General features: G+C 43.3%; 2 protein-coding genes across 4 annotated transcripts; one reads left to right on the top strand and one right to left on the bottom strand.

Annotated features, from left to right (window-relative positions):
- Window positions 1-14,676: 14,676 nt before the first annotated feature.
- LOC126175976 (type 2 phosphatidylinositol 4,5-bisphosphate 4-phosphatase) lies at window positions 14,677-72,278 on the top strand. 3 transcript variants are annotated; one of them, XM_049923077.1, is made up of 7 exons: window positions 14,680-15,004; window positions 15,226-15,395; window positions 45,257-45,466; window positions 50,147-50,196; window positions 50,287-50,377; window positions 64,541-64,595; window positions 70,941-72,278. In XM_049923077.1, the coding sequence occupies exons 1-7, from the start codon at window positions 14,923-14,925 to the stop codon at window positions 71,024-71,026; spliced, it is 744 nt and encodes a 247-aa protein (XP_049779034.1). In that variant the 5' UTR covers window positions 14,680-14,922; the 3' UTR covers window positions 71,027-72,278. The 3 variants fall into 3 exon arrangements, with proteins under 3 accessions (XP_049779036.1, XP_049779034.1, XP_049779035.1); XM_049923078.1 differs by having other exon boundaries at window positions 14,681-14,989; XM_049923079.1 differs by lacking the exon at window positions 64,541-64,595 and having other exon boundaries at window positions 14,677-15,004.
- An 87,822-nt stretch (window positions 72,279-160,100) lies between these two features.
- On the bottom strand, window positions 160,101-287,259 carry LOC126177158 (tubulin polymerization-promoting protein homolog). Its single transcript, XM_049924433.1, has 4 exons — window positions 287,164-287,259; window positions 204,348-204,529; window positions 178,570-178,699; window positions 160,101-160,398 (listed from the first exon to the last, which is right to left on the bottom strand). Exons 2-4 carry the CDS (start codon window positions 204,527-204,529, stop codon window positions 160,198-160,200), a joined length of 513 nt encoding a protein of 170 aa, XP_049780390.1. The 5' UTR covers window positions 287,164-287,259; the 3' UTR covers window positions 160,101-160,197.
- Window positions 287,260-288,358: the final 1,099 nt, after the last annotated feature.

Raw genomic sequence — 288,358 nt, 5'->3', positions numbered from 1 at the left:
CACTCACTCAAGTGTCATTCCATCAAGGGTTATTGTGTGTTGTAACGGTTGGTTAAAGCCATTTACATATACTTCGTCTTTCCTTCATTAATTCTCAGGCCCATCTTCAAAAAATGGTTCAAATGTCTCTCAGCATTATGGGACTTAACTTCTAAGGTCATCAGTCCCCTAGAACTTAGAACTAATTAAACCTAACTAACCTAAGGACATCACACACATCCATGCCCGAGGCAGGATTCGAATCTACGACCGTAGCGGTCGCGCAGTTCCAAATTGTAGCTCCTAGAGCCGCCTGGCCACCCCGGCCAGCGCCCCATCTTCTCTGCACTCAATTTTGGAGCTGAAAATGCAGTTTGTGGTCCTCTAAGTGTTCTGCTCCAAGTCATTTACATATCCTAGAATTTGTACAGACTTATAGTAGACAGTTCCTCTTGTCTGAATACCCGATTTGCGTGCCACTTTTTCAAGCACCAGGTTGAAAAGTAGGCAGGAAAGCTCATATCCTTGCCTTAGCCCAGTTCGATTGGAAAACTGAGGTGACAGCCTTGACTGCACCGGCACAGTACATTGGGGTTACGTTAGGGTGGCCACTATTAAACGCACCAGTTTTCGAGGCACTCGAAATTCCCACATTGCCTTATAAAGTTTGGCCCAGTATATTGTGTCATATGCAGATTAAAAGTCAATGAAAAGATGGTCCACACCAACATTGAATTCAATGATCTTTTCTACTATTTGTCAGAGAGTAAATATCTGATGTACAGTTGACTTTCCTGGTCTGAACCCTCATTGATAGCTTCCAATAATATCTTCTGCTAAAGGTGAAAGTCTACAAAACAGGATATTTGATAGTACTTTATATATAACATTTAAAAGTGTTACACCTCTGTAGTTGCTACAGTCCAATGGATCTCCTTTCTTATGCTCAGACACAATATCCCTAAATTCTATTCTTCTGCTAACTCTTCCTTTTTCCCAGATGAGGCACACAATCTTGTAGATCCTATGATTTAGATCAACTCCAATCAGGCAATTGCTTTGTTCACTTCTCCTTGGGAAGAGGCAGGTACTATGGCATCATCTTCTAGAGCGACTGGGATATCTTCAATAGGGAACTCTGAAGCATCCAACAGTTCACTGAAATACTCTACTCAACGCTCCAATACCTCTTGATCATCGGTTAGTAGTGTCTCGTTTTTACTTTTACACAGGTTGATGGCGACTTAAATAACCTTCTTTCACTATAAATTTACTGATAAAATTTTCTGACATCATTTGTTTTTCCAACTGTGTCCAGTTCGTTTATCTGCTTTCTTTCCCATTCCATTTTCTTTCTCCAATGCAGTTTCTTCTCTTGTTTCCTTGTATCTTGATAATTTATTATTGCTAAACGAGTATATGATTTCTCAAGCATTTTCCTGTATATCACATTTTTCTCCTGACTTATTCTCTTATGTTCTTCATCAAACCAGGAATTCCTCAGTTGTTTTCCTCCTTTTCCTAGCACTTCTTCTGCTGCCTTAATGACTGCATCCCTCCAAACGTTCCCCTTACACTAGGGGTATATAATAGAAGATTATCAGCAACCTTCTCAGAGTACGTTTTAGAGATGTCTTCATTTTTTAACTTCGATACCATATACTTACTTTGAGGCGTTCCTTTGACTTTTCTTGCATTGGATATTCGAGCTCTTAGTTTCACAATTACAAGGTAGTAGTCTGAGTCTATATTAACTCCTCTGTGTCCGCCCCTGGTAGCTGAGTGGTCAGCACGACAGAATGTCATACCTAACGGCATGGGTTCGATTCCCAGTTTGGTCGGAGATTTTCTCCGCTCAGGGACTGGGTGTTGTGTTGTCCTTATCATCATCATTTCATACCCATCGACGTGCAAGTCGCCAACGTGGCGTCAACTCGAAAGACTTGCACCAGGTGAATGGTCTACCAGACGGGAGGCCCTAGCCACACGGCATTTCCATTTCCGACCCCTCTGTAAGTTTGTGCATATAGTAAGTTTGAGGAATGCCTGCCATCAATAATTACATGATCAATTTGGTTGACGGTACGCTGATCAGGTCCACGCCATGCTGCTTTATGAATACTTCTATGTGGGTACACAGTGCTACCTACAGCCATGTTATGTGGCAGTGCAAACTGAATGACTCTGTGGCCATTGTCGTTTGTGTATTCATGGAGGCTGTGGTTTCCTATTTACTTGTTTATTAAAACTTCAGTTTGGTCTACAAAATCTTTACCAACGTCCGTTTCTAAACTCATAATGTCTCCAGAAACCACAAAAATATCAGTTTCAATTTTCAGATTACGAAACTCTACAGTCAGAGTAAAATGTCCTTATGGAGAGACAAAGCTTTTCCCAAATCCAGTTAAGATTCCATGTGTATCCGACAGCGTTGAAGCACATATTGTCTCATAAATATCTTGTTGCAAAACATGAAGCAGACTACCACACTCAGTTAGCATCCTCACCTCTCGGTTACTTGATTGTCATTTTTAAGTTTAGAATTATTAATACTCTTCTTAGCAGGATTTGTAGTCATTGTAAGATTTTGATTATTATTCTCCTCCATGAGTTCAAATGAAATATGTCCAAACTATTTGTAATTGGAGCATCTCTTTTCCTTGCTCTTGTTGTTGCAATCACTTGACATGTGGCAGCTGGCACCGCAATTGCAACACTTTCTGTTTATATTCCAAGCTACACTTCTAGTGTTTCTCTTCCTTAGGTATTTCTATCGCTGTTACTTTTATTATTTATTTTCAGCAACGATTTTACAATAAAACCTCACTTTCTCCTTAAATCGTTTCACCTAGAAAATAGAAGTTCTGTGTCTCAGTCGTCTTCTAGCCTGTCTGTTAAATACAGGAATAAATAATAGTTATTCATATTACTAATCCTTTTCATAATGAGAAAGTAATCTTGAACCGACTTTTCCCATTTCGTCTTTCACTGAAATAGCATTTTACAGATATCTGCAACACTTGTCTTCACATTGAATTCTTTTTGCAAATCTTTTCTCAGTGTAGCCCACGAATAGGATGCTTCTCGCCTTGAATAAAATGTTTATCCAAACAAACCTTCAAGCGAGTTTCTTTGCTGAATCAAGTATTTTTAATTTGTCCCAACTTAATAAGTTAGTTAGTTTCGTGTTACATGGATCATTTGCATGGTAAAACGTTAAAACACGGTTTCCTGGAAGTTGGAGCTCCAATTTTTAACATCATATCCGTCACTACTAAATGACTTAAGAGCACTCTCGATATCATGCAAAGACAGAAAAGTTTATGTTCATCACGTGGATGTGGTGAGAATTGTTCTTCACTTTAACATTGTTTTTCTAAATAAGAATCTTTTTTCGTATTTTTCTCCAATAAACAAAATCAGTTATCACTGCACATAAGGATGGCATCCCCTTCTTGATCATCAGCATCATCGCCACCCTCTTCTCATGATAAAAATGGCAGTAGTCATTTCATGTTTTCTCTTGCTACAATACACAGATAGCTCCCAACTTCGTTTCTGGAAAATTTATGTACCACTGCTCACTTACAACTCATTGCTGCCTACGGAAAAAATCACTGCCAACAACACACTTCCACTATACCAATCAACTGAATTTCATGACAGTACATCATAAAGACGTTCTTGCTCAAATGTTGTGCTTATTTGCGATAGTGATTACGAAATTAATTAAATTAAGGCTATTTGCAACAATTACTAAATGATCACCACTCACAACTAGATCACTTACGTTGGCAGTAGTTCCAGTAATGAGGATTTCCTGCTTCTAACGACAAATATTAGTCAGCTGCCACTCAGTAAAAATGAATGCTTGTTCACCAAATGAAAAGAAATGTAACCGAGTATACTATTTTAAATTAACACCTGACACTTGTTATCAATTATTTGAACTTAGAAGCAGTAAATTTTTGTCAAGTCTGTTTTATTGTGAAACTGTTTTGTTACACCAATAACCATCAATAACCATTTGAGGTGTTTTGAAGATGCGTGCATCTAGTGTTGTGGGAATTGAGAGGGTGAGTCTTTGAAAAATCCTAGGAAGACAACGTTTATTAGACAGAATCATCACCATGGATATACTTTCCAATGATACCATATATACCTACGTTTCTTCATCACTCATCTGATCAGCAGCTTCATTTCATTTTGATTTCAGTGTTGACATTTGTTGACATGCAATTTTTTCTTCATTTTGAGCTGCATGTTGTTGAATAGAATTGGGGAGAAGAGAAATTTGTGGCACAACATGATCAGAAGAAGGGATTGGTTGGTTGGACATATTCTGAGGCATCAAGGGATCACCAATTTAGTATTGGAGTGCAGCATGGAGGGTAAAAATCGTAGAGAGAGACGAAGAGATAAATACACCAAACAGATTCAGAAGGATGTAGGTTGCAGTAGGTATTGGGTGACGAAGAAGCTTGCACAGGATAGAGTAGCATGGAGAGGTGCATCAAACCAGTCTCTGGACTGAAGACCACAACAACAACATTGTTCACAGTACAAGGTTATTATAAACGATTGAAGTGATTTCAAAATTCAGCACAGGTACATTAATTTACATATTTTCATAAAACTCAAAACACACATAGAAAACTCAAAAAGCGTTGTATTGTTGCTGCCACACTTTGAGCAGCCAGGCAAGAGGGCGATAGCCATATAGAAAGCATATGTTGCGCTAGAAATGCATTCACATCAGTTTGCCGTAACAGTACAACGATACCTCAGAACGAAGTTCAGGAAAGAACCACTAACTGCCAACTCCTTTCAGCAATGGTACACGCAGTTTAAAGCTTCAGAATTCCTCTGCAAGGGAAAATTGATGGGTTAGCCTGTAATGATGGAAGAATGGTTGATTGCATGTGGGCGAGTTTCTCACCTAGCTCACAGAAGTCGATGAATGGCGCAAGCAGAGAGCTGAATACACCACGACCAACTGATTGGAAGGTTTTAAGGAAACGACTGAAGCTGAAGCCTTACCATTTGCAATTGATGCAAACCCTGACTTCTAATGACAAAGTCAGACGCTTTCAGCACAGTTAAAACGGCTTATGGAAGAAGATGGGTTTTTGTGAGAATCTCTTCTTCAGTGATGAAGCAACAATTTAGTGAATTGCACAGTCAACAGAAACAGTGTGCGAATCTGGGGACCAGAGAATACTCATAGTATTGTGCAGCACATTCGAGCTTCACCACAAGGTAATGGTCTTCTGTGCAGTCACTTGTTTAAAGTTTACGGTCCATTTTTCTTCTGTGAAAAGACCTTTAAAGGAGACATGTATCTGGGTAAGTGTAAAAAGTGGATCATGCCACATCTGGAGCCCAACATTATGGACTTCGTCTACCAACAGGTTGCTGGTCCATCCCACTTCCATCATGATGTTCATGAATTCTTGAATGGTAAATTGAGAAAATGATGGATCAATTGTGTTGGAGTTGATTATCAGCAATTCTTGTCTGGCCTCCAGTGCGAGGTTATGTGAAAGATTCCATACTTACTCCCCATCTACAAACGAACCCACCAGAACTATGAGCTCACATCAACACTTTTTTTGAACAGGTTTATAGTACATACTGCGCCAAACTCTATAAATATGTGATAAACTCTATATCTACAAGAGCAGTAAGGAGACACATTGGAACACGTGCAATATTTAAAAAAAAGCTTTTTGAGTTTTTCTTTGTGTGTTCAAAGCCACGTGACAATATGTCAAATAATATAGCTATAGGAAATCTGTGTAACTACTTCAATAGTTTATAATAAACTTGTACTAAAATTCTGAGTATTCTGCCTATAGAAAACTAAGTTTGGTTTCTCATTCTTCATTATATGGGTATGAAACATTGTGTAGTTCTTTCACTGATGAGACCACCATAACAGTGCACATATCCATGTGTGGTCAGGCTGATCCAAGCAGCAGTGCTCACATTGCTGGCCATGATACGGTGCTGAGTTGTCGAAATAACGGGCGACAAGGTTCTGTTTTCTGTGCAGTACACATGTATTTGATAATTTTTTTCTGAAGTTTCATTATACAAGATTCTCTACTTGAACTTCCCCAGAAAATTATACCATGCCTAATGACTGATTCAAAATAACTATGGTATGCTATTTTTCATGTACTCATGTTGGTAGAATTTGCAAGTATCTGCACTGCAAACGCAAAATGCTTAGTTTATTGGATAAGGAGTCAATATGTGTGTTCCAATTCAAGTTCTTGTCCACATTTAGTCCTAGGAATTTGACAGTGTCAACTTCTTCCATAAGTTGATTATTGCATTGTATTTTAAGCTTGATTAAGTTTGATTTGGAAATGTATGATATGGGTTTTTGCAATATCAGTTTCAACGTACACTCCTGGAAATGGAAAAAAGAACACATTGACACCGGTGTGTCAGACACACCATACTTGCTCCGGACACTGCGAGAGGGCTGTACAAGCAATGATCACACGCACGGCACAGCGGACACACCAGGAACCGCGGTGTTGGCCGTCGAATGGCACTAGCTGCGCAGCATTTGTGCACCGCCGCCGTCAGTGTCAGCCAGTTTGCCGTGGCATACGGAGCTCCATCGCAGTCTTTAACACTGGTAGCATGCCGCGACAGCGTGGACGTGAACCGTATGTGCAGTTGACGGACTTTGAGCGAGGGCGTATAGTGGGCATGCGGGAGGCCGTGTGGACGTACCGCCGAATTGCTCAACACGTGGGGCGTGAGGTCTCCACAGTACATCGATGTTGTCGCCAGTGGTCGGCGGAAGGTGCACGTGCCCGTCGACCTGGGACCGGACCGCAGCGACGCACGGATGCACGCCAAGACCGTAAGATCCTACGCAGTGCCGTAGGGGACCGCACCGCCACTTCCCAGCAAATTAGGGACACTGTTGCTCCTGGGGTATCGGCGAGGACCATTCGCAACCGTCTCCATGAAGCTGGGCTACGGTCCCGCACACCGTTAGGCCGTCTTCCGCTCACGCCCCAACATCGTGCAGCCCGCCTCCTGTGGTGTCGCGACAGGCGTCAATGGAGGGACGAATGGAGACGTGTCGTCTTCAGCGATGACAGTCGCTTCTGCCTTGGTGCCAATGATGGTCGTATGCGTGTTTGGCGCCGTGCAGGTGAGCGCCACAATCAGGACTGCATACGACCGAGGCACACAGGGCCAACACCCGGCATCATGGTGTGGGGAGCGATCTCCTACACTGGCCGTACACCACTGGTGATCGTCGAGGGGACACTGAATAGTGCACGGTACATCCAAACCGTCATCGAACCCATCGTTCTACCATTCCTAGACCGGCAAGGGAACTTGCTGTTCCAACAGGACAATGCACGTCCGCATGTATCCCGTGCCACCCAACGTGCTCTAGAAGGTGTAAGTCAACTACCCTGGCCAGCAAGATCTCCGGATCTGTCCCCCATTGAGCATGTTTGGGACTGGATGAAGCGTCGTCTCACGCGGTCTGCACGTCCAGCACGAACGCCGGTCCAACTGAGGCGCCAGGTGGAAATGGCATGGAAAGCCGTTCCACAGGACTACATCCAGCATCTCTACGATCGTCTCCATGGGAGAATAGCAGCCTGCATTGCTGCGAAAGGTGGATATACACTGTACTAGTGCCGACATTGTGCATGCTCTGTTGCCTGTGTCTATGTGCCTGTGGTTCTGTCAGTGTGATCATGTGATGTATCTAACCCCAGGAATGTGTCAATAAACATTCCCCTTCCTGGGACAATGAATTCACGGTGTTCTTATTTCAATTTCCAGGAGTGTATTTAACTGGAACCAGTTTTCTGGGGTATCCACTGTGCTCACAATGAAGCTTGGAATTTTTTCTGCATCACCATCTTCAATTAAAACGGAAGTATCGTCTGCAATCAGAACTGATGGGCAATTGATATTAGTGGATAAGTCATTTATATAGAATAGGAACAAGATTGGTCCCAAAAACGAACCTTGAGGCACACCTTGTGATACAGTCCTCCACTTCGAAAAATAATTCACCACATTTAAAGTGATAGTCACCCTTTTTTTCTGTTCTGCAGGTATAATGTAAGCCATTTGAGAGTATTGCCCTTAATTCCATATTTATCTAATTTGTAGATAAGCAAGGCATGGTTTACAGACTCGAAGGCTTTAGTAAGATCACAAAAAATACCAGCCTCTGGTCCAGTGTTTAGAATATCTTTTCAATAAAGTTATTTATTGCATTCATGGTGTTTTTTCCTGGTTGGAATCCAAATTGATTATTTATAATATAATTTTTTACAAAAAGTTTTGTATCTGGTTTGCAGCTACTTTCTCAAACACTTTCGTCAAGATTGGAAGCATAGAAATAGAATGATAGTTTCCGATGTCTTCCCACGTCCCTTTCTTGAACAGAGGTCTGACTTCGGCATACCTCAACACATCAGAAAAGCAGCCCAATTCAAAAAGATTGATTAATTTTTGTCAATAGTGGAGGTGCTATTATGTGGTACATGCTTTAATTACTTTAGTCGGTAAATCATCCCACCCAGCTGAGTTTTTATTTTTTAGTGATAATATAATATTTTCTACATTAATTATTGAGGCTTTTTTTAAATCTGTGAGATACTCAGCTCCTTCCTGGAGTCCAAAGGGGTTTACTTTACTCTGATACTCTACTATATCAACATCTGACTTTGCCACATTTATGAAGAATTCATTTAAACACTATTTGCGCTGGGTTTACAATAAGGCTATCATTTACTTTAATCCTAGATATTTCATTTCTATTAATTCTAACATCTAACTCTGATTTACCAACAGACCACACTGCCTTTTTTTACTTCTATGTTATGAAAAGAACTTATTGTTTGCCATTTGTTTGTTGCTTTCACAACTTTTTTGAAGATAGCTTTATAATGTCTAACATATTCAGTAAAATTCCTGTTTTTATTATATTTCAGTTCATTATGTTGTTGCCTCTTCCTAGTACTAGAAATTTTTATACCCAGAGTTATCTATTTAACTTTACCAGTGATTTTGTTACATGTGGTTCTAAGTGAAACAGTTTCATTAAACACCCAAAGAAAATTGCTTAAAATTTGTCAAAGTATCTACTACTTGAAATAGAGCTGTCATAAAGCTATTCAACCTCTCCTAATTTATTTCTAAATACAGTTAATTTTTTTCATTGTAGTTCCTTTTCATAGAGCTTCGGTTACACGGAATTTCTTTGTTAAATTTTGGTAGTTCAATGAATAGTGCAGAGTGGTCTGAGATTCCTAGAACTAAGCAAAATTTATGGGCATTTTCAAATACATAGTTGGTTACGAGATTATCAATGCAGGTGACTGACTGTGCATTTACCCTAGTAGCTTGCTTAAAGTTTACTTTGAAGACAAACCTTTTTTCTATGTCAGTGAATTTGGACACATCATTCCTTTCACCTAGGATATTAATGTCGAAGTCAGCAGTTATTACAACCTTTTTTTCCTTTTTCTTTGGTTAGATTTTCAAGGAGGCACTGAAATTCGGCCAGAAAAGCTTCAATTGCAGCTTTCTCTGGTACTCTGTAAATAGAAACAACTATGTTATTTAGGTCCCTTAACTCGATACAGCAGCTCTAAAATATACTATCTTGATTCAAATGATTAAAATAATTTCTTATTACTTATTTTATATCAGAATGAGTAAGTATGCAAGAGCCTTCGCTTGATTTCTCATATCTACAAAAGCTGTTTGCTACTTAAAAATTCTCGATTTTGTTAAGAATTTTACTATTATTACATCTAAGCCAATGTTCATTGACCAAATAACTTTGATATTTTCACACTCTGAATGAATAATTTGTAATTCGTTATTTTCAGACATTTGTTTTGAAAGTCAGCTCTTAGAACATTTACATTCCAGTGCATTATGTAGGAACATTCTTTCTCATTTATGGTTTCAAGCAGTATTTTCTTTCTTGGTTACCATTTCGGTTTTGCCTTTTCAGTTACCAAACACTGTTTCTCATCCCCATCATTCCTTATAAGTTTCCCCCATTATTCAGAATTTTACTAGTATCAGGGAACATTTTACTAAGAATTTGTGATCCTAATCTGTTTAAATGAAGACCATCTTTACCCAGACATTTATTGCTTAAGAACTTATTTGAATTTACATACACAGCTCCCATATTGTTACAACTTTCGTTTATATCACTGTTTATTCTCGCTATATAACTATCACTCACAGATCTTTTGTAGGCAATGACACTCACTACAGTTCTAGACGTTTTGTAGACGTTTCTAGCAGATTGTATTAATTTTTTGTCTCATTTACAATTTCCTCTTCAGTGTTGCTTCTAAAGGAATTTGTACCTATGTGGATGAAGATCCCCTTGTAACTCTTCCGAGATGCCTCTGCTGAACCATCCTGCGAGTTGTATATGTTGTTAAAATGTTTCTTCAATTGATGAGTCTTGATACCAGGGCGAACGTCTGTTGTGGAATTTGGCACTGCCACATTTTAAGCAGAGAATCGCCTATAACAAGGAAATCACTGTTTTCGTTCTGTTTTACGTTACTGAGCCGCTTTGAGTTCTTTTTTCTATATGCTAGATTTGTCCACTTACATTTATTGGGAGTTTTTGTGATTTCTGCACTATTTTCTTCTGTAGGTGTTGCAGGTGTGTTTTTTTGAACAGATGTACCAATCCACGTGTTTTTGAATTTATGTTCGTCAATCGCCTCGGCTATATCACAAAAACATTTTCTTCCGCTTTTCAGGTCACAGTTTTCTTGCTTCTGCACTGATAGTTCTGCTTTTAAAGTGTGAATGTTGCTCTGTAGGATTTTGATAATTTCTTCCTGTGGCTCATGGTGGATTCCTTTTTTTTTTTTTTTTTTTTTTTTTTTTTTTTTTTTTTTTTTTTTTTTTGCGAACGCATTCTGTTGAGCTAAGCAGCATGTTGCAGTTGTTCACAGACTTCTTGTAATACAACATACACATTTTGGTTAAAATTTTTCGGTATTAGTTTGGCTGTTTATTCTCACAGCTGATCTCATTTCATTTGCATAGCATGTCCTCAACATACACCTCTTTTGTCATACTATTTCAAAGCTATTGTAATGTCTGTTGGTCTGTTGACCTGAATTCCATCTCTCCTCTTTGCAGCTTGGCTTCAAATTTTGGCATACCTTTCCTGTTTGTGCGAACTGTATCTACTACTTGTTCCTCTTTCATGCAGATAGAGGGAGAGAGAGAGAGATTTGTGTACCAGTTGTTCGGATGTAGCATGTGTCTTTTTCCCAAATAAGGGTCCAAATGAGTTGCACAATATTTCAAGTAATTCCCAAATAGACATCACTGACTCCAATGTCACACTTTGCACCAGTATAAACTAAAAAGTCAAGTATAAATCCCATTTCACAATCACATAGAACAAATATTTTTGTGCCCCAATGACATGTTTCAGGTGGATTATACTGTTTGAAAGCCAAGCGCCCCTTGAACAACAGGAGATTTTCATCAACACAAAATTTTTACAATGGAGTGAATGCTCTTCCGAATGTCTCTCTCAGGTATTTTCTGCAGTATATTATCTTGAGCAGGAACATTGTTATTGCAAAAACACAGCATTTCGAGGGACATAAATATCTATCACAAGCCAATATTTCATTAAAAATCATAGTTTTCGGGAGAGGATCATGTGATTATTCGGAATATTTCAGTTTTTTAAATGTTGTCAAGAGAAGAGTTACTGTCAGGAAACAAGAGATTTCTGCTATATGGATTTCTTTCTATGCCTTCAAATAGCTGTTCACATAAAAAGTAGTTCTCTGAGCAATGTGGCGACAGTTAGTTTCTTCTACAATAACTAGGACGAATTAATTCCTTCATGCACAATGTCAAGGATTTTCTGGAAGAGTGAGAGTCATTCCTGAATTTGCTGAGTCAAAATCACAAATGCTGGGATTTAGGTGCTTCCTGTAGCATTGAAATGTGTCTACAAACTTGCTTTTCTTCACTGGGAGCATGTCATCGTCATCTTCATTGTCGTTGTCAGTTGTACTTTTGGAAGATGAAGGCATGCAACAAGAAAAACACCTTCTGGCCCTGAGATGTTGAAGGGTGAGGATCAAGAGGAACATTGTCCTCAGCTTCAGATTAAGAAAGAGAAAATTCACTCTCACTATCGCTTTCCATGAGAATACATTCTATTTTATGATAAAACAGCACATGCTTACAATTTTCAAATACAATTAAACAATGCAAAGCGAGCCAACAGGGTGACAATCTGCTGCTTCTGCCATCTGATGGCTCTGAGCACTATGGGACTCAACATCTTAGGTCATAAGTCCCCTAGAACTTAGAACTACTTAAACCTAACTAACCTAATGACATCACACACACCCATGCCCAAGGCAGGATTCGAACCTGCGACCGTAGCAGTCCCGCGGTTCCGGACTGCAGCGCCAGAACCGCTAGACCACCGCGGCCGGCTGCCATCTGAATCACATCAAGGAACCACTAGTAATCCTACAAACTGTTTGGAGTATTCCAGCTGACATTGTGCTACTATGTTGCATGCATTTATTACGAAAACTTCGAAACATAGGTGTCTGATGTTAGACTCCTGCGCGTTATGCTCATGTTGCATATACACATTGTCAGTACTGGAGGAACAATGACTGTGCATGGATACATATGTCCCTATCAGTGAAAGGTTTAACTTTTCAAGGACGATATATTTTTAATGTTTTGTTTCATTTTTTGCATGTTTCTATTTAATGTCTATTAAAGGCCAGTTCATGCTGGCTGTCACATAGTGGCACTGTCATGTCAGGATGTATGCACACCGTCTGTCACGTTAAATAAGGTCAATTCACTTAAGCCCAGCACCAAATGGTAAAAGTGAGGTTAGGAGATACCATCCATTATACAGAAGTCCGAATACAGTATCTGGATTGAGAAACTAACAACGATAAAGTTTATTAATAGCCTAAGCAAACTTCATAATGTATGTTCTTGACCAGTTATGTGCAGTAAAACGTTTCAAGACGTCGACATATATTTGTTAGCGGAAATACAGCCTATACATAACAGAAAATGAAACAATATTTACAAAGGAAAAGTGGAACCTGTTTACCTTATCCATAAGATGTTTGTTATGTAACTAATAATGTCATAAACAACAATACTTGTTTCCTTCATTAGAGCTGACTTTTTCACTTTAAATGAAAACTAATTAAAATTGCCTCATCAAGTCTGTTTTAGTATGTATACAGATAGGTCTGGGTTCTGTTCTGTTATTGTAAAACAAATAATTTATTGTGCTTGTTTGACACTAACACCCAGCTGTTCACCTGTGAACTCTGTTGCCATGAAGAATCACAAATCATGTTTCAGTTTCATATAGCTTCTGAAAGCTGAAGTGGAAAAAAAGTCCACAACCTCAAAGAACATTTGCAATTTGCTACGGAAATGAAGCACAATAATGACATAAAAATAAAAAAGATAAATTTACACAAAATCCAGTACTATGAGATGAGTGAGTGTGAGGAAAGTAGTTTAATTTCCAGGGTTAGCAGACAATGGCACCATCAAAACTTTCTGCCTGAGAAACGTTGACATGCTGCGATGCTCCATTGACAACCTGTGTGAATGCCGCTATTTGAAATGCAGTGTGGAATGTTTTACCATAAAGGCCAGTGCGAATTGGTCGTATTGTACCAGTACAATAATTTTCGTACATCTTCAAAGGATGAGATACCTTAAAGAAAAACATAGCGATTTTAAATTCATTATCCTTATTATAATTTTAGTTCCAATCTCTATATTTTTTATTACAGTTCCTAATTCAGTTTATAACTCACTTTATTTTTTTGTTTCAGTTTTACACCGTTTTATCGATATTTTCACGTCTTTATAGTGATAATTTTCCACGTATTTTAAGTCATAAACATTCGTGCCCTGCAGTTACAGATTTTTTCTCATATTCATAAACTAAATGAATTCATGTATTCTAACTAGGGTAGCCCCCTTCCCCCCACTCCCCTACCAATCCGGTGAGGGCGCTACTGATGAGAGATCTAATTATGATCCAGGACACATGAAAATAACTAACTTACTTACTAAACAAATGGAGGTTAAATCGCATTTATGAGAAGTGAAACACTTTAATTAATTCATTTATGGTATGCAATACATTAATTATGCTCGTCACGATTATTAAAAATATAGGTAGGGGTTTCAAGGCATGCCTCATATTGCAGTACGCCTGGAAATGCGACACAGTGAAAAATGTATAATTTGGGGGGGGGGGGGGGGAGAGCTTACAGCAGTTTATCACTATTAATTTTCTGTTCATTTTATCCTCGACATGGATCATGTGATTTGATTGTAGAACATATTTGTCATTGGCGCCAATGAAGTCAGTTGGTGTTTTTAGTGAATGATGGTAGTTTTTGCCATCTGTTGCGGTTAAAATAGTTATATAATACTTATTGATATTCGTAAAAGAAGTGGCATTAACGCAAGCAAGTAATTTAGACCGATTCTCCATCTTTCTTAAAAAAATAAAAATAAACAAAACGAAAGATGAATCATTAATCGATCCTACGTGCACTCGATTGTCGTGGTTTCATAGGTTTTACTGAGAACCAAAGAGGATTGCGGAGAATAAACTGGACAAAGTTCATGTGACTCTGCATATCTTTGACAGTTCGGCTTTTATGATACAATATTTTGCTGCTGGAGGATGACATATTCCGTGCGATAATGTAGTTTTTGGATACGTAATCTAGTCATTTAATCCAACTGATTTCCAGTTTTATATCTGGAGAGTTTCCATTTGCTTCTTGTGCCTTTTACTTCTATTGTGGTACGTTGAGACAGTTCTGCTGATCAAATAATACACAAGCTACAGACATGGGAGACACAGAAAGGGAACCGCTGATTCAGAAGGAGAGTAATTCAGCGTATGCAAGTACTGATGGTGGGTTTGTACAGCGTAAGTTGCATGTACTCTTCGCTAATAATGCAATGAAATTAGAACATAAGGATTTTGACGTTTGCATAGCGTATCACATGACCTTTGAACGAAACTTGATGTGTCATCAGTTGACAGCGCATAAAGTAAATATTTGCAGTTTGAAAGTTAATATATCTATACTTATTTGATACCGAACGTTTTGGCACGTCGATCTGTATTAAATGTTGTGTTTTTAACAGCCCAACATGCCACAGTTTCACCAATTGGACCTGATGAGTTGCCACCCCCGTATCAGGGTGGACAGGGTGCAGTGCCTATGGTTACATGCAGAGTTTGTCAAGCATTGATTGACATTTCTGGAAAAAGAGACCAACATGTAGTGAAGTGTATGCGCTGTCACGAGGCAACTGTAAGCATAAAACATTGTATATATAAAGTATTTTATTTTTATTGCTTACCACTATTAATTAGTTTGTTGCCAACCCTATCAAATATTCGGTTCGAATAATGCTTCAGGAGTGTTAAATGTGTATCAATATTATTATTTTTTGGTGATTTGGGGTAGGCATTATTTGCCCAGGATCCACATAGTGTATATGTATATACTGCCTGTACTAATAATTCTGCTAGGTGTAAAAGTGCTAGTTTTTTTTAAACATAACACAATAGGCAAATAAGATTACTGTAGGGTGTGTGCCATGGATTTCACTGTCCCACTTGCTCTGGAACTAGTTGATGAGCAACTATTTATTCCACTGCATATCATTATTGATTAATTACCAATTAACAAGTCAGCGCCAAATGTTTCTGTCCTATATTGTGGATACACCTGGAGCTTCTAATGCATTACAATTCTCTTATCTATGGTTGATCAGAGATTGTGTCACATTTGTCTCATACTCACCATTGCCATGTAGCACTTTGCCATTCCTTACATGATGAGTTCTCACATTCATAACAACTATTTTGCCAAAGTATTGTGTATCAGATAAGTCCTATTAAGAACAGAAGCTTAAAATTAAATTTAGGCTCAAATGCTTGGTTAAATTACGATAATGTGTACCGTACACATTGCCTAAAACAAAATGACTAAAATTTTACATGCATAACAGTTCTCCTGTGTGTTATATGCTGTATGTATAACCTAAAGAACAATGTCATCTAATTTTCTCCCAAGAACAAGAACTCTGTATTTGACAGTAACCAACATTCAGTGGATTTCTATAACATGTAAATAAACCACCATAATGCTGAGAAATTTTATATTTTCCAAAAAAATAAAATAGGCAGGAAAAAATTGATGTTAATGAAATGACTGTTCATCTGGTAAACCAGTGGCTAAACAAACCTGACATGGTCAGTATCAAGAACAGGCATATTTATTGTATTATTATATAACAGACAGCGCATGGTGAAACAATGTGTTTTAAAATGAGATTCAAGAAATTGCTGTAAATGTGTCCTTTCCTGTAGCTTCTCCAGTGGAGGCAAGATGTTATGTAACAGTCAGGTCTAATGCTGTACCCAGGTTAACACCCAAAAATCAGCATCCAATGTTTACTGGTGCACTTTCCTTGTTTAAATCCAGGATACAAGGTAACTTATCAGCATCAAGTCCACATTAATTATAGTATGGAGACTTCATTTCTAAACATGCATGGAAATGCTCCAGTTGTGTGTGTTCTGAGGAATTTAAAATTTGTGATAATTACAGAAATTTCAACAGAGTCAAAATATTTTTACTGCATTACATGATCAAAAGGGCTGTAGGTAAAATGTTAGTAAGAGTAGTACTGCTGTACCTTTGTGTGTTCTACAGGCTTGATCTGAGAGCAGTCCACGTAGAAGTGAGGTGTTAGTTAAGCTCTGGCTTTTTTCCTTAATGTTTTTCAATTGAGAATAACAATTTAGGCCTATGCACAGATACTCCTATAAAGTTCCTTTAACAGGAGTGTGGATCTTAGCAGCTATAATGAGGCTTTTCTTTCAAAATGATAGAAACAGATATTATTCCAAATACCATGTTAAGCTTTTATGTTTAATTTCCTTACATTTTCTATTTGTCAAAGAAGACAACATGGTGTCCTCAACAGTTAGTATTGTTAAACAAGTTTATTTGACTGTTATTCGCTTCCTCTGTCTGTGTTTCATGTGTTTGGTGAAATTGTCATGTACTCATGTATTTTAAAGCTGTTGGAGTAGGAACTCTTCCTTTTTTGTTTTTTCAATATTGTTCAACCTTACCACTTGTGGGTCATGACATGGCTTCAGCAGACCACTGGCATGTTTAGGTATATCGTTAAATACTCGTCTTATATGATGTCCAGACACTGAAGTGTTTCATGTCATTATTATATATTGTGAAAACTCCATCATTTACAAGTCAGTGGCAGTGAACTGTATGATACATATGCACAACAGAGGTAGACTGGATTTTTTTCTCCATTAGAAGTTTGGTATCACAGTAAGAAATGAACTTCTTGCACAGACTAGACATATTGCACTATGCAAAAACAGTGACCATCCCGTAAAATGTATTGTGTATTTAAGTCTCAGGTCAGTCAAACAGTATTGACTTATTACCAAGTTATCATCACACAGTCTGTTTAAAAAAGGGGGGAAAGAGTATAGTAAAATGCTAGGAAACTGTCAGATCAACTGAACTATTATACACAACTATATTATTAATGTATTTAGGAAGCATGCACAGTTCACTATAGAAGTTGCTTTATTTCTAATTTAGTATTCTAATATTTTAGCATCCCCCTTCCTTTTATACAGATCATCAGGTGATAACTTGGTAAGAAGTTGAAATCGCTAAGGATACTGTTTAAGTGACTTGCAGCTCCAATATACATGGTAATTTAAAAAAGTAAAAGTCCTGTCACTCCAGGCAAATTATATGACAGTTGTTTCAGAACGGTCATAGTAGATTTTCTGCACTTTTCTTGTCCCATTGAGCTGGCACTGTTTCCAATCATTCTGTTGAAGGACGTTAAACTCCTACCCGCCTACCTACTGTGCTTACGTTAATCCATAGTGAAAGATAGTCTCTTAGGATACAGAAGAGTCCGTGAATTCATTAATGCTGTGTAACAGTTTTCATAAAATAGTCTTAAGTGCTCACTCTGTAAACCAGGATAGGGAGCAGTCTGTTTCAGTACAGAGTATAACAATGGTGCAGAGAAACAATACCAGAGAAGGAAAGTTGCTACACACCATATAGCAGAGAGGCAGGCACAATAAAAAGATTCACACAATTAAAACTTGCAGCCATTAAGGCCTTTGTCAGCAGTAGACGCGCGTGTGCATTCACACACACACACACACACACACACACACACACACACACACACACACACAACTTGCAGAGAGCTGAGACCACACTGCAAACAGCAGCACCATTGCATGATGGGAGTGGCGACAGGGTGGGGGTAAGGAGGAGGCTGGGGCGGGGAGGGGAAGGGATAGTATGGTGGGAGTGGTGGACAGTCAAGTGTTGCAGTTTAGATAGAGGGCAGGAGAGAAGGTGCAGAGGGGGGAGGGGGTAAGTAGCGGAAAGGAAAGAAATAAAAGATATTAAAAGATTGGGTGTGGCAGTGAAACGACGGCTGTGTAGTGCTGGAATGGGAACAGGGAGGGGGCTGGATGGGCGAGGACAGTGACTAATGAAGGGTGAGGCCAGGAGGGTTACGGGAATGTAGGATGTATTGCAGGGAAAGTTCCCACCTGCGCAATTCAGAAAAGCTGGTGTTGGTGGGTAGGATCCATATGGCACAGGCTGTAAAGCAGTCATTAATATGAGGGATACCATGTTTGGCAGCGTGTTCAGCAAGAGGGTGGTCCACTTGTTTCTTGGCCACAGTTTGTCGGTGGCCGTTCATGCGGACAGACAGCTTGTTGGTTGTCATGCCTACATAGTGCAACACAGAGGTTGCAGCTTAGCTTGTAAATCACATGACTGGCTTCACAGGTAGCCCTGCCTTTGATGGGATAGGTGATGTTAGTGACCGGACTGGAGTAGGTGGTGGTAGGAGGGTGTATAGGACAGGTCTTGCATCTAGGTCTATTACAGGGGTATGAGCCATGAGGTAAGGGATTTGGAGCAACGGTTGTGTAAGGATGGACGACTGTATTGTGTAGGTATATTGTGTAGGTTCGGTGGACGGCGGAATACCACGGTAGGAGGGGTGGCAAGGATAGTGGGCAGGACATTTCTCATCTCAGTGCATGACGAGAGGTAATCGAAACCATGGCGGAGAATGTAATTCAGTTGCTCCAGTCCTGGATGGTACTGAGTTACGAGGGGAATGCTCCTCTGTGGCTGGAATGTGGGACTCTGGGAGGTGGTGGGAGACTGGAAAGATAAGGCACGGGAGATTTGTTTTTGTACAAGGATGGGAGGATAATAGTCAGTGAAGGCTTCAGTGAGACCCCCGGTATATTTTGAGAGGGACTGCAGATGTGACGACCATGGGTGGCTAGGCTGTACGGAAGGGTATGGAATGGGTGGCAGCTGTCGAAGTGGAGGTATTGCTGGTGGTTAGTAGGTTTGATATGGACGGAGGCACTGATGTAGCCATCTCTGAGGTGAAGGTCAACATCTAGGAAGGTGGCTTCTTGGGTTGGGTAGGACCAGGTGAAGCAAATGGGGGAGAAGTTGTTGAGGTTCTGGAGGAATGTGAATAAGGTGTCCTCACGTTCAAACCAGATAGCAAAGATGTCATCAATGGATCTGAACCAGGTGAGGGGTTTAGGATTCTGGGTTTTTAGGAACGATTCCTCTACATGGCCCATGAATAGATTAGCATAGGATGGTGCCATGTAGGTGCCCATAGCTGTACTGTGGATTTGTTTGTAGGTAATGCCCTCAAAGGAGAAGTAATTGTGGGTGAGGCTATAGTTGGTCATGGAGACTAGGAAGGAGGTTGTTGGTTTGGAATCCGTAGGGCATCTGGAAAGGTAGTGTTCGACAGCAGTAAGGCCATGGGCATTAGGAATGTTAGTGTACAGGGAGGTGGCATCAATAGTGACGAGCAGGGCACCATGTGGTAAAGGGACAGGAACTGTGGGGAGTTGGTCGAGAAATGGTTGGTATCTTTTATATAGGAGGATAGGTTTTGGGTAATAGGTTGAAGGTGTTGGCCTATGAGAGCAGAGATTCTCTCAGTGGGGGCACAGTAACGGGCCACAATGGGGCATCCTGGGTGGTTGGGTTTATGGACTTTAGGAAGCATGTAGAAGGTGGGAGTGCGGGGAGTGTTAGGGGTAAGTAGAGAGATGTACTCTGGGGAGAGGTTCTGGGATATAGGCGTAAGGATTTGAGTAGTGACTGGAGATCTTGCTGGATTACTGGAATGGGGTCACTGTGGCAAGGTTTGTAAGTGGAAGTATCTGACAGCTGACAGAGTCCTTCTGCCACGTAATCCTTGCGGTTCAAAACAACGGTGGTGGAGCCTTTGTCAGCAGGTAGGTGAGGATCAATTTTTAGATGGTGGACTGTGGTTCTTTTAGCAGATGTAAGGTTAGTTTGCATGTTGCAGAGAAAAGTGCAGTTTGCAAGGTGCAGAGAAAAGTGTTTAAGACCTCACCATTCAGTGCACCTTGCTGAACATGGGGCACTATTGGCTATGTTGAATAACATTATCATCAGAATTGCAGTGGGAATGAGGTATTTGGGACTGGACTGTGGATCAGTGGCAGTATGTCATCAGGTTGGATGAATCATGTTTCTTGTTACACCAGTTTCTTGTTCGTGTCCGGATACACCATCGTCCAGGTGAACAGATGCACCACTCCAGACACAGGTTGGTGGAGCAGTATTATGCTATGGGTGAGATTCACCAGGTCTTCCATGGGAACTGTGATGGAAGTGGGACACCTTGACAGCTGTGTACTGTTAAACATTATTGCAGACAATCTGCATCCCTACATGCTTGGTGTCTTCCCTGCCAGCAGTGGACTCTTTCATCAGGATAACTGTCCACATCACAAGGTCAAAATAGTGCTGCACTGGATTGAAAAGCACGATGGAAAATCAGTGACGTTTCGCCACCAAATTCACCTTTTGCGAGCCCAACCCTGTTAGACGCAAGCTCTTAGTGTGCAAACTACTGGTCCATAATTTATGGGAGTTGTGTAACTCTGTGACTTGACCATAGGCATCTGGTGCCACATGCCTCTGGTAAACTACTGAGGACTTGTTGTATTTGTGCTTTGTGGAATTGCTGCAGAATTCTGTACCAAAGGTGAACAGACATTCTATTAAGCTAGTGGTCGCAATTTTTTATTAGATGTCTGTACATAGTCAGTTGATTCCCATCTAAAAAATCAAATGCCTTTGTATTCCAGTAGTCTCTGCGATTGGTGAAAAACAGTCATTTAATAGAACTGACTGTATGGCCAAAATTGCTTAAGTGCAACTAGGGTGTGCTGCTGCTGCTGCATTTTGACAGCTGTCATCCCTTCCACACCAAAAAAATCCCTCCCATATGGGCTGGCCACCCAGGGACAGCATATCAACAGTGACAAGAAGTCCTTTGCCCAGTATGCTGAAGGTCTTGTAAAGACCTTCACAGACAGACACTATGCCCCAGATTTAGTCCACAGACTGACTTCAAACACCCACCCCCACACCAGGGGGCGCGCCACTATTTCGCGGGTTCGTGCTTGGCTACCGCAGGGCCCCAGCCTTTGCAGCAGTTTTTCCCTTCTGTGCTGCGTGTCTATCCTCTTGCTATTCCTTTTCCCCTCCCTTGGGGAACATGTCTGGGTATTATTAGGAATGTTCTGCATTCTGTCACTTATGTGCGAACAGTCTCAACTTTGTTTTTGGCTCCCTTTTCCTTTCTTTGTTTCCCTTCTCCTCTCGTTATTCTGCTTCAGTGTTTGAGGATCCTCTTTTTTACTTCTTCCTCCCTGTGTGCTCCTGAAGGCTGGCCCACGCATCTGACGCATAGCAGGTGACTATGTAATGCGTAATCCCAGCCCCGGGTCGACAGGTAGGGTTCGCACGTACCCCTGGTACAGGCCAGGCCCTGGGAGGGGTGATTGCCTGAGCTGTAGCTTTCCCAAATTGCAGATTGGTCCCTCTATCAGGTGTTCAGGAGGTGTGACCTCAGGTGTGAACAATCACCTAAGGCGGCTGCACCCCTTGTGAAGGGGGGGCTCCCAGTTGGAAGGAGCGCACCATTGGAGACATGGCAATCTTGGAGGATTTCCTCGTGGTGAATCAATTGTCCTCCTCATCGATATCTACGAAACGTAAATGTACTGAGGCTACTGATCCAAAGATCCTTCCCACTGCACCGTGGTTCCTTGTGGCCTCTGGTACTGAAGAGGGTCAGTCCTTCGCCACAGTGAATCCGTTTATTATCCAGGAAGGTGTTGATGCAATTGCTGGCCGTGTGAAATTCTGCTCCTGTTTACGGAATGGCACTTTGCTTTTGGAGATGGCTTCTGACTCTCAAACACAACTACTGCTTGCTGCCTTGCTTCTCCACAGCTACCCTCTTCATGTTGAGGCACATAGAACCTTGAATTCTTCCCATGGTGTAATTTACACCAGCTGCTTGATGGTCTGAAATCCAATCTTACCCCTCTAATCAGGGTATCATTGGCGTCCATTGTGTAATGAAAAAGATTGATCCTCCTTGGTGCCCACCTGTACTCTTTCACCTTTGACAGGGTGATGCTGCCATCCAAGATCAAAGCTGGCTATGAAATTATCACAGTCTGGCTGTACATTCCAAATCTGATGCAGTGTCATCATTTCAACCACACTTGAACATCTTGTAGACACCCAGCCAAATGCGTAACCTGTGGCAGGGATGCACACGAGGGCGAATGTCTGCCTCCTTCTTCCCTCTGTATCAACTACAATGGCGGGCATGCTGCCTCATCTCAGGATTGTCCCGTGTATCTAGATGAGCGAGCTGTTCAAGAGATTTGGGTAAAGGAAAAAGTGTCTTACCCAGTAGTTTGCAAGTTACTGGCTAGTCGCAAACTCTGTGTTCTCCCATCTGGCACCTATAGTTCTGGTCTTGTTGCCCTGAGCTCCATGAAGGACATGGCCACGCAGACATGCAACCTCAAATTTGGCTGAGGTTGCGAAATCGCCCACTGTCAAGGTAGCATCCCTGTCCCACTGTGCAACAAACTGTAACTCTCGCCTCAAGGGGCGAAGCCACAGAATACACAACCAGCAGGCAGGAAAGGACAGGAGGAGTAATCGCAAGAAGACATCCTCCGTTCCTCCAGCCAAACAACACCCAAGTCTTCCTCTAACCAGAAGGGCTCGAAGAAGTCCACTAAAGACAAACAGTCTTCTCCTTCTCCAACTCAAAGATCCTACTCGACGGTGTTGCTACGTGGTCCCTTAGCCCGGATGGCCTCTGTCTCGCTGGTGTGCACCACCAATCGTTTTTTAGCGTTGGACTCCACAGATTGACCACACAAGCATGCCGATGCTTCTGTGGACCCCATGTAGCAGGATCCACCTGCTTCTGTGCCTTATAGCAGCTACTCTACACCAGCTGTCACTCGGCAGCTGCTGAGCCCATCTCCCTGACTACCCATCTCATTGCTGTTGCAGTTCGGCTTTTCATTCCCTGCCTGAGTTTTTTGCTCTGTACCATTTATGCCCCTCCATCATTTGCTGCCACCAGGGCAGACTTCCTTCAGCTTATTGGGCAGCTACCCCCCCCCCCCCCAACCTCTGTGTCTGCTACTCGGTGACTTTAATGCGCATCATCCCCTTTGGGGTTCTCCCAGGACCTATAAAGAGAGGTGCCCTCTTGGCTGACCTCCTTAACCAACTTACCTCTTCTGCCTTAACACTGGAGCCCCCACTTTCCTTTTTGACTCCTCGCACACCTATTCCCATTTGGAACTATTCTTTTGCACTGCCCAGCTTGCCAATTGTCTTGAGTGGTCAGTTCTGTCTGATGCCTACTTGAGCGACCATTTCCCTGTGTTCTCTCCGTCTGCTGACTCCTACCCCATCTGCAAGCATGCCCAAATGGCAGCTTAGTAAGGTTGACTGGCAGCTTTACTCCTCCGTGGTAACCCTCAAAGAACAAGATTTCCCCAGTTGTGATGACTAGGTGGACTATCTCACAAATGTTATCCTTACTGCTGCAGAACATTCCATTCCTCGCACTTCCTCTTTACCACATCGTGTCCCAGTTCCTTGGTGGACTGAGGCATGCCGCGACGCAATTCACGTGTGGAGATGTGCTCTCCATGTTTTTAACTGCCATCCTACACTGGAAAACTGCATTCGTTATAAGCAGATGCGTGCAAAGTGTCGTAGAGTTCTTCAGGATAGCAAAAGAGCTAGCTGGATTTCATTCACTAGTTGTTTTCACAGTTCCACAGCTTCCTCTGTTGTGTGGGCCAACCCTCGACAGCTCTCTGGAACCAAGATACATTCCCCAATTTCCAGCCTGACAGTAGCTGACTGTCATCGTGGACCCTATTGTGTTCTCCAACACTTTGGGTCGCCATTTTGTGGAAGTTCTGAGCTCTTCCCACCATCACCCTGCCTTCCTCCATCGGAAACGAGTGGAAGAGGCTCGGGCGATACCCTTCTCTTCTCAGAATCGTGAGTGCTACAATACCGTCTTTACTATGAGGGAGCTAGATCATGCTCTCAGTTCATCCCAATCCTCCTCTCCAAGACCAGGCGCCATCCACATTCAGATGTTGCAGCACCTCTATCTTGCAGGCAAGCACTTTCTGCTTATGTTTAACCGCATCTGGACTGTGGGCACATTTCCTGGTCGCTGGCATGAAGCCACCGTCATACCCTTGCCTAAACCCGGTAAGGACAAAAATATTCCTTTGAGCTACCACCCCATCTCTCTTACCAGCTGTGTTTGCAAGATGATGGAACATATGTTTCATGCCCAGCTGTTGTGGTGGCTTGAGTCTCGCCATATACTAATGAATGCACAGTGTGGATTTCGAGTGCGGCATTCTGCAGTTGACCATCTTGTTACTTTGTCCTCCCGTGTCATGAATGGTTTCCTGCGGAAATCCCAGATGGTGCCAGTGTTTTTCGATTTGGAGAAGACCTAGGACACCTGCTGGAAAACTGGTGTCCACTGTACTCTTTACACGTGGGGCTTCCATGGGTGCCTGCCCTGTTTTCTTCGAGCATTTTTACAAGACCGGGTTTTCAAGGTGCGTGTGGGTTCTGCCTTGTAGGACAACTTTATCCAGGAAAATGGTGTGCCTCAGGGTTCTGTCCTGAGCATCGTATGAATTTCTAGTGGCGCAAATGGTTTCTCCCACCATCTAGGGCCTGTTGCTCTTCCATTCATTGACACTAGGAAATTTATGGGGCTCCTGCTTGATAGGAAATTCTCTTGCTCCTCCCGTGTCTCTTACCTGGCAGCCTGCTGTATGCGGTCCCACAATGTCCTACATGTCCTCAGTGGTACTTCCTGGGGTGCCGATCGAACCACCCTCCTCCGTTTGTACCAGTCTGTTGGACGGAGGGCGTTTTTCTCAACTCATTGGTAGGATAGTGTTACCATCTCGGTTCTGAAACCTGGTGCAGATCCGCTAGTGGTTGAGAGCTATCGCCATATCAGCCTTACCAACGTATGTGCAAACTCCTGGAACAGATGGTGAGTCGGCGGCTCATGTGGATCCTCGAAGCTCGGGGCCTCCTGGCCCAGCAACAGGGGGAACTTCCGTCAGGGCCGCTCTGCAATCGACAATTTAGTCTCGCTAGAGTCGGCTATTTGTACAGCTTTTACTTGGCGAGAACATCTAGTTGCTGTTTTCTTTGATCTTGGGAAGGCGCCATCATATCCTTGCTACACTGCACGAATATGGCTTACGGGGTCCACTTCCGATTTTTCTACGGAATTTTCTCGCCAATCGCTCCTTTCAGATTAGAGTTGGCACTTATTTTAGCTCTGCTCATATTCAGGAGAACGGTGTCCTACAGTGTTCCCCTCTTTGTGGTGGCGATTAATGGTCTTGCAGCTGCGGTGGGCTCATCGGTCTGTTCCTCTCTATATGCCGATGACTTTTGTCCTTATTACAGTTCCCCAAGCATCAGTGTCGCTGAGCGGCTGCTGCAGGGAGCTATCCGTAAGGCACATTTTTGGGCATCCAACCATGGTTTTCAGTTCTCAGCCTCTAAGACCCGAGTGATGCATTTCTGTCGTCGTTGAACGTCCACCTACATCCAGAGCTTTACCTTGCCAATGAACTCCTTTGTATTGAGGAGACGCATCACTTTTTTGGCATGCTGTTTGTTGCTCAGCTCACTTGGACACCTCATCTTCGCGAGCTTAAACAACGGTGCTGGCGGCACCTCAACATCCTGCGCTGCCTCAGCCGCACCGTTTGGGGGGCTGCACGAACAACCCTCCTACAGCTCTATAAGTCCCATCTCGACTACGGGAGCATGGTGTATGATTCAACAGCACCTTCAACATTGCAGATCCTCGACCCGATTCTCCATTGTGGCGTCAGACTGGCGGCAGGTGCCTTCCGCACTAGTCCGGTGTCTAGCCTTCTTGTAGAAGCTGGAATCCCTCCCCTATGATTCCGCCAACAACAGTTGCTTGCGTCATACATCGCCCGCATCCAAGCCTCGCCCGACCACTCAAACCGCAGGCTCCTTTTTCCATCTTGTGCACTCCCCTCCCCACGATGGCAGCATAGGTCGGGTCTCCCGATCGCGGTCCGCGTTCGTTCCCTTCTCTCGTCACTCGAGTCCTTTCCCCTTCCTCCATCCTTCCGGCCCTCCTCTTCTACCCCTCCTTGGTCCCTCCCTTGCTTGCGGCTTTGCTTGGATTTGTCCTGCTACTCCAAGTCCTCCATTCCACCTGCCATTCTTTGTCAACAATTCCTGGCTCTTCTTGCCTCGTTTCACGATGCAGCTGTAGTCTACACCGATGGTTCTGTGGTCGATGGACGCACTGGGTTTGCTTTCATCCACGGCGACTACGTTGAGCGGCATTCCCTGCCTTGTGGAAGCAATGTTTTCACTGCGGAGCTGGTTGTTCTTTATCATGCACTTGCTCACCTTTCCTTCTGCCCTGGGGAGTCATTTGTCATATGCAGTGACTCTCTGAGTGGATTGCAAGCACTCGACCAGTGTTTTTCTCGGGACCCTTTGGGGTGCGGTATTAAAAATGCTGTTTTTGCTCTCTCCAAGTGTGGTCATTCAGCGACGTTTGTGTGGACCCCGGGCCACATCGGCATTCCAGGAAACTGAACGTGTCGATCGGTTGGCCAAGCAGGCCACCACTTCGCCACCCCTGGAGCTTGGTCTCATGGAAAGAGACCTCCGGTCAGCCCTACATTGCAAGGTCCACGATGTCTGGAGCTCTGAATGGTCTGTCTTGAACACGCCAAAGAAGCTCCGCACGGTAAAGTCGTCCACGGCCGTATGGAACTCATCCTTGAGGAGAACGCGTAGGGACTCAGTTTTTCTCTGCCGTCTCCGAATTGGACATACGCGGTTGAACCACAGCTATCTCCTTCGCCGTGAGAACCTGCCCAAGTGTTGCTGTGATGCAGGGCTGACAGTGGTCCATCTTCTGATGGACTGCCCCCTTTTAGCCCCCTTGCGGCAGTCCTTTAATTTACCAGCTGCCCTTCCTTTAATTCTAGGTGACGATGCCTCTATAGCTGACTCAGTTTTACATTTTATCCGTGCAGTTGGGTTTTATCACTCACTCCAGCGACTTTTAATTGTGACGTGGATACCAAAATAGTGTCTTTTATGGTGACAAGTTGTGTTGGGCCCTCTATCTACGCTTCCCAGCTGGAGGTTCTTCGTTTGTAGTTGAGTGGTTGACCTTTTACCTGATCCATCAACTACTGTAGTCTGTTTTACTCTAGTCAACTATTTGCTCTGCTCCTTTTAAGTGTCCTCTATTTTGTATTATTGTGGTGTTCATTTTAGTTCTGTACCCCTTGGTGTTCCCTCCCTCTGGGTGCAGAGGTTACGCTTTTACTGTATAGGCCTTTTACAAGTATGTCTGTTTAGAACAGGGGACTGATGACCTCGATGTTTAGCCCCCATCAAACCCCAAAACCAACCAACCAACCTTGTTCATTGGAAACTCGACTATGGCTGCTTTGTTTATGCATCTGTATGCCTATCCCTTTTAAGATGTCTCAACACTCTCCATCAATGGCATCCGTTTGGCCACGGGCATCTTTTACACCAGCCCGGTTGAGAGTCTGTATGCTGAAGCTGCTGAACTACCACTGTCCTACCGCCGTGACTTTCTCCTCAGCAGGTATGCATACTGTTTGTCTGCCATGCGTGGCCACTCCTACTATGCCGCCTCCTTTGATGATTCCTTTAATCGCTGGTATGGGGCTCGTCCCTCTTCTGCTGCCTCCTGGAGTCTGCTTTCGTCACTTGCTACGTTGGCTTAACTTCATGCTACCTGCAACCTTTCCAGTGGGTGTGAACCCTTCACCACCTTGGCTTTGTGAAGTGAAGTGGCCCATGTTACCCTTCACCTTCATTCACTTCCTAAGGACACTACTCCAGCCTGGGTCTACCGCCTTCAATTTCACGACCTTCACATGGAAATTTGCGATAGTGCTTTTGTATACACTTTTTTCTCTCGGACTGACCATGGGGTCAGGTGTGCCTTCGTCATTGGCACCCGTATCTTTTGATATTGGCTTCTGCACATTCCTCAGTATTTATGGCTGAGCTTTTCACCTTGTATCAGGCCGCAGAATACATCCAGTGACACAGCCTTCCCAATTGTGTCCTCTGCTCAGACTCTCAGTGCCCTCCAAAGTATCTGTGCACTGTACACTGCTTATCCCTTAGTGCAGTGGGTCCAGGAAAAATGTCACTTGCTCATGCTTGATTATTATAGCTGCTTCACAACTTGGGCCATCTGTATCTACCCCTCCACCACTAATTTTTCTGAACTACACAGGTAGGAGTTATACTTAAGATATATTCTGTACTTCCGAAATTATCCTGACCTCGACCTACGGTTACCTACTGTCCCCACACCCACTGCCCAACAGTTTCCACCACCTGTGTCCTATAACCTCCTCGAAGTTCAGTTCTCGAACCCTCACTGTGCTCGCTCTTTGTGAATGCACCCACCATTCTTTTCCTGTCTATGCTTCTCTCCTTTCCTGCTCTGTGTTTGCCTTCCTCTTGCCCCACAGCCTACCGACATTGCCCTTGGGAGCCTTGTCCTGGGATCTTCTAGTCCTTGCATGTTGCAGCCCAGACAACATGTTTCTCTCCTCTCCACCCATACTGTGCTCTCCCTTCTTCTTCCCTGTCCCACTCTAAATTGCTGCGTTCAGTGCAACACTTACAGTGTGTGTTTTCTCTCCTTTCTTTCCTGAAAAAGGCTTTGACCAAGCTGGAGCTATCACCCTAGCCTTGGATGGAATTTTTTTACCTGAAAAAGTTAAGGTCATGGTTTAAAGGTGTAATTGTCAAGCCCTGCTTTTATCCCAAAAGATATTTTTGGTGCCAGATGTTTGGACACGTGTCCTCCGGCTGTAATAATGAGGCTATTGGTTGGTTGTGTGGCCAGACACATGGGGGCAGCTCTTGTGAACTACACCCTACATGTGTAGACTGCCTTGAATGCCATCCCCCTAATTCGCCAACATTTTCAGTTTTCAGGAGGGAGAAGAAAATCCAGGAATATAAAACACTTGACCACCTTTCTTATAAAGATGGTAAGAAACATCGATATGACATTAGACTTCACAAATAATCAAAATTCACACCTAGCACAGTGACAGGGTCTGAAAGAGCAGCTTCTTTCCCTAACTACATGTCAATGCCTGTTATTAAGTCGGGGGAAGGGACACTGGCTCCCTCAACCTTACACCCACAGCACCAGTAGTGCAGCCAGAGTTGCCTTGTCCTCCTCCAGCATCATCAGGGAAGAGGATACCTGCCAAGGTGCTCCCTCCCAGGACAAAACAGATGAGCAGTCTACACCAACTAGTGGCTGACAAGCCAGACTGTGGGTCATAGGAAAGAACAATCCTCTTCTGACCCAGAAGTCAGGATAGGAAAATCCTCACATAAACCATCATAGGGACAAGGCTAAATTGAAAATTTAACTGAATTCTGCAGTTCCAGTCGATAAAACTACCACCCCTCCCCGCAAGATGGAGCCTATGAACACCAATGAAAAACCACACATTCATGTGGAGCACGACTCAGCAGCAAAGTAATTCATTATGCCTGTTTCCAATTTGCTGCTTTCTCAGACCCCAATCTTTCTGATGCTTCCTCAGTGTAAATATAATGGCTACCAATGTAAATGAAATGGTTACCATTGCCACCTGGCTGAACTCTGTCAGTTAGTGGCTATGTACTCTGCAGCTGGTGTGGCACTTCAAGAGGGTTCTCAAAATCCAAACTACCTATTACTAAAAATTACAAATCCTACTGTACAAATTGCAGTAACACCGAGAGGGCATTTGGAGGAGATTGCTTGCTGATTTGGTCTGACCCTTTCAGTGAGCATACCTCTACCATATCACAAGCTGCTAGATCCAGAGGAAAAGCTGTCTCCAGCCATCCTCCTATTGGGTGACTTCAGTGTCCACAATCCTGTGTTGTGGGACAGCGAAAACACATCTAGAAAGGCCAGGTAATAGAGCAATTAGTTTCAGAACTGGAAATCTGCACACTTGACACTGTAGCTGCAACACATTTTAGTAAGACCCATGGAACTTGCGCATTCATGGAACATACTCAGCCAGAGATATTAGTCTGCAGCATGAGCATCTCACCCTTAAGCAACATGTCCATCTGTGGCAACCTTTGTAAAAGTGACCCCTTTCCTATCACTGTCTCAACCAGTGGAATATGCACCATGTTGATCATTTCAGAAAGCTGACTGCCAAGCTTTCACCTCCAAAGCAACTTTTGAATCAAGACAAGAGAAGGATGTTGAAGGAATAAGATGCTATTGATACAATTATTCACACTGAAGCAATGCTGCCCTGTTCTTCAGGCTCTTCCTGATGGACACAGGTGCCATGGGGGCCTGAAGTAATAGTTGCAGCTATCACAGAATCACATGGCAATTAAATGACCCAAATCCCATCTGTCTGCTGAAAATTTAATAGCATTCAAGAGACTTTGACTGAGACGCAGTTTTTAGTAAAGAAGAGAACACAGGAGTGTTGGGAACAGTATGCATCATCTGTGGGAGTGCACGTCCACAGTAGTTCCTGGGCATCTCCCTCAGTGGCAGTGTCTGTGCTAATCCTGGTGTTATTGCTGAATGTTTCATGGCACACTTCACCAAAGTGTCTGCATTGAGTAACTACTACCCCAAATTTTCCTGACCCGGAAACATGGGGCAGAGTGAAAGTCCTTATCCTTCCATGCACCAGGCTTTGAATCGCACAATGTTCTGTTTAAAATATGGGAGTTCTGCAGCACTTTAGCAGACTGTGAAGAGACAGCTTGTGGACCTGATAGAATCCACAACCAAATGTTTAAACCTTTAGTAATAACAGCATAAAACGCATCCTCGGTTTTTGCAGTCTTATTTGATGAGGAGGAGAATTTCCCTACCAATGACGGGAGGATGTATATTTTTTTTTCTATCCTGGAATTGGGAATGACCCTCAAATTTCAATTCAGTATTTTATCCTGATTGGACTACTGATGCCTTAGCTATGGGTTGGTAGCACAATCAGTACTGAGCTTGTTATAACTGATCCATCACAGTCTTACATTTCCTGATGGAAGTAAATTTTACAACAAAATTTAATGCATCTTTATGTTTGGTTTAAGGGATGGCACTGTCATGCATTTTTAAATTTTTGTGTGTGTATTTTATTTAGTAACAGTTTAAGCTAATTAGCTCTGTGGCCCATAGAGTCTGCATTTTCTCAACACAATTTAGTCTCTTGCCCAATTTTAGTTGTACTGTCTGTGCCAACCCATCTTGGTGTATCCTTCAGTGTCAAGCTACAGTTTCAATGGCCTGGGTTTTTATCTCATTTTTAACTATCTGGCTGAAACTATTGTTATGTACATCATCAACTATGATGATGTGGTCATAGATCATATATTTTTGTCATTTTCCTGTGAATAGAGGGACTGATAACTAAGTAGTTTGTAGTAAATTTCTTTCTAATGTGATGTTTCAACTTTACGCGCGCGCATACACACACACACACACACACACACACACACACACACACACACACATGCCAACCCCCCACATTTCGGGCTGGAATGGCATTGCGGCCCAAGATGCTGGGTAAACAACTGTGTTCAGGAAAGTTGAAAAATACATTTCAATTTCAGTAATTCTGTGACACTATCAACATGAAAGATATTTATTCAATATCAGCAATTCCTGCCAGGAGTTTCCATTGTTTTTTACTCAGTATCATAATCATCTATCCCTTCAAATATATTTTTAATCCACCTTTTATGTCCTGGCACAATTTTGCTTAGTAATTTGGGCTCTTTCTACCTCAGATGCATTTTCAGTTTTAAATAAAGATAAACATTACCATCAATAACATGCTTTCTTATAAATTTCATTTCATAAGTGTCATTAGAGATGTTTTCAATTTTACCAATAAAAAGTGAACCTACTTTTCATAGGAAACTTCACTATAGCGAAATAATTTTAGTTGAATTCTTGGACATCTTTATCGTTCTCCTTGTCTATATCTTTAGTTTCATTTGACTAGGCTGTTCATAAGTGGTAGGTGCTCTGGACGTAGAATCAGGATCACAAGATTGGGACTATCTGCTTTCAGCATTGTCACAATCACTTTCATTGAAGTCCATGACAACTATGCATTTTCCTGCAATTAATGCAAAGTGATTTGCTTATTGCAGCATTCCTTTTGTTTCACTAGAGTGAACCTGTTTCAATTGCATTTTGAAGGCTGCTGTCCAAGAAACTTATGGTGAATTGATGTCTTGTGTATCTGTTTCTTACTAAATCTATGAAATGACTTTATTGTGGCAGAAAAGAAAAATTCTTGCTGTTCCAAACCCAGATGCAACATTCAATTTAGTGATAGCTATCTTTTCAAAGATTCTTTCCAACAATGTAAGAGATTCTGATTTTCCTCCCATCCCCCTATTCTTCTTTTTCTAATAATCTACCATGTTTCTCCAAGCAGGTTTTAGAGGCCTAAGAAAGACCACACAAGTGGTTGATGCAAGAGAGTAGAGTAAGGTGGTAGAAGCATAAATTGAATATCATGTTCCTGGCACAGTTTAATCATGTTAAGTGATGTATGACTCGGAAGATAGTCACCTATAATCACTTTGATCAATCTAAGTGCCGGCATAATGAAGACAAATTGAATAAAGCACAATTCAAACATTTTTGGTCAAACCAACCACGTTGGTCCCTGTTATTACCTGCACCTGAAATCCAAATATCATAGAGATATTTTGCCCTGAAAATTGTGTAAGATGGGAGAACTGTGCCATCTGCAGCCACTGCTGTCATTACCCTAATACTTAGTTTAGAACTAATTGCAATCCTTTCAGGACATCTTGCACCTTGCTTCACTATTACGAGGGACATTCCAAAAGTAAGTTTCATCATAGTTTTTCACACAGAAACTTTATGGCAAAAAAAAAAAGGCACCACGGTCTCATGCACATTATTCGACATAGTTGCCACTGACATTGAGATATTTGTTAATGTGTACAATCAGTTCAAAGAAACCCTCTGGTAAACATCTGTGCCCTGTGATGCAAGAAATTTTTGCACAGCCTTTTCCATCACAGCACATTATTTTCATTCATGGAAGTTTTGGGACACCCACTTCATTCATCATCCACACTGTGCCTTGCTTCTCTGAACATGCAACCCTAGCAGTTGATGATACATGACCTGTTCATCATACACACTCTGCAGGCGTTCATAGTTGACACACACTGGGTTCTCATGCCCATTTACATCAGATAACAGCACACACTTCCATTGGTGACCATGTTGTCAGGACACATCTGTCTACCATTGTAATTTGTGCTCGAACAACCTTGGGCATGCTGGTTGGCTGCTACTCTCTCCTCTTCAGCACTCCCTGTGCATGCATTATTCCTCCTCTGTCAGTGTCACTTACGTCATTAAACCAGCAGTGGATGTGGGTTCATATAGCATTTATTCGTATCAGTGGATGTAGCACCTTCTCTTTCAAAAACAATAACAAAACTTACTTTTGGAACATCTCTTGTACTTTCACTTGTCCAGGATCATCACAAAAGTTGGTCTCATCATAGTTTGTAATTTTGGAGAGAGGAGCAGTGTTAAAGTACACTTCAAGGTTCTTAAAATAACCATTCACTGTTTAACAGATAACTTCTGCCTGTGCCCTCTTTAAATTTTCACTTACTCTGACAGTTCTTTATTTTCAGAAAACATTTTAGCCCCTTATGACCCAGTCAATTGCCACAAAATCATTTTTCAATCTGCCCTTCTTGGTTAAGAGAGGCCAATACGATGTGCCTTACATCTTTATTCCTCAAAAGGAAAATATCATTTTCCACAACACAATATTCCTTCAGCCAGATTTTTTCCCCTCACTTTTTGGCAGTCTATTTTATATTTGAATCTGCTCTTGGGTTTGTCATTGAATATTGTATAAGGAACTATGTATTATTCTGAAGCTTTACAAATGCTTAATTTTCCTGATGTGACAGTCTTCACAGCATTCAGAACAAATTCTGGGTTGTAGTTGAATGTCTGGATTGGTCTTAGAATCTTCTTGTATAGTCACATGATCATATTCACTCTACGAAAAATGAAATTTTGTGATTAGGTGTGTAAGTGTCTAAGCAGTATTAACAATGAGCAGAAATGAAACTGTAGCGCTTGAGATGTTCATATGCAAGTAAAACTTTTATTGCCTTCCAATTACACTTGGGAAGTACCTGATAGCAGCAGAAGTTTTCACACTGAAGCGTTTTCTTCACTACTGTAGCACATGAGTTGTACATCTACCTACAATGCCATTTGTTGGTATCATGCTTGTCAACTTGGTGTTGTCATAGACACTTCATGCAAGAATTTGAAACAATGGTCAGGTATGGTGTTCTTGTTAAGATGCCACTGGATTCATACCATCTGGTCAGATTTATCTCATTTTATGGGAATCGACTTTCAAGCCTAGTTGTTAATTTGTTTTATGAATTTTTCCATTCATTATTGTAGCATCTTCCATTCATTATTGTAGCTTATCTGCACAGGAGACACAGTATGTCACGAGTTAAAGGTAGATATTACAGATGTTTTCCATTAACTTATTTCCATTCTTAGATTTCCCTGTTTACGGATCTGAAAAACAGCCAGTTAACCCTATCTGTACTGCATATCGACTTTAATCTGTGCTGTAATTATATTATGGCGCATGATGCCACTTGTGTCCAAACAGAACACTACAGTATTTGTTTTGTTTCTGCATGGTGAGCAAAATAAAAATGTTTTGGAAAATATTTACAGTAAGACTAACACAGGATTGAGCCATGTTAATGAACACCACAGAAGTTGCTGGAAATGGCCACTGTCGATTCTGCAATTGATTTATCAAACTGTGAGACATGCATAGCACCTCTGACTGAAGGACAGCAGCAGTGATGTTTCCAGTGGTCCCCTGTTGCTCTTTCAGTGTGAGGATTATTTGAGTACACCTGCCCCTTCAGTTTGCCACACAGGAAAAAAATCACAGTGAGAGAGAGACCAAACAATTGAGGTGGCTAGGAGATTACACTGCTTCTGATGATGGTTCTCTTCTTGCCGAACACTTTATGCACTTATGACAAAGTTGTCAAGACTGTATGTGCTGTTGCTCCATCACACTGAAAATATCTGTACAGCTGTTAATCTTCTGAGTGTTGATTCACAAATGGATTACAGTTTTTGGATATACTGGTTAGCATCAATAGTTTAGTGAAAGAATCGTGTTATGATACAGCATCAGACAGTGCTGACGGGGATTTTCTGAATCCACAGAGCTTGACAGTTTGAACCATGCCTCAACAGAAGAAATGAAAAATTGAGAACCCAAAAGTTCACCAGCAGAACTCAACACGCAAAAGTTGGCCTGGATGCTCATCCTCAGCAGTAAATTTATAAGGGTACAGATGCAGGACCTTTTTTCTATAATGCTTTGACGTGGCAGTATTTTAATTCCCTTCTGCACAGACGAATGGGCTTGAGATTACATTGGAGTTTGTTCCAGGCTTTTCTTCACTCGGGCAGCGTTTTCTGATGTTCACTCTTTTTTTAGATAGTTACAGCCATTTTACTACTAAGTTTTGCATTGTATGCTTTGCTGGATGTTTTTCCAAACCATGTCCAGTTTTAAACTCTTGGGCAAACAGACATGTTCTTCATGTAACACTGGACAGTGAACACAGGCTGCTTTATCATGAGCACCATTTTGTGTTGCATTCAAGCACACAGTGAAGTACTCGGGACAGAGCATGTGGGAGATGCAAGTGCACAGATGTGTTGCAGAAATAGACTGGTCTATTGAAATCTCAGTTTCGAGTATTTTCTGTGATGTAGCCTGTTGCTCTGTTTGGTAACAGAGCAAATATTTTCCAATTTTGTCATCCTGTATGTTATTTTATGGAGTGCAGAGTGTGGAGACAAGATTGATCTGTAGCATAACCCGTGTTCTAGGTTGTGGTGGTAACTGCTCGGTTGTGAGTTTGAAAAGCCAGTTAATGTGAATAAAGAATCTTATAAGGAGACATTAAGGATTGGCCCTCTTCGATTTTCTCCGTATTTCAAGGAATTTGAATATCAGTATCTGGATATCAATTTGAAAAGCAGTACAACATAATTTTAAAATAACAGAAAGGAATAGCTTTTGAAGATTAGGTTCCTGAATATTGTTAAGTATAAAATGTTTTGTGCTTATTAACATAGTTGCCAATAATGGAGTGAATAGTGTAAAAGTCTAGTAATTGTGAAGTCCTGATTAGTGTCTCATTACTAGCACTTTTTAAAAAAATTTGGATCGATTATGGAATGGACAGAAGAGCATGTCGATCCTTTATCTTGTGCAGCATAGTTTAATATTTGGACTTGTTGATGTAGCAAGATTTGCCATTTGGTTGTAGCTATTGCAGTTAATTCCACTGATAACACTACATAGGATGTCCTGGGTCTGCCTTTGGAATGTCCCCCCCCCCCCCCCCCCCCCAAATTTTTCCTCTTGTGGTTCATGGTGTGGGTTCCTGTAGTCATGTCCTAGTTCAGGGGCGGGCAAACGCTGCACGCGGCTCATGAGCACACAGCGCTGCACGTGTGCTGCTCACGTGCAATCGTCGAACGGGACAGTGCCGACAGCCTGCAGGTTGCGGCAGTGTAGTACCAGGCTAAGCTGCGGACGTTGAAGCGAAGCGACCACTACGTAGTGAATGTTGTATTTCAATAACCGGAAAATGCAGAGTGCATCAAGGAAACGGAGAATTGGAGATTTGCTATCTTTTAAAAAGGAATGGGAGAGTCATTTGTTCTCTGTGGAAAAACCTGAAAATTGGAAATGTATAATATGTGACAGTATTGTCGCTGGTGAGCGGAAGTTTAATATTGAACACCATTATAATAAATTTCAGTATGTTGCCGTTCTTAGTGCAATAAAAGAGGAATTTCTCAAGCGATTTGGGGATATATCTTACATATCCTAAGGTTTTGAATAGTTCTCGAGAGAATCTGGTTTCTGTAAATGATATTCATCTCAGTTTGCAAATGGAATTAATAGATCTACAGTGTAATTCTCGTCTGAGAGACAAGTTCCTTTTGGCAAAACGTGTAATAGATTTTTATCACGACTTTCCACAGCAAGAGTTTCCTCGTCTCCATCGTGAAGCCATGAAGATAGTCAATGTTGGGCTTGACATACTTTTGTGAGAGATTTTTTTCTGTTATGAAAATTAATAAGTCTCGGTTAAGAGCAAACATCAGTAATGAAAATTTACGTAACTGTTTGCGTTTGTCTGTATGTAGAAATTTTGTTCCAGACATTAAACGTATTGTAAACTCCACCTGTGATAATAAATAAAACGTATCGTAGGTAATAGGTACTCTTTCAAACCATGATTTCTGTCAGGCACTCCTACTAACCTTATTCCTTAATTTAATAAAGCAGGCCAGGAAACAAAACGCATTACAGAGGAAGAAGCGGAGAGACGGTATGGTGGGGAGGGGTGAGAAGCGGGTGGTCAGCTTGCCCCTGTGTGCACGCAGAACACCTGTTAACTGCACACGTGCATGTGCGCCGCACACGTGCAGAATTCCTGCCCGCCCCTGTCCTAGTTCATGAACCACGGGCAACGTATGAGTGGCCAAGTAAGTGGTCCCGACAGTCGGGATACCAGTTACTTTGGAATAAGGCTGGGCATCTCGGACATATTCTGAGTCGTGGTCACCTTTGTGCTCGTACGGCAAAGACTACCAAATCCACCGGTTAGTCCCTCAGCCGTTAGGGGTAAAACCCAATGGGACTCGGGGCAAGTAAGGCTAGCAACCTGCTTCCCTGGTACTTTAAATATGATGCTGGCAACAATCAGAGCAAAATGCCTCGGACCTTTGGAGGTGACGGAGTCCCACCTCTAACTGACAAACCAGGGAGTCCTAAGATACGACTTGGCAAACAAATGGTAATGAGATGGGGAGCTATTAATATCAATGGGGGCTACTCTGAGAAGAAGGTAGAGCTGGCAGAGGCTGCAAGTAAGATGGGGCTGGACGTTTTAGCTGTTAGTGACATTCGGGTAAGGGGTGAGAAAGAAGAGGAAGTGGGAGAATACAAGGTCTACCTGTCAGGAGTCAAAGCAGGAATAGCATAATGGGGTGTAGGGCTTTACATCAGGAAAGAAATGGAACCCAGCGTAGTTGCAATAAGGTATGTAAACGAACGACTGATGTGGATAGATTTGACAGTGTCTAGCAAGAAAATTAGGATTGTGTCAGTATATTCGCATTGTGAAGGGACAGATCAAGATAAGATGGATAGTTTTTATGAGGCACTCAGTGATGTAGTTGTTAGAGTAAAGGACAAGGACAGTGTTCCGCTCATGGGTGATTTTAACGCCAGGATTGGAAATCGAACAGAAGGGTATGAAAAGGTTATGGGTAAATTTGGAGAGGATATGGAGGCCAACAGGAATGGGAAACAACTCTTGGATTTCTGTGCCAGTATGGGCTTAGTAATCACAAACTCCTTTTTTAAACATAAGAACATTCACCGGTATACCTGGGAAGGCAGGGGAACTAGATCTGTCATTGACTATATAATAACAGATCAGGAATTCAGGAAGGCTGTGAGGGACACACGTGTATTCAGGGGATTCTTTGATGACACTGATCATTATTTAATCTGCAGTGAAATTGGGATTGTGAGGCCGAAAGTGCAGGAGGTCAGGTCCATATGTAGGAGGATAAGAGTGGAGAAACTTCAGGATAAGGAAATCAGGCACAAGTACATAACAGCGATCTCAGAAAGGTACCAGTTAGTTGAATGTAGTCAATTACAGTCATTGGAAAAGGAATGGACAAGGTACAGGGACACAGTACTGGAAGTGGCTAAAGAATGTCTTGGAACAGTAGTATGTAAAAGTAGGATGAAGCAAACAGCTTGGTGGAATGATACAGTCAAGGCAGCCTGTAAAAGGAAAAAGAAGGCGTATCAAAAATGGCTACATACCAGAACCCGGGTAGACAGAGAAAGTTATGTTGAAGAAAGAAACAAAGCCAAACAGATAATTGCAGCATCCAAGAAGAAATCGTGGGAAGACTTTGGAAACAGGTTGGAGACTATGGGTCAAGCTGCTGGAAAACCATTCTGGAGTGTAATTAGCAGTCTTCGAAAGGGAGGTAAGAAGGAAATGACAAGTATTTTGGACAGGTCAGGAAAACTGCTGGTGAATCATGTGGATGCCTTGGGCAGATGGAGGGAATATTTTGAAGAGTTGCTCAATGTAGGTGAAAATGCGATCAGTAATGTTTCAGATTTCGAGTTAGAATGGGATAGGAATGATGATGGAAATAGGATCACATTTGAGGAAGTGGAAAAAATGGTCAATAGATTGCAGTGCAATAAAGCGGCTGGGGTGGATGAAATTAAGTCGGAACTCGTCAAATACAGTGGAATGTCAGGTCTTAAATGGCCTTGGAGTCGGGACAAGTTCCATCAGACTGGACAAAAGCAGTAATCACACCAATCTTTAAACATGGAAACAGAAAAGATTGTAACAACTACAGAGGTATCTCTTTAATCAGCGTTGTGGGTAAAATCTTCTCAGGTATTGTTGAAAGGAAAGTGCGAGTATTAGTTGAGGACCAACTGGATGAAAATCAGTGTGGGTTTAGGCCTCTTAGAGGTTGTCAGGACCAGATCTTTAGCTTACGGCAAATAATGGAGAAGTGTTATGAGTGGAACAGGGAATTGTATCTATGCTTTATAGATCTAGAAAAGGCATATGACCGGGTTCCTAGGAGGAAGTTATTGTCTGTTCTACAAGATTATGGAATAGGAGGCAAACTTTTGCAAGCAATTAAAGGTCTTTACATGGATAGTCAGGCAGCAGTTAGAGTTGACGGTAAATTGAGTTCAGGGTTCAGAGTAGTTTCAGGGGTAAGACAAGGCTGCAACCTGTCTCCACTGTTGTTCATATTATTTATGGATCTTATGTTGAAAACAATAGACTGGCTGGGTGAGATTAAGATATGTGAACACAAAATAAGCAGTCTTGCATATGCGGATGACTTAGTTGTGATGGCAGATTCGATTGAAAGTTTGCAAAGTAATATTTCAGAGCTAGATCAGAAATGTAAGGACTACGGTATGAAGATTAGCATCTCCAAAACGAAAGTAATGTCAGTGGGAAAGAAATATAAACGGATTGAGTGCCAAATAGGAGGAACAAAGTTAGAACAGGTGGACGGTTTCAAGTACTTAGGATGCATATTCTCACAGGATGGCAACATAGTGAAAGAACTGGAAGCGAGTTGTAGCAAAGCTAATGCAGTGAGCGCTCAGCTACAATCTACTCTCTTCTGCAAGAAGGAAGTCAGTACCAATACTAAGTTATCTGTGCACCGTTCAATCTTTCGACCAACTTTGTTGTATGGGAGCGAATGCTGGGTGGATTCAGGTTACCTTATCAACAAGGTTGAGGTTACGGATATGAAAGTAGCTAGGATGATTGCAGGTACTAGTAGATGGGAACAATGGCAGGAGGGTGTCCACAATGAGGAAATCAAAGAAAAACTGGGAATGAACTCTATAGATGTAGCAGTCAGGGCGAGCAGGCGTAGATGGTGGGGTCATGTTACACGCATGGGAGAAGCAAGGTTACCCAAGAGACTCATGGATTCAGCAGTAGAGGGTAGGAGGAGTCGGGGCAGACCGAGGAGAAGGTACCTGGATTCGGTTGAGAATGATTTTGAAGTAATAGGTTTAACATCAGAAGAGGCACCAATGTTAGCATTGAATAGGGGATCATGGAGGAACTGTATAAGGGGGGCTATGCTCCAGAGTGAACGCTGAAAGGCATAATCAGTCTTAAATGATGATGATGATAATGATGAAATTTTTCCTCCTAAGGCTTTTTTTTCTTTTCTTTTCTTTTTTTTATGTTCTTTTGAATGTGCCCAATTTAGTTTTTTTTCTCTTTTGCATCATACTAATCAGTATCCTTTTCTCTAAAATTTCTGTTTAATATTTATTCTTTAGATTTCTTTTCAGTTGGGATATTGTTGTGACTCATGTCCATAGGTACAACTCTATTGTACCAAATTTTTTATTTTCCTGTTATTCCAAAACACCCTTCATAGCTATAGTGTTAAATACTCCAAATGTCTTGGAATGATTTTTTTGGTTTCTTTATTAAGGTGGTTGTTACTTAATAATTTATTCTTGTTTTTGATGGTTTGTTTGGTTATTGCACTTCTTGTTTTAATATCTGTTATAATTCTTTCGTGATTTCGTGACTCTTTCAGTCTGTGATCGTCCAAGGTATCAGATTGTTTTTAACATATAGTTCACGTCCATTTTAGTCTCTGTTAAGACTGCTACATCAGCAGCAGATCAATTGTAATTGGTTTTGATATCTTTGGTGGAACTTTTCATTGTTTGTATTGCACTTTCTATAAGTGAATTATATTAATTTATCAAACAATGGAAACTCCAGGTTGGAATATCAGTATTTTGTAAGGAAAAGATAGATTGTCACTTATGTAAAGATGATGCATTAAATTGCAGACAGGCACAGTTAAGATACTTACACATTAGCTTTCGGCCACAGCCTTCCTCAGAAAAAGAGAGAGAAACATATACCATCATTCACTCAAGCAAGCACACCTTCCACACACCTGACCTCGCACTCCGGTAGCTCAGATCAGGCATTCTGGTCTGAGCTGACAGAGTTGGCAGTTGTGTGCGTGAGGTGTGCTTGCTTGTGTGAATGAATGGTGTGTGTATGTGTCTCTCTTTTTCTGATGAAGGCTGTGGTCGAAAGCCAATGTGTCTTCTAATTGTGCCTGTCCACAACTTAACGTGTCACCTTTACAGTGAGTAGCAATCTCTCTTTCCTTAATCTTTACTATAGGCTATCTTTCTTGAGCTGACTGCAATTTAATTATAAAGAATTATACCAGACGCATTTCGCTTTTATTTACAGGTAATCTTCCGTGGCTATTCTTCAAATTGAATACATACATTTGTACATTTTTGATTGTTTTAGATTAAAAACCATGTTTTCTTTATAAAGTTGGTCTGCAAGTTGCTTTCGGTGTTTCTTCACATGTTCTGCTCCTTTTCTTTTTGCTAGCAGTGGTTGGTGCTGAAAGGTTTCATTTCACATTTGCACTTGACACATTTTGCCATTCTGCAGTATTTCCTGCACTGCATTATTTACACTTCACTTTCTTAAACTGTTTCTCATTCCACACTGCCACAGTGTTTGTCTGTCTGTCTGTCTGTCTGTTTTCGTTCACGTTGTGTGTGTGTTGGCAACCTGTGAAACTATTGTGTGTGTGTGTGTGTGTGTGTGTGTGTGTGTGTGTGTGTGTGTGTGTGTGAGAGAGAGAGAGAGAGAGAGAGAGAGAGAGAGCTGTGGTTATATGTGCACATTTGATGTTATATTAACTGGTCAATCATTTTAAAGTTTCTTATAAGGTGAGGTGTTTTTTGTTGTTCTTTATCCTTATGATTTCTATGGCTGTGGCTGTAATTTTATGTTGGTATAAGTGTTCTGCAAAAGTTGAATGATTTGTCCTATACTTCCATGCTCTTACATGTTCCTTGTATCTAGTGTCAAATATCCTCCTGGTTTGACCTATCTATCTTCTATCACATGTATTGCATTTCAGTTGGTATATTCCTGATTTCTGATACAGATCATATTTTTGTATTGTTTTTGGGAAATATGTCTGAATTAAGCCGTTGGTTTGGTGTGCTATTTTTAAGCCTTGTTTTCTGAAAGTATCGGATGTTCTGTGTGTGAATTTGTGGTTGTATGCCATTATGTACAATCTTTTACTTTGTTTCTTTCACACTTTGTGTAGTTTCTATTCTTCTGTTTCGTGTATTGGTTTGTGTGTGATTTTGTCTTTGTGTTGGTGACAGCCAGGTATTTGTTCTTTTCTGTTTCTTGATTTTTCTTCTTCAGCTTTGTTGTTAAGTTCTCTTTGCATCCATTGTTTGAGACCATTTGTATTATTGTATTCATTTGTAAAATTACTCAAAAAGGTCTGAAACACATCATTAGCGAACAGATAGACAAAAAATACATAGTAAACCTCATAGCTGACAATAGAGAAAGAGAAAAACAGTTAAATTTTTTGTACATCACCATAAAGATTCAGAACAACCAACACACATCTGACATATACTGAAAACCGACAACAACAGACAAATGAAACATCACACCACCCCAGTTCTCATAAGAAGGCAGCACTTAGATACATACTCCACAGACTAAACACAGTATCACTAGATACAGACTGTTTCAAAAAGAAATGAATACCATAATACAAACAGCCTCAAAAATGGATACAAAGAGAACTTAGTAACAGCTGAATAAAAAATCAAGAAACCCAAAAGAACAAACACCCAGTTGTCACCAACACAGGAACAAAACCACACACAAACCAATACACAAAATACAACAATAGAAACAATACAAAGTATGATAGAACCAGACAGTAAAAGATAGTACACAATGGCATACAACCACAAATACACACACGGAATATTCAGTACTTTCTAACAACAAGGCATAAAAATAGCACACCAAACCGACAACTCAATTCAAAAATACTTTCCAGAAACAATAGGAAAAAACTGATGTGTGTCAGAAATCAGAAATATACCACCTGAAATGCAATACATGTGATGGAAGATAGATGGGCCAAACCAGGAAGACATTGACACCAGATCACAAAATTGCAGCCAGAGACACAGAAGTGGAATCATAAGGATAAACAGTAACATCACCTCACCTTACAAGAAACTTAAAACCGATTGACCACATAATATAACATTAAATGTACACATATAACCACAGGCTCCATTTGCCACTACCATCTCCTCCCAGATTTTGTTCCATAATCACCGTCGAAGCCCATCCTTGCGCTCTCTCTCTCTCTCTCTCTCTCTCTCTCTCTCTCTCTCTCTCTCTCTCTCTCTCCCCCCCCCCCCCCCCTCACCCCCTGCCCCCTGGAAAATATACACACACTGCGGCAGTATGAAATGAGAAACAGTTCAAGAAAGGGAAGTGTAAATAATGCAGTGCAGGAAATACTGCAGAATGGCAAAAGCTGCCAAGTACAAATGTGACATGAAGCGTTTCAATGCCAACCGCTGCTAGCAGGGAGGGAAGGGGCAGAATATGTAAAGAAACACTGTAAGTAGCTTGCTGACCAACTTTATAAAGAAAACATTGTTTTAATATAAAACAGTAAAAAATGCACAAATGTAGTATCCAATTTGCAGAATAACCACGGAAGAAGCTTTGTAAATAAAAGCGAAACATGTCTAGTGTAATTCTTTTTTAATTAAATTGCAGTCAGCTAAAGATGGGTAATCTACAGTAAGAGATTTTAACAGCTGCTGTGAAGGATGGTCACGCAAATATATTATCTTTGATACATTATAATTATTTACCTTGTTTATCATTGGAGATAGTCAGTTGCTGGATAAAAAACAATGACTTGTTGTATTTAAGTTCATGAATGTTGCTAATACAGTTGACATAATATTAATCACTTCTTTCAGCCTATTAGGAATGCACCACCTGGAAAAAAGTATGTACGCTGCCCCTGCAATTGTCTGCTTATTTGCAAGAGTTCATCACAGCGTATTGCTTGTCCTCGACCAAACTGCAAGCGAATAATAAACCTGGCACCAAGCCCTGTTACTCCACCAGTGCCAACGATGCCCGGCATGTGCCGTGTTACATGTGGACATTGTCATGACACCTTCCTGGTAAGGCGTTGAGTCATTCAAATCAGACCTAAAGTTTCACATGTTTCCTTAATTTTGGAAAGATAAACATAAATAATAGAAACCTAATGTTTAAATTTATAAATTTATTATCTAATGTTGTAAACAATAAGTGTAAGGTGGTATAGTGTGTGTAAGTATTAGAGGAAAAACTGAACTCAAAAATATGGTTTGTCTGTGAAAATTAAAACCATGTTAGGGTGGAAGAGAGGCTTTTATTCACTAAGTGAAAGTGTGGAAATGACTGAGAAGACTGTAACACTCTGGGAAAACACAACGGATTCTTAGGTTTTGCGTGTTTCAAGCAGTTTCTGTGTTAAAGGAAAGAGGGAGATGGGGTGCAGGAAAAGGTAAAAAGAAATAGTGCAGGCAGTGGGAAGAAGCGGCTAATGGCAGTTTTGTGTATGCTCCGATACTGATACACCAACCACCACCATGTTCCATTAAAGTGCTTACTATGACAGTCACAATATGGAGCATAAATAACAAATAGTTCTTTTTAGGTCACTTTCACAAGATTGCTTCTGATCTACCTGGCTTTAACAACTCTCCCAGATTTTACAAGAAAATTGGTGACTTACGTAAATAACACTGTGCTTGGAAACATTGTACAATGCAGTAACCCAGTTGATTTTCTTAACTTTCTTCCTTATACTACTTTCATGAATAGTACCTGTAAAAATAATCTTTGCAGAGAACATATTTAAGTATCTTGTATACCACCTTAAAACATAGCCCTTTGACAATCTTAATGAACAAGTAATTCAGCTTGTAAACTGCCATGAAGACTGATTAAGTGCCCGCGCGCCTACACACACACACACACACACACACACACACACACACTCTCTCTCTCTCTCTCTCTCTCTCTCTCTCTCTCTCTCTCTCTCTCACACACACACACACACACACACACACACACACACACACACACACACACACACACACACTAACTAGAGGCTGGAAAGTTGGGTCTAAATGGTGTGAGTAGAACTTTAAAGTGTACAGGACAGTATAACTCTATTTGTCTTCCATAACATAGGAAATTTCTTCCAGATGTGCAGTACACTTGAGGAATTTTTCCTGACAGGTTTAATGTACATGAAGGGAGAACCAGCTGACTTCTTAATGTTTACAAATTTTAAATTCACGATGTATGTATGTATGTATGTATGTGAAACCCATCTCCCTGACCCCCCCCCCCCCCCCCCTCTCCCACCCACCATCTGGCCATCCTGATTTAGGTTTTCCCTGATTTCCCTAAATCACTCTAGGCAAATGCTGGGATGGTTCCTTTGAAAGGGCATGGCCGACTTCCTTCCCTGTCCTTCCCTAATCCGATGAGACCGATGACCTCGCTGTCTGCTCTTCTCCCTGAAACAACCCTCACCCCCCCCCCCCCCCCACGATATATTATATTATAAGGTTTGTTGTGTTTTTGTTTTGCAGGTTGGTATTCTGATAGATATGGAATTATTTATTGATTGTAATTTTTTTTTATTTGTAATTCACTGTTGCTATTTGAATTTACATATTTTCATTCTGTTATTTGGGGATACAGTAGTGAGTGACACTTTGAACACTAGAAAATGGAATGCGAAGTGGAGAGGTTGGAACTTTTTCTGATACACTCTTCTGTTTGAGTTCATTAGAGGGGTGACAGCACTGGAGGCAGCCAAAAAAATTTAAGCCATGCATAGGGAGAAGACCATTAGACAGAGTACAGCAAGAAAATGGTTTTCTCATTTTCAGGTTGGTTATTTTGATTTCGGTGACTGTCCCCATTCAGGAAGAACTTTGGAGTTTGATGATGAATCTTTAAATCCATAATGATCCGTGCTGTGCACTCAAGAAATGGCAAATGTGATGAACTGTGATCATTCCACCACTGTGTGACATTTGTGTGTAGTGGGGAAGGTTCAAAACTCGGGTGTATTGGTACAGCATTCTCTAAGCCAAAATGACAAAAATCAGCAGGTGGCCATATATGCACCTATGCTTGCTTTTTATCAATTTGCTCATGAACAACACTGACCATTACTACCCTGTATCTTTACTGGTGATGAGAAATGATGTCTTTATGCTAAAATAAAAAAAAGAACGGAATGGGTGAGGCTGAACAAAGCAGCAACTCCCTGTACAAAGACATGCACACATCCCAAAAGATAGTGTTATGCAGCTGATGGAACAGGGACTATGTGATGTACAACGAATTGGTTCCCTGATATGTAATCATTGCTGCTGACATTTATTCTCAACAGCTGAGACATCTTGTGGATTTAACCCCAGAACAATGGCCAGGAAGACTGCATGAAGTGATGCTATGATACTGTAATGCCAGCCCAAATTCTACTTCAAAGTCCACCAAAAAATGTATACATTCTTTATCAGGCTTTATCGAGATATTGATATTGTCATTCGATTTGAGTTAATAATGTGTTGTTGTATGGTCTTTGGCTCAACAGATGTTAGTACTTTCATCTCGGTATTGAGAAAACAAGATGGTGGGAGCATGCTTGACATTCGATCAACGAAAATGTATTATGAAGTAGTTTTTAAAGTTTGATAATGCTGTTGAAGTGCAATGTCAGTGGAGGCAGGAGTTTGAAACAGAACTGCCAACCTGCCTAACAATTAAACACATCATTGACAAGTTTGAATTGCATGGAACAATTTGTGATATTCGCAAAGGAGGATCAGAAACACAGGTGTACAGCTACAAATCTTGCTTCGTCAGCTCTCGTGGTACAAACGTTTGTTAATTCTCCACAGAATCCTGCTAAGCAATGTGCACGTGAAGTGGATGTTAGCTGTTAAAGCATACGAAGAATTCTGAAAGCTGCACAGTGGAAAGTTTACATTCCGCAATTACTGTATGTGATTGTTGAAAACGAGCCTGATTGCCGAATGCAATTTTGTAAATGGTATCAGCAAATAGTAATTGATGACAAACAGTTTGTGATGAAGGTCGTGTGAAGTGACAAGTCACAATTTAAACTTAATGGAACCATGAATCCCATAACAGTGTTTACTGTGCACAAGAAAATGCGCATGTTTGTGGATAAAGCGCTCAGTCTACCAGGGGTTCACGTGTGGTGTGGACTATCATCTAGGGGCTTAGTAGGACCCTTTTTCTTTGATGCTACTGCCACTGGATATATGTACCCGGAAATGTTACCACATCAGTCTTGCCAGGTATACATGTGTTTTATGGAACCAATGAAGAGGTCTTCTGCCAACAGGATGGGGCACCACCACACTACCACCTAGCTATACGAGCTTTTCTAGATGACAGTTTTCCCAAGCATTGGATTGGACGAAGAGGGCCCATTGAGTTCCCTCCACAGTCACTACATCTAATGCCTACGGACTTCTACTGTGAACTGTGAAAGATAATGTCTATCAACATAAGCTACGCGTGCTGGAGGAACTTCGCCACGAGATTACAGTGATATATGCAGCAATCTCCACTGTAACATTGGCTGACGTAGTTGTGGCAGCTGCTCATCATTCTGTTATGTGTATGGCCACCAACGGTGCACGTTTTGAACATTTAAAGTAACCATGTGCTAAACTGAAGGTTGTACAACATGTGTGATCAACTATTAAATGTAAAATAAACACATAAGTAATACTTTAAGGAGCGAAAAGTGTGTATACATTTTTCTGGCAGACTCCGTATACTGACAAGAAACACTATATGGGAGTTGGGTTGGGAAGTCATTCCACACCCACCTTATGCACCTGATCTTGCGTCATCAGATTTTTCACCTTTTCTGCCCTCTGTCGAACAGCCTTCAAGGAACTTCCTTTACAGATGAAAACACATTCCAAACATGGGCTGATGAGTTCCTTGCCTGAAAGCCCTGTTATTTCTAAAATTACATAATTGAAGACTTACCTGAGTATTGGCAGACTGTTGTAAATAGTGAAGAAGAATATTTTATTGATGACTAAAGTCTCTGTTATGTGTATCTGTTGTGTTTGTTAAACTTATGGTAAAATTCTATGAACTTACATACCAACCAATAAATACAAGGCAACTATATCTCTTTAGTTTAAATTTTGTGATTGCAGCCATGAAATGCAGCACATCAGTGGTTTCCTGTTTGTGTTGTGAGACCATAGTGTATTTGTATGTTAGTGACTTAGAAGTTACATACCCTCTTTAAATTCGCATCAATCTCTCATATAGGAATAATGCAGAGGGAACCTGCGTAAGAATCTATAAACAGGATTTTACCGAATTACCCTCCAGAACATGAAAGAAGGATTAGATATCATATGAGTTGAAATAATTACTTGAGTTTCTATTTTCTTCAGTGATGCATTTTGAGGGTTTGCACTCTCATGTGACTAGCAGTGGTTTACATTTCTGTTTCTTCCCTTAGGTGGACTTGATTGTCTGTCATACCTTTCAGTTCAAAAACGTTCCACCTAGAAACACAGTGCAAGCTATTACACATATATGCGTATGTGCAATGGAGTACTGAACACATGTGTAAAAGTGAAATAGGATATTAAACAAAACTTAATAGATCTCAACCTCACTGTGTCAAAGGGTAGAACTGTATGCTACACTAGAGCCAGATTTAAATGCAGTTGTTGTTTGCATTGTAAGTACTGAATTGTAATTTATTGTTTCTTCAATTTTGTTTACAGTTTAATACACTTAATAATGCTCTTGCAAGGTGCCCTCATTGTCGGAAAGTGTAAGTATTTCTCAGTAAATCATGAAATAAAATACTTTGTGATGTTTTTCAGATTTGTTTTTTAATTAATGTTGTTTGTTAACTTCTAAGGTCATCAGTTGGACCAGACTTTGCTAGAGCCCGAGGGATAGTGTTTATAATAATTGGTCTGGTTTTCTTGGCTGTTGGCATTGGTGTAACGGTAAGTACTCAACATGCAATAAATACATTACAATGCCTGTTGGTGATCCTTGAAACTCCCTCTCCATTATTGAAGCACAGTGGCTAAAGGGAATGGCAACAAGAAATACTCATTGCATAGCCAAACAACAGTATTAGACTCTTGTGTAACAAACCACAGAAACACCAAAGATGTCTCAGGCAGCAGCTAGAAAGGGGGGGGGGGGGGGGGGCGGTGGCTCTGTACAACAAGCCACTTTGCACTTCAGTGGTTCAAATGGCTCTGAGCACTATGGGACTTAACTTCTAAGGTCATCAGTCTCCTAGAACTAAGAACTACTTAAACCTAACTAACCTAAGGACAGCACACACATCCATGTCTGAGGCAGGATTCGAACCTGCGACCGTAGTGGTCGTGCAGTTCCAGACTGTAGCGCCTAGAACCGCTCGGCCACCCCGGCCGGCTGCACTTCAGTGTCAGCTGGCTTTCACTATAATACAAATAATGTGGCAGTTGTACATTTGTAGCATACAGGTTTTGATGACTTCATCACATGCCCATCAAAATGGTGGAACACTGTAACAAAGTAAGAATCATCCATACATAGCAATGTGTGCAAGTATAAAAAACATTTTTTCATTCTGAAATCCACTCAAAATAAGTCAGTTTCAGAGAGTTTAGTGGTCAACAAGTGTAGCTGTGTTAGGTCTGAAATGCCTGTACTAATTTAATTTGCCTAGTATGACCTGTCGTTTTAGAAGATTGTGGGGCAGGAGGAGGTTGTGGATGATAGAGGTATGCCTCTGTTGGTCAAAAACTGTTCTTCCTCGTGATGTGCTCTAGGCTATTTAATTTTCGGTTGAAAAAGTATGCACTTCTGTAAGTAGCAACACAGGTCCATTCCTTATAGAATGAATAATTGCCAGAGGTTGTATAAATGGTGTTCTTGGTCTGTTCCTATGTCAGTTATGTTATATAAATAGTTTGAACAATGATGAATATTGCACAGAAGTTGATCTGATCCAGAAACTCCTGGAAAATAGCTGATGTGCTGGACACGCAGAATGGAGGGCTACAGTATTGATATAGCACAAAGTTGGTGTTAATGGCTATAACTGCATGGAATTTTGTGTCTAGAGGAAGTGAAAATAATATTCAGAGAGATCAGTGTACAAATAACAAAGCTTCCCAGTGAGATGTGAAAGCAGTGCTTCTGTTCAGGGTAATTGGTGTATATCTATCACAGTTTAGGTGTTGATTGTGACCTTCATCTCCAAAAATCACAAAATTCTGAGAGATCAGTCCAGTTTGTACACCACCACATGACTCAGGGCAACCTGCCACAGGCTTAAAGGTAGTCAACCAAATGTGATACTAAAACATAAGGCTTTAAGTGCCATTGTTGGGTGTTGCATGCTGGTAAAGAATGGATGCACCCAGATCACCAAAGAACAATGGAACTTTATTAACACAACGCATCAACCGAGTTCAGTATAAAGAAGCTTCAGAAATTAATATGACACAGTGCACACTAACATTTTCTTAGAACATACAAGACATATTGTTTATGCTAGCATAGTCCTAAGTTAATTACTCTGATCTGTCCTAATAGAGTATCAGTGATGGAGTCAGGAAATGTTTGTATGAGGACGTAGTGATTGTTGCACTTATGATGACTTAATGGTTCAGACACTTTATGGGAGGCAATAGGCTCCAAGTTGTGTGCAGAACTGCTTACGGTGGATGTAGTACCACCTGGTTCCTTGGTGATTGCTGAGGTGTGAACTCCTGGGGTTGGATTGCTGGCATATTGGAAGGGCAGCAACTCACAGTAGAAACCTGTGTAGTTGGTGGCTGGACTGTAGGTGCTGGCCAAAGTTACAGTGTCCCTCTTTGTTATGGAAAAGATGGCAGAGCCATCTTGCTGCTGTCTGTGGCTGTGATATAGATGATAGCCGAGGATATGGCATTCCTTGGTCCCTGAGGGAGATATGGCAGTGCCATCATTGAAAAGAAGCGCCACCTGAAGGGAGGAGGCTTCCCAGGGACAGTGGATCCAGCAGTGGGTTCCGGCATTGGTGGAGACATGGACCTGGAAGCAGGGCCAAAGGCAAGTAGCGCTCTGTCAGCCTGAAGGGAGGTAGGTCCATCTGCTTGAGAACTGGAAGGAGCTGCCCTAGATAACAAGAGACGTGCAGGGTTGCTGTCAAGTAGGGACTCCTGGGGTCACTCGAGGTGCTCTGACCTTGCAAAGCCATGCTTGTAGTGAAACTTCAAAGACTGAGGAACAGGAGTTGGGAGGGAAGTCCAGCTGGTGACCTGGAGGGTGGCAAGACAAGAAGTGCCAGGCACTCTGCATTGAGTGGAAGGCCCTAGAGTTCACAGGAGCAACAATGCTGGAGGTGTTTGGAAGTGGTGGTAGAGGGTGAATTCCTGCAGAAGGCATGATGCACACTGAAGTTTTCTGTTGGAGAAGTAAGCAAGAGTATGAAGCCAACATGTCCCACTCTGGAAAGGAAGGAGCCCAGGAGAGGTACAGAGGCACCGAGGCTGTGTGCTGAGTGTCAGTAACGGGGGGAAAGGAAGGTGTAACAGAGGATGGGCTGTCAGTAGGTGAAGAGCTGCATGCAGTGGACTCAGAAGAGAACAGCGCAACACTAATATAAGATGGAGAGGGAGAGTTTGAATGGGCAGGTGCCATGGATATCGGAAACAAAGGAAAGAATCTGGCTGGGGGGGGGGGGGGGGGTCACTGGTTTGTTGAGTGGGCCAGTGGTGAGGACGTTAATGGCACTGAAGCCTGAGGAGATGCTGGAGGTAGAAGGGTCAGGATAGGCCAGGGGACAATCATTATGGAATGCTGAGGTCTGGAGGAAGTGTCAGCTGTGTGAGGGAGGCGGACCGCAAGTCAGGTTGAGGCTGTGTCGTTCCTGCTGGGGCAGTGTTGGGATGGGCAAGCTCCGATTGAAGCAGCTGGGTGGTACGCTGTAAGAGCTGTGCCTGAGGCAGAAGCTGTGCTGACATGTCCGTTGCTTGCAGTGGTGCCACCACCCTACATTGTAGTTGAACCAGTTTAATAAAGCCCTGGAGCAACTGTTATACCTGCTTTCCCTGTAACTGTAAAATCCGAGTTAGTGAAAGCTGTGGTTTTGTGTTAACCATGAGCATGAATGATCATAACCACGTATAAATCTTGATTTATTTACTCCACATAAATGTACAAATAGTGTCAAATGAAATAGTTACAAGTGAACGGAATAGAATCAGAGTTGTTTTCAGTTAATAGCACAAGAATGTTTTTAAAACCCCCATAACACTGGAAACAAAACAAAACAAAACAAGTTTCACCGTCCACTAGACAGAAAGAAGGCAAAGGGAGCAGATGAGATGATCTGTAATCATTATACTTTTTATAGCAAGTATGTGCATACTCATATGAGAATTTCGTTGCATTGATGCAACATCAAGGAGTAAGTAACTTGTAACTCCCACACTGCAAAATATCCAACAGAATATGCAGTACTAAAGAATTTGAAAACGACAGATATACTAGGGCTACTACAGAAGCAGTTAGTGAAGCAACTATCAACATGTCCCTGGAGTGGTAAGACTGAAGAAAGTCACTAATGTAGCTGAGAAATGTTTGTATGCAAACATAGTTTGTGGTTGATTCACTCATGATAACTCAGTGGTTTGGATGTGATATGCAAGGCCTTGGGCTCCATCTGGTGGGCCATACATGTGGCCGACATAAAGCACGGAGTGTGCTGTGTGGTCAGTGAATGATACTCCAATTGAAGGACTGTGTAGCAGTTGACGTTACGCCTAGAGAACTGTCAGCTTCCAATGTTGATTACCTGTAGAGCAGCTGGACAGTGTCTTACAAAATTGTCCTGCAGAAGAATACTGAGAAAGCATGGTGATGGTACATGACTTGCAGAGGCAAGACAGTGTCAATAACAGCAGCCCCACTTACAGCAAATTTAGCACCATGTGGCACTGTGGTTGTTGCTCAGGGTGTGTTCTCCTGCATGTGGGATGCTACTTGAAGGGTGGTGTGTGAAGAAACTACATCTGTGTCGTCCAAATCTTGCTGGAACAGGGATGTAAAAACAGCACAAATAGCAATGATTTATCGCAATGGTGCATCTTCCAGTACTATGTATACAGGATTAACACCAGAGAATTGGAATACATTAAAGCAATCAATTCCACAAATATTATGGACATATTTTTGGTTGACTACCTCAGACCACAGATAATTTTTGTGTGAGTAAAGCATCCTACCTCCCCCTCAGCTTGAATAAGTAGTTCAGTCACATCCTAGCATTGGTGCGGTCCAAGATGGGATGGATGAGACTCGGCTCTCTACAGGTTGTTACAGATTAGGACTTTGGTGTGAACCCCATGTTCTATTGGAACAGTATCTGGTAACTGACACAGTAAGGGTCGTAGGCATTGTGTGAACAGTGTTGACTTGCACTGCTGATGACAACAATGCAGCCCTCCTTTTTGTGCTGTGAAAAGTGGTGGCTAGGTGATCCTAACATCCGTGTTATACACGAGTCCTGGCAGTGGGGCGACCTCACAGTTGTGGTGGTGAGATCACTCTGGACAGGAGTGGAGCTCGTGCATTGGGCTAGCCAGTAGCATCTGGAGAGCATGGCCGGAGGCTAATGGTGCAGAAACAGTGTCTCAGGGCAGCAGAATTGACATCTGGGCTGTCTGTCTCATTTTGAAACCTCTCGTACATTAGCTAGCAATTCCTCCAGACCGAGGGCATCAATCTGGAGTAGTTCAGGTAGGTCCTGTACCAGTTTGTCCTGTATAAGGATATTTGCTTCTGTCTTGCCACATTTATCTGGCACGTGAGTGGACGTATGGCATCAACTGATTACTATGAGACACGGCTGCCGTGGTTGTTCAGGGAATTGAAAGAGCTACAGCCATTCGAATACCACATACACAATGTTTTCACAGTGAAGATAGAAGTAATCAGATACGGATAGTTAATCACATTGCTCATTTTTAATTCCCTATGCTTCATCAATGATGTTAGCTAATATTTTGTCCCACTCGCAGCATTGTAAGCCATGCTATTAGGTCCCATACTAACAGCAGCATTGGAAACAACAATGTGTTAAAGGAAAAAAGCAGCATTATGAACATGACAGCTGCTCATTTCATTTGGAGCAATTTAAGCTGTAGTATTAGGTCTCAACCCAATCACAATCTCAAAGTTGTGAAATATGCGGGGGGAAAAAAATGATCAGATGGAGCAGTTGTCATTCATTACTGTGCACTATCACCCAATTGGCTACAAATGATGACAGTAAATTGCTATCAGAAACACACAGTGGAAGAACTGTAGACACCATAGTTGCACATAAGCCAAGCAGCAGACAGCATCTGTGATTTGTCCAGCTGCAAGTTGATGGTGCTATTGTGCTGCATGTTAGTTCCTGCAGTTGGTATCAGATGCAAGATGCAGTTGCTATCAATGCCAGAAATGGTACAAGTGTGGTCTGTACTGAGGTGGCTGTGTCTACCTTGTGGTGTGTCTGCAGTGGTGCCTCAAAATCTCTACCTGACATAGCAGATAACACACACCCAGCTGGACACAGTTTATTTATACACTAAATGTGCATTAAAACCAATAAATTGCTTCTTTTAAACAAGAGAACTCCATGAAATAGCTCTAGAATTGAAGTGCCTGACAAGAAATATTATTCTAGAAGATTCTGAAACTTACTCAGTTCCGCTGACATACCATGACAGAGAAGGTCTCTGCCCATTTGTATTCAGTGGCAATGAGGCCAATCCAGAAGAGAATGTCATTTTGTTCTTCAAATACACCTGCACCATAGCTGACATGTTTTTGGAGATTGATCTTGCTAGAAACACGAATCCCTCAGGTTATAGTTATATAGCTGTCGAACTGATGGGATCATAACTTTGGCTGTTGATGTACTTTCCGGGATGTGAGGTCGTGGTCCAAGAACTTATCTGCTCCTTACGTTTCGTCCAGGACTGCGCTGGACTTCCTCAGAGGCGCTGCTCCGCTGAGTCTTGCCGACTGACTGGTCGGGTGTCTGAGAGCGACTTATATATTGTGAGAAAGGGGGGCGTGGTTCAGGTGACACGTGATGAGCAGTGATAATCCATAGCAAAGATAAGTTTGACTATCGATTACCACCTTGTCAAAGATAAAAATTGTTAGCAATTTTGTAGAGCCACTGTCCATATATCACTAAGTTTCATAGCCTCCTCTTTCCTATTAAAATTATCGTGATGTTTATAAATTTCAATAGCTTCACTATATAGCCGTGGATAGTAATTTAATGTTGTAGATAAAACTTCGGTATCCGGAAACTTCACTTGGTGGTTGCCTGGTTGAAGAGCATGTTCCGCTACAGCTGACTTTTCAATTTTTCCAAGTCGACGAAGACTTTTATGCTCTTTCAGTGGCGTGTTTACGCTTCTTTTGGTAGTACCAATGTAAACTTTACCACAGGAACATGGAATTTTATACACACCACATGTCGACAGGGGAGGGCGTTTATCCTTCACAGATCGTAGTACTTGACTTATTTTCTTTGTTGGTTTAAAGATTGGTTTTATGTCATGTTTTCGTAAAATCTTACCGATCCGATCTGTTACCTTTTTTAATAAAAGGGAGAACTACTGTATTTTTCTGTCGTTGTTGTTCATTCTTATCTTTTGGTTTTCTGTTCCTTGGATGCAAAATTCTATTTATCTCTTTTCTTGAGTAGCCGTTTTTTTCAAAAGCCTGTTTCAGATGTTTCACTTCAGCATCCAAATGTTCAGGTGTACATATCCGTTCCGCTCGATCGACAAGACTTTTTATGACACCCCTTTTTTGTTGAGGATGATGATTAGAATTTTTATGTAAATATCTGTCCGTATGTGTTGCCTTCCAAAAAATTTTATATTCCAAGCTTCTATCGGACTGTCTCATAACTAAGACATCCAAGAAAGATATTCTGTTATCCTTTTCTGTTTCCATGATAAACTGTATTTTTGGGTGAATTTTATTTAGATAATCAAAGAAATCGTCCAAGGCCTTTCTGCCATGGGACCAAACCACAAATGTGTCATCTACATACCGATACCAACGAGATGGTTTGTTATTAGCTTTGTCTAGGGCTGAATGTTCAAATTTCTCCATATAAAAATTGGCAATCGCAGGGCCTAATGGATTACCCATTGCTACTCCATCAAGTTGTTCATAAAATTCATTATCCCACTGGAACTGACTTGATGTAAGACAATGTCTGAAAAGAACAGTCAAATCTTCTGGAAAAATATCCGCTATGAAAATCATAACTTCGTTAACAGGAATCATTGTGAATGACACAATGTCAAAACTTACAAGAATATCTTCAGGGGCCAGAGTTAGTCCCTCTAGTTTTTCAATAAAATGACGTGAGTCTTTTATATATATGAGTCAGTTTTTCCAATAAATGGTTGTAAACAAGTTGTTAAATATCTTGCTATTTCATAAGTGGGAGAATTGATGGCACTGACTATGGGTCTTAAAGGAAAATCTATTTTATGAATTTTAGGTACACCATACAATCGAGGACACACAGCTTCACTTTTCAATATAGTTCTTTTATCTTCTTCTCGGATAGAGGTAGATGACTTAATCAAATTATTTATTTTCCTAAGTACACTGGCTGTAGGATCCCTCGCAAGTTTTTTATACGAAAACATGACATAAAACCGATCTTTAAACCAACAAAGAAAATAAGTCAAGTACTATGATCTGTGAAGGATAAACGCCCTCCCCTGTCGACATGTGGTGTGTATAAAATTCCATGTACCTGTGGTAAAGTTTACATTGGTACTACCAAAAGAAGCGTAAACACGCCACTGAAAGAGCATAAAAGTCTTTGTCAACTTGGAAAAATAGAAAAGTCAGCTGTAGCAGAACATGCTCTTCAACCAGGCAACCACCAAGTGAAGTTTCCGGATACCGAAGTTTTATCTACAACATTAAATTACTATCCCCGGCTATAAAGAGAAGCTATTAAAATTTATAAACATCACGATAATTTTAATAGGAAAGAGGAGGCTGTGAAACTTAGCGATATATGGACAGTGGCTCTACAAAATTGCTAACAATTTTTATCTTTGACAAGGTGGTAATCGATAGTCAAACTTATCTTTGCTATGGATTATCACTGCTCATCACGTGTCACCTGAACCATGCCCCCCTTTCTCACAATATATAAGTCGCTCTCAGACACCCGACCAGTCAGTCGGCAAGACTCAGCGGAGCAGCGCCTCTGAGGAAGTCCAGCGCAGTCCTGGACGAAACGTAAGGAGCAGAAAAGTTCTTGGACCACGACCTCACATCCCGGAAAGTATATCAACAGCCATGTCACCCGGTCGTGAAAGCCTTCATTCTACGATCATAATGTTACCCATAATGAGTATACTGGGCAGCATCAAGTTGGCAAAGCATCCTTTGAAGCACCCCAAGTCAAAGTGCTCGCTCACACACACACACACACACACACACACACACACACACACTAAAAATATGCATTGTGTGTGGCAGAATTTAATATTAACCTTGGGTACTTTCCACACACCAAATTATTGCCCAGTATGAGTACATAGACTAATGGTGTCCAATTGTCCAATCTGTCTCATATATATCTAAATTATCTCCGAGTGTGTGTGTGCGTGCACATGTAGTCATTGTGAAATGACTCTTGGATATATTTGTAGCAGATTGGACACTATTGGTCTACATAGTCTTAGTGGACCATAATTTGGTCTGAAAAATACTGATTCACTGGAAAATATTAAAGTCCGTAAGCCACACTAGAAATTTTCTGCAACAAACAAAACTTGGTGGAATCAATCACCACAAAACTTCCACTTATAGGTCCACTTTTTTTTTTACATGCAGCGTCATGAAGCCAGAGCTAAACCGTGCCGAATAACTGAGGAAACACAGTACTGTGTAAAAAAAACTGCATTGAACTAAAAAACAGTTGCCATGCTGTGTTTTAAGTTAATTATCCTTGACTGGTGCTGATGATGCCAATTTCCAGTTCGTACAAATCTACTGGATTTTCCAGTATCACTATATTGCTTTCTCTCTCATTGTGCAGTGCACACAGGAATGTCATACTGTGCTACAGCCTCTGATGCTGTCAAATTCCCTTCCAGCACAAGTGTAGTAATGCAGTCACAAATAGCCTGTTGACAATCAGGCATGGCGCATGGATAAAGTGGCTGGACTCAAAGCCAGGTGGTTCAGGTATCTGACCCTGAATTGTTTACAGTCATTGGCTATTATAGAATGATTGGTGAGATTATTCCTGAATGATGTTAACCTTCAGGTAAGGTGATCATACAATGAAGTTAAGCAGTGTAGTCTCAAAAAGTCTACATTTAAAGTTTTTAGGTCACTTGCTTTTTGGAAAAAATCAGTCAGTAGTAATCATGTTTCAGTCCTTTACTACTTTCAACTGGACAGTTAGCACAGCAGAGCACTTACTTACTGACCAGGGTATCATGGGCTAAAATCTCCATGCCTAAATTTATTTTTTTGTGTGTATTAAAAACTGAAGATTAACTTTACTTTGAGGAAAAAGTATGGTGTGGTGTGTAATGCTATAGGTAAGAATAATAGAGTGTGTGACTTTAGATAATCATAACATATATCCTTTTCATTCAGGCATTCCCTTACCATTAATTAACTATGCCCAGATGCATTTTTGGAAATGTAATCTAAGTTTGTTCTGTTATTAGGGGAAATAAATGTACATGCTCCAAAGGGTCTTCTATTAAATATAATGGGGCAGAAGATGGTGTCTTTGAATGCTTTTATGGCATTTATCATCTGATAAATTGTCAACACAACATTCAAGAAGAGATTGCCCAGTTGATAATGTGAAATAAACATTACAGTTATCTGTTTTTCAAAACTAATGCCAAGTGATCTGTTCACTTTTACAAGTATTACTTTTGGGTGGTCACCAATCAGTAATAAAGTGTTTAAATATCTGTATGCCATTGAGTATAGAGTCTCTTGTCCAGAATTCAGTAATATAATCATTACAGAATGTCTTGTGTTCATGCCGTTGCTGTTGTGTAGACTGCTTAATCAACTTCTGTTTTACTAGACTCTGATGCAGTTATTTTAATTATGTTTCTTGCAGAAGTCAGTGCCATTCCATGGGTATTCTAACAGCAAATGTTGCTACCAGTTTTATTGTACTTGCCGCAACTTACTGACAATCATTCGTTTACAGTCTAGAAACATCTATTGTGGAAAATTAACTGCCTGTCATTGAAATAGGTCAATGTTTTCCATATAGTAGCTGTCGCTTATGTCAAGGGATAAAAAAGTTAGTTACTTGTTCCATTGATCAATAGCATGGAAAAACCGTTATGATGATGTGGAAGGTGTCAAATGCACAAGAAATGCACACAGGAAACAAGTTTTTACATTATAGTGTTATACCTAAATATTTCTGTTATCTATCCCATTGCCTTAAATGGCACAAAATGCATATATTATATCTCCAGATTTATTTACTCATATTCAAGAATTCATCTATGGTATAGGAGTTGTCAAGGAGGTATGATTTCAATGTGTTTTTGATAAATTACCAGATGAAATAAAGTGTCTGACAGACAGCAGTAATAGTTTCAAAAAGTTTTATAGCAGCATATTTTACCCCTTTCTGTGCCAAAGATAGGTTAAGTAAAGGATAGTGTAGGTCTTTCTTTTTTCTGGTATTGTAATCATGAATGTCACTGTTGATTTTAAACTGGTCCATGTTGTTGAGAAAAAATTTCATTACTGGGTAAATGTACTGTGAAGCAGTTGTAAGAATTCCTAACCTTTTAAACAGATGCCTACAAGATGTGCGACTATGAACCTCACACATTATTTTAACTACTTTTTTTTGAGCAGTGAATACCTTTTGACTAAGCGTTGAGTTGCCCCAGAATATTATTCCGTTTGACAACAGAGAGTGGAAGTATGCAAAGTATGTTAGCTTACTAATTTTTACATCCTCAAAATTGGCAATTACTCTGATTGCAAAAGTTGCTGAACCTAGTCGCTTTAGGGGATCCAAAATATGAATTTTCCAATTAAGATTCTCATCTATATGTACACCCAAAAACTTAGTATGCTCTACTGTGGCTGCTGACTTCTTTTGATGTGTTAACTTTATTGAAGGAATTACACTTTTTGCAGCAGAAAATTGAATGTATTGTGTTTTTTCAAAGTTCAGAGCAAGCCCATTCGCAGAAAACCAATTAATAACTTTTCCAAAGAGCTTATTTGTATCATTTTCTATCAGACTTTCCTTTACTGGATTAATAATTATGCTTGTATCATCAGGAAACAGTGTCAGATCAGCATCTTGTTTCACATAAGAAGGGAGGTCATTCACATATATCAAGAACAGGAGGGGACCGATGATCGAACCTTGTGGAACATCTAATGTAATTTCACCCAAGTTAAATGAAGTGGCAAACTCCTTTGAATCACTTGAAGTGTATAAAGTGACTTTCTGCTTCCTGTTATGTAGATATGACTTAAACCACTCATATGCTGTTCCATGTATACCATAGAATTGTAATTTCTCTAACATAATGTCATGGTTCACACAATCAAATGCTTTGGATAAGTCACAGAATATTCCTACTGGTGACATTTTACTATTTAAAGACTCTATTATGTGGACAGTGAAATTGTATATTGCTATCTCAGTGGAACAACATTTCTGAAATCCGAACTGTGATTTACTAAGAATCCCATTACTGTTGAGATGGCTAACCGTTCTCGAGTACATTACTTTCTCACAGATTTTTGAAAATGCTGTAAGAAAGGATACTGGCCGGTAATTATTGACATCTGTGGTTTCCCCCTTTTTGTAGAGAGACCTGACAATGGCATATTTTAACCTGTCTGGAAAAATACCCTGAGTCAGTGATGCATTACATATGTGACTCAAAACATCAGCTGTAATTGCTCCACATTGTTGTAATAGCTTGTTAGAGATGTCATCTACTCCAACAGAATATTTATTTTTCAAAGTTAATAATTTTCCTTATTTCACAAGAGGTTGTTAGATGAAACTTAATTTGACTAAATTTTTTCAAAACTGACTCTTCCATGTACTGCCTGGCTTTTTCTTTTGAACTATTCTCACCAATTTTGTCTCCTACACTTAAGAAGTGATTATTAAATACATTGGCTACCTGTGTGCTGTTGGTTAAGGTGGTCTCATCCTCTTTAACAGTAATACTACCTACCCCAGTGTTGCAGCTTAACTTTGGCCCATTAATGTAGAAAGCCTGCAGGTTGAACATTGAATTAGAATTACGACCAGCAAAAAATTCAATGTTAAGGGCTTGCATTGTGTATCTGTAGGTAATACTAGCATATTTAATTTTCAGAAAGAGTTTTAGTCTTCGTGGAATAAGTCTAGAAAACAAACAAGTCTATTATTGCATAATGTTTCAGATAATAATTTCTTTCCACATGTTCTCAGTGTAATCCAGAGCAATGCCATTTGGACGCTGGCAGCAATTTTCTGCAAGCACTTCATGCTGTCAAGTGTTCATAATAGTTCATCAAATCTCAGACTCACCAAACGTGTTTTCTATGCATTATATAACTGCATCGTATAATTACTGCTGGCTGTCATATTAAGTGTAATAAAAAAGGAACAGGAATTTTTTAAATTTGCAGTCTTTATACATCATATTTTGAAATCTTTTTTATATTGTTGGTAGTCATGTTTCTGATGTATGTTTGCATTTTCAGCTGCTTCGATTATTTAGTTTATCATTGACAGTCAAAAAGAGTATAAGTGTTTTCTAGTGCTCGGTGAATTTTTAATTTTGAGAAAGATGGATCAAAGAATTGACATTAAATTTTGCTTGGAAAAATGGAATGGAGTACAGCACCACATTCAAAATGTTGACTGTGGTTTGTGGTGAACCTGTTATGAGAAAGACAGAGTTGACTAGTGGTATAAACGTTTCAAACAGGGTCAAGATGGCTTTGAAGATGACCACCTGGATGCTCTAGCACATCAATTACTTGCAATGTGTAAGAAGTAAACAAAATGGTTCTGGAAAATTGTGGAATCACCATCAGAGAGGTTACTAATGATGTCGGCATACCCTCCGGCTCATGCCAAGCAACTTTTTCAGATGTTTTGGACATGAAAGGTGTAGCAGCAAAGTTTGTGTTTGAAATTCAACAATTTTGGAACAATCATCATCATCATCATAATAATAATCATCATCATCATAATAATCATCATCATCACGTAAACATCACTCAGGAATTGCTGAATCAAGTAGACAACAATCCAGAACTTATAAAGAAGGTTAGAACAGGTGATTGAAGCATGGGTATGTTGAAACAAAGGCCCAATCATGCCAGTGGAAATTGCCAGAAGAGCCAAGATCAAACAAAATTAGAGAAGTTAAATCACATGTGAAGGTTCTTCCCATTGTGATTACAGTGGGATAGTGATCGTGAGTTACAACGGTTTAGTGTAGACAATAGTAATACTGTGTGAAATTATCCATGATCCAACTGTGTGTCACACGTCTAAACACAAAACAACACAAGATGTGAAACTGTGTGTTGTGTTCACTTGCTTTTCCCAGGTTTCATCCATGAGCAGTAGCTCTGCAATTTTTAATCCATATGATGATGATCTTCTAGTAATAACTTGATCTTTGAAAGGTTATTGAAGGCTGTAGGTGCTATCTCACTAGTAGTGAACATCTGTAAGAAAGTTGTCAATGAAAACTGTGTACATTTGCTTTAATGTTAAGTGCAAATTACTGCTGCTGTCGACAAAAATAACTTCATTCACTAATCTTTTTCATTGTTGTTTGTTGCCACAAGAAGTGATTAAAATGTGTGACTGAAGAAACAAACATCTTAATTTTTCTTTCTGTTACATGAATTTTACTTAAGGCAGAAATGCATACAACACTCTATTAATAATTAAAATGGACATTCCAGACTATTGATTAATCTGTGTTTTTTCCTTGTGACAAAAGAATATTAATTTTGTGCTTTTGAAGTAATTTTGTATTAATATCATTTCTGTTTGTGCAGCGAAAATTTTTGATACTTACACATATTTCTATTCTCAGGTTGGAACTTATCAGTTGGTTCGTAAAAATGGAGGCATTTATGTTGCATATGTAGGTATGTATCTGTCTTTGATGCAAAGTGATAAAATTTAAATCTATTGTTTTGTTTTACATTTTGAATCACTTGCATCTTGGCAAATGCACAAATCAAAAGATCAGAACAGAAATTCTGGAATGATAACGTGCCTAACTGTTTTTCATTTATCCCCATTTAGTGTCTGAATTTTGGGATTTATGTTTAACAGCACAGTATGCATGATGATCAGCCTCAGGTTAGATGTAGATTGCCTTCCACTAGGAAAGTAATTAGTGTGTCCCTATCCATATGTTCTGACTTTGAGAATATTGGTGTGAAGCCTCTATTTGTTGCAATTTTGTCCTCTAAACATTGTGGCTTGAGACCAAAGGATGTTAATATATTCCTGTAGAATATTCTTCCCTGCAGTTTGAGAGTCCACTAAATGGCAACAGTTGTTGTTGAAATACTGTCAGATGTTGATAAACCACATCGAAGCTCATAAATCAGGCGGACATACAGGCCAGGGAAACAAGAGGTATTTATTTTTATTGCAAATCTAGTCATGGGCCACAAAAATTCATTAATCAGCTAAATAATTTCAGTCAGTGATGACCATCTTTAGACCTGTGTAAATCCAGTGTACTACATAATTGTGTCATTGCCTGTCTATACATGGTTTATAAACTTTTGTGGTCCATGACTGGATTTTAATAAAATAAATATTCCATGGATCACTGTGGGACTTTATTGTGAATATGTCGCAACTTGTGAAACAAAAAGTGCCTCATGTATTTATGAAGATTTTCATATTGTCATGTGCAACCAGACATTTCTTCCTAAAATATTGCATGTTGAGTTGTCAGAAGGAGGGGTCTGTCAGGCTCTAAATATTGTGATGTATTAGATGCTGTTCAGACTACTCTCCATATGTAGGAGTCGGCATTGTATGTTGTACTCGATGTTAGCCCAAACTGTCACTGTGCGTGCGTGCGGGTGGGCGGGCTTGCATGCACGCATGCTGCTCAGCTCAACTGTGCACGCTACTAGACAGCAGTCAACGCGCCAATGTTGAGCATTTATGTGGCCATACTTGTAGGACAGGTTGAAGCAGAACGTGTCCAAAAACAGTGCATTTGCTTATATATCATCTCCACAAACACTGTATAGCTGCATTAATATTTTATTAAAACCTCAACAAACAAGTTTGCTGATTGGTCTTACATGCAGTATTACTTTTATTTTGCTGCAGATTCCATAACAAGATGACAGTGTAACAGCTCAGCTTTAATACTTCTCTTAACTTTGTTCAGTTCACTTGCCTATACAGATGAGTTATGAAAAAATTAATAACTCACATGCCATTGATTTTGGGATGCGTAAATCACATCCTCAGGCGCCATGTGGATGCTGCTGATAACTGAGCTCACAAATACGGTGCCCACAAAAAAAACCAAGTCTGTATGGTTTACAAAACTGACACTCAACAAATCAACTAACAAATGATCCTGTGATCTGTCTTAGCTGTGGTCTTGATTGACATTGTGCTTGTGAATTTGATTATTGGTGACGTCCAGAAAGTGTGTGAGGGTGGGATTTAAGTACAGTATCCTAAAATCAAGTGCATGTGGGTAAACGAATTTTCAAAGAATGCAGCTTTATGGGCAGCTAAAATGAATGAACAGAAGTCATTTGCTTTTAGATTACTTTCCCATTGTAACAATTACTGAATTCCTGTGCCCTTAAATGTGCGCCAGATTGTCTAGTTTTTCAGTGTGCAACAGGTAAGGATTACTTGTATAATGACATCAAAAAGGCAGATATAAAGTGAAAACTGCTGAAGGAAACTTAGTGAATGACAGCTGATCTCAAATAATTTCTAATATGGACTATGCAAAAGCTGTGAACAATGTGATACCACATGACTTGATTGAAGACAGCACAAACATGGTGAGACAGGAGCATATTCTGCCACAGAAAAACAACCAACATTAAGGGTATGTGAACAAGAGACATCTACCGACTACCAGAAATTCTCCTATGGTATTATCATCTCTTGCTGGCACAAAAAACAATGTGGAAAATACGACTTAAGACGACACGGGTACCTGTAGCTATAGACTAAATAACAGTAATCTTCCCGCAAAAAGTAGGCCTACATATAAAATTGACATTTACACTGATAGCCAAGGGGAGTAATAGTGTCTGGATTGCGAAGTGTAAGTAAACAAGAGATCAGCACTTTGGTAACACCACGAGCAAATTTCAAGGCAGCAACTAGAGTCAATCAAGAAAAAATCTCAGGGCTAAATAGTAATTATTTTTCTGTCTTTCTTCAGGGTAAAAATGACAGGAAAAAATGAGGCAAAAGATCTTGTACCTACCCTTAAATGGAGCTGCACGAGTTTAGAAATACGAATGTGATCGTATTTTCTATATCTCATCATCATGACCTACACAATTGGTCCTGTGTGAATAAGGAAATGGAAAAATGAGTAAAGCATTGCAATATCTATGCAGGGACTTTAAAAATGCAACATATGTCAACATAAGTACACTAGGGAAAAGATTCCATACAACACATGGTTTTCACATTAACCAACTGAGAAGGTAAGATCACGGAAATAGTTCGTATGAAAACAAACACACTGCAATACACAAATCAAATTACACCATTGAAAGACAAAAGTGATTTAATTTCAGAACCGACTTCTATCAAGAGCGATGAAGGAAATGCTTTTTACCAGAGATAAACATTCCTTTAGTTCCAACATAGACAGCTACAGTTCTTATAATTCAGACATATCATGTGATTATACAACTGAGGAAGAAAACAGTGATTCAATATTTACGTTGCTTCAGGTCGATATCTGTTGTATAAGAAATAAAATACTAGGTTTGGAACATTTTTGTAGCATTAAGAATACAGATGTGATATGTGTGGCAAAATGTTGGTTAACAGAAAATGAAACTGAGTTTCATCCCTCAAGGGTATGTATATTTTGAACAGTTTGAGTTAATGATTACAAAACTTCTTAACTTAAAACAAAGGGAGACTCAAAGCAACAAGATTCTAGAACATTATTAAATATTTTAAGATCTTTTAAACCTGCATTGCACACACACTTCTCCTACTCATAATGAAGCATGTCTAGACAATATTATTGTTTGTTTACAAAGAGAGGAATGTGTGTCTAGCCTGGCTGATGGAGTTCTCATAGACCATGATCCTTTACTTTTAACAGTGTATCACAAGCATCCAATGTACAACAGTAAATCTAATGTGGCATGGGTGAGAGGTCAGAGAGAGGAGCATGTTATGTTTATTCACAAGTTAAAGAGCACAAATTGGGTCTCTGTATAGAGTGTCAAATAGGAAAAGCTGGAGTTGAAAATGGTGTTGGTGACGTCTTTAAAAAGTACAGACTTACGGTATTCATGTTCCTCATTAATAAGTTAGTTCCCCAGGTAGACCTAAACCTAAAAACACAAAAATCATTTGGTATACAAAAGAATTCACAGAAATTATAGAAAACATGCTTGTACTGTATTGAATGCACAAAATGAGGATAACCAAGAGGAGGAGGAGAGTCTACAATGAATACCTTAGGAGTAAAAACATTACAAAGTCAAGCTCAGACAGGCCAAAAAAGCAGCATGTGAAAGGTACACAGAAGGTGCTCCAAGTAAGTGCAGGGCAGTGTGGGAAGTTATTAGACAAGATAATTCTTCCTGCCAAGTATGTCAAACTCTGCTTGATCTATGGGATATGAACGACTATTTTGTCATGTCAGTCAGAGAACTAAGAGGTGAAATTAAGACCTTGGATACTTCAAGGAATCTACTCAGTCCCCAATTGTGTGAAAGACCTATATTTCGCTGGGACAAAATGACTCCTGATGAGGTCTGTAAAACTGTTTCCAAATTGTCCAGTTCCAAAAGTATGGACTGCTACTGGATGTCCAATTATGTTGTTGAAAGAACAGTTCACTTGATAGGTGAATAAAAAAGTTTCATTTTTAATAAATGTTTAGATTAGAGTATTCCTGATTTGCTCAAAATTTCAAAAGTTATCCCCATTTACAAAAAGGGTGATAAACTACTCCCCCAGAACTATTGATCAGTTCCCATTATTCCAATACTTTAAAAAATATTTGTATCACTCAGGTACATCCAATTAAGTAATTACTTTGAAAAAGTGCTCTTTTATGCACCAATTGGTATGGATTTCGGCCAGGTAAAAACACCACTGCAGCTGTTCTAGAAATTGTTGACCAAACTTTAACTGCTTTCGAAAATAAGAAGATTCAGTCACTTGTATTTTGTGATTTAAGAAAAGCTTTTGACTAGAAATAGACATTCCCGCTTAGTAGAAATTGGCTCAGGCGTACCACAGGACTCAGTCTTTGGCTCCTCCTTTTTTATTGTGGCTGTCAATGACCTGCCTCATTGTGTATCACAGTCTGTAATCTGCTGTGTTGATGATACAACTTGACTTTCTTCGCATCATGACATCGCAAGCCTTAATAAGGTCTCACAAGAAACTCTTGACTCTGCATTGAACTGGTTTGCAGCCAGTAAACTTGTCTGTAATCCAGACAAAACTCAAAAGCGTGTTAGGATAGAAAATAAATGCGTCAAACTCTTAGGAATACATATTGATGCCAATCTCAGTTGGGAAGAACATTGTTGTGCCCTGCCTACTTGTCGAATATGGGGTGCCTAAGAAACCTGCTTTCTCAGGTTGCTAGACAACAGTTCAAGCAAATCGTATTAATGAATTTTTATTACAATAAGATAAACGACAATACTTAACTGTGAGAATTTGCAATGGTGTGTCGCAAGCAATGGGCAACAGACTAAATAAGAAAGTACCCTTGGTATGCACAACTCCTGATAAAAGTGAAACAATACAGTTCCTAAGATGCTGCTGTGGAGCTCGTAAATTGGCTAGTCTTCAACAGGGTTGGGGCCAGGCGGTGCAGCGCTTATGTTCTCTTTGCCTAGTGACCCCTGCTGTCTTGGTGTCGTCCTAAAGAGGTGTCGGTCAGTGTACTATTGGCTGATGTCGTCTTTACAGCCCTCTCGGGTCTACCATTCCTGACTGTCGTGCTGGCGCTTGACTTTTACGCCGGAACACACATCAGTCAAGTCTGTAAAAAGATTCATGAGTTTCCTACCTCATATGGATACTGAGAGATACGCTCAGTAATAATTATCTCCATATGGCATATTTTGCACTCTTCCAGTGACACATCTCATATGGCCTTCTTAGAGATTCTCTTCATACCAGCAACATTTAAAATAAGTCCAAAAAAAGTTGCCTGCATATTATGCAAGGCGGGTCCTAAAGAGCACTGTCACCCTCTTTACCAGGCTTAAGCTAATAACAGTTGTGAACCTGTGCATTAATGAGTCAATGCTCTTTGTCAAGAACAGCATTAAGGAATGTTTTGAGGGAAATAATACACAAACATATGACACCAGAAATAAGGCAAACATTGACAGTCCAAGGCACAGGCTAGCTGTAACAGCAAACTCCCATGAAGTAAATTCCCTCAGAATTTTTAACAAGCTGCCTCTGCTCGATCCCCACCATTTAAAAAATTCAAAACAAAATTGTATGACTTGATGACAAAAACCCCATTATACAATATGAAAGAGCTCTATGATATGGAGAACATTGACTTAATGTTTAAAATTATAGCTGAATGTAAGAGTTAATTTGTACATGAATTGTAAATCTTAATTGTAATATTGTAAGTGCAACTGTAACTTGATATTATTAAGATATAAGTGATATTATTGAGAAAGTCTATTCTACAGGGTGGTTAACGGCAATGCAAGACTCTGATTCACATCCTAAATATGTTTGTCTGACTGTCGGTGATGGGATTACGCTGATCTATATCAAGTTGTTGTTAAGTAAAACGTTGGTGTGGCCATGTGGTGTTAATGAAAATAATGTCCTTCAAGAAATATTTGTTGGCTGCAAGCCATAATATTAAAAAATGTTGGACTTTGCCATTCAGCATGGTGGCTACAGTATTCACATGCTCATTGTAGTCTGAGGTGTTTGTGTTGTCATGACAGTGGAAGCCGATACAGTGGTTTGTCGCCAGTCCATGCATTCACTGTCTAATCTGGATACAGACGAGACATCTTGCCATCTTCTTTGACAGATCTTCCCTTGCAGTTATTTGCATAGCTCTGACTTTCTGATCTCTCAGATTTTAGACAAATAAAGTAAGTCAAGGTTATAAGACATCCAGATATAAAATCTGATTTATGTTTCACTTATTCCTTGAGTGTGTTTAAAACTAATAATGTTGTAGAACTTTCATGCCACTTTTTCGAATTCAGGCCATATTTTGTGTGTTTCAGGTGCATTCATAGTAGCGCTACTGGCATTTGCTCGTAGTGTGTACTATTGTACTATGAAAGTGAGTCTCATTGAAGGTCCTATGTGAAGATTCGTCTTCTGTAAGTTCACATTCCCAGAAGGAGTGAAATGAAGCCTTTTGCAGAAGCGGCCAGGCTTGAGCAGATGTGAATTTTTACACTCTTCAGTTCTCATCAGCTTCTCCCTGTCAGTATAAGCTCTGCTGTTTAAATTCTATTATATATATGTTATAAATGTCTGTTCAGATTATTTTAAGTGAATTTTATTTTAATGTAATGCTATAATTTACACATTTGGTAAGAAAGTCTGAATGACAGGAATTTTTTGTATGGGATAGAACGATTGATGGAGTACAGTTTCATAAATTTATGTGCATTGGATGCATTACCAAACCAGGTTTTAAAACCTTCTCAACATGTCACTCTGATTTGACAGACTGTAGCTGAGAAAAATCAAATAAGTGTATTTATTGTTTGTGATAATACATATAGTTTTGAAATACCAGGAGATTGAACTAGTATAGTATTGTATAACATGGCTGTAAATATGACTTTTTTTATTTGGACTGTGAGGTTAAAATGTAATTCATGATGTTTAGCATACTAGTGTATTCCTGTCTTTTCGTATTGTTTTATTGCACATAGTATTTTGAATCTTTATTTTGTGACAGATTTTTACATTTTTATTTCCTCTGAATATTTGTTATTTTAGTTTGCTTGGTTCAGCCATTTGTAATTGAATGCTTCCGTTGAAGCATCCATTTCTTGTCCTTCCTCAATTCCAATTGTAATTTCTTACATGTGTAATTTCCTCAAGGAATATGTAACAGTTTACAAATAAATTACAAACTACAGTAGTTGCTAAGAACATTGTTGGAAGACATTTTAAAATTTATTTTAGAGAAAAAACTGCATTGTTATTTCCCTGTACAAGCTGACAACTTATTCTATTCTGGACTGTTATATGGTATCACTTGGTATATTATTTTGGATAAAGTGAAATAAGGCAAAGGGTAGTTGACATTTTCAGCATTATTGCGTTGAAACATACTGGGATCATTGTTGGCAACTCTTTCAGTGTTTAAATAGATCTGAAATCATTGTCAGCATGTTGATTACTGACTTCTCCTACTGTTTCATTTAAATAATACTACTGAGCATATCTGAAGTTGTGTATTCAAGCTTGTTTGTGATTTATTTCTAAGAAATTCCAAGATACCACCAGTTTTGCTATTTATTATGTTGTTACATACCTTGGATTTGTGTGCAGAAAATGTCTGTATTGCATAGTTCTCAGAATAAATTACTGATTCAAGTGAATTAAGTTATCCTTCTCTCTGTTTGAATTATATGTTTGGAGTGACTGTTTCATTTTACTCTGAATGATGTGTAGTCTGTTTAAAAGGCAAATATTTGGTAGCCTACCAGAGGTGACAACTTTAAGGAACATGAATTCTGAACATGAACTGTGTGTAACAGCACTAGAGTACTCTACACATGTAGCACTGTGCAGTGTATTTGCTGCAAGGACACACACAATGCATAGAGATACTGCTAATGTCTCCCTCATGTTATGGCAGTCTCTCACCATTTGATTCAGTTGCTCTCTCTCTTGGCAACAGGCAATGGATAATTGGTTTGAGAACCTGGTCTGAAAGTTAATTTCTCTCTCTCTCTCTCTCTCTCTCTCTCTCTCTCTCTCTCTCTCTCTCTGTGTGTGTGTGTGTGTGTGTGTGTGTGTGTGTGTGTGTGTGTGTGTGCGTGCGTGGTTTAATCTAGTACTACAGATAGATCTTCGTCAACACAAATGAAGAAACTGTTCGTATCTTTTGCAACTGTTACTTCCCATTTCAGAGAGGTGAGGAGGTTACTTTGGAGTAGATTAGAAAAAACAATGAAAAATACTCGTAGAGAAAGATAAATGAATAGTGCAATTAAAAACTTAAAAGGGGCAGGAAGGGGAGGGGGATGGGAAAATAGATAGAGCACTGTTTAATCTTCCCATTGCATGTAACTACAAAAACAAAACAACATCCTGACAATATGAAAAGGATACATTTCTACTAACCACACAGAGATGGCATTGAGTCTCAAACATACACAGGGAAAAGACTGCTGAACTTCTAGCTTTCAGACAAAAAGGCATTCATCAGAAGCAGACAAAACACACACACACACACACACACACACACACACACACACACACACACACACAGAGAGAGAGAGAGAGAGAGAGAGAGAGAGAGAGAGATTGATTTATTGGTATGTAAGTGAGGAGGTATGTTATGGGCACAGGATATGGCTGTTAGGTGCAGCCACGAGGCTGTGCTGAGCTAGGGGGAAGTGGAGAGAAGAGATGTAGTGAAGAGAACAGGCTAGTAGATGTGTTGGTGGAAAACAAGGGGTAGGTAGTGCTGTTGTGGGAACAGGAAAACAGGTGGTAGACAGGGACTCTTGAAGGTTGAGGCTGGGGGCATTCCAATTATGAAAGATATATTATAGGGAGAGTACCCACCTACACATTTCACAAAAGCTGGTGTTGGTAGGAAGGATTCAGATAGAGCAGGTGGTGAAGCAGTGATTGAAGTGAAGGGCATCATGTAGAGCAGTATGTTTAGCAACTGTGTAGTCCAGCTCTCTCTTGGTCACAGTTTGATGATGGTCATTCATGTGGACAGACAGCTTGTTAGTTGTCATGCCCACAAAGAAAACATCACAGTGCTTGCAGCATAGTTTGTAGATCAGATGCACGCTTTCACAGGTAGGCCTGTACTTGAGATACGAATATACTTGTGAGAGGACATATGGGACAGGTCTTGCATTTAGGTCTATGGCAGGGATATGAGCCATGAGATGAAGGGCTGGGAGCAGGGATAGAGTAAGGATATTGTGCGGCTTTGGAATACCATTGTGAGAGAGGTGGGAAGGACAGTGGATAGGATATTCCTCATTTCTGTGCTTTGTGAGAGGTAATTGAAGCCTTGGCAGATATTGTGAATCAGGTGCTCATGTCCTGGCTTGTACTGAGTCACGAGAGAAGTGCTGCTCTGTGGCTGGACAGTGGGCATATGGGGGATGTGGGTGACTGGAGAGACAAGACATGGGAGATCTGTTTCTGGTCAAGGTTGGGTCTTTTGAAGGCTTTAATCCCACATTTGGAGGGGGGAGTGCTTGTCATTACAGATGTAACTGCCACAGATGTGGGTAAGTTGTACGAAAGGGATTTCTTGGTGTAGAATGGGTGGCAGCTGTTGACTTGGGGAGATTTTTGATGTGGACAAGGGTACTTACATCTCGCATCAAAATTGAACGTTCTTCGGTGCGGCCCTGAGGGCGATATTTCGTTGCCAGCAGTGCTCCACTGAGGGCAGCAACTGTGATGGGCAGTGCATGAGCCGTGTACCGAATGGTGGCCTATATATGACGTCAATTTGCAGCCTGGCGTCAGTTCTCAGCGGGACTCATCAGCAGAGGCAGCATTTTCCTGAAGATGGCGAACAGTTGGATCGCCGAAATATCGAGTCAAGTTGATTTTAGGATACGGCAGCAAACCCGAAGAGACTTTCAAGACTTATTATGCTGGGAAAGCCCACGTAATCATAAGGGTACTTACATTGCCATTCTTGAGGTAGAAGCCAACATCAAGGAAGATGAGTTATTGGACTGAGTACCAAATGAAGTGAATGGGGAGGGTTCTGGAGGAATATGAATAGGGTGTCCTCATCCTTGGTCTAGATTATGAAGATATCAATATATCTGAACCACGTGATGGGTTTGACATTCTGGGTGGTTAGAATTGATTTGTGTAGATGGGCTGTGAATACGTTGGTATAGAATGGTGCTTTGCAGATGCCCATTGCTGTAACATGGATGTGTTTGTAGGTGATGCCTTCAAAGTGAGGCCATTGTGGGTGAGGAGATAGTTGGTCATGGTGACCAGCAAGGAGGTTGTAGGTTTGGAGTCAGTTGGGCAATGGGAAAGATGGTGCTCAATAGCGGCAAGGGCATGGATATTGGGGATGTTAGTATAGAGGGAGAGGGCAACAACAGGGACAAGTCTGGTGCTGGATGGTAAAGGAACAGGAACTGTGGAATGATTGGTGTTTTTGATATGGGAGGGTTGGTTACAGGCAATAGGCTGTAGGCATTGGCCCACAAGACCAGATATTACCTTTGTGGGGAAACAGCAATTTAATTGGGTGCACTGGATGATTGGATTTATGGACTTCAAGAAGCACGTATGAGTGTTGGGAGTGGTGTGGTAAGCGGGGAGAGAGAGACACGGACGAGAAGTTCTGGGATGGATTTGAGGAGGGACTGGAGATCCTGCTGGATTAGAGGAATGGGGTCATGGTTTGTAGTTGGATGTATTTGGCTGCTGTCGGAAACCCTTCATCAGATAATCCTTACGGTTCATAACCCAGTGGTGGAACCATTGTCGGCCGGTAATGTTATAAGTGTGAGATCAGTTTTTAGGTGGTGGAGTGCAGTTCTTTCTCTGAATGTAAAGCTTGTTGCCATGTTGAGGGATTTATGAGTTGATAGGCAGGCAAGGTCTGAGGGCAGGAAATTCTATAAAGTTAACATGAAGTTTATTTGGGGGCAGTTGGGTGGATCACAGTTAGATGAATGAATTAGCTGAGTAAGGTAGTGTTCAGTATTGGTTTTGGATTGAGTCTGATAGTAGGGTTGGTGGCAAAGTGTTTCAAATGTAGGGACCTGGAGGAGAAGACAAGGTCTTTAAAAAGTCCAGCATGATTGAATTTGGGAGTGGGAGAAAAGGTAAGGCATTTGGAAAAGACTGACTCTTCTGTGGGACTGTTTAGGTTCTGGATTCTGTGTGATGGTGGGAGTGAGTTCCTGAGGGTGTGGTAAGTGTACTAGGTCTGTAAGGCATGGTTTGTCAGATATGAGGGGTGTGGACGAGGTTTGATGGAGGCTCTTGTAGAGGTGGTGGATAGTGGTAGTCCAAGGCAGCAATAGGAGCTGTCCAAGTTGGAGAGTTTTTTGAGGTGGCATTGTGGTTGCTGCCTGGAGGGCAATAATTTCAATCCAGGAGATAATTTGCAGGAATCTGATATTGCAGAGTAGGAAAATCCTTCATAACCACCTAAAACTCCCTACACCATCACCTGGTTCAGGTTCATTGATGACATCTTCGTGATCTGGACTGAGAGTGAGGGCAACCTATCCACATTCTTCCAGAACCTCAATATCACCTCCCCCATTCACTTCATCTGGTCCTCCTCAACCCAACAATCCACCTTCTTTGATGTTGACCTTCACCTCAAGAATGGCTGCATCAGTACCTCCATCCACATCAAACCTACTAACCAATAATACCTTGACCTCAACAGCTGCCACCCATTTGGTACCAAGAAGTCCCTTCCATACAGCCTAGCATCCCATGGCCATTGTATATTTAGTGATGGGCACCTCCCTCAAAATCTGCCAAAGATCTCACTGAGGCCTCCGCAGATCAAAATTATCCTCCCAACCTTGTTCAGAGGCATAGTTCCTGTGCCTTCTCTCTCCAGCCATCCACCACCTCCCACATGCACACAGGCCAGTCACAGAGGAGCATGCCTCTCGTGACTTAGTATCAGCCAGGACTGGGGCAACTCAATCAGGATATCTGCCAGGGTTTCGACAACCTCTTGTCGTGCTCAGAATAAGGAATATCCTATACACTATCCTCACCATCCCTCTCATAGTAGTATTGTGACACCCACCGAAGCTATACAATATCCTTCTCCATCCTTGCTGCATCTTTGCTCTCAACCCCTTGTCTCACAGCACTATCCCTGCAATAGACCTAGATGCAAAATCTGTACCATACATCTTTCAGTACCACATATTCTAGTCCTGCCACAGGCCTCTTCTATCACAACAGATGCATGGCTACCTGTGAAAGCAGCCATTTGATCTACAAACTGAGCTGCAACCACTGTTCTCTATACTTGGGTATGACAACTAAAAAGCTTTCTATGTGCATGGCCACTGCCAGACAATGGCCAAGAGGCAGCTAGGTCATCCAACAACTAAACATGCTGCCGAACACAGTGTACTTCACTTAAATGACTTCTTTACAGCCTGTGCCATCTGGATCCTTCATACCAACACCAGCGCTTCTAAACTGCACAGATGGGAACACTCCCTACAACATGTCTTTCATTCTTGTAATCCCTCTGGTCTCGACCATCACTGGTCCCTGTCCTCCACCTCCTTCCCTGCTCCCACTCCAGCATTACCCATGTCTTCTATTCCACCAACACACCTACTTGTCTTTCCCCCTTCTCCACATCTATCCTCACCTCTTCTCTCCCTCTCCCCTCCCATCCCCTCCCCTCCCCTCCACTCTCCCCTCCCCTCACTCCCCAGCACAGCCTCCAGACTGTGCACCAAGCAGCCCAACCCTTCCCCCACATCATCCCTCCTCACTCCCACAGCAATACATTATCCCTGCTCACTCCCGCCGCAATACATCTTCCCCACCCTCACCACACTATTTGTCACCTGTTCCACCCCATGCTATCTCCTTATGTCACCAGATAGCTGCTCACCTCAGATGATGGTGCAGCCTGCACTTAGGCCTGAGCTGCTGTAGACAGTAGGAGTGGTGTGTGTGTGTGTGTGTGTGTGTGTGTGTGTGTGTGTTCCTGCTGCTGGAGGAGAACTTTTTGCTTTTCATTGTCTCTGTGACTTGCTTCCTACTCTGTGGTGAACAGCAATCTTTACTTTTTATATTGTTGTCACTGAATTCTAACACAACATTCCACTGAGCGAGCACTTGTCAGTCACCTACACAACATACATACATAAACCCACATGGGGCTCACAGTTCTTGTGTATATGCTTGGCTACCATGGGCCCCCATCCTTTGCAGCATTATTTCCTTTCCTTACTACAACCTTACACTACCACTATCCCTTCCCCCTTTGCCTCTCCCTCGGATGGTTTTCTAGGTGCAGACCCTGTTTGGACCTGGTTTATGATTGGGACTAGAGTTTCCACATCCGGCATTTACTAAAAATTTTCATTAACTAAACACATGGTCTGCATTGTTGGGTTTGACCTGCCACCAATTTTCAATTGAATTGTGCAGTGTATTCTCCATCTTTGTGCTTTTTCACGTTTGTATCCTTTGCTTTAATAACATAATATAGGCAAAACCCAGCCTGGTATCCATTCTGTTGGGGGGGAGGGGGGGGTGGCGGATGGTGTACTTGAACAATGGTAGCCCCAACCACTTAAGGATCACATTGTTGGTGTCCGAGCTGAAAACTCACCATGTATGCCAAGCAGAATGTGTCTGTTGTGACTGGGGCACAGGGACATTAAGGTATGGATTACTGTCCAGGTAGCTGTTTGTGAGGCTGGGTGGCACCCACTTCTGCTGGTGGCCATATGGCCCCAGCAGTCTCTAAGAAAAGACAGTCCTTTTTTAATGCAGAGAAATATGACCCTTGAATGTTCCATTCCCTGACTATACCGTGGGAGGAATGTAGGGGTAAACGGCAAGTAGAGAGATACTCCCCCCAATACTTAATTTGCACAAGGACTGATGGGTGATTCCTTCTTGTCCACAATGCCTTTATTCTTTGTAGAAACTATAGAGGACAAGTTTGGGAGAGTTGTAGCCATCTCTAAAATGCAGAGTGGGCAATTTTGTTCATTTTGTGGCGGCGTTCGTAGCGACAAACACTTCGCTGTAGAAACGGCTTACGAAGTCACCGCCACGCTTTTAATAGCGGGCCAACCGGTCTGCTGGAACAGTGAACAGAAAGATGAAAACCCAAACACTCTGATTAAATAAAAGTCGGTACTTATCTTTATTAACGAAGATACAGAGACACAGTAGTGAACTCCGTGTCTACAGAAATCTGTCTAGTTCGAGTTGGAGCGGCTAGGTCAGCGTCGGCTGACGACAAACAACTACTCTGCTGCGATGAACACACAACTGACTAGCAAGTACACAATTCGGTGGCGAGTATACCACTGAGCGGCGAATACAGAACTGTCTTAGCGCTCGCGACTCCAGCGCTTAAGAAGCCAGAAGCCAGCGGTGGCGCGCGCAGACTTGCGGCGATTTCCTGTATCGCTGGCGCTGCTTATGCGGACGGCGTCCGGACTTTGATGCTGCCAACCTTTTGGCAGCGGGCTCGGTTGGCATTACTGGCTAGGATATAACAGTTCATAACAGCATCCCATGTCCAATGTCAAGTACTGCTTGCTTGTAACAAGCTAGATGACATACCGGTGACTGTCACTACGTGCCGACTTGGAGCAACAGGGTTGTGTACTTAGCAGACCAAAGGACAGTAGGGTTGCTACTGGTGCCTTCATCTTGGCCTTTGAGTGCGACCCTGCAGGTTCGGGGGTTAGAATAGGCCCGAGGTATTCCTGCTTGTCATACGAGGTGACTAAAAGGAGTTTCACACGTTTCGACCTTCATGTGATGGTCCCCTGTAGGGTTTGACCTCCATTCCTCTTTTCCCGAAGATCGAGCCAATTGTGGAAGGGCCCCTTACAAGGTGCATCGTGTCCATTGTGCATTGAGATTTTTAGGCTACTTTATCGTCATTGCATCGTCGACTGCCCATTCTCCATCTCTTGGGTGAGGACACCTCCCTGGGTGTTTTCCACCATGAACTATCCAGTGTCGATTTCTGCGTTGACGATGACCATGGACTTCTTTGCACCTAATATCCAGCACGGTAACCAGTCTGTTGTGGTGGAGCTGCCATGTACACTATTGGCTGTAGCCCCAACCACACAGGGATCGCTCTGCTGATGCCTGCGCCATTAACTCCCCATATATGCCAAGAGGTAGATGCTCCTCCTCTGGGGCATTGAGACTCCCAGCAATGACCATCCTGCCAGGTGACCTCTGCTGCAGATGGGTATCACCTGTAGGGAGGGCCCCTGGTCGCTGCGGGTGGCATCAGGGCGGATGACACGTGATGAAGGATGAAGTGTAGTCCATCATCTCTTGCTGGTGGTCGAACACCAGCAGTCTCTAAGCGATCGCAAGCTCAATTCAAGGCACAAAAGTGTGACCCCAAATCGTTCCCGTCCCTGGCCACACCATGGGAGGAACGTCAGGCTAAGGATGGCAGTGGATCTTACTCACCCCAGTACCTTGTATGTTCGAGAGCTGATGGGGAATCTTTCGTGACAATGAAGCCTCGGTTTACTGTTGAGCATTTAGAGGACAAGTTCGGGGAGGTGGAGGGCTTGCCCAAAATGAGATCTGGATCAGTCTTGATCAAAACAGCATCGTCTGTCCAGCAATGGAAGTTACTCGCTTGGGACAAGCTGGGGGATGTTTCTGAAACCATCATGCCCCATAAGAGCTTAAATATGGTCCAGGGTATCATATTTCACAGCGATCTTCTTTTGTAGTCCAATGATGAGCTGTGTGCCAATTTAGAGCAGCAAGGTGTACATTGTATTCAGCGTGTCTACCGGGGTCCAAAGGATAATCAAGTTGCCACTGGTGCCTTCATATTGGCCTTTAAGACATACCTACACTGAGGCTAAGAGAAAATTTGAACGCCTGTGTCCTGTGCGTGTGACATCATCATACACCGCTGCTACAATAGCTATGGCACCATCAGCTCTGCCAACCCTTGATGGTGGGGGCATTTCCCTCCCTGTTGCTCCTGCACCACCTACCTTGGGAGCAACATCCGCCATCCCCCCTCCCCCCTCCCCAACCGTCGGGGACGTCCATCCCCACTTCTAAGCCAGAGAAGCGTAAGGCTTCTTTGGCTTCTCTCTCTAGGAGGGGGTCCCTTGGGTCCCTCACTTCCCAGTTTTCTTATAGTGTGAAAGACTACACCCGCCAGTGGCTGAAGAACCAAAAAGCAGCTGGTCGTAGGGATTCATGCTCATCCTCAGTCCGGGAGACTGAGCCAGTGAAGTCCTCCCAGCCAGGGAAACCCAAGGAGCAGCCAGAGAAATCCAAAAAGAGAACCGTAAGAGCAAGGAAATTGTAGTGGCACCCACACCACTGCTACCTAAAAGCTCTGCGGCTGAGGATGGGATGGAGATTTTGTCATCTGCTGAGGACCTGGATCTCGCCAGACCCTCAGACACAATGGATATAGACTGCTCAGGTAATAAATCGGTGGCAGCAGGTGACTCTGAGGCGTAAACTGCCTCATTGAAATTTCCATGCCTTCCCACCCTCACGAAGTCATCCTCCAGTGGAACTGTGGCAGTTTTATCCACCGCCTGGCTGAGCTACGGCAACTGTTAAGCTTTACACCTGCTATCTGCATTGCCCTCCAGGAAAGCTGGTTCCCAGCTGAGGCCTGCCCTCCATGGCTATAAGGGATATTGAGGGACCATAGTGACTATAATCGAGTGTCAGGTGGAGTTTGCGTTTACGTCCTTACCTCGGTCTTTAATGAATATGTGCCCCTTCAAACCCCTCTTGAAGCTGTGGCTGTCAGAATAAGGATGACGCAGGAAATAACTGTCTGCAATGTATATCTTCCTCCAGGTGGTGCAGTAGCCCTGAATGTATTAGCTGCACTGACTGATCAACTCCCTAAATCTTTCCTACCTCTGGGAGATTTTAATGCCCAAAACCCCTTGTGGAGTGGTACCATGCTTACTGGCCGAGAAAGATATATCAAAACTGTACTGTCACAATTCGACCTCTGCCTCTTAAATACTGAGGTCACCAAACATTTCAGTGTGGCTCAGGGTAGTTACTCTGCCATTGATTTATCAATTTGCAGCCCAGGACGTCTCCCATCTAGCCACTGGAGAGCAGATGACGACCTGTGTGATAGTGACCACTTCCCCATCCTCCTGTCACTGCCCCAGCGTCAGGCATACGGATGCGTGACCAGATGGGCTTTGAACAAAGCGGACTGGGGAACTTTCACCTCTGCTGTCACCGCTGAATCTCCCACACACGGTAACATCGATGAGATCGCTGAGCAGGTGACTAACACAATTATTTCTGCGGCAGAAACCGCGATCCCTCGCTCGTTAGGGTGCCTGAGGTGTAAGGCAGTCCCTTGGTGGTTCGCCGGAAGTTGCTGAAGCAGTTAAGGAGCGTCGGCGAGCTCTACAGTTGCATAAGCGGCACCGTTACCTGGAGCATCTCATACCCTTTAAACGGCTCCATACCCATGCTCACTACCTTATCAAACAGTGAAAGAACGAGTGTTGGGAGAGATACGTCTCCATGATTGGTTGCCACATGGCACAGTTGCTGTAGTGTGGGGTAATCATTGTGACTATGGTGGCCTTGAAGCATTTCCAGATGCTAACATTTTGGCTTGGAAAACATGGAGTATAGCTGAGACAACAGGACTCTTAGCTAAAGTTCCATATGGTACACTTGTTCCCAGTATGCCATTTGTGTTGAATACTAGAAGAAAGAAGAAGTTAAATGCAGATGAGTATCTGTTTATACGGGCCAAAGTGGGGAATGGAAATTGCAAAATAAAGATTAATGGTGACTGTATGTTATATTACAGACAATAAAGTTTGTCCTACCCGAGAACCATCCTTATCTATCCCGTGATACTTTTTTAAAAAAAAAAAAAAAAAACAATATTCACTTATAACTTGGTGGCCGTGCCACTCTTGGTTGCTCGCTAGGCGGGTGACCTTGAAGCAGAGATCAAACGTCTTTTCGGGTACCAAACCCCAACATCTGTCCCTGGTGTTACCATAAACGGCGAGTTATGTACCGCCGCGATTGCTGAGCACTGTGCTGACCACTTTGCTCGACCCTCTGTGTCAGTGAATTACCCCCCCAGTCTTTCGCTCACTCAAACACGGCTGGAAGGGAACGTCCTCTCATTCACTACACACTGCAGTGAATCCTATAACGCCACATTAACAGACTGGGAGTTCCTCAGTGCCCTTTCACATTGCTCCAACACAGCTCCTCTGCCTGATCGCATCCACAGCCAGATAATTAAACATCTGTCATCTGACTACAAGCGACATCTTCCCGTCATCTCCAACCGGATCTTGTGCGATGGCGTCTTTCCGTCGCAGTGGCAGGAGAGCACCATCATTCCGGTGCTGAAATGTAAAAACCCGCTTGATGTGGGTAGCTATCGGCCCATCAGCCTCATCAACGTTCTTTGTAAGCTGCTGGAACGTATGGTATGTTGGCAGTTGGGTTGGGTCCTGGAGTCACATGGCTTGGTGGCTCCATGTCAGGGTGGCTTCTGCCAGGGTCGCTCTACCACTGATAGTCTTGTGTCCATCGAGTCTGCCATCTGGACAGCCTTTTCCAGGCGGCAACACCTGATTGCCGTCTTTTTTGACTTACATAAAGCATATGACACGACTTGGCGACATCATAACCTTGCCACATTATATGAGTGCGGTCTCCGGGGACCACTCCCAGTTTTATCCAAAACTTCCTGTCGCTCCGTACTTTCCATGTCCAAGTTGGTGACTCCTTTAGCCCATGGCTTCCAGTTTTCAGCCGCAAAGTCGTGTGTCATGCACTTCTGTCAGCGTCATACAGTTCATCCGGAACCCACACTTTACCTTAATGACAATCCACTTATTGTTGTGGAGACCTATCAATTCCTAGGACTGGTTTTCGATGCTCTATTGACTTGGATCCCTCATTCTCGTCAGCTTAAGCAGAAGTGCTGGCAACACTTCAATGCCCTCCGTTGCCTGAGCAACACCAATTGGGGTGCAGATCGCTCTATAATGGTGCAGCTCTACAGAGCCCTTGTCCAATCCTGAAGTGACTATGGGAGTGTGCTTTATCGTTCAGCAGCACCTTCAGCATTGCATTTACTCGACCCTGTGCACTACTGTGGCATTCAATTAGCGACAGGAGCTTTTAGGACGAGTCCAGTGACCAGCGTACTGATGGATGCTGGTGTGTCTCCACTGCAGATCAGACGTGCACAACTGCTCGCCAGTTACGCAGCACACATTCATAGTTCACCTGAGTATCTGAATTACCTTCTCCTTTTTCCGCCCACGGCAGTCCATCTCCTGCATTGGCGGCCCAGATTGGCGGTAATGATTGCAGTTCGCGTGCGGTCCCTTCTCTCCAAACTGGAGTCCTTCCCTTTAACACCTCTGCTTGCGGTCTGTTCACGTATGCCTCCATGGTATATCCCTCAGCCGCAGCTTAATCTGTACCTTTTTCATGGCTCTAAGGACTGCGTTAACCCCACCTCTCTTCGCTGTCACTTCCTCTCGATTCGTGCCGCGTTCTGGGACTCTGAAGTGGTTTACACCGACGGTTCAATGGCTGATGGTCACGTACACATCGCATATGTTCATGGAGGACATATTGGGCAGCACTCCTTGCCAGTTGGCTTCAGTGTTTACACTGCAGAGCTGGCGGCCATATCTTGTGCTCTTGAGTACATCCGCCCATTTCTCGTGTTTACTGATTCATTGAGTAGCCTACAAGCTATCGAGCAGTGCTACACTCGCCACCCTCTGGTAGCATCCATTCAGGAGTCCATCTACGCCCTGGAACAGTCCCGCCGTTCTGTGGTCTTGTTGGGGACCCCAGGACACGTCGGAATTCCCGGCAACGAACTTGTGATAGGCTGGCCAAGCAGGCGACGTGGAAACCACTTCTGGAGATATGCATCCCCGAAGCTGACCTGCATTCTGTCTTACACTGCAGGATTTTCCGGCTTTGGGAGACGGAATGGCATAACAGCACGCACAAGAAACTGCGTGTCATTGAGGAGACAACGAATGTGTGGAAGTCTTCCATGCAGGCCTCTTGCAGGGAATCAGTTGTCCTCTGCCGGCTCTGCTTTGGCCATACATGGCTAACACATGGTTACCTACTCTGTCACGAGGACCCACCTCAGTATCACCGTGGCTCCCAAATGACAGTCGTCCACCTCTTGCTGAACTGCCCACTTTCAGCCGCTCTGCGGCAGACTTTTAACTTTCCCAGCACCTTGCTTCGGTTTTGGCTGACAAATTTCTCCACAGCAGCTTTAGTTTTACGTTTTATCCGTGAGAGTGGGTTTTATACTTCCATGTAGGTTTTAGCGCATGTCCTTTGTGTCTCTGTGTCCTCCACCCTAGTGCTTTTAGGGTGGAGGTTTTAATGTGTTGAGCCGGCCGGTGTGGCCGAGCGGTTCTAGGCGCTACAGTCTGGAACCGCGCTACCGCTACGGTCGCAGGTTCGAATCCTGCCTCGGGCATGGATGTGTGTGCTGTCCTTAGGTTAGTAAGGTTTAAGTAGTTCTAAGTTCTAGGGGACTAATGACCTCAGAAGTTAAGTCCCATAGTGCTCAGAGCCATTTGAACCATTTGAGCCATTTTTTAATGTGTTGCAGAGTGGCTGGCCTTCGCTTTTCATTCTCGTGATTGGCCAGCCCCTGTAATCTGCTTTCATATTTTACTCTCTTCTGTTTCCAGTGTCTCTCTGTTGTTTTCTTGTGCTCTTTCGTTCCTTTTAGTGTTCGTTGCCTTCCCTTCGTTCTTGTGGCTTTTCCTTCTTTCCGTTTTGTGTTATATGTTTCGTCTGTTTTATTCTCACACTTGTGACATTGTTTTATTAGGACCAAGGGACCGATGACTTCGTAGTTTGGTCCCTTCTCCCGCCTCTAAACCAACTAACCAACCAACCAATAATTGGCTGAAATGGTCAAGGTGATAGTATGCAAATGTGGTTTGAAACCGTATGTCTCCTGCCCCCCTGCCACCCCCACCCTACAAGTCAGTGCTTACAGTGCTTGTAATCTGGGCATATGTATTCACGTTGCAACACTAGCCCCATCTGTGGAAACTGTGGAAGAGTGCTGCATGCAAATTCTCTTTGTGCCCCTCCTCCCATCTGTGTCAATTGTGCAAACCACCATTCTCCCTGCTCACCAGGTTGCACTGTTTTCTGGAGAGAGAAGATAGAATAATATAAGCCTCTGGACAAATTAACTTAACAAGAGGCCAAGAAGTACTACGAGCAGTTACACCCAGCATGTACAGTAATCTGATATGGTACAGCTATGACATGGTCATCCATTTTGATGGCCACAGCTATGGTGTGGTCGCCCACTTTGGCGACAGAATCTGCACCTTTCATCGCTCCTACACTGAGTCCTTAGGGCCACTCAACTGTGTCTGCCCTCTGATGATTGGGGGCTCCCCTCTTGATGCTTTCCCCACACCTACTTGAGGATCGATGCCTTTCCACCCACCAGTGACATTGCTCCCCAACTCTCAGCCAGAGATGAATCAATTTCCTCCAGCTTCTCTTGCCAGTGGGGTTACCCAGGACGCATCCTTCCAAGGTTTCCACTGGTCTACAACTGGATTCCAGCCAGTGGCTGAAGGAACCACAGGCTGTTGGTCGCAGAGCTTTGCGATCATTACCCGAAGAGGAGCCCTCGCAGTCATCAAAATCCTTTGAGAAGAGGAAATACAGGAAAAAGTCCGCAAGAAGGATATTCGGGTGATCCCCATGCCACCAGATCCTGCCTGTCTACTCCTGTGGCCAAGTCGGAGATTCTGGCAGCCCCTGAGACCCTGATTCGCACCACCAAATGGAACTTGGATCCTATGTGTACTGATGCCATGACCCTTCAACCAGTGGCACCAGGTGAACCCAGAGCAAAACCTGCCTTCTTGTTCCCTTCATGGCCTCACAGTACATTGACAACATTATTCTTCAGTGGAATTGTAGTGGTTTCTTCCACCATCTGGCTATGACATTTTTTAAACACTTCCCCTGCCTTCTGCATTGCCCTTCAGGAAGCTTGTTTTCTAGCAACGTGGACCTTGGCCCTACGTGGATACAAAAGTCATCATAAGAATCATGTTAACTACGATAGGGTGTCAGTCAGAGTTTGCACATATGTTCTGGACACTAGATAGGAAACTTGGGCTTTTTAACGCACCTCTGGAACCTGTGGGTTTGGGTTAGGGGTTTCAGGATATTACCATCTGCAATGTTTACTTCCCTCCTGATGATGACCTGTCCCAGAACATATTGTTTGCATTGGTTTATCAGCTCCTGCCACCTTTCCTAATCTTGCCTGATTTCAGTGTCCATAACCCTTTGTGGGGTGGAAGCACGTTCACTAGCTGTGCTAAAGACCTTGAACTCTTGCTGGCACAATTTCACCTTTGCCTCGTGAATACTGATACTCCCACAAACTTCACTGTGGCACACAGAACTTCCTTGGCCATTGACCTTTCCATTTGTAGCCTTTGTGTTGTCCCATCCATCCACTGGAGAATCCACGGTGACCTGTGTGGTAATGAGCACTTCCAATGTTCCTGTCCATCCCTCAGTGTCACTTCACTGTAAGCCTGCCCAGATGGGCTCACAACAGGGCTGACTGTGGTGCTTTCGTCTCTGCTGTTACCCTTGGCTGCCTGATGCATGGACATATCAATAAGGCAGTCCACAATACAACTACAGCCATTGTTTCGGCAGCTGATTTAGCGATCCCCTGTTCCTTGAGCCAGCTCCATGGAAGACAGTATCTTTGTGGTCATGAGAAATCACAGAGGCCTTTAGAGACAGTAGGTAGGCGCTCTAACACCAACGGAGCAACTCATTGCCTTTAAGCTGTTCTGTGCCCAGATCCGCTACCTAATAAAATAATGGAAATGAGATTGCTGGGAATGGTATGTTTCGACGATTGGACCACATTGTTGTTGTTCTTCTTCGTCTTCTTCATCGCAGGTTTGGGCTAAGATCAGATGTGTCTATGGATACCAGATGCCTGCAGGTGTACCTGGTAGTATCTTGAATGGCAGTGTCTACACTGATCAAGATGCCATCGCCGAACATTTTGTTCTGCATTATGCTCGAACCTCAGTGTCTGAGAATTATCTACCTGCCTTTCTTATTCTAAAACAGCAAGTGGAGTGAAACAATTATCTTCTTCTACATGCCACCTGGAGCTATTGCTCAATTCATTGCGTGGGAGTTCATCAGTGTCCTAGCCCACTGCCCTGATACAGTCCAAGGGCTGGACCGCATTCACAACCAAATGATCAAGCACATAATAGTGGACTTTCATCATCATTTCATTGGTGTCTTTAGCTGCGTTTGGAGCAAGGGCAACTTTCTGTCGCAATGGTGAGAAAGCATTATTGTCCCCAGTGCTGAAACTGGGCAAACACCTTCTAGAGATGGACAATTATCGCCCAGTGAATCTCACCAACGTTCTCTGTAAGTTCCTTGAACATATGGTGAGCCAGAGGCTGTGTTGGCTCCTAGAGCCTTGGGTTCTTCTGGCTCCATCTGAGGGTGGTTGACGCCAATGCTGTTCCACGACTGATAATCTGGTTTACCTGGAGTCGACCATCTTAACAGTTTTTGCCTGACTTCAACATCTTATAGCCATCTTCTTTGTCCTGCAAAAGGCTTCTGACACCACATGGCAGCACCATATCCTTGCTACCTTACATGAGTGGTGTCTCCTGGGTCTTCTGCCGATTTTCATCCAGAACTGCCTGTCACACCATACGTTCCGGGTTTGAGTTGGTGCTTCCTGCGGTAACAACGCCCCTCCCCTCCTCCCTCCCGCATGTCCAGGAGAATGGAGTCCCACTGGGCTCTGTACCAAGTGTTCCTCTCTTTCTTGTAGCCATCAATAATGTAGTAGCAGCTGTGGCGCCCTCAGTATCACCCTCCTTGTATTCTGACGACTTTTGCCTCTATTATTGCTCCTCTAGTGCAGGTGTCGTGGAATGTCGACTGCAAGGCACCATACAAAATGCGCAGGCATGGACTCTAACCCATGGCTTTCGGTTTTCAGTCACCAAGACTCACATCATGCGCTTCTGTTGATGACGTACCATTCACCGACAACCATAACTTTATCTTGACGACAATGTAGAGACTTCTCGCTTTTTAGAACTGGTCTTTGATTCTCAGTTTGATTCCCCATATTTGCCAGCTTAAGCGAAAGTGCTTGCTGCACCTTAATACACTTTGCTGCCTGAGTAACACCAGCACAGATGAAGATTGCACTACCTTCTGCAGCATTACAAAGCCATGATGCAATCCTGTCTTGATTATGGGAGTCTGGCACACGGCTGGCATCGCCCTCAGCATTGCAGATACTGGTTCTGATATACCACTGCAGCATTCGACTTGCTACAGGAGCCCTTTGAACTAGCCTTGTGAACAGCTTACTGATAAGGCTGCAGTTCCTCCACTGCATATCAGGCGCCAGTAACAGCTTGTCAGTTATGCTACCCATGTTAACAGCTCCTCTAAGCATCCGAATTACTTCACTATGTGATCGAAGGTGTCTGGACACCTGACTGAAAATAACATAAAAGTTCGTGGTGCCCTCCATCGGTAATGCTGGAATTCAATATGGTGTTGGCCCACCAGTAGCCTTGATGACAGCTTCCACTCTCGCAGGCTTATTTTCAATCAGGCGCTGGAAGGTTTCTTGGGGAATGGCAGCCCATTCTTCACGGAGAGCTGCAGTGAGGAGAGGTATCAATGTCAGTCAGTGAGGCCTGGCACAAAGTTGTTCTATAGGATTGAGGTGAGAACTCTGTTCAGGCCAGTCTATTACAGGGATGTTATTGACGTGTAACCACTCCACCACAGGCTGTGCATTATGAACATGTGCTCGATCGTGTTGAAAGATGCAGTCACTATCCCCAAATTGCTCTTCAGCAGTGGGAAGCAAGAAGGTGCTTAGAACATCAATGCAGGACTGTTCTGTGATAATGCCACGCAAAACAACAAGATGTGCAGCCCCATCCATGAGAAACACTGCCACTCCATAACACCACCGCCTCCGAATTTTGCTGTTGGCACTACACACACCGGCAGTTGACATTCACCAGGCATTTTCCATAACCACACCCTTCCATCGGATTGCCACATTGTGTACCGTGATTCGTCACTCCATACAAAGTTTTTCCACTGTTCAGTCGTCCAATGTTTATGCTCCTTACACGAAGCAAGGCATCATTTGGCATTTATCAGAGTGATGTATGACTTTTGAGCAGCTGCTCGACCATGAAATCCAAGCTAACTGTCATAGTACTTGCAGTAGATCCTGATGCAGTCTGGAATTCCTGTGTAATGGTCTGGGTAGATGTCTGCCTATTACACATTATGATCCTCTTCAACTGTTGGCGGTCTCTGTCAGTCAACAGACGAGGTCAGCCTGTACGCTTCTGTGCTGTATGTGTCCCTTCACGTTTCCACATCACTATCACATGGGAAACAGTGAACCTAGGGATGTTTAGGAGTGTGGAATGGCTCACTATGACTTCACCAAACTAACTACAGGTAATAAAGGAGACTACAAAGGTTCAGAAGTAGACCATCCTGATGGCTTGATGGTTGCTGGTCATGAGCTTTGCTTATACTCACATGGTACACTGAACTGTGGTCCTTGCAGATGGCTGTAGCGTTTTCACTGCGGAGTTGGTATCCATCCCTCATGCTCTTGGGGTACCCGTTCCTGCTCCAGAGGGTCCTTTCTCATCTGCAGAAACTGCTTCAGCAATTTCTGAGCTCTTGACCAGTGTTACCCTTGACATCCCTCGGTCATTGCTATCCCAGATTCCCTGCATGCCATCGAACACTGTGATCCTCAGTGACCCATGTCAGGACCACAGACCATATCAGGATCCCAGGGAATGAACTTGTTGATAGCATTGCAAAACTGGCAACCAATAAACTGACTCTTCAGATCGGTATTTCAGGAATATGGAACATGGAATGGCTCACTATGACTTCACCAAACTAACTACAGGTAATAAAGGAGACTACAAAGGTTCAGAAGTAGACCATCCTGATGGCTTGATGGTTGCTGGTCATGAGCTTTGCTTATACTCACATGGTACACTGAACTGTGGTCCTTGCAGATGGCTGTAGTGTTTTCACTGCGGAGTTGGTATCCATCCCTCATGCTCTTGGGGTACCCGTTCCTGCTCCAGAGGGTCCTTTCTCATCTGCAGAAACTGCTTCAGCAATTTCTGAGCTCTTGACCAGTGTTACCCTTGACATCCCTTGGTCATTGCTATCCCAGATTCCCTGCATGCCATCGAACACTGTGAACCTCAGTGACCTATGTCAGGACCACAGACCATGTCAGGATCCCAGGGAATGAACTTGTTGATAGCATTGCAAAACTGGCAACCAATAAACTGACTCTTCAGATCGGTATTTCAGGAATATGGAACATGGAATGGCTCACTATGACTTCACCAAACTAACTACAGGTAATAAAGGAGACTACAAAGGTTCAGAAGTAGACCATCCTGATGGCGTGATGGTTGCTGGTCATGAGCTTTGCTTATACTCACATGGTACACTGAACTGTGGTCTTGCAGATGGCTGTAGCGTTTTCACTGCGGAGTTGGTATCCATCCCTCATGCTCTTGGGGTACCCGTTCCTGCTCCAGAGGGTCCTTTCTTATCTGCAGAAACTGCTTCAGCAATTTCTGAGCTCTTGACCAGTGTTACCCTTGACATCCCTTGGTCATTGCTATCCCAGATTCCCTGCATGCCATCGAACACTGTGAACCTCAGTGACCTATGTCAGGACCACAGACCATGTCAGGATCCCAGGGAATGAACTTGTTGATAGCATTGCAAAACTGGCAACCAATAAACTGACTCTTCAGATCGGTATTTCAGGAATATGGAACATGGAATGGCTCACTATGACTTCACCAAACTAACTACAGGTAATAAAGGAGACTAGAAAGGTTCAGAAGTAGACCATCCTGATGGCTTGATGGTTGCTGGTCATGAGCTTTGCTTATACTCACATGGTACACTGAACTGTGGTCCTTGCAGATGGCTGTAGCGTTTTCACTGCGGAGTTGGTATCCATCCCTCATGCCCTTGGGGTACCCGTTCCTGCTCCAGAGGGTCCTTTCTCATCTGCAGAAACTGCTTCAGCAATTTCTGAGCTCTTGACCAGTGTTACCCTTGAAATCCCTTGGTCATTGCTATCCCAGATTCCCTGCATGCCATCGAACACTGTGATCCTCAGTGACCTATGTCAGGACCACAGACCATGTCAGGATCCCAGGGAATGAACTTGTTGATAGCATTGCAAAACTGGCAACCAATAAACTGACTCTTCAGATCGGTATTTCAGGAATATGGAACATGGAATGGCTCACTATGACTTCACCAAACTAACTACAGGTAATAAAGGAGACTACAAAGGTTCAGAAGTAGACCATCCTGATGGCTTGATGGTTGCTGGTCATGAGCTTTGCTTATACTCACATGGTACACTGAACTGTGGTCCTTGCAGATGGCTGTAGCGTTTTCACTGCGGAGTTGGTATCCATCCCTCATGCTCTTGGGGTACCCGTTCCTGCTCCAGAGGGTCCTTTCTCATCTGCAGAAACTGCTTCAGCAATTTCTGAGCTCTTGACCAGTGTTACCCTTGACATCCCTTGGTCATTGCTATCCCAGATTCCCTGCATGCCATCGAACACTGTGATCCTCAGTGACCCATGTCAGGACCACAGACCATGTCAGGATCCCAGGGAATGAACTTGTTGATAGCATTGCAAAACTGGCAACCAATAAACTGACTCTTCAGATCGGTATTTCAGGAATATGGAACATGGAATGGCTCACTATGACTTCACCAAACTAACTACAGGTAATAAAGGAGACAACAAAGGTTCAGAAGTAGACCATCCTGATGGCTTGATGGTTGCTGGTCATGAGCTTTGCTTATACTCACATGGTACACTGAACTGTGGTCCTTGCGGCTGGCTGTAGCGTTTTCACTGCGGAGTTGGTATCCATCCCTCATGCTCTTGGGGTACCCGTTCCTGCTCCAGAGGGTCCTTTCTCATCTGCAGAAACTGCTTCAGCAATTTCTGAGCTCTTGACCAGTGTTACCCTTGACATCCCTTGGTCATTGCTATCCCAGATTCCCTGCATGCCATCGAACACTGTGATCCTCAGTGACCTATGTCAGGACCACAGACCATGTCAGGATCCCAGGGAATGAACTTGTTGATAGCACTGCAAAACTGGCAACCAATAAACTGACTCTTCAGATCGGTATTTCAGGAATATGGAACATGGAATGGCTCACTATGACTTCACCAAACTAACTACAGGTAATAAAGGAGACTAGAAAGGTTCAGAAGTAGACCATCCTGATGGCTTGATGGTTGCTGGTCATAAGCTTTGCTTATACTCACATGGTACACTGAACTCTGGTCCTTGCAGATGGCTGTAGCGTTTTCACTGCGGAGTTGGTATCCATCCCTCATGCTCTTGGGGTACCCATTCCTGCTCCAGAGGGTCCTTTCTCATCTGCAGAAACTGCTTCAGCAATTTCTGAGCTCTTGACCAGTGTTACCCTTGACATCCCTTGGTCATTGCTATCCCAGATTCCCTGCATGCCATCGAACACTGTGATCCTCAGTGACCTATGTCAGGACCACAGACCATGTCAGGATCCCAGGGAATGAACTTGTTGATAGCATTGCAAAACTGGCAACCAATAAACTGACTCTTCAGATCGGTATTTCAGGAATATGGAACATGGAATGGCTCACTATGACTTCACCAAACTAACAACAGGTAATAAAGGAGACTACAAAGGTTCAGAAGTAGACCATCCTGATGGCTTGATGGTTGCTGGTCATGAGCTTTGCTTATACTCACATGGTACACTGAACTGTGGTCCTTGCAGATGGCTGTAGCGTTTTCACTGCGGAGTTGGTATCCATCCCTCATGCTCTTGGGGTACCTTTTTCTGCTCCAGAGGGTCCTTTCTCATCTGCAGAAACTGCTTCAGCAATTTCTGAGCTCTTGACCAGTGTTACCCTTGACATCCCTTGGTCATTGCTATCCCAGATTCCCTGCATGCCATCGAACACTGTGATCCTCAGTGACCTATGTCAGGACCACAGACCATGTCAGGATCCCAGGGAATGAACTTGTTGATAGCACTGCAAAACTGGCAACCAATAAACTGACTCTTCAGATCGGTATTTCAGGAATATGGAACATGGAATGGCTCACTATGACTTCACCAAACTAACTACAGGTAATAAAGGAGACTACAAAGATTCAGAAGTAGACCATCCTGATTGCTTGATGGTTGCTGGTCATGAGCTTTGCTTATACTCACATGGTACACTGAACTGTGGTCCTTGCAGATGGCTGTAGCGTTTTCACTGCGGAGTTGGTATCCATCCCTCATGCTCTTGGGGTACCCGTTCCTGCTCCAGAGGGTCCTTTCTCATCTGCAGAAACTGATTCAGCAATTTCTGAGCTCTTGACCAGTGTTACCCTTGACATCCCTTGGTCATTGCTATCCCAGATTCCCTGCATGCCATCGAACACTGTGATCCTCAGTGACCTATGTCAGGACCACAGACCATGTCAAGATCCCAGGGAATGAACTTGTTGATAGCATTGCAAAACTGGCAACCAATAAACTGACTCTTCAGATCGGTATTTCAGGAATATGGAACATGGAATGGCTCACTATGACTTCACCAAACTAACTACAGGTAATAAAGGAGACTACAAAGGTTCAGAAGTAGACCATCCTGATGGCTTGATGGTTGCTGGTCATGAGCTTTGCTTATACTCACATGGTACACTGAACTGTGGTCCTTGCAGATGGCTGTAGCGTTGGTAGCGGAGTTGGTATCCATCCCTCATGCTCTTGGGGTACCTGTTCCTGCTCCAGAGGGTCCTTTCTCATCTGCAGAAACTGCTTCAGCAATTTCTGAGCTCTTGACCAGTGTTACCCTTGACATCCCTTGGTCATTGCTATCCCAGATTCCCTGCATGCCATCGAACACTGTGATCCTCAGTGACCTATGTCAGGACCACAGACCATGTCAGGATCCCAGGGAATGAACTTGTTGATAGCACTGCAAAACTGGCAACCAATAAACTGACTCTTCAGATCGGTATTTCAGGAATATGGAACATGGAATGGCTCACTATGACTTCACCAAACTAACTACAGGTAATAAAGGAGACTACAAAGGTTCAGAAGTAGACCATCCTGATGGCTTGATGGTTGCTGGTCATGAGCTTTGGTTATACTCACATGGTACACTGAACTGTGGTCCTTGCAGATGGCTGTAGCGTTTTCACTGCGGAGTTGGTATCCATCCCTCATGCTCTTGGGGTATCCGTTCCTGCTCCAGAGGGTCCTTTCTCATCTGCAGAAACTGCTTCAGCAATTTCTGAGCTCTTGACCAGTGTTACCCTTGACATCCCTTGGTCATTGCTATCCCAGATTCCCTGCATGCCATCGAACACTGTGATCCTCAGTGACCTATGTCAGGACCACAGACCATGTCAGGATCCCAGGGAATGAACTTGTTGATAGCATTGCAAAACTGGCAACCAATAAACTGACTCTTCAGATCGGTATTTCAGGAATATGGAACATGGAATGGCTCACTATGACTTCACCAAACTAACTACAGGTAATAGAGGAGACTACAAAGGTTCAGAAGTAGACCATCCTGATGGCTTGATGGTTGCTGGTCATGAGCTTTGCTTATACTCACATGGTACACTGAACTGTGGTCCTTGCAGATGGCTGTAGCGTTTTCACTGCGGAGTTGGTATCCATCCCTCATGCTCTTGGGGTACCCGTTCCTGCTCCAGAGGGTCCTTTCTCATCTGCAGAAACTGCTTCAGCAATTTCTGAGCTCTTGACCAGTGTTACCCTTGACATCCCTTGGTCATTGCTATCCCAGATTTTCATGCATGCCATCGAACACTGTGATCCTCAGTGACCTATGTCAGGACCACAGACCATGTCAGGATCCCAGGGAATGAACTTGTTGATAGCATTGCAAAACTGGCAACCAATAAACTGACTCTTCAGATCGGTATTTCAGGAATATGGAACATGGAATGGCTCACTATGACTTCACGAAACTAACTACAGGTAATAAAGGAGACTACAAAGGTTCAGAAGTAGCCCATCCTGATGGCTTGATGGTTGCTGGTCATGAGCTTTGCTTATACTCACATGGTACACTGAACTGTGGTCCTTGCAGATGGCTGTAGCGTTTTCACTGCGGAGTTGGTATCCATCCCTCATGCTCTTGGGGTACCCGTTCCTGCTCCAGAGGGTCCTTTCTTATCTGCAGAAACTGCTACAGCAATTTCTGAGCTCTTGACCAGTGTTACAACTTGACATCCCTTGGTCATTGCTATCCCAGATTCCCTGCATGCCATCGAACACTATGATCGTCAGTGACCTATGTCAGGACCACAGACCATGTCAGGATCCCAGGGAATGAACTTGTTGATAGCATTGCAAAACTGGCAACCAATAAACTGACTCTTCAGATCGGTATTTCAGGAATATGGAACATGGAATGGCTCACTATGACTTCACCAAACTAACTACAGGTAATAAAGGAGACTACAAAGGTTCAGAAGTAGACCATCCTGATGGCTTGATGGTTGCTGTTCATGAGCTTTGCTTATACTCACATGGTACACTGAACTGTGGTCCTTGCAGATGGCTGTAGCGTTTTCACTGCGGAGTTGGTATCCATCCCTCATGCTCTTGGGGTACCCGTTCCTGCTCCAGAGGGTCCTTTCTCATCTGCAGAAACTGCTACAGCAATTTCTGAGCTCTTGACCAGTGTTACAACTTGACATCCCTTGGTAATTGCTATCCCAGATTCCCTGCATGCCATCGAACACTGTGATCCTCAGTGACCTATGTCAGGACCACAGACCATGTCAGGATCCCAGGGAATGAACTTGTTGATAGCATTGCAAAACTGGCAACCAATAAACTGACTCTTCAGATCGGTATTTCAGGAATATGGAACATGGAATGGCTCACTATGACTTCACCAAACTAACTACAGGTAATAAAGGAGACTAGAAAGGTTCAGAAGTAGACCATCCTGATGGCTTGATGGTTGCTGGTCATGAGCTTTGCTTATACTCACATGGTACACTGAACTGTGGTCCTTGCAGATGGCTGTAGCGTTTTCACTGCGGAGTTGGTATCCATCCCTCATGCTCTTGGGGTACCTGTTCCTGCTCCAGAGGGTCCTTTCTCATCTGCAGAAACTGCTTCAGCAATTTCTGAGCTCTTGACCAGTGTTACCCTTGACATCCCTTGGTCATTGCTATCCCAGATTCCCTGCATGCCATCGAACACTGTGATCCTCAGTGACCTATGTCAGGACCACAGACCATGTCAGGATCCCAGGGAATGAACTTGTTGATAGCATTGCAAAACTGGCAACCAATAAACTGACTCTTCAGATCGGTATTTCAGGAATATGGAACATGGAATGGCTCACTATGACTTCACCAAACTAACTACAGGTAATAAAGGAGACTACAAAGATTCAGAAGTAGACCATCCTGATGGCTTGATGGTTGCTGGTCATGAGCTTTGCTTATACTCACATGGTACACTGAACTGTGGTCCTTGCAGATGGCTGTAGCGTTTTCGCTGCGGAGTTGGTATCCATCCCTCATGCTCTTGGGGTACCCGTTCCTGCTCCAGAGGGTCCTTTCTCATCTGCAGAAACTGCTTCAGCAATTTCTGAGCTCTTGACCAGTGTTACCCTTGACATCCCTTGGTCATTGCTATCCCAGATTCCCTGCATGCCATTGAACACTGTGATCCTCAGTGACCTATGTCAGGACCACAGACCATGTCAGGATCCCAGGGAATGAACTTGTTGATAGCATTGCAAAACTGGCAACCAATAAACCGACTCTTCAGATCGGTATTTCAGGAATATAGAACATGGAATGGCTCACTATGACTTCACCAAACTAACTACAGGTAATAAAGGAGACTACAAAGGTTCAGAAGTAGACCATCCTGATGGCTAGATGGTTGCTGGTCATGAGCTTTGCTTATACTCACATGGTACACTGAACTGTGGTCCTTGCAGATGGCTGTAGCGTTTTCACTGCGGAGTTGGTATCCATCCCTCATGCTCTTGGGGTACCTGTTCCTGCTCCAGAGGGTCCTTTCTCATCTGCAGAAACTGCTTCAGCAATTTCTGAGCTCTTGACCAGTGTTACCCTTGACATCCCTTGGTCATTGCTATCCCAGATTCCCTGCATGCCATCGAACACTGTGATCCTCAGTGACCTATGTCAGGACCACAGATCATGTCAGGATCCCAGGGAATGAAGTTGTTGATAGCACTGCAAAACTGGCAACCAATAAACTGACTCTTCAGATCGGTATTTCAGGAATATGGAACATGGAATGGCTCACTATGACTTCACCAAACTAACTACAGGTAATAAAGGAGACTACAAAGGTTCAGAAGTAGACCATCCTGATGGCTTGATGGTTGCTGGTCATGAGCTTTGCTTATACTCACATGGTACACTGAACTGTGGTCCTTGCAGATGGCTGTAGCGTTTTCACTGCGGAGTTGGTATCCATCCCTCATGCTCTTGGGGTACCTGTTCCTGCTCCAGAGGGTCCTTTCTCATCTGCAGAAACTGCTTCAGCAATTTCTGAGCTCTTGACCAGTGTTACCCTTGACATCCCTTGGTCATTGCTATCCCAGATTCCCTGCATGCCATCGAACACTGTGATCCTCAGTGACCTATGTCAGGACCACAGACCATGTCAGGATCCCAGGGAATGAACTTGTTGATAGCATTGCAAAACTGGCAACCAATAAACTGACTCTTCAGATCGGTATTTCAGGAATATGGAACATGGAATGGCTCACTATGACTTCACCAAACTAACTACAGGTAATAAAGGAGACTACAAAGGTTCAGAAGTAGACCATCCTGATGGCTTGATGGTTGCTGGTCATGAGCTTTGCTTATACTCACATGGTACACTGAACTGTGGTCCTTGCAGATGGCTGTAGCGTTTTCACTGCGGAGTTGGTATCCATCCCTCATGCTCTTGGGGTACCTGTTCCTGCTCCAGAGGGTCCTTTCTCATCTGCAGAAACTGCTTCAGCAATTTCTGAGCTCTTGACCAGTGTTACCCTTGACATCCCTTGGTCATTGCTATCCCAGATTCCCTGCATGCCATCGAACACTGTGATCCTCAGTGACCTATGTCAGGACCACAGACCATGTCAGGATCCCAGGGAATGAACTTGTTGATAGCATTGCAAAACTGGCAACCAATAAACTGACTCTTCAGATCGGTATTTCAGGAATATGGAACATGGAATGGCTCACTATGACTTCACCAAACTAACTACAGGTAATAAAGGAGACTACAAAGGTTCAGAAGTAGACCATCCTGATGGCTTGATGGTTGCTGGTCATGAGCTTTGCTTATACTCACATGGTACACTGAACTGTGGTCCTTGCAGATGGCTGTAGCGTTTTCACTGCGGAGTTGGTATCCATCCCTCATGCTCTTGGGGTACCTGTTCCTGCTCCAGAGGGTCCTTTCTCATCTGCAGAAACTGCTTCAGCAATTTCTGAGCTCTTGACCAGTGTTAACCTTGACATCCCTTGGTCATTGCTATCCCAGATTCCCTGCATGCCATCGAACACTGTGATCCTCAATGACCTATGTCACGACCACAGATCATGTCAGGATCCCAGGGAATGAACTTGTTGATAGCACTGCAAAACTGGCAACCAATAAACTGACTCTTCAGATCGGTATTTCAGGAATATGGAACATGGAATGGCTCACTATGACTTCACCAAACTAACTACAGGTAATAAAGGAGACTACAAAGGTTCAGAAGTAGACCATCCTGATGGCTTGATGGTTGCTGGTCATGAGCTTTGCTTATACTCACATGGTACACTGAACTGTGGTCCTTGCAGATGGCTGTAGCGTTTTCACTGCGGAGTTGGTATCCATCCCTCATGCTCTTGGGGTACCTGTTCCTGCTCCAGAGGGTCCTTTCTCATCTGCAGAAACTGCTTCAGCAATTTCTGAGCTCTTGACCAGTGTTACCCTTGACATCCCTTGGTCATTGCTATCCCAGATTCCCTGCATGCCATTGAACACTGTGATCCTCAGTGACCTATGTCAGGACCACAGACCATGTCAGGATCCCAGGGAATGAACTTGTTGATAGCATTGCAAAACTGGCAACCAATAAACTGACTCTTCAGATCGGTATTTCAGGAATATGGAACATGGAATGGCTCACTATGACTTCACCAAACTAACTACAGGTAATAAAGGAGACTACAAAGGTTCAGAAGTAGACCATCCTGATGGCTTGATGGTTGCTGGTCATGAGCTTTGCTTATACTCACATGGTACACTGAACTGTGGTCCTTGCAGATGGCTGTAGCGTTTTCACTGCGGAGTTGGTATCCATCCCTCATGCTCTTGGGGTACCTGTTCCTGCTCCAGAGGGTCCTTTCTCATCTGCAGAAACTGCTTCAGCAATTTCTGAGCTCTTGACCAGTGTTACCCTTGACATCCCTTGGTCATTGCTATCCCAGATTCCCTGCATGCCATCGAACACTGTGATCCTCAGTGACCTATGTCAGGACCACAGACCATGTCAGGATCCCAGGGAATGAACTTGTTGATAGCATTGCAAAACTGGCAACCAATAAACTGACTCTTCAGATCGGTATTTCAGGAATATGGAACATGGAATGGCTCACTATGACTTCACCAAACTAACTACAGGTAATAAAGGAGACTACAAAGGTTCAGAAGTAGACCATCCTGATGGCTTGATGGTTGCTGGTCATGAGCTTTGCTTATACTCACATGGTACACTGAACTGTGGTCCTTGCAGATGGCTGTAGCGTTTTCACTGCGGAGTTGGTATCCATCCCTCATGCTCTTGGGGTACCTGTTCCTGCTCCAGAGGGTCCTTTCTCATCTGCAGAAACTGCTTCAGCAATTTCTGAGCTCTTGACCAGTGTTACCCTTGACATCCCTTGGTCATTGCTATCCCAGATTCCCTGCATGCCATCGAACACTGTGATCCTCCGTGATCTATGTCAGGACCACAGACCATGTCAGGATCCCAGGGAATGAACTTGTTGATAGCATTGCAAAACTGGCAACCAATAAACTGACTCTTCAGATCGGTATTTCAGGAATATGGAACATGGAATGGCTCACTATGACTTCACCAAACTAACTACAGGTAATAAAGGAGACTACAAAGGTTCAGAAGTAGACCATCCTGATGGCTTGATGGTTGCTGGTCATGAGCTTTGCTTATACTCACATGGTACACTGAACTGTGGTCCTTGCAGATGGCTGTAGCGTTTTCACTGCGGAGTTGGTATCCATCCCTCATGCTCTTGGGGTACCTGTTCCTGCTCCAGAGGGTCCTTTCTCATCTGCAGAAACTGCTTCAGCAATTTCTGAGCTCTTGACCAGTGTTACCCTTGACATCCCTTGGTCATTGCTATCCCAGATTCCCTGCATGCCATCGAACACTGTGATCCTCAGTGACCTATGTCAGGACCACAGACCATGTCAGGATCCCAGGGAATGAACTTGTTGATAGCATTGCAAAACTGGCAACCAATAAACTGACTCTTCAGATCGGTATTTCAGGAATATGGAACATGGAATGGCTCACTATGACTTCACCAAACTAACTACAGGTAATAAAGGAGACTACAAAGGTTCAGAAGTAGACCATCCTGATGGCTTGATGGTTGCTGGTCATGAGCTTTGCTTATACTCACATGGTACACTGAACTGTGGTCCTTGCAGATGGCTGTAGCGTTTTCACTGCGGAGTTGGTATCCATCCCTCATGCTCTTGGGGTACCTGTTCCTGCTCCAGAGGGTCCTTTCTCATCTGCAGAAACTGCTTCAGCAATTTCTGAGCTCTTGACCAGTGTTACCCTTGACATCCCTTGGTCATTGCTATCCCAGATTCCCTGCATGCCATCGAACACTGTGATCCTCAGTGACCTATGTCAGGACCACAGACCATGTCAGGATCCCAGGGAATGAACTTGTTGATAGCATTGCAAAACTGGCAACCAATAAACTGACTCTTCAGATCGGTATTTCAGGAATATGGAACATGGAATGGCTCACTATGATTTCACCAAACTAACTACAGGTAATAAAGGAGACTACAAAGGTTCAGAAGTAGACCATCCTGATGGCTTGATGGTTGCTGGTCATGAGCTTTGCTTATACTCACATGGTACACTGAACTGTGGTCCTTGCAGATGGCTGTAGCGTTTTCACTGCGGAGTTGGTATCCATCCCTCATGCTCTTGGGGTACCTGTTCCTGCTCCAGAGGGTCCTTTCTCATCTGCAGAAACTGCTTCAGCAATTTCTGAGCTCTTGACCAGTGTTACCCTTGACATCCCTTGGTCATTGCTATCCCAGATTCCCTGCATGCCATCGAACACTGTGATCCTCAGTGACCTATGTCAGGACCACAGACCATGTCAGGATCCCAGGGAATGAACTTGTTGATAGCATTGCAAAACTGGCAACCAATAAACTGACTCTTCAGATCGGTATTTCAGGAATATGGAACATGGAATGGCTCACTATGACTTCACCAAACTAACTACAGGTAATAAAGGAGACTACAAAGGTTCAGAAGTAGACCATCCTGATGGCTTGATGGTTGCTGGTCATGAGCTTTGCTTATACTCACATGGTACACTGAACTGTGGTCCTTGCAGATGGCTGTAGCGTTTTCACTGCGGAGTTGGTATCCACCCCTCATGCTCTTGGGGTACCTGTTCCTGCTCCAGAGGGTCCTTTCTCATCTGCAGAAACTGCTTCAGCAATTTCTGAGCTCTTGACCAGTGTTACCCTTGACATCCCTTGGTCATTGCTATCCCAGATTCCCTGCATGCCATCGAACACTGTGATCCTCAGTGACCTATGTCAGGACCACAGACCATGTCAGGATCCCAGGGAATGAACTTGTTGATAGCATTGCAAAACTGGCAACCAATAAACTGACTCTTCAGATCGGTATTTCAGGAATATGGAACATGGAATGGCTCACTATGACTTCACCAAACTAACTACAGGTAATAAAGGAGACTACAAAGGTTCAGAAGTAGACCTTCCTGATGGCTTGATGGTTGCTGGTCATGAGCTTTGCTTATACTCACATGGTACACTGAACTGTGGTCCTTGCAGATGGCTGTAGCGTTTTCACTGCGGAGTTGGTATCCATCCCTCATGCTCTTGGGGTACCTGTTCCTGCTCCAGAGGGTCCTTTCTCATCTGCAGAAACTGCTTCAGCAATTTCTGAGCTCTTGACCAGTGTTACCCTTGACATCCCTTGGTCATTGCTATCCCAGATTCCCTGCATGCCATCGAACACTGTGATCCTCAGTGACCTATGTCAGGACCACAGACCATGTCAGGATCCCAGGGAATGAACTTGTTGATAGCATTGCAAAACTGGCAACCAATAAACTGACTCTTCAGATCGGTATTTCAGGAATATGGAACATGGAATGGCTCACTATGACTTCACCAAACTAACTACAGGTAATAAAGGAGACTACAAAGGTTCAGAAGTAGACCATCCTGATGGCTTGATGGTTGCTGGTCATGAGCTTTGCTTATACTCACATGGTACACTGAACTGTGGTCCTTGCAGATGGCTGTAGCGTTTTCACTGCGGAGTTGGTATCCTTCCCTCATGCTCATCCTCCATGGAGGCCTTTTGCAAGGTCTTTATTGTCCTGTGCCAGCTCCGCAGCACCCATACCTGGCTGACGCATGGCCATTTCCTCCATCACGAAGACCCACTCAACTATTGTTGTGGTTTCCATTTGACAGAGGTCCACATTTTGCTGGACTGTCCCAAACTTTCCATCCTGTGGTGGATCCTTTTTAATCTCCCGATTCACTTCCTTGGTGGCAGGAGCCAATGTTTCAGTGGGTAACTTAGTTTTTGGTTTTATTCATTAAGGGGCTTTTACCACTCTCTTTAAGGGAGCACCATTTAATCATATTAGCCCATTGAATGTTGGCAGAACACTCTGTTGCCTCCTCTGCCCAGATCAAGCTGCAGCTGTCTGGGCTGGTGGTCCAGCCCAGTCCTCAACCTGCCTGCTCTTTTACTCTTCTTGCCCCCTCTCACATGGTCTGTTAGACCTGTTCGTCTTTTGTCTCTGTGTGCTTCTTTTGCCCTGCCTGTGTTGCTAGTCTTTCCTTGGAAATTTCTTAGTGGAGTATCTCTGGTTAGTGATGGAGGCTGGCGATGTACAAGGATCATTCAATAATTAAATAGACAAATTGGTCTGGAGAAAAAAGCATTTATTTTTGCAAAGCAATACTTTTCAATTTCTCAACATAATCCACTTGAACATTTATGCATTTGTTCCAACTTGATACAAGCTTTTTTATTCTGGCTGCAAAGAACTTTATCTTGATGTTTGAACCAATTTCCTCCAAACTTTTTCACATCCTCCTTTTTTGAACCAAACAAATGGAAATCACTAATCAGGACTGTAAGGGGGATGAGGCAGTACTTCCCAGCCCATTTTGTCGATGGTTTCGTGGGTTAGTTGAGCAATATGAGGACCTGAATTGTCTTGCTGGAGAATCACACCTCTCCTCTGAGATCCATGACATCTCTCTCATGGCTGGCTGCACCTTGTTTAAAAGGAAATCCAAGTAGTATTGGCAGTTCATTGTATGCTGCTCTTCGAGATAATCACAAAAACTGAACCTTCAGCATCCCAGAACACGACCTCCTGATGCTTGGGTTTTGAATTTTTTCTTGACAGTTGAGTTGGTGTGCTTCCACTTCATGCTTTATATTTTTGATTCTGGCTCATAATAATGAACCCAAGTTTCAGCACAAGTCAAAATTTTGGTGAGGAAGTGGTCACCTTCTTTATCATAATGTTTCTTTAGCTTTGTGCACACTCTCAACCTTGTTTCCTTGTGTAGCCGCATCAACTCCTTTGTGACTCATCTTGCACATGTTTTGCAGTACTTCAGTTTGTTACAGATAATGTTTTGAGCTGTACTAGTACTAACTTGAACCTTATTAACTTTTTTTTCCACAGTCACACTGCGATCGGCACGTGTAATGTCATCAGTTCAACTTTCAAGTGAGGGAGTTGAAACTGCAACTGATCGGCCAGAACGGTGTTCGTCAGTCACTGAGTCACGACCATTTCTGTACTGCTCTACCCATTTATACAAATTTGCCTGATTAATACAATCATTATTATAAACTTTAGACATTCTACAGTATGTATTCATTGGTTTCTCGCCTTCAGCAAATAAAAAACGAATAACACAATATTGTTCAACTGATGTGGACATTTCAAGTGGACTCACCATCTTGAAATGTATTTTTGAGGCTATAAGCAAAACAATGTTGATACATCAACTGATGAGGGTTCATCCCAGTGATGCTAACTTATAGCCATAAAAGTACCAAACTTGCCCTACTAACAGTTTTTCCCTCAGACCAATTAGTCTCTTCAATTATTGAATGACCCTCGTATATCCCCTCATTGCACTCTGCTTTCAGGGGCCTCCAGATGCTCCCTAGATGGGGCAGCTTGCCTGCCTTTCTTCCTCTGTTTTATTTTCTTCTTTTTGTACCTTCTCAGCTTTGTTGACCTTTGGTAGACCTTAGAATTCTCTTCATTTGGATATTTTGCAGTAGGCTATCTCTGATCGACAGTGTGTCCAAGGAAAACAGGACTGATGATCTAGTAGTTTGGTCCCTTTAATCATCCAACCAACCAACCAACCAGATATGTACACTTGACATTTCACAACAGGTCAGAGGAAGGCAGCTGCGAACTCCTTTCACTAGTACCTTTCCTAGCACAGTGGAATGTGCACATCTGTGCCCAATTCTTATTTCCCAAATGTGAGACTGACTTCTACAGTCTGATTGTTAGTTTGCTCATATTTTAATAACACAAAATATGCATCACTCCGACGTGGCGGGGACAGCAACCTCACTGCCCCCTGGCTGGATGAAGCCAAAACTGGCATTCATACATGTGTGAATTTGTGTGTGGTGTTTGTCTACATCTGATCTCGGGTGTAGTCTGATAGCTGGTAAAATCTAGCCGTCCTTTTCAGCGCACATGTCTGCCACTCACTGTCTTCTCTATGTGGCGAGTAGCAGTCTATCCATCTCATGTTGGTATCCCATCCTGGATTTCCATTGCTTGATTGAGCATCAATTTATGCAATACAGTTCATTAGTACAATTTTGATAAGACATAAATCAGTACCTTTTACCTATAACAACACTAACAAGCAAAAGTGTTGTTTCTCAGGCTTCTGTAGCAAAAATCACATTTTATATTTAATTTAAATGGCCTCCTTCAGGTTGGCTACAACATATCTTATAACTTAAGAAATGCAGATTCGTTTCTGTATAGATGGCACACATAAACTTATTCATCACATGTGCCTATTTATAGGTAAAATCCCTCATTCATTCTCTCTCTCTCTAAACATTTTTTTTTACTGAACATTCTTTTCCTTTGTGAAGACTGCATCTGAATATTTTGTAACATCTTGAGGCTTGCTTGGTGTTCACTTCCTTGGATCTTTGTGGATCTGGTCACTGCCATGTTTTACTTACAAAGCTGTGTTTTACAATAGGGTTACATAGTTCAATGTTGAGTGGTGTAGCTCAAGAGGTGTTCCCTACTTGAATATCTCAGGTTTTGCTCAAATGTTGTCCGCAGGTTTGCTGAACGACAGAAATGAAGATATGCGAATATTGATACTTCGAAGAGCCTCTTAACAGAATACTGACGAAAGACTTGATAATGGTTCAAAAATTGTGGCCAGGTTTGAAGAGCTGTATTTTAGTGATTAATTCTGGTAAAGCTGCAGAATGTAGCAAGATGGCTGAATTGTTTCCATTGTGGTCATTCTAGAAGTTTTATGTCATTTGATATGCTTTTTGCTCAGAGTGGCACTCGATTGTTGAATTTTATCATGACAATATTTCTCCCCACCTTAAGCACCTTGGTCTATTCATGTAATTCATTTAGGAAATATTCATTTCTTGATCTTGTTCTGTAATGACTTATTTGAAAATCTGAAAGCTTTATCACTTTTGGGTTTAGAGTTTTGAGGCATATGGCACTGAAGTAAGTGACTTTTCAACCCTTGTCTACTAAAAGGAATGCCTGACCCATACATGTCAACCATCATATGAGACAGCATTCTTTTTTGTGCAAAATATAAAACTCCAATTGTCTTTACCTCTCAAGATTCTCAACTATCCAGTCAAGATTCTCATGGATACTACTGTTGTGAAGCGTGATGTTTTAAGATTGCACAACAGAACTAAATCCATGCCAGTTTTAGTATGCCTTAAGTGGCAAATGAAACATGGGTATTATTCTGTAGTATTGCAATCTTTTATAGCCATGTTAACAAGAAAAAGTAATCGATTGTTGAAAATTTTAATTTTGGCAGTGTACTCAGCAACAGGGTGGTCCACTTATTTCTTGGCCACAGTTTGTCGGTGCCATTCATGTGGACAGACAGCTTGTTGGTTATCATGTCCACATAGAATGCAGCACAGTGGTTGCAGCTGAGCTTGTAGATCACATGACTGGTTCAACAGGTAGCTCTGCCTTTGATGGGATAGGTGATGTTTGCGACCAGACTCCCTGAACCAGGCCCACTTTACCTTCACCCACCTGGACACTTTCTTTTCAGCCTCTCTCCTCCTCCATTCGCTTCCTTCCCCCCTCCTCACCCTGGTGCACCAACAGTATCTTCTCCTATACCTGAACGTTTGCTCCCTCCCTGCCAACAAATACCTCTTTATGCGTACCCCGTTCCAGCGCCAGGTTGACTCCTTCATTCTTAATGAAACCTACCTCCATGCTCACCATGGTGTCCATACCTCTCCATACCTCCTTCACAGCATAGACAATCCCCTTCCCCTAGCGTGAAGTGGGGTCACTATTGTCCACCTCAGGCATATCCCTACCCTTCCATAATCCCTACTCAATAACGTAACTGAACACCTCATCCTCAGCATCTTTTTTCCCCACCTTCTCATTCACTTGTGCCACCACCTATGTCTGCCCAGCTGCTCATCTCAGCTGCGAATTCATCTCCCATGTTGACAACACCTTCTCCACCATTGTGATTGTCGCAGACCTCAACATCCACAGCCATGACCCTGCAACCCTTCAGTAGTGGCATACCCTGAAAGGTGACCTTGTTCCCCTCCCACAGCCCACCTGCCTCGAAAGTAAATCCACCCCTGGTGTCATCCTCACTTCCCCCAACCTCCTTGGTCATACTGCTCCGGATGTCCTAGTCCTCATTGGCAGCGACCATCTCCCATTCCTTCTCAACATCTCCTCAGCCAATCGCCCTGTTGCCACTCCAAAGTCTGCCCATGACTACCACTGAGCCGACTGGGCTGCCTACCGGAAAATCCATTGCCTTTGAGGTCAAAAGCCACCCACTTACCTTTCAACATGCCTCTGACATCACCAATGCCTCATCTTTTCTCCAGAAGACCATCACTGACGCTGCAGAGGCCAATGTTCCTACCAAACTTATCCACTCTCACCACTGTACTCTTCCTCCACAAGCCATGCTTCTTCTCCTCCAATCCCCACAGAATCTACTGCTTCTTCCTCCACACCCGTGTCTGGGGTACACTCCGCTGCCACCAGAAATTACGACGACACATACATAACCTCTTATCAGCAAAGAATCATCGGGACTGGTGCCAGACATGTACATGACTTAATGCCACCCTCCAAGTACTGGTCTGCCTTCCACTGCCCACCCCACATTACCCCCTTCTCCATGATAACTACCCCATCCCTGACAACCTCAGTAAGGCTAACCATTTTGCATCCCACCTCTCCAAGGTCTTCTCCATTCCTGACGATCCCACTTTGAATACTCCTTCTTCTCCACAGTCCTTGAACACACCAGTACCTCCATCCCGCCAATCACCACCAGTTTTCAGTACTTTGATCAGTGACCCCCTCAAATTTAAACACTCCCATTACAGCATACAACATGAAACTCGTACTCCGCTCCAAACGCAACACTGCCCCTGGTCACAACTATGTCATCTACCATCACTTCATGGAATCCCCCCTTTCCTTTGTGGCTGTCTTTGCTACCTTATATAATATCATCCTCTCCATCAGCTTCTACCCTGACCTGTGGAAGACTTCCTGTGTATTGCTGTTCCCTAAACCCAACAAACACTCTCTGACACCCATTGACCAATCTGCCTCACCTCCGTGTTCAGTAAGGTCTTCGAGTCCATCCTCTCCCAATGTGTTCATCATCACCTCAACCAGCACCACCCCCTTCCCCTTACCCAGTGTGGGTTCTGACCATCCTTCTCCACAGACAACGAGCTCCTTAATCTTACCAATTTTTTTTCCCTCCTACTTAACTCCCGTCATTCCACCATCTTTGTTTCCCTTGGCCTCCAGAACTCCTATGACCATGTCTGGTATCCTAGGCTCCTCATAAACTCCAGAACCTCGCCTTTCCTGTCAATTTCGTCTGTCTTGTTGCTTCCTTCCTGTCCCGCTGTCCCTCCTATCTCACTATCCACAATACCAACTTCGTATATTTTATCTCACTGTGGGTGTGCCCCAAGACTCCATCCTTTCCTCTCTCCTCTATCTCCTGTATTATGCCGTTATATGCCCAAACCTCCCCCACCTGTTCACCACCTCCAATTTGATGATGACACCGCCTTCCTATCCTTCTGTCCTACTCTTCAGTGGTCCCAACATACGCTTCAAACTCAACTCGATCAGTTGACTGCTTGGTGCAAGCAGTAGCTTATTCACATCAACCCTTCCAAGATCAGGGCAATCATCATAGGTCGTACCACCCACTCCTCCTGGGTCCCTTACCATCTATGGTCATCATATTCACCTCACTCCTACCCTGAAATACGTTGGCCTCACCCTTGACTGTCACCTCCGCAGGACTCCCCATCTAATATGATCCATCACAAAGCCCACAATAGACTCTGCCTACTGAAACTCCTGTCTGGCCGGACATGGTGACTGCATCCTTTTCCCCTTGCAGATCTGGGGGTTAGAATAGACCCAAGGTATTCCTGCTTGTCATCTGAGGTGACTAAAAGGAGTTTCACACATTTTGGACTTTTTATGACGGTCCCCTGCAGGGTTTGACCTCCATTCTTCAAAATTTTCCTGAAGAGCGAGCCAATTGGGGAAGGGCACCTTACAAGGTGCATCGTGTCCATCGTTCACTGAGATCTTTAGCTCACTTTCTCGTCGTTGCATTGCAGTTCCGCCTATTCTCCATCTCTTGGGCGAGGACACCTTCCTGGGTGCGTTTGCCTCCATGAACTATGCAGTGTCGATTTCTGCGTTGATGCTGACCATGGACTTCTTTGCACCTAATATCCAGCACGGTAGCCAGTCTGTTGTGGTGAGGCTGCCATGTACCCTATTGGCTGTAGCCCCCTGACCACACAGGGATCGCTCTGCTAATGCCTGCGCCATTAACTCCCCACATATGCCAAGGGGTAGATGCTCTTTCTCCTGGGGTATCGAGACTCCAAGCAATGGCCATCCTGCCAGGTGGCCTTTGCTGCAGATGGGTATCACCTGTAGGGAGGGCCCCTGGTCGGAGCGGGTGGCATCAGGGCGGATGACACGTGATGAAGCATAGTCCATCATCTCTTGCTGGTGGTGAAACACCAGCAGTTTCTAAGCGATTGCAAGCTTAATTCGATGCACAGAAGTGCGATCCCAAATCGTTCCCCTCCCTGGCCACACCATGGGAGGAACATCAGGCTAAGGATGGCAGCGGATCTTATTTGCCCTGGTACCTTGTATGTTTGAGAGCTGATAGGGAATCTTTCGTGATGATGAAGCTTCAGTTTTTTGTTGAGCATTTAGAGGACAAGTTTGAGGAGACAGAGGGCTAGTCCAAAATGAGATCTGGGTCAGTCTTGATCAAAACAGCATCCTCTGGCCAGTCACGGGATTTACTCGCTTGTGACAAGCTGGGGGATATTTCTGTAACCATCATGCAGGGTATCATATTTCACAGAGACCTTCTTTTGGAGTCCGACAATGAGCTGCGCACCAATTTAGAGAAGCCAGGTGTACATTTCGTCTGGCACGTCCACCGGGGTCCGAAGGATAGTCGGGTTGCCACTTGTGCCTTCATCTTGGCCTTTGAGGGTGGTACATTGCCTGAGAAGGTCAAGGTGATGGTTTACCGGTGTGATGTAAAGCCCTATATCCCTCCCCTGATGTGGTGCTTTAAGTGCTGGAAGTTCGGCCATGCGTCTTTCCACTGTATTCCCAGTGCCACATGCCGAGATTGCGGACGCCCATCACATCCTAATACTCCAGGTGCCCCGCCTCCCATCTATGTCAACTGCAGAGAGCACCATTCGCCTTGCTCGCCTGACTGCCGGATTTTCGAGAGAGAAAAGAAAATCATGGAGTACAAGACCCTGGACATGCAGACCTACACTGAGGCTAAGAGAAAATTTGAACCCCTGTATCTTGTGCATATGACATCGTCTTGTGCCGGCGCTACAACAGTTCTGTCTCCATCACCTCTGCCAACCCAGATCATCTTCTTGAGCTGGAAGAATACACCTGCCCCTTGATGATAGGGGTCATTTCCCTCCCTGTTGGTCCAGCACCATCTATGTCCGTCCCCACTTCTGAGCCAGGTAAGTCTTTTTTGGCTTCTCTCGCCAGGAAGGGGTCCCTTGGGTCACTCCCTTCCCAGGTTTCTTCTAGTGGGGCTGAAGAACCCAAAAGCAGCTGCTCGTAGGGCTTCAAACCCATCCTCAGTCCGGGAGACTGAGCCAGTGGAGTGCTCCCAGCCAGGGAAACCCAAGGAGCAGCCAGAGAAATCCAAAAAGAAAACCCCTAAGACCAAGGAAATTGTGGTGGCATCCACACCACTGCCACCTACAAGCTCTGTGGCTGAGGATGGGGTGGAGATTTCGGCATCCGCTGAGGATCTGGATCTCGCCAGACCATCAGACAAAACGGACATAGACTGCTCAGGTAATAAATCGGTGGCAGCAGGTGACTCTGAGGCGTAAACTGCCTAACTGAACGTTCCATGCCTTCCCATTCCCACGATATCATCCTCCAGTGGAACTGCAGCAGTTTTATCCACAGCCTGGCTGAACTACGGCAACTGTTAAGCTTTACACCTGCTATCTGCATTGCCCTCCAGGAAATCTGGTTCCCAGCAATGCAGACCCTTGCCCTCTGTGGTTATAAGGGATATTACAGGAACCATAGCGACTATAATCGAGTGTCAGGTGGAGTTCGCGTTTATGTCCTAAACTCAGTCTTTGGTGAACCTGTGCCCCTTCAAACCCCTCTTGAAGCTGTGGCTGTCAGAATAAGGACGACACCGGAAATAACTGTCCGCAATGTATATCTTCCTCCAGATGATGCAGTAGCCCTGAATGTATTAGCTGCACTGATTGATCAATTCCCTAAACCTTTTCTAACTTCTTGGAGATTTTAATGCCCAAAACGCCTTGTGGGGTGGTACCATGCTTACTGGCCGAGAAAGAGATGTCGAAACTGTACTGCCACAATTCGACCTCTGCCTCTTAAATACTGGGGCCACCAAACATTTCAGTGTGGCTCACGGTAGTTGCTCGGTCATTGATTTATCAATTTTCAGCCCAGGACGTCTCCCATCTATCCACTGGAGAGCACATGACGACCTGTGTGATAGTGACCACTTCTCCATCTTCCTGTCACTGCCCCAGCATCAGGCACACGGACGTCTGCCCAGATGGGCTTTGAACATGGCGGACTGGGGGACTTTCACCTCTGCTGTCACTACTGAATCTCCCCCACACGGTAACATCGATGTGATGGTTGAGCAGGTGACTAGCACAATTATTTCTGCGGTAGAAACCGCGATCCCTCGCTCTTTAGGGTGCCCGAGGCGTAAGGCAGTCCCTTGGTGGTCGCCGGAAGTCACTGAGGCAATTAAGGAGCGTCTCGTGAGCTCTACAGTTGCTTAAGCGGCACCCTTCCCTGGAGCACTTCATAGCTTTTAAAAGACTCTGTGCCCGTGTTCACTACCTTACCAACCATTGGAAGAAGGAGTGTTGGGAGAGATACATCTCCACCATTGGGTGCCACACGGCACCTTCCCAAGTCTGGGCAAAGATCAAACGTCTTTTCAGGTACTAGGCCCCAATAGCTGTCCCCAGTGTTACCATAAATGGCGAATTATGTACCGATGCAAACTCGATTGACGAGTACTTTGATCGAGCCTTTGCATCAGAGAATTACCCCACAGCCTTTCGTACACTCAAACGGCAGCTGATGACCTCGATGTTGAGCGCCAATAAGCCCCCCCCCCCCAAACCCCAACTCAAACGGCGGCTGGAAGGGAACGTCCTCTCATTCATTACACGCTGCAATGAATCCTATAACGCCCCATTTACAGAGTGGGAGCTTCTCAGTGCCCTTGCATATTGCCCTGACACAGCTCCTGGACCTGATCGCATCCAAAGCCAGATGATTAAACATCTCTCATCTGACTACAAGCGACATCTTCTCATCATCTTCAACCGGATCTGGTGCGATGGCGTCTTTCCATCACAATGGCGGGAGAGCACCATCATTCCGGTGCTCAAACCCAGTAAAAACCCGCTTGATGTGGATAGCTATCAGCCCATCAGCCTCACCAACGTTCTTTGTCAGCTGCTGGAACGTATGGTATGTCAGCAGTTGGGCTGGGTCGTGGAGTCACGTGGCTTGCTGGCTCCATGTCAGGGCGCCTTCCGCCAGGGTCGCTCTACCACTGATAATCTTGTGTCCATCGAGGCTGCCATCTGAACAGCCTTTTCCAGACGGCAACACCTGATTGCAGTCTTTTTTGACTTACATAAAGCATACGACACGACTTGGCGACATCATATCCTTGCCACATTGTATGAGTGGGGTCTCCGGGGACCACTCCCAGTTTTATCCAAAACTTCCTGTCGCTCCGTACTTTCCATGTCCAAGTTGGTGACTCCCATAGTTCCATCCATATCCAGGAGAATGGAGTCCCACAAGGCTCTGTATTGAGTGTGTCTCTATTTTTGATGGCTAATAACGGTCTAGCAGCAGCTGTTGGGCCCTCCGTCACACCTTCTCTGTTTGCAGACAACTTCTTCATTTCGTACTGCTGCTCCAGTACTGTTGTTGCTGAGCGGCGCCTCCGGGAGCCACCCACAAGGTGCAGTCATGGGCTCTAGCCCACAGCTTTCAGTTTTCAGCCGCAAAGTCGTGTGTCATGCACTTCTGTCGGTGTCTTACCGTTCATCCAGAGCCCACACTTTACCTTAATGACGATCCACTCAGTGTAGTAGAGACATATCAATTCCCAGGACTGGTTTTCGACGCTGAATTGACTTGGATCCCTCATCTTCGTCAGCTTAAGCAGAAGTGCTGGCAGCACCTCAATGCCCTCCATAGCCTGAGCGACACCAATTGGAGTGCAGATTGCTCTACGCTGCTGCAGCTCTCTAGAGCCCTTGTCCAATCCCGAACTGACTATGGGAGTGTGGTTTATGGTTCAGCAGCGCTTTCAGCATTGCATTTACTCGATCCTGTGCACTACTGTGGGGTTCAATTAGCGACAGGAGCTTTTAGGACGAGTCCAGTGACCGGTGTCCTGGTGGAAGCTGGTGTTCCTCCACTGCAGATAAGATGTGCGCAACTGCTCGCCGGTTACCCAGCACACATCCATAGTTCCCTTGAACATCCGTATTACCATCTCCTTTTCCCGCCTGTGGCAGTCTTTCTCCCCACATCGGCGGCCCAGATCGGGGATAACGATTGCAGTTCGTGTGCGGTCCCTTCTCTCTGAACTGGAGTCCCTCCCTTTGCCACCTCTACTTGCGGTCCGTTCACGTATATCTCCATGGTGTACTCCTCGGCCGCAGCTTCGTCTGGACCTTTTGCATGTCCCTAAGGACTCCGTTAACGCCGCCATTGTCTGCTGTCACTTCCTCTCTATTCTTGAAGTGTTCTGGGGCTAACGCACGGTTACCTACTCCGTCGCGAGGACCCACCTCAGTGTCGCTGTGGCTCCCAAATGACGGTCGTCCACCTCTTGCTGGACTGCCCACTTTTAGCCTCTCTTTTGCAGACTTTTAACTTTCCCAGCACCCTGCCTTCCGTGTTGGGCGACAATGCCTCCACAGCAGCTTTAGTTTTATGTTTTAGCCATGAGAGTGGGTTTTATGCTTCTATGTAGGTTTTAGCGCATGTCCTTTGTCCCTCTGTGTCCTGCACAGTAGTGCTTTTAGGGTGGAGGTTTTAATATGTTGCAGAGTGGCTGGCTTTCCCCTTTTATTCTCGTGGTTGACCAGCCACTATAATCTGCTTTAATGTTTTACTCTCTTTTGCTTCTAGTGTCGTTGCTGTTTTCTTGTCCTCTTTTGTTCCTTTCAGTGTTCGTTGCCTTCCCTTCGTTCTTGAGGCTTTTCCTTTCTTTCCGTTTTGTGTTATATGTTTCGTCCGTTTTATTCTCACAATTGTGGCATTGTTTTATTAGGAACAAGGGACCAATGACCTCGTAGTTTGGTGCCTCCTCCCACCTTTAAACCAACCAACTGGATCGTTTCACCAACTTTCACACCTAAAAATTCTTGATTCGTCCCATCATTGTATGTGCCAGTGTCGCCTGGATTTCATATCCCACCCGGATTCTATAAATCCCTCCAAAGCCTCGAATGCCATGCTCTCCACCTCGCTTTCTGTGTCCAACTCCTGTCTCCCACACTGATCCTATGTGGCCTCAACCCCTTCCCACATCTTGTTCTTTCCCTTGAACACATCTACACCCTGTACATTGTCCGCACACTCGAGCCTCCACACCCCTTGGTGTCTCCTATCCTCTCTAACGTCCGCCCATTGCAGCGCCTTGATCATTGTTTCCCGTCCTCTCTCCATATCCTTACCCTCCACCTTTTTTACCAAGGCACCTTCCAGCGCCTACCCATCTAAACCCAACTCGCCCAACGCACCTCAGGGCTCCCTCTCCACTTCTTTTCCCTTTACCTGAGCAGTTTTTTTCCTCCCTCCTATGCCTCCTTCCTTTCCACAGACACCTTTTGCGTCTCTGCACTACCTCATGGCTTGCTTTCCCTCCCTCATCCCACCAGTCTCCTGCCCCTTGGTGCATCACCCACTCCATTTTTTCATCCCACCCTTTCCAGCACACCCTCATTTGCTGCCCCCTCCTCTCCCCTCTCTTACCTCCTCTCAGGCCTCCCCTCCCTCGGCGGGTCCCTCCGGGCATGTTTTACATTTTGTTCTGTGTGCTCCTTCTTGTGCATTGGTTTTAAAGTGTCATAGTTCTGGTGTGTTTGTAAAATTGTGAATGTGAGTTCGGTGTATTTTATGTGCTACGCAATGCCAACTGTATTTTTTTTATCTTTATGTGGACCTTTAACTGTGTCCTACAGCAAATGTCTCCATGTAAGCGTATATTTTAACCCCCATTGTCCTCAAAAGGGTGATGAAATTGTGACACTGTAATTTAATTTTGTGATCAAGTAAGATACATATGTAATGAAAGTCAAAGTTATCGTAAGACTTATTGTTAATTATAAATCCTCACACAAAATGAGTGCAGCAGTTGAACTGAAATATAACACGAACATGTTTAATAACATCCTATTCATTGACAAATTATCGCAAGAACATGAGTCAGTACAAGTAACTAAGGTTGATGGAGATTCAAGAAGAGGAACCAGTACAAAGGTACTACATAATTAACACAGTGATCCATTTCTGATGTCTGAGCTCAGTGATTTCTAAAATTTGAGTTAGTAAAATTATGCATGCCAGAAGGGCATCTTCCTCCTACTCATTAACACTCTAACGATTGCTGAGTAAATCGAAACCTATACACGCCAAAGCTGATTACAGGTCTTACCATTTTTTTTGACAGCGTCGTCGCGTTGTCCACCAAGACTGCTGTCAGCGGCCACTGTGTCCAATGATACCTGTGAATCCCGAAATGCTACCTAATGCACATTGTACATCACACTCCAGATGGAGCTGCAAAGTGAAATGTCTACTTCTCATACCTAATTCAGTGAGTGATTCTCTCCCTATCCTTGGTTTCACCTGTCTTCCCTTGTAACGTTTTGCTCTTCTTAGAGAGCCAATCCTAGCCTCTCAGGAGCCGTCACCCAATGATAAGTGACAATTCTCCTGAAGGATCCACCAATTTCTCAATAATTTACCAAAACTATTATGTGAGACCAGCCTGACCAATGAAATTCTCGCATTTTTGTGCCCAGAGGCCTGCAACTAGAGAACAAAATGTGTTTTGTCTCTGTCCTGTTGGCGACTCAAAGAAATGTTGTGTTATCATGTTGTTTCCTATCACCCTCTTAAGATTCCTATCTGCTTTATATATATATATATATATATATATATATATATATATATATATATATATATATATATATATATATATATATATATATATATATACACTCCTGGAAATTGAAATAAGAACACCGTGAATTCATTGTCCCAGGAAGGGGAAACTTTATTGACACATTCCTGGGGTCAGATACATCACATGATCACACTGACAGAACCACAGGCACATAGACACAGGCAACAGAGCATGCACAATGTCGGCACTAGTACAGTGTATATCCACCTTTCGCAGCAATGCAGGCTGCTATTCTCCCATGGAGACGATCGTAGAGATGCTGGATGTAGTCCTGTGGAACGGCTTGCCATGCCATTTCCACCTGGCGCCTCAGTTGGACCAGCGTTCGTGCTGGACGTGCAGACCGCGTGAGACGACGCTTCATCCATTCCCAAACATGCTCAATGGGGGACAGATCCGGAGATCTTGCTGGCCAGGGTAGTTGACTTACACCTTCTAGAGCACGTTGGGTGGCACGGGATACATGCGGACGTGCATTGTCCTGTTGGAACAGCAAGTTCCCTTGCCGGTCTAGGAATGGTAGAACGATGGGTTCGATGACGGTTTGGATGTACCGTGCACTATTCAGTGTCCCCTCGACGATCACCAGTGGTGTACGGCCAGTGTAGGAGATCGCTCCCCACACCATGATGCCGGATGTTGGCATGTGTGCCTCGGTCGTATGCAGTCCTGATTGTGGCGCTCACCTGCACGGCGCCAAACACGCATACGACCATCATTGGCACCAAGGCAGAAGCGACTCTCATCGCTGAAGACGACACGTCTCCATTCGTCCCTCCATTCACGCCTGTCGCCACACCACTGGAGGCGGGCTGCACGACGTTGGGGCGTGAGCGGAAGACGGCCTAACGGTGTGCGGGACCGTAGCCCAGCTTCATGGAGACGGTTGCGAATGGTCCTCGCCGATACCCCAGGAGCAACAGTGTCCCTAATTTGCTGGGAAGTGGCGGTGCGGTCCCCTACGGCACTGCGTAGGATCCTACGGTGTTGGCGTGCATCCGTGCGTCGCTGCGGTCCGGTCCCAGGTCGACGGGCACGTGCACCTTCCGCCGACCACTGGCGACAACATCGATGTACTGTGGAGACCTCACGCCCCACGTGTTGAGCAATTCGGCGGTACGTCCACCCGGCCTCCCGCATGCCCACTATACGCCCTCGCTCAAAGTCCGTCAACTGCACATACGGTTCACGTCGACGCTGTCGCGGCATGCTACCAGTGTTAAAGACTGCGATGGAGCTCCGTATGCCACGGCAAACTGGCTGACACTGACGGCGGCGGTGCACAAATGCTGCGCAGCTAGCGCCATTCGACGGCCAACACCGCGGTTCCTGGTGTGTCCGCTGTGGCGTGCGTGTGATAATTGCTTGTACAGCCCTCTCGCAGTGTCCGGAGCAAGTATGGTGGGTCTGACACACCGGTGTCAATGTGTTCTTTTTTCCATTTCCAGGAGTGTATATATATATGAGAGAAGGCACCTACAGGCACTTTTGGGTCGAGAAAGTTGCAGTCTCACACTTACAGAATCCTCACGCCTTGGCTGCTGCGCTCTGCCGAGGTCATAGAGCTGTAAATACCTGTAGCATTCGCGGAGTCAGCATAGTGTCCACCAGTATATTGCTCTCCTCATGGCAGACTGGCTGGCACCGTCTTTTGTGCATTCTACGCCAAAGGCTCATTGTTGCCTGCTTACCGGCACAGTTACTGTGATTTACAACACTCACAGAAAAATGCTTTCGGAGTGTGGGAGCATCAGTCATCTTGTGCACGATTCCAACGACTCTTCTGTGGCCGTCCGGACGGCCGCGACGTTACCCGCTGTCCACATTCTGTTGACTCACGACGAGCATCCCCTCGTCCTGTCCAGTACACAACAGCTTTTGGCGAAGCTGTCCTACCTGGAGTCAGCGCCACCTTTTACAACCTGCGTCAAGTTTATGGTGCCCTTTGGCCCGCTTTGATCTGCTGGCTGCCTGTGAAATCGCCATCCCAGCCAATCGCGATTCTCAAGCAATAAAACGCCTACAAGTGCTTCGTGTATTGGTAATCACTATTGGATAATATTCAATAGAAATAAACGAATTCACTACATATCGATAGTGTGAAAGTCGACGAAACCGTCAGTTTCGCCATCTTCCAGCACAACGAACTGCTAGAAGTCGATTACTTGAAGAACGGCTCTGAGCCGCACGCCCTGTAGCGTGCATTCCACTGATCCCATACTACCGCCATTTGCGACTTCTGTGGTGTCAAGTGAGAACTCATTGGAGATTGGAGTAGAGGCCTGTTGCGTTTGCTGATGAAAGGCGGTTCTGCCTCAGTGCCAGTAATGGCCACGTGTTGCTTAAAAGAAGGCCAGTTGAAGGCCTGCAACAAACATGTCTGTGGCCTAGACATGCTGGGCCTACACCTGGGGTTATGCTCTGGAATGCGATTTCGTATGACAGTGGGAGCACTCTCGTGGTTGTCTCACACATCCTGACTGGAAATTTTTATGTCAGTTTTGTGATTCGATGTGTTGAGGTGCAATTCAGGAACAGCATTTCAGGCGGTATTTTCCAATAGCATAGCGCTCAGCTGCATATTGCTGTTGTAACCCAACCTCAACACCATACCTGTCTCCAGTCAAGCATTTATGGGACGCCACCAGACGAGAAATCCAGCATCATCCGCAACCACATTAACCATCCCTATACCGACTGACTAAGTGCAACAAGCATGGAACCCCATCCCACAAACTGATATCCGGCTTCTGCGCAACACAATGCATGGACGTTTGCATGCTTGCATTCAACATCCTGGTGGTTACACAAATTGTTACTGTACCGGCATTGCACATTTTCAATGGCTTATCTCTCACTTACATTAATCTGTGATCTTGCAACGTTAATCACTTAAATACGTTACCTATACAAATGTATTCCCGAAATTTCATTATTATACACGAATTATTTCTTTGTATCGGGATTTTTATTTTCCTTCAGTGTGTTGCCGCATTAAAATAATCAGAAAGGTGCGGAATGATGTCTTTCAGTAGACTGTCCCAAGCATCTTGCGATTTTTTTTTGCAGAATGGCAATGGTTCTTGCAGGCTCTTGAGAACAAGTAAGTTCCTGCTCGATCATGTCCCATACATGTTCAACAGGTTAGAGATCTGGTTATCTTTCTGGCGGGGGCAGTTGTTTCACACCATAAAAAGCACGTTGCATCACAGCAGCCAAATGTGAAAGTGCATTATTCTGCTGAAAAAGCACAGCACCTTCCTGTCGAAAAAATGGCAGTCTCACGGGAACAACAGTTGTGCAATTTAGTGATCATGGATAACTCTACCCTTCAGGAGCACCAAATGTGACCTCGAGTTGTAACTGGTAACCCCCACACCGTGAAGCCTAGGATGAGATGCATGTGTCACAGGTGAATGCACTCAGCATTAGGCAGCTCAGCAGGTCTACACCGTACAAGTGTACATTCATCAGCTGCATACAGGCAGAGCCTACTCTCATCACTGAAGACGACAGAACGCCTCTCCATTCTCCAGTCACTCTTTCACGGTGCCACAGTAGCCACGCTGGGTGATGTCATAGTGTCAGTGGGAGCCTGGGGCCCTATTCTGTATCGTTCATACTGATTGCTGTAGCAGATTAGTCTCGGTAGTGACGTCATTTTCGGTTCTTTATCGAAATATCCTATTCGGTAAGCTTCTGAGACCTGTTACCGAACAGTCCTCCCACCAATTTTACGACAATTGTACCGAGAGGTTTTGGATATCGGTGTGGCCTGTCGATCGGTGAGCTGTGGTTTATGTACACCTATAATTTGTTATTTTAAACATATTTAGTGGTATTAGCTTTGGATTTAGTGATTGCGTTACTAAAGAATCAGCAGAGGATGCATCCGGTTGGAAAGTGAGTTCATAATAGACTATTTTCCTTTGTTGGAAATATGGTTAGGTTAGGTTGTTACTGTGAATGGTAACATCCAAAAAAAAAAAGGAAAAAAAAACGTTTTCGGTCAATATGCTCTCAAAAAATGTGTTATTTTTATGCAAATTAGAGTTTAAAGATCATTAAATATCAAGACATCGGCTCTGCTTACGTATATTACATGAGTGTGAACTGATGTTACTAGTGACTTTGTGTATTTTTTCCCACAAATGGTTTAGTTAGTAATTATCCAAACGTGTTTACAACTGTCAAGTAACAATGGAAAGCAATTATGTGAAGCCTGATATTGGAAACATTCCAAAGTATCACGCATTTATGACTTACGCAGCACCGTTTGGCAACAAAGTCAGCCTACGATCCTCTACACAATATTAAGAGAAATGAGTACCATGTGTCTATTGTTTGGCGTGGCTAAGTGGTTAGCGCGCGGGAATGTCGTGCTCAAGGACACGGGTTCGCACACGAATGGGTGAAAAAAATTCTTTTTCCTCTTCATATATGCAACACGTTCTGAGACATTGTTATTCGTGTAAATTAAGATTTTTCTGCAATATTCGTAATTAATGACATGTAAGAGCGCACTTCCTCAGTAATGATTTCGTGACTTCTGTGTGTTTAAAAAACAAAATATGAAATTGCTGTGAGTGAAACAACCGACAGTAACTTTTATATTTTTTCTTGTCAGAAATAATTCACCATTTTTTTTTCCGAATATGCAGCGAGCCGGCCGCGGTGGTCTAGTGGTTCTGGCGCTGCAGTCCAGAACCGCGGGACTGCTTCGGTCGCAGGTTCGAATCCTGCCTCGGGCATGGGTGTGTGTGATGTCCTTAGGTTAGTTAGGTTTAAGTAGTTCTAAGTTCTAGGGGACTTATGACCTAAGATGTTGAGTCCCATAGTGCTCAGAGCCAATATGCAGCGATTTCCGAGTTGCGGCTAGACAGGAATCTAAGAGCACAACTTAAATTACTGGGAATGTAACTAGCAGCAGTCATCTTTATAATCTTGCTTGTCACAACTGTTTATCTGCGATCGAATATTCAACAACAGTAGACAGAGATGAAAGATCTCCGCCGTAATATTTTTAGACTGTAGCACCATATACGAAACATTTTCGTTCATGAGATGCATGTTATAAACTTCGACGAACTGCAGGAGCTCTCTGAACTGCGTTTTTTCAAATTTGTTTTTAAGACCCAAATCATTGACCTATCATATAGGGAAGTGGGCTACTTAATCATATGGATCTCTAGGAGCAAGTTATAACCACATTCTGTTTATCTTCTTATTCTTTGAAACTCTCTTAATCAATTTTTGGGGCGTTTGTATAGATGTATTAGTACAATGTGGTACTACACACTATTCCCAACTCATTTTCCCAAACGTAAAATCCAAAACACGATGTGTATGAGCATAAGATGACATAATGCGGCATTTACGAAATCTGCAGAATACAGTCAAATACGTTATTGTTATTATGCATGGATGGAAACATGCGGTCAGGGAAACTGTAAAAATTTCTATGCATTTCAGCTGAGAATCATGGAAATGGATATACTGCGCCTGTTACTGTTAAGGAGGAGGCTAGAGCAATGAAGGTGGGCGCGTCATCTCTATAGAATGCCTCGTCATGCGTTATGGCGACGTAAACGCAATTTTCTGTACTTGGAAGAACAGCGCGCCTGTGTCGTCTGGTAGCCGCTTTGTGTTCGTGGCGCTGTGCGCGCTGCAGTGCGCATGCGCGGATCTGCGGCCGCTTGCTTTTGATTGGCTAGCATGACGCGAACCGACAACAGCGCTTCGGGTCTCTAGGCCCGAACGGTATCGCTACCGAAATGCATACTGAATAATGCAGGGGCTCTAATTCGAGTACGAGACCGTTCTGTGCTCTTGAGTACCGAAACGATCGGCACAATGGCTGAAAGATACAGAATAGGCACCCTGGCTAGAGACACATCTGATTTTAGTCCTGATGCAAACAGGAGTTTCCTAATGGTCCCTTGTGACACGGTAGATGCAACATATGCGCAGATTTCGTCACTCGATGATTTTCAGTTGGCCACTGCTGCTCGTATAAGGCATCGGTCTTGAGTCTTGATGTGCTCCTGTACTATGTAGAACCTCGACTGCAGGTGTGGGAATGTTCCATAGAGCACTGCTGAAAGCAGATACACACCACCAATACATTGAGCCCAACACGAACAGCAGTCCGTCAGTGCATCCATCCAGCTTCCTGCTGGCCCACAGTGTGAAGCTGCTCAACTGGGCTAAGGTGCTCAACAGGAGTACATACTCATTGGCTGGGCATGATGGCACCCTAGAGTGAATGCTGCAGGCGCTGTTCCCCTCTAAACTCAGCGCAGTTACTGACTGCAGAGTCAAAACAGAGGTTACACAGACAGGCGTCCGGCAAGCCATCTGATTGTTTTGACTGTGACAAATGAGTCAGTAACGTTACAACGCCTCAGTATGCACTTAATCATCAGTTGCACAGGTGTTTGTAAGCAAGGGCATTCAAGTGTGAATTACATTTCCTTAGAATTCTCCCAACCAGTTTCAGCCTGGCATCTGCTTTCCTACAAATAGCATTGTGTGGTTACTTCACTTTAGGTCATTCCAAATGGTTGTTTCTAGATATTTGAAGATAGTTACTATTTATCGTCAATAGCGTCGCATCAATAGCGTGGCATCATTGTTGGTGAACAACATTTGAAACGTGGGGAGTACCTGATCACCTAAGACGTTCACATAATCATTATCTGTGACATGGCCTTTGAGAGTAATGATGGAACCAGCACAATACCATGACATGGCTGCCCACACCATCGCACTTCCACCTCCATGCTTAATTTTTGTAATCAAACACTCAGGACTGGAGGCTTCATTTAGCGTTCTCCAGACGTAAACCCGGTCCGATGTTGGAAGCAACGAAAACGTTGACTGGTCGGACCTTATGACTTGTTTCTATCAGCCGTCCAGGATTTATGCTCCTGACACCATGTTTTACGCTTCTTTGCGTTGGTTAACATCACTAATGGTTTCGGTATAGGAGCTCGTCCATTAATATTCGCTTTATGCAGTTTTCGGTGGACTGTTTCGATAGATACGGGGTCTCAAAGATAACTATTGAGCTCTGCAGACACTTTAGCCGCCGTAGTTTTGTGTTATTTTGTCACAATTCGTGTTAGCGTACGACGATCTCTGTCATTTAGGTTTGATCTGCGCCCACTATTACGTTTACACGATGATGTCTTTCCTTGTTGGAACATTTGCTCTTGAAACATTCAATAAGTTGGCTGTCTTTGTTACTTATGCTCCAGCTAATCGGACCTCACAAACTGCCTTCTTTGGAACTCTGTTAGGTCTTTCATTGCACGTCGACCTTAGCCTCTGAATGCAAATACGAAGTGTGCACTACTCTTAAACAACATGCATTGATGCCTAGTGCGTACTGAACACGCAGAGTCCAGCCCGACACGTGCCTTACCTGCATTGTTGACCGTCAAACACAACCGTCCCATTACTACCACTGTTCACATTATTTTGCCTATCTCCTGTGTTCCCCTTTTTAAATTTTCCAACTTACCCGACCGATTAAGGGATCTAACTTTCCACTCTCTGATCCATAAAACACCAGCTTTTTATTCTTATGACTAAATCTTCTTGAATAGTCCTGCCCGGAGATCCGAACAGGGGACCACTTTACCTTCGGAACATAGTTTCCAAGAGGATTCCATCATGATTTAACTATACAGTAGAGCTGCATGCCCAATTTTTCCGTCTATCTACGAGTAACACGTTACATTTATGTAGGCTGTGCGTCAATTACCAGTTCTTGCACTAGATAATTTACATATATAGGGACTTCAGAAAGCAAATTACACATGTCGTCGCAGGCTAACACCATTGCACAACATGAGTACACAGTGTCAGAAGAGACCACATGTTCCACATTTCCTATGGACACAGTTCTGCTGCGGTACGGATAACAGATGCGAGCAAAATGGTGCGGCAGCTGGAAACGTATTCCGAGCTTCAAGTCCACGAGACAGTACGATTATTGTTGACAAACTGTCTAAATTGTATGCAGGTACACAATGAAAGTCTGGCGGTGTATGGACCAAATTCAACGACGCGTCTAGCCATACTGAAACAGTGCCAACAATTTGACCAATGCAGCACAGACGTGTGTCATGTTGATTGGGAACTAAGGCCGTCGGCATCGATCGCAGACGACAAAGTTCAGGCAATCGACGAACTGTGTCGCAGCACTCGGAGAGTGTATTGCGGCCATTACTCAGCAGATTCTAAAGGTGGCAGGGGTAAAATACAGGGAGCGAAAGGCTATTTACAATTTGTACAGAAACCAGATGGCAGTTATAAGAGTCGAGGGACATGAAAGGGAAGCAGTGGTTGGGAAGGGAGTAAGACAGGGTTGTAGCCTCTCCCCGATGTTATTCAATCTGTATATTGAGCAAGCAGTAAAGGAAACAAAAGAAAAATTCGGGGTAGGTATTAAAATCCATGGAGAAGAAATAAAAACTTTGAGGTTCGCCGATGACATTGTAATTCTGTCAGAGACAGCAAAGGACTTGGAAGAGCAGTTGAACGGAATGGATGGTGTCTTGAAAGGAGGATATAAGATGAACATCAACAAAAACAAAACGAGAATAATGGAATGTAGAATTAAGTCGGGTGATGTTGAGGGTATTAGATTAGGAAATGAGATACTTAAAGTAGTAAAGGAGTTTTGCTATTTGGGGAGCAAAATAACTGATGATGGTCGAAGTAGAGAGGATATAAAATGTAGACTGGCAATGGCAAGGAAAGCGTTTCTGAAGAAGAGAAATTTGTTAACATCGAGTATAGATTTAAGTGTCAGGAAGTCATTTCTGAAAGTATTTGTATGGAAGTGAAACATGGACAGTAAATAGTTTGGACAATAAGAGAATAGAAGCTTTCGAAATGTGGTGCTACAGAAGAATGCTGAAGATTAGATGGGTAGATCACATAACTAATGAGGAAGTATTGAATAGGATTGGGGAGAAGAGAAGTTTGTGGCACAACTTGACCAGAAGAAGGGATCGCTTGGTAGGACATGTTCTGAGGCATCAAGGGATCACCAGTTTAGTATTGGAGGGCAGCGTGGAGGGTAAAAATCGTAGGGGGAGACCAATAGATGAATACACTAAGCAGATTCAGAAGGATGTAGGTTGCAGTAGGTACTGGGAGATGAAGAAGCTTGCACAGGATATGGTAGCATGGAGAGGTGCATCAAACCAGTCTCAGGACTGAAGACCACAACAACAACAACTCAGCAGATGCGCATCTCTGGAGGCAGCGCTCATTCCATCGTCCGAGATCGTCTGCAGCATCGGAAATTGTGCCGATGCTGGGTTCCGCGATCATTGTCAACCTCACACAAAAGCGCGATATTTAAATGCTCTCTGGTATAACATTATGTGATTGCCCTACCATTTTAAATCATTCACTAACCGAGCAGTCGCTCGGCAACAGCTACAGTTAGCAAATAACTTTGCGAGAATGTAAATCGCAGGTTCGAATCCTGCCCCGGGCAAGGATGTGTGTGCTGTCCTTAGGTTAGTTAGGTTTAAGTAGTTGTAAGTTCTAGGAGACTGATGACCTCAGATGTTGAGTCCCATAGTGCTCAGAGCCATTTGAACCATTTTTGAGAATGTGACGTGATTATTGTGGAAGCGCCGTCAGAGGTGCAGTGAGCTATTGACTTTGAAAGCCGCTGCGCGAAAGGCGGACAAAAGAACACTTTTACACATTCTTTTGATGTACGGGATATTCTCGATGAGCAGCTACTCACTCTTCTGTCTCTTGTAATTTGTGTCGGACACGCATGTCTTGCCACCATATTGTTATTGTTAAAAAATATTATTTTACTGTAATGTGAAAGTGCCATACTGCATATCAGTAGATTTATGTGAGAAGCTATATTGTGCGACGTGTATCTTGAAATGTCAAAGGATTTATTTTTATTATGAGAAGAGAAGTGTCAGTCGAAACGGCATCCATGTTAAATCCTGCAGAGCATTGTAAGTTCGTTATCTATCGATTGCCATAAATTCAAAGTTAAATGGAATTTGTGTATGGACTATTTATTTAGTATAGAATCTATGTCTCACTACTTCATGACCATGTGTATCTGATTTTCTTTTACGTTTCTGCAAATATTGGTGGTTCACAGTCACGAACTGTTTCGTCGAAATCGGACGGAAGTTGCATACGGCGAAATATTTTCTCCGCACCCTATTCTACTGGTAAATGCATGATAAACTTCGGTCCCTTAGGAAATTCATGTTGAGCTATCCAAAAACAATTATATTTTCAATAGTCACTTACCCTCCTCTCAAAGCAACTTATGACTGGTCAGACGATTCAACAAGAAACAGCCGCACACAGTCGACGTAAAATTCCTGACCAGTAAAGGTATTCAAAACCACTAAAAAACTATTTATGTCTATTGGCCTAAAATACAATATATTTCATTATGTGATTTTCTCTGGAAATATATTTCCACCGCCGATTATAGCTGTATGTTAATACACAAAAGTAAACATATTGTTATACTGGACTTCCTCGAGCAATACTCCATGAAAGGCAATGATTTCGTGAGCCACATCATGATGGGTGGTGCGTCACTGGTCCAGCAATTCACATCCGCAACAGAGAGAGCTCGTACGGAAAGGAGACACACCTCCTCGCCACCGAGGAAGAAATACAAGGCTTACACCACCAGCAGGGAAGGCCATGTCATGGCCCCAGTTTTCTTCGACTGGGAAGGTGTGTACACAGAGTTTGTGGCAAGGGAACGGCCATTAACGCCGATTTGTACAGTGCAAAGGCATTGTTCTCCTGCATGACAATGCACGACACACCCTTTGCTTCAACATTCTCGATGAGAGGTTTAGAAACATCTGTCATGCAGTACAGATTTTACACTGAGCAAGTTCCATGTTTTCGGCAAGCTGGAAGAATAGCTGTGGGGGGGGGGGGGGGAGGGGGGAGGCGGTGGCAGGGGGGAGAGATTTCCAACGATGAAGTTGTTCACACAGCTGTTAATAGCCCCGCGATCAAGGAGCGAATTTCGTCGTCGAGGGATTGAACAATTGGTAGAACGATCCGGCAGTAGCTTACAGAGACTTGGCGCGAATGTTGAGTAATGGTGTCATGTACCCGTGTCATTTTAACGAATTGCAGAGCGTTCAGTAAAACTTACTTGGCCTGTCACAACAATGTTTAACTAACGTTTTGAAGCCCCCTCTTATATTTTAAACAGTAACACAGCTATTAAGACTCCCTTGAGACACTTCGGGTGAAGTTACTGTTACAAATGACGTGGTAAGTTATAACTGCCACCAAGTCCTGATGCAACTTACAACGTTGGTTCGACTGAGTAATATACGAGTATAATTTGAAGCACTATATGATATAGCATCTTTCACCTACCTCAAGCATTGCTACTTGTGAAATGGAGATTAAAATGACAGAGAAAGAACTTTTTGAACCACTAGACACCCTAAGCTGGATTTCTAGTCTCACATTCAACCTTCCAGCCATCAAATTACATTCAGTCCGTATTTTCACCATATCATAATTTGCGTGAAGAGAAATTATATTTTCTACATACTAAGTTACAATGCAGGAGTTATTTTCTATTAACAGAGACTATGAAAGATTCCTATATGTCCTGCACCATTGTTCATTTATAACAATATTAATACTGTGACGTAAGCACAAAATAATGATCTGCACCGTGACCCCGAAAGGAAGGTGTCGGTGGCACGTAATTACTTCTGAAGAAGCATCTGTAGAAAAAAAAAATCGGTTGTACCCGGTGTGTCTTGACCTTGTAGAACTATGTAGACATTAATTTCATGCCACTGTGAAAATTAACGATAATATTTTCGTGCGAAATGTTTCAAGGAAAGTCCTCTGTCGTCTTCGTTAGCCTCGCAGGACTTCAGGCGGCGAGCATAACCTGTAGCAGCTGAACAGAAGATCACTGATGTACGTCTGGAGAAGAGTTTGTGTGCTGCCAACAAGCGCTAGTTCAGCGAAGTGTGTCAAAATGGTTGTCTGTCGTGTTGTCCTTAGAAAAGGGTTGAATTGTTTAGGGGGTGTCAGCGGTCTCAAAGGCTGTCAAGAACATCGTCCTGTTGCTCATCACACTGTGAACTGTCGACTTCGACCACGGAATGCGTGCAAATGAATGCCCCGAGGGAAGGGGTGGTTCCATTGAACCCCTGACGCATTACCGTGCCGACTCTTGACTGGTGGTTTATCTGCAGTGGTTTCCTCAGCCACATAAAAGGGAACTATGCGATTTTAACGCTGGGTGTCGCGGTTCTGATCTCCATCGTAGAGGTGTCAGGAGAAGGGGTGAACTGAGAGTCAGAGGGGCCGTGACGACCTTCCTATTGTGTGACACGACCACGGTGGTGTTGGGCAGAATGGTAGTGAAATTCGGTGTCATTGTGACATCATTAACCCACCACCCCACACCTCACATGAAGTTTTGAGCTCTGCCCTTTTCTTCGCATTCGTCGACACGTTGCTCCACGAAATGTCGCCAAGTCCGAGGGTGACGTCACAGGACCCCACTCTTCCGCACCACTGCAGAAATTGTAGGCACCTTTGAGCCAAATTTTAAACTACTGCGTCGCATTGGGGGACAAGGACGGCTTTTCGAAAAAGTACCACTTTAAATGTGTTGCGCAGTGTAAGTACAAATCGAAAGTGAGGAGGACAATGAAACTAGAAAGCAATCCTAATACACACAAATCCAGAAGCCAATGGTTTCCCTGATACGGCGTTTGCACAAGTGCAGTCATGCCAATCTTGCAACACTGTTAACGTGCAAAATTCCGCTTATTTTGGAACACCGTTCGTGAGGCAGTAGTAGTAGTAGTAGTAGTAGTAGTAGTAGTAGCAGCAGCAGCAGCAGTAGCAGCTTTATTCATCTGTGGATCTCTTTTTACAGGGATATAAGACGTGTCAAAGTATTTACAAGTTTAGATCAATTTAAAATAAGATAATTCGTATACACATATATTTACACACTTCTAGTTAGAGAAAATCATTAGATTTACTCCTGGTATACAATACTTTTTTTTACAAATAACTTATTAAATAATGTAATGCCACACTGTTCACTAATATCTCACTATCAGTCACTGCACACACTATACACACATTGTTTCATAACACTTCACTCACTACACACACAAACACACACTCTCCCTACCTCTGGGCAATTTTCTGTACCGCAGCTTCCCATTTGGTATCCTGATGAAATGAGTCAGCATCCGTCCATAATGAGTGAAATGACCTCAGAAAGAGGAAGAGGTGTTAGTATTGTGCTATGCATAGCTTGGGGGGGGGGGGTAAGTATTTCTAGAAAGGAAAAAAAGAAGAAAAAAAAACAAAGTGAAAGTGTTATGTGTAATGTTGGATGTTTTATAATCATTATTATTATTTATTTGCATAACATTTTTTTATCAAACCCCTACTCTGTTTTATTTAAGTAATCCTTCAATGTATAAAATGTATTGCATAACAGGTTCCTTTTAGCTGCCTTTTTAAACAAGTGTATTTTTGCAATTTCTTTAATCTCTTTTGGTACTTTATTGTACAGTTTTATTACTTGGTAGAAAATGCTGTTTTGAGTTTTATGTTTATTTTTCCTTAGTAAATGTAAGTTGAGTTTATTTCTTGTTGCATGGTCATGGACAGAACTGTTTCTGCAGCAATTACCAATGTTATTTTTGATGCATACAACTGACGTAAATGTATGCACATGGAGGAGTTAAAATCCCCACTGTTTTGAACAGATCTTTACAGTGAGCTTGACTAGTATTTTTGGTTATTATTCTTATGGCTCTTTTCTGGAGTTTGAAAATTGTGTTCATACTTTGTGCGTTTGTTCCCCAAAAAAGAATGCCACAGCTAAGAACTGGGTGTACATATGAATGATATGTAACTAATAAAGACACTGCATGTTACAAACTGATGGTTGGATTCTAAGCTCATAACATGCTCATGACATTCTGTTTGCAAGAACCTTTGTGTGTTCACACCACTTCAACTGAGAATCAATGTTCACTCATAAAATTTTTGCATTTGTTACACAGTCTATAGACGTCCTATCTACATTTAATTTAACATTGTCATTTTTCCTCTTTAAACTGAAATTCATGGCATTGGTTTTCTTTATGTTCAATGTCACTTTATTTCTGATTGACCAATCATAAACTTCCTTGAGAGCTTCATTTTCTTTCTTGGCAAGGGGTTCTCTTGTTTTCTCAGTGACTATAATATTACTGTCATCAGTGAAGAGAATTTTTTCACCATGAGTAACACTACTGGGAAAGTCATTGATGTATGTCAGGAACAGTATTGGTTCTAGTATGCTACCTTACGGAACCCCTATATTAATGTATTTTGATTCTGATAAGTATTTTACTAAATGTTTATATCTATTTGCAGTATGTGTTATCGCTACTCTTTGTACCCTGTCTGTTAGGTATGATCGAAACCAATCATTAGCTATCCCTCTTATTCCTAATGCTTCTAATTTATTTAATAAAATCATGTGGTCGACTGTATCAAACGCCTCAGAAAGATCCAAAAATATGCCTGTGACATACTCAGAGATAAATTCTGCCGAAATTTTTACAAAGGTACAGACGCTGTTTAGAAAGGATAGATTGCATGCAACCGGTGGTGGAGTGTTCGTCGCTGTTAGTAGTAGTTTATCCTGTAGTGAAGTAGAAGTGGATAGTTCCTGTGAATTATTATGGGTGGAGGTTACACTCAACAACCGAGCTAGGTTAATAATTGGCTCCTTTTACCGACCTCCCGACTCAGCAGCATTAGTGGCAGAACAACTGAGATAAAATTTGGAATACATTTCACATAAATTTTCTCAGCATGTTATAGTCTTAGGTGGAGATTTCAATTTACCAGATATAGACTGGGACACTCAGATGTTTAGGAAGGGTGGTAGGGACAGAGCATCGAGTGACATTATACTGAGTGCACTATCCGAAAATTACCTCGAGCAATTAAACAGAGAACCGACTCGTGGAGATAACATCTTGGACCTACTGATAACAAATAGACCCGAACTTTTCGACTCTGTAAGTACAGAACAGGGAATCAGTGATCATAAGGCTGTTGCAGCATCCCTGAATATGGAAGTTAATAGGAATATAAAAAAAGGGAGGAATGTTTATCTGTTTAGCAAGAGTAATAGAAGGCAGATTTCAGACTACCTAACAGATCAAAACGAAAATTTCTGTTCCGACACTGACAATGTTGAGTGTTTATGGAAAAAGTTCAAGGCAATCGTAAAATGCGTTTTAGACAGGTACGTGCCGAGTAAAACTGTGAGGGACGGGAAAAACCCACCGTGGTACAACAACAAAGTTAGGAAACTACTGCGAAAGCAAAGAGAGCTTCACTCCAAGTTTAAATGCAGCCAAAACCTCTCAGACAAACAGAAGCTAAACGATGCCAAAGTTAGCGTAAGGAGGTCTATGCGTGAAGCGTTCAGTGAATTCGAAAGTAAAATACTAGGTACCGACTTGACAGAAAATCCTAGGAAGTTCTGGTCTTACGCTAAATCAGTAAGTGGCTCGAAACAGCATGTCCAGACATGATGGCATTGATACAGAGGATGACAAGCGTAAAGCTGAAATACTAAACATCTTTTTCCAAAGCTGCTTCACAGAGGAAGACCGCACTGCAGTTCCTTCTCTAAATCCTCGCACAAACGAAAAAATGGCTGACATCGAAATAAGTGTCCAAGGAATAGAAAAGCAACTGGAATCACTCAACAGAGGAAAGTCCACTGGACCTGACGGGATACCAATTCGATTCTACACAGAGTATGCGAAAGAACTTGCCCCCCTTCTAACAGCCGTGTACCGCAAGTCTCTAGAGGAACGGAAGGTTCCAAATGATTGGAAAAGAGCACAGGTAGTCCCAGTCTTCAAGAAGGGTCGTCGAGCAGATGCGCAAAAATATAGACCTATATCTCTGACGTCGATCTGTTGTAGGATTTTAGAACATGTTTTTTGCTCGAGTATCATGTCGTTTTTGGAAACTCAGAATCTACTATGTAGGAATCAACATGGATTCCGGAAACAGCGATCGTGTGAGACCCAACTCGCTTTATTTGTTCATGAGACCCAGAAAATATTAGATACAGGCTCCCAGGTAGATGCTATTTTTCTTGACTTCCGGAAGGCGTTCGATGCAGTTCCGCACTGTCGCCTGATAAACAAAGTAAGAGCCTACGGAATATCAGACCAGCTGTGTGGCTGGATTGAAGAGTTTTTAGCAAACAGAACACAGCATGTTGTTATCAACGGAGAGACGTCTACAGACGTTAAAGTAACCTCTGGCGTGCCACAGGGGAGTGTTATGGGACCATTGCTTTTCACAATATATATAAATAACCTAGTAGATAAGTGTCGGAAGTTCCATGCGGCTTTTCGCGGATGATGCTGTAGTATACAGAGAAGTTGCAGCATTAGAAAATTGTAGCGAAATGCAGGAAGATCTGCAGCGGATAGGCACTTGGTGCAGGGAGTGGCAACTGACCCTTAACATAGACAAATGTAATGTATTGCGAATACATAGAAAGAAGGATCCTTTATTGTATGATTATATGATAGCGGAACAAACACTGGTAGCAGTTACTTCTGTAAAATATGTGGGAGTATGCGTGCGGAACGATTTGAAGTGGAATGATCATATAAAATTAATCGTTGGTAAGGCGGGTACCAGGTCGAGATTCATTGGGAGAGTCCTTAGAAAATGTAGTCCATCAACAAAGGAGGTGGCTTACAAAACACTCGTTCGACCCATACTTGAGTATTGCTCATCAGTGTGGGATCCGTACCAGATCGGGTTGACGGAGGAGATAGAGAAGATCCAAAGAAGAGCGGCGCGTTTCGTCACAGGGTTATTTGGTAACCGTGATAGCGTTACGGAGATGTTTAACAAACTCAAGTGGCAGACTCTGCAAGAGAGGCGCTTTGCATCGCGGTGTAGCTTGCTCGCCAGGTTTCGAGAGTGTGCGTTTCTGGATGAGGTATCGAATATATTGCTTCCCTCTACTTATACATCCCGAGGAGATCACGAATGTAAAATTAGAGAGATTAGAGCGCGCACAGAGGCTTTCAGACAGTCGTTCTTCCCGCGAACCATACGCGACTGGAACAGGAAAGGGAGGTAATGACAGTGGCACGTAAAGTGCCCTCCGCCACACACCGTTGGGTGGCTTGCGGAGTATAAATGTAGATGTAGATGTAGTTTACCAAAAGCATCAAGTACAACTTTTGTGAATTCTACTATGGCTGACGCCATAGTTTTGCCACTTCTGAAACCAAACTGTGTTTCGCTTAAAAGATTGTATTTATTCAGGTAATTCATTACTCTGTCTTTCATAATTGCTTCTTTATTTTTGAGAATGCTGACAGCAAGGACATGGGCTGGTAATTTTCCATGTTTTCTGCATTACCTTTCTTAAGCAAAGGTACAACTCTTGCCTGTTTTAACTGCTCTGGAAATTTCCCTAATGCGAAGGATTCATTTATTATATTTGTTAAGGGGCCTTGTATAATCCCTATGCATTGTTTTAGTACACACACTGGTATTTCATCTAAGCCTACTGACTTCTTATTGTTTATTGTTGACTTCATTCTCTGTGGTTGTAAGTAACATCATTGTATTTAGTGCAACGTTATTTACAGGCGTTACATTTGTTTTGAGAAATTGTTGCTGTAACTTCTCTGCAATACTTGAAAAATAGTCGTTTACATAGATTGCTAAGTGTTGTGCATCATTTATTACCTTATCCCCCTCCATTAGCAATATGTTATTCTGCATTTGTTTGCCTCTCCCTGTTTCCTTCTTCGTAACATACCAGACTGCTTTGCTTTTATTCTCCACATTATATATTATTTTGTCAATAAATGACTTTTGCAGCAGTCAGCACCTGCCTATAGATCTTCTTGTATCTATGATAGAAATTTAAGAATTTTGGATCATTGTGAATCTTTTTATGGAACTGAGATGTTAAAGTGTTTGGGAGGACTTTTTAATACCTGCTGTTATTAATCTGTTTTTATGAGATGTTGATACAGACATGAATAGTTTTGAAAATGCCTTTCCAAAGTTCAATTTAAACAATGTGTAGAATTTAGGGAATTTCATATTCACATTGGTTTCCTTATACACTTCATCCCAGCTTTGTTTTTCTAGTTCCTTTGAAAAATATTTTATTTTGATTTCTGATAGATGTCGTTTGTAGGATTCTAGTTTAGGGAATGATTCGATGCCTGATTTTACTGTTGTTATTTGAAAGAGGAGGTCTGATAGTCCGAGATCTTTTACAGCTACATCACATTTTTCCCTGTCTATATTTGTGGCCACATGGTCAATTACTGATGCAGTCATTATAGTAACCCTTGTTGCACTATTGACCAATAGGGAAGTGCCAAAACTTAGAAGGATGTTTATGAAGGTGCTGCTGGATTCATTTATGATATTAGTGTTGATGTTAATGTTCCCACACAGAATTATGCTGACCTCTGTACTTGAGACTTTATCTAGAACTTCTGTTAATTTATTGAATAAAGTGTCCACACTACCACTGGGAGATCTATACACACCCAAAATGATTAATTTCTTGGTGATTTCAAGCCCTGTTAATTCAATAGCTGATATTTCAAAGTGTTTGTCTTCGCTTACTGTACTGAGGTCATGTCCGGATTGTACTGAGGTCATGTCTTGATTTGAACTGTGTTCCTTTCCTGATATAAATTCATGATCCTCCACCCCTTGAATAAGTTCTGCAGTAAGAGTTTGCTTTTTCATACAATAAAAATACTACATGTTGGATTTCTGTGTCTCTACACCAGTGTTCAGTAATACAAACTGGTGTGCAGTTCAAAAATTGGAGCCCAACTTCTAATAGTTGTATTTTGTTTTTTATTGATAGCATGTTTTGATGGAGGATTGTTAAGTCTGTGAAATGCCCCATGTTACTCTTTCCAATGGTTTGTTTTTCTTTGTGACATCTGGTATATGTGATACTTTAAGTGTTAAAATCTGTTTTGTTAGTGATTGTTGCAGTATTTTTTAAACTGCTGGAGATACTCTTTAGGCAGCGGAACCTTTTGTCTGGATTTATCCTAAAAAAAAGACCTACTTTTCCTACCTATGACAAAAGGTATTTAACAATCCACCCCCTATACTTTCATGAATCAGCTGTACCAATCTTCCCTTCCCAGTCCTGTTTAACTGTTGGCCATGCCTAGTGAAACCCCATCTGTTGATAGTCCCGACGGGCACCAGAGAAACATGAACAAAGTTGGCTGTCCTCAGAGCCATCCCTAACCCCACACTGATTCGCCTCACAGCTCCATCAAGGTGTGGTCGATCATGACGCTGGAACAGCTCAACAAAGAGTACATTGGTGCCATGAGTCAGGAAAGCTATCTTGTCCAGGTCACCACCTATGTCATATGCCCCATCCCTGCCCAAACTGTTTCCTGCCTCACCCACTATCACTACATGGTCCTCTTTTGTAAAGTCCTTACAAAAAGCCCCTAGGTCCTCTATCACATGACTTAGCCGAGCATCCTTGAAGATACTGGTGACCTGGTGCGCTGCCCCTAAGCTTTCCTGTAACTGAGGACCTACACCTCGCCCATGGCTACTACCTAGCAGCAGCACTTTCTTCTTCCTAACACTTTGTACATACCTAGGCTTCTTGGCCTCGGTTGAAGTGTGCTGCACATTTCCTGCTCCTCGTTCTACCTGAGGCTCTTCTCCACTTAACTCAGGCGTTGGTAGATACCTGTTTTTGGTGTTGATGATAAAACTGTCAGATCACATTCTCTTTCTTCCTATCCTCCTACCAGCTGAAAATTCCCAATCACCCTCCACCCCCTATTCTAGCGGTTTCCGGCGACTAGAGGAACCAATGTGGTGCGGGTGTGCAAGACTCACATGTCCCCTTCATCATTGGACTTAATTGGAGGTGTGTTGTCGATCTTCTTCTCAGGATAGCCACCTGCGACGGTCTGCCCAACTTCTTCTCCAAATATATGATGCTGTTTGGAGGAATTTTCTCTACTCTTAAAATGATTGCGTACACTCATGATACTTTTAAATCAACCGTACTATATTTCACTTCCACAAACAGAACACCACATAACAGTTTCACATCAATGAATCATATTTCGTAAATCCAATGATTCCAGGTCCGTCAGAAGCTATTGATTAATTTTATAATAAATGCAGTTCCAAAAAATCTCTCAAGGTTCTCACAAATTCACCGTCCGCAACTCTAGAGAGTCAGTAAGTAAGTAAGACGTGTCTTTTCTTTTCTTTTTCACAATTCAGCTGTTCACAATAATGACTGATGTAGCACCGTCACGGAGTAAGGCGCGCTGGCTCCTAGTGCTGGTCATGTAACTTCTGTGACGAGTGAGGCAACCACTTGCCCGCGCCGATCAACAGTTCACCTTGTGGCATTCTCTTGACACCCGTCCACTCTGCGCACAGAAAACCGGTGCGAGGTAGGCACTCTGCCGTTTCTCACACTCGTACGTAAAATATCGGGTGTTCGAGACGGTGGAAAGTGGAGGGTCTCTAGAATTTGCGTCGAAATTATCGAGGCACTACACTGTCTCCCATGATCCTTATGAGTTCCTTCCCTGCTTCCTCCAACTGTGCCTGAAGGGAACAGATTTTCCTTTCCAGTTCACCAATCAGAATGTTCCTACTGCATACTCTGCAGTTCCAGGAGAGAGCCTCTTCTGTTCTCCCAACATCCTCCCCACTTCATCCCCCCCCACCCAAGTGAAAATATTTCCTACAAGATTGGCAACAAATCCCTCTATTCACTATCCTATAACAGGTCCCACATTTCTCACTCATGGTCAGTTTCGAAAGAATAATTAAGTTTAAAGAATGTTTTAAATTTGTCAAGGACGCGAGATTGGCAGTGTGTAAACAAAAAACGACACAAAGGCCTTACGTGCGGTGGTTGTTGTTTTTGTATTGATTTAGAGATACAATGACAGAAGAATCAATTTGTAATTACTTTGCTTTTAGAGAATTTACGTTATCAGGCGTGTTTGGTCAGGTTTTCAAACGTTTATAACTCGGAAAATTTAGGCCTAGTTCGCGTCTATCTAACTAGTAAACAATAGGAAATGTGTTTGTTAAATACGATTTAGAAACGTTTAATTATACTTTTATTGCGACAATAGACACTGATGAAACTAGTACCTGTCTTTTTTAAACGAATTTTGCACTATCAAGAAAACGTGAATAGAGTATTTTGTGTTTATGTCACGCAAAATTTCGGGTTATGTAGCGATTATCGGAACTTCAACTAAAGAACAAGTTTTTTCAAGAAAAAGCTCCGCTGGGACGCTGATATTCAGTTGCTCTGGGCGAGTTCATTCAGTTATTGTGATATCTACGTGGGAGTAAGACACTGAGCGAAATTCGATTAAGTTTGCAATGAAAAATAGGAGTCGATATGGTCTTGCGTTTGGTGCATATTACGTAATATGTTGCTGCTTATGAAATTTAGGTAGTATATTGAAATTTTCTTTAGACTTCGGTGGTAGCCGCTTTCAGTCATCGATCTCGAGAAAATTGATCTGATGTAGCACACTCATTTGCGATCGCGCTGCGCCAGCGTTATACACAAACTGAAATATTCACAACATTCCTCAAATTTCACTTTTGAGATATCGAAACGAGATTTTTGCAAATGATAGCACACAAAGAGAGTATTTTGCCATGTAGTTATTGTACCACACTTCATTATCTACTGTGTTATTCTATCAACTACATACTTTTACTGTGAAAGAATGTAATTTTTTGGGGCCATCGCAGGTGGAGAAAAAAGAAATGCTTTGCGTTTTGGAACAACTTAAGTGAAGACATTACATGCTTAGTTTGTACTTAGATGTGCTTTTTCGTAAGCTACTTACCTTACCTTTCCTCAGTTCCTCAGATGGGAAACTTAATAGACCACTGTTTCAGAATTCTCTCGAAGTTGCGTCTGCACAACATGTTAGTGAGGTCACATTGTGTAAACTCCGCTGTGTTTTGGCAAAAGAAGCAAATTTTAACATGGTAACAAGAGAAATGTGTAGGTCTTATTCAAACTTCGCCATTAGTGATGGCTCTCTGAAAGTTACAAATGGTAACAAGCCAGGCGAAAATAAATCGCTGCATTTTCAGCGGAATTCCTTGTAGACACTATCGAAAGCAGAGGTGACAGTAGATCTTTTTGAATGGTCACCATGCAAGTGTGAGCGTGGAGGGGTCCAACTTAATATTTACAAAGAGGGTGAGCATAGGCTTCAGTTTAAAACGGCACTTCCCCTCCAGCGGTCGGCATTTCCACTGCAGCACCTGCCGGTAGTCCCCATCACGACCACTCTCCCCACTCGTGCCTGCCATGGTATTTTGCACAGGCTCTTCGGTGTATTCCAGTCGCTTTAGTAGTGTTGATGACCTCTTGGAACAGTTTCTGGATGGTTGCCAGCACATTCAAAACATGCCTGGCATTTCTGAAAATGTACGGGCATGGATGAGGAGTCGTGCTGTAGCCTGCCTTTACATGAATTGCGCCGTGTGAACGTCCTCTAGCGCATATCTGCAGTCTGGATTCTCGGAAAAACTGCTTTAAGGTGATCGTGTTTACTAGGATTATTTGCTTTTTTTAATTGTCCTTTATTCGCGGCTTTCGTTTGTTTCCATAATAGTCAAACTCCCTGTAGAAGTAGGTGTAAATATTTGAGGCCACCTTCACAGCACCGTCAAAATGCTGGGCACAAGCTTGAGACCGTCGATTCGGCTGGACACATTTATCTAGCGGTCAAACTCCTGCTCACATTGAGCAGTTCTGCAGTTCTTGCAGTCGCTTCTGGTGCAATGCCACTGGCACAGTGTAGCAGCCGACTGGTCCTTTGCTGGCATGCTGTTTCGACATACGTCACGACAGACTGATAATTGAAGTTGTGAAGATGACGTCAGTGCAGCAAGCCAAGTGGCAAACTTTGTGTGTTCCGTGAGGGTCGTGAGTTTGGGATCGCTTGTGAAGAACGACCTCTAGATGGCGCTGTTAACATGTGATACTGCTACTGTTTAAAAATCTGGCATTCCTTCTCGTTAAAACAACAGCAACTCAGAAAATGGCCGAGTGGTTAGCTCGTAGTGAGCATTTAAAGAAACAATGTTATGAAGAAGTGGAAGTATAATGTAAAAGCCTTGTATTGGTGCCTTTTTATTATTTTCGCAAAAGTCTAACTTAGTATGCAGTGATTCAGAGATCGCTTCGTCCAACTTTAATAATAAGTCACCTTCAGGAAGGCTGCTTAAATACTACTGTTGTTGTTGTTGTGGTCTTCAGTCCTGAGACTGGTTTGATGCAGCTCTCCATGTTACTCTATTCTGTGCAAGCATCTTCATCTCCCAGTACATACTGCAACCTACATCCTTCTGAATCTGCTTAGTGTATTGGTCTCCCTCTACGATTTTTACCCTCAACGCTGCCATCCAGTACTAAATTGGTGATCCCTTGATGCCTCAGAACATGTCCTACCAACCGATTTCTTCTTCTAGTCAAGTTGTACCACAAACTCCTCTTCTCCCCAGTTCTATTCAATACCTCCTCATTAGTTATGTGATCTGCCCACTCCTCATTAGTTATGTGATCTGCCCATCTAATCTTGAGCATTCTACTATAGCACAACATTTCGAAAGCTTCTATTCTCTTCTTGTCCAAACTATTTAACGTCCATGTTTCACTTCCATTCATGGCTACACTCCATACAAATACTTTAAGAAACGACTTCCTGACACCTAAATCTATACTCGATGTTAACAAATTTCTCTTCTTCAGAAACGCTTTCCTTGCCATTGCCAGTCTACATTTTATATCCTCTCTACTTCGACAATCATCATTTATTTTGCTCCCCAAAGAGCAAAACCCATTTACTACTTTAAGCATCTCATTTCCTAATCTAATTCCCGCAGCATCACCCGATTTAATTCGACTACATTCCATTGTCCTCGTTTTGCTTTTGTTGATGTTCATCTTATATCCTCCTTTCAAGACACTGTCCATTCCGTTCAGCTACTTTTCTAGGTCCTTTGCTGTCTCTGACAGAATTACAATGTCATCGGCGAACCTCAACGTTTTTATTTCTTCTCCATGGATTTTAATTCCTACTCCGAATTTTTCTTTTGTTTCCTTTACTGCTTGCTCAATATACAGACTGAATAACATCGGGGATAGGCTACAACCCTGTCCCACTCCCTTCCCAACCACTGCTTCCCTTTCATGCCCCTCGACTCTTATAACTGCCATCTGGTTTCTGTACAAATTGTAAATAGCCTTTCGCTCCCTGTATTTTACCCCTGCCACCTTCAGAATATGAAAGAGAGTATTCCAATCATCATTGTCAAAATCTTTCTCTAAGTCTACAAATGCTAGAAACGTAGGCTTGCCTTTCCTTAATCTATTCTCTAAGGTAAGTCGTAGGGTCAGTATTGCCTCACGTGTTCCAACATATCTACGGAATCCAAAGTGATCTTCCCCGAGGTTAGCTTCTATCAGTTTTTCGTCTGTAAAGAATTCGTGTTAGTATTTTGCAGCCGTGGCTTATTAAACTGATAGTTCGGTAAGCAACTGATTTCTTGGGATTAGAATTATTATATTCTTCTTGAAGTCTCAGGTTATTTCGCCTGTCTCATACATGTTGCTCACCAGATGGTAGAGTTTTGTGAGGGCTGGCTCTCCCAAGGCTGTCAGTAGTTCTAATGGAATGTTGTCTGCTCCCGGGGACTTGTTTCGACTACTAGTTCGCAGAATTTCGTTGTGGTCGTGCTTCAGTCAGCGATGAATTTCATGAAGGTCGACCAATTATCCATTGTTGTTGCAAAAACCAACGGTGCTGTTGGAAACATGATTGAAGACAACGAGCATGTGACTTATTGAAAGATTAGAAGCATCCTTTAGCGGTCCCTAGACTGCCATACACCATATTTCATACTGTGTAACATTACTGGCCGTCTAGGGATAAGACTGAAGGTCGTGCAATATACTATAGAATATATTGGCAGATCTACTGAAATCAGATTTTTATGGCGCAAACTGGTTGTGCTGTATAGTCTTCTGCTAGTATCATGTGTCTTTGTCAGCTGAGTTCCATATGCCAAAATGTTTACTTTATGCGATTTGTTGCGTGGCGTAAATCGAATTATTTAAATGGTTTCGAAATCTGCCGAAAGCACGTTCATTGTAGGTTTCTGGGAGGTGTTTAGAGGTTCATCAGCTTTGTGGAGTGGGAAATCAAACGAGTATAGTAATCATCAAAAGAAAACCGAGCAATCCGAGAAGTTGTTTTCGAAGTACTGGGAAATGTATCCGGAACCAGGTTAGCTAGAATTATTAGAGAAGTTAATTCATTGCAGACAATACTGAGACGACAAATGTCATCTGATAGTGATATACAAATCGCGGTAGTATCGTGTACACAAAGCAGAGTGCATTGGTTGCAACATTAAGTGCATACATACACCTTACCTTACCTTCAAGTAATATTTAAAGCTTGCTTTAATGGCTGTGCTCGTTTCCAGTCATGTTTAGGCTCACTGACTGTGGCGATAGTGCACTTACGAATTTTAGGTCATCAAATGCACTTCCTGTAACCAAATAACATAAGGTAAATGACAGGTCGGGAGCTTAAGGAACAGCGTCTCGCAAATGAGTGTCCTTCTTAATTACAGGAGCAACCATTTGTAGAAGTACATCAAACTAGTGGAGCGACCATCCTCAGAAAGCTGTGACAATCAATTAGCTCACTTTTTTCCAAGTCACTAAGTAAATTTTCATGTAGAAATTGTTAAGGCTTTCGTGGCCACTTGTTGACAAACTGCCTATTAGCTTCTCTCTCGGGTTCTTCGGTCGATGTTCATGTACTGATTTTACTGACGTTTCACCAGCACGAGTGACTGGCATTGTCAAAGCTTCACCCTCCATTGACGGTGGTGAACTGGAGCCGAGCTCGCGGCCGTAGACGATATGTACTAGGCGCGCCAACGTCCGAGGGCTTCTCCTCGGTCATTTCCGTTGCGGTTCTCCTCTTGCTACCTGCGACGGTCGTTCGCTGCAGTTCGGGAAACCAAGATCCGTTTACCTTAAGGCTGTCCTCTTTCTCGTTGAAGCTGTTCCCGTATTTGTGTATTTCTACAGCTTGTCTGAAGAAGCGCGTGTGATGGTGCTTCTCTCCAGCCAGAACTTCGCGGTGGTCTAGCGGTTCTAGGCGCTCAGTCCGGAGCCGCGCGACTGCTACGGTCGCAGGTTCGAATCCTGCCTCGGGCATGGATGTGTGTGATGTCCTTAGGTTAGTTAGGTTTAAGTAGTTCTAAGTTCTAGGGGACTGATGACCATAGATGTTAAGTCCCATAGTGCTCAGAGCCATTTGAACCATTTTTGAACCAGAACTTCCGTGTCGGCGAATTTTATTACGTGGTCCGTCTCACTCAGTGCGTGTTCAGCCACGACCGATTTCTCCACCTGCCTCAACGTGCAATGTCGTTTATGTTCTTTCATCCTGGTGCTGATTGATCGTCCAGTCATTCCGACATAAACTTTTCCGCATGTGCATGGTATACGGTATATTCCCGACATTGCAAGTGGGTCCCTTTTCTCCTTTTCCAATCCAAGACGCTCTTTGATCTTCCTTGTCGGTTTGAAAATCGTCTTTACGCCGCGTTTGCGCAATATACGGCCTATTCTGTCTGTCACTCTTGGAATGTATGGTAGAAAGGCCGTACCCGACGTTGCTTTTTCTGATTCCTTAGTTCGCCGAGTGTTTGGCTCTGTTACGCTTCTAATATAAGTTTTGGAGTACCCATTGCTCCTCACAACACTTTCCAGGTGTTGCATTTGGCGTCTGAGGTGCAGCGGCCCACATATTCGTCCTGCTCGCGTTAGAGCGTATGAATCATGCCTTTTTTTTCTGGCTCGGGTGGTGGTTTGATAGTTTGTGCAGGCATCGGTCCGTGTGTGTCGGTTTTCGATACACGCTGTGTCCCAGGTAAACGGATCCTGGCTTCCCGTACTGCAGCGAACGACCGTCGCAGGTAGCAAGAGGAGAACCCCACCGGAAATGACCGCGGAGAAGCCCCCGGACGTTGGTGCGCCAGGTACATATAGTCTGCGGCCGCGAGCTCGGCTCCAGTTCACCACCAGCAATGGAGGGTGAAGCTTTGACAATGCCAGCCACTCGTGCTGGCGAAACGTCAGTAAAATCATTAGATGAACGTCGGCCAAAGAACCCGAGACAGAAGCCAATAGACAGTTTCTCAAATTTTCATGTGTTAATGTTCCTCTCTTTATCATTATTATTACTACTATTTTCGTATCTAGGACATGGAAATACAGTTATCTACAAATGCAAAACATATCAACAATAAATACACATTACTTTGTATATGTCGAACTGATTTTGAGGCCCAGAATTCGACAGTCTGGAACATGTGCTGAAACCAGGTCATCTAGCATGCGGGGTTCGGACAACTGCTGGCAGACCAAGAGGTGTTCAGCGTCTTGGAGTTTTCAACATTCTGCTTTTGCACCTCTAGTAATGTAGTCTCGCGGCTTCAAGTTTTCTTTGCACCGCGTCACTCCCATTCGCAGTCTGTTCAGTCTTCCACGTCTAGTAATGCAGTCAGAAACCAGCAGTTTTGTTTGTTTTGTTTTGTTTTGTTTTAGGGCGCAAAAACAACTAGGGTCATACGTGCTCATGTCAAAATTGTAGAACACGAAGACAAGGGGAGGAGTTAAAAACGGCTACACGCCAATCCCATTCGACGGAAGAGAAGACAGCTAAAAACAAAGACGTAGAGAAACGGAGGTGCAGAACTAAAAATTAGATGGCCTTCGCCATATGGCTACGACATATAAAAAGTAAAACGCGGTCGACGGCCTGCGCGTCGTTCGCTGAAAGACCGATAACTCAGACGGCAAACACAGGAAATCACCAGTGGACTCTTCCTTTAGATTTTGGCCTTACAGTTCCCTAGTTTGTAATTGGTGAGCGGAAGGTGATAATGCAACTGCTTCAGTTGTTGAAGAAATCTCTTTCTCGTCCTCAGCCTAGGTAGGACATGGTGCTTCAGTTCCAGACATGGGGTGCATGGAATGGTTGTCCTGTTTTTCCTTCTCAGCCTCTACCACTATTCTTCGTCTGATACCCGAGGATGCTATGCCTACAAGATGACAAAATCTACCAACCGGAGCGGTCGTATGCAACCAGTTACAGTGCAGCCTGTCCCGTTAAGAGCGGTATCGACGCGCCTGGTATGTGCGGTGTTGTGCCTGACTGGTGCTATACATTCTGGTGTGGAGAAACCTAGAGGCAGAGCAGGCGTACGTAGAACATTTGGTTGAGCCCCCATACGCTGTTAGCTTGTCTATAATTTTATTTCGGCTACAGACTTGGAGCTTCACGTTCTCGCAATGTCTTTGAACTTAAATGTACGGTAGAGCTTTCCGCCGAGTGATGTGGGAGTGTCCCAGGTCTCAAATGAAACGCAGAGACCTGTGTTTTGGATGGGTTACGATTTAGGTCGTTATTTTCTTAGTATTCTGGCAGATCTTCGAAGGCTGCAGTGAGTCTCATCTCTACCTCCTAAAACGTTCTTCCTTGGGCTGCAACTGCTGTGTGGTTAGCATAAATGAAAGATCTTGTGTTTTTTCCCGACAGGCTGGTTATTCGTGCAGATCAGTGCTTCCCATCCTTTTCTACCTGCTGCCCCTTTTTGAACCCGAGAATATCTCATGCCCCGTACGTTTATTTTTACAATTTTTAGCTACTTCCGAAAATGTTGAAATCTGTGTGAATTTCTGAGGGACCAAACCGCTGAGGTCATCGGTCCCTAAACTTACACACTACTTAAACTAACTTATGCTAAGAACAACATACACAACCACGCTCGAGGGAGGACTCGAACCTTAGGTGGGAGGGGCCCCGCAATCCGTGACATGGTGGTTCGAACCGCGCAGCCACTCCGCGCGGTACTTCCGAAAAACTTAATTTGACAATAATCTGTAACAAACGCGTTAGTAAAAGAGGGTTTCAAACGTAGAGTAATACGAAACTGTAGTGATTCAAAGGACTTGGAAGCCAAATAGAAATGTCTTCATGTCTTACTAAAATATCTAATGATATTGTTTTCAAATTAGACTATATGGTTCGAGAGACCTTTGCAAGTCTCAAACGCCTATGATGTGTATATGCGGACTGAAGCAATAAATGAAAATTTGTACCATGCCAGGATTCGAACCTGGGTCTTGTGCTCACTAGGCAGATCCAATACCACTATGCCATCCCGGCACAGTTGCGTTATACAGCTACATGTCTCCCTCCGGTTTCCTTTCACGCCTCAGCCCACTTGGGGTTACCCTAAATTCGAACAACATTGCAGCGGTTCTAGAACTACATTGGAATAGCACCTCTGCATCCAACGAAGCGAGAGATCCTGCCTGAAACTACACGGTTCCAGAGACCTTTTCAAGTCTCAAACATCTGTGCTGTATTATTTAAGAAACAGTCGTAGGTCGCAGAATGTTCTTTATTAAGTTAGGAACGACGGGACTCGCCCGGATAGGGAATCACCAGGTTATGTGAAAATATAAGGGGACGACGATGTTAAAATAAATCCGGCGTTGTTCTTTCTGGGCTACTATAAAAGCAAAATAAGCTTTCAAAATCGCCCGTATAAAATTATACAGAGAAACTTAATGTAACTCAAGTAAAAAGATCGGGAATTGTCTGCCAAAAAGCATCTCTGAAGAAGGCACGACACCGCATAAAACATACTAAAAGGCAACCAATAAGGAAAAATATTAAAAAGTAATGAAATAAAATCATCGGGCTCAGGCACTGAAAGAGAGTGAAGGAGAGACCGAAACTGAGTATTACCTCATGGAGGCGACGACAGACATAGCAGGGCAGTACAGGACTACGCTCGCAAACCGTAAACTACCGTATAGTACAACGGCTGCAGAGGTCCGTCCGTATTCACGACGGGTAGACTGTGGAAGACGGGAACTCATGCAAATATTGGGGTAGTAGTAATGACAGTCGGCATGCAGCGCTGCCGTCCGGGTTACAGTGCGATAACGGCGTAAAACTCATACAGTAATGGCTAACTTGAGAAATAAATAAACAAAATAGATCATATGAGAGTATACACAATGCAGGACATACCAGATCGAAAAATACATAGAAAACCCTTATACTCAAAAGCGGTGTGAAAGAATAGTAGAATATAATACGTAGAACAACAAAATAAAGATTGGACTAGAAATCTATACCTATTAGCATATGAGAAAAGACCGAGGCCCTGGTAATAGGAGCGAATAACTAATAAATCGTTTACAAATGGGAAACATGCACTCGTACGTAGAATCATGGCGACTGTCATTGCTACTAGCCCAATATTTTGCAAAAGTTCCAATCATCCACATGTGTACTCTGAGCTAATACGCACGGGCCTCTGGGGCCATTGTAGTGTGCGGAAGATTACGGTTTGCGCGCGAGGTCCTGCCCTGCGCTGCCGTGCCTGTTGTCGCCTCCATGAGGTAATACGCATTTTCGATCTCTCCTTCGCTCCCTACTAATGCCTGATAACGTTGAGTTTATTTCATTAATTTTTAATATTTTTCCATATAGGTTGCCTTTTAGTATGTTTTATGCCTTCTTGACAGATGCTTAGATGCTTTCTGGCAGACAATTTCTGATCTTTTAACATGAGTTACATCGTGTCTCTAAATAGTTTTATTCAGTCGGTTTTGGAAGATTACTTTTCTTCTATAGTAGTCCAGAATAGGACCATGCTGGATTTATTATAATATCGGTGTCACTTCTTATTTTCAGATAACCTTATGATCTCCTATCATGGCGATTCGCGGAGTTCTTAAGTTAATGAAGAATATTCTACAATCTACGACTGCTTCTTAATTAGTAGCAACAGAAGGTTGCTGTACCACCAAGCCAAAATGGAATGGTATAATTTTCATCTGTGATGTATTTTTGCGGACTGAACTGATGAATGAGAGTTTGTACCAAGACCGGGATTCGAATCCAGGTCTCCTAAGCACCTCGGCCCACTTGGTGTTCCCCTAAACTCAAACAGCATTGCACAGGGTTTCCAGGTGTACTCGAATAGTACCTCAGAGTCAAACGAAATGGGGAATACTACCTGCAACCCAAACGTAAGTGCTTTAACCAAATAAAACTATATGCTTCCAGAGACCTTTTCAGGTCCCAAACGTCTATGATGTATACATGGAGACTGAAGCAATGAATGAAAATTTGTACGAAGGCTGGTTTGGACCCAGGATTCCTGCTCACTGGGCTGATGCGCGAACCACTACGCCATCCTGGCACAGGGGCTTGCACAGCTGCACAGAACACACTAGCGTGTCTCCTTCCTCAACCCAAATCCCCATTCACGCCTTAGCCCAGTTGACATTCCCCTAAATTCAAACAGCATTGCAGAGGTTCTCCAACTGTATTTCCCCAGCACCTCAGCATCGAACGAAACGGGGGATCCTGCCTGAAAACCAGCTGAAGTGCTATTCCAAAGCAATTGGAGAATCTCTGCAATGCTGTTTGAATTTAGGGAAACGTCAAGCGGGCTAAGACGCGAAAGGAGATTTGGGTTGAGGAAGGAGGCTCCTTCATTCATCTACGCATCTTCTTTTCTTTCTGTGTGCGAACCGCCGGCCAAGGGCCAAATAACAGCTGGTGTCCCTATGCGCCATATGTACTGCCAGTCTAGGGATCGTTTTTGGGGTTATCGATGACTTTAGCACATTAGATTTTGCACTAAAATTTAGCTGTGAAAAATCTTTTGATGATGCATTCCGTACAATTAAATCAAAACTCAAAAGCAGCCTCGTGTCAACTGGGGTACGAAAATGCTCAGAAATTTCATCGAGGTAATGCACAATCCATATAGAAGATCGAAAGAGGCGATTAAACGTTGGTGTATTCGTACCATTTAGAAACTAAGCAATAATGTTTGGATGTTCGTGGATCAAACCAAAATAAACAATTGGTTTATTCGAGAAGCCATTCAAAGCCAGTTATCGCTTGTTTATTTGGTTACGCAGAATATGTTGCGACCATTGCTTTAAAGATATGAATAACAGTCAACCCTGTGTGGTGTACGTAATTTATTTGCCGAGAGTCATCGATAAAATCAGGAAAAACAATGGCAAACGTCGCATCGTTCTTCAATGGCGACAGTGCCTGCTGCCACACAGCATGTGAAACAACTGCTTACTTGACGGAGAAAAACACATAATTTATGTCTTACAGCCCATATTCGCCCGATGTACCACGTGACGCTTCCTTTTGTTCCTTTCAGCAAAACAACAAATGTCAGCTGCTTTCATCACCTTATGAAACCAGATTTCTGTGGTACCACTTACAGGTCAGAAACGAGCTCTATGTACTTGCTTTAAAGTCGCCAATGGATGCTGTGTCATCTCCGAACTCGCCGTCTCCGTATGCTAGTAGATCGATCCGCGACTCTTCTCCGCTGCCCATGTAACTGAAAACTCGCTACTTGCCTCTGATGTCGGGTACAAGCGTAGCTATGCGGCAAAATAATAATAAACAGGTTATTGAACTACATACAGATTTTGTCCCCATGTCTATTACTCAAATATTCAAAGTCAGTAATGTTGTACAATGAATTTACTTCTATTTCACTACTTTTTAAAAATAATTTTGAATTGCTTACGTTGCTGATCTTCTTCAGTAATGGCTCCATTTATATAGAGGAAATTTTATTAAAACATTTAAATTTTGTAAATAAACAACTAATAAAATAACAATGAAAAAACCTGTAAGGATTTATACTGCTGAAGCGGTAGCAGAACTGATATGTAGTAAACCTGAATTATATTATTCATTTTTTGAAGATGAAGAACAAAGTGACAGCAGCAGCATGTCATGTCCAATTCCAAACGTATCTATTTTGCTTTCCGAACATATCCTTTTATCATCATGAGGGCTCAATGGTTTTTTATTTATCTCAGCTGAATAAGTTTCATGTTTAATGCTTCACAATTAAATCCATGGTTCTGTACTGTTGAACAAACAATCTTTGTAATATCCTGAGCTTATTTCTTTTAACAACACATATCTTCACTCCTTTTTGACTTTTCTCTCTATCTTGTCACCAACTTTATAAGCATACATTTTGGCTCTCAAAACAAAATTCTCCCATTATTTTTCCACTACTTTTCTCTTTCATTTTTCTAAAACTTTGTTTACTTCTGGAATATGGTACATATTATCTGTCCAATAACCACTGGTATCAGAATCATCAATCATTGACTTCATGTCTTCATAGAAATCTTCAGTCTGTAGATATAACTGTCTGTATCCCCACAGCAAATCGCACTACTTTCATCATATTTTGGATTCATAATTCTATTGTGATAATCATACATCACCTCTTTAGATAAATCAAGTATACTCATGCCAATGTAAAATTGTTCATTAAACATCATTTTATTTTTATTCATGTGAATCACAGCGAGGTTTCCATTTAATAGTGTCTCTCTTCTGAAATTTGGTCTCTCACATATATCTCCTTCTGAAACTAATTTTATATCTCCTATGTTTCTAATGTTTTCGCCATTTTTACAAATATTGAATTATTCATCAGTTTGTAGAAATCTTTTTCAAAATCATTCTTTGCTTTCATCCTCATTTCTGTATTCAGATCTATACAGCTTTTCAATCAGTTGAATTGTTTAAATTTTAAAGCTCTTTGTATTTCTGTTATCTTTATTCCTAGAGACAAATACTGTTTAAGATTTCTATAGTGAACTACACAATTATGTTTATCATGCAGAGTAGTCAACAACTTACTTTCTTTAGTTATAGTCCCAATTTTATTTTCAGGACCTAATGGTGTATCTCTATGTAAATCATGAGGATTTCAAGGATACTCTAGATCTACTTCAAATACATATCCATTTCCAGAAGTGTTTGACAACTCACTTCTTTGGACTCAAAAAATTCTGGCTCATTTCATTCTCATCCATTAATAGTAAATATTGATACATAGCATCCATTGCATCCATAATTGCATGATTGCATCTGGTAGTTTGATATCTTTTTTACATCATAATACTTCATATATTTATTATTTGCCATCACATACCATTTAAAACATTGCACTATGCCACCTCTTATTCCTTTTTCTACTGTTAGAATTATATCAAACAAGTAATGATTATTGTCATTGTCCAGTCATTTTTAGAATTCCATCCCAAGTTAAACTAAGTGCAGTAAAGTACCTAGATGGATCCAAATTGTATGCTTTTATGCAAGTTTTTCTCAAAATTTGTGACACATCAGCTAATATTAAAACATCAGTTTTAAGATACAGATCATGATATTCACCAAGATTTTTTATATTAAATTTTTCCCAAACTAATTTTGCATGTTTACAATCTTCATCACTTATTTTGCAGTCATTCATTTTTCTTCTCATGGAAACTGTGCCTCTTCTTTCAATTATTTATGTAATTATATGGATAGAGACTTTTGCTGATCACTGAATTGAGTAGTTTTTCTGGAAAAACTTTTTAATGTTGGTCATTTGAGACTTTTTCAAATTTGATGAAAGTTTGTCAAGGTTTCAAGTCATGAATCTAAACAAAATCAATAAACCTCATCTTCAAATTTACTGTATTCTTGCCAAAAGAATAAATATTACTTCAGTGATGCCTATCAAATATTTTTTTTATCATAACTGGGTTCTCTTATGAATAAATGATAATAATCTCCTCAGAGATTATGTAAAAAATCAGTTTAAAATTAGAATGTTTCTTTTGAAGATTAAATTGCCTGCACAGTAGAGATAAGTATTTTACAGTCAAATGATCATGATGACAAACTTTATAATTTATAGTATAGTATGTCTGTATAATGATTATATTTGAGATCTTGTATGTCTTGAGTGTTTGTGAGATGTTAATGATCTCATTTCTTCAGTTTCAGAACACAGTTCTTAAATTTCTTTAACTTATTTTCTTGTGCAAATTTTTTATGACCATTTGGTCCTCAATGTATGACTGGAGAATTGCAGTTTTTATTGATGTACTTGATATAGTAACAAAAACCACTTGGTTCATGTTTTTGATATTTCATAGTACATCATTTAATTTTAATTATATTAGATTTAACTTTTTGTTATTAAGTTTGTATCTGTCTTTTAATACTTCCTTATATAAGCCATTATGAAAATTGTACTGTAATGGACAGGATATTTTTGAATTAATTTAAATATTTTTATCATCTTTGAATTTTGTGAAAAATCATTTTTAACAGTGAACTCTCAAAATCTGATAATTTTTAAAACTTATACTACATTTCATAACTTGTAATGGATACACCTGATTCTTTCATCAAATGAATAAACATTAATTGATACTTGAATTGTAGCCTCAGTTTCTAGAACTCTATCTACCAAAATTTATATGTATGTAATTAGATCAGATTTATTTAATTTACCATGGTGAGTCAAATAATTTCTTTTACAATAATCACAAAGTTAATCAATCGTTATTGCTACAATTTAGTATCTTATTTAATAGAAATAAAAATTTAATAACTAAAACAAAACTAAATGGAAGCATGATCTTTAATATCACACTGAGAATTCTCATTTTCGATTTTTTCCAGAGCACAATTGTTACTTGTTTTTGAATGTTTGCCCTTACACAATAGCTGTGAATAGAAACAATCTAAATGTTTATATTCTTGACAACCAATACATTTTAGTCTTGTGTCATCATATTCAGCGATTTCTTTTTTTTATTGACAACAATATCTTCGACTGTTGATCACTCTGAATGCATTTCAAGTGGTTAACATAATAATACACAGAACGTTTTTCCACACATGGAAGGAATTTGTTCACTACTGTACACTCTCATTCAATATTCATTTACGAATTGTCCTACAACTACATTTTGTGTTTCTGTGAAGTTAACTTCATATTCTGGATTGGATGAAGTCTGATGACTGCCTTAGCTGTTGCTTGATAGTATCCAATTAAATCGAAAATTATTAATATCAAAGTTAACCAATTAGTTATTGTGGTTTCATATCATTACCTATCCACACCACTTCTGAGAAGAAATTTATAAAGCTTCATTCACCAATAATAACTTATCATACTTGGAAAAAAGCATGATCTGACACATTACCTTTGTCATCTAGATCCTTTGAACATCAGTGACAGACATTTCATACATATGTGTTTGTCTTTTACTTGCAAGTAAAATATCATGATTGTTGCTATCATGAGCAAACTGAATATCAATATATTTTTGCCATAAACGAAATGGTACCTCTGTTACTTCTAATAATTTTTATTTTCTCCTTTGTAACTCCATTTCATATTTTTCTTATTCCATTTATACATAGTAGTTCTTTGGCTATCAAATGTATCTTTTAGCCACGACAGGACCTATTCATAAAATTTAAACTCTCTTCACTTAGCTCACCATTTACCTCAAGATCATATGTTAATTGAAATAAAATTCATTTTTCTTTGAGTGCAGCATCACTCACTTGCATTTCTGCAGCTGTTGATAGAGACTCAAACATCCAAAGTCATTCAAATATTTCATTACTTTAATCCTATTGCTGCTTTAATTATTTTCATGAGTAACAATAGTAGAAGTACATTCATTTATATATGCTCTAAATATTATACTATGAATCTGAATAATATTTTCAATGAAAAGTTTTTCTTTTATTTGGAGGCATTTCTAGACATCAGCAACAACAAACTTACATGCAATGGAAACTAAGCATTCATGATAATTGCTCAACAGGATAATCCTTAGTTCAAGACTGCAGATTCCAAATTTTAGGATATAAAGATAATAAAAATGCAATTAGAAAAAAAATAGATGTGGATGACTCTAAAACACTAGAAAAATCTATCGAGCAGCTGAGATGACCTTAACGCACAATGAAAAAAATACAATTTTCATCAATGAAGCAGATTTTTATTCATTAATTTTAATATTACAAAAAGAAGAAGCTAAATAATTCAGAAAATGGGTTACACATGAAATTTTAACATGAGTTTGTAAACATGGAGAATATAGGACTAAAAATGAAGTAAAAGAAATGTATCAAGGTAAAATAAACCATTCGGGAAATTTAAATAAAATTCAAGAAGATTAAATACAAAGTTTATATGGAGTAGTTAACAGTGCTTTGGTAATAATACAAATTGTGAAGAAATGTTAAGACTTGCTTATAACTGCAACTCAATAAATTTCTACCAAAGAATGAAAAAATTTGAATTTCTATTTCAATATGACACATAAAAACTATTAATTAATCATAAAATTACGATAGAGAGAGTATAAAATATTTAATAACATATTGGACAGAACGAATTATCTGATCAGTTAAACATATGGAGCAGTTGCTGCCTTCATATTGTTTCATTATTTCATATCTTGTTATTATTCTTTGTTTGAAAGATCAGATAAATTTTCTCAATCCAAAATGATATCCCAGTCAACTTCATTTTCAAATTCTATTGTAAAACCTTCATACAGTGCTTGATTGTCCCCCCCCCCCAAGTCAATTTTTCTTGAAAATCTCTCACACCATCTTGAGATAAATATTGTATTACTGAATAGTAGTCCAATTTATTCTATCTTCCCTCTTACAATACTCTGATAATTGTCTAATTTGTCTTTAAATTATCTAAAAAAGTTATACAGATAATTTTTGATTAAATGATATATTTTTCCAGTCTACTTTATCCTTCAATTCTGTCACAAAATCTTCAGATAGTGTTCGATTCCTTGATATGTATTCCCAATATAATTTATCTTAAAACTTTTTTATGTGATTTTTAGTTGAATTTCACTGAGATATCATATCCGAATTAATTTTAGCTTGAAATTCTCTAATAAAATTTTCAGACAACGTGTAATATCCTAACACAAAATTCCATCCAACTTAATATTATAGATGATCATTCTTTTAATATATTCAACAACTTTATTTATATATTTTTTAGTTTTTGAGTACAATATATGTAATTACTCATAACAACAATTTGCAAAATCACATTCAGTCCACATAATAGTTCGTTCTTTTTTTTTCAGTCCAGAATAGCCTTTAATTCCTACACAACAGACTCTTAAAACCATACATCCCAAATGGCTTACTAATGAAGTTTTACCAGCAATTAGAAAATATGGTGATACAAAGTACAAAAAACCAAACAGCAAAATGATAAAGAAAAATAACAACTAGCTATAGAATTTCAAAACAGACTAAAAATAGATGAACAAAAACAACTACAACAACAACTAAAGATAAACAATACCTACAACTAAAAAAATCATGTAATATCCAATGTGGTAGAAATGAAGATAGAACAGATTATTTGCATTGCCACATCTAAGCTATACATGAAAAAAAATATTTTAGGTTTGGCGGCTTTCAGTCTAAAAGTCATCTTTCAGGAGGTTTCTCTACATACAGTAGCGGCACACCTGAAGATGATAAATTATTTTATGTGTTATTTCAAGTATGTTATGATTATAAGCTTATTGAGAGCATAGTTGAGCAATATTTTGGCTTGTATAGAGTAGATAGGAGCAAAGAAATGTATCGCATTCACTTTAATGCTATATCACACATTATCAAACTATTCTATGAAGATATGAACAAGTATGTTGATTTGATAAATCCAAATAGAAGTACAATATTTTCCCGTATTCTAAGTGAAATACCTAAGGAGTTTCATACAATTGGTATTGAACAATAAGTTATAATTCAAAATTGGAAGGAAAACATAAAATAAAACCTATTGTGTTAGATGATTTACCTAGAGATAAACTAGCTCCAATTATATTTGAAATCTATGAAGAATATTCTAACAAATTGAATGTAGTTACAAAAACACTACAACTTATTGAATCTAAAGGATATAAAACAAATTCAAATATGAGATAAACAATATCTTAAGAGAAGATAACCCATATTCACAAATAAACTTTAATTACTTGTAGTCGGTCATTTGTAGTCATTATGAATAATACATATTTCTTCTCCATTTAAATCATACAAGTTATTCACATTCTCATCAGCTAATTGAATTATAAATGAAGACATATAGACATCTTCATCATCGAAGTAACATACAGATAGAAAATATGAAAGTATAAGTTTTCTCATTCATTGGGAATACATTTACATATAAAAATTTGTTTCTAAAATAATTGTTTCTTTATTCACTCAACTACTGTGTGAATCATATAACCCAAACATTTAACATATACTTGATTCCCTTCCTTTCTTAAAACTTTCTCAACAAGATACACAGCAGGAATTTTTTTTAGTTCTTCCTCATGAAAATTTATTTTCACTTCTTGCTCATTCAATGGTTTTAGATTTATGTGACTATATTAGAATGATTAACACTTTTAATTTTGAAAATTTCTGTTGCCAAATAGCAGTGTATCCTTCTTCTATAATTCCTTCAAGGTCCCTAATTCTAACTCTATCTCCTATTTTAAATTTTCGTTTATCATTAGATAGAGAGGCATTTATCTTACAATTTTTGTGAATAACTTCTATTGGCTTAATTTTTATTGTTGAATGTCTTGTATTTTTGTATTCATCAACCAATTTTTCAAATAGTTCAGTCAACTTATATTTTCTTTGAACAGCAAATTTCTTCCATGTTTTTTCCTTTAGTGCTCTCTTAAATCTTTCAACAACAGGAGATTTAATTCAAGAAAGTTTTATTCAACTGTTTTTGAAATTATTTATTGTTGAAATCTTTATATTTATCTGTCTATAGATTTCTTGGTGTTCTCCCTCCCTCTAAAAATATTTTCGAAAACACAGCTACATTTTTACCCAATTTGTCCTTGACTGTAATAGGCTGAGGAAATTTTGAAAAAATGTCAATTACAGTTAATAAATATTTATATTTTTATTTATTTTTGAAATTCCTTTTAAGTTTCCAGATTCTATCCTACTAAATCAGCTCGCCACAAATCATCTACACCAAATGTGACAACACTACTTCTTTTAAAAAAATTTCTCATTGTTTTCCCTTTAAATTTTTTTCTTATTGTTTTATGTAATTCGTTAGTAATTTCTTCACGAATATTAGCAGTATTTGAAGTATTCTATTACCCATAGAATTTTTTGAAAAAAATTACTCTTTAATTTTACATATTGTGCAAAGACCTACTATTCTCTATCTTTCCATTCTTAGCTGTTACTCTTTGAGGATGATGCATTTCAGCAAATGTTCTACAAGTCAGGGACTAGATATGATCATGCTCCATGTATTGATTAAAAATGTAATAAATCTAATTTATTTCACCAAACACAGGCACTATCTTCAGTGTATTTTTTAATCTTACAGTTAGAAGGCCTTATTTGTGCGCTATTTTTATTGGTTGTATGGCTGGAGTCATCTGGTGAAGATTATCAGAGACGCTTATTCAGATACCAAAATAATTGATTGATAAGTCTTTATCTATATTTTGGCCAACAGGGAGACTTTTTAAAGGATAAAAACGTACTCAAAATGATGTACTGTTTCTTCATTTCATGTCGTAAACGTAAATTCGAAAACTTGTTTATCATATAGTTCGTCTTCATCTATTTCATGGATTTTATTTTGAGCATTAAAAATGTCATTTTCCAAAGAGTGTAACAAATGCCACGTTTCACTTCCACCAAGGGCCATTATTATGCAGTATCACATTGAAGAACTCTGTGGGAATGCTTGTAATAGGGTTGCTTCAAATGAGAAAGCTGCTAGTGCTTTCAAATGTTTTGGTATATGGCTATAAAACGAAGATTTCTTAATGTAGGCGATTTTATTCCTACTAATATCATGAAACATTCTGTGCTAAAAATGCCTATTGTAACTGGTGAAGAAAATGAATATAGTCAACTGTCTGTTTCTCCACCGATAATTCTCTCCACAATAAACCAAAAACCAGGACCCACTAAAGGGATATCTCCCTCCATACTAAGCCAGGACCTTCCCACCTACCCCCAAGGGACATTCAACCCTCTCCAAAGCTACAGAAAACTGGAGAGAAGAGGAAACGCAAAAGAGCACTGTCTCAAATATTAATAAGTTCGCCTTTTAAGAAATCTATGGAAGAGGAAAAGTCATTCAAAAAGGAGGATTGCAAAAGGTAGACCCAGAAGAAGAACCAACTAATGACAACGGCTGAGAAGACTCTAATGGGTTGTCCACATTGTGGAGGGAAGTACACAGGTCCTTCAGCAGGAGACGAGTTAATGCATGACCAGTGCAGTAATTGGTGGCATGAACATTGTATTGATTACAGGGCTATGTTACACATTTTTACATTAGCTGAAGTGCCTAAAAAGCTGTGTTCATTTCAGCAATATGATCATTCCATCAAAAAGCGGTTGTAATTTGGACAATGAGATTTATTTATGTAAGAAAACGTTTGCAAATGTGAAATCTTGTATATTGTGGTTGTGTAATCTTATGTCATAGGTTGTCCAAGAATAGGCATTTGTAGCACTTTGCACTTGTAAATCATTCATGTGCTATTTATGTATATACATTAAATTTAATTTAGCAAATTGTGCATTGGATAACAGCTGATAGTCTGTATTAGTTTCATATAAATATCTCTTACGACTATGGCACAACAAAATAAAATTTAAAAAGTGCATATTAAGAGCACAAACTAAGTTGATACTCGGTGCAGTGGCTGATGGGAGTGACTGTAAATGGAAATGCTTTTACAGTTTCTCCCATCAGCCACCACACTGAATGTCAACTTAGTTTGCGTGATTAGTACTCTTGCAACCTTTCCCTTATGTTTATGTTTGTATGCATTTGTTTTGTGATTGTATTACTGTGTATGTCTACATATAGATGTACACCTATATACATACATTTATTTATGCATATGGATACATTTATATATGCGTGTGTATATTTGTATGTAATGCAAGTTGCCATGACCATAAAAATACAGAAATAGCACACTGTTTAGTCACAGGGACACAAGAGTGATGGTTTGAAAGAGCGCATATTATATTTAGTCATGGTGGAGGTGAAATAAACAAGAATACATCTACTTTGTTAGCAATGGATGAAATTTGTTTGTTTTTCATCTGAAACGTGGACTATAGTATGGAAGTTTTCGTCTAAAGGAGTACCGCTGTAATTATATACACTGCATCACTTAATTTTCATCTTACACCCTCCAAGGTCTCACAAAGCACAGCTTCCATAGAGGCAATCTGATCCTATCAGTCAGTCTTTTCGCTCTGTCAGTGCCACTTTACAACAGCAAGATCATACACTCTACTTGTGTGCTAAGCTGGGACTAGTCTTATACCGCTGCACACTCCAGTAAGGAAGGAGTCGACGAACAGAAAGCGGCCGCAGTGCCTCCATCTTCAAATCCATCATACTCGTGGAACTGCAGGAAGCGGTATAGCACTGACTTAACAGCGGCACCTTTATTTCTAATGAATGCAACCCTCAACGCTATACTAGTACTCGCTGTGTTTCTGATTTCTGGCACCAGTGTCACGTTTGACATAACGTCTAAGTAATTGGTTCAAATGCAGAGTAAAGTTGACAAACCGTGAATACTTTGTAAACAATAAAACGATTCATACCAAAATAATTTTATTATTGTTTTAAGTGAACAGCAGACAAGCTAACTTTTTAATTTGCACACACGGTGTGGGTAGGAGTAGGGCGGCGCGTCACTTCTGGTGCGTCTTGTCCCAGGTGTCCTTGGCCTTGTAGCCGGTGACGTAGCCCGAGGTGTCGGCGATGTCCTCGCGGCCCTCGATGCCTCTGCCGCGGCCGCTCTCGTCGAAGCGCTGCTTGTGGCTGCCCGTGTACTTGGACGTGTCCGTCAGCCGCTCCGTCGCCGCCGCCGCCACGCCTGTCTTCAGCGCTTGCTGCAACACATACATCGTGCACGCTAACAATTTCTTTTTCCCTTTATTGTACTTTCACTGAGCTGGTAGAAATGCAAGCTGCTGCTACCCATGCTTAGGCAATTACGAGGGGAATTCAATAAGTAATGCAACACATTTTTTCTGATAGCACGTTGGTTTTATTCTGGATTCCAATACACCATATTACTCCCCACTCTTTTCGCTATAAAACCCTATTTTTCAACATAATCTCCATTCAATACGACGGCCTTACCCCACCTTACTGGGAAAGACTGTGTGCCTGTATGGTACCTCTCTACTAGATGACGTCGGAGCCATCGTACTAAACTCCCCATCATCCACGTACAGCCTCTCGCAGAGTGCATCTTTCGCTGGGCCAGACAGATGGATGTCGGAAGGTGCGAGATTCAGGCTGCAGAGCAGATGAAGAAGAACAGTCCAGTGAAGTTTTCTGAGCTCGTCTGGGTCTGTAGAGTGGTATTAGGCCTTGCCTTGTCACAGAGAAGGAGAGTTTGTTTTCATTTTTGTGGCAATGAATACGCTGAAATTTTTTCTTCAATTTCCTGGAGCTAGCTCGATACACTACAGAGTCGATCGCTGTACCATGGGGGAGGACTTCAAACAGAATAGCTCCTTCAGTGTCCTTAGAAGACCGTCACCATGACTTTACCAACAGAGCATACTTCTTTGAATTTTTGTCTTCAGAAGAGAGGTCGCGTGGCATCACTCCACGGATTGCAGTTTTGTTTCCGGTTCGAAGTTCGACAAAAATTTGCCACGATCAGCCTCGTAGCACCGAAGTAATTTCGTACAGATGTTCCTTCATTGCTTTTTATGGTGTTCTATTAGACGGCGAGGAACCCAAGGGGTTCACACATTTGACTACCCCGACTGGTGGACGAGTCTGTCAGCACTACCAACAGTGACGTCCAGTTGGACAGCGAGGAATCTGACTGATCCATCGGTCACCTCCAGTGACGTGCTTCTATTCACTGCAAGGTCTCCGTAGACATTCTTAGGCGCCTATGAATATCTGTGATGCTCTGATTTTCCACCAAACGAAACTCAGTGATAGCACTGTGCTTGGAACACAGCTCGGTTACAGACGCCACTTTAAATGCTACGTATAGTACCGCCACCAACTGGAACTTCATGAAACTATAGGAGCTGAAACAGGAATAATCCACGATGTTCCACAACAAATTCTGCATTTTTTTCAGCAGAAATTGGCCGAGAAAAAAATTTATTGCATTACTTATTGATAGTCCCTCGTATATTAGTACAGTTATACCTGCTGGCGACTAAAATTACAACATAAGTAAGGAGAGCGAATATCGAAATTTCATTTATTGTGCTTATACAGTAATACAGTACAGTATACTCCTTTCAGTCTAAGAGCTGCGCAGAGAAACTACCTTAATATTTTCGCTTTGTGCCTACTGAAATGCTCCTTCCTCACTGTATCCATAGTGACATGATCGATCCGTGCAGTTGTCTTGCGGCAAAGCAGGAACTATGAGCTATAAGCAGATGCCGCTCTACTTCAAACAAATAAAACTCAAGATAAAATTCACTGGTTTTTTGTAGTAATCGTGTTTTTTGTAATTAAGGAAAGACTTTTTCTGTTTTATATGATCAGCAGTATTGACAGTTTCTAAATATTAGATAATATTAAGTATACAAAAAGTTTTACTAAGGAACGCTTACATTTATGTCAGTGGTTTCAATCGAACCAACTGTGCCACCTCCTTTAGTGTTCTGATGACGCCGCTTTCCTCGCCCTCTGCCCTATGCTCCCCTAACGATCCCTCCAAATCTACTTCAATCAGTTTACCTCCTGATGTCACCAATGGCTCCCTAAAATCAACACCTCCAAAACGCAGCCAATAATTATGTGACGAACCACCCGCACCTTCTGCCTCCATGACTTCTACCTTACCATGTACAACCGTCCTATCCAGTTAACTAACACACTAAAATATCTTGTACAACCCTCAAACGGCAACTAACGTCGAAACCCAACCTAGCAACCATCCAGCAGAAAGCCCACAGTAGACTAAAACTGCTAACAGGCTGAACTTGCAGATTGTACACCACTCCACAGTTCTCCACATCTGCAAAATCCTGATCCGACTCAACCTCTGCTAATGCAGATCTTGCATGGATATCTACCTCACCAAAGTTCTACAAGTTCCTCCAGAGCCTCAAATGGATCTGAGCACTATGGGACTTAACATCTATGGTCATCAGTCCCCTAGAACTTAGAACTACTTAAACCTAACTAACCTAAGGACATCACACAACACCCAGTCATCACGAGGCAGAGAGAATCCCTGACCCCGCCGGGAATCCAACCCGGGAACCCGGGCGTATTGCACTCTGTTTCTCATGTTTTGATCCATACTACCTCCTCCCAAAATATGGAAAACAAAGAGCCTACAGTAGAAGAGAGTTATTTCACAGTATTGAAGATGAAGTAGTGCTCATACCTCTTAAGCTATGCGTTTTGCAACCCAAGTATACTGACACACACACACACACACGCACACACAGACACACACACACACACACACACACAAATACACTCCTGGAAATGGAAAAAAGAACACATTGACACCGGTGTGTCAGACCCACCATACTTGCTCCGGACACTGCGAGAGGGCTGTACAAGCAATGATCACACGCACGGCACAGCGGACACACCAGGAACCGCGGTGTTGGCCGTCGAATGGCGCTAGCTGCGCAGCATTTGTGCACCGCCGCCGTCAGTGTCAGCCAGTTTGCCGTGGCATACGGAGCTCCATCGCAGTCTTTAACACTGGTAGCATGCAGCGACAGCGTGGACGTGAACCGTATGTGCAGTTGTCGGACTTTGAGCGAGGGCGTATAGTGGGCATGCGGGAGGCAGGGTGGACGTACCGCCGAATTGCTCAACACGTGGGGCATGAGGTCTCCACAGTACATCGATGTTGTCGCCAGTGGTCGGCGGAAGGTGCACATGCCCGTCGACCTGGAACCGGACCGCAGCGACGCTCGGATGCACGCCAAGACTGTAGGATCCTACGCAGTGCCGTAGGGGACCGCACCGCCACTTCCCAGCAAATTAGGGACACTGTTGCTCCTGGGGTATCGGCGAGGACCATTCGCAACCGTCTCCATGAAGCTGGGCTACGGTCCCGCACACCGTTAGGCCGTCTTCCGCTCACGCCCCAACATCGTGCAGCCCGCCTCCAGTGGTGTCGCGACAGGCGTGAATGGAGGGACGAATGGAGACGTGTCGTCTTCAGCGATGAGAGTCGCTTCTGCCTTGGTGCCAATGATGGTCGTATGCGTGTTTGGCGCCGTGCAGGTGAGCGCCACAATCAGGACTGCATACGACCGAGGCACACAGGGCCAACACCCGGCATCATGGTGTGGGGAGCGATCTCCTACACTGGCCGTACACCACTGGTGATCGTCGAGGGGACACTGAATAGTGCACGGTACATCCAAACCGTCATCGAACCCATCGTTCTACCATTCCTAGACCGGCAAGGGAACTTGCTGTTCCAACAGGACAATGCACGTCCGCATGTATCCCGTGCCACCCAACGTGCTCTAGAAGGTGTAAGTCAACTACCCTGGCCAGCAAGATCTCCGGATCTGTCCCCCATTGAGCATGTTTGGGACTGGATGAAGCGTCGTCTCACGCGGTCTGCACGTCCAGCACGAACGCTGGTCCAACTGAGGCGCCAGGTGGAAATGGCATGGCAAGCCATTCCACAGGACTACATCCAGCATCTCTACGATCGTCTCCATGGGAGAATAGCAGCCTGTATTGCTGCGAAAGGTGGATATACACTGTACTAGTGCCGACATTGTGCATGCTCTGTTGCCTGTGTCTATGTGCCTGTGGTTCTGTGAGTGTGATCATGTGATGTATCTGACCCCAGGAATGTGTCAATAAAGTTTACCCTTCCTGGGACAATGAATTCACGGTGTTCTTATTTCAATTTCCAGGAGTGTACATACACTCCACATCCTATCACAATGCAACACCAATTCCCTCTCCAACACAAGGAGATCCACCTTGATATTTATCCTGCCTACCAACTTTAACCATTCCCCACCTATCTGACATCACAACAGGGCTTCCCTCTCCTTTCTCCTCTCCACCTACCCTTGTCCCTTTCTTCTTGTACCAAGTACCCTTCCCACGCAACAAGACTCCTCCTTACCCACCATCCTTCCCACCATCTGTGTTCCCACTATCTGCTTCACCTCCTACCTATCATCTGCATAGTTTCCCTACTTGACACATCTCCATCTCTTTACCTGCAATCTCTATGGATCATATTCTCTCCTCTTATAACACAACTCACCCAGTGCAAGTCCTTCAGATATTAAGTGTAAGTGCAGTGCTCCAGTGCTTTTTTCACAGAAGAATAACACCTCATGACAATTGTGTTTTTTAAATCTCTGTACATTGTCCTGTCTGATTGATTGACTAACTGACTCATCTTTGCCAAGCCGAAACCGCTAAGGATAGACACTTGAAATTTCTAGATGATGTGTATCTTGTACTGTAGGTGCCGTTTAAGAAGGGATTTTACGAAATTCCAACCCTAAGGGGATGAAATAGGGGATGAAGGGCTTTTTGAAAAATATTGCTATTAAGACTACTTTCAAGCTAGATCTACGAAAATGTACATTGGGTTTCTCAGTCAGAAATAAAAGAAAACATGCGTCTGCATTTTTATTCCAATGTGGGTGAAATAGTGGATGAAAGTTTTTTTTTAAGTATGTCATTATTATAGAACTACTAAAGTACTTTTACAGCTACATATATGAACACTGGTATTTGATTTCTCGGTTACAAATAAAAATAAGTTTTTTAGTGTTTTTGGAAATTGAACCCTTAAGGGGGTGAAATAGGGGATGAGATTTTTTATGAAAATATTTTGTTATGAAAGCATTTTAAAAGCTAAATCTATGAAAATTTAAATATGGCTTCTCAGTTAGAAATAAAAAAATTATTTCATTGTTTTCTGAAATTCAACCCCTATGGGGGTGAAATGGGAGATGAAAGTTTTTATGGAAATATTTTATTGTGCAAGCATTTTTAAGCTAAATCTATGAAATTATGTATTTGGCATCTCTGTTAGAAATAAAACATATGCATGTAACTGGTTTTGGAAATTCAATCCCTAACGGGGTAAAATAGGGGGTGAACCGTTTTATGAAAATATTTTATTGTTAAAGCATTTCTAAAGCTAGATCTTTGAAAATTGGTGTTTGGTTTCTCGGTTCGAGATGAAAGAATACACATTTCACTGTTTTTGGAAATTCAACCCATAAGGGGGTGAAATAGGGTCAGACTGATGCACTTACTCATCACTGCCCACCCAAAACCGCTAAAGATAGAAACTTGAAGTTACGAAAGGGTGTGGATCTTATACTGTACGATCGCTTCAGAAGGAATTGTCCGAAATTCCACCCCTAAGGGGGTGAAACAGAGGATGAAAGGCTTTCTGAAAGTATGTCGCTATTAAGGGAATTTTAAAGTTAGAGCTTTGAAAACTGGTGTTTGGTTTCTCAGTCAGAAAATAAAAAATACGCGTTTCAGGATTTATGGAAATACAACCACTAAGAGGGTAAAATAGTGGGTGAGAGATTTTTGAAAATAAATAATTACTATAGGCTACTAAAGGATTTTTAAGGTTTATGTCTACGACAACTGATATTTGACTTCTCAGTTAGAAATTAAAAAAATACTTGTTTCAGTGTTTCTGGGAATTCAACCCCTAAGGGATCGCAATAGGGGATGAAATTATTTGATTAGATTAAAAAAAATTTAAAGCTAAATTTGGTTAGATATACAGAAATATTTGTTAGTGGATGAAAGTTGCTACGGAAATATCTTCACAAGCACGCAAAAGGCATGATTACCAAAAACTTTAGACTCCAGCTACCAGAATCGCTTTTTGCTCAGAAGTAAATTCGGAAAAGATCATACTTATATGGTCTTCATTAGCGCGAAAAGCTTAGAAGGTGTTGCAATTTGTGAAAAACATAGAAGTTCGATTGAATATAAACAAAAATTCTCTGCAGGCCATACAGTCTACATGAGTGAAGCAGCATTCATTTAGCTGGCTGTATATATTTTTTGTCCTTTTATCTGTCCATCATTCATCTTTTTAATTTAAAAAGTAAACAGTTCTCATATTTTTGTATAGTCTTTGTTATATCTTTATGAATACTCTTGGATGAAGAGCAGAGTATTGTATCGCTGACAGCCCACCCCCCTGGCAGCATAGGGCGTGAGGGAGGAAACAACATAAAGAAAAAGAAGACGGACCATGTTGCGAATCTTTTTTATTTTTGAGATTAAGTATGTTGTGAATCTCTGAAAACATAACACATTACTGAATAACTTTATAAATCGGTGAAATTATTGTGAAATACTCATAGATATATGTCGTTTTTAAATTATTGTGATATTTACTCGATGAAGTCGGTAAATAAAAAGGATAGATGGAAGCATAACTACTGTACAATCAACTGCCCAAAAATTGTCAATGACTACAATAAAAATATGGAATTCGTTGGCTAAGCAGTAATACCGGGTGATCAAAAAGTCAGTATAAATTTGAAAACTTAATAAACCACGGAATAATGTAGATAGAGAGGTTAAAAATTGATACACATGCTTGGAATGACATGGTGTTTTATTAGAACCAAAAAAAAAAAGAAGTTCACAAAGTGTCGGAAAGATGGCGCTGGACAGCAAAACGTCAGTGACTGCGCATCGTGTATAAAAGGAGCTGTAATGAGAGAGAGAATTCCTCCTCAATGAAACCTTTCTTCAGCCCCACCACACCATACACACCTCGCCCTACCTTCTTCGCCGCTCCGACAATCACTTCCCGATAGCGGGTGGCGGAGTTGCCATTGGTCACCACCGCCAGATCCCAGTTCGGCTCCAACCTCTCCTTCCCGACCCCACTGAACGCCTGATCCTTAGTCTCTTCTTCCCTGGCCTTACCATCATCTGCGCCGCCATCTATGCCTGCCCTAACGCCCCTATTCCTTTTGACTTCCTCTCCCACATTGACCATACCTTCCCCTCCTAAGTGATCGCCGCCGACCTCAACATCCATAGTCATTCTGCCACCCAGTTACAGCGGTGGCATCGGTTCCTCTCCTCCCTCCAAGGCGACCTCGTCCCCATTCCCCAACACACCCTCCCCTCCTGATGTCGTCCTCTCCTCCCCTAACCTCCTTGGCCGCATAACAGTGGATGTCCTGGACCCCATTGGTAGTGACCATTTCCCTGTCCTCCTCACAGTTTCAGATGGTTGTCGCCCCTGCCCTGACCCCCGTCATGACCCTCCCCCAAAGTACGTCCATGATTATTCCCATGCCGACTGGAATGCCTACTGGGATACCCTATCCACCCAGGTCGATGGCCACCCCTTCACCTACTGCCACCCTGATGATATTACCCATGCCGCCTCCTTTCTCCAGCAGACCCTGTCTGAGGCCGTGGAGGCCCACGTCCCTTCTGTCGCCATCCACCCCCACTGTCCTACCCTACACCCACAGGCCGTCCTCCTTGTCCGTGAATCCCGCCGTCTCTGCCGTGCCTTCCACCACACGTGTGACCCGGACACACTACGATGCCACCGGCAACGCCAGAGACACATCCGTAACTTGCTTGCGGCTAAGAAACGCCAGGACTGGCGACAGACATGTACCCGTTTAAACGCTACCGCTTCTATAAACACGTACAAGTACTGGTCAGCCTTCCACCACCTTACCAGATCTAAGCCCCCCCCCCCCTACTATACTCTCCTTCATGATAACTAACCCTTGACAACCTTAGTAAGGCTAATCACTTTGCCTCCTACCTCTCCGATGTTTTTACCCTCCCTGGCGATCTCCAGTTCGATTACTCCCTCTTCCCGGATGTCCACGATCGAACTGACACCTCTGTCCCTCCCCTCGCACCTGGTTTCCAGTACTTGGACAACATTGCACACACTGAACTCAATGCCCCTATCACTACACAGGATCTCATCGGTACACTCCGCAAGAAACGCAACACCGCTCCTGGTCACGATCATATCACCTATCGCCACCTTCGTGAAGCTCCTGCCTCTCTTGTCTCCATCCTGGCCAGGCTCTACAATGTAGTCCTGTCCACCGGCTACTACCTCCACCTGTGGAAAACCTCCCGTATCCTGATGTTTCTTAAACCCGGTAAACCGCCATCCGCTGTCTCCTCCTACCATCCCATCAGCCTTACCTCGGTCTTCAGCAAGGTCCTGGAATCCATCCTCACCCGACGCATCCACCAGCATCTCCGCCAGCACTGCCTCCTTCCCGTTACCCAGTGTCGCTTTCGGCCGTCCTTCTCTTCCGATGACCTTCTCCTTAACCTCACTCATCTTCTCTCCAAACAGCTTAATTCCCGTCGCTCCACTATCTTCCTCTCCCTTGATGTTGAACGAGCCTATGACCACGTGTGGCATTCCAGTCTCCTCTTCAAGCTCCAAACCTTCGTCCTTCCTATTAATTACATCTGTCTGAAAGGCTCCTTTCTTTCCCAACGTCCTTCCTACGTCACCATCCACAACACGGTTTCCTACACCTTTTTCCCCTCCGCCGGTGTGCCCCAAGGTTCCGTCCTCTCCCCTCTTCTGTAGCTTTTGTATACGGCGGACATGCCGCCGCCTTCACCCCCCATCCACCTTCTCCAGTATGCCGATGACACCACCTTCCTTGCCCTTGCCCCCACCCTGCAGCGCTCCCGACACCTTCTCCAATCCCATCTTGACCGGTTCACCGCTTGGTGCAAACAGTGGTTGCTTAAGGTCAATCCTTCCAAAACCCAGACGATCATTGTAAGCAAAACCACTCCTTCCTTCCGCCTCCTCGATTTCTACATCACCATCTATGGCCGTCCTATCGCCCTCACCCCCACCCTAAAGTGCCTTGGTGTCACCCTTGACCGTCGCCTCTCCTGGACCCCCCACCTCCGGACAATCCAAGCCAAGGCACGCTCCCGACTCTGTCTCCTCAAGCTCCTTTCCGGCCGTACTTGGGGTCTGGACCCCTCCACCATCCTCCATACCTATAATTCCCTCATTCGCCCTGTCCTTTGCTATGCCCACCCTGCCTGGATCTCCTCTCCTCCTACCTTTTACAAATCCCTTCATATCCTACAACGCCATGCTCTTCGCCTCGCCTATCGCATCTGTCTTCCCTTCCCCACGCGGATCCTGTACGACCTTATTCCCTTCCCCCACCTCCTCCTTTTCCTCGAACGGATACGGATACTCTATACCTCCCGTAAACTCGATCCTCCTCACCCACTGGTCTCTCCCATCCTCTCCCACCCACGTCCACTGCCGCACCTATATTTCCACGTCCCACCTGCTCTCCATCTCTCCACTCTCCATACCCTCCCAAGGTGCCTTCCGCCAGCTCCCCCTCCCTGATGATGCCCTCCTCCCCTCCCTCCTACCAACTTTGATCCTCCCTCCCTGTGTTTGTTCCTATGGGCCCCCTCTCTCCCTTCTCTCCCCCTTCCCTCCCTCCTCCCTTTCTCCCCACTCCTCCCCCGGGCTTCCTCTACCCGCATACCTCCATTCCTCCTCCCATCTCCTCTGCCATTGGCATCTTTGCTCTCCCCTCTCCCTCCCCTTCTTCCCCTCTTGGCAGGTCCCCGGACTCACACACGCTATGTGGACATTCGCGCGCCGGAGATCATCACCATCTGTTTCTCGTGTGTGTGCCATCGTGTTTGTGTTTAGTGTTCGCCGTCACGCTGCTCCGTTCACCTGTGCCGTCGAAGTCGTCAGTGTTTGTGCGTCGTGCCGATAGTTTTTAGTGTGGTTTTCGTCGTGTTTTTTTATTCTGTGTCTAATGTTTTTGCCCACCATTTTGTTCAGTCTATGTGTCTTAATATTTTTCACTGTCAATCCTGAGGCTGAAGAGCGGCGTAGGATGCTGCTGCCAGCCCACCTGGTGTACAGGTGTTTAAAATAACAATAAAGGAAAAAAAGAGAGAGAATCAGATGTGCCAGCAGTCGCGGCATGTTGACGTTACCCGAAAAGGCACTTTTAGTGAAGCTGTATTATGAGAATGGGGAATGTGCTAGTTCAGCTTTAAGATCCTATCGCCATAGGAAGGGGATTCGAACGGGTAAAGGTCCGTTGACAAATGCAGATGTGGCGAGAATGATTTCGATGTTCGAAGCCACGGGTTGTTTAGACGATAGACCCCGTAGTGGCCGACCGAGCACAAGGTGTAATGATGCTGAGACACTTCAGGAAGAAATGGAGACTGTAGCAGTTTCGTCTATGCACGGGGAAGTCAGCGCTCGTGCAGTCGCACGTCGCACCGGCATTCCATACACTACTGTTTGGCTGGCACTGAGGCGTACCCTCCGATGCTATCCGTACAAAATCCATCGGCATCATGAACTGTTACCTGGTGATTTAGTGAAGCGGAGGGCATTTGCCGTGTGGGCGTTTCAAAAGATGGCGGAAGATGACGATTGGTTGAGTAACGTGTTGTGGACCGACGAAGCTCATTTCACGCTCCGAGGGTCTGTCAACGCCCACAACTGCAGAATTAGGGCTACCGAAAATCCTAAAACTGGTAACTCCATTGCACGACGAGAAAGTCACGGTATGGGTTGGATTTACTACATCTACCATTATCGGGCCTTTTTTCTTCGAGGAAATGAGTAATTCTGGTTTTGTAACTGCTACCGTGACGGGTGAGAGGTACGCCGATATGTTACAGAATCGCATCATCCCCAGCATGGCTGATGAACACCTGCTGGAAAGTACGATGTTTATGCAGGATGGCGCTCCACCCAATATTGCTAGACGCGTGAAAGATCTCTTGCGCGCGTCGTTTGGTGATGATCGTGTTCAGCCGCCACTTTCGTCATGTTTGGCCTCCCAGGTCCCCAGACCTCAGTCCGTGCGATTATTGGCTTTGGGGTTACCTGAAGTGGCAAGTGCATCGTGATCGACCTACATCTCTAGGGAAGCTGAAAGACAACATCCGACGCCAATGCCTCGCCATAACTCCGGACATGCTTTACAGTGCTGTTCACAACATTATTCCTCGACTACAACTATTGTTGAGCATTTCCTGTAAAGAACATCATCTTTGCTTTGTCTTACTTTGTTATGCTAATATTGCTATTCTGATCAGATGGAGCGCCATCTGTCGGACATTTTGTGAATTTTTGTATTTTTTTTTTTGTTCTAATAAAACCCCATGTCATTCCAAGCATGTGTGTCAATTTGTACCTCTCTATCTACATTATTCCGTGATTTATTCAGTTTTCAAATGTATACTGACTTTTTGATCACCCGGTATTTTGGCAACATATGCCACTGACCGCCAAAGCAAGTCAAATGGTGACGCAGAATATTCTACCCTCCTTTGAGCAGATGGAACTCAGATAGCCCAAGAAATCACTTGAAACCCTATCTTTCAAAAGGCAGTGCATATGATACTGATAAAACAACACACCTGCCTGGGAAGAGCGCTTCTGAACGTTGTGCCCACTGCAGCAGCAAACAAAATCCTAAACGAATCAGAAGGACGTGTTCCATGTGCAAAGTTCGATTTTTATGACGAAGGTGGCCGAATGCTTTCAGCTACATCATAAATAGTGAAGCACTGAAAGGACTTTTTTTTTTACATGTTTGATATGGAGGGTCGTCATAAAATTATATATTATGGAATCTGTTTTTGTGATTGTGGTCTCAATTCTGTTTATATTGCACTAATACTTTTGTTTGTCACATGGCTCATGTAATTAAAAATGTTCATTTGTCATTAAGAAAAGGTGACAATTTTTACGTACAGGTCTAATGAAGTTGGTATTGCTACAGTTGTTTTACACTGAAACAGTCAGTTTGTGCCCTAACGACACATAAAAATAAAAACAAATATTTTACTGCATTTCACCTGATTTAATTATATCGTGGCTCAAAGGGATACTACAAGGAATACGTGCTTTTATTTGTAGGTGACATGGGAGCATACAGGATGAGGAATTCAGTACTCAGAGCTGCCACCTCTTGGGGCAATAGTGAGTCAGCCCGGCTGGCCATTACGACGAAGTGCAGAACACACAGCGATTTTAGAGAAACGTAAATACGCAAGAGAAGTTCAAGAAGAAACAATCATAATTTTATCAGATTCACGCTCAGCATTATCTAGTAAAGGGTCTTTCATTACGGTATGATAAGAGAAGAACAGTTACCAGCAACGGTGACGCTACGGATCCACGTTACGCGAATTCCTGTGACAAGAACTTGAGGCCATAGATATTGGAAACATGTGATTCGAGCAGAATGGCGCTATGTGCCACTCAGCGGATGCTAAACTCGAGTTTCTGAGGCAGAAGTTTGGCGACAGGGTCACTTGGAGACGTGGATCCGTGAGCTGGCGCCACAGGAGTGTGATTTTTTCCTTTGGGGCTACATCAAATCCCGGATCTATGCTGACAAGCTACAAACTTTGGATCGTTTGGAGGCGAACATTCCTCAGGGTATCACTGACATAACGTCACTGATGTTGGACAGAGTCATTGAGACGTGTGCGTCAGTATGTTCAAAGCCGTAGTCGATATTTGTCCAGAACATAACTACATGTCAAAGCTTCAAAATAAAGCACAATTTACTTTGATACAATGAGGGTTTTCTTTTTCAAATTTTAAAAAGTATCACTCTTAATTAACAGCATTTATACCGTATTATGAGGGCAGTTCAGGAGCTTTCCCTCGTAATTAAGACGACCATCATGTTTTGGGTGAAGGCGCGTAGCGGAATACAGGGAAATGAAAAAGTAGATACTCGGGCCAAGGAAGTTCAGTGAAATATAATAAAGTGCCACCTGACGATCTTCTTCATACCACAGGCACTGTAATCAGGACCTATGGAATGAAAACCTCCAACTGTCCGACGAAATTAAAGGGAGACACTATGCCAAAGTGGTACCTAATCTCTCATCGCGTCGGTGGTACCAAAGTTGCGGATACAGTAGAAACCCCATAGTGGCAGTTCCACGACTTCGATTCAGTCATAGGAGATTTGTACAGTGGTACGAAGGGGTGCCATGAAAAATATACTAAAACTCGTAACTGGAGTGAATGAGGGGGTAGGGGTGTGTTTGAAGGTCACTTCTGTACGTTTTTCTGGAATAACTTTAAAACAGCCGCCTCTAGCTAATATGTATCCCAGTAAAAAATTAACCTAAATTAAATTTCCTGCAGAAAAGGTCCTATTCATTTCTTCTCTAGGACTGATACTGCCGCATACTAAATAGATAATGAATGCTCTAGCACTCCTGTCAATTGTTGTTCAAAACAGCTCTTTTCGTAACAAAATCGCGAAAGGCTTTTTCTCTCGTCCATGTATGCTTCTTGGGGTGCTGAATCCGAATTTCATGAATGATGCCTTTTAGGAGGTCGGATTCATGATAAAAAACCCAAAAACCTCAAAATCACCGCACTTTTTCCACTTCATAACTGGGTTCGTACGGCAACCAGTACGTGCGATACGAAAAACCAGCAGTCTTGGTTACGTTGTTAATACTGCAGCCAAGACTTCTTGCTCCTTCATAGCACTTTTTTCATTTTTCCCGTTTTTTTTATATCTAAAACTGCGCGTTTTTTTCGGAGATGACCATTCGGCACAAAATTAAAGTATATAAATTTTCCTACAAAATTCACTAGCCAGATTGGATTTTCTGACAGACGACATCGGCGCTAGAGTGCGCTGAAAAGCAGCGAGTTTTTTGGCAATTCTGCGAAAACGTCAGAAACGGCCACTTCCACCCCCAACAACTCGGAAAATATACATGTTATCAGCAAAAGCATCTACACTACGTGAAAGAACATTAAATTTCCCGCAAGAGACGTTTGTAATATTAAATTTTAAATTTTTTCGTAGGGGGGAGGAAGCAAAGTGAAAATTACGTAAAAATCTTCTGCGCCCTACAGTCAGACGAACTCGTCCATCTTTCATCGTCGATATACTTTCAGTGTATTGCGCTTGAAGGAGTTTGTTTTGATTGAATCGATGGGAAAACATGTTTGATGAAACAGTAACAAATTTGCTACATATTGAGAACATGAGACTGAATAGAAATCTGTATGTAGTACATGTGTTATGAAATGAGTGAATGTCGAGCACAGGATTGGGTCGTTACTTCGAGTAGGCTCTCTATGTGAAGAAGAAAGAAGGCATTTAGTGACAGAATGTGAATTCAAAAGACAGTTGGCCGCGCGGGGTAGCCGCGTTGTCTCAGTCGCCTTGTCACGATTCGTGCGGCTCCCCCCGTCGGTCCTCCATCGGCCATGGCTGTGTGTGTTGTCCATAGCGTAAGTCAGTTTAAGTTAGATTAAGTAATGTGTAGGCTTAGGGACCGATGACCGCAGCGGTTTGGTCCAATAAGATCTTACCACAAATTTCCAGTTTCCAAAAGACAGTTTAGTTATATCAAATGGTTCAAATGGCTCTAAGCACTTAACATCTGAGGTCATCAGTTCCCTAGACTTACAAATACTTAAAGCTAACTAACCTAAGGACATCACACATACCCTTGCCCGAGGCAGGATTCGAGCCTGCGCGGTTCCGGACTGAAGCGCCTAGAACCGCCGGCTTAGTTATATCGTGAACTATCTAAGTATGAAGAAATTGCTGTACTGATGCCATCTCCACATTTTATTCACTCGTGTCCGTTTGGCTGTTGGTACTAGAAGGTCCAGGTGAGGGGTCTCGGGCACTGAAAGGTCCAGGCAAAGGGCCAGGGGCAGGAAAATGTCCAGGTTGAAAAGTGAGCTGTTGTTCTTCAACTGAAAAAGTTGTAATTGAATGATTAATGTTACGATATATAAAAGTGATTGTCTCCAATTAAGCACGTGTGGGATATTACGGGGAGGGAAGTAGCTCCTATGAGTCGTCAGCCAGCAACTATTACAAAACGACGTGAACCGGCCGAGCAGGCGTGGCATGACGTGACAGTAGCCGCCATCTGTACGGTTGACCGGATGCCGGAGTCGGCGCGTCCATTGCTGCCGGTGGAGGTTAAACCACATACTGATACCGGTGTTTCAGCGTGCTTTAATACCTGGTACCTCAGAACTGCTTGTGCTATTTATCTGTAAATGTAATCATTTCATGTACTCCATATGCATTGTTGCAACTGTAGGTCTTGAGTGAATTGGAAACTTTTAAAGGGTGTACTAATTTTTTCCGACAATGTATTCCGCAGCATTACGCATCTTTATCAATCAGTCTTTATCTATCATAACATTAATTATTCAATTACAGCTTTTTCAGCCGAAGAACAACAATTTATTGCACAGCCTGGATATTCCTTTAGCCCCTGGCCCTTTAACTGGATCTTCAAATGCCCAAGACGCCTCAAATGGACTTTCTAGTGCCCAAGAAACATTGCCTGGGCTACCGACCGCCAAATGGAGACGAGTAAATAAAATGTGCACCCGACATCAGTACAAGAACTTATTCATACTTAGATAGTTCACAATAAAACTAATCTGTCTTTTGACTTCACATTCTATCACTAAATACCTTCTTTCTTTCCCAGATAGAGAACCTATTCAAATTGATGACCCAATCCTGTGCTGACATTTTCTCATTTCGTGACACATGTACATTACTACACATAGATTTAATATTCATCTTTCTATTCAGGCTCATGTGCGCAATAAGCAATAAACATAATCTGTTAGCGTATCATCAAACATGTTTTCCCATCGCTTCAGTCAAAACAACATTTTTTAAGCGTAATACACCGAAGGCATATCGATGATGAGGGATAGAGGTGGGACGGTACGTTTGGCAGTAGGTGCAGAAGATACATTACTGGCCATTAAAATTGCTACACCAAGAAGAAATGCAGATGATAAACGGATATTCATTGGACAAATATGTTATATTAGAACTGACATATGATTACATTTTCAGGCAGTTTGGGTGCATAGATCCTGAGAAATCAGTACCCAGAACAACCAAATCTGGCCGCAATAACGGCCTTGATACACCTGGGCATTGAGTCAAACAGAGCTTGGATGGCGTGTACATGTACAGCTGCCCATGCAGCTTCAACACAATACCACAGTTCATCAAGAGTAGTGACGGGCGTATTGTGACGAGCCAGTTGCTCGGCCACCGTTGACCAGACGTTTTCAATTGGTGAGAGATCTGGAGAATGTGCTGGTCAGAGCACTAATCGGACATTTTCCGTATCTAGAAAGGCCCGTACAGGACCTGCAACATGCGGTCGTGCATTATCCTGCTAAAATGTAGGGTTTTGTAGGGATCGAATGAAGGGTAGAGCCACGGGTCGTAGCACATCTGAAATGTAACGTCCACTGTTCAAAGTGCCGTCAATGCGAACAAGAGGTGACTGAGACGTGTAACGAATGGCACCCCCAGGTAACACACCAGTATGGCGATGACGAATACACACTTCCAATGTGCGTTCACCGCGATGTCGCCAAACACGGGTGCGATCATTATGATGCTGTAAACAGAACCTGGATTCATCCGAAAAAATGACGTTTTGCCATTCGTGCACCCAGGTTCGTCGTTGAGTACACCATCGCAGGCGCTCCTGTCTGTGATGCAGCGTCAAGGGTAACCGCAACCACGGTCTTCGAGCTGATAGTCCATGCTGCTGCAAAAGTCTTCGAACTGTTCGTGCAGATGGTTGTTGTCTTGCAAACGTCCCCATCTGTTGACTCAGGGATCGAGACGTGGCTGCACGATCCGTTACAGCCATGCAGATAAGATGCCTGTCATCTCGACTGCTGCTGATACGAGGCCGTTGGGATCCAACACGTGGATCGCGACCAACGCGAGCAGCAATGTCGCGATACGATAAACCGCAATCGTGATAGGCTACAATCCGACATTTATCAAAGTCGGAAACGTGACGGTACGCATTTCTCCTCCTTACACGGGGCATCACAACAACGTTTCACCAGGCAACGCCGGTCAACTACTGTTTGTGTATGAGAAATCGGTTGGAAAATTTCCTCATGTGAACACGTTGTAGATGTCGCCACCGGCGCCAACCTTGTGTGAATGCTGTGAAAAATAATCATTTGCATATCACAGCATCTTCATCTTGTCGGTTTAATTTCGCATCTGTAACACGTCATATTCGTGGTGCAGCAATTTTAATAGCCAGTAGTGTATTTATCGTAATTTTCACTTTGTCTCCCCCCCCCCACGCCCCCCCTCCCTACGAGAAAATTTAATGTTACAGACGCCCCTTGCGGGAAATCCTACGTACTTTCACGTGGTGCAGGTGCTTTGGCTGATAATATGCATATTTTTCGAGTTGTTGGGGGTGGAAGTAGGCGTTTTTTATGTTTCTGCAGAAGGTCCAAAAACATGCTGCTTTTCAGAATGAGATTTTCACCCTGCAGAGGAGTGTGCGCTGATATGAAACTTCCTGGCAGATTAAAACTGTGTGCCGGACCGAGCCTCGAACTCGGGACCTTTGCCTTTCGCGGGTAAGTGCTCCACCATCTGAGCTACCCAATCACGACTCACGACCCATCCTCAAAATTTCAATTCTGCCAGTACCTCGTCTCCTACCTTCCAAAATTCACAGAAGCTTTTCTGCGAACCTTGCAGAACTAGCACTCCTGGAAGAAAGGATACTGCGGAGACATGGCTTAGCCACAGCCTGGGGGATGTTTCCAGAATGAGATTTCCACTCTGCAACGGAGTGTACGCTGATATGAACCTTTCTGGAAGATTAAAATTGTGTGTCAGACCGAAACTCGAACTCGGGACCTTTGTCTTTCGCGGGCAAGTGCTGTACCAGAAATACACCATTTGACTGTACTATGTATCCCTTTTTAAAGATAAAACCTTCAATATTCTGTGTATAAAACATCAGATTTTGCAGAAATTGCTGAGACCCTTATTTCTTGGAATTAGGAATTATTCTTACTGAATGTAAAACCTAGTTCAGGAGCAGAATACATACTATGAGATTCATTAATGCAGTAAAAAAGATCTTGTTGTGGGAGCAATAGTTTTTGTACACTAGACTAGGGGGAGGACTCGCCCCCTGTGTGTGGGGAGTTTTAGTGTGTGTAGTGAGTGGCTTACCGTAGCGCCTGCGGTGCCCGGCGGTCCGCAGTTAAGCATCTTGTCCATTATTTGCTGCGGCTCCATCTTCTTCTGCCTGGCTAGCTCCTCGATGAATTTCACATAATCGCTGTACTTTAAAGTTTTGGACCTGAAATGATCAGCGATGTCACCGCATTTTCCTCAGGACACAGACAACTAAAGTTTCTGAAAAGCGTTTGGCTAGTTGAGGATGTAAACGTACGTTTAGTGATTATGAAACTTCACAGAAGTTCTCCAGCACACTTTGAAAGCAGCGCTCTCCCTGCTACAGAGTGAAGTCGTCTAGGCTATGGCAGTCATTTCTCCACTACATACTTTCCTCTATGCGTACTACTCCCAAAATGCGTGCAGGAGAAGTTCTGTGGAGTTTGGAAGGTACTGACGGAAGTTAAGTTGTGAGGGCGGGTCACGAGACGTGCTTGTAGACTTGCCAGCAAAAGGTAAAGGTCCCAGGTTAGAGTATCTATCCGGCATACAGTTTTAATCTCGCACAAAGTTTCAAAACAATTAGGTGAACAATGAAAATGTTCAAAGCAGAATATTGCGAGTGGGACGTAGCACGTTGAACAATCGCTCAGTATTACTACGAGAGGCCGAGGAAAGTCTTTCGAGTCACTTTGACACATTTCCCTAGAACTGGAGCTCCCTGAATGGTTGGTGTCGGATTCTAGTGTTCATTTATCTCCCAGTCTACGGCACTGATTGGTTCCAATAGTACGGAAGCCCGTGAGACAAAGTACAACCACGTAATGCTACTTGACGTTTTAATATGTTCTTATTGACGGCCTAACAAACAAAAGCCCATTATCATAAACTGCTATCCGCCAAAGTTTTACTGGTTTTGTTCTAAGTCTTTGATTTGTATAGTACTCTTTTCAAGTCTGATTGTTTAAAAATATTCATAATAATAAACGAATTTATGTTATTAATGTAAGTTTATCTTTCAATATTTACAATAGAGTATTGCTATTATTAATAACACTAGTTACAATCCATAATATTTCAATAGTATATACCTTGTTGACCTTTTCTGTCTATAATCTGTGTTGCTAATAATGCATAAAAAAGCTGTAGCTAGTACGATACGTTTAAAAGTGATTGAGCATCACATGTCGCAGAACAAAATGGGCTTTTGTCTGTCATGTCGTCAATAACAATGTGTTAAAACACCAAGTAATACAAAACAATTGCACTTTTTTGTCATGGTCTCCCGGACTACTATGGCAAGGCGACTGTTACACTGTTGTGTCCCCAACTGCGAACTGTGTTCGAAAAAGTGCTCGCCATTCGCGGAAGATGTGCCATGATATCTCACCAACAGCCCTAGACCAAGATGTTGGTAGACCCACGCCTGTACACAATACGGCGCACAGACCTTCGTGGTCTCAAAGTGAACTGTTTTGCAAAAGTCCGGACGCGAGTTTGAGTCCATTTTAAACGACCTATTACTGCGTATGTCCTCTATAGCAGTAGGGGAAAACTGTATAACTGCTTGCGTATCTGCATGTGATGACAATAATTGAACAGAAAAGGATATTCATTAAAAAAAAAGGAAATAATACTAAAGTGTGATGATATCGTACAAGATGACTAGAACATTAAAACCGACAGAATTGGAGGCAAATGACAACTTTAATTTATTAATGTCGTCTGTAGGGAACATTTCAAACATAAACTAGACGGAGAGTAAAATCCCTGATGTAAACTTTCTTCTTTTCGCGATGTATACAATATCCAAGAACTAGAGGAATTTGACAATGGCAAATTCGTCTAAATCAGCCGATTTTTGACAGGGAAATCCTCTTCCCTCTTTTACACCTCCCGCTTCCCCTGCCACCTGTTACAGTCCTTTGTGAACGGCAAACAAAAGCACAGTCTGTCGCAAGTGAAGGTTCAGACGTATAGTTGTAAAACTACCACAGGCTATCGTAAGTAAGCGTAGAGACGGTAGTTTTCCAAATAGCCTTGGTCAGTTAAGATCGAAACCGCGTTGCCTGTACATTATATGTGTTGCATATCTATAGGGCATTACCTAATATCCATCACTTTGTTTGCGCATGTAATCAATGTCATACTATATTCCCCTAAAAACCGGAAGTGGTCAACCGTCTAGAAACTGAGTGAGAGCCACGTAACCTATGGAATATTTTTGTTCTGCAGAGTTATTCAACGGTCTGTTACTTAAAAAGAAACAGTATTTACAGCAAAATTGAAACTGTCAATGTTTAATTTAGCTTTTGTTCGAAAATTTTTGTTTTGTTGTGCATCCCCGATGTTATTCAATCTGTATACTGAGCAAGCAGTAAAGAAACAAAAGAAAAATTCGGTGTAGGAATTAAAATCCACGGAGAAGAAATAAAAACTTCGAGTTCGCCGATGACATTGTAATTCTGTCAGAGACAGCAAAGGACCTGGGAGAGCAGCTGAACGGAATGGAGCGTGTCTTGAAAGGAGGATATAAGATGAACATCAACAAAAGCAAAACGAGAATAATGGAATGTAGTCGAATTAAATCGGGTGATACTGAGGGAATTAAATTAGGAAATGAGAAGCTTAAAGCAGTAGATGAGTTTTGCTATTTGGGGAGCAAAATATCTGATGATGGTCGAAGTAAAGAGGATATAAAATGTAGACTGGCAATGGCAAGGAAAGCGTTTCTGAAGAAAAGAAATTTGTTAACATCGAGTATAGATTTAAGTGTCAGGAAGTCGTTTCTGAAAGTATTTGTATGGAGTGTAGTCACGTATGGAAGTGAAACGTGGACGATACATAGTTTAGACAAGAAGAGAATAGAAGCTTTCGATAATCCTATGAAAGTGTCTTGATTTTTCTTTAGCCTTGCTTCTATTATTAGCCGTAACGTCAGAATTGCCTCTCTCGTCCCTTTACTTTTCCTAAAGCCAAACTGATCGTCACCTAGCGCATTCTCAATTTTCTTTTCCATTCTTCTGTATATTATTCTTGTAAGCAGCTTCGATGCATGAGCTGTTAAGCTGATTGTGCGATAATTCTCGCACTTGTCAGCTCTTGCCGTCTTCGGAATTGTGTGGATGATGCTTTTCCGAAAGTCAGATGGTATATCGCCAGACTCATATATTCTACACACCAACGTGAATAGTCGTTTTGTTGCCACTTCCCCCAGTGATTTTAGAAATTCTGATGGAATGTTATCTATCCCTTCTGCCTTACTTGACCGTAAGTCCTCCAAAGCTCTTTTAAATTCCGATTCTAATACTGGATCCCCTATCTCTTCTAAATCGTCTCCTGTTTCTTCTTCTATCACATCAGACAAATCTTCACCGTCATAGAGGCTTTCAATGTATTCTTTCCACCTATCTGCTCTCTCCTCTGCATTTAACAGTGGAATTCCCGTTGCACTCTTAATGTTACCACCGTTGCTTTTAATGTCACCAAAGGTTGTTTTGACTTTCCTGTATGCTGAGTCTGTCCTTCCGACAATCATATCTTTTTCGATGTCTTCACATTTTTCCTGCAGCCATTTCGTCTTAGCTTCCCTGCACTTCCTATTTATTTCATTCCTAGCGACTTGTATTTCTGTACCCCTGATTTTCCCGGAACATGTTTGTACTTCCTCCTTTCATCAATCAACTGAAGTATTTCTTCTGTTGCCCATGGTTTCTTCGCAGCTACCTTCTTTGTACCTATGTTTTCCTTCCCAACTTCTGTGATGGCCCTTTTTAGAGATGTCCATTCCTCTTCAACCGTACTGCCTACTGCGCTATTCCTTATTGCTGTATCTATAGCGTCAGAGAACTTCAAACCTATCTCGTCATTCCTTAGTACTTCCGTGTCCCACTTCTTTGCGTATTGATTCTTCCTGATTAATGTCTTGAACTTCAGCCTACTATATTGTGATCTGAGTCTATATCTGCTCCTGCGTACGCCTTACAATCCAGTATCTGATTTCGGAATCTCTGTCTGACCATGATGTAATCTAATTGAAATCTTCCCGTATCTCCCGGCCTTTTCCAAGTATACCTCCTCCTCTTGTGATTCTTGAACAGGGTATTCGCTATTATTAGCTGAAACTTGTTACAGAACTCAATTAGTCTTTCTCCTCTTTCATTCCTTGTCCAAAGCCCATATTCTCCTGTAACCTTTTCTTCTACTCCTTCCCCTACAACTGCATTCCAGTCGCCCATGACTATTAGATTTTCGTCCCCCTTTACATACTGCATTACCCTTTCAATATCCTCATACACTTTCTCTATCTGTTCATCTTCAGCTTGCGACGTCGGCATGTATACCTGAACTATCGTTGTCGGTGTTGGTCTGCTGTCGATTCTGATTAGAACAACCCGGTCACTGAACTATTCACAGTAACACACCCTCTGCCCTACCTTCCTATTCATAACGAATCCTACACCTGTTATACCATTTTCTGCTGCTGTTGATATTACCCGATACTCATCTGACCAGAAATCCTTGTCTGCCTTCCACTTCACTTCACTGACCCCTACTATATCTAGATTGAGCCTTTGCATTTCCCTTTTCAGATTTTCTAGTTTCCCTACCACGTTCAAGCTTCTGACATTCCACGCCCCGACTCGTAGAACGTTATCGTTTCGTTGATTATTCAATCTTTTTCTCATAGTAACCTCCCCCTTGGCAGTCCCCTCCCGGAGATCCGAATGGGGGACTATTCCGGAATCTTTTGCCAATGGAGAGATCATCATGATACTTCTTCAAATACAGGCCACATGTCCTGTGGATACACGTTACGTGTCTTTAATGCAGTGGTTTCCATTGCCTTCTGCATCCTCATGTCGTTGATCATTGCTGATTCTTCCGTCTTTAGGGGCAATTTCCCACCCCTAGGACAAGAGAGTGCCCTGAATCTCTATCCGCTCCTCCGCCCTCTTTGACAAGGCCGTTGGCAGAATGAGGCTGACTTCTCATGCCGGAAGTCTTCGGCCGCCAATGCTGATTATTTATCAAAATTAAGGCAGTGGCGGGGACCGAACCCGGGACCGAAGACGTTTTGATTATGAATCAAAGACGCTACCCCTAGACCACAATGAGGAGGTATTGAATAGAATTGGGGAGAAGAGAAATATGTGGCATAACTTGACTAGAAGAAGGGATCGGTTGGTGGGACATATTCTGAGGCATCAAGGGATCACCAATTTAGTATTGGAGGGCAGCGTGGAGGGTAAAAATCGTAGAGGGAGACCAAGAGATGAATACACTAAACAGATTCAGGAAGATGTAGGTTGCAGTAGGTACTGGGAGGTGAAGCTTGCACAGGATAGAATAACATGGAGAGCTGCATCAAACCAGTCTCTAGACTGAAGACTACAACAACAACAACAATGCGAAACAGAGGGATGTTGTAGTAAAAATGGAAAAAATGACACAGTTTCATCATATAGACTAGGAAACGCAATTTCCTAACAAAAAGGGTAAAACTGAAAAAAAAAACGTAAAACAAAAACATGTGAAACATCACTTCAGTATGTCGTCGATCTTATATAAACATGTTTCTGATGTTCATGAACAACTTTCACACTGATTAATAATAGCTCTTGTCTTTTATTATGATTAAGAATGTTCATATGAGTACGAAATATCAACAATAATTATATAGATTTTTATATGTTTATGCATGTAAGCTGTACTTCCATCAAAAGTAACTGGTTTTTCAATCCACTAACTTTTATTACATATACAACGCAATTTATATTTCGTAATGATATACGTAAAACACTCAATGGACTAGCACTGAACGGTGTGCAGTTCTAATTACATGCAAAGCAAACAAATAAACGAATAAAAAACAGAAAAGAAGTTGTCGACTCACAGTTTCTCTCACACATATCCATTTATGTTTCTTTCCATACCACTGCTACCAATACTACCAGTAACCCAACAATTTACTACGGCATTTATGTAATGTACCAAAACTACCGAACTGTAGTTTTTGATAGAGCACAACTCTGTTCAGACAAACACAGAACTGCATGAGTGGCATTTGGCGGGAGGGTGGAGACAACCGAACTGACCAGACCCCAGACTAGAGCCAACAGAACTTTTAGATGGTGCGCACGCAAAATTGAATTTACCCACTGGAACGCCTTCGATTAGTCCATAGTTCGGTTGATCTGTATTCAGATAAAAGGTACTCTATTGTAGCAGTTTTATTCACTGTCAGGTTACTTCTATCGTCATATTTCATACTACTGTCATAAGAGGTCATGGTATTTAGCATGCTCATAACTTCCATATATTCTACCTATATTCTTTCTTTCTTTTTTTCCTTTATTGTAATTTTATTCCCCTGCCCCACATGGGCAGGGGAGGGCTGACAGTGGCACAGTCTACCATTCTTCAGTCAAAGAGCTTTACAGAAAAAGAAAATACAGAAAGGCAAACTCTTACTTAAAAGGGGAATAAAAAGAGGGACATAAAAAACAGTGTAAATGGAGATGACGGGAGTTAAAATACACACTAGTATGGGGACATGCACTGGGGGACAGTTAAGATGTCGACATAAAGTTAAAAGAACACAACTGGCAATTTGAAGCACACTTAAAAAAATACTGCAGGCAAAAACAAGTTAAAAGTCGGTCACAGTATAAAAAGCACACAAACAATCATGCACTATATACAGGTCGAGCACACAATTAATACCACATCACTAGATGACACTGTATAACGGCACAGAACACAACATTAACGCAGCACACTTGATAATGAATAAAATCTCAGAAGATCTGTCAGGGGTGGGGGGGGGGCCACAAGGGAGAAGGTAAAATGAGGCAAGAAGGAGGGGAGAGAAGGGGGATGAGATTGGGGGGGGTGCTGAAGGAGGGCTTCGGAGGGAAGGGAGAGGAAAACATCCGGGGAGGGGGTGCAGGGGCTCAGGGAGGGAAGGGGGAAAATCCGCTCTCGGATAAGGAGGGGAGAGGAAAAGGGGGGCCTTGGGGAGGGGGAGGAGACAAGGCCAGGCTACAGTTGGTAGGAAGCGTAAATGTTATGGCAAAGTTCAATATCCAGGAGGGGGAAGTGCTGGAAATTTCCCTGATCAAGGAGCTGGATGGTGTCGAGTTGGAGAGAGGGATGGATACAGCGATAGATGGACAGCAATGGGTGGAGGGTGGAGAGAAAGGAGGAAAGCAGGGGCTGGGGAGGTGGATCAAGCCTGCGGTCAGTGTAAAGGATGCAGAGATGTTGGAGGAAAAGGAGAAGCTGGGGGAAAGGGTTGAGGTCATACAGGAGTCGTGTGGGGGAAGGAAGGCAGATACAGAAGGCGAGGTGGAGCATGTGGCATTCTAAGATTTGGATGGCCTTATAAAAGTGGAGGGGGGGAGGAGCGGAGATCCAGGCAATGCTGCCATAACAGAGCATAGGGCAGATGAGGGATTTGTAGGTGAGGAGGATGGTGGAAGGATGCAGTCCCCATGTCTGGCCAGACAGGAGTTTCAGGAAGCAGAGGCAGGAATGGGCTTTCTGCTGGATGGTCAGGAGATGAGGAGTCCAGGTGATGTTATGGTAGAGGGTGAGGCCAAGGTACCCCAGGGTGGGTGTGAGGTGGATGCAATGACCATAAATGGTGAGGTAGAAATCATGGAGACAGAAGGAGTGGGTGGTGTGGCCTATGACGATTGCCTGGGTTTTGGAGGAGTTGAGATGAAGGAACCACTGGTTACATCAAGTGGTGACCTGGTTGAGGTGGGTTTGGAGGGTGCATTGGGACTGTTGAAGGGAAGGATAGAGAGCCAGGAAGGCAGTATCATCAGTATATTGGAGGAGAAGGACAGGTGGGGTGGCTTGGCATATCAGCAGTGTACAGGAGATAGAGGAGGGGCGAGAGGACGGAGACCTGGGGGACACCAGCAGTGGGATAGAAATATGGGAGTTGGTGTTGTGGAGGGTGACAAAATGTTCAAATGTGTGTGAAATCTTATGGGACTTAACTGCTAAGGTCATCAGTCGCTAAGCCTACACACTACTTAACCTAAATTATCCTAAGGACAAACACACACACTCATGCCCGAGGGAGGACTCGAACCTCCGCCGGGACCAGCTGCACAGTCCATGACTGCAGCACCTTAGACCGCTCAGCTAATCCCACGCGGTGGAGGGTGACACAGGAAGGATGGTGTGAGAGGAAGGAAGTGACCAAACGGACAAAACTGATAGGCAGGGTGTAGGTTTGGAGTTTGATGAGGAGACCGGGATGCCATATCCAGTCGTAGGCATTTTGGAGATTGAGGGAAACAAAAATGGCGGAGTGATGGGAGTTAAGTTGGAGGGAAAGAAGGTGGATGAGGTTAAGGAGTTGGTCTTTGGCGGAGAAGGAGGGTCAGAAGCCACACTGGGTAAAGGGGAGGAGGTGGTGTTGTTTGAGGTGGCAATGGATATGACGGGAGAGGATGGATTCGAAGACCTTACTGAAGATGGAAGTGAGGCAGATGGAACAATAGGAATAGGTGACAGAAGGGGGTTTGTTTGGTTTGAGGAATAAGAGGATGTGGGAAGTCTTCCACAGGTCAGGGTAGAAGCTGGCAGAGAGGATGATGTTATAGAGATTGGCAATGACAGTCAGGAAGGAGAAGAGGCATTCTCTGTGGTGGTGGTAGGTGACTTAGTTGTGACCAGGGGTCATGTTGCGTTGTGACCAGAGGATAAGTGCTGTGATTGGAGTGTTGATGTCGGAGGGAGCCAACTGCCGCAGGTACTGGAGACTGAGAGCAAGTTGATTGACCGAGGTATCGGTGCACTCCATGACAGTGGGGAACAGAGAATAATCATAGTGGGGATCTTCAGGGATGGAGAAGACCTTGGAAAAGTGGAAAGCCAAGTGGTTGGCCTTACTGAGGTTGTTGGGAAGAGGGTGGTCGTTATGTAGAAGGGGGCAATGGAGAGCAGAATGGGAACCAGTAAGCTGATGAAAGGCTGACCAGTACTTGGAGGAGTTTATAGGGAGAGTGGCGTTGTATCATGTACAGGTCTGGCATGAGTCCTAGCGTTGCTTTGCTGTAATAAGGTTCTGTACAAGTCGCTGTATTTGCCAGTGGCGTTGGAGTGTATCCCTGTCACAAGTGCGTATGAAGCAGCGATAGAGGTGGCGGGATTCATGGAGGACAGCGCATGGAGCGAGAGTGGGACGGTGGGGGTGGATGGTTTTAGTGGGAACATGAGCATCCATGTCCATGGCGTCAGTAATGACTTTCTGAAGGAAGGACAAAGCGTGGTAAATGTCGTCAGGATGGTGATAGGTAAGGGGGTGGCTTTCGACCTGGGTAGAAATGGATTCCCGGTAGGCATCCCAGTTGGCGCAAAGGTAGTCATTTACTACCTTGGGACAGGGTGCAGGGCGTGGAGCCGGAGGTGGGCAGTGAACAGACGTTATGGTGAGAAGGACAGGGAGGTGGTCGCTACGTGTAGGGTCAAGGATGTCAACAGCGATATGCCGAAGGAGGTTGGCAGTGGCAAGGAGAACATTGAAGGTGGTGTCGCTTTTGGGATGGGTGTGCTGGGAAAGGGGAAAAGGTCACCTTGGATTGTGAGGAGGAACTCATGTCATTGCCAAAGGGCGGCAAGGGAGCTGCTATGGATGTTGATGTCGGTGGCAATCACATAACCACATAGGTGGAGAAGGTGCAGTCAATGTGGGAGATGAAGTCATAGGGAATAGGAGCAGTGGAGCAGACATACATGGTGGTGCAGGTGATGGTGATGGAGCGGAAGAAGACACTGACGATAAGGTGTTCGGTGGGGTCACTGAGGAGGGGTTGTGGCCGATGGCGACGCCACAATGCACTCTGGGATCAGGAGCGCCAGTTTGGTGGAGGATACAGGGAGAGATGCAGATAGTATGATGGGGCTGGAGAAAGGGTTTTCTCAGGAAGAAGGTGTCGTCCTGGTGGTGGGAGAGGGTGTCCATGAGTAGGTATTTGTTGGTGTGGAAGGAGCGAATGTTCTGGAAGAGGATGCATCACTCATGCCGTGCCATGATGGGAATAGAGGAGGGGGGTGAAGAGAGGGGTTGGAAGAGGCTTAAACTAGGGTGTCGAGGTGGGTGAAGGTGAAGTGGGCTTGGTTGTGGCAGTAAGTGGCGAAGGTGTTGAGGTGAAACACGATGTGTGCAGTGTATTCTTTGTTATATACATATATAAATTAAAGTCCGTCACCGCAGTTTCTGTTTGTAGGTTCAGGCTAACCTCAGGAACTACTGTAATTAATCATTAATCGATAACTGACTCACACAGAAGGTTTGTGTACATGAGTTATAAATATCTCGTTGAAATTGGCTGAGCTACGATCAATTAACGTCCCTCGCCACTGCGAAAAGTATGCACTGCCATCTTCTTGGAATCGTATAAGGCCACCCGACTGTAGTGTCAGGTTGGTACTAGCTACTGCTACCTAGCTGTTGATGCGAGACTTCCTAAATGCCTTGCGATGTAGCACGTATGAGATATTAAGCTGATAAGTACAAATTTTTCAGTTTCAAGTTAATGTTTACGGGGTAAGGAGGCAAATGCGGGAGAAGGTCACACAGAAAATGTTGTTCACGTTGGTTCGCAATTGGAATCGGGTGGACGGGACAGTGTGTTAGCTCACAGCTGCCATCATTGGCACGAGATGTCACTCCAAACGCCAATTAAATGCGGAACAGATAAAATTCGTTCCTCCTGAGAAGTTTCCTGGCGTGTGCTGTTTAAATAATTTAAGTTATTGTAAAGTGATGATATTCAGTTATCTGCTCTGTTCTCTGATTTTTAATCTTAACTGTACACACTGGGCGGTAAGCAAAATTAGCGCTTCGTTCAACTGAGGAGAATGGCAGAGAACAGGAGAGCATGGAGAGTTGGGCAGAATACTGATGATGTGATGATGATGATTACTTCATGCTACCTGTGAAAAGCTGGGGCATGTCGCTGGTCTATGTACGTACTCCACAGGCTACTGAGCAGTGTGTGGCGGTTTACTTTCGAGTATGTGCGCGTCGTTCGTTATGATCACGAGTGCTGCTCAGCATTGTTTTGTTGTAGTGTCTGAGTCAGATTTATCGTTCGCCTTCTAAGGCACCATCGTTTTTGCGTACGCTTCTCCATTGTACTGGGCTTTTATAGGCGACAGGTGTTTCTACATTTTGTCCGCCAGGGACTCCCCCCCCCCCCCCCACCCGCCTTCGCGGCAATGTGACATAGTCTGTCTGTAAAAACAAGAGTGAGCAGCGCTTTTGGTGGGGGGGAAGTGGCCTTTCCCGGAAGAACCCTGCCACTGGCCTCCAGGGCCACCCAAAATCAGTTGCCCGTTATCTGTCCAGCGGTGTAGTTCGGAGTTCAGTGATATACATCGTTTCTGTTCGTGGGATCTTAGTTGCCAGTGTCAGTTGACTTTGCATACTCACTGATATACTTCAGTATCTGGAAGTGATAGATAATCGCCATGCATTGCAAGAAAATGTGTAGAATACGAAGAAGAGGAGGTATCTGTGGAGTAACGAGCGTTCGATCGTCTCTAACGTTATTACAGCGTGTGTTAAGGAGGCGATACAAAAGGAACTGTTGGCTAATATTACCAGTCCCAATCAAAGGGCTGCAGTTTATGCAAATGTCAGCCTTGCCACAATAGAACGCATAAGGAAGGAACGCGAAAACAAGCCACATGGTTTATTGGAATCGCCGCGAAGGAAAAACTAATAATTTAGGGAGGAAACCCATCGTTATAGACAGTTTTACAAAATCGGTCATTCGACAAACTATGGAGGACTTTTACATAAACCAAAAAATAGTGTCCACATTACGGAAATTATTTACTGTCGTGAAACAAAAAATACATTTTCCTTGGCACAAAGATGTTAGATGTTTTACACAAGACATTGCGTGTAGTGGGATTTACCTGGAAAAGATCTGTAAGTAAACGAAAGATTCAGGTAGAAAGAACGGGTATAATTGACTGGCATGTAAGTACATCTACATCTACATTTATACTCCGCAAGCCACCCAACGGTGTGTGGCGGAGGGCACTTTACGTGCCACTGTCATTACCTCCCTTTCCTGTTCCAGTCGCGTATGGTTCGCGGGCAGAACGACTGTCTGAAAGCCTCCGTGCGCGCTCGAATCTCCCTGCACCAAGCGCCTATCCGCTGCAGAATTTTCTGCATTTCGCTACAATTTTCTAATGCTGCAACTTCTCTGTATACTACAGCATCATCCGCGAAAAGCCGCATGGAACTTCCGACACTATCTACTAGGTCATTTATATATACTGTGAAAAGCAATGGTCCCATAACACTCCCCTGTGGCACGCCAGAGGTTACTTTAACGTCTGTAGACGTCTCTCCATTGATAACAACATGCTGTGTTCTATTTTGGTAAACATTTTTGGAAAGCAGTGATCAATTAATTTTTATATTTTGACTAAAGTTCAGTCTTGATCACTCATGTATGTTTTAATGATATAGGTAACCGGTTTCGGTTCTTTCTACAGAACCATCATCAGACCCATGGCTCCCTTAGGATGGTAGGCGGAGCTCTCCTCACTGCTACGCAACTGAGTTGACTGCGTAGCAGCGAGGAGAGCTCCGCCTACCATCCTAAGGGAGCCATGGGTCTGATGATGGTTCTGTAGAAAGAACCGAAACCGGTTACCTATATCATTAAAACATACATGAGTGATCAAGACTGAACTTTAGTCAAAATATGCTGTGTTCTGTTTGCTAAAAACTCTTAAATCCAGCCACACAGCTTACAGGCGACAGTGCGGAACTGTATCGAACGCCTTCCGGAAGCCAAGGAAAATAGCATCTACCTGGGAGCCTGTATCTAATATTTTCTGGGTCTCATGAACAAATAAAGCGAGTTGAGTCTCACACGATCGCTGTTTCCGGAATCCATGTTGATTCCTACAGAGTAGATTCTGGGTTTCCAAAAACGACATGATACTCGAGCAAAAAAAAAAAAAAAAAAAAACAAAAAAAAAAACATGTTCTAAAATTCTACAACAGATCGACGTCAGAGATATAGGTCTATAGTTTTGCGCATCTGCTCGACGACCCTTCTTAACACTGGAACTACCTGTGCTCTTTTCCAATCATTTGGAACCTTCCGTTCCTCTAGAGACTTGCGGTACACGGATGTTAGAAGGGGCGCAAGTTCTTTTTCGTACTATGTGTAGAATCGAATTGGTATCCCGTCAGGTCCAGTGGACTTTCCTCTGTTGAGTGATTCCAGTTGCTTTTCTATTCCTTGGACACTTATTTCGATGTCCGCCATTTTTTCGTTTGTGCGAGGATTTAGAGAAGGAACTGCAGTGCGGTCTTCCTCTGTGAAACAGCTTTGGAAAAAGGTGTTTAGTATTTCAGCTTTACGCGTGTCATCCTCTGTTTCAATGCCATCATCATCCTGGAGTGCCTGGATATGCTGTTTCGAGCCACTTACTGATTTAACGTAAGACCAGAACTTTGTAGGTCTTCACTTAAAACTTCCGGGCTGATAGGCCGTGGTCGAAGTATAAAACACTCTCCTGACGTTTCGTCTCCGACTGCGGGAGACATCCTCGGAGGTAAAGCGCTTTACCTCCGAGGATGTCTCCCGCAGTCGGAGACGAAACGTCAGGAGAGTGTTTTATACTTCGACCACGGCCTATCAGCCCGGAAGTTTTAAGTGAAGACAATACCGGCCGGGAAAGCTTACATTGTATGATCAGAACTTCCTAGGATTTTCTGTCAAGCCGGTACATAGAATTTTACTTTCGAATTCACTGAACGCTTCACGCATAGCCCTCCTTACGCTAACTTTGACATCGTTTAGCTTCTGTTTGTCTGAGAGGTTTTGGCTGCGTTTAAACTTGGAGTGAAGCTCTCTTTGCTTTCGCAGTAGTTTCCTAACTTTGTTGTTGAACCACGGTGGGTTTTTCCCGTCCCTCACAGTTTTATTCGGCATGTACCTGTGTAAAACGCATTTTACGATTGCCTTGAACTTTTTCCATAAACACTCAACATTGTCAATGTCGGAACAGAAATTTTCGTTTTGATCTGTTAGGTAGTCTTAAATCTGCCTTCTATTACTCTTGCTAAACAGATAAACCTTCCTCCCTTTTTTTATATTCCTATTAACTTCCATATTCAGGGATGCTGCAACGGCCTTATGATCACTGATACCCTGTTCTGCACTGACAGAATCGAAAAGTTCGGGTCTGTTTGTTATCAGTAGGTCCAAGATGTTATCTCCACGAGTCGGTTCTCTGTTTAATTGCTCCAGGTGAAGAAATTAAGGGAGCTAGGCAGAAAATTCTTTTATACTGATGAAACTTGAGTGGACAACAACATTATTTACAGAAAATATTGGCAGCGCCCAGGCGTTGATGGCATTATGGACAATGTTAGCGGAAGCAATAGGATTATAGTGCTCAATATTGGAAAAAAATAGTTTTAATCTCATCCATTCTTGTAAAACTGCTGTCCTTTAAGGCCTGCTTTGAAATGTTTATACCACTTGTATGCTCTTGGTTTACTCATAAGAGTCGCTCCAAAAGCAATATTTAACATTCCTAAAAATTTGATACACTTTACTCCATTCTTATAACAAAATTTAGTACAGATTCTCTAATCTATTTTTATACAAAACAAATAATAGTTGATGCTAGCAAAACACATATAACCTTTTTGACAGCTGACAACGGGGTAAATACCCAATATGCAAAACATTGCACAGATACGTTTCAGACATGTTTACGAAGACAGTGACAAAACAAGCAGTGCGAATCGAACTAATACAACACACGGAATTATAAATTTCGGGTTACTTTTTAAACATTCTTCGTCTTGCAAGAATTGTTAAGTTTCAATGCAGCCCTTCAAAGAAAACTTGTATCTTTTAGTAGAAACACAAAGTAAGAACAAGCCTTAAATTCTACAGATTGATTGCACTGTATCTGGTTCGTCTTACGAATAGAGGAACATACGTTCACATGAATAGGCATTCGGTTCTGTGTTTGTAGTAGAATCCTGACTTTTATGTTAATATTATTTACTCTATAATATTTTGTTTCGAAGAAGCTATCGTCTTTTGTTTTCCTTGTACTTTTAACGTATTTGTCTAAAAATAAACGCTGCCGGGACGTATCTGTACACGGCGTCGCCACAGATTTAAAGCGCGCGCCGCGGCAGGGCCGGTACTACGTTGTGAAACAGCCTGTAGAAGCGCCCTGTGACGTAGCAGGGTAGGCAGAGTGGGGACTCGCTCGCTCGCTCTTCAGTTTACCGACAGACTATACTGGCTGCTCGATGGTCATCTCGGCAAGCTGCCGGAGGTGCCGATACAGACACCACCGAAAGGCAAACACAATTACCAAATCAGGTATCTCCTGTGCACCAAGGTGCGTACTGAATCATATGAACGCCGCAACTCCCCCTCCATCTGCCATAGGTGTCAACGTTTGCAACACACCGGCAATTACTGCTCACCGCCTTTTTTGTGTGTCAAGTGTGCCGGCTCACATGCGTCAGAGGACTGCAAACTCCCGGCCTCAGAAGAACCCGCCTGCGCCCGCTGTTTGGGCGCCACTCACGGCCCCCACCATCTGGCTTCCTGGAAGGTTTCTCTATGTATCAGAAGGCTATGAAGTCTTTTCACTCTCCAAGAAGGAAATCAAGGACGAATTGGCCACCCCAGCCATCGAAGGACTGCACCCATTTCCCCATATTAAGGGGTAAACCTAATGACCAACAAACCACAGATGCTCAGGCAGCTGACGCATCTGTGACACAGGAGCCCCCTGCGGCTCTGCCCCCTATGACGACATTCGCTGCTGAAGCTCAGTCTACACCTGCTCATCCGTCTCCTCTGAAGAATACCAACGCTCACCAAACAGGACACAAGTTTCGTCTCGAAAAGTGAGACTTTTTTCAGACTGAACTACACTGCTGACTGCAGTTCAGACACACGGAGAGGAAAGGCAGGTCACCAATCTCATTTGCTTGCCATCGGTGACCTGCTTGTTCCTCGCAGTTCAGACACACGGAGAGGAAAGGCAGGTCAACAATCTCATTTGCTTGCCATCGGTGACCTGCTTGTTCCTCGCAATGTGTCTGAACTGCAGTCAGTACTAGGCAAGATAACATCCTACATTCGGTTCATACCGACTGCCGCTCAGATCATGGCTCCATTGCATCGCTTGCGTCGGAAAAATGTGCCTTTTGTGTGGATTGTCAAGACGCATTTCAAGTACTGAAAAATGCATTGCGTAGTGACAGATGTTTAGTGCATTTTTACCCTGCCAAGCCAGTAGTTTTACAAGCCTATGCTTCTTTCTAAGGAATCGGTGCACAAAACAGACCTATTGGTTTTGCCTCAAAGTTGTTCAAACTCAATGCAATTATTCTCAAATAGAAAAATAGGCTCTCGCAGTTGTGTATGGTGTGACCAAATTCCATCACTATTTGTATGGTCGCAAGTTCTTTTTAGTGACAGATCACAAGCCTTTGCAGTCCCTGTTTCATCCGTCAAAGCCGGTTCCTACACGCACTGCTTGCAACGTTCGGCTTTGTTGCTTTCTCAGTATCAGTATGAAATTGTGTACAGACCCACGGTAAAGCATGGCAAAGCAGACGTCCTATCACGCCTTCCGATTGGCCCAGACTCTGATTTTGATGCATCTGCCGCATTTTGTTGCCAAATCGATGCGCAGGACTCTGAATTGCTGGAATCTTATCCCTTGCACTACAGAAAATTGCACAGGCCACGGAAACAGACCCGTATCTCAAGATTTTGCTGCATTACATTCGCACGTCTTGGCCCCGTTCAATGAACAGTATCCAGAACTAATTTGTGCCCCGATATTTTGCACGTCGACATAACCTTTCAGTTCAACAGGATGTGATCCTACTTGAAAATGACTGTGGACAATTGAGTGAGCTTATTCCCAAAGTGTTGCAAAAGGACGTGTTGCGATTGCTCCATCATGTGCATTGGGGAGTTGCTCGCACTAAACAGTTAGCGCGACGGCACTGTACTTGGCAGGGCATCGATGCCCACATTTAACAGACGACGTCACGGTGTCGCGCATGCGAGGAAACCCAATCCGCTCCGCCACAGACATTCTCAGCTTGGTCTAAGACTCAATCCCAGTGGCAACGAGTGTACATAGACTTTGCAGGACCATTTTGGAACATTCGTTGCCTCATAGTGGTAGACACTTTTAGCAAGTTCCCATTTGCAGTGCCTATGGCTTCTATCGCATCATGCAGCGCCATTCGTGTATCGTCCTCCATATTTTGCATAGAAGGTTTGCCAGAAGTACTTGTGTCGGACAAAGGACCACAATTCCCTTCACGTGATTTTGAACAGTTTTGTAAACGAAATGGCATTCGTCATCTAAAAAGTGCTCCGTTTCACCCCCAATTCAACGGAGAAGCAGAACGCCTCTTACGCACTTTTAAACAACAGATGGCCAAGCTTCGCACCACCAACATTTCACTGGCGCTGCAACTGTTTCTCGCCTCCTATCGCTCAAACACACGAGACGGATCATTACCGGCGGAACTTCTGCATGGCCGCCGCCATTGGACGCTGCTACACTTGCTACACCCACCGCAGCATCCGACGCCCAATGGTCCGCAAGTGCCGCTTTGCGCCGCGCAATCTTGCTCTTTTCAGGGTTTATGGCAACCGTGGGTGGTGGGAAAGAGGCGTAATCCAGGAACGCATTGGCTCTTTTATGTACTTGACTGCAGGTCCCGATGTTTTGGAGCGCCACCACCAAAACCAAATTCGTACATCTCGTTCGTCCTGTGATTCTGCTGCATTTATTCCCCCTGATTCATGGCCTCACGGGACCATGTGGCCTTCGCAGCCGCCCACTGGTGCCACCAGGAGGAGCGAATGGATGATGTGCCCTCGACCCCCACCCCCATCCTGCTCGCCAACCTGATGGATATGGACCCGTCAATGCCGTCGCCATCATCAGTCAAGGACAAGCCCTAAGGCCTAGACATGTGCCCAGGTAAAAGTTTTCCAGAGAATCTTCCTGTTGCCTCGCAAGCCAGATAGCGGGGTATGGTCGGGAGTATGACGTTCTCCACAGTCATGGCTCCCAGCTCATCTCTATGTCCAGCGTCCTGTCTCTCCCCCCCCCCCCCCCCCCATCGTCGTCGCATCCTTTCTACACAACAATGGTGCAGCATTTCGGGGAGGAGGCATAAGCTGTTGCCAACACACCGGTCGGCAAAGATAATGCGAAAAGATCGACTAGGAGGCACTGGATCAAGCATGCCTATCACGAGAGAGGCCAGAGACACACCTACAAGCAACGTACCACCACCGCCCCATCGACAGCATGCATCTAGGCCGCCACCACTGACCAGAGGACCTCACTCAATCATTCAATCACCCAGTCTGACATCTGTCAGTTTAGTCGCAGAGTGCGTTTTGTTCATCACAGGCTACGACCGTACACAGCGACCAGATTAGTGACTATAGTGGGACTAGTGTACCTCAACCAGAATTGTACTGTACTAGCAGTGAGATACTAAAGTTTGTAGTGTCAAGATTACTGATACTGACTGCAAGAGGACTATAACTGATGAGCTTGAACCACAACACATGGACTCCATTCAAGTTAAGTAAAGTTTCCAGTTCATGTAAATAAAGAATTGTATTAATAGATGTATGCATTTGTGTTGCAGAAAGCAGATACTGGCCATCCATAACAAAATCCTCTCTCTTGCTTCCTTGCTGTACAAGACTCAACATCTTCAACAACTCCATTTGGCAAAACTTTGACCTGACAACACCTGCCAGTCTCCTTAGTGCTGCTGATTACCTACCCATGAAAATGAAGAAGCAATGAAGGCCTCTAGCCGGTCGGAGTGGCCGTGCGGTTCTAGGCGCTACAGTCTGGAACCGAGCGACCGCTATGGTCGCAGGTTCGAATCCTGCCTCGGGCATGGATGTGTATGATGTCCTTAGGTTAGTTAGGTTTAAGTAGTTCTAAGTTCTAGGCGACTGATGACCTCAGAAGTTAAGTCGCATAGTGCTCAGGGCCAGCCATTTGAAGGCCTCTACCTCGATTGTCCCAAGGAATTAACCCCACTGGATGACTTGAACCTACGACTGCGTAAACTGAAAATCCAGAAGTACCGCTACCTGAGGTGCTGGAAGCAGTTTCGAGACACTTGGGTTAAATATCGCATGAGGCGACTCCAATATGAATTCTGCCCTCGCCTCGCCGATGGGTAAACAGAACAATCGATGGACAAGATGTCCACCTTTCTTGTCCACCATAAATCAGAAAGGGCTGTTGTCCAAGCCCTATGACACTCCGTAAGTGAGACCAACCATCCCATCTGCACAGTGGATAGCTTAACTTACAATGCCCTCTGCATGGTTGAAACTCTGGCAGATGCATTCGAGGCCCAGAACCAATTGCTCATCCAGGACCTTACGCCTGATGGACTCCCGGATGAACACAATTTTCTGGTGGCCATTACTGATTTCAGGCAAAGGCCACCTCTTTCTACCACTCACTTTATGTACCCAACACATCCTCAGATGGAAGCATGGGCAGTCGGCTTCAGATTTGGATGGTATCTGAAATGAACACTTCCATCAGCTCTCTTGCAAGCCACTAGTATTATTCACCACCATTCAAAACTGCTGTCTCACACCCAGTCTTTTCCCCTCACAGTGGTAGCAGGCCAAACTGATTGCTCACCCCAAGCCCTTGACAGATCCTATGATACCTACTGACAAGAGACCCATTAGCCTCCTCAATACAAAGGCAAAGGTCCCAGAATTTTTGAACTTCCACTGCCTTTACAAAAGTCTGGGGCAGTTGGGACGATCTGTCCAGAACAGTTCGGATTCGCTTCCCAACTGTTGGCCAAATTCCAAGTTCTTAGGATCACGGAATATGTCAGAAGTGGCTTTAACTCCACCATGTTGACGTCAAAGGTATTCCTGAACCTCAGAAATGCATACAACAAGATTTGGCAGGACAATCTTGTGTATGAAATGCTGACACACACTACCATCCCAGACACTATTTTCAAGATCGTCGATAATTTCCTCCATGATAGCAACTTCTTGGTTACTCAGCAAGGAAAATGCTCAAGCTTATGTCACATGTCGAAGCGTACCCCTCAAGGCTCTGTGTTGTCTCCCATCCTCTTTAAGATTTATGTTAATGAAATTCCAGTCATTTCACATTGCCACCTGGTGGAATACACCAATGATACAGCGCTCTATATGACCAGCCACAACATGGACCTGCTCACTGCTACTCTCCAGAGGCAGGTGAACGCGATGGTCACCTGGTGTTGTTCAAACAAGATAACCTCAATGTCGCCAAAACTACGGCAATCTACTTCACCAAACGGTGCCAAATCCTCCACCACTACATCACTATTGCAGGCGCCCAGATCCGATGGTCCCCCCATACCAAATATGTCTGCATGGATAAAAAACAGCTCTTCCACTCACATGCAGAATATGTCCCTTAAAAGGATGGAAGCTGATAAAAGCGTTGTATCCAGTGTTCAACAGCAGGAAACTGAACCCGGAAACCAGGCTCCAACTGTACCGGACGATTGTCCGCCCTTCCGTCACCTATGGGTCCTCCACATGGGCCACGATTAGTGCCTCCCAGATGAATACCCTCCAGAGCCTGCAAAATAAGGTACTTTGGTGGAGCCTGCATGCCCCTCCCCTCACAAGGGTAGTTACTCTCCACGAGGAAACAAACTCTGAAGATGTCCATTCGAGAGAAGGCAAGGTGTCTCTACGACAAAGTGGATGGCTTACACCACATTGGCACAACGACTCCCCAGCACTGACACACCCACCCTGTTCCTCTCATCATTCTCGAGGAATAAGATTCAGACCATGGCTAATAATAGCCCTGTTATGGTCATTAATAAAGTATCAGTCTTGATACGAGCACTTGATATATGTCGACTATCATACGGCCACCAATATCAGTACCTATGTAGTTGTGTTACCTACTGCCTGCTACCTTGAACTTCCACCGTCAGATGGCACTTCACTTCCCACCACCACACCTTCATTGGAATGACATCATTGTAGGATACAACATTTTTAGCCTTACACCAAGACAGTAAGACCAAGATCCAGCGGTGGCGCTGTACCTCAACCTATCACAAAAAAAGGTGGTCTAGACTCCAAGACAGTGAATCCATCATCCACCTGTGATTCTATACCTCAACCTACCACAAAAAAAGATGGTGTAGACTCCAAGACAGTGAGACTGCCATCTGCCTGTGACGCTGTACCCCAAACTACCACAAAACAAAAGAAGTGTTGACTCTATGAGAGTTCCATGGGTCCATGTTGCATAGTGTTTATTCTTTGATTTTGATTGTACAGTTATTCCTTGTTTTGTCTCGTTGACACTGAATGTCATGTAGACCACATATTTCTGTGTAATTAATTTATGTGTGGAAATAAATCTTTTCACGAGTTAGCCACAGGCCACATTGATTGGGAAGAGGGGAAGGTGGGTGTGCAACTGGGCAGTAGCCCAGGATGGTAGGTTTTAGGGGGAGGAAATATTTATGGAAAATTGTACAAAAACCATGGACATCAGACAAGTTCCTAAAATTAAAAATCTCCTGCCCACTGGGAATATTAGTTGACATACACGTAGAAGTGTGTTATGTTGTGTCGTTTATTCTCGATGCTGCTAACAGAGGTAAGAAACAGTTTGATAAAGTGATGTTAATTTTAGTTCTTTTTACAGCTTATAAGAGAACATTCTTACATGTTTAATTTTCGATTGATAATTATATTGCAATGCGGTTAAAATGGTGTTAAGGTAGTCCACACCAACGTGGTTTCGTTAATAAACCCTTAATATTCATGCATCTATTTTTATGTTTATAAAGAAAACAATGTTTTTTGGAACTTTCCAGGCGTATTCTATAATCACAGTGCTTTTAACTTCTGTCAGTCAAATGATGAAATAACTTACTATTGCGTTCTTGTTAACTTTGTTTACATCGCGCATGCACCTACAACAGGAGAGTGTGGCCAATGCAGTCGGTACGATTGTTACGTTGACGACTGAATACAGCTTGCTTTATTTCGTTAAACCAACAGGCAAGTGGCTTACCAACAGGCAAGTGGCTTCTAATGTGATCCCTGCTCTGTAGTCAATGGATGCTGCTTTGCAATATTTTGATAATTCCTGAAGAAAATGAGTGGAAGAAAGCGACTAAGTGGGACTCGGGATAAGTCTCCGGAAAAACAAAAAAAGAAACAAAAAACGAGAAGAAGAAGCACTGAAGAAACTTCCGTGCCTTGACGTTTTTATAAAATATTAAAAAAATTCAGATGCAGAAGAAACACTCTCCTCAACTGAAATTGTAGAAGGCCAATTACGACGAAACGGCACTTCCACCAAACGAAAGTGAAAATGGAATGCCAATCGTTGTTGAAGAACAATTCACACTCAGCACTTATCCTTTTTTTTGGGGGGGGGGGGGAGAACTGATAAAGTCTGAGACTATGTCGCAATAAACGGAAGAAAACAAAATAAAGAAAGTGATTTTTCAGAATCACAACATCCGTTTAAAAACAGTACCACAAGACGTTAAACGAGTGCATTTCTTCAGATAAAGCTGGCAAACAATGAAGTTACTGATAGAGATTATTTAGTGTATTCAGAAAGTCAGGGAAAGTTATTTTGTGCAACATTTACTCTGTTTGGGAGTGGGGAGGGGGGACATCGGACCTGGCATGACCTCGTGGGATCTTGGACTGGAAGCATCCAGAGGTAATTGCAGCTCATGAAAACAGTTCTAGGCACTACCTGTGCTCCATGCAAATACGCCTGCATCTACACCTGCTCTCCGTAAGCCACTGTATGGTGTCATGGTGTGTGAATTCCTAAGGGATCAAAATGCTGAGGTCATCGGTCCCTAGACTTACACACTACTTTAACCTATGCTAAGAACAACACACACACCCATGCCCGAGGGAGGACTCGAACCTCCGGAGGGAGGGGCCGCGCAGTCCAGGACATGACGCCTCACACCGCGCGGCCACTGCGCGGCGAATGGCCAGCCGGCAGAACTTTGTCAGTACTTTTTTATTTATTTATTTGTTTTATGGTCATCAGTAATTTCCTGTGTCAACTCCCATTTCAGTGTATCATTTACACCCTACGTCCTCAACTACAGTAATCGTTGGATATATTCCAATCTCTGTCTTCACCTACAACTGTTACATTCTATAGCTCTCTCTAGTACCACCGAAATTACCCCCTAATATATTAACACATGGCCTATCATCCTGGCACATCTCCTTATCAATATTTTCCACTTGTTGCTATCTTCTCCGATTCTGCAGACAACCTCCTCTTTTCTTATTGCTGTGTCCTCCACAAGACACGGAGAACACCCATACCTACCAGAGCACCTACCTACATATGACTCAAGTGTAAGTGTGTTAAGGCTAGCTTCCATAGATGGCGCACAGGGTAGGACCTATTTTGTGCTTCCGACTTACGTCATACAAACAGTACCTAGGCCTACGAGGAAGACAGACCGCGGCGCGCGTCACGAAGGTAAGCCCAACTCGCTGGCTCGCTCAACTCAGCAGACAAATTGCATTTCTACGCCTGTTAACTCGTAACTGCGTGTTTATGTATAAACGAGAATTTCATCTTCTACTGGAACACACTATTATGGAGTCTTACTGTTATTAGTCCTACAATGATAGGAAGTCATTTGTTACGGCTGTACTGCGGTACAATAAAATTAAAATCACGCCAAAATGATTATTACTTGCATAAGGCAGCGTTAAGCCTTCAGCAGGAGAAAAAAAGGAACAAAATTGGAATAAAGTTGAGAGGGCGGATCTTGGGTCATGCTTGTGCAGCTCAGTTGCGAAAAAAAAGTCTGTAGAGCACTTGTCCGCCAAAGACAACGATCTTGATTCGGGTCCTGGCCTGTCACACAGTTTTGATGTGCCAGGGCGTTTTAAATCACCGCACACTCCACAGCAGAGTGAAAATTCATTTTCACTTTCTCACTTTTGCAGAAGGTAGTAGCAATGTCGTCAGCAAATCGTGTGACCAATAACCTTTGTGCCTAAATTTTAAAGCCGGTTTTGAAGTTTATTTTCAGCATTATTTCTTCGACGTACAGGTTGAACAGCCGGAGAGGAAGGCTGCATCCCTGTCTTACACCTTTTTTAACTCAAGCATTTCTTTCTTGGTCTTCCATTAATATTGTTGATACTTGTAAATATTGTATATTATCCATCTTACCCTGTAAGTAAGAGACACGTTTCTGAGATTTTCAAACATCTTGCACCATTGTACGTTACCGAATAGTTTTTCTAGGTCGACAAATCCTATGAAAGTCTCTTAAATTTTGTGAAGTCTTGCCTCTGTCGTCAAGCACAAGGTCAGAACTGCTCTCTGGTGCCTTTACGTTTCCTAAATCCAAACCGATCGTCATCTAACACATCATAAATTTTATTTTCCATTCTTGTGTATATTATTATTATTGTATAAGCCAGATTTTTTATAATTTTAGTGTCGTGATTAGTATATTAGACATATTGGAGGAAGTAGGGTGTTTCTTGAGTTATTTTGCAAAATGGGAGCTAAAAAGTTGTGAATGAGGCTTTTTACAATGCACAACATTTACGTCTGTAATTTTCCAAGCACTGACTACTGTGACTAAGCGAGCAGCTTTCCGTAAATCTTTAAAATCGTTTTCGTTAATCCAGCTTGGTAAGGTCCCCAGGTCGACGGGCAGCATTCAAGGACTGGTCGAACAGGGATTTCGTGAGCGACAGGTTTCTTGCGTGAAATATACTTCTTTGAGATTCTTACAACGAATCTGAATCGGGTATCTGCCGTCACCATGGTTAAATTTATGTTGTGTTCCAACTTAGATCGCTTCCGATATAGTTTCCGAGATTCTTGTAGGTCGTGATGGGTCTTGTTGGGTTTGTTAACGAGACATGGAACGCACACACATCACGATATCAAAAGTTTTTCTACCTTTGACACCCGACAGCGACCAAAATCATGAACTTTCTGACATGGGCTCCGCGTTGAAAAATGATCAGTTTCTCGACCTCCTCAGATTACTAAACATTCCGGAGACGCAGTACTAGCATCCACATTAACCTAATGGCTAATGGCTTTCGTAACAAATTACGGTACCAAACTCATTTTGAAGAAATTTGACGCCAACACCCCAAGAAGTCAAAACTACGGCTTCCGGGCCCTGTACAGTGTACTAAGTGTTGTCGGCGTTTTCACAGTACACACTGCATATAGGCATCAAAAGCATCAGCCTGTAGCTGACGTCCACAAGAGCACTTCCACACCACGTAAGCTGAGGCATTTTACGCTTCAGCAAGCGTTCTGCCTGTCGGAATAACATATCATTTTTAACTGTCCGGATAACGGCATATAGCCAGCCGGAGTGGCCGTGCGGTTCTAGGCGCTACAGTCTGGAGCCGAGCGATCGCTGCGGTCGCAGGTTCGAATCCTGCCTTGGGCATGGATGTGTGTGATGTCCTTAGGTTAGTTAGGTTTAATTAGTTCTAAGTTCTAGGCGACTGATGACCTAAGAAGTTAAGTCGCATAGTGCTCAGAGCCGTTTGATAACGGCATACGTGTGAAATTAGTTTAACACAGATGAGTTTCTCCATAGGCCGTGCCTTCTAAATGAGATGTACGAACGAGTTGTTAGGTGGATAGATGGATAGATAAATAGAGAGAGGGCTCACGAGTTCACTCACTTGAACTTGTTGAACGCGATGCCGGTGTCAGTGGTGGTGATTTTCCGGTCGTCGATCACCTGCGCCTGCTTCATCCATTTGTCCGACTGCGTCAGCGTTATTGCCTTGCCGTCAGACCTCGAGTCGCCAAACTTCGCGAAAGCTGTGAAAACCTCTTCTAATTTTTGTCCCGGTGCAGCCATCTGAAAAAAATGAAAAGAAACTAATTTATAATAGTAGACCAGTATTAACATAAATATGGTAGCTCCTTGTACAGTTACACTATCTGAGAATTAGTATCCTCACACTTCTATTTAAAGCGGAGTTAAGCAATAGACGTCACTAGAGACGGACCCACCAGTACGAGGAGAAGCGGGTAGTTTGAGTTGTAGCCTGAGTACAGACGCAGTGACAACGGAACGGGTCGGCCAGGAGAGCTCGGCGACTTCGGATGTGGACTTTCATTGGATGTCACCACGTCTAGGGTCATTTTAGCCGTTCTAAGGCTGCCCAAGTCGGCTGTTGGTGATGTGGCTGTGAAGTGGAAACGTGAAAGAACAACCATAGAGAAACCGAGACCAGGCAGACTTCACGTACTGGCCGTCAGAGACAGTCGAGTGTTGCGGAGGGTGGTTGTAAAACGTTGGATGAAATCACAGGAAGTAACCATTAGTGAGTTACAAACTGGTTCCAGAAGTCCACCTTGTACCAGCATGACAACGCACACTGTCACCAAGTAAAGTCTGTGAGGCGGTGGTTTGTGGTGCAGCCTGTCCAAAGTCCCGAGATGAACCCCAAACGTCGACGTCGCCCCGGAGTCCAGAGTGCAACATATCAGTCTTCCCCGCTTTTGGCACTTGAGGAAGAATGGGTTGCCATTCCTCCACAGTCATTCAGACACCTCACCGAAATTAGAGATGACGCTGTCATAAAGCCGACGGGGTGACACACCGTATATTAAATGTCCCCTAATAGATGTCCGAATATTTTTGATCAGATAGTGTACGTGAAATTTCCAGCGAATTAAAAATAAATTATGTATTGTAGGATTTTCAACTTTAACTACTTCAGAATAAAGAAAAGAAATTCTTACCTGAACCATGAATTCAAAACGTCAAACGGTATTACCTGCTGCGAAAACTGCAATAAATTCTTCATAAAGGCTATTATAACGTACTATTAGTGACATACGAGGTGCATTCAAGTTCTAAGGCCTCCGATTTTTTTTCTAATTAACTACTCACCCGAAATCGATGAAACTGGCGTTACTTCTCGACGTAATCGCCCTGCAGACGTACACATTTTTCACAACGCTGACGCCATGATTCCATGGCAGCGGCGAAGGCTTCTTTAGGAGTCTGTTTTGACCACTGGAAAATCGCTGAGGCAATAGCAGCACGGCTGGTGAATGTGCGGCCACAGAGAGTTGGCTCTGAGCACTATGGGACTCAACTGCTGAGGTCATTAGTCCCCTAGAACTTAGAACTAGTTAAACCTAACTAACCTAAGGACATCACAAACATCCATGCCCGAGGCAGGATTCGAACCTGCGACCGTAGCGGTCTTGCGGTTCCAGGCTGCAGCGCCTTTAACCGCACGGGCCACGGAGAGTGTCTTTCATTGTTGGAAAAAGCCAAAAGTCACTAGCAGCCAGGTCAGATGAGTAGGGAGCATGAGGAATCACTTCAAAGTTGTTATCACGAAGAAACTGTTGCGTAACGTTAGCTTGATGTGCGGGTGCGTTGTCTTGGTGAAACAGCACACGCGCAGCCCTTCCCGGACGTTTTTGTTGCAGTGTAGGAAGGAATTTGTTCTTCAAAACATTTTCGTAGGATGCACCTGTTACCGTAGTGCCCTTTGGAACGCAATGGGTAAGGATTACGCCCTCGCTGTCCCAGAACATGGACACCCGAAATTTTTTTTGGAGGCGGTGAATCTGTGTGCTTCCATTGAGCTGACTGGCGCTTTGTTTCTGGACTGAAAAATGGAATCCACGTCTCATCCATTGTCACAACCGACGAAAAGAAAGTCCCATTCATGCTGTCGTTGAGCATCAACATTGCTTGGCAACATGCCACACGGGCAGCCACGTGGTCGTCCGTCAGCATTCGTGGCACCCACCTGGATCACACTTTTCGCATTTTCAGGTCGTCATGCAGGATTGTGTGCACAGAACCCACAGAAATGCCAACTCTGGAGGCGATCTGTTCAACAGTCATTCGGCGATCCCCCAAAACAATTCTCTCCACTTTCTCGATCATGTCGTCAGACCGGCTTGTGCGAGCCCGAGGTTGTTTCGGTTTGTTGTCACACGATGTTCTGCCTTCATTAAACTGTCGCACCCACGAACGCACTTTCGACACATCCATAACTCCATCACCATATGTCTCCTTCAACTGTCGATGAATTTCAATTGGTTTCACACTACGCAAATTCAGAAAACGAATGATTGCACGCTGTTCAAGTAAGGAAAACGTCGCCATTTTAGGTATTAAAACAGTTCTCATTCTCGCCACTGGCGGTAAAATTCCATCTGCCGTACGGTGCTGCCATCTCTGGGATGTATTGACAATGAACGCGGCCTCATTTTAAAACAATGCGCATGTTTCTATCTCTTTCCAGTCCGGAGAAAAAAAATCGGAGGCCTTAGAACTTGAATGCACCTCGTACTAGCGTCATAATCTGGAAGATATATACAGGTAGTATTTTATGCCTTCGTCGACGGTCTTGTAAATTACCTGATTGTTCATGTTACTCTATATAACCTGTACACAGATATATTTACTCAAACTATGCAAAGTGTGTGAAGAACACCAGTAGGTGATTGATCCATGCGCTGCACGTCACCGTATTCACGTAAGGACTTCCTAATACCCCCACTCTTTCATCATCTCTTTCCATCACCCCATTCCCGTCCTCATTCGGCCCAACGCCACTAATAGACCTCTAGGGAGGTTGAAACCTTTCTTTCTACTCTTTGGGTCACCCAGTACTTCATCTGTCTACCTTAACCACGACTTACATATAAGGCGATTAGTTAAGACAATCCTGAAGATTTGAGACAGAGGCTCAGAGTTCCTGAGTGTTACATGTAGACGTGAAGTGCAATTCAGTAAAAGTATGCACGACTAGAAGAAAGGTAGGAAAATTAAAGGGACTTATGGAGAAAAGAGAAGCAGCTATATAAGTATCAAGAGCTCTGATAGCAAGCCAGTATAAGCAAAGAAGGGAAAGGTGAAAGGTGTAATGAATAGTACAAGGAGTATACAAGAGAAATGAAGTTCAAGGCAATATTACAGAAAGGAAACAGTAAGAAAACGAGGATGAGGTGGGAGACATAATACCACGATAAGAATTTGACACAGCAAAGCTGAAGCAAGCCACATGGAATAGACAAAATTCCCTTAGGATTATTGAGATAGTTAGAAGATTCAGCCCTAACAGAACTGTTCCACCTTGTAAGTAATATGCGAGATTGCGAAATACTCCAAGAAGAAGGTACTAATTACTGCTGCAAAGAGGGGAAAAAAGGAGGAAGATAGGATCGTAATCTCTCCAAAGCTCTTGCTGACAATTATGAATGTTACTGAACCACCAGTTTAATAAGTCATGGTTGCAAAATTATTCACAGAAAAATGGAAAAACTGCTATAAGCCGATTTCGGGGAATATCAGCTTGGGTTCTGGAGAAATGTAGATGCACAAGAGAACATACTGACCCAACAACGTTTTTAGAAGAAAGACTGAAGAAAGATAAACCTATATTTACAGCATTGTAGGTTTAGAAAAAGCTTTTGAGAGCGTTGGATGGAATGCACCGTTTGAAATACTAAACGTAGGAGGGGAAAAAGGAAGGGAACGACTTGTTCAGAAATCAGATTGCAGTTATAAGGGTAACAGACCTGAAAGGAAAACGAAGAAAGGATGGATTGTAACCTCTCTCAAGTGTTATTTAGTTTTTACATTCAGCAAGCAGTAAATGAAAACAAGAAGAAATTTATAAAGTGAATTCATGGAGGAGGAATACAAACTTTGTTGCTTACTGATGATATCGTAATACTGTCACAGATGGCAAAGATCTTGGAAGAGCAGTTGAAGATGAATATCAACAAAAGTAAAACAAGGATTATGGAATATAGTCGAATTAAATCAGGTAGTGCTGATTAGCAATGGAAATACAAGCGTTTCTGAAAAAGAGATATTGTTAACATAGTGAAAAATAAAAAAGATAAGACAAGAAGGCAACAGAAACTTTTGAAATATGGTGCTGCAGAAGAATGTTGAAGAATAGATGGATTAGTCGGGTAACTAATGAAGAGGTACTGACTCGAACTGAGCAGAAAAGAAAGTTAGGGCATAATTTGACTAACAGAAGGACATAGGACATATCGTCAATTATTAAGGACTCGTCAATTTCGTAATGCTAGTGAGTGTAGGTGGTAACATTGTAGAGGGTTTGATCACAGTAAACTCGTTGAAATGACAGGTTGCAGTAATTATGTAGAGATGAAGACACACATACTACGGACATCTGGGGCAGGTAGTATTACTATTAAAGAGAACGAAACCATCCTAACGAACAGTACACAAGTAGCTAATGTATTTAACAACCATTTCTTAAGTGTGGGAGAAACAATTGGTGGGAACAGTTCAAAAGAAAAAGCCAGGCAGTACATGGAAGAGTCTGTTTTGAAAAAAATTAGTCAGATTAAGTTTCACCTAACAACTTCTGGTGAAATAAGTAAAATAATTAAATCTTTGAAAAATAAATGTTCTGTTGGAGTAGATCTCTAATAAGATATTTAAAAAATGTGAAGCAATTACGGCTGATGTTCTGAGTCACATATGTAATGCATCACTAACTCAAGGTATTTTCCCAGACAGGTTAAAATATGCCACTGTCAGGCCTATCTACAAACAGGGGGATACCACAGACGTCAATAATTATCGGCCAGTATCCTTGCTTACAGCATTCTCAAAAATCTTCGAGAAAGTAATGTAAACAAGAGTTCTTAGCCATCTCAACAGTGATGGGATACTTAGTAAATCACAGTTCGGATTTCAAAAATGCTGTTCCACTGAGACAGCAATATACAAATTCACTGTCCACATAACAGAGTCTTTAAATAGAAAAATGTCACCAATAGGAATTTTCTCTGACTTGTTCAGAGCGCTTGACTGTGTGAACCATGACATTGTTACAGAAATTACAATTGTATGGTATAAATGGAACAGCATATGAGTGGTTTAAATCTTACCTACAGAACAAGAAGCAAAAAGTTTCTTTATATGGTTTAAGGATTTAAGGAAGTTTCCCACTTCATCTAACTGGCGTGAAATTACATTAGGTATTCTGCAGGTTTCGATCATGAGTCCCCTTCTGTTCTTGATGTATATGAATGACCTCCCTTCTTACCTGAAGCAAGAAGCTAAACTGACACTGTTTGCTGATGATACAAGCATCTTTATTAATCCAGTAAAAGAAACTCCAATAGAAAATGATACAAATAATGTCTTTGGAAAAGTTATTGGTTGGTTTTCTGCGAATGGACTTGCTGTGAACTCTGAAAAAACACAGTACATCCAATTTTCTACTGCAAGGAGTACAGTTCCTTCAATAAATACACTCCTGGAAATTGAAATAAGAACACCGTGAATTCATTGTCCCAGGAAGGGGAAACTTTATTGACACATTCCTGGGGTCAGATACATCACATGATCACACTGACAGAACCACAGGCACATAGACACAGGCAACAGAGCATGCACAATGTCGGCACTAGTACAGTGTATATCCACCTTTCGCAGCAATGCAGGCTGCTATTCTCCCATGGAGACGATCGTAGAGATGCTGGATGTAGTCCTGTGGAACGGCTTGCCATGCCATTTCCACCTGGCGCCTCAGTTGGACCAGCGTTCGTGCTGGACGTGCAGACCGCGTGAGACGACGCTTCATCCAGTCCCAAACATGCTCAATGGGGGACAGATCCGGAGATCTTGCTGGCCAGGGTAGTTGACTTACACCTTCTAGAGCACGTTGGGTGGCACGGGATACATGCGGACGTGCATTGTCCTGTTGGAACAGCAAGTTCCCTTGCCGGTCTAGGAATTGTAGAACGATGGGTTCGATGACGGTTTGGATGTACCGTGCACTATTCAGTGTCCCCTCGACGATCACCAGTGGTGTACGGCCAGTGTAGGAGATCGCTCCCCACACCATGATGCCGGGTGTTGGCCCTGTGTGCCTCGGTCGTATGCAGTCCTGATTGTGGCGCTCACCTGCACGGCGCCAAACACGCATACGACCATCATTGGCACCAAGGCAGAAGCGACTCTCATCGCTGAAGACGACACGTCTCCATTCGTCCCTCCATTCACGCCTGTCGCGACACCACTGGAGGCGGGCTGCACGATGTTGGGGCGTGAGCGGAAGACGGCCTAACGGTGTGCGGGACCGTAGTCCAGCTTCATGGAGACGGTTGCGAATGGTCCTCGCCGATACCGCAGGAGCAACAGTGTCCCTAATTTGCTGGGAAGTGGCGGTGCGGTCCCCTACGGCACTGCGTAGGATCCTACGGTCTTGGCGTGCATCCGTGCGTCGCTGCGGTCCGGTCCCAAGTCGACGGGCACGTGCACCTTCCGCCGACCACTGGCGACAACATCGATGTACTGTGGAGACCTCACGCCCCACGTGTTGAGCAATTCGGCGGTACGTCCACCCGGCCTCCCGCATGCCCACTATACGCCCTCGCTCAAAGTCCGTCAACTGCACATACGGTTCACGTCCACGCTGTCGCGGCATGCTACCAGTGTTAAAGACTGCGATGGAGCTCCGTATGCCACGGCAAACTGGCTGACACTGACGGCGGCGGTGCACAAATGCTGCGCAGCTAGCGCCATTCGACGGCCAACACCGCGGTTCCTGGTGTGTCCGCTGTGCCGTGCGTGTGATCATTGCTTGTACAGCCCTCTCGCAGTGTCCGGAGCAAGTATGTTGGGTCTGACACACCGGTGTCAATGTGTTCTTTTTTCCATTTCCAGGAGTGTATAACACATAAACAGAAGTCAGTAGCCAGGGTAGAGCATACTAAGTTTTTGGGTGTACATATAGGTGAGAATCTTAATTGGAAAATGTATATTTTGGACGTGCTAAAGCGACTAGGTTCAGCAAATTTTGGAGTCATAATAATTACCAATTTTGAGGATACAGAAAGTAGCATACTTTCACTCTCTCATGTTATACAGAGTAATATTTTGGGGTATCTCAACACTTTGGCAAAAAGTATTCACTGCTCAAAAGAAAGTGGTTAGAATAATGTGTGGGGCTCATAGTCGCACGTCTTGTAGGTATCTCTTTAAAAGGTTAGGAATTCTTACAACAGCCTCACAGTACATTTACTTAGTAAAGAAATTTGTTCTGAACAACACGGACCAGTTCTAAAACAACAGTGACATTCATGATTGTAACACCAGAAGAAAGGACTTACACTATCCTCTACTTAACCTATCTATGGCACAGAAAGGGGAAACAAACCAATTTTGAGGATATCGAAAGTAGCAAGCTAACATACTTCGCATAGTTTCACTCTCTGATGTTACACAGAGTAATATTTTGGGGCAACTCAACACTTAGGCAAAAAGTATTCACTGCTCAAAAGAAAGTGGTTGCAATAACGTGTGGGGCTCGTAGCCGCACACCTTGTAGGCATCTCTTTAAAAGGTTAGGAATTCTTACAACAGCCTCACAGTACATTTACTCACTAATGAAATTTATTCTCAGCAACATGGACCAGTTTAAAAACAACAGTGACATTCATGATTATAATACCAGAAAAAAGAAAGACTTTCACTATCCTTTACTCAATCTATCTGTGGCAGAGAAAGGGGTAAAATATGCTGCTGTAAAATTTTTTGACAAATTACCAGATGAAATAAAATGTCTGTCAGGCAGCAGTAATAGCTTAAAAAATAAATTGAAATCATATCTCCTTGACAACTCCTTCTACACCATAGATGAATTCTTGAATAGGAATAAATAAATCTATAAATATAGTATATGCATTTTGTGCCATTTAAGGGATTTAAGGGAATGGGGTAAATAATAGAAATATTTATCTTTAACTGTATATATATAAATCTTTTTTCATATGTGCATTTCTTCTGCACTTGACACATCCCACATCATAACAACTACCGTACCATGTGACTGAACAATGGAACACACATCCAACTAACTAACTAACTAGCTGCATCAAACCAGTTTTCACACTGAAAGGAAAACAACAACGACAACAACAACATGTCACCGACACCACCACCACCGCGGTCGCTATCACTATCACCACCAACAGTAACAACAACGAAGATTAAACCATCTCTAGTTTGTTCCGTCCATCTTTTCTTTGGCCAACCCATCTTCCTTCTTCTTGGTTTTGAATTATACTTCTTCACTGGCTTAGATTTTCTGGTCTTGCATTCTTCTTACGTGCTCTTTCCATTTGTCCCTACAGATCATGTTCAGAACAAACGTTATGTTGTGGAACGTATCAATCTATCAAATATGTGTGTGTGTGTGTGTGTGTGTGTGTGTGTATGTGTGTGTGTGTGTGTGTGCGTGTGAGTGTGTGTGCGCGCGTGTGTATTTGTGTAAATTATATGACCACTTTGTGGCATTTTAACTGATGATTTATTTCTATCAAAGAATTCCCCTGTAACTCAGAAAGAGATGTTGAGTAGAAAAACTTCAATCTGCAGTTGAAAATGATTTTGCTATTTGTCAGAATTTTTTTTCCATGTACCCATAGAAAAAGGTTTTACTGTACAGTAGAACACTTCTTGCTGTTCCTAAGTTAAGTTTACTAGGTGGAAGCGCAGATCTTTTCTCTTCTAGTATTTTATTTTGAGTCTCACTATTTCTACCAAACTGTAAAGAATTGTGTTGTGCAAAGGTTAATGCAAAGCTTAACCGTTATCAATAAATCCTTTAAATTATTTACAATAAACAAAGAATTTAAAATAGCTAGGTGACCATATCAGTGTACATCTTGTGTCCACAAGCAAGGAACATTTTCTCTTTGACATGATGATATGTTTCTAACTGATTTCAGATCTAACTTAAAGAAATTAAACAGACGAACTGCATTTATTGCTTCATTTGTTGCCACTGAATATATTTCATGCTTAAATAATAATTTCACAAATATTAAAAAAAAATAACATATGATATTTATGTGTGCGATTGTTGTAGATGTAAGTGATTTGAGTGATTTGTCAAACTTTTTCTTCACTAAACTGTTTACGTGACAAAATTAAACTGTTTACGTGTCAAAATTAAGATGTGATGTACAGTATACACATTTTTCATCGCCTTCATCTAAAAGAACGTCCAGTGTTACATCAATCGATACCGGTCCACTCCATATTCCGAAATATTAGATTAACGCCCCTGCTGTAAGGGATCTCTCCCACCTTTGTAGATTTCCTGCTCCTAAAGTTTTATTCCTTGTCGTCATTGGCAACTTACACAGCAGGACCGTTTTTGATCGTCTAACCTACTGCTCGTCGTGGGACGCAACTGTCAGTTTGTGTTCCCAATAAAACTGCACAATGTGCTTCGGCATTCTGCCCTTCTGCCTTTGCAGTGAGATTATTCCGTACATCGGCGAATGCAATAAAAAAATCCTGTCGTCCGTGCTCTAAGGTTGTAGCTCCGATAATGGACGCACTGGCTTCGGTTCACTGTGAGCTTCTTTATCTCCGATCTGATCCTACAAGCAGTCTTTAGGGACAAAGATCACACACGTCTTCTAAATGCTGCCATTTCTGCACTTGCAGAAAATCTCTTAGATAAGATAGTACGAGGGTAATCCCAAAAGTAAGGTCTCCTATTTTTTTATAAGTACATAGGCCTGTTTATTTCTACAATGGCTTACAGCTTGAACATTTAGCTATTTTTCGACATAATCACCATTTCTGTCGATGCATTTTTGTAGACGCTGTGGCAGTTTTCGTGTGCCCATGTCATACCAGCTCGCCGCCATGCTGTTCAGAAAGTTATGAACCTCTTCTTTCACCTCGCCGTCGGAGCTGAATCGCTGCGACTACACTTACCGCTGACAGGTACTGTGAGACTCTGAGAAAACTTAAACGGGCAATTCAGAACCGGAGAAGAGGAATGTTGAGCAAGGGCGTACACATTCTTCATACGACGGTCGCCCACACATCGCTCGGCATACCGTTGCTCTCCTGCAACAGTTTCAGTGGATCACCCACCCACCCTATAGCCCTGACTTGGCGCCCAGTCACTATCACCTATTTCCTAGGTTAAAAGAACATTTGGCCCGAAAGCGATTCAGCTCCGACGTCGAGGTGAAAGAAGAGATTCATAACTTTCTGAACAGCATGGCGGCATGATGGTATGACATGGGCACACAAAAACTGCCACAGTGTCTACAAAAATGCATCGACAGGAATGGTGATTATGTCGAATAATAGCTAAATGTTCGAGCTGTAAACTGATGTAAACCATTGTAGAAATAAACAGGTCTCTGTACTTATAAAAAATAGGAGACCATACTTTTGGGATTACCCTCGTATTAACTGCGCCTGAAGACCTGAGGCCACAAAAAAGAGCGAAGAAATCACGAGTAAGGGAAAAATGAGGGTGTTAAGGCGACACACTTCGAGCTTGGTTGACATATTCTTTACAAGACGATTTCTGATTTCGTGCTTAAGCCAGATGAAATGAGACTGTTTGCAATAACTGGATAAGCGATAACGTGTTGTAAGTCACGGTCAGGTGTGGCTAAACGGGCGTGTACGCCTTCAATATTTATTGGCAATTCTAGTTTGTCAGACTTTCAATATATTGAAGAGACCTCACTCACACTATCAGTCATATTGACAAAAATTGTCAGTTGACAACGCGATTTTACAAGGTTAAGATGTCGAACACCCAAAAGAAAGAGTGTGCTACAGTTAAATTAGCTATACCTTGCAAGCAACACAAAACTATGAATAAGACGAAATGGGTCGGAGAATGATTTTTTTAAAAAAAGGGTGGTTGGTCACATGTTAATTTACTAACTGAAGTCAGAACCATGGACCCCAAAGATTTCATAAATTATTTTCAGATGAGCCCTGCGTCTTTCGTCAAGTTATTAGAATTGGTACGAGATAAAATAGAATAGCAAAACTCGTTAGGGAGGCAATCGCAATCGACAAGAGATTAGGGTCAACACAGAGATTTCTGACTACAGGCAAATCATGCTTATGCTCGAAGTCTAGTTCTTTAATATCAGCTAGCACAATTTTAAAAAATTCTGGGGAAACTTGTGGAACAAGACTCTCTGGCAATGACCTGCTCAGGCAATTAACGTAAAACAGATTTTTTACGCTCTGTGATAATTTGGTGAAACTGGCGTATCTTTCGCAGATCTGTTCCTAGTCATTGCAGATATATGACGTATTTTTCGAAATGGGGACGTTTCACCAAACTGCTATGCGATAGTCCAATCCATACAATATTTTCAATGTAATGAAGTAAGCAGAGTAACAGGGAATCCCCAGTTAGTCACCCTAAGGTGGTATACACAATGGCTGTATGCCTATTAAAATTCTTTTCTGTTAAAAGAATCCTTAAAAATTGAATGTGAGGTATGATGCACACGACGGCGTACTGAAAAATAAACAGTGAACACTAACGCCGCGTCGCTGGCTCCTGAAGCTTTGTCAACATCTCAATGGAGAATATTGTCTAGTCGTCAATACTTGACTCACATGTTCAGTATATATTGACAATACTGAGAATATTTTGAGGTTCACCAGTACAGCTTGACAATACTTCACCCAAATGTCCCAGCAGGCTGGGAATGGGGCAGACGAAATCCTTATTGGAAAATTTTAGGAGGAAAATTTCAGTTCCAGCTTTAGCCTCATAACCAAATGAAAACCCCGGGAAATATCGGCCAGAGTAGTGGGACTGTGACTGCTTAAATGTATAAAAGTTTCGTCTTATTTACAAGGCATCTTCAGTGGGTGTCCTGTAATATTAAATGAATTTTTCGTTTGCACACATAGATTATTGTTCGCATATACAGTTTATAGATTTAAAACAGTTCCTTGAAGTTTTTATAAGAAAATGGAAAGGTACTTACAGGTTAATTGATTATTTGTGAGTCAAACCCCTTTCTCTCATGTGGCAAACTCATTGAAAACTTGCGGTTTTCCTTGTGGTCACTCTGTTTTCGAAATATAGGACTGTAACTGCCATTTTGTGTGTCTACTGTCTAGAGTGTCATTCGTTTCTGTAAGTGTTGCCAGTTTTTTCAGTTTTTGCTTTCAATTGTTTTTTGTTTTGACTGTATTTGTGTTGATGTAAGTTTTGTGTGTGTGTGTGTGTGGGCGCGTGCACACACGTTCGTGTATACTCTTATTATTTTTATTCTCTTGTTTGTTTATTTTTTGGTTTTGAATTTTTATCTTTTATTTATTTATGTAATTATTTTGTTTTTCTTTTTCATGTATATACTTAGCAGAGGAATAGGATATGTGGTCACCTAGTGGGATTTCTGTCCATTATATGATCAGTCAATGTTAACAGTGAGTTTTTGGTGATGTCCTGTAAGTACCTTTCCATTTTATTATAAAAACGTCAATGAATAGTTTTAAATCTCTAACCTTTATATGCAAACTGTAGCCTATAGCCAATATGCAAACAAAACAATCTTATCTTAAAGACTGGCAAATCCACATTTATAGCATGTGTAGATTTGGAACAGGCTTTTGACAATGACGACTAGAATACATTCTTCGGAATTCTTAAGTTATCATGGATAAAATACAGGAAGTGAAAGATCGTCTACGACCCGTACAGGAACTAGACTGCATCTCTAAGAGTGGAAGATGTGAAATGCAGACATTAGTTGAGATGGCTGTGACACAGGTTGGGATCCTATCCCCCAGGTTATTCAGTCAGCACATAGAGTAAGCAGTAAAGAAACTGTGGTGTCGTCCGATGAGCAGGGAGCCAAGTCAAGATTGGTACCTCGCACCGGAACCACAACGAAACGTAAGCGTTGCCAGAAGCAGCCGGCCGCGGTGGCCGTGCGGTTCTAGGCGCTCCAGTTCGGAGCCGCGCTGCTGCTACGGTCGCAGGTTCGAATCCTGCCTCGGGAATGGGTGTGTGTGATGTCCTTAGGTTAGTTAGGTTTAAGTAGTTCTAAGTTCTGTCCTTAGGTTAGTTAGGTTTAAGTAGTTCTAAGTTCTAGGGAACTGATGACCACAGCAGTTGAGTCCATAGTGCTCAGAGCCATTTCAACCAATTTTATTTTATTTTTTTTTTATTTTCAGAAGCAGAGAGACGGTGGCATAGACACGCCCTGAAGAGTTTCCATACGCCACCGAATCACGCTCGCTTACGTCACAGCACAAAGCCGTTAAGTCAAGTCGCCAATCATCGCCAAAGACGACGGCATCGTCTCTCCACCGAGCCAGCAGTACTACATTTGTGTAAGACAGACCTCTTCATAAAAGTTTATCGTTGATTGCACTCTGTGCGAACAGACTAGAATCTTGTTCTGTATCAAGTGATATACTCGTATTAATGTTCAGCGACAGTAACAAATACTCATGACATTCTCGTAACCATGGTTTTTAACAGATTTTAAGTATTTCATCTTTTTCAAGTTCTAATTAAGAGATCTGATACTTTATACGTTGCAGCATCATCTCTGCCCCTCCAGGAGTAAAGCTAAGAACCCGCCAATATGTGTGTTATTTCTGCCGGTACAACAGGAACCAAACATAAATCTGGAAACGCGGTTAGAGAAGAAATAAAAACGTTAAGGTTCAAGATCAGATATGAATGAATAATGTATTGAAAAAAGGTCATAAGGTGACATCAACCAAATTAAAACAATGTAACAGAACACAGTCGAATTAAATCAGCTGATGTTGGGGAAATTAGATTAGAAAATGAAACACTAAAAACAGGTGATGAGTTGCTTTTTACTTAAAAGAACAAGTACCGATGGTCGAAATAACGAGGTTATACATGGTGAATATTAGTAAAACGGACAATCTGCAGGGACGTATTCCTGACAGGAAATGGAAGGAAAAAGGTCCTATGAATATGTGTGTGGAAATGCATCGTTGCCACGATAGACGGTCCTGACGAATGGAAGTTCCTCTGCCCATGTGTTCGTTGTGTGATGAAGACTGTGTGACCTTGAGCAGCAGAATGGAAGCATTACATTACTACTTGTTCCAGAGATCACATACACGACGTTTCTTAATGATGTGGAACGTGTTAGTTTAACATAAGTTTTCATTACGCTGTATTATATATATATATATATATATATATATATATATATATATATATATACTCCTGGAAATGGAAAAAAGAACACATTGACACCGGTGTGTCAGACTCACCATACTTGCTCCGGACACTGCGAGAGGGCTGTACAAGCAATGATCACACGCACGGCACAGCGGACACACCAGGAACCGCGGTGTTGGCCGTCGAATGGCGCTAGCTGCGCAGCATTTGTGCACCGCCGCCGTCAGTGTCAGCCAGTTTGCCGTGGCATACGGAGCTCCATCGCAGTCTTTAACACTGGTAGCATGCCGCGACAGCGTGGACGTGAACCGTATGTGCAGTTGACGGACTTTGAGCGAGGGCGTATAGTGGGCATGCGGGAGGCCGGGTGGACGTACCGCCGAATTGCTCAACACGTGGGGCGTGAGGTCTCCACAGTACATCGATGTTGTCGCCAGTGGTCGGCGGAAGGTGCACGTGCCCGTCGACCTGGGACCGGACCGCAGCGACGCACGGATGCACGCCAAGACCGTAGGATCCTACGCAGTGCCGTAGGGGACTGCACCGCCACTTCCCAGCAAATTAGGGACACTGTTGCTCCTGGGGTATCGGCGAGGACCATTCGCAACCGTCTCCATGAAGCTGGGCTACGGTCCCGCACACCGTTAGGCCGTCTTCCGCTCACGCCCCAACATCGTGCAGCCCGCCTCCAGTGGTGTCGCGACAGGCGTGAATGGAGGGACGAATGGAGACGTGTTGTCTTCAGCGATGAGAGTCGCTTCTGCCTTGGTGCCAATGATGGTCGTATGCGTGTTTGGCACCGTGCAGGTGAGCGCCACAATCAGGACTGCATACGACCGAGGCACACAGGGCCAACACCCGGCATCATGGTGTGGGGAGCGATCTCCTACACTGGCCGTACACCACTGGTGATCGTCGAGGGGACACTGAATAGTGCACGGTACATCCAAACCGTCATCGAACCCATCGTTCTACCATTCCTAGACCGGCAAGGGAACTTGCTGTTTCAACAGGACAATGCACGTCCGCATGTATCCCGTGCCACCCAACGTGCTCTAGAAGGTGTAAGTCAACTACCCTGGCCAGCAAGATCTCCGGATCTGTCCCCCATTGAGCATGTTTGGGACTGGATGAAGCGTCGTCTCACGCGGTCTGCACGTCCAGCACGAACGCTGGTCCAACTGAGGCGCCAGGTGGAAATGGCATGGCAAGCCGTTCCACAGGACTACATCCAGCATCTCTACGATCGTCTCTATGGGAGAATAGCAGCCTGCATTGCTGCGAAAGGTGGATATACACTGTACTAGTGCCGACATTGTGCATGCTCTGTTGCCTGTGTCTATGTGCCTGTGGTTCTGTCAGTGTGATCATGTGATGTATCTGACCCCAGGAATGTGTCAATAAAGTTTCCCCTTCCTGGGACAATGAATTCACGGTGTTCTTATTTCAATTTCCAGGAGTGTATATATATAATACAGTTACTAATTTCATATCTAAAAATTCATCTATTGAGTAGAAGGAGTTGTCATTCAGAAATTCTTTTAATTTATTTTTGAATATTGGTTGGCTGTCTGTCAGACTTTTAATGCTATTTGGCAAATGAACAAATATTTTTGCGGAAGCATAATGCACTCCTTTCTGTGCCAGAGTTAGATTTAACCCAGAATAGTGAATATCATACTTTCTTCTAGTGTTGTAGCTGTGTACTTCGCTATTATTTTTTAACTGGGCTCAGTTATTAATAAAAAAATTGCGTAAGTGAATATATGTATTGTGAAGGTACTGCGAAGAGCCTGAGTTTCTTAAATAAATGTCTGCAAGGTGAACTTGGGTGGGATCCAGCTATTATTCTGATTACACACTCTTGTGCAATGAATATTTTTTCTCTTAATGTTGAATTACCCCAAAATATAATGCTATATGAAAGGAGTGAATGAAAACAGACATATTAGGCTAATTACTGATATAACTCTAATAGCATAAGTAGGTGAACCTAACAACTGCAGCAGTTCATCACTGCATTTCTTCCAATTCAATTTCTCATCAATACATACACCGAAAAATTTCAAATGTTCTGCCTTAGCAATAGACTTCTATTCAAAGTCTATATTTATCAGTGTTGTTATGCCATTTACTGTACCAACCTGTATGTACTGCATTTTCTCAGAACTGCAGAGCATCATTTAATAATTATCTGAAAGACATTATTTACAATTTCCTCAGCTAATTCTTGTTTGTTGGGTGTGATTACCACACTTGTATCATTAGAAAAAAAAAAAAAAACTAGCTCTTCATCCTAATGAATATAGCTCGGTAAGTCATTAACATATATGAAGAATAATAAGAGACCCGAGACTGAACCCTGTGAGACAACATTCTTGATTCCTCCCCAGTTAGAGGACTCTGCTAATTTTTGCAGACTAGCGGTACTGTTAATTTCAACCTTATGCATTCTTCCAGTTAAATGTTAATTATACCATTTGTGCACTGTCCCACTCATACCACAATACTTAAGCTTATCTAGAAGAATTTCATGATTCACATGGTCAAAAGCCTTTGAGAGATCACAAAATATCCCAATGAGTGACATTCACCTATTTAGAGCATTTATTATTTGATCAGTGAAAGCACCTTCATGAATAAATGTAATTTTCCACTATGTCCTGCCGTTGTGGCCGAGCGGTTCTAGGCGCTACAGTCTGGAACCGCGCGACCGTTACGGTCGGGGGTTCGAATCCTGCCTCGGGCATGGATGTGTGTGATGTCCTTAGGTTAGTTAGGTTTAAGTAGTTCTAAGTTCTAGGGGACTGAAGACCTCAGAAGTTATGTCCCATAGTGCTCAGAGCCATTTGAACCATTTGAAGATGGGTCCCAAAACAACTCATACAGTTGCATAAACAAACGCGCTTGGACATCTGCAAAAAACATTTGGATCGCTATGGTAACGAAGGGGATAACTTCTTAGACAGGATCATTGCAGGTGACGAAACACGGATCCATCATTACGAGCCGGAGAGTAAACGGCAAAGTATGGAATGGAAACATCCAAATTCGCCATGCAAGAAAAAGTTCAACACCCAACCGTCCGCAGGAAAACTGATGCTTACGTTTTTTTTTTTTTTTGTTTTTTTTTGTGACGCATAAGATCCAGTAATGGAACATTATGGGGAAAGGGGCACAACAATAAATAGTGTACGTTACAGTAAGGTGCTTAGTGCCAGGCTAAAGCCTGCAATTCGAAGCAAACGCCGAGGCTTGCTGTCAAAAGGTGTTGTGTTGTTGCACGACAATGCCCGTCCGCATACTGCTGCCCACACTGCTGAAACGCTCCAGAAACTCAAATTTGAAGTGCTGGATCATCCTCCATATAGTCCCAATCTTGCCTCTTCTGACTATCACTTGTTTGGTCCACTCAAACAGGCAGTAAGGGGCCGTCGATTTGCCTCAGACGAAGCAGTGAAAGAAGCGGTGCATTCCTGGCTCGCAGCTCAACCGAGAACATTCTTTTAGGAAGGTATCAGGAAGCTTTTACAGCGATGGACGAAGTGCGTTGAAACGCCAGGAGACTATGCCGAAAAATGATGTTCTTGTAAGTTTCATATTTGATTACAATAAAATTTTATAACTACTTTGCGAGTAATAATTGACTTACCCTCGTATTTTAAACCCAATGTGTGAAGATCTGCAGCCCACCCCCAACGATATGAGGTGAGGTGGATGGAACAAAAGTCAAGGAAAGAAACAAATTTAAGGCAGCTGCACTAGTCAAATACAAGTGGAGAGACCGCTAGAAAAATAATGAGCCACTCCATTTCAGAAAATAGGCACAGTTCTCTACTGTTTTTAGGGCTCGTTCTCTTCGTCAGTTACGGCTTATACCGAAATAGAGCGAAGGCGGTCGGCATACAATTAAGTAAAATTCCGTAACATGTTCAGTAAACACAGAGCAAGCTGGTACCGCACAATCGGTGTTTGCAAAATCGACGTTGGTTTCTACAAAGAAGGTCTTTGGTCTGCAAAAACGAACATAAAATTTTTCCATAATTCTACGGCATTCTAATGCGACAGTTTTAGTTCCATAGAACTGCCCATCTGTGCGACTAACCTTCGTGAAAGTGGGAATGAACCGTCCTTTTTTCCAGTAGTTTGGAAGCTTCGATGCGCCAGCCACATGTGGTAATGCTGATGCGGGGGGAGCAGCTGCGTCGGGTTTCGTTAGCAGACTCTCTCAGAGTGTGAGGAATACAGTCTTTATAGTCCTGGTGGAGGGTGGCGTAGGTCTACCAGTTTTGCTCCATAATTGCGGTGTGACAGTATTTCGAACAAGCTGCAGAGCAAATATTTGTTGGGTGGGCGTTGAACTCTGGGGAGAAAATCAATGACATAGCCGCAGAACAGTACGGAGAACACGCAAAAACCCACGGCAAGCAGACGGGCACTTTATCCGGTCTGATCACGTAACTGCGCTTAGAAGAGGGGCGAAGAAATATTCACGAAATGCCTGAAATTGGCTGGGTGGAACAGATATTCTTCATATTTATGGCTGTTAATAAGTGACACTTTATTTAAATGAAGTACACTATCCACCTTGGTATGTACCGAGAGAGTTTTTTGTCTGTTAGTTTAATATCTCTCTGCGGAGTACACGTATCCGCAGGCAGAAGCGATGTTCTCATTGTTTACAAAGTGACAATTTGCAGCAAGACAAAATGCATTTGTACTATTAGGAACTGTCGTAACAGTAATGAGAAACTTTCCAACCCAATTTACCACGCGCGAGTCACATAGAAGCTATATACCGCTTCGTTAAAGGTGTCAGGATCCACTAGAAAATTGTAGCCTATAAAAAGTCTCGGTCGCTCGCAGCTATCGGGGAGGCAGTGGGGAAGATACATGAAGGAAGTTATGTATGTTCCTCCTTTACAACAACAAAGCTTATAATTTATATAACCGCGTATTTTACGCAGCGATGCAAGTAGATATATTTCTTGGTCGAAATAAAATAAATCTATGATAGTAAGAAGGGAAATATTACATGCAATGTAACTTTTGGAAAATGCTAAAAATGTTTATCTTATAAGCTAATAGTCTGAAGAGCAAATTTACTATAACGAAGTTAATTCAACTAGCACAAATTTACAATTACAAAGTAATCCAACTGACCAAAGAAACCCATAGTGGTATTGCAGTACTGCACAAATTCTGTATAGGAAGCAGATGAGGACATGCTGGAATTTTTTTCTTTCATGAGCTCAGCTGAATGAACATGTTGAACAAAAAAAATTATCAGAACAGAATCATGATAGTGGTGGTTCAAATCTATTAATAGGGGCCAACAGGGAACATAGCTATTATGTTACATGTTCTTACTTTACACAAACATTATTAAAGTAAGAAACTTCCTGGCAGATTAAAACTGTGTGCCGGGTCGAGACTCGACTCGGACCTTTGCCTTTCGTGGGCAAGTGCTCCACCATCTGAGCTATCCAAGCATGACTCACGCACGCCCCGTCGTCACAGTATTAATTCCGCCAGTACCTCGTCTTCTACCTTCAAAACTTCGCAGCAGCTCTCTTGCATAACTTGCAGAACTAGCACTTCTGGAAGAAAGGATACTGCGGAGACATGGCTTAGCCACAGCCTGGGGGATGTTTCCAGAATTAGATTTTCACTCTGCAGCGGAGTGTGCGCTGATATGAAACTTCCTGGCAGATTAAAACCGTATGCCGGGCCGAGACTCGAACTCGGGACCTATACCTTTCGCGGGCAAGGTAGGAGACGAGGTACTGGCGGAATTAAAGCTGTGAGGACAGAGCGTGAGTTGTGCTTGGGTAGCTCAGATGGTAGAGCACTTGCCCACGAAAGGCAAAGGTCACGAGTTGGAGTCTCGGTCCGGTACACAGTTTTAATCTGCCAGGAAGTTTCATATCAGCGCATACTCCGCTGCAGACTGAAAATTTCATTATTAAAATAGCTGTTCGAATAGCTCAAAGCACTAGTAGCAAGACCGTCACAAAAAAGAATTGCAGACGTATTAGTTACTTCTTCCTCTTGTATAGCTGTCACTGAAAAATCTACCAATAAAGTCACGACGAATGGCAATAACCCTTCCCTTGTTAGGTACAGAGAAAATGGATGCATTTGCTGACTTGGAAAATTTGTTTGTAGCAAATCTTTTGTGGTTTTCTTAAACAAATTTTGACACCGAATCTTGAAGTTAGATACGCCTTGCATGAGTATGAGCTTTCCTTCAAACGCCGGTCATGTCTTTTTGGTTTTACGTGTCAGTTCGTTGTATTGATTTGGTGAATATACTCGGTCAAGATGGGGTAAAACTTCGTTTATTACAGTTAGTTCACGATCGCTTCGGAGGGAACTGTGACTCCGAATCGAATAATGAACCGGCTGGTCATAGTAAGAGAGCTTTGTCGGGATACAGGATCACTACATGACTATTGAGACCAAGAATGAAAACGTTCCAGGGGACCCTTCGCGACTGCCAGTCTAAAAAGTACCGAAAACTTTTCTTTTGTTAACTCATAATAATTCTGTGTGGCTCAATGACTGGGACGCCACTTCGGCCGCTTGTGGGTCCCTAGTCTACCCCAGTTACGCAACTGGGGAAAGGGGATCTACTAGTGTCTTCTCATACAGTTGCCGGGCAACTAGTTTGAGGCAAACTGAAAATTTTCGCGGTCCCACCAGGATATGATCCTGCAATGTCTCGATTTCTAGGCAAGCACTGTATCACTATACCTGGTTCGACAACTCAGAAGCTGATTTACCTTTCGGGATGTCAGTACTATTTCGGTTAAAATTAAAAAAATAATAAAATAAATATTAAAAATGTGGAATCTTTTTCTTCTTAACCTCACTGATTCAAATATTGTAATGATGTATGTAGTAACGACGGGGAGGCTTCGTCCCGTCGTAGCCCTCAGTGGTTCACAACCCCACAACAGGCCACAGCAGTCCATCCACAGGACAGCAGCCCCACACCGAACCCAGGGTTACTGTGCGGTTCGGCCCCCAGTGGACCCCCGGGAACGTCTCATACCAGTCGAGTGTAGCATGGTACAATAATTATGGTGTACCTTAAGTGGAAACGGTGGTTGCGCAGCAATCGCTGACACACTGTAACTGAGACGGAATAAGGGGAACCAGCCCGCATTCGCCGAGGCAGATGGAAAACCGTCTTAAAGACCATCCACAGCCTAGCCGGCACACCGGGCGGATTCGTGTCGGGGACGGGCACGCCTTTCCGTTCGGGAAGCAGCGCGATAGACCGCGCCGCTAGCCCGGCGGGCAAATATTGTATAGTTTTATGCCATTTCAACTGGGTACTCGTATGCTACATACAGATAAGCAACAACAATGTTTCTCATTGTGAATATGAGAACTCCACAGACAGATAGGAAACTTATTGAAAACAAATTTATGAAGTAATTTATAACAGTATATCACCGTGGACTGCGAGTATCATTTCAGTTAAGAATAAATCAGTTTTATTTTATAGACATTCTTTTTTAATCAACTTGTGTGTTATTTCTGGAAGTGCAGAAGCATTGTTTGTTCTACGATAGTCATCCCTTTCTTGTAAATCAGCCTTTCATGAGCTTGCTTTCTGATGATTTTTTTTTTGTTAACAAAACGTAATACCTATTCCGTAGGAATTGATGACAGATTTTGCTGGTATTAACAAGTTTAAAGACAGCATCTTTCTAGTTCTTTGTAACGTACAGAACGCTGATTTGCAAGACAGGAAACCGATTCAGAACTAAGTGGACCGCAGAGTTGGGACACCGAGGACACTGACTAAATTACTCTGTAATTAATACCCTTCAGATTTCGACCATCATCAGTTACTTTACTGCCCGAAAAACAAAACTCATTTACTACTTTTAGTTTCTTAGTTCGTAATAAGATCTCATCAGCATCGCTTGATCTATTTCTACTACACTCCATTATCATTGCCTTACTTTAGTTGATTTTTGTCTTATAATCTCTTTTCAAGATACTATACATTCCATTCAGCTGTTCTTCCAAGTACTTTGCCGCCTCTGACAGAATTACAGTGTCATCGGCAAACCTTCACGGTTTTTTTATTTCTTTTGTCTGAATTTTAATTCCTTTTCGAAATGTCTCTTTAGTTTCATTGTTATGTGCACAGATTGAATAACGCAGAGGATAGGTTACAACCCTGTCTCAAATCTTTCTTAATTATACCTCTCTCAAGTGTTGATTAAAAAATTCTCAGATAAAGAGGCACGCCCCTGGTGATGTTACATACCGATAAAAAATAGGCTGTAACGATACCCACCCAGTTCTAATACAACGAACTTTCTCTTTACTCTCTTTTTAAATCAACGCAGAAAAGACACTGTTTACCAACGGGAAAGTCATAAACAATACTGAATGCCAGAAGTCGAGAACCGGAGCATAGAACCGACGCGGCCTGCATTCACTCTTTCCACATCTTCATTATACAGGGTGAGTCATGCGGAAAGGTACGTGCTTTGAGAGGCAATGATATTAACGATTCTGAACAAAAATCTTCATGTGGACATATGTCCTATTCTGAATCATTTCCGGGATGGACACATTTAATATCAACTTTGTACGTTTTTCTCGAATAACTTGAAAACAGTCCTCTCCAGCAAAAGCGTGACGCAGTACAAGATTAAATTACGTTAAATTTCCTACAAAAAAGTTCCTATTCATTTTTCTCCAGGGCTAATGGTTTGCACGAAGAGAGCGCGAGAATATTGAGAATCTCGTGCGATGCTCATGCGCTGTAGCATAAGTAGTTTTTGTAGGCCAGTTTGAAGAAATCTGAGACGTGATAGACCACATGTGTCCTGTATGAAACTATTCGTCTCGACCTCCTCTTCAGTACTGTAGTGCGTTGTGATCAGAGACAATGTTTGGATAATACAGAAAATAAGTAACAATGTACGTTAAATGTGTTCTGTCTCGGAAACCGTTCGGAATAGGGCGCATATCGATATACGTTTTTTTGTTGAGAATCACTAGTAGTATCGGCCCTCAAAGCATATACCTTTCCTACTGTGTCACCCTGTATAGCTGCACGAAGTGTGCATCAAACAGGGTTTTTCTGATAAATGGAAATATATTCCCACCAAGTTACTTTTATCTGGAGTTCCACTGTCGAATCCGGTATTTGATGTGCAGCATTGCAATGTCTCAAAGGATACACATCAGTCACTGTTTGTTCGTCATATTCTCAGTATTATGACAGCAAATGCCGCCGTACACCACGACACGGAACATGCCTTAAACTATTCCTCGCTCCATAAGATTTTCTTACTTTAATTTTGGAGCCTTGATTTCATCATACTTTGCTTTTCATGACTGTCGTATTCGCTTTAGTTGATAAACGTGATCGGTGTCTTCACGATTCCACCTACGTCCAGTGAGAAGATTGCTGTGTGTGACAACAGTCTGCAACTCGTGTTCGCACTGCTTGCTCTATTTCTATCTTTTTAAACAGGTTGTGCATTATAGACGGAGAACAGGGCGAAATTCGGAATGAGGGAATGTGGAAATCCACCAGACAGTTCCACCGCGTTTAGTCAGTGTCCTCCGTGTCCCAACTCTGCGGTCCACTTAGTTCTGAATGGAAGGAAGGAAGCCTTTCCTGAAAGTATTTGTCGGGAGTATAGTCTTATATGGCAGTGAAATGTGTGGACGATGAAACTCCCACTATAAGAGAACAGAAGCTTTTGAAATGTGGTTTAGAGAAGAATACTGAAGATCATAGAGACAGATTGAACAACAAATGTGGAGGTACTGAATCGAATTGGGCGGAAAAAAATTCGTGGCACAAGTCGAATGAGAGAAGGCATCGGTTGACACGACATTTACTGAGGGATCAAGTGATCGTCAGCTCGGTAATGAAGGGGAAGCGTTTTGGGACAAAAATTGTAGATGGGGACCAGTGCTCGAGCACAGTAAGCAGGTTGAAGTGGATGTAGGTTGAAGTATCTATGCAGAGATAAAGAGGCTTGCACAGAACGGAATAGTGTGGATAGCTGCTGCATCAAACCTGTCTCCGGACTAGCGACTGTAACGAGAACAACAACAAACAACTGTCCCTTTGGTCGTGTGAACGGGGGAACCAGTCCCTCAGGGTCGCCGTGTTACACGTGCCAGTGCCAGTCTCCGAGGTGTTCTCTCGCCTCGGCCTCGTGAAATTTGAGTCGCACGTCCGAGACGTCACCGTTCAGTGAGGATGACCACGGCGGGGCGCCCTGTACGGTAGAGCGCTAGCAGCTGCTCTGCTACTGTTGAACACGCCTGGCGGATAACAGTCACCAGCACACAGCACAGTTGCCATTATTTTCTTCACATGAAGAAATCTTCTTCGTAGCTTCTTTATCAATCGGCACCAACACTGACACCAGCAGTGATTATCGCGTAATTTCCACAATGAAACTTCTAAACTGAACTCTGCAAATAAAAAATTAGAGGCAACCGATAAGGAAACATTACGCCACAATTATTCCATAAGTGTACCAGATACGGAAATGTAAATACCTATGCCAAAAATATTCCGTAAGTGTACTTGATACGTAAGTGTTAACACCTACAGGGTGTTTCAAAAATGACCGGTATATTTGAAACGGCAATAAAAACTAAACGAGCAGCGATAGAAATACACCGTTTGTTGCAATATGCTTGGGACAACAGTACATTTTCAGGCAGACTAACTTTCGAAATTACAGTAGTTACAATTTTCAACAACAGATGGCGCTGCGGTCTGGGAAACTCTATAGTACGATATTTTCCACATATCCACCATGCGTAGCAATAATATGGCGTAGTCTCTGAATGAAATTACCCGAAACCTTTGACAACGTGTCTGGCGGAATGGCTTCACATGCAGATGAGATGTACTGCTTCAGCTGTTCAATTGTTTCTGGATTCTGGCGGTACACCTGGTCTTTCAAGTGTCCCCACAGAAAGAAGTCACAGGGGTTCATGTCTGGCGAATAGGGAGGCCAATCCACGCCGCCTCCTGTATGTTTCGGATGATGATGATGAGCGTTTGGCGTCATTGGCCGGGAGGCCCCTCGCGGGGCAGGTCCGGCCGCCTTGGCGCAGGTCTTATTACATTCGGCGCCACATTAGGCGACCTGCACGCCGGATGGGGATGAAATGATGATGAACACAACACAACACCCAGTCCCTGAGCGGAGAAAATCTCCGACCCAGCCGGGAATCGAACCCGGGCCCGGAGGACGGCAATCCGTCACGCTGACCACTCAGCTACTGGGGCGGACTATGTTTCGGATAGCCCAAAGCAATCACACGATCATCGAAATATTCATTCAGGAAATTAAAGACGTCGGCCGTGCGATGTGGCCGGGCACCATCTTGCATAAGCCACGAGGTGTTCGCAGTGTCGTCTAAGGCAGTTTGTACCGCCACAAATTCACGAAGAATGTCCAGATAGCGTGATGCAGTAATCGTTTCGGATCTGAAAAATGGGCCAATGATTCCTTTGGAAGAAATGGCGGCCCAGACCAGTACTTTTTGAGGATGCAGGGACGATGGGACTGCAACATGGGGCTTTTCGGTTCCCCATATGCGCCAGTTCTGTTTATTGACGCAGCCGTCCAGGTAAAAATAAGCTTCGTCAGTAAACCAAATGCTGCCCACATGCATATCGCCGTCATCAATCCTGTGCACTATATCGTTAGCGAATGTCTCTCGTGCGGCAATGGTAGCGGCGCTGAGGGGTTGCCGCGTTTGAATTTTGTATGGATAGAGGTGTAAACTCTGGCGCATGAGACGATACGTGGACGTTGGCGTCGTTTGGACCGCAGCTGCAACACGGCGAACGGAAACCCGAGGCCGCTGTCGGATCACCTGCTGCACTAGCTGTGCGTTGCCCTCTGTGGTTGCCGTACGCGGTCGCCCTACCTTTCCAGCACGTTCATCCGTCACGTTCCCAGTCCGTTGAAATTTTTCAAACAGATCCATTATTGTATCGCTTTTTGGTCCTTTGGTTACATTAAACCTCCGTTGAAAACTTCGTCTTGTTGCAACAACACTGTGTTCTAGGCGGTGGAATTCCAACACCAGAAACATCCTCTGTTCTAAGGAATAAACCATGTTGTCTACAGCACACTTGCACGTTGTGAACAGCACACACTTACAGCAGAAAGACGACGTACAGAATGGCGCACCCACAGACTGCGTTGTCTTCTATATCTTTCACATCACTTGCAGCGCCATCTGTTGTTGACAATTGTAGCTACTGTAATTTCGAAAGTTTGTCCGCCTGAAAATGTACTGTTGTCCCAAGCATATTGCAACAAACGGTGTATTTCTATCGCTGCTCGTTTAGTTTTTATTGCCGTTTCAAATATACCGGTCATTTTTGAAACACCCTGTAAGAACATTATGTTTCATCTTAAATCTTATTCTAGGATTCTTATATTGGACGGTAATTATTTAGGTTAATTCTGCTGGCGTTTCTGCAGATAGATGCAGCTCATACTGTCTTCCAGACGGTCATGTGAAAACACGTTTGCAACAGAAGTTTGACATTTTCAACTGACTGCACAACTGTTTCTTCCTCAGGTCCACAATATACAATGCCATTTAATACTTTACATAACTGCCGCTATCCACCCTTTTTCTGCTATCTTTCACTGTCGCTGTACTTCATCATAAATGCTTATTAAATTCCAGCTGTTTCAATACATCGCCTATCTTCAACAAGCTAACCAGTTTCGTCAGACTATCTAGTGCGTACTATCTATCTTTCAAAATTCTGCCAGATAGGGTAACACATCCATAACTGCTGGAAAAGGAAAGTATGACACCTCGACATAATCACCGAAAAAGTGCCAGACGTATTCTGTTCTCCAGAGGTGTGAATCCTCGCTTATAGCGCCAGAAAAACAATTTATCAATGCCATCCCAATGTAAAGCTGACCATCCCGCTTGTCATTTGTCTGGAGCGTGTGACGCGTCGAATGTATCACCAAATATTCGTGTGCCCACGACTGTATGCAAAAATCAGACGGATGAGCACCATCTGTTGACAAGACTTGCGGGATCGAGACAATATCCAGCATGCATTTTGTTTCACTATATGGGATTCATTACTGTAATATGCCAAAGTTTAGAAGAGTTACGAATTTCGGAGACTCTTATTTCCAGTCGTTGCCTTAGATAAATTATAATGGCCGCAGCCATACATAGCTACTACATAACGTCTGGAGATACATTCCAAAAGGACTTCAAACCACCTGAGCTTGTAACAGCACGTCGCGTTTCTGCGCGTTTTGCCCCTTAACCAGGCATGCGTTCGGTCGATATGTTCGGCTTCTGACAACAAGCCACAAATACTGGACAAAATAATGTATGGTCGATGAGCCGGTACAGGCACTGGAAACAGCCTGAATCTTTCTGGAGATCGATGCGCATAAACTCAGAAATGTGGTCAGCAGGATTTAAAACCATCCCTCGCAAAGACACTTTCCCACTAAAAACATTCAACAGCCTAGATTGCATAAAATATTTCTTTATTTAAGACAAACGGCTTCGAGAGACTTTGCTGTCATCTTCAGGTCTTAAAAATCTTTTCGTTGCAAAACGTGTTCGTTTTACGTCGAACCGCAGGCCAAGTTGTCAAGTGGATAAAAATCAGCAGATTAAAAAAGGTTTGTCAAAACTAAAATATTTAAAAACATAAAGAGCCTTGTGCGAAAGGTCGTGTCCATATGTATATCGTTCTCAGATGCTTTATCCACTTGACAACTTTGTGTGAGGTTCAACGTAGAATGAACACGTTTTACAACAAAAAGATTTTTGAGAGCTGAAGATGACAGCAAAGTCTGTCGAAACCGGTTGTCTTGAATAAATAAATATCTTATGCGGTCTAAGATGTTGAATATTTTTAGCAAGTAAAACAGATGGCGTGTTCACCACTCTCAAAATGAGAAAATTCGATCACATTTATCCACTTTCTTGAGAGCCACTCCAGGGTGAATCATTCAATATAGGACTGAAGGATCCATCATTAGGGAAGTTTAATTTGATTCCCGGAACAGGCGAAATGATACTGACACTGTGACTGATATTAGAAGACACAAGGTGACAATTACTGAACTATACGAAATAAAAATCGTCATAACTTCTGAACGGTTTGCGTTAGGACATTCAAACTGCACGTTTGGCCGCGGGGGATGATGGGAATTAGTATGCGCATGCACAGTTTGGTTTAGTGACCAAGCCCACTTTCATTTGGATGGGTTCGTCAGTAAACAAAGTCGCTCATTTGGGGGACTGAGGATCCGCATTTCGCGATCGATAAGCCTCTTTAGCCTCAACAGGTGACTGTGTGGTGTGCAATGTCCAGTCACGGAATAATCGGTGCAATATTCCTTGATGACACAGTGACTACCGAACGGCACATGAACATTTTGGAGGATGATTTCATCCCCATTATCCAAAGTGATCATGGATGCGACAAGATGTGGTTTATGCACGACTGAGTTCGACCCCATCGAAGCAGGAGAGTGTTTGACTTCCGGAAGAAGCACTTTTGATACCAGATTCTGTCTCTGGGGTACCCAGAGGCCACTGGCATGGGTCTCGATTGGACGCCATATTCTCTGGATCTGAACACATATGACTTCTTTTTGTGGGGCTATATTAAAGACACGGTGTACAGCAATAACCCCAAAATCATTGCTGAACTGAAAACAGCCATTCAGGAAGCCATAGACAGCATCAGTGTTCCGACACTTCAGCGGGTCATGCAGGCTTCCGCTATTCGTCTGCGCCACATCATCGCCGAGAATGGCAGGCATGTCGACCATGTCATAGCCTAAATCCGAATATCCTTAGTGACATTTTCATGTTGAATAAAGTGTGTGTACGCCGTAGTTTGTAACTAATTTACGTTTTCTTTTCATATAGTTCGATAACTGTCACCCTGTAGGTTGAAGACAGACAAACCTACGTTTACAGCACTTATAGGAGCAGAGGAAGACTTAGAGAACGTTGACTAGTGGAGTCTTTGAAAGTCTGAAGGTAGCAGAGGTAAAATACACGGAGCGAAAATTTATACACAACCTCTACAGAAGACAGATTGCACATGTAAGAATAGAAGCACATGAAAGGGTAGCAGTAGTTGAGAAGCGCATGACATACAGCTGCAGACTAACCTCAGTATAATTCAAATAGTACAATCGAGCAAGGAGTAAAGGAAACTGACGACAAATATGAAAAATGAATTAAAGTTTCGGAGGAGAAATGAACACTTTAAGGTATGCTGATGACTTCGTAATTCTGACAGAGACGGTAAAGTAACGGATATACCAGTTAAAATGAACGGCTGACGCTAATGCCTTGAAAAGACGTTGTGAGATGTACATTAACGAAAGTAAAACAAGGATAACGAAATGCCGATGAATTAAATCAGGCAATGCTGCGAGACTTAGATTAGGAAAAGATACACTGAAAGTAGCAGATGAGATTTAGAGCCACATTAACTGTTAATCACCACCACTGTTTTAAAAATATTAAAAGGTTCTTTAGAGAGCGCTATCAGTCATCCAGTCACTGGTAGCAGTTTGTGTAAAACCTTTTCATAAATGAAACTTGCTATTTTGGCAGAGAATTTCTGACGATGGTCGTAGCGGAGACTTAAAAATGCTGACTGGTAACAAGAAAACCGTTTCCGAAAAAGAAAAAAAAATCTTTATTAACTTTGAACATAAATGTGTTAGCTTTTGCAATATGGTACTACAGAAGAAAGTCAAAGATAAACTGGGTACATCGGATAACTAACCAAGACATTGGTCCGTATTGGAAAGAAAATAAATTTATGGCCGAACCTGACAAAAAGACTGCAGTAGTTATGCAGAGCTGAAGAATTTGCACAGAACAGATTAGCTTGGAGAGCTACTACAAGATAGTCTTCGACAACTACACCAACAGAACACATGAATACCAGTGAAAATTTAGTATTTCAACCTCATGCTTGACCGTCCTGTTGCATACATTTCCAGCCGTGTCAGTGGGACCATTAGCACACTCGATGATGCAATCCGCTAAATCAGTACTTCCCAAACTATGTTTTGCGCGTCCGTTGTTCTACAGGGGCGCTGCGTAAATATTCCTATCCATATCATACCTTGGGTTTTTATTCTTCAGTAAAAAACCATATATATGCTCTGTTCACTTGAAACTAAAAGAAGATTGGTTCCGTTTGCAGTACAGTGTTTATTCGAAGATGACTTATCGACGGTCAATGCAAGAAAGAGTAAATACCATTTAAAAATTGTCGTGGCGCTGGAAATGATAGTAACTGTACCAGCATGACTCAGAGATTAAATACGTTGTGTACTGGACGAAAAGTTCATCCATCTCATTAATTATATTAAATGAGACATAGGGTGAATAAATTGTTTGTGAATTTGATACACATGTTACATTGTGACTATGTAGACGTTCCCGGCGTATTAACAGACCAAATTCTCGTCAGGTCTTCAGGAGGTTCAAGCTGGCATCTGCACACAATATTTCCGCGGTCCCCCTGGCCACCATCAACAGGTGAGAAAAGCTAAGTCGCTCTCGTCGATAACTGGTACAAACCTCTCTTTTTTTTTGGTAGTTTGAGGTACAGTGTCGCCTGTGGATCTCGGTCTTACTGCCTTGGTGTAAGGGTAAAATTGTTCTAACCTACAATTACATCATTCTGATGACATCATTCGAGCGCATGTTGAAGGTATGGCGGTGGGACTTGAAGTCCCGTTCCACCCTCCGACGGTGGAAGTTCAAGGTAGGAGGCAATAGGGAACACAACTACATACAAGGTGAGAATTATTGAACTATATGGAAAAACGTGTATTAGTTACACACTAAGGCGTGCACACACTTTATTCAACATTTAAACGTCACTACAGATATTCGGATTTAGGTTATGACACGGTCGATATACCTGCCGTCATTGGCGATGATATAGGACGAAGGAATAACAAAATTCTGCATGACTCGCTGAAGTGACGCTGTCGATGACCTCCTGAATGGCTGGTTTCAGCTCAGCAATGGTTTTAGGGATATTGCTGTACACCTTGTCTTTAACATAGCCGTACAAAAAGGAGTCGCATGTGTTCAGATCCGGATAATATTGCGGGCAACCGAGGCCCATGCCAGTGGTGTCTGGGTACCCCAGAGCCAGAATGCGGTTCCCAAAGTGCTTCTCCAGGACATAAAACACTTTCCTGCTTCGATGGGATCGAGCTCAGTTTGCAAGAACCACATTTTGTCGAAATCAGGGTCACTTTGAATAATGGGGATGAAATCATCTTCCAGAACCTTCACATACCGTTCGGTAATCACTGTGCCATCAAGGAGTATCGCACTGGTCATTCCGTGACTGGACATTGCACACCAAACAGTGACCTGTTGAGTGAGAAGAGAATTCTCGATCGCAAAATGCGGATTCTTTTTTCCCCAACTGCTCCAATTTCGCTTACTGACGAACCCATCAAATGAAAGTGGACTTCACCGCTAAACCAAACTATACAGCACATACTAATTTCCATCATTCCCCGCGGCCAACCGCGCAGTTTGAACGTCCTAACCCAAACCGTTTAGAAGTTATGATATTTTACTTCATATAGTTCCATAATTGTCACCCTGTAGATAGTGATATTGGTCGTCGTATTACAGACGTCACATATCGAGTGGTCATATCAATACTATTCGTGGCTGTAACAGAACTATCGTCAGCCATCATCTGAATCATATTCCTCGAGGATGGTCAAAGGAACGGGGTGGCAGTGCCAGTGCTGGGGAGTCGTGGTGCATCCACTTCCTCATAGAGACACCTTGGCTTCTCTCGAATTGACGTCTTTAGAATTACCATGTTTGTTTCCTCGTGGAGGGGAAGGGCGTGCACACTGCGTCGAAGCACCTTATTCTGCTGGCGCTGGAGGGACTGCATCCAGGAGGCACTAATCATGGCCCACACCGAAGAGCTATAGGTGAGGGAAGGGTGGACAACTCTGCATCTGGGAGGCACTAATCGTGGCCCATGCGGAGGAGCCATAGGTGAGGGAAGGGTGAACAACTGTCCGGTACAGTTGGAGCTTGGCTTCTGAGTCCAGCTGCCTGCAGTTTAAAAGTGTATACAACGCTTTTATCAACTTCTGTCATTTTTTGGTGACGTATTCTGCATGTCGATGGAAAAGCAGTTTTTTATCCATCTGGACACCTAAATATTTGGTATCTGGGGGCCATGTAGCCCAGACGCCTGCAGTAATGACGGTGTGGTGGAGAATTGGGCGCCGTTTGGTGAAGTAGACTGCCGTAGTTTTGGCGTCATTGAGGGCAATCTTGTTTGAACGACACCAGATGACTGTAACGTCCGCCTGCCTCTGAAGACGAGCATGAGCTAATCCCTGTTGCGCCCAGTGGTATAGAGCGCCGTATCATCGATGTATTGCGCCATGTGGCAGCGTGGGATGACTGGCATACCATTGACATAAATGTTAAAGAGGATGGGAGACGACACAGAGCCTTGAGGAGTACACATCGACATGTGACGTGAGCTCGAGCGTTTTCCTTGCTGAGTAACCAAGAAGGTTCTATCAAGGAGGAAATTATCCGCGATCTTAACATAGATATCTGATTTGGTCGTCTGTGTCAGCATTTTGTACACAAGACTGTCCTGCCAGATCTTGATGTACGCGTTTTGCAGGTCCACAAAAACCGCTGGCATTGACATGGTGGAGTTAAAGCCCTTGCTGAAATGTTCTGTGATTCAAAGAACTTGAAGTTTTTCTAAGAGGTGGAAAGCGAATCTGAACTGTTTTGGACGGATTTTCCCAGCTGCCGACAGAGGCTGGGAATTGCAATGGAGGAACAAGGATGCTAGGAACTTTGCCATGGTATTCAGAAGGGTGATGGGCGTATCGTTAGTAGGGACCAAAGGATCCTTTGAGGGCTTGGGGATGGCTATCAGTCTGGTCTGTTTCCACTGTCGGGGGAAAAGGCCAGTTGTGAGATAGCGCTTCAGGGTGCTGGTAAATAAGATCAGTGGCTTGCGTGGAAGACAATGGAGGTGTTCGTTTAAGATGCCATCCAAAGCTGGAGCCGATTTCCCACACTTCCACCGGAGGATCCGCTGAGATGTAAGGTGAGGGGCAGTAAGAGGTGGTCTTTGTCTGAAAGTGGTAACAGACGCCAGAATATCATGTTCATCCTGCAGTTCATCAGGCGTAAGATCCTGGATGTGCAATTGTTTCTGGGCCTCAAATGCATCAGCCAGAGTTTCTACCACACAGAGAGCATCATAAGTTAAGCGGATGTGATGGTTGGCCTTCACTGCACACCACCATAGGGCTCAGACAACAGCCTTGTCTGATTTATGTTGTTGGAGAAAGGTGGACCCTTTGTCTCTCCATTGTTTTCTTTTCCACTCAGTGAGGTGGTTGCAGAATTCATGTTAGAGATGCTTCATGTGATGCTTATTCTGAGGTACACAAAGCTGCTTCCATTGACTGTGATAGCATTTCTTCTGGATTTTTAGTTCACACAATATGGGAAGCAAGTCATCCAGTGGGGTTAAAGCCCGTGGGACAATGGAAGTAATTGCCTTCTGGATTTTTGTGGTTAGGTAATCAACAGCACTAACCAGATTGGCAGGTCGAAGTTTTGCCGAGTGGTGGTGTTGACGATACTGGAAAATTTGTCCCAATCTGTGATGGTCAAGGTAGAATGGATGTCTAAAGATAGAGCAGCATCAGTAAGGTGCAGGACCAAGGGGTTGTGGTCAGATGCCAGTTCATTGAGTGTTTCCAACGAAAACTGTACCGCAATGTTCTTGACGATGGCCACATCCAGAATGTCTGGATGGCAGTCGGAGCGAACTGATATATGAGTGGGAATGTGTGGGCCATAGACCAACAGTGCCAGAGGATCTTCTACATAGAGGCGGACTCAGTCCTTGGGATTAGCAGCACGAGAATGCCAAGCCGGATTCTTGGAACTGAGATGTAGCCCAACACTGAGTTTGTCAAATGATGTCAGTGTACAGAGGTCTGCTTCAAGAAGTGGTAAGTTAGGGCTCAAAAAAGCTGCAGCAAAAGTAATAGCAGTGAGGCAGGTATAAACAGTGACCACCGTAGCCTCTATATGTTCTAGGTTTGGAGAGCCTTGTGGTTATGGACAAATGTAGGAACACTGTCATGCCCCCACTTCGGTGATGGAGTCGGTCAGTGTGATAGCAAAACATGTTGTAGAGCTAAAAATCGTCAGCAGGTTTTAGGTGGGTTTCTGAGACAAGTAAAATGTGCACACAATGGTCGTAGAGGAAGGTGTTCAGTCTTCATACATTTAACGTCATTAGAATTAAAAGCAGAGACGAGTGGATTCCGAGGGAGCTGATGGCGGTGCCGTGGGTGGTTCACCATTATGACAAAATTCGGCTGAGCCCGTCAACAAGTGCCCGTCCTCTGACCAACAGATCTTTTGAGCTATTTCACGACTGACAGACCTGATATGGGGCTGCATGAACAGAGACATGACCTGGAGGATCTCTCTCATGTCATGCCGGAAAGATGCGTCTGTCTCCACACTAGGGGAATATCCCAGGTGGGCTGCTTGACCATTCGGCGGGCACAGTTGGGTGTGTTGAATAGTGGAGAAGGTGCTGCAATGGAAGGCTGTGGCACCGCAACAGGTGGGCGTGAGGAGGCTGCAAGCAGTCGCTCTGTTTGGTGGGCGTGGTATTTGTCACAGGAGATGGATGAGCAGGAGCAAACTGAGCTGTAGCGGCGAATGTGATCGTAGAGGTCAGAGCCAATGGCGGCTCCTGAGCATCTGTGTTTTGATGGTCATTAGATTTGTCCCTTAAACTAGGGAAATGGGTGCAGTCCCGTGATGGCAGGGGTGGTCAATTCGTCCTTCGTTACCTTCCTGGAGGGCTGGCAGACTTCATAGCCTTCTGGTATATAGGGCAACCCTTTCAGGAAACCAGACGATGGGGGTTGTGAGTGACGTCCAAATAACGGGTGCATATGAGTTTCTCTGAGGTGGGGAGTTTGCAGTCCTCTGGCACATGCAAAGAAGCACACTTGGCACATCAAAAGGCAGTGAGCAGTAATTGCTGCTGTGTCGCAAACGCTGACACCTACGGCAGATGGAGGGTCCGTTGCGGCCTACATATGATTTAGTACGCACCTTGCTGCACAGGAGATACCAAATTTTGTAAATGCATTCAACGTCCTCTCTCCTAATAAGGGAGACAACACGAGTGGGCATAAGGATTAAGTTCAGGGTCTCAGGGTCGCTCTTTCACTGGTGGATCAAAGGGTCCACGAACTTGAGATGGAGTAATTCATCCCTGATCTCTGTTTCTGTAACTTTCCAGGGAAGATCTTTGATGAAGATTTTTGTTCTTCTGCCGCCAGAAGCATGATGAGTGTAGTAGTCCACAGTCCTCCACAAAGTTGAGGATTTGGAGATAATCGTCCTTTGTGTCAAACAGATATGTGGCATGATCTTTCTGATAAATGGCCCACAGTTGGCCTGCAATAAGGCGTTGTAGTTCAGTGTTCAGTTTATTGTAGTTGTTGGGACAGTAAACCGAGAGAGAAGGGATCTTATCCTTCTTTGGTGATGGTGGCGGTGGATTCTGAGAAGTGTAGTCGGGAGGGGGACCCATGTCCGGGTCCATGGCACCAACAAGAGCGGCTGCTCCAGGTGTTGAGGCATGTGAATCCGAATGCGATGGGTGCGAGCAGAAGACTGTTTAGATTTTCGACCACAGGGGGGACCGACAGGGTCGGAGTACCCAGAAGGCTCGTTGGGCCGACGAGATGGTGAAGACGAAACAGCACCTGACGGGGTGTCCACGTGGTGCTCGGTTGTATCAGTGTTGGGGTGCGACGTCGCGTGACAGCCGTGGGTGAGAGGTCCTATCACTAGGCGGCCATGGGAGTCGTCGGATGACGAAGTCGAAGATCGGTCCCTCACGCGAGGTTGTGGACAGGGTTCACGTGAATCGGTACCACTGTCAGTGGTTACCGGCGACTTGTGGCGGGAGGGACGGTGCGCTCGGTCCTTAGCCCGCTGGGTTGTGTCATCGGCGCCTCCGGCAGCTTGCCGGAATGGACGTTGATCGGCCGTTGTTACATTGCCACGCGTGAGGGCGGCGCAAGAGTCGCCAAGTTGCGGATTCCTGCCCTTGACCTGCCTCAGACCGACTGACGTAGCCAGGGCCCTGGCAGACAAAATGCACTTCGGCTAGAAAACCCCGGTACAACGGGACACGTATGGGAAACAGCGGTGCCTTAGAAGGCGAATGACGTATCACCGTCGACTCAGACACTGAACAGAAATCGTGACCGTAACAAATGACGCGCACGTACTTGCAAATAAATATTGTCAGGGCTCCAACCTGATTGATTCGAGGTGGTACAAATCGTGAACGAAGGAACCTTTATATGCAACGAAAATACGAAAGCGCATCACCTAACATAATGCGCAAGCGCTCGATCGATGCTGCTGCTCCCTGGCGCAAAAGAGTTGCAGCACCTCCAGTGGTGAATACCGTCGAAAAACGCCTTAGCGCATGCGCTTTCGTATTTTCACTGCCTACAAAGGTTACGTCGTTCACGGTTTGAACGTTATCGACGAGAGCGTCTTAGCTTTTCTCGCTTGATGATGGCGGTCACGTGGACAGAGGAAATACTGCGTGCAGATGACAGTGCGATCCGGCTGAAGACCCAACTAGAATTTCACATGTTTCATTTATTATTATACGCTACTGATTATTAAAACTGCAACGCCAGGAAGAATAGTAAATAACGGAATTTTGCTTACTGTGCGCATATAGTACAGTAGGAAGAGCACACGATTTAATTTGTAGCGGGTTTGTGGTATACACAGCTCAAAATTTAGTAGAGGTGAGTGTTGTTCCTTGAGGATAATGTATTTAGGAACATATGATGTTTTTTGGTCGCCGTTTCAATCTAGTAACAGATTTTAGAATCACATGAAGGAATGCAAGCTAGTTGTGACACGTGGGGTTGCGTTTTGTGTAGCATTTGTGAATATTTTGAGATCTACACATTTGAGTGATGTGTAATATATTAAAAATATTTGGAAGTTATTGTCAAATCTTCCGTTGCAGAATTTTATGGTGGGTAGAATTCTATATAAACACATCAAAAAAAAGATTTGCATCATCTCGGTTCCGAGAGTTCCGGAAAACTGGAACAGAGATCAACATAAACATCATTTCCGCCCTTTTTATTGCTGATGAAGACTACACACTGCATGTTGCACCACCATACAGCGAGACTTTCAGAGGTGGTGGTCCAGATTGCTGTACACACCGGTACCTCTGATAGCCAGTAGCACGTCCTCTTGCATTGGTGCATGCCTGTGTTCGTTGTGGCATACTACCCACAAGTTCATCAAGGCACTGTTGGTCCAGATTGTCCCACTCCTCAACGGCGATTCGACTTAGACACCTTAGAGTGGTTGGTGGGTCACGTCGTCCATAAAGAGCCCTTTTCAATCTATCCCAGGCATGTCTGATACGGTTCATGTCTGGAGAACATGCTGGTCACTTCCTGTAGGAAGTCATTCACAATATGTGCACGATGGGGGTGCGAATTGTCGTCCATGAAGATGAATGCCTCGCCAATATGCTGCCAATATGGTTGCACTATCGGTCGGAGGATGGCATTCACGTATCGTACAGCCAGTACGGCACCTTCCATGACCACCAGCAGCGACGTACTTCGACCCCACGTAATGCCACCCCCAAAACAGCAGGGAACCTCCACCTTGCTGCACTCGCTGGACAGTGTGTCTAAAGCGTTCAGCCCCACCGGGTTGCCTCCAAACACGTCTTCAACGATTGTCTGGTTGAAGGCATATGTGACACAAATCGGTGAAGAGAACGTGATGTCAGTCCTGAGCGGTCCATTCGGCATGTTGTTGGGCCCATCTGACATGGTGTCGTGGTTGCAAAGATGAAGCCATGGACGTCGGGAGTGAAGTTGTGCGTCATACAGCCTATTATGCACAGTTTGAGTCGTAACACGACGTTCTGTGGCTGCACGAAAAGCATTACTCAACATGGCGTTGCTGTCAGGGTTCCTCCGAGCCATAATCCGTAGGTAGCGATCATAGACTGAAGTAGTAGCCCTTGGGCGGCCTGAGCGAAGCATGTGATCGACATGTCCTGTCTCTCTGCATGTCCTCCACGTCCAAACAACATCGCTTTGGTTCACTCCGACGTTCTCGCTTCCCACGCCCGGGTACCCGGGTTCGATTCCCGGCGGGGTCAGGGATTTTCTCTGCCTCGTGATGGCTGGGTGTTGTGTGCTGTCCTTAGGTTAGTTAGGTTTAAGTAGTTCTAAGTTCTAGGGGACTGATGACCGTAGCAGTTAAGTCCCATAGTGCTCAGAGCCATTTGAACCATTTTTTTGGTTCACTCCGAGACGCCTGAAGACCTCCCTTGTTGAGAGCCCTTCCTGGCAGAAAGTAACAATGAGGACGCGATCGAACCGCGTTATTGAGAATCTAGGCATGGTTGAACGAAGGGTGTATCTCTTTCCTGGTGGAATGACTTTAACTGATCGGCTATCGGACCCTCTCTGTCTAATAGGCTCTGCTCATGCATGGTTGTTTACATCTTTGGGCGGGTTTAGTGACGTCTCTGAATAGTCACAGGGACTGTGTCGGAGATAAAATATCCACAGTCAACATCTATCTACAGGAGTTCAGGGAACTGGGATGATGCACAACTTTTTTTGATGTGTGTATTTTTAAAACTAATATAACGTGTGGATGGTGCACCATCTTGTACACTGAAACTGAAGAAGAGCTTCTATCGTGGAATATGTGATATTTGCAAATGGACTGCGTTTCATTGGCGTCCTAACGATTTTACCTTTCCTGAAAATGGAAATGTGTTAATAATTTTACCATGGCGTGGGGCCACAGTAATGTAATACTTTTTAAATGAAAATTCCGCAATTTCATTGTATAGATCGTTTATTCTACCGTACAATCACGAATTCGGACCTTAGCCATTTTTAAGTAGGGGCATTTCAGTGCGCTACGTGAAAATGACCAAAGACCGGAATCATGATTGTACAGTAGAGAAAAAGATCTATACAGTCAAATGGCGGAATTTTCATTTAAAAAGAAAGTGTGTTAGTTTTCAATACTTCTGTTGGAAAATATAGTTTGCTTGCAACAGATTTCTGATAATGTGAGGCAATACTGACCCTACGACTTATCTTAGAAGAAAGATTAAGGAAAGACAAACCTACGTTTCTAGCATTTGTAGACTTAGAGAAATCTATTGACAATGTTGATTGGAATACTCTCTTTCAAATTTTGAAGGTGGCAGGGGTAAAATACAGGGAGCGAAAGGCTATTTACAATTTGTACAGAAAGCAGATGGCAGTTATAAGAGTCGAGGGGTATGAAAAGGTAGCAGTGGTTGGGAAGGGAGTGAGGCAGGGTTGTAGCCTCTCCCCGATGTTATTCAATCTGTATATTGAGCAAGCAGTAAAGGAAACAAAAGAAAAGTTCGGAGTAGGTATTAAAATCCATGGAGAAGAAATAAAAACTTAAAGGTAATTCTGTCAGAGACAGCAAAGGACTTGGAAGAGCAGTTGAACGGAATAGACAGTGTCTTTAAAGGAGGGTATAAGATGAACATCAACAAAAGCAAAACGAAGATAATGGAATGTAGTCGAATTAGGTCGGGTGATGCAGAGGGAATTAGATTAGGAAATGAGACACTTAAAGTAGTCAAGGAGTTTTGCTATTTGGGGAGCAAAATAAATGATGATGGTAGAAGTAGAGAGGATATAAAATGTAGACTGGCAATGGCAAGGAAAGCGTTTCTGAAGAAGAAAAATTTGTTAAGATCGAGTATAGATTTAAATGTCAGGAAGTCGTTTCTGAAAGTATTTGTATGGAGTGTAGCCATGTATGGAAGTGAAACATGGTCGATAACAAGTTTAGACAAGAAGAGAATAGAAGTTTTAGAAATGTGGTGCTACAGAAGAATGCTGAAAATTAGATGGGTAGATCACGTAACTAATGAGGAGGTATTGAATAGAACTGGGGAGAAGAGAAGTTTGTGGCACAACTTGACTAGAAGAAGAGATCGGTTGGTAGGACATGTTCTGAGACATCGAGGGATTACCAATTTAGTATTGGAGGGCAGCGTGGAGGGTAAAAATCGAAGAGGGAGACCAAGAGATGAATACACCAAGCAGATTCAGAAGGATGTAGGCTGCAGTAGATACTGGGAGATGAAGAAACCTCCACGGGATAGAGTAGCGTGGAGAGCTGCATCAAATCAGTCTCAGGACTGAAGACCACAACAACAAAAATTCGGCAGGTAAGTTCCTATCGGGCGCGAAATGGAAGCCACTGTGAAAATTCGATGTAGTTTTGCACAGATGTGTTGCGTACTGTCTCTAGTATGGCCGTCAATCACGACGCGTCAGTCTTTTCAATTCTGAGCGTACAGTGAACACGTAAAGGTTCCTAGAAAATAGTGTCACATGACATAACTATTATGCATTTCGTTTTTCATGACATTTCTCGGGCGCACTCTGCAGGGAGAATGCAGATGCTCCTGAAACGTTTTCGATGGAAAGTGTTTGATCAGCCACAGTACAGCCCGTAAATGTCTCATCCTGAGTTTCATATATGCTCCCATGAGCCGCTGGCTATGAAAACAACATTTTAGCACAGACGACGAGCTACAGACGGGAGTAGAGAATTGGTGGAAGGCATTGGCGGTTGCCTTCTATGACGAAGCTATTGGAAAACAACGCTGCGACAAATGTCTAAGTCGGAACGGCAATTATGTAGAGAAGTAGCTGCAAGATATAACTAACTGTTGCAAATAAAACAGTTTTGATTTTCATAGTGGTTTCCATTTCGCGAATGACCGGAAATTACTTGCCGAATAGCCCTCGAACTTCTGTTTAATTTGATTTAACTTACTAATTATTAGTGTGTAGTAGAGTAACATTGTAACAGATAGGCTATTAAATACAGTATTGGCAACATTTCGTCGACTGCAATTTTTTAAAATGACAATAGAATGTCTGTTTCTAGCTACGTGACAACGTTGTACCTTGGAACTTTTTTCATATTTGGGAAAACCTTACTTCTCCAGAGTAATTTTGTAAAGTCAGAAAAAATGACTGCAGTACACAAGAAGTGAGTGTTATTACTTAAAAATGGATTAAGAATATATATTAAACTTCTATTACAGAGCTGGTTAGATGGGAAAATCTAAAAAAATGTTAACAGAGTACAACAATCCGCAGAACACAGATCTGCCACCTCTGGCAACCACAATGACTCTAACATGATGGGCATCGAGTCGAACTGGGTTTGGATGGCAGATACAGGTTGTCATTCAATTTGTTCAATATGCAGAGCTTCATCAGCCATAGTTGCTGGCGGGTTTCAGCGTGTCAGTCTCTTGGAAAATCACGACCGTATGTATTCAGCGGGTGAGAAATGCGGAGAACGTACTGGCCAGGGCAATAGTCCAACACATACAAAAAAAGTTCAGATGGCTCTGAGCACTATGGGACTTAACTTCTGAGGTCATCAGTCCCCTAGAACATAGAACTACTTAAACCTAACTAACCTAAGGACATCACACACATCCATGCCCGAGGCATGTATTCCAACCTGCGACTGTAACGGTCGCGCGGTTCCAGACTGTAGCGCCTAGAACCTCTCGGCCACCATGGCCGGCGCAACATACAATCCGTTACCTTGTTGAAAGATAATACCACGAAGGCCACGAAGACAGGACACAGCTATCGATCATGACACACCAGAAATGTAACGTCTGCTGTCCCAGTTACTGGCAATGTGAACCAGAGGTAATCGTGTTATCAAGCCAATTCGATCTTTAACTATCCTTGCATCTACTTAAATAAAAGAGGCATTAAAATGAAAACGAAACAGATGGAGAACAGTAAGTAGGCTGTTTATTATTTGAAAATTAAATGTTAAATCCAACTGTGAGACAAGACGGTCAATGTCTTCGCGGAAAAATGTTTGCGGTTGGCTACGAAATAATGATTGCGTCCAGTCGTGCTCCTGTTCGTGAGAAGCAAGTCGACAGCCACAAATGTCTTCCTTCAAGGCTCCAAAAACATGGACATCTCATGGGGAGTGATCGGGAATGTATGGTGGATGCGTAATGGCCTGCGAACATGTTACCAACGTTATTTCGACAACACTGCAGAACTTTCGCTGAGAAGCCCTCACACGTCTTCCACACAGTCCCGATTTCTCCCCAAGCAACTTCCATAGTTTTGGAGCCCAGAAGAAAGACATTCGTGGCCATCGACTTGGTTCGGTCGAAGAGATGGACGCCTGAGTGCGATTATGGCTCCTCGAAGCAACCGCAAAATTTTTCCATTAAGATACTGACCATCTAGCCTCACAGTGGCATAAACGTATTACTAGTTGCGGCTATTACTCACGAAATAATAAACAGTTTACGTACTTGTTCAGATACCTTACGAGAATGCAGCTGTGTGACGTCGTCGACAACCGCCGATATTTCGACAGGAGCACACACTACCATTTTCAAGGCAAAACTGCAGCAAGTAAGCCCTGTACAAGCGAATTTAAAACCTCGAATTTCAAAGAATCTCCATAAAGCTAACACTCGAATTTCAAAGAATCTCCATAAAGATAACACACACACACATACACAGTAAACACAAACCAAAGACGACCGCCGTGAGAAGTTATCGATAGTGGAATTAATAATCAGCGGGTGACGTAGCATAAACTCTGTCCCCTGTTTTTTGACAGGTGAAAGAGCACAATTCCACTCAGAATTTAAACAAAAATCACCATCTCTATTTATAAGGTTGCTTGCTAATTAATTTCAACAGCTGCCTTAATGACACTACCCCAATAGCTGTGAGTGCATGCCAGAATCGCCGTGTTGTATTCCATAGGATGATCGGTGCCAAGAAAATGCTCTGCAATGGCGGATTTGCTCGGCTGTTGTAAGCGTGTGTGCCGCTTATGCTCAGTACACCGGTCCTCCACAGTCCTGATAATCTGGCCAATACACGACATGCCACAACTGCAAGGAATATTATAGATATCCGCCAAACTAAGGTCATCATTTACGGGACTTAAAAGGACCCTGATCTTAGATGGTTGTCGAAAACTACACGTCACATCCTGTTTCTGCAAAATACGACCAATCCTATTCGGAATGCTCCCTGCGTAAGGCAAAAAGGCAGCAGACATTGGTGCCACCTTGGTATTATCACCGATCAGCCGGTCCACAGTTGATCGGTATCGCAACGCACATCTAATGTGTCTTTCACTATAACCATTCTGACGAAAGGTAGCTTCGAATGAGCTAACTCAGCTGACAAAGACTCAGGGTTAGAGACGACATGGGCCCAGTGAACCAAGCTATGAGGTATCTCTTCAAGTTGAGCCAGATGGTTACAACTATCAGCCTGCAGATACAATTAAAGTATGACTAGCCTTCCTACGAATGTCATGTCCCAACTTACTATCCACCTTCCTCCTGACCAAAAGATCCTTTTCCAACTCCATACAGAAACCAGTATTCGGGTAGACTGAATTCAGGTGCTCTAAAAAGTTTAAATTCTCACTGCCATGAGACCAAACAAAGAAGTATCGTCGATATATCTGGAAGAAAAACCACACACAGGTTTCAAAGCCGCTGACTCCAAGGCACGTTCCTCGAAATACGAGGGTTGTCCAGAAAGTAAGTTCCGATCGGTCGCGAAATGGAAACCACAGTGAAAACGAGAAACGTTTTATTTGCACCTTCCACCTACTTCTCTACATAGTCGCCGCTCCAGCTTCGAGTTTTGTCGTAGTGTTGTATCAACTTTCCAATATCCTCGTCACAGAAAGCAGCCGCCTGTGCTTTCGGTCAGTTATCTGCACTGGTCTGCAGGTCGTGGTCTGTGGAAAAATTTTGTCTTCATAGCCAGCGGTTCTTGTGAGCAGAGATGAGACTCACGGGGAGCCAATTACGGACTGTATTGAGGGTGATCAATCACCTCTCATCAGAAACGTTGCAAGGGCGTCTTCATTGCCCCTGCAGTGTGCGGCCGAGAATTGGCATGAAGAAGGAACTGCCCGACAGTTGTGTTATGTGGGTTGCACGACACAGGCGAAATCTCTAACCAGGCCCTCATGCTTGGCGGGAGACGCTATTCCTTACGCATCTTTACGTGCTCACTGTTCACTTAAAACCGAAAAGAGCGACGTGATACGATCAACGATCATACTAGGGATATTGCTCAACACATCTGTGCAATTATTTACCGGATTTTCCCAGTTGTTTCCATTTCGAGACCGATTGGAACTTACTTTCTGGACAACCCTCCTATTCAATAAACAAAGTGTCAATAATAGTGGACAATGAGCTTCCCATCGCAACTCCATCTGTTTGCTCATAATACTGATCACTGAATAAAAAGCATCTGGAAGTCACCACTTGTCGAAATAGGTTCGTTAATTCAGCCCCAAACCTAACCTTAATCAACCTTAACGAATCAAAGAAATACGAGTGAAGAGAAAGATCACATCAAAACTCACTAGAATATCAGAGTCATTGAAACGCATTCCCTCTAAACGATTGAGAAATCCACCGAGTTCTTAATATGGTGCTCACGCCGACCTACTGTGGGGCTGAACAGAGTAGCATGGAGTTTTGCTACAATATGTCGGAGCACCAATGTTACTTAGAATCGGAAGAAGAGGAAGGCCCTCCTCGTGGACTTTAGAGAGGCCATATAACCTACGGGGCACAGCACAATAAGAATTGAGGCTCTTGATGGTCCCCTGTGATACGGAACTTCTCTTCAGAAGGCTGTCAGTCTTTCTCTCAACACTTTTTGTGAGGTCAGCACCGACCATGCGACACTTTGAATTAGACAGTCAAGACTGCTTCTTTTGAACGTAATTCCGCTGCTTTAAAACAACGGTAACATTGCCCTTACCCGCAGGCAAAATAACAATATCTGGATCAACTAACTGTAAGTGAACGTAAAGCAGCCCTCTCAGCTGCTGTGATATTACCCTTAGTTTGACGTGTCCCAGTCAACACACGACAAGCCTTCCTTCTAGCCTCCTCTGAAACATCAGGAGGTACTTTAAAAACAGACTGTTCAACAAAACTAAAAAAAATTAGCCACTGGCAAACGCTTGGGAGTCGGTGCAAAATTTAAAACCTTCCCTAGCACGGATAAAGCTACGTCGTTGAGAGCTTTTTCCGTGAGATTTATCACAGAACATCGAGATAAAATATTAGAGTCCGAGCCACGGAAACGTTCAAACTTCGCCTCACGCCTGGCAGTTACGGAATAAAATTTCCAATCAGACTGTGACCATGAAGCACCGTCCACCCAGTCCCAAGAACAAGAGGTAATTTTTGATGCCAACATAAATGATGCCGAAATAATTCCTTGGAAACAAAACGAGTGTGCTGGATCCTTTCACGAACAAGCGCTTTCACGAACAAGAGATAGGCCAGTGCGTTGCTTGATTCGATTGACGGCAGGAGAACTAATACGAGGGTTGGAACTTAAATAGTGGCAACTATTTGTTCACAACCGATACAAAGGAGTTTGCACCTCTTACTGTCCTTCAAAGTAGCCACTAGCGTTGTACAGAACCCGTTGCCAGCGATGTGGAAGGCGTAGTATGCCGTTAGCAGAGCCTGTTCTGTTAATGGTGTGAATGGAGCGGTCTACTGCCTGTCGAGTCTCTGGAACAGTTCTGAAGCGAATGCCACGAATCTTCGGAATCAAATCAAAGTCACAAGGACGTAAGTCCGGGGAGTATGGTGAATGGTACAGTACTTCCCAGTCACATCGACGGAACAGAGCAGCCACAGCTTGCGCTGTATGCGCCTGTGCATTGTCGTGCAAAATGATGGATCGGTTGCGTAGAAAGTGTCGTCGCTTCTTTCGCAAAGCTGGTCGCAGTTGATGGTGACTTTGTTTTGATTCCGAAGATGAAAGAAGCACTTCGTGGCTTTCGTTTCAGAACTGTTTCAAAGATTCGACAGGCAGTAGACCGCTCCATTCGCACCATCAACAGAACAGGCCCTGCTAAAGGTGTACTAGGCCTTCCACATCGCTGGCAACGGGTTCTGCACAACGCTGGTGACTACTGTGAAGGATAGTGAGAGGTGCAAACATGTAACTCTTTTGTATCGGTTGTGAATAAATAGTTCCCACTATTTATGTTCCAATCCTCGTATGATGCCCAACTTTTGCAAACGTTGAAACAATATGTTGATCATGATTTTGATTCCAAGAAGTTATTTCGGCTTCATTTAATGATGGCTTCAAAAATTTCGTCTTTTTTCCTTGATGTGTTGATCGGGAGGAAGGTGAATGATACGTTTGGACATGACGTTTGTAAGAAGCCTGGTCATACTGATTCGTATATGAAGGCTGATATAGTCACCACCTTTCTCAACGTGAAGAGATACTTCGTACTTTGGTTCACACGACCCATGTCATCTCGGACCCTAAGAGTTTGTCAGTTCAGTTAGCCCATCTCGAAGTCATCTTTCCCCAGACTTTTTAGTGAAAGACAGATCAGACGTGCCGTGCGCTTTGGACTAACTCTGCACCGGGTGTGTGATGATAAGACCGATGTGGCACCAAAATCTAATGCCTTTTGTCTAACGCACGACGACTGATCGTATTATGCGGAAATACAACGTGAAGTGTGCTTTCCGACTATCGTGTATGATCAGGGTCTTTTAGGTTTCGTGAAGGATGATCTTGGTTTGCGTAAGGCGAATTTCTACCGTATTCCTTGCACTTGTGTCGCGTTGTATCTTGGCCAGATTATCAGGACCGTGGGGGACCGCTGTACTGAGCATAAGCGGTACACATGCTTGCAACAGCCGAGCAAATCCGCCATTGCAGAGCATTTTCTTGGCAGCGGTCAGCCAATGGAATACAGCAACACGGAGACTCTGGCATGCACTTCCAGCTACTATGGTAGTGTTTTTACGGAAGCTGTTGAAATTAAGTCAGCGAGTATCCTTACAGCGGATAGACAAAATAATATGAACAGTGGGAGTGATGGGATGGTTGTGCTTGACGGTCAACAACACAGGTAAGACACGTGTCAGCGATGGACTGTGTGTCTTCAGTACGGGCTAGGCATCAGTGCACACTTCATATTTCCATTCAGCGGCCGATGTTGACGTGCAACGAAAGCCCTAACAGAGTTTCAAAGAGGGAAGATTGTGGGGGCCCGGTTAGCTGGAGCATCAGTACCCAAGACAGCCAACTTATTGAGTGTTTTAGGAGCAACTGTTTCAGCACTCATGACAGCCTACACAAAACATGGAAACATATCATCGTGTAAACTTAATACTGGGCGAAAATGAAAACTAAATGACAAGAGATCGTCGTCCGCTAACACGAATTGTGTCAAAACAACACAAAACTATGGCGGCTAAAGTGACTGCAGAGAAATAGCCATCTTCGAGACCCCGTATCTATGAAACTGTTGGCCGAGAACTCCGTAAAACGAATGTTCACGGACAAGCTAATATACCGAAACCATTAGTGAAAACAACCAACGCAAAGAAGCGTAAAACTTGGTATCAAGAGCATAAATCCTGGACGGCTGATCAGTGGAAACACGCCATATGGTCCGACGAGTCAACATTTTCGTTATTTCCGACATCGGGCCTGGTTTACGTCTGGAGAATTCCAAAATAAGCCTACAATCCTGACTGCTTGATTCCAATGTTTAAGCAGGGTGCCAGTCATATATCGTATTCTTCTGGTCCCATCATTATTCTCAAAGGCCGTGTTACAGTCAACGATTATGTGAACATTTTAGGTGATCAGGTGCACCCCACGATTCAAATGTTGTTCCCCAACAATGATGCCATATTTCAGGACGACAGTGCACCCATTGACACAGTCAGGACAGTACAATCGTGGTGTGAGGAGTATGCAACTGAACTGCAGCGTCTTCCCTGGCCAGCAGTCCCCGCACTTGGAACATTGTCGGACCCTTATGGGCGGTATTGGAGCGCAGACTCCGGAGCAGATTGCCGCCTCCCACGTCACTACACGAGTTAGAAGAGGTTCTGGAGACTATACAATCATTATATTCCAAGAAGAATCGCAACTGTATTACGGGAAAATGGGGGTCCAACCTCTTGTTAATAAACCATTCCCAACTAAGTACAAGTTTTCATATTAATTTACCTATCCCCTATATGAATAGAGATGGTGGGTCTTGTTTAAATTCTGCGCGGAATCGTGCTCTCTCACTTTTCAAAAAACAGAGGTACAGAGTTTATGCTACCTCACCCGTTGATTATTAATTTCACTTCACTATCGATAACTTCTGACGTCGGTCATCTTTGATTTGCGATTTCGCCAGAGCGAGTGTGTGTGTGTGTGTGTGTGTGCTCTTTACGGATTTCTCACAAATTAGAGGTTTCAAATTCGCTTCCACAACTCTTTACTAGCTGCGGTTTTGCCTCGGAAATCGCAGTGTGTGCTCCTTAGGGTCAAGCTTGCAGACACTTTTGGTTCCCAGAATCATGTGGTATCAGCACGACAAAACTTTTTTAATTGTACCAAGAATAATGACCAGAGTTATAGCGAGTGGATAACAAAGTTGGCGGGTTTGTCTAGAGATTACAAGTGCCAGTATTTAAATCCCAAATGTTAACAGTCATATGCCGACTGTTTAGTGAGAGACATGATTAAAGTCTATTAACCAGATGAGGGCCTTCGAAATGACTTACTAAATTAAACGACGCCATCTTGGCCGCCTGTTTACGGCCAATTAGGACATTTGAACAAACACTGATGTGTTTAACATACCTTCAGGGTCTCTCACCAGTGTTTATAGCCTGACAACCTTGCTGCAGTTAGGGTCACGTCTGCTGCCCCACGACCGCTGTTGCCCCAGAATTTGCCACCATTATTTCCTTTACATGAAGAAATCTGCTTCGCAGTTTATCAATCGGCAGCAGCACCTACTCTCAGAACACATCAGGCCATCGGGCTCCCAGAAGCTTATGCTCCTCGCACATTTTTTTTTTTTTTTGTCACCAATCGATGTCAAAAGTGTTATTTCTTGTAGGCTAGATATATTCTTTGTTGGAAGTCGGACCACAAGACCGAGATCTGTAACCCAGCCCGATGGATGAAAGTGGCCAGCATACACTTTCCGGAAGTGTACTACGACAACGAGTTCGATTTGCTAGAGGTGATTCCCAATGTCTTTAAACTGCATGCAGTTTTTCCTTGTACTGCTCGTACTTGACCTCGGAGGTAACCGCCAATGACACCCCAGTTTGTTTCCATAACGACACCAGATCTTCCTCAATGATTATTTATATATAAGAATAGCAGCAGTTACGCTCAGGCGTTTCACAGATTACTAACCAGATACAGATAAAATGCCATTGCTGTTTAGGCCCAGTTCTGTTGGCACAAGGTTTCAGTACTTACGGCTACATTGTTGGTGGCCGAGTAACCAGATACCACTAATATTTCAGGACACTAATTCCTCGCATAGTTTGGTCTTGACGTACATCATTCAGGAAACCAGGTTTGGGACTCTTTACTCAACCCACGCCTTCCGGTCCTCTGCCAAAAATTCTCTACTACCTTTGATGGAAAGACAGCTTGCGTCTTGACTATGAGACCAAGATTATGCTCAAATCTTTGGCCATACCAAAATTGTTTGAAGCAAGAAATATCCCTTTTGCCTGCAGGACAAATTGCAGTTGGAACTACAACGACTATGGGATAAGGACTTCTTCACTCCGATTTTCAATAGCTTAGGGGCCATACTCACTATTTTGGTGGAAAAACCAGATGGGTACCTTCGCGTCTGTGGTGATTTCAAATTCACAGTAAATGCTCAAACAATTGTCGACACTTATCCAGTTGCGAAGGTAGAGGACATCATGACAAAGTTCCAAAATAAACGTTAAGCAAGCATATCTGTAGCTACCTTTAGACGAGTAGGCGAAATGCATCTTGGTGATAAGCATACCCTTCAGATTGTTCAGATGGAATCAGCTGCTGTTTAGAATTCCTAATGATTAGCAATTTTTCAACGCTGCAAGGAACAGTTGTGAAATGGTGTAATAGGTACTGCAAATTATTTAGCTGACATAATTCTCATGAGGATAGACCCACTGGACATGTCTCGAAACTTGGAGGCCCTTTCTCAGTTCCCAACATGCGTTTTTGGTCCACAAGATGCAATACGTATGTCATATAATTGCTTCTACAGGCATCTGCCCAACTTTCAAGGCATGTTGACTACATATGGAACCTTCCTGCCACTGAGGATTCCAACAGTTGAAGTCAGTCGTTGCTCAACTGAAGTAGCGCAGGAAATTTACCATTTGTGCTGTGGTCATTGCAGAGCCATTGAAACATTTATTTCATAAGAATATGGTGGCAACGGTGGCCCACTGCCAAGGGGCTTTTCAGCACCTCTTGCAGGTACTCATTAAGAACACTCATTAATCCAACTTGCTTAATCGTGTAAGATCCCAACAAGCTGCTTAAAGTGGCTGCAGATGCATCTGATTATGGGTTGGGGGCAGTCATTTCTCAGAGTCGATGGCATGGAATCTCCCATCGCTTTTGCTTCCAAGACCTTGACGACAGCTCAGTACAACTACAGTCAAACAGAGAATGAAGCTCTGGCAATTATCTTTGACGTAAAAGAATTCCACAACTATGTTTATGGCCATCATTTTGTCCTAATAACGGACTACAAGCTGCTCCTATCTCTTTTCAACATGGAAACTCGTACACCTCAAAAGATGGCGTGGCGTCTGCAATGGTAGGTCATCTTTCTATGAATGTATAATTACGCTATTCAGTACAGAGCCACCAGTCAACATCCTAATGCTGATGAGCTCCCCGCTTTTACGCGGGCAGGACACATCTTTCCAGGCAGAACTGGTCTCTCATTATGTTACACACAGTTGGCCAGTCAACACTGGGTTAACCTACTACCCAACATAGCAGCATATTGGCAAGAAAACCACGAGCTCTCAACCTTCAAGGATGTCCTCCTCCTCCAAGGTGAAAATTATAAATAAAGCACAGGTCGTTATTCCCAAAGTCCTTCATCGTATGTACTTGGTCTTCTGCATCAGGGACTCTGTGTCACTGTATTGAAGAGATGGTCCATTGACTCGTGTACCAGAGGGGCATAAATAAGGATATCGAAAATACCATTGCCAACTGCCACTTCTGTCAAGCGTGTTGCAGGCACTGAAGTAAGCTGTCTGATTTCTGATGTGGAACTGCGTGAGTATCTTGATGCATGTTTGTTGGTGGAAGAACTGCCGTGTCCGCCAGCACAAGGCGAAAGCAATGCAGTTCGCAGTGGACAGTGCTCCTTTGACAGCTATCCGTTCTATTGGCAGACATACTCAACGTGCTGGAGGAAGTGGCGCAGAAGCAGGAAGAGGTCTGGGTTTGTGAGTGTCATATAGAGGTGCCAGCCTCCCATAATGTTGGTCTTGTACCTTTTGCTTGGTACACGACAGTTTGAATATACAGGATGAACGTCAGTTATCGATAAAAGATTCTTAATAAATCTAAACCTAACAAAGAAGTTGCATCATTTAAACTATATGCACTCTCCTGTTAATGGAGTGACTGTTAGAGGAAAGGGCACGTCTGGGGAGTGTGTGTGTGCACATAATTTCCCTGTTGTTTTATGTAAATTAAATATCGATAAATAACATTTATTCTGTATCAGAAACACATGAGGCTGAACGAAACATGATCGAAATGCGTAGCAATATATTAAATAAAACAGAAAATAGTTATAAAATGATTGGTAGCAAAGTAACGCAAATCAGTATTTCACACTGCATGGTTAGCACATTTATCAACAATGGCCATAATGTAAAAGACAGTACCAGCTGTGGTGAGTCATTACCGAAAGTTATGAGGGCCAACTTTTGCATACGGTTTCAAAGCGATCAAAACGTTCCTACAAGTCATTTGACAAAAGTCTCGGGGTCGAGCACGTGGCACAGTATCATAAGACGTCTGTCAGACTCAGGTCAACCCAAATATTAAATCTGCCATTGCGAAATGTAATTTCGGTAAGCTTATTGTAACGAGCACTGCTTTCATGGTATTGAAAAGACCCATTTAATGCACTTTCTTGAAGAGAACGAAAGTTGTGTATGATATCTGACACCCAGATAATGTTTTCAACAAAAACTGTTAATGGAGCATTGGCATTAATTCCGTCCTACTCGCCACATCATGACTAAAGCCTCTGAAGAGTCGATCAGAAGGCTCTGTTACTCATCACTGCTTCAGACAGAGCAATATATGGGTCAGACGTGCATATGTAGCATTTCAGTAATTGAAGATACGTGAAAACCTAGTCAAGATTGACCAGGGCCTCAACTCTCTGGTGATTAGTGTGAGAAGGTGATTCAAGTACTCTGAACAACACTGCTCTTGGAAATAATTTGTGCGGAAAACGTAGCAACTGTGAATGGTTGTAAACTACTTTGGCTCAGGGCAGAGATGAAAGAAGCAGCTATTTGAAGCGAAAACATCCATATGGAGTTGGCTCCTGTGGTACACGTTTGTAAATATTTGTTGTCATTACGAAATTATTCCACTTTGTTCTTTATGTTTGAGTGTTGGTGGTTGTTGTTGTTGTAATCTGCACGACAGTCAATTTGATGCTGGTCTCCACTATTCATATCTGAGAAAATACTGCAACCTACAACTACCTGCAGGTACTTAGTCTGTAGAAGCTTCAGTCTTCCCATAAAAATTTTTACTTCCAGAATGTCCCTTCATTACCAAATTAAGTATCGTTGATGCCTCAGGGCGTAACATATCAACCGATCTGTACTATTACCACGTTATATTTTTAAACTATTTTCTACGAAATCGCTTCATCCCCCTTCATTAATTATCCGATCTACCCATCGAACCTTCAGCATCTGTAACATTACATTTCAAATCCTTCTGTTCTCTTCCTGTCTATACTGCTTCTCGCCTACCGTTCAGCTACATGTAAGCCTACACTGCAGCACACACATCCAAAACAGACTTCCTGACACCATGTTAACTTACGCTGATGAACCAAACTATTGTGACCACTTGCTTAATAGCGTGTCATTCTACATCTGGAAGCCAATACAACAATGATCCTATGTAGCGTGGATTAGACAATTCTTTAGTAAGTTGCAGGAGGTATAATCGAACTACGCAGGGACGACGCTATTCCTACAAATTACGACTGGTGGTCGCGGAGATGGCGCCCGCTAGTGTCCCAGATGAGATCTATCAGCTACAGATCAGGTGAATTTGGTGGACAAGACATCAAGGTGAGCTCATTATCATACCCCTAAAACCACTACAGCACGATTCAGGCATTGTCTACATCTACTTCAATACTTCTCAAGCAGAAGGTACTTCTGGTATCTCTAACTGATTCTCCCTTCCCTGTTCCATTCGTGATGGCACGTGGGAAGAATGTCTGTAGGGAAGCCTCTGTATTAGCACACATTTCTCAAATTTTCTCTACGTGATGATTACGCGGGATTTATGTTGAAGGAAATACGACGTCGTCCGACTCTTCCCGGGAAGTGTTCTCTCGGAATTTCAGTAGTAAACCCTTCCGTGATACACAACACCTCTCTTGTATCGTCCGCCAGTGGAATTTGTCGAGCATCACGCTAACGCTCTCACGCCGACTACCCGATCCCATGACGAAATGCGCGTCTCTTCGTTGAATTTTCTCCGTCTCTTCTGTCAGTCCTACCTGGTAACGACCCTACATTAATGAGAAGTCCTCAAGAATCGCTCAAATAAGCATCATGTAAGCCACTTCCTTCGTCGATGAGTTACAGTTTCTTAAAATTCTTCCTACGGATCTCAGTCTGGCATCTTTTTTTTCTATTATTTGTTTTATGTGGTCATCCCACTTAAGGTAGCTCTGGATAGCTCTTGGATATATTACGGTAGATACTTTTTCTAGCAATTTCCAGCCAGTAGTGTAGTTGTACAGTAGATGATTTCTTTTCCTATGTATGTCCGACATGTTACATTTATCGACGTTCTCAGGGTCAACTGCCAGAGCCTGCACCATTCATCAATCCTCTGTACTTTCTTATGGCCAACCACATGATCTGCGATCAGCCTTAAGGAGCTTCAGACGCTTTCTACTAGATCATTTATATAACTGTGAACAGTAAACGTCGTATGGCACTTCCTTGGGGTACTCCGGAAATTATCTTTACATCTGAATTTGTGACAAGAGCAGTTATCGTGCTGGAAGGAGCCATAGCTGCCGAGGAAGACATCAACGCACGACGAGGTGTCGGTGGCCTACAGTAATGTTCACATAGTCCTCAGCTGTCATGGTGCCTTCACTTTTAACCTCAGGTCAGATGGAAGCCCAGGTGAACGTAATATTGTCCATCCGGCCTGCATCCACGACGCGACGCACGTTTCGATCAGCCGTTCGCCTGAATAACTGTGTATGCGGACACGTCCATCGACCTAAAATCTGTCCAAACAGGCTTCAGTAGGCCCAGCGGCACCGACCGAACGCCGTGTCTTCCTCAGACGATAGGTGTCACTAGATGCGGACATGGAGGTTCAAAATGGTTCAAATGGCTCTGAGCACTATGCGACTTAACTTCTGAGGTCATCAGTCGCCTAGAACTTAGAACTAATTAAACCTAACTAACATAAGGACATCACACACATCCATGCCCGAGGCAGGATTCGAACCTGCGACCGTAGCGGACACGCGGTTCCAGACTGAAGCGCCTTTAACCGCACGGCCACACCGGCCGGCGGGCATGGAGGGGCAAGTGCTCAACACACTGCTCTCCTGGCTGTTGTCAGTTTTCGTGACCAGATCCGCTACTTCTCAATCAAGTAGCTCTTGAACTGGCTTCATAATGGCTGAATGCACCCCGCTTGCCGACAGCGCTCAGCAAACCCGTATGGTCACCCATGCAAATGCTAGCCAAGCCCTACGGCCGGTAACTTCAGTGATCTGATGGGACCCGGTGCTATTTCCGTGGGAAGGCCGTTGGCTGGTATATTAAAAAACTTGAGTCATCTATCCAGACGAGTTTCCATTGTCCCACGGTCCAATCTCGAATATCTTGCGCCCACTGCAATCGTAACTCGCAATGCCACTGGGTCATCATGGGAAGACACAGGGATCGTCTACTGTGGAGCTCAGTGTTCAACAATATGCATTGAATGGTTTGCTCCAAAACACTTTTGCCAGCACCAGCACTGTACTCTGTCGCCAGATCTGCTGCAGACCGCCTCCTATCATGTTTCATACGACAAGATGGGCTACCTTTCGACCTCCAAATGCTGCGATGAAGCATCGAATTCCAACACCTGCCGTCTTGAAGTCTGAGACAATTTCTTCTGTCTCCTATATCCTGAAAACAGTGGAACAATTTGGTCATCATTAGTTCTCCCAAGGATATTAATAATTTTGAAGGAATTTCGTCTACTCCAGGTGTCTCTTTTTAGTACTCACTCAAATTTTTCTTGCATTATAACATCACCCATCTCATCTTTATCCACTACCTCTTCCGTTTCCGTAGTATTGTCTTTATGTTTCTTTATTTACATAGCCTTTCGCTATACTCTTTCCAACTTACATCCTGTCCTCTTTTGCTTAGTAGCGATTTACCGCCAGGACTCTTAATGTTCATAAAGTTGGTTCCCTTTTCTTAAGAGATTTTTTAAAATTTTTCTGTGAATGGCAACTACACTGAAGCGCCAAAGAAACTGGTACAGGCACGCGTATTCAATTACAGAGATAAGTAAACAGGCAGAATAAGGCCCTGAGGTCAGTAACGCCTATATAAGACAACAAGTGTCTGGTGCAGTTGTTAGATGCTGCTACAATGGCAGGTTATCAAGATTTAAGTAAGTTTGAAAGTGGTGTTACAGTGGGCGCACGAGCGATGAGACACATCATCTCCCAGGTAGCGATGAAGTAGGGATTTTCGCGTACGACCACTTCACGAGTGTACTGTAAATATCAGGAATCCGGTAAAACATCAAATCTCTGACATCGCTGCGGTTGGAAAAAGATACTGCAAGAACGGGACCAACGATGACTGAAGAGAATCGTTCAACGTGACAGAAGTGCAACCCTTCGGCAAATTACTGCAGATTTCAATGCTCGCCCATCGACGTCAGCGTGCGAACCATTCGACGAAAAATCATCGATATGGGCTTTCGGAGCCGAAGGCCCACTCATGTACCCTTGATGACTGCACTACAGAAAGATTTACGCCTCGCCTGGGCCCGTCAACACCGACATTGGACTGTTGCTTGTTCGGAAGAGTCTCGTCTCAAATTGTATCGAGCGGATAGACGTGTACCCGTATGGACAGAACTTCATGAATCCATGGACCCTGCATCTCTCCAGGGGACAGTTCAAGCTGGTGGAGGCTCTGTAATGGTGTGGGACGCGTGTAGTTGGAGTGATATGGGAGCCTTGATACGTCTAGATACGACTCTGACAGCTGACATACGTAAGCATCCTCTCTGATCACCTGCATCAATTCATGTCCATTGTGCATTCCGACCGACTTGGGCAATTCCAGCAGGACAATGCGACAACCTACACGTCCAGAATTGCTACAGAGTGGCTCCAGGAACACTCTCCTTAGTTTGAACACTTCCGCTGGCCACCAAACTTCCTGACATAAACATTCTGAGCATATCTGTGACGCCTTGCAACGTGCTGTTCAGAAGAGATTTCCATCCTCTCGTACTCTTAGGAATTTATGGACAGCTCTGCTTTAGACATTAGTCGAGTCCATGCCACGTCGTGTTGCGGCACTTCTGCGTGCTCGCGGGGACACTGCACAGTATTAGGCAGAAGTACCAGTTTCTTTGGCTCTTCAGTGCATCTTTTCTCTAATCATATATGCTTCCACAGCTTTGTGTTTATCCCCTAGGCATCCCTGTTTTTATATTATTATTTATTTTCAGGTCACAATTTTGCAACAGCTCAAACTACATTTTCCGCAGAACACAATAAAATTACGGCAGTTCTCTATAAAATTTAAACAGCAATTTCAATCGTTTTGTACTGTCAGAAGGAAATGCCACTTTCTTGCATTAATAAACATGTACGTTCCTGTTTGAGAGTAGCAGTGACCACGTTGCAACCAAAAACTTTACCTCGCTTATCAGAGTTTGATTTGTAAACCACTATCTTCATGCAAGCCCATAAAATATTTAACATTGTTAATTATACAGATCTACTGAGATAGTTCAACTATCACGTCAGCAGGAAAAGTGCGTTTGAGGTGTCGCTCCACTCCCCTACTCTCCTCTCCCGCTTCCAATAGATGGAGAGGATCCATCGTGATACAAGTACGTTCCAAGGCCGAAGGGCGTCTCCTAACCGTTCAGCTGACATTATTTTTAAATGAGTGAACATCAGCAAGTCACAGTGGCGTGTTATTCATTCCTCTCAAACAAGCAGACTGACCATATCATACCAGACAAAGACAGACAAAGAAACTTGTACTACGTGAGCTGTCCTCCAACACTGCCTAACCTTAAGGTTTTTACGTGTACTACTGATCCAGCACCGACTGAATACACGCGAACTAGCGCAGAGACCAATGTTCATAAAAAGTGCCTTCTCTTCGAAACCCTTCGGCTTACGGCATATGTATACACGAATTTCTTTGCTTATGCAATTTCTGTCACCTTTAGCTTTATTTTCCTTCTCTCTGCGGCACCTTATATAATTATTACCAGTACCACTCCGGAAGCTGAAACTGATCTCGGTGATCGTACTGCAAAGCTTAGCAAATCACTTTAATTTGCCTCAGATAATATGCAGACACTTTACCGTTGAATAGTCTACTGGCAAATTCCTTAATGAGATATAGTGGTGTCAGATGTTAAAGGTCTCGTTTCCTTTTGAGCGTTTTTTCAACAAAACATCGTGGGAATCGTACAAAGGTCGTCTCAGCATCTAAAAGAACCTAGTATGAATATTTCCTATTCTGATGCCCTGCGTCCCTGATGCCCCCTGCTCTTAAATAGACGTTGAGTACCCGTGTGAGGCACTATTCTCAGGTCATCTGTTCGGTTATCGGTCCAGCACCTCACCTTTGGACTTATGTCATATGCTTCTTGCTGTCTACAGGGAGAAAACATACTTTTCTCTGGCTCTGTGTGACTCGTCTCCATATCTATGTTGCTCACGAAATTCCCATTTTGATTCCCACTCTAACGTTTTTGTCTGCCCTTTGGTTCTTCTTCTTTTTATTATTATTATTACTATTAACATTATTATTATTGCGCCGATTAGTTTATTTTCATCGTTATATCTTGCAAGTTCTACAGTTATGTCCCATACTCCAACTTCGGTGAAGCATAACATTTGCTTATGTAAGCTACTTTTTTGTAACTCTTACTAACTTCCAAACTCTGTCACCTACGTATGCTGTGTCAAGGAGAACGACCACCTAGGCCCAGTTGATGACTAAGCACGTGGCATCCTGCGACTGACTGGTGGACCACAGCGAAAGTACTGTGCGTCCACTACAGAAATTGCATACAAAACACTTGTGCAGCTCATAACTGAATTCTGCTCTACATCTACATCTACATTTATACTCCGCAAGCCACCCAACGGTGTGTGGCGGAGGGCACTTTACGTGCCACTGTCATTACCTCCCTTTCCTGTTCCAGTCGCGTATGGTTCGCGGGAAGAACGACTGTCTGAAAGCCTCCGTGCGCACTCTAATCTCTCTAATTTTACATTCGTGATCTCCTCGGGAGGTATAAGTAGGGGGAAGCAATATATTCGATACCTCATCCAGAAACGCACCCTCTCGAAACCTGGCGAGCAAGCTACACCGCGATGCAGAGCGCCTCTCTTGCAGAGTCTGCCATTTGAGTTTGTTAAACATCTCCGTAACGCTATCAGGGTTACCAAATAACCCTGTGACGAAACGCGCCGCTCTTCTTTGGATCTTCTCTATCTCCTCCGTCAACCCGATCTGGTACGGATCCCACACTGATGAGCAATACTCAAGTATAGGTCGAACGAGTGTTTTGTAAGCCACCTCCTTTGTTGATGGACTACATTTTCTAAGGACTCTCCCAATGAATCTCAACCTGGTACCCGCCTTACCAACAATTAATTTTATATGATCATTCCACTTCAAATCGTTCCGCACGCATACTCCCAGATATTTTACAGAAGTAACTGCTACCAGTGTTTGTTGCGCTATCATATAATCATACAATAAAGGATCCTTCTTTCTACGTATTCGCAATACATTACATTTGTCTATGTTAAGGGTCAGTTGCCACTCCCTGCACCAAGTGCCTATCCGCTGCAGATCTTCCTGCATTTCGCTACAATTTTCTAATGCTGCAACTTCTCTGTATACTACAGCATCATCCGCGAAAAGCCGCATGGAACTTCCGACACTATCTACTAGGTCATTTATATATATATATTGTGAAAAGCAATGGTCCCATAACACTCCCCTGTGGCACGCCAGAGGTGTGTGGGAAACATATAAGACATCGGATGTATACTTAGAGGGGCGCTATGAATGGTATATATGCTTGTTTCACGGAGAGTGTAACGGAAATGTTGAAAAATCTTATGTGGGAGACAGCCCAAAAAGAAACCGTCAATGTCACGCGAACCCCTTTAGAATACTTCCAAAGCCGTCTTTCAGTGCAGAAGCTACAAATATTTTGAGTCCCCTACATATCTGTCCCGTACGGACCTAGATGAAAAAGACAGGCAAGTAACAGCTCAGACAGAACACTGCAACTAGTGAATGTGACGAGAAAAAATATTACTACGAAGAGACTTCAAAAAGTAGATTACACATTATTGTGTCACCTCAAGTACCTTTTAATGAACGCTGCGCTACAGTTCAGAGTGACACAGATGCGTGACACTGTTTTCCAACATAGTCGCCAAGTCTCCGTAAACAACACTCGGAATGTTCTACCAATCGTTTAGTTCCTCGACGATAGTAAACCGCTCCGTCGTCCCGAAGTCATTCGAGAGCCGCTGTATGAATGTCCTCATCGTTGGAAAATCTAGTTCCTTGATTGCCCCAACACTGTCTTTTGTGGTCGATGTTCTTCCAGATCAGCATCACACACGCCTGCGCCTCCTCGGTCAAATCGTTGGAACCTTTTTACTACGGCTGGAGGCGACACTGCATTTGGACCACATACCGCCAGAATTTCATGATGACTGCGTGTGATTTAGACGTTTTACCCACGAGAATTGCACTATCCGACGTACTTCAACTTTGGAGTACGTTTCCAATTACCGCATCATCCTACTGGCACCCTGTAATGAACCTCTTTCCGGTGCCGCAGCTTAACTGTGTTTTCAGGAAATATAGAGGATGTATTCTCTTCTGACAACGCGCTATTCTTGTTGTGCAATGGTCTTAGCGTGCGACGATCTGTGTAACTTACCAACTTTCTGAAGTCCCAGCGTACCTGGTACTTCAAACAGCACACTCCAAAATGTATTGTACATTGATTTGCAGAATATAAATGTAGATGTAGACGTTTCCAGTTGCTTTTGAATATTCACTACCTTCCTAGGTAGCTCCTTTCGGACTGCTTCCTGCTGCGGTGTCCTCAGAACAGATTGCAAGATGCGCGACGTGCACGACCGCCAGAGTCGCGTGATGAGAACTTCCTGGCGCACTTGGGCGGCGCCGCCAACTCCCACTCGGTTAGGGTCATTAGCAGCAGTTTGACCCATTTAGCGCTCGGCTGTCGGAAGTGCCGCGCAAATAAACGAGACCTCAAACTCAAACTCGCCAACCTCAACTGCTTCAGCCTATTACTTGAGTGTGCCAGTTCAGATTACTCGGCTTCAGATATTCCATGCTCGGCCAGTTATTCTGGCTGAGCGTAAAATCTTTCCCTGCTTACAAAAATCTATTTCTAAGGAACTATGATACCTACAGCTACGCGGTTTGATGCAAAGTTTTTTAACATAAAGCTTTTTATGAAACATTTCCATATATCTATGTGGGTTTCTTTTTGCAAAAGGCAGGTTCACTTGTGAAGTTTTTTATGTGCTCTGACAGCATACTCTTTCGCTAGAAAAGAAGCAAACCTAGAAAGGGACAGGAAAATGGAGCTGGCTTTTAAATTAACGAAAAACAACCTGTATAACAGTAACTCTATTTCCCTAACGGCAAAACTTTGGCTCCATAATACTGTCATTAAACCAGAATGACTTTATGCGTCAGAAAGCCTTTTGTTACATACAGCCAAAAAATCAGGTGAAACAGAAAAGAAAGGAAATTAATCAGGAAAAATCTTGGGTCAAATATACGAGAATGGGAAGTGCAAATTAAGAAGTAATAAAGAAGCTTATGAAGAAAGAGAGCAATATCAGACACGATGAGGAGGAAAAGAGTTGCATTCTATGGACACCTAAAAAGGATAGATGATAACATGATAACAAAAAGAAGTTATAACTTTTTTGATAGAAATCTCAAAACATCAATGACGTGGATAAAAGACCTGAGGGAAACGGCAATAATGGAGGAAGAAATAGAAAGAGAAAGGTTCAGAGCAAAAGTTGAGGTTTCAATGGCTCCCAGGAGAAAACAAAAAGACAGGTACAATATGGACAGAAGAAACAAGCGAAAAACACAGGGAAATGATGAAAAATTATTGGAAAGAAAGAAAGGAGAAAAGAAAGAATATATATGTTATTTCAAGTGGTCCTTGGTAAGCTAAACCAATTTTAAAAAATAGTAAAGAAACGTAAGAGCAAATTTTTTTCTAAGTTGGAACAGCTGGCGTTACACAATCACGCGGGAGAGTTGTCAGCCACCAACCAGGAAGCATCAAGTATTTCAAAACCATTACTCCGTCGGGAAAACAGCCACCTGGACACTCTTAGGACGGACTACGAGCAGCTCAGCAGAACGTGGTGACAACAATGCAGACCGACCCACCTCCGCACGTAAGGGACACTAGGTAGGATCCAACAACGTCTAGTGGGAACTGACTAAGCAGTAAAGGACCCGTAGCAAATTAGTTAAACAAATGTAGCGGAAATGAATTCCGCTGACGACTCAGGAAGAGCAGAATCAATTCCGTCATTACGAACGTCGTCGAAGAGCAGAACCTCTCCTAGGAGACATAAATACTCCACCCCCACTACCTTTTCGTACACGATTAATAGGACCTGTGGCTATCATGTCGTTCGCACTCGTTTCTCTGGTTACGGTACGGTGTGAGATTGTTTTAGTGTTGGTCTTGCACTTGCTGCCCTACGAGATGATCAGCGATACGAAGCCACAGCTGATGAAGTCCAGCACCAAATACTGACTTCAGCAGAGCAGCCAAAGCTGATGGGTAGACCGAGGGTCTACCAGCAAGACTTCGGTCCGGGACAGAAGCTGCTCTAAACTCCAAGCTCGCACAGGTCTGAAGGCCCACTATGCCGGCGAGCCAGGTGCAGCATTTGGCACGGCTACACGGCATCCGTCATCGCGGTCCAACTGAGCGGACAACGCGGGAAATGACCTGGGAGGGCCTGAGTACTCACCGAAACAGCGCGTGAATAAAAAACACACACATCGTGGTCACCGCCACCTCCGACGGCGCATAATACCTCGCCAGCGAGAAACAAAACCGCTGTACCAGGGTGTCACCGACCTCCACTCCAAGCTGATGCAGCGTGATCGACAGCCGTCGGTCCGCAAGTGGATTCAGCTGATTCTTCAGATATCGTAGCCGCCAGTCGATGTAAAAGAAGCAGCAACGACTCGTGTTTTCAATAATAAATGGAGTAATTTTGAATATTGATTTACTGTGTCTAATGACGCCCGCACAGTCCCTCGTCTGCATCCTGACGAATTAATAGGGGTTTCCAGCCCGGCAGAGGGCGGCCCTTACAATAGAAGTTCTTCTCTCTCTCCCTCTCGTTCACGTTGCGTAGTTCAGGACTGCTGCTGTCACAACAGCGTCTGTGCAGGAGAACGCGCAATGTGAAACTTCCTGGCAGATTAAAACTGTGTGCCCGACCGAGACTCGAACTCGGGACCTTTGCCTTTCGCGGGCAAGTGCTCTACCATCTGATCTACCGAAGCACGACTCACGCCCGGTCCTCACAGCTTTACTTCTGCCAGTATCTCGTCTCCTACCTTCCAAACTTTACAGAAGCTCTCCTGCGAACCTTGCAGAACTAGCACTCCTGAAAGAAAGGATATTGTGGAGACATGGCTTAGCCACAGCCTGGGGGATGTTTCCAGAATGAGATTTTCACTCTGCAGCGGAGTGTGCGCTGATATGAAACTTCGCAGGAGAGCTTCTGTAAAGTTTGGAAGGTAGGAGACGAGATACTGGCAGAAGTAAAGCTGTGAGGACCGGGCGTGAGTCGTGCTTCGGTAGCTCAGATGGTAGAGCACTTGCCCGCGAAAGACAAAGGTCCCGAGTTCGAGTCTCCGCCGGGCACACAGTTTTAATCTGCCAGAAAGTTTCATATCAGCGCACACTCCGCTGCAGAGTGAAAATCTCATTCTGGAAACGCGCAATGTGTTTTGTAATTTCATGAAACACAGTCGCCTGTTACATTTTTTGAAAGAATACACCGCCATTTGAGTGCATATTTCTTGTGTACCATTTCGGCTTCTACGTCATTACCGAGTACAATCATCTTACACCCGTAACGTTTTTTTGCAGTGTACTGTACAGGATGACATATTGTTTCATGCCATTATCGAGTACAGTGTTCTTAGACCATTAACATCATTTTACTCAGTACTGTGCAGGATGACAAATATACAGTTCAAAACATTTGCAGAACAAGATACAGTTGCCTACTACAGTTCAGTGGCACTTCCGAAGTGCCTTTGGTTGAAATCCGCCTGATGTGAAGAGCATCGAAGGACGATATGAGAAGTTAAAAGAGACTGGCAGTGTTGGTGAGAAGCCAAGACGCAGTAGATCTGGAGTGAGTGAGGACAGTCTTGATACCGTGCAACACAGTCCTCGAAAATCGATGCGTCATGTTTCCAGTGAAACGGGCATACCTCAGAGCACTGAGGTGAAAATTTTCACAAAAACAGCTGAATTTCCATTCATACCAAGAACAACTCCTGCAAGCTTTGCAGCCAGGTGATGGACCCAGATGCATATAGTTTGCTACGAACTTGCTGGTACGAATCGATGCATACAATGACTACCTTAGTAATGTTTGTCTTCACAATAAAGTGACTTTCACACCGCCAGGAAAGTAAACTACCGTAATGTCCGGATGTGGGTGTCGAAGAACCAGAATGTGGTACAGCATATAAGGGCAGCCTACGGTCTTGCCACGGTGGTAATACCAGTTCCCGTCAGGTCACCGAAGTTAAGTGCTGTCTGGTCACCGTCCGGGTCTGCCGAGTACTATTGGCAAGCGGGGTGCACTCAGCCCTTGTGAGGCGAATTGAGGAGCTACTTGACTGAGAAGTAGCGGCAACGGCCACGAAAACTGACAACGGCCAGGAGAGAAGTGTGCTGACCATATGCCCCTCCATACCCGCATCCGGTGACGTCTGAGGGTGAGGATGACACGGCGGCCGGTCGGTACCGTTCGGTCTCCAAGGCTTCTTCGGACGGTGTTTGTTTGTTTTTTTTAGATAAGGGACAGCCCGAAAGTGAACGCACAACACAATTACTGGATCTTTATTTTTTCGCTAAGCTTACCATTACGGCAACAGTTTACCTGCATATGTTGGAATTTTACAAAAAAATGGTTCAAATGGCTCTGAGCACTATGGGACTCAACATCTTAGGTCATAAGTCCCCTAGAACTTAGAACTACTTAAACCTAACTAACCTAAGGACATCACACACACCCATGCCCGAGGCAGGATTCGAACCTGCGACCGTAGCAGTCCCGCGGTTCCGGACTGCAGTGCCAGAACCGCTAGACCACCGCGGCCGGCCGAATTTTACATCGCTGGTGTTTCAACGAGTGGTGCACCGCCGCACTGAAGGTTATTTGTTCGGAAATTATTGGATAAAACCTGTCTGGAAACACGGTTTGGAAGAGAGTGTTGAACATCATGACCACGACGTTCACCAGACATAGCACCTCTCGACTTTTTGTGGTGTTACATTAAGGATATGGTTCAAATGGCTCTAAGCGCTATGGGACTTAACATCTGAGGTCATCAGTCCCCTAGACTTAGAACTGCTTAAGCCTAACTAACCTAAAGACATCACACACATCCATGCCCGAGTCAGGACGCGAACCTGCGACCGTAGCAGCAGCGCGGTTCCGGAGTGAAGTGCCTAGAACCGCTTGGTCACAACGGTCGGCTCATTAAGAATAAAGTATTCATTTCAACAGTTCCCCGTGTGCAGATTCTTAAGACACGAATAAGAGATGCTGTAGTGGGGGTGATTGAAGAGATGTTAGCAAATACATGGGAGACAAACTGATTATCGCCTAAGTGTTCTAGGCGCAGCCGGCCGAAGTGGCCGTGCGGGTCTAGGCGTTACAGTCTGGAACCGCGTGACCGCTACGGTCGCAGGTTCGAATCCTGCCTCGGGCATGGACGTGTGTGATGTCCTTAGGTTAGTTAGATTTAAGTAGTTCTAAGTTCTAGGGGACTGATGACCACAGCAGCCAAGTCCCATAGTGCTCAGAGCCATTTTTTTTGTTCTATGGGCAACAAACGTTGCACATGTGGAAGTGTACCTGTAGGAAACTGTATGGGTTAAGCTGACATTTGCAACAAACTGTGTAGTTGTACTTAGCACAGTTCCTTAGACATACATTTTTTTATACAGGCAAAGAATTTACACTCACTCTGTTGTCTGTAGTAATCGAAGGCTAGTTGGGTGACAGCGCAGGGACAACTGGACATTTTTGGCAGCGGCTGCTGGTACTGTCATTGTTTGATGGTAACTTGTCCGCTCTAAATTGCGACCACCGACGAGATGGGGGAGTGGTAAGAGGCTACACTCACATTCGGGAGAGTGGTGGTTCTAATACCTGTCTGACGATCCAGATTTTGGTGTTACGCGGCTTCCCTAGATGGCTAAAGGCTAAGATGGTTAAAAAAAAAAAAAGAAGCCGTTTTCCTGTCCAATTCTCCACCTGTTGCAGCTCGTGCTTCGTATCGGTTGGTCTCGTCATTGATCGGACATTAAAAAACAATCTTACTTACTTCCTTTAAATTTTTATCTGCAGCCTACTAGTTAAAGTTGATAAAGTTAGAAAACGCTGGTATAGTAAATACTAAATACGCCTTAACTATTCCCCTTAAAAGAACACTCTTGTCACTTTGGAGTGCTGTAGATGGTATAGCATCGGCACAAGATACACTAAACTAAAAGACTAAACTCCGCCCTAACAGGCCATGAAGGACCAACGGTACCGACCGGCCGCCGTGTCATCCTCAGCCCGCAGGCGTCACTGGATGCGGATATGGTGGGGCTTGTGGTCAGCACGCCGCTCTCCCGCCCATATGTCAGTTTCCGAGACCGGAGCCGCTACTTCTCAGTCAAGTAGCTCCTCAGTTTGCCTCACAAGGGCTGAGTGCACCCCGCCTGCCAACAGCGCCCGGCAGACCGGATGGTCACCCATCCAAGTGCTAGCCCAGCCCGATAGACCTTAATTTCGGTGATCTGACGGAAACCGACGTAACCACTGCTGCAAGCCCGTTGGCACAAGACACACTGCCAGAGGAAAAAAAGGGAAGCACTCAGAAGACATGGTCCGATGTTAGCGTAATTTCGTACGTGTACACAAAAAAATTGTTCAAATAGTTCTCAGCATTATGGGACTTAACTTCTGAGGTCATCAGTCCCCTAGAACTTAGAACTACTTAAACCTAATTAACCTAAGGACATCACACGCATCCATGCCCGAGGCAGGATTCGAACCTGCGACCGTAGCAGTCCCGCGATTCCAGGACTGCAGCGCCTAGAACCGCTCGACCACAGCGGCCGGCACGTGTACACACCATCGGCTGGTATGTAAATGACAAGAACTGCAATTTTCTGTCATAGTTACAACAGCTACCACAGTGCATTAGAGCCGGCCGCGGTGGCCGTGCGGTTCTAGACGCTGCAGTCTGGAACCGCGGGACTGCTACGGTCGCAGGTTCCAATCCTGCCTCGGGCATGGATGTTTGTGATGTCCTTAGGTTAGTTAGGTTTAAGTAGTTCTAAGTTGTAGGGGACTGGTGACCTAAGATGTTAAGTCCCATAGTGCTCAGAGCCATTTGAAGCCAAAGAGTGCATTAGCGTCGTTCATCTTTAAAGTTTTCAGCAGGCCTGATAGAGTATATAAGGTGCGTGAACGGCGTCAGATCATGTGTGAACACTGTGAAGGTCACGGAGGAGCTAAGTACTCATGTGAGACCGCTTTATTAGCACCTGACACAGTTTGAAAGGGTCACATTGTGGGTCTCCCATGTGGCCAGCTGATGGAATCCTTTTTTTTTTTCATTTCATTTATATCATTAAGAGTACAAAGTAACCCACAGCCTTGAAATGTAAGGTGGGTCGTATGCTTTTGAATCTAATAGCAAAGACTTTTCATTGTTACAGTCTTATTGGTATAGAGTTGTTAATGCTTTAAAAATATATATATAAAGAACATAATATATAAAAAATTCTCTGAGGTTACAGCGAATTGAATGCTTAACAATTGTTAAAATGGTTCCATATAATTTGTTACTACATAGTTGATGAGAATATAATTTATACAATGCAAATGCCAAAGAAAAGATGGAATCATTCAATATCCAGATCTGTGGGCATTCAGATGTGATAGCTGCGCTGTGTTGGACTGCGTGGGACACGAGAGCAGGCATACTCGTCGCCGAGATCTGACCGTAAGAAGTGAGGATCGCCGTATCTTGTACTGAGCACATCGTAACCCCTTCATACTTGCGCCTGCCGTCCGAGTAGAAGTAATAGACTGTCTATAAAAGTCTGTGTCGTCCCGCATCTTTGGTCAGAGACTAGCACCCGCCGAAGCAGGGAATTATCGTCCCGTGCGTGGGCTGCCGTTGACACCACAACACACACGGCTGCGTTTGGAGTCGTGCCACGACTGGGAAACACGGACTGCTGATTCACGGCGTCGCATTGTGTTCAGCGTTGATTCGCCGTTTTGCGCTACCCCTGGAGAATGGACCAGTTCTTCGAATGTTTTCTAGAGATAACGATATTAGTCCAGGCGACATGGTATGGGGAGCCATCGGATATGACTTGAGGTCACGCCTGGTAGCGACTGACGGAACTCTACTGGCGCAACAATAAGTCACGGTCATCCTGCGCCATCATGCGACACACACGTGATGCTATTCTCCAACAGGGCAAAGCTCGGCAACACAGGATAGGTGTCTCTATGAACTGTCTGTGTGACTCTGAGGTACTCACATAGCCAGCAAGATCCGCAGATCTGTCCCCAATAGAATATATTTTGGATCAGCTTCGACTTCAACTCTGTCCAAGTTACAGTACATGGGATTTGAATGACCAGTTACAACAGCCGTGGGCCAGCTTGTTACAGGAGAGGATACAAAAGCCTTATGACACCCTTTCCAATTGAATCAGTGTCTGCATTCAGGCTACAGGGAGCACAACGTCATACCGTTATGTGTGCTTACACGACTAAGTTTTTCGTAAATTTGACTCAGTGAAATAACATCATATACCCTTTCAACTCGTGAAGTTTCGTTCGGTTCTCCCCCATCGCCCTTTCTGGATGCTCTACCTTTTCCTATCGGGCAGCGGTTTATAATAGTCAGAGGTTTAAGTGACGATAGCGCGTCTGTGATGTTCAGACAGGACCAGCGTGCTGTTTTGCTTCTCTTGACTGCCCCGAAGGGCAAACACAGGCAGAAATCTATCGGATAATGAAGAATCTGCATGGGGCTAGATGTGTGTGGAAAATCTCCGTTGAGGAATGGTGAACTAAGTTGTGGGTCCTGCTGCTTCATGATAACGCACAAAGCGATACCCTCAGATGTCGTAACGCAGAAGTTACGGCAACTCCAGTGGGAGACACTCCAGCGCCCGCTCTGTAGTCTTGGTCTCTCCCATGCGATTATCGTGCCTTCAGTTCCTTAACGAAAGCCTTGAAGGGTCGACGATTCCTGTTTGACCGGGATGTGCAGCAGGCAGTTACGGACTTTCTCACGCAGCAGGACGCACTATTTTAATAACGGTTGTCTTCAACCTGATTGCTGCAGTACTCACGGCGATTTTGCCTGATTGGTATATCGATTCTGGACTGTACGGCCTCCCAAAGGAAACTTTTTGAATGCCCCTTATAGCGTTCATCGTACAAAAGTGTCTCTGGTGCGCGAACACATCAATATTCGGCATACAAACAACGTTTTAAGTACCTACTTGATGTGGTCTCAACTATGGACATGTGGTTTATATCACCTTTTTTTTTCTTTATTGTGATTTCATTCCCCTGCCCCATATGGGCAGGGGAGGGCTGTCAGCAGCACAATCCGCCGCTCTTCAGCCGAGTGACATGACAACTAAAACAAGAATAAAATAATACATACATAAGGAGATCAAAAAGGGGAACATAAAACAGAGTAAGGGGAGAAAATGGAGGTAAAAATACACTGACACGTAGACGTTCATTGGGGACAGTTAAAAAAGTCACCAGAAAGTTAAAAAAACACAGTTGGCGATTCATAAAACACAGAGAAGACACTGGATGCGCATGCACAGGTTAAAAGTTGGCCACAGTATTAAAAACACTCCGAAACAACACACTTAAAACCCACTTAGAGCACACACGACGAAGAATAAAACTACCAGATGGGACCTGCCGAGGGAAAGGTCAGAGACGATGGAAAAGGTGGGGAGAGCATGGGGCAGCTGGGGAAGCGGCGGGATGAAGAGAGGAGGAGCAACCGTGGGTTCACGAAGAGGCAGGAGACACATGGGGTGGGAGAGGAAAAGGGAAGACAGGGCAGGAGGGACCGCAGAGACGCTGAAAGAAGGCACAAGAGATGGAGGGGGAGTAGGAGGGGAAATCCGCTCAGAAGGAGGGAGGGGGGGAGAGGGAGCCCTGAGGAAGAGGCAGGAAGAGGGGGTTAGAGCTGGTAGGAAGGGTAGATGTCAGGGCGAAGCTCATCATCTGGGAGGGGCAGACGGTGGAAGTTGTGTTGGGAAAGGAGATGGAGGGTGTGGAGATGGAGAGAGGGAGGGACACAACGGTAAAGGCGCGTCAACTGGTTGGGAGTGGAGAGGAAGGGAGACACCAGGAGGTGAGGGGGATCAAGGCAGTGGACAATATATAGTGTGCGGATGTGTTCAAGGAAAAGGAGAAGGTGGGGGAAGGGGATGAGGTCATAGAGGATGCGCGTGGGGGACGGAAGGCGGATGCGGAAGGCGAAGCGGAGTGCATGGCGTTCGAGGATTTGGAGGGCTTTATAGAACCGGGGAGGGGCGGAAATCCAATCGATGCTGGCATAACAAAGGATAGGGCGGATCATGGATTTGTAGGTGTGAAGGATGGTGGAAGGATGCAGACCCCACGTCCAGCCGGACAGGAGTTTCAGGAGGCGGAGGCGGTTGTGAGCTTTGTTTTGGATGGTAAGGAGATGGGGAGTCCAGGTGAGGTGGCGGTCGAGTGTGAGGCCAAGGTATTTGAGGGTAGGAGTGAGGTGGATAGGACGGCCATAAATGGTGAGGTAGAAATCATGGAGGCGGAAGGAGCGGGTGGTGCGGCCTATGATGATCGCCTGGGTCTTGGAGGGATTAACACGGAGGAACCACTGGTTGCACCAAGCGGTGAATTGGTCAAGGTGGGTTTGGAGGGTACGTTGGGACCGTTGAAGGGTAGGATAAAGGGCTAGGAAGGCGGTATCATCAGCGAACTGGAGAAGATGAACAGGAGGGGGAGGTTTGGGCATATCAGCTGTGTACAGGAGATAGAGGAGAGGGGAAAGGACAGAACCTTGGGGCACGCCGGCAGAGGGGTAGAAAGTACGGGAGTTGGAATTGTGGATTTATATCACCTTAAGTTGTTAAATTTTGTCAGATGATGAGGAGTGAGTCTAAACTAGTCGTATAATACCGATGAGCCGCAACAACATGATGCACCGTGAGATTGAGTGCCGTCTGGCCGTTCTGTGGGCTCGTCAAGCGGTAAGGGAAATATACAGGGTGCTCCATTGATCGTGATCGGGCCAAATATCTGACGAAATAAGCGCCAAACGAAAAAACTACAAAGAACGAAACTTGTCTAGCTTGAAGGGGGAAATCAGATGGCGCTATGGTTAGCCCACTAGATGGCGCTGCCACAGGTCAAACGGATATCAACTGCGTTTTTTTTACATAGGAACCCCCCAATTTTTATTACATATTCGTTAGTACGTAAAGAAATATGAATGTTTTAGTTGGACCACGTTTTTCGCTTTGTGATAGATGGCGCTGTAATAGTCACAAACATATGGCACACAATTTTAGACGAACAGTTGGTAACAGGTAGGTTTTTTAAATTAAAATACAGAACGTAGGTACATTTGAACATTTTATTTCGGTTGTTCCAATGTGATACATGTACCTTTGTGAACTTATCATTTCTGAGAACGCATGCTGATACAGTGTGATTACCTGTAAATACCAGATTAATGCAATAAATGCTCATAATGATGTCCGTCAATCTCAATGCATTTGGCAATACGTGTAACGACATTCCTCTCAAAACCGAGTAGTTCGCCATCCAAAATGTTCGCACATGCATTGACAATGTGCTGACACATGTTGTCAGGCGTTGTCGGTGGATCACGCTAGCAAATATCCTTCAACTTTCCCCACAGAGAGAAATCCGGGGACGTCAGAACCGGTGAACATGCGGGCCATGGTATGGTGCTTCGACGACCAATCCATCTGTCATGAAATATGCTATGCAATACCGCTTCAACCGCACGCGAGTTATGTGCCGGACATCCATCATGTTGGAAGTACATCGCCATTGTGTCACGCAGTGAAACATCTTGTAGTAAAAAAAAAAAAAAAAAAAAATCAAATGTGTGTGATATCTTATGGGACTTAACTGCTAAAGTCGTCAGTCCCTACGCTTACACACTACTTAACCTAAATTATCCTAAGGACAAACACACACACCCTTGCCCGAGGGAGGACTCGAACTTCCGCCGGGAGCACCCGCACAGTCCATGACTGCAGCGGCCTAGACCGCTCGGCTAATCCCGCGCGGCATCTTGTAGTAACATCGGTAGAACATTACGTAGCAAATCAGCATACATTGCACCATTTAGATTGCCATCGATAAAATGGCGGCCAATTATCCTTCCTTCCATAATGCCGCACCATACATTAAACCGCCAAGGTCGCTGATGTTCCACTTGTCGCAGCCATCGTGGATTTTCCGTTGCCCATAGTGCATATTATGCCGGTTTACGTTACCGCTGTTGGTGGATGACGCTTCGTCGCTAAATAGAACGCGTGCAAAAAATCTGTCATCGTCCCGTAATTTCTCTTGTGCCCTGTGGCAGAACTGTACACGACGTTCACAGTCGTCGCCATGCAATTCCTGGTGCATAGAAATATGGTACGGGTGCAATCGATGTTGACGTAGCATTCTCAACACCGACGTTTTTAAGATTCCCGATTCTGGTGGATGACGCTTCGTCGCTAAATAGAACGCGTGCAAAAAATCTGTCATCGTCCCGTAATTTCTCTTGTGCCCTGTGGCAGAACTGTACACGACGTTCACAGTCGTCGCCATGCAATTCCTGGTGCATAGAAATATGGTACGGGTGCAATCGATGTTGACGTAGCATTCTCAACACCGACGTTTTTAAGATTCCCGATTCTCGAGCAAATTTGTCTGCTACTGTTGTACGGATTAGCCACGACAGCAGCTGAAACACGTACTTGGGCATCATCATTTGTTGCGGGTCGTGGTTGACGTTTCACATGTGGCTGAACACTTCCTGTTTCCTTAAATAACGTAACTATCCGGCGAACGGTCCGGACACTTGGATGATGATGTCCAGGATACTGAGCAGCATACATAGCACACGCCTGTTGGGCGCTTTGATCAAAATAGCTATACATCAACAGGATATCGACCTTTTTAGCAATTGGTAAACAGTCCATTTTAACACGGATAATGTATCACGAAGCAAATACCGTCCGCACTGGCGGAATGTTACGCGATACCACGTACTTATACGTTTGTGACTATTACAGCGCCGTCTATAACAAAGCGAAAAAAGTGGTCCAACTAAAACATTCATATTTCTTTACGTAGTACACGAATATGTAATAAAAAATGGGGGTTCCTATTTAAAAAAAACGCAGTCGATATCCGTGTGACCTATGGCAGCGCCATTTAGAGGGCCAACCATAGCGCCATCTGGTTTCCCCCTTCAAGCTAGACGAGTTTCGTTCTTTGCAGTTTTTTCGTTTGATGCTTATTTCGTGAGATATTTGGCCCGGTCACTATCAATGGACCATCCTGTATAAGCAGATCGGAGACGAATGGGAAACGATTCTAGCGACGACATGGAGCGCAAATGTAGAAAACCACCGACATAAGCGATTTGAAAAACGGCAAATTTTATGGCTCTGAGCTTGGAGACGAGCTTATCGGATGGCGAAGCTGGTCGGATGTTCTCGTGCTACTGTCCTGAGAATCTATGTGAAGTGTATGAAGAGCTGTGAAACCACGAATAGGCGAAAAGGTGTTTGACATTCACACCACATCACATAAAGTAGAGTTCGGAGGCTTCCTAGTATTCTAAAACAGGATAGGCGGCAATCTGTGTCAGATCTGAGGACGGAGTGTAATGCTTGTATCGGACACATTGCTCTGCGTACACTGATGAACATGGAGCTCCGCAGCAGATGATCCAACGTGTTCCGATGTTGACCTAACGAAATCCTCAATTACGATTGCATTTGGCACGGGATCGTTGAAATTGGACAGTGGATCAATCGAAACACGTCACCTGATAGGATAAATCACGTTTCTTGTTATACCAGGTCGATCGCCATGACCGTATATGCGCCACACAGGCCACTGTGACAGTATTATGTTGCGTAAAACATTGACCTGGGCTTCCATCGGACTTTAGTTATTAATCGGAAGTATCATGACAGTTGTGGAGTACGTGAACATTACTGTGAACCACCTGCATTAGCCCGCATCTCGTGGTCGTGCGGTAGCGTTCTCGCTTCCCACGCCCGGGTTCCCGGGTTCGATTCCCGGCGGGGTCAGGGATTTTCTCTGCCTCGTGATGGCAGGGTGTTGTGTGCTGTCCTTAGGTTTAAGTAGTTCTAAGTTCTAGGGGACTGATGACCATAGATGTTAAGTCCCATAGTGCTCAGAGCCAGAGCCACCTGCATTACCTCGCTCTTCCCCCCCCCCCCCCCTCCAAAGCTTGATGTCTTAACGGATAGCAACGGCATCTTCCGGCAGTATAACTGTTCGTGTCATAAGGCCATAATGGTGCTACAGTGATTTCAGGAGAATGATAGTGAACTGACGATGTCTTGGTTACCATATTCACTTTATCTGAATCCGATTGAACGTATCTGGTAGGTTATCGGGTGCTAGCTCCGCGCCTATAAACTACAGTCTCGTAATTTACGGAAATTAGTTACCCTGTGAGTGGTCATCAGGTGTCCTATGCTCCGGGAACCTACCAAGGACTTTTCGACGCCATACTACGTAGAATCGGTTTAGCAGCTTTAGCGGAGTGAGAATGTCCGCCATACAACTTTCTGAAGCAGCGAAGTACGACTTAAAGAATACGTTGCTGCGTCTGGAGCGCGGGGAGATTTTCACCGCGAGGCCGCTAACAGGCAACAGTTACGAAGGCGTCGGCAGCCGCTAGCCGCGGAGCGGTGCGTGCACTGGACCCTGCCCATGGGCCCCTGACAACTCGGCTACCCGGAGGACAGCAGGTGCTTGAATACACCAGGAGCCTTCATTTCGGCAACGCGTGTTACTGACAAGCACAAGAAGGTGAAGAGAGCAACAGGTAAAATAAACGATACGCAAGTAACTGAGAAACTGATAAATATTACAGGCGATTTATTGGTTTAGGTAAAGAAAAATTTTCATGCTAAAATTCTCACGCACTATGGCGGTACTATCTACTCCCATTTCTCCTCTGCAAGCTTTCGGTGAGTACTCCACATCCCACTGCTTAGACTGTTTCTCGAGCAGAGACGCAGAATTGCCGTCTCTGCCTTCATCCCCAACGAAAGCCCAAGTTACCAAAGTAGCTGTCTATTTCAGGAACCGCTCCTTGGTGTCTGCGAGGGGGAAGCGACGCCACTTCTTCCTCTCTTATCTTGTTCTTTTGTTCTTAGTCCAAAGAAGCATCCAGACCGTTCATGTGCAATGTTACTGTCCCGCTGGGCTTTGAAACCAATGTCAAGGTCACGTGACGAACAGAATGAGGCCGAGTGCCTGTCAGTACGCATTATGCGTAGTCAAGATCGGTAATACCGTTTTTCTCACTCCAGTTAAAAATCTTGCATTGATTTGAACCATTTAGTTACCTACTGTTTTAGTATTACATATGCAGGATTATAATTAATGTAAATTTTGCAAAATTTCTGATATTAATGAAATGGTTTTAGTAATAATATTCATCTAGCAAAAAGTGTAACAAAATTTGAAACGTTCTATTTACAATTCTTTCTGTATATACTTTTATACAACTTCAGGAATTAGTTTTTCTTCGGTAAATCCCCCTCTTAAGCTACATTGTGCATCGTCTGGTCCTCACAGAACTGGAAAATAAAGTATAAATTTAGTAGGAAGAATTTTTTTCTCAGTCGATGTTTCAAAAATACTTGCAGAAGTCGTCAGAATAGACATCTGCTCTTATTCTTTACCCCAGTTTTCATGCAAACGGGGTTTATGTTTTATGCCACTACAGATATTGAAACAGCGTGAAGACAAGATGCCTCGGGCATGGATGTGTGTGATGTCCTTAGGTTAGTTAGGTTTAAGTAGTTCTAAGTTCTAGGGGACTGATGACCACAGATGTTAAGTCCCATAGTGCTCAGAGCCATTTTTTCGAAGACAAGAAGCATAATGTTTTAGAAAACATCGATTATTAAGGAAACTGTTCTAGCGTCTCTAGATTTTTATAGAAGTTAAACCAAACTTTAATTAACTGTAGTTGAAAAAAGGAAATCGTACAGTTAAGTGACTGAAACTTCTTCGTATCAATATTCTTATACACATATTAATAAAATTCCACATGCCGGTAACATTACATGCCACTGTCCGATGCAGATGGCACCCTTATATATTTCTCAGAAATGGTAGCACAACATCTGATTTATGTTTTGTTCCTAGATAAAAAGAACCTCTGTGTAAAAATATTCTAGCGAAAAATGTTTGGAGCATATTTATGTTTACTCGTCAGTCAGATAACTATTCTTTTTCAACGCAATACTAGAAAGATTCCTTCCTACATCATAACCGAGCAAAATGTTACGAGTATTGCTGATTACGTAAAAGAAATTTACGATGTTCGCATCATGTACAGAGGAAAAGTATGGCCGTGTAATTAACATTTGATAAATTTCTGCACATATTTTTATGAGACATACACAATGACCTTTATGGACAAAGTCGTAACATTTATACAATACAAAATTTTCTTAAGCCGAAGACAATTCGCATGTGCTCGGCAACGGCATTACTCATTAGCATTACCCTATAATTCAATGGCTTACACGCGAGAAATATGTTAGCAACATTTTGACAGCGGTAAAATAACCCATGGAATGTTTTTCAATACTGCGACCAAACGTTGCGCAAGTATTCACGATCATAATAAAAAATTTGGACTGAAAATACTACAATAAAGTAGATGCCCGTCAATTGGTCGAGACGTTGGTTTCTTTACACTGATGTCATGTGTTGCCAACTTGATCTACGGTCTAAGGTGACATGCTGCGACAACCAACTACAAAACGTCACATCAAAACTAACATGTGTCGGTAGTACGGAAGATTTCGATGAAGGTCCATCACAGTTCCGTTAAAATAGAGAGGGCTAAAAGAAGATCTGAAAACACCAGTCCGAATACACCTCCCAGTCCAGTGAAACTGTAGTTTTTAAGATATTAAAGAAAAAAATGTCAGGGCTTTCGCTTCGAGAAATGGACGTAGCCGCGTGGGATTAGCCGAGCGGTCAAAGGCGCTGCAGTCATGGACTGTGCGGCTGGTCCCGGCGAAGGTTCGAGTCCTCCCTCGGGCATGGGTGTGTGTGGTTGTCCTTAGGATAATTTAGGTTAAGTCGTGTGTAAGCTTAGGGGCTGATGACCTTAGCAGTTGAGTCCCATAGGATTTCACAAAAAAAAAAAATGGACGGAAACTCCGTAAAATCAAATAAGATCGAACGGACAGGGTTTCAAGACGGATGTTGTCACATATGAGACGAGGGCGACAACCACTGCTGCCATCATTCTCAACTTTGTAAAAGGACATTGATACTGGAAATACCAATTGTTGTCTGCCACTGAAGCAAGCTGAAGTAGACTTCTTTCTGAATTACAAATTTCTGATTTACAAACGCGGCAGCAAGTGTGTCGGAAGCGACGATTTGATCGCGGCGTGAATGAAGAAAAATAAATTTGTGGCGCACCTGACTAGAAGAAGGGATCGGTTGGTGGGACACATTCTGAGACATCAAAGGATCACCAATTCAGTACCGGAGGGAAATGGGGGGGGGGGGGGGGGTGAAATCGTAGAGGGAGACCAAGAAATGAAGACAGTAACCAGATTGAGAAGGATGTAGGTTGCAGTAGTTATTCGGAGTTGAAGTGGCTTGCACAGGAGAGAGTAGCATGGAGAGCTGTTTCAACCACTCTTCAGACTGAAGTCCACAACAATCTGTCTGATCATATGTTCTCGAGTTTTAAGACAAGTTTGCGCAGAGTACTGCAGAATATTTAAACAAAAACAGTATTTTTTCTGTATAATTGGCAATTGTTTTCAGCATTTGACAATGAAAATTGTACAATCAAAAAACTATTCATATTGTGCCCTCTTTTTTTTATTTCGGTTACACAGCCACTTTCGAAAATATTACTGTTTCCCAAAATCTTAAAAGTCACACGAAACTTGTGGTGTGCTTTTTATAACGACGAATTTGTTAATGAGTTCAGTGAAACGCTGATCCTGCAGGTCCCTATTTCTTTTTTAAAAGCAGCTGCATGTACGCATAGACGTAACCGCGTTCCATGCACCAAGTTGAATTTGTTTCAAAATCTTGACGATACCTAGCGTAATCTTCTTCAATTTGAATATTTACTTATTTATTTCAGCATTTATTTTACTTGGCATTCTTCCATCTAACGAGGTATTGTTGGACTTTTATAGATAACAGTGCAATAGGTTCAGAAACAGTCGTCTTCCAGGTCACCGAGTTCAACTACGTATTGTGTATAATAATAATCCTTGTCTAAAAATAAGAAGAAACGTTTAAATCAACAGAACATTGCAGAGTCCCATTTTAGAGCCACCTGATTGCGACAGACAGTGTTTCTATTGAACCAAGTTTTAATTACGCTCCTTATTTGCTGCTGTTTACTAATTAGTTCACAACATCTAACAGAGTTCACGTTTGGTTTGTGGTACCATTACGAAGGGACTTCTAAAAGTGAGTGACACATTATTATGACAGGTCAGGTAACTTTTACTGAATGCTGCGCTACACTTCAAGCTGACACGGATGCATGACACTATTTTTCAACATAGTCATCAAGTCTTTGTAAAAACGGTCGATACGTTTCACCAGTCGTTCAGTTCCTCGACGACAGAAATCTCCTCTGTGGTCACGGGGTCATTCGAGAGGAGTTGTATTATTGTCTTCATCACTGGAAAATCTCTTTCCCCGCGAGTGGACATCGTCCTTCGTGTTCGTTGTCGCTGGCCTTCCTTCCCGTCTGTGCACCTTGGTCAAATTGTTGACACATTTTCACTACGCCTGGATGCGTCATTGCAGTTGTCCATACATCACCAGAATTTCACGGTGAATCTTTGTGCAATCGTACTCTCACGTGTACTTTAACTTTTCCAATTAACAGTTCCAGTTTTCCTACTGGACTACGTTTCCAGTTGCCGTGCCATTTCACTCGCACACTGCAATGCATCTGTTATCTGTAGCGCAGCAAAACTGTGTTTCCTGGACACCCGAAACATGCACTCGTCTGTGAATGCGCAACTCTTCTTACGTAAAGAGTATATCTTACTTCCTGAAATCCCAAAGTATTTTCTCAGTTTCAAATACATTATCACAAAATATGAGCGTAAACGACTGTCAGACGTATTATCGATTCCTTAATATAAGTCAGACGGAATAGTTACATTCCCATTCGGAACTGAAAAAGGAGTACGGCAAGGTGATTCCATATCACTACAACTACTGTAGTCAGTCCTAGATGAACTTTTTAAGCATCTAAACTGAGAAAACGTAGGAGGAATGCGGTTTAATCGAACATGTATGAACCACCTGCGTTTTGACGATGATATTACAGTACTTGCATGTAAAGCAGATAAACTTTAATAACGAATACTAGACGTTAATAGAGAAATTTTGAAAGTAGCCTTGAAAATCGATTAAAACAATAACACAACAACGTTTAATCTACATTCCGAAAAGAAAGTAGCACAGGGCCGGCTGGAGTGGCCGAGCGGTTAAAGGCACTACAGTCTGGAACCGCACGACCGCTACGGTCGCAGGTTCGAATCCTGCCTCGGGCATGGATGTGTGTGATGTTCTTAGGTTAGTTAGGTTTAAGTAGTTCTAAGTTCTAGGGGACTTATGACCACAGCAGTTGAGTCCCATAGTGCTCAGAGCCAAAGTAGCACAGGAAAACAAGGTGTATTAGAGGGACAGACTGACTTAATTAACAGGGACGGAAAGGAAGAAGGAAGAAAGATTAGGTTTTAACCTTACGTGGACATAAAGGTTAGCAGAGATGAAGCACAAGCTCAGGCAGTGTCAAGGATGAGAAAGGAAATATCCCGTTTTCTTTAAAAGGAACCCTCCAGCAATTTTCCTGGAGCGATTCAGGCAAATCTCGGATAACCGAAATGAGGATGGCTGGACGCAGATATGAACTGTCAGCCTCTCCAATGCATGTCCAGAGTGCTAACCACTACGCCACCCTGCTTGGGGGGGAGGGGGGGAGGGGGTTGGGACGCCACGTGTTGCCAGGCGAATAACGAATAAATGGTAGAAAAGATGAGACAATGATACAATGGAAGGTGGGTGGAGGACATCAGAATACACGGAGGAGCTTCATGGATACGCGACGCTTGCAAGTATCTGAAGGACGCGTTGGCAAGTGGTCCATTTGGAATGACTAATGTTGACGATTCCGAACAGTACGTATATGGAGGAAGAAACAGTATTAAATCGCACTGAGAAAACGTAATTGTTTTAGTATGTGCGTTGCAAGCTTACACAAATTTATTAGTTTCGACCTGAAAACAGGCTTCAGAAGTCCTCCCCACTATTAAGGGCTGAACCTTCCACAGCTTGTATTGAAGCATATCTCGAGCAAGAAAAGATGCTTCATAATTGACAGATATTGCTTAAAATGTCGAGATGATATTAGTGATTTCTACTGGCCGTACGTCGAGAATTAATCAGCCAATGAGATGCTCGAGTAACGTCCGTGTTTCGTCATTGTAAGATCATTTGGTGTTACGTGGCAACGCAAAAAATGACTATCAACTCGCATGTGGATCAAGAACATCTGCATTCAGTTGGCAGGTAGGCAGTTTCAACATTTCTTGTGTCTTCTTCGAACAACTCGTAAAATGCAGCAAATGACAAGTGTGGTGAACAGTTGCTTCAGCTAACTTTCTACTTGTGAGAGTGTTGGGGGTGAAGCTAAGAGTTTCGAGTTCATTCAGACTTCGTTATGTTATAACAGGATTTTTGCCTGTTTCACGCTTCACGCTTCACGTTGGATACAGGTTACTATAATTTACAATTATGATGTTAAGATATACGTTTGATAACTGACATTTATTGGCGGTAGTATGTAGTCGAGAATAATCACAAGGAGTGTACAGTTGATGTACGTTATGAAAGTTGAACCTTACTCTAAAACGAGCTATGATCAGTTGTAGGTTGCCTATCTAAAGGCTTCCAGGGACGATACAATTTTGATTTTCAATATTTCAAGCAATTATTGACCGAATTTTAAAGTAATCTACTCACTAAGAGGTATAAACTATCATTAAAGCTTTCGCACAACAAATGAAGTTCGAAAGTTAAAAACTGTTAAGTCTTGGGACATCGTAAATCATGGTACTCACATTATCCACGCTATATTAACTCAGTATCTGAGACTGAGAGCACTTCGCTTCTTCCAACCAACTTTGCGCGTAACTTCAAGCCTTTACGAAACTTTTCTCGCTAACAACCCCCGCAAAATAATGAGAGGAAAATAGTTTATCGCATACTACATTTTCGCTGTTCATGCAGTAGAATTTCTGCATCAGGCATTACGTTTTAATTTGTTAGTTCTTTACTACTGTTTCTATTCACAATACATTTTAAAGATAACAATCATCATATACCACTGAATATACCGGCAAAATTATATCATTGTACAACTTATAGCTCGGGAGATATGACGCCATAGACATTGAGATGCGTGAAAGACTATCTTTTGTTATAACGGATCTCAAACTACCCGCACTATACTCATCCAGTCAGTAATCGGAAACTAATGAAACCAATGTAATTACGATTATGGGTCTTCAACTATAAAAAATTTACATACTTCACGTGAAACGTTTAACATATTGACTCATTTGTTAAGTAATCAGTAGTTTGTAGCTGTTTCATAGATGGTAGTTCGATTTATTTAATGAAGGATTGCTGGTAATTATTAATTCATGTCTCATTTCACTTTATCTACAGCAAAGACCCAAACGGCCAAGTAATACACAATGCGCGAACGCACGTCGGGGCTACGATCTTCCAAACCGTTGCGCGTTTGCACACTCAGCTTAATTGCCGGGTGCATTATTACAGCGGCGCCCACAATAACAACCAGTCTTTAACCAATTTATTTAAAATGTGCAAAACTATGCGTCCGTGAAAGCGTATTATAGAAGTGCGGAGCCACTGTATCTCACTACGTTTTTTCCCATTGCTGCTCGATGCAAGCTATCGGTAAGTACTGTTCGCTGCGGTTGTCGACCCACACAACGAAACAGCTATGGGTGGCTGGCTGATCTGCGAAGCTGCTAAGGTTAGAACTAATGCTAGGTGTGAGTTGGCGACTACGTAGCGCAGTTAGTAGCAGCTGCGGCACCTTTCTGCTGGACGCGACGCGTGCCGGGTTTGCTGGCGCGGGCACACTGGCGGCTCTCCAGCGTCCGCTGTCGGCCCGCGGAGCGGTCTGAGGGCGCGCCGGCTCTGCTTTTAAACGGGACGCGGGGGCCGCAGTCGGTGGCGCCGCCTGCTGCGGACCTCTGCCTACAGATGGCGCGTCAGCCGCCACTGATCGATGCTGAGCGACGGCATGCGGCGTCAGCAGGGATTCCGCCTCTCCACGGAGCAGCAGAAGGACGTCTCATCCAACGCGGCTTTCTCGAACCCCTAGTTCGCGACGTCACTATGGCACTCTCAGACAACTTACCTGAGTTCGCCGGACATCGAGTTCAAGTTCTCTTCGCGGCCCACTTCATTTATGTTTTCGGCGACTTCCATAACCAGCATCCGACTATCCTTTGCTATGCAAATGTTGCACGGATCTCCACTCCCCCCCCCCCTCCCCCCTATCAAGTTCTGTTAGTCCCTCCAGATCCTTGAACACCATGCACCATGTATGAATGCAGAGTCCAAAGCTGTGAGTGTTCTTGATAGCTGCAGGTGCAAGTCCACAAGAGCACGTCCATTTGCATCCAGCTGCTGCCTTGTGTTGGTAATCCTTTCTCGTAATAATGCAAAGCTGGCACGACGAAATATCCTCCTGGTGGCAGCGGTGTTGATATGATGGGATACCATAGCAAATCGTGGAATGGTCTTCTCGTCGCGGCAATGCAGTAGGAAGGCTAGCGAACTTAACAAATTTGCCTTCTTGACGCGCAGCTTTCCGAGACGTTTTACGCTGCGCCACGTTTCCTCCCCGTAGAGGTACGTAATGTATGAATGCAGAGTCTCGCGGCGATAACATTGAATTAAATGTTCTCGGGTTTCCAACCGCGTCAATTGCTTAAAACTACACGAGCTTTCGGCCAAGCACTCCTTGGCCATTGTCAAGGTGGGCCCTTATATACAGTAGCTGCCGGCTGTGACGTCACTGGTGCCCGTGACATTGCTATATATGGGCATGTATTGAGTCGGCGTTCGATGTGCCCTCTTCAACAGCGCGATCGCTGGATTCCACGCAGCACTGAGCTGCAAGCCGTCTCTATTCAGGGTGTTTGCGGTAATTTTTATTTCAATAGCTTCCTTTATTAAACTGTCCTAGAGCCCGTTAGTGCGAGCCACGACAGAGGTATCGT

Source organism: Schistocerca cancellata, chromosome 3 (assembly GCF_023864275.1).
Source record: "Schistocerca cancellata isolate TAMUIC-IGC-003103 chromosome 3, iqSchCanc2.1, whole genome shotgun sequence".
Classification (NCBI taxonomy): Eukaryota; Metazoa; Arthropoda; class Insecta; order Orthoptera; family Acrididae; genus Schistocerca; species Schistocerca cancellata.
The sequence above is the reverse complement of the archived record's forward strand: the minus strand, read 5'-3'. Positions and strand labels throughout refer to the sequence as shown.

Bases quoted from the DNA above. Each gene is read 5' to 3' on its own strand.
- LOC126175976 (XM_049923077.1), top strand. From the start codon at position 14,923: ATGGGAGACACAGAAAGGGAACCGCTGATTCAGAAGGAGAGTAATTCA. The intron at 15,005-15,225 runs GTAAGTTGCATG...TGTTTTTAACAG, and splicing joins TGATGGTGGGTTTGTACAGC to CCCAACATGCCACAGTTTCA. The intron at 50,197-50,286 runs GTAAGTATTTCT...TTAACTTCTAAG, and splicing joins TGCCCTCATTGTCGGAAAGT to GTCATCAGTTGGACCAGACT.
- LOC126177158 (XM_049924433.1), bottom strand. From the start codon at position 204,529: ATGGCTGCACCGGGACAAAAATTAGAAGAGGTTTTCACAGCTTTCGCG. The intron at 178,700-204,347 runs GTGAGTGAACTC...TGATCATTTCAG, and splicing joins ATCGCGTTCAACAAGTTCAA to GTCCAAAACTTTAAAGTACA. The intron at 160,399-178,569 runs GTAAGCCACTCA...TATGTGTTGCAG, and splicing joins CGGGCACCGCAGGCGCTACG to CAAGCGCTGAAGACAGGCGT.